General features: G+C 32.8%; 7 protein-coding genes across 13 annotated transcripts; 3 read left to right on the top strand and 4 right to left on the bottom strand.

The window, feature by feature from the left end:
• Positions 1 to 4,305: 4,305 nt before the first annotated feature.
• On the bottom strand, positions 4,306 to 51,532 carry LOC143073630 (uncharacterized). Of its 3 annotated transcripts, none has more exons than XM_076249311.1 (4): positions 51,383 to 51,532; positions 46,519 to 46,892; positions 45,182 to 45,282; positions 4,306 to 4,404 (listed from the first exon to the last, which is right to left on the bottom strand). In XM_076249311.1, the coding sequence occupies exons 2-3, from the start codon at positions 46,889 to 46,891 to the stop codon at positions 45,224 to 45,226; spliced, it is 432 nt and encodes a 143-aa protein (XP_076105426.1). In that variant the 5' UTR covers position 46,892; positions 51,383 to 51,532; the 3' UTR covers positions 4,306 to 4,404; positions 45,182 to 45,223. The 3 variants fall into 3 exon arrangements, with proteins under 3 accessions (XP_076105426.1, XP_076105425.1, XP_076105427.1); XM_076249310.1 differs by lacking the exon at positions 4,306 to 4,404 and adding an exon at positions 43,674 to 43,769; XM_076249312.1 differs by lacking the exons at positions 4,306 to 4,404; positions 51,383 to 51,532 and adding exons at positions 43,674 to 43,769; positions 51,332 to 51,378.
• Positions 51,533 to 58,053: 6,521 nt separating this feature from the next.
• LOC143073631 (macrophage mannose receptor 1-like) lies at positions 58,054 to 110,521 on the top strand. The gene is made up of 14 exons (XM_076249313.1): positions 58,054 to 58,201; positions 76,826 to 76,995; positions 77,559 to 77,698; positions 93,921 to 94,048; positions 94,538 to 94,722; positions 95,240 to 95,361; positions 96,804 to 96,934; positions 98,358 to 98,515; positions 99,823 to 99,950; positions 102,321 to 102,457; positions 103,100 to 103,293; positions 104,213 to 104,346; positions 108,365 to 108,513; positions 109,824 to 110,521. Exons 1-14 carry the CDS (start codon positions 58,156 to 58,158, stop codon positions 109,904 to 109,906), a joined length of 1,905 nt encoding a protein of 634 aa, XP_076105428.1. The 5' UTR covers positions 58,054 to 58,155; the 3' UTR covers positions 109,907 to 110,521.
• On the bottom strand, positions 110,337 to 127,948 carry LOC143073632 (uncharacterized). Its single transcript, XM_076249314.1, has 8 exons — positions 127,654 to 127,948; positions 125,392 to 125,494; positions 124,021 to 124,151; positions 120,518 to 120,623; positions 118,482 to 118,630; positions 117,898 to 118,036; positions 113,047 to 113,183; positions 110,337 to 111,015 (listed from the first exon to the last, which is right to left on the bottom strand). The coding sequence occupies exons 1-8, from the start codon at positions 127,697 to 127,699 to the stop codon at positions 110,876 to 110,878; spliced, it is 951 nt and encodes a 316-aa protein (XP_076105429.1). The 5' UTR covers positions 127,700 to 127,948; the 3' UTR covers positions 110,337 to 110,875.
• A 4,255-nt stretch (positions 127,949 to 132,203) lies between these two features.
• LOC143073634 (rhotekin-like) lies at positions 132,204 to 168,452 on the top strand. 4 transcript variants are annotated; one of them, XM_076249316.1, is made up of 14 exons: positions 132,204 to 132,332; positions 135,587 to 135,844; positions 152,301 to 152,494; positions 153,727 to 153,776; positions 155,470 to 155,523; positions 156,718 to 156,838; positions 157,858 to 158,017; positions 158,400 to 158,431; positions 161,547 to 161,644; positions 161,832 to 161,941; positions 162,656 to 162,781; positions 163,186 to 163,351; positions 164,171 to 164,284; positions 164,543 to 168,452. In XM_076249316.1, exons 1-14 carry the CDS (start codon positions 132,216 to 132,218, stop codon positions 164,671 to 164,673), a joined length of 1,731 nt encoding a protein of 576 aa, XP_076105431.1. In that variant the 5' UTR covers positions 132,204 to 132,215; the 3' UTR covers positions 164,674 to 168,452. The 4 variants fall into 4 exon arrangements, with proteins under 4 accessions (XP_076105431.1, XP_076105433.1, XP_076105432.1 ...); XM_076249318.1 differs by lacking the exons at positions 132,204 to 132,332; positions 135,587 to 135,844 and adding an exon at positions 140,147 to 140,467; XM_076249317.1 differs by lacking the exons at positions 132,204 to 132,332; positions 135,587 to 135,844 and adding an exon at positions 143,634 to 144,824.
• Positions 168,453 to 169,029: 577 nt separating this feature from the next.
• Positions 169,030 to 185,901, bottom strand: LOC143073636 (endoplasmic reticulum-Golgi intermediate compartment protein 1-like). 2 transcript variants are annotated; one of them, XM_076249320.1, is made up of 9 exons: positions 185,777 to 185,901; positions 182,854 to 182,988; positions 181,839 to 181,930; positions 180,707 to 180,831; positions 179,893 to 180,006; positions 179,144 to 179,198; positions 176,704 to 176,804; positions 173,620 to 173,742; positions 169,030 to 173,133 (listed from the first exon to the last, which is right to left on the bottom strand). In XM_076249320.1, the coding sequence occupies exons 1-9, from the start codon at positions 185,794 to 185,796 to the stop codon at positions 173,026 to 173,028; spliced, it is 873 nt and encodes a 290-aa protein (XP_076105435.1). In that variant the 5' UTR covers positions 185,797 to 185,901; the 3' UTR covers positions 169,030 to 173,025. The 2 variants fall into 2 exon arrangements, with proteins under 2 accessions (XP_076105435.1, XP_076105437.1); XM_076249322.1 differs by lacking the exon at positions 176,704 to 176,804 and adding an exon at positions 177,481 to 177,581.
• On the top strand, positions 185,899 to 211,098 carry LOC143073633 (DNA polymerase nu-like). The gene is made up of 23 exons (XM_076249315.1): positions 185,899 to 186,005; positions 190,124 to 190,297; positions 191,351 to 192,236; positions 192,631 to 192,659; positions 193,378 to 193,496; positions 194,041 to 194,181; positions 194,874 to 194,912; positions 195,687 to 195,790; positions 196,341 to 196,444; positions 196,848 to 196,966; positions 197,816 to 198,028; positions 198,462 to 198,545; positions 199,790 to 199,945; positions 200,229 to 200,412; positions 201,042 to 201,122; positions 201,824 to 201,938; positions 202,589 to 202,671; positions 203,076 to 203,147; positions 206,132 to 206,191; positions 206,899 to 207,009; positions 208,439 to 208,517; positions 210,100 to 210,167; positions 210,736 to 211,098. The coding sequence occupies exons 1-23, from the start codon at positions 185,966 to 185,968 to the stop codon at positions 210,858 to 210,860; spliced, it is 3,186 nt and encodes a 1,061-aa protein (XP_076105430.1). The 5' UTR covers positions 185,899 to 185,965; the 3' UTR covers positions 210,861 to 211,098.
• Positions 203,526 to 205,107, bottom strand: LOC143073637 (uncharacterized). The gene is made up of 2 exons (XM_076249323.1): positions 204,904 to 205,107; positions 203,526 to 204,057 (listed from the first exon to the last, which is right to left on the bottom strand). Exons 1-2 carry the CDS (start codon positions 205,079 to 205,081, stop codon positions 203,636 to 203,638), a joined length of 600 nt encoding a protein of 199 aa, XP_076105438.1. The 5' UTR covers positions 205,082 to 205,107; the 3' UTR covers positions 203,526 to 203,635.
• Positions 211,099 to 219,781: the final 8,683 nt, after the last annotated feature.

Below are 219,781 nucleotides of genomic sequence, written 5' to 3' on the forward strand. Positions count from 1 at the left end.
GACTCTAGATGTCTGTTTGTTAGACTCTAGATGTCTGTACGTTAAACTCTAGATGTCTGTATGTTAGACTCTCGATGTCTGTATGTTAAACTCTAGATGTCTGTATGTTAGACTCTAGATGTCTGTATGTTAGACACTAGATGTCTGTATGTTAAAATATAGATGTCTGTATGTTAGACTCTAGATGTCTGTATGTTCAACTCGAGATGTCTGTATGCTAGACTCTAGATGTCTGTATGTTAGACTCTAGATGTCTGTATGTTAAACTCTAGATGTCTGTATGTTAGACTCTAGATGTCTGTATGCTAGACTCTAGTTGTCTGTATGTTAAACTCTAGATGTCTGTATGTTAGACTCTCGATGTCTGTATGTTAAACTCTAGATGTCTGTATGTTAGACTCTAGATGTCTGTATGCTAAACTCTAGATGTCTATATGTTGAGCTCTGGGTGTGTGTATGTTGAATTCTGGATGTCTATATGTTGAACTCTAGATCTCTGTATGTTAAAACCAAGATATCTGTACTCTAGATGTCTGTGTTAAACTCTAGATGTCTGATAAATCTTTTAGAGTGGGACAACTTTTAAAGGTAAAATAACCATTATTGACTTATATTTCATCTGTAGGGATAGTTTTTACCTAATATATTGTCCCTTTGATAAACTTATTTTCTAAGGATAATATTTAAGTTTACATAGATGTCTGTATGTTAGACTCTAGATGTCTGTATGTTAAACTCAAGATGTCTGTATGTTAAACTCTAGATGTCTGTATGTTAAACTCTAGATGTCTGTTTGTTAAACTCTAGATGTCTGTATGTTAAACTCTGGATGTCTGTATGTTAGACTCTAGATGTCTGTATGTGAGACTCTAGATGTCTGTATGTTAGACTCTAGATGTCTGTATGTAAAGCTCTAAATGTCTGTATGTTGAACTATGGATGTCTGTATGTTAGACTATAGATGTCTGTATGCTAGACTCTCGATGTCTGTATGTTGAACTCTGGATGTCTGTTTGTTAGACTCTAGATGTCTGTACGTTAAACTCTAGATGTCTGTATGTTAGACTCTCGATGTCTGTATGTTAAACTCTAGATGTCTGTATGTTAGACTCTAGATGTCTGTATGTTAGACTCTAGATGTCTGTATGCTAAACTCTAGATGTCTGTATGTTAAAATCTAGATGTCTGTATGTTAGACTCTAGATGTCTGTATGTTAAACTCGAGATGTCTGTATGCTAGACTCTAGATGTCTGTATGTTAGACTCTAAATGTCTGTATGTTAAACTCTAGATGTCTGTATGTTAGACTCTAGATGTCTGTATGCTAGACTCTAGTTGTCTGTATGTTAAACTCTAGATGTCTGTATGTTAGACTCTCGATGTCTGTATGTTAAACTCTAGATGTCTGTATGTTAGACTCTAGATGTCTGTATGTTAAACTCTAGATGTCTATATGTTGAGCTCTGGGTGTGTGTATGTTGAATTCTGGATGTCTATATGTTGATCTCTAGATCTCTGTATGTTAAAACCAAGATATCTGTACTCTAGATGTCTGTATGTTAAACTCTAGATGTCTGATAAATCTTTTAGAGTGGGACAACTTTTAAAGGTAAAATAACCATTATTGACTTATATTTCATCTGTAGGGATAGTTTTTACCTAATATATTGTCCCTTTGATAAACTTATTTTCTAAGGATAATATTTAAGTTTACATAGATGTCTGTATGTTAGACTCTAGATGTCTGTATGTTAAACTCTAGATGTCTGTATGTTAAACTCTAGATGTCTGTTTGTTAAACTCTAGATGTCTGTATGTTAAACTCTGGATGTCTGTATGTTAAACTCTAGATGTCTGTATGTTAGACTCTGGATGTCTGTATGTTAGACTCTAGATGTCTGTATGTTAGACTCTAGATGTCTGTATGTTAAGCTCTAAATGTCTGTATGTTGAACTATGGATGTCTGTATGTTAGACTATAGATGTCTGTATGCTAGACTCTAGATGTCTGTATGTTAAACTATAGATGTTTGTATGTTGAACTCTGGATGTATGTATGTTAGACTCTAGATGTCTGTATGCTAGACTCTAGATGTCTGTATGTTAGACTCTAGATGTCTGTACGTTAGACTCTAGATGTCTGTATGCTAGACTCTAGATGTCTGTATGTTTGACTCTAGATATCTGTATGTTAGACTCTAGATGTATGTACGTTAGACTCTAGATGTCTGTATGCTAGACTTTTGATGTCTGTATGTTAAACTGTAGATGTTCGTTTGTTAGACTCTAGATGTCTGTATGCTAGACTCTAGATGTTTGTATGTAAGACTCTAGATGTCTGTACGTTAAACTCTAGATGTCTGTATGCTAGACTCTTGATGTCTGTATGTTAAAATCTAGATGTCTGTATGCTAGACTCTTGATGTCTGTATGTTAAACTGTAGATGTTCGTTTGTTAGACTCTAGATGTCTGTATGCTCGACTCTAGATGTTTGTATGTAAGACTCTAGATGTCTGTACGTTAAACTCTAGATGTCTGTATGCTAGACTCTTGATGTCTGTATGTTAAAATCTAGATGACTGTATGCTAGACTCTAGATGTCTGTATGTTAAACTCTAGATGTCTGCATGTTAAACTCTAGATTTCTGTTTGTTAGACTCTAGATGTCTGTATGTTGAACTATGGATGTCTGTATGTTAGACTATATATGTCTGTATGCTAGACTCTAGATGTCTGTATGTTGAACTATGGATGTCTGTATGTTAGACTATATATGTCTGTATGCTAGACTCTAGATGTCTGTATGTTTAACTCTGGATGTCTGTATGTTAGACTATATATGTCTGTATGCTAGACTCTAGATGTCTGTTTGTTAGACTCTAGATGTCTGTATGCTAGACTCTATATGTCTGTATGTTAGACTCTAGATGTCTGTATGTTAGACTCTAGATGTCTGTATGTTAGGCTCTAGATGTCTGTATGTTGAACTATGGATGTCTGTATGTTAGACTCGAGATGTCTGTATGCTAGACTCTAGATGTCTGTATGTTAGACTCTGGATGTCTGTACGTTAGACTCTATATGTCTGTACGTTAGACTCTATATGTCTGTAGGCTAGACTCTAGATGTCTGTATGTTAGACTCTATATGTCTGTATGCTAGACTCTAGATGTCTGTACGTTAGACTCTAGATGTCTGTATGCTAGACTCTTGATGTCTGTTTGTTAAACTCTAGATGTCTGTTTGTTAGACTCTAGATGTCTGTATGCTAGACTCTAGATGTCTGTATGTTAGACTCTAGACGTCTGTATGTTAGGCACTAGATGTCTGTACGTTAAACTCTAGATGTCTGTATGCTAGACTCTTGATGTCTGTATGTTAGACTCTAGATGTCTGTATGTTAGGCACTAGATGTCTGTATGTTAAACTCTAGATGTCTGTATGCTAGACTCTAGTTGTCTGTATGTTAAACTGTAGATGTCTGTATGTTAAACTCTAGATGTCTGTATGTTAAACTCTAGATGTCTGTATGTTAAACTCTAGATGTATGTATGTTGAACTCTGGATGTATGTATGTTAGTCTCTAGATGTCTGTATGCTAGACTCTAGATGTATGTATGTTTGACTCTAGATGTCTGTATGTTAGACTAGATGTCTGTATGTTAGACACTAGATGTCTGTATGTTAAACTCTAGATGTCAGGGCTTTCAGTTGATTGTTATTGGATTGCTGTCTCATTGGCGTATATCCCACTTCAGGTTGTATTCATATGTAAGAACATATATAAAAAAGAATATTTGGTATGATTGGCAACGAGACAACTCTCCACACGAGACCAAAATGACACAGAAATTAACAACTACAAAATGTATATGTGACCGTACGGCCTTCAACAATGAGTAAAGCCCATATCACATAGTCAGATATAGTCTTTATAATCATTGTAAAAAGATACACGCAAAATATAAAGAAATAAGGAAAGCTTTAGAATCAAAACCGAAAAGGTCAAACGAGAGAAACTATTAACACAGATAAATTATGTGATCGCCAGACTCGGTACTATCAATAATGAATTCCGTAACTATTCTCGGTGCATATTGAAAAAGGAAAGCTCTAATTAAGCGACATTAATTATTTCTGCACTCAAAAATCTAACTACTGTGATAATGATTATGTGAATAGTAAGAGAAATTCGTCTAAAGGAATTAAATAATCGTCAACACAATAAGCACTGGAAACAAAACATGGATTGGAAAGTAAAAACTAGTATCTGTACTATTTGTACAAGAACAAAACAAGAGATATATCTACATATGCATCCATTTATTATAATATGAAATAAAAAAAACCATCAAGAGATTTGGTATTGACGACCAGTAACATCACAGCGTATTGACAGATATCTGCAATAAAAAGAAAACAAATTATATGCATTGACAAAAAAAAATTAACAACCAAATGATACACATACTACCAGGTAGTAATATTAGATCTTCTATTGTTAATAAATAATTTGTTGATATAAAAAAAAAAGAAGATGTGGTATGATTGTCAATGAGACAACTCTCCACAAGAGACCAACATGACACTAAAAATAACAAATGTAGGTCACCATACGACCTTCAACAATAAGCAAAACCCATACCCCATAGTCAGCTATAAAAGGCCCCGAAATGACAATGTAAAACAATTCAAACGAGAAAACTAACGGCTTTATTTATGTATTTGAATATGATAACACAGTTTTATGTAATTGTTCCAACATATGTGTTAAAGAAAGGCAACGAGTCATTGGAATAGCGTGCACATGAGTGTTTGCTATCTCCTGCAATTCTACTATTACTCCTTCGCAATTTTTAGAGGAATTAAATATTTTGTTAATATTCACTTTTTGATCAAAGAAACGTGTAACATTTCAAATAAACAGTTCTACATTCCTTGAAGCAAGTTGATAATATCAAATATGGAAGCCCTGACAGTTGTAATTCTAGATAAGAGCAATTGACTCTTTGTACTGGTGATATCTTTTCATACTAACAGTGAAATCTGTATTATTTAAAGCTGTTACTAGTATACAAAACGACATATGTGTAGTCCATCACATTATTTCTAAAAGAGCTATAAAGAAATCTTTAAAAGTATACTACTGAAATATTCTTTACTTATTTCACTTATTAATTCAAAAGAAATGTAGCTTGAATTCTTTATTTCTACAATGCAGTTAAAATTTTAGCACTTGGTACTTTGCTTTTTCTAGCTACAACAATGAGCACACCCCATATGGAATTTACTGACCCCATATATACCGTATTAGGTCACTAGCACACTAGCACACTATGTAACTAATAATACTAGTTCAGTGATGATGAACGCCATACTAAACTCCAAATTATACACAAAAAACTAAAGTTAAAAATAATACAAGACTAACAAAGGCCAGAGGCTCCTGACTTGGGACAGGCGCAAAAATGCGGCGGGGTTAAACATGTTTATGAGATCTCAACCCTCCCCCTATACCTCTAGCCAATGTAGAAAAGTAAACGCATAACAATACGCACATTAAAATTCAGTTCAAGAGAAGAAACTATATGTCAGTACTTTTGACTTACCTATATACATACTAGCAAGTTCAATAGCCTAGGTATTTATAGCTATTGGTCGTCATCAACATTAGGATCAATCGTTATTGATACTGCAGGCGAAAACAATAGTGTAAAAAGTAATGAAGCGCCAATTACTGAAAAGAAGAAAAGAAGAAAATCTTAAATATTTTTAATAAAAATCTACACCTGTCAATTTTTAATTTTAATTACTTTTTCAAAATTTTTCATCTTTGTTTTCTGAAGAAAAAAAAACACTTTTAAAAATTGTAGACAGAGATCACACGGTCTTGTTTGTATGTTTGTGGTTATTCTGTTTTTGTGTTTTTGGGAGTAGGAGGGGTTTCTGTTAATTTTGTTTAAAGGGGTGGGTTGGGGTAATACATCAGAATTCTATAAACAGTCGATGTTCGTGTCAACTTGTTCGTGTTCTTATGTGAAGCAGATTCTAGGTTAAAATAAACATGTAAAATATGCTTAATTTGGTGTTCAAATTTAGACGAATTATGTTCAAAACATTTTGACCTCCTTTTGACTTAACTATGACCATTAACTTATTCCTGAAGTTTCTAGGATTTGCTACTTTGAATTAAGTATTTCTAGAAGTTGTGGAGCTGGTTATTAGTAGAATAATCTCAATTCTATTTAGGTTTCAAATGGCGGACTTTAACTTCTTGTCATTGGAAGCACGTGTCAATGTGTTTCTTAATAGGGTTTATGGGTGGGGTTTTTTCTTGCATTTTTGAAACTCAAATTGATAAAAACTCAAAAGTAATATTGAGAGTCTCCCTAAGAGACATAGGCATGCACATTTTTATAGGGTAGTGCAATTGCAAGGCTGTAATAAATGCAAATAACATAAATATTTTGATCTTGATTTTATTTTTATTTAGTTAAATTTCCTTTGATGAGATCGATAAGACTGGGATTCGTACAAGGGTTCGCAGGTCCATTTTTTTTGGTTTAAATGGAGACCCTTCAAATTACAAAAGAAGCAAGCTCGGCCGAAGTGAATATCAGTTTTTCAAAAGTCAATTAAACCACATATTTACCGAAACAAAAGACAGTAATTGCTTTATTCCATATTCCAGGAGAAATGTATGTGATAGAAATTATTTGCCAAAACTAAATGTACATCAAACGTTGCTTACCAAAATTGTACTCGTAAACGCACGCGACGTTTTGTGCGGTGAATATACCTTTTCCGCAGGTGAATATGCTTATTTATTCAAAACCCCATTCATATAGAAAAACCTACTAAAGTTTTATCAATATGGAATGAACTAGTTTAGGTAATCGTTCTTTAGACAGCAACCAGTCAATATAAACTTTTTAAAACAATATCTTTATTTATGATCCACTTACGCCACCAATCAAGGTTGTTGCCATTTCCACCAAAGCCACCTCCTCCTCCTCCTCCTCCTCCACCGAGGCCACCTCCTCCCCCTCCACCTCCTCCTCCTCCACCGAGGCCACCTCCTCCCCCTCCTCCACCAAAGCCAAAGATTCCACCTCCTCCACCGAAGCCACCGAGGCCACCTCCCCCACCTCCAATCGAACCAGATACAGGAACTGGAAACTCTGGGAGTGGATAAGGATATGCCTGATAAACTGCAGAACCCCCATAGCCTTGTCCATACCCCTTGCCATAACCGCTGTATCCGCCATACCCCTTGCCATAACTGCTGTATCCGCCATACCCTCCGTACCTGCTATTACCTCCATAGCCATATCCGGCGGCACTGGTCAGTGCTACCACACACGAACATAGAATAATGGTGATGGCAATCTTCATCCTGTTCATTAAATACAATGTGAAGACAAACATGTCAATTCATTTGAAGGATCATAATATTTTTATTCTAAATTTAAGGATATTCGCTTGTCATGTTTTGGAATTTTTGTCAGATTTTCGGAATCCTCTGGTTTTATCCATTTGAATGCCTAAAACATTTTTGCCCATTGACCCCCATTTTTCGTTTTATAAATATTTTGCATGCCTTTTGTAAAAATCTTATTTGTTTTTTAATACTTTTTAAGAACTTTAAAAGAGGGACGAAAGATACCAAAGGGACAGTCAAACTCATAAATCGAAAATAAACTGACAACGCCATGGTTCAAAATGAAAAAGACAAACAGACAAACAATAGTACACATGACACAACATAGAAAACTAAAGAATAAACAACACGAACCCCACCAAAAACTAGGGGTGATCTCAGGTGCTCCGGAAGGGTAAGCAGATCCTGCTCCACATGTGGCACCAGTCGTGTTACTAATGTGATAACAAATCCGGTAAATAGTCTAATTCAGTAGGTCACATTCATGAAAGGGAAGGGGTTTGTAGTTACGACGTAAGGAACATATCCGATATCATTTGTGAAACGGTTATTCCATAACGGTCAACCAACTCGTGATGGCGTCCGTAAAATTTACGAAGGGATGATTTCAACTTCACCATTTGGAACTCTTGGTTTAATAGCTTCCTTGTGAGCAGCAACCCTCTATCAAGAAAATCATGATAGGAAATGCAAGCACGGGATTATCGTATCAATTGGGAGATATATACCCAGTACGCAGGTTCTGCTGGAATTTTGCTACATTAACTTGTCAATGATAAAGTTATGAAAAATCAAGAGAAAACATTTTCCCGCCAAAATTTCAATGGTTAATATCTTGAAAACAAGCACATTGAGCTCTTTATTTTTTTCGATTTTTTGCTTCCTTATCTTATCCCGGTCCTACTAAAAAGCGCCCGGGAGCGCCCGGGAAAAGAAAAAGCGCCCGGGGAAAAGAAAAAGCGCCCGGAGAAAGAAAATTAGCGCCCGGAGAAGAAAATTAGCGCCCGGGAGAAGAAAATGATAATCATATATTATTTAACAATATTTTTTTCCCTTTAAAAATAACTAATTATTGCTTGTTTTGTCCTCAATATAAATGGGGATATGTACGATGCTACATCAAAAGTGTTGTTGCACTTTTACATTTTAGATTTCAAAATTGTATATAAGTAAGTAAATAAATATAAATAAGAGTATATATAGAAGAATCATGAAAGACATTGTCCTCGATCAAAATGTATATTTTGTTATTTAAAAATAATCGTGGCCTGATGTCTAATATTTTCGCAACTGCATGGTGAACACTTTTTTATACAGATGCTGAGATAGATTTATTAAATCATTTTATAAAACTAAAACTGCTTCAACATGTTCAATGGCTATGCTTATCAGGGTTTTAATGCTTAGACTTAAATTTAAACCAAACACCTGTTTTTTACCCCCTTGTTTTAACTACGGTACATGTATAGTACTGCTTTTTTTATTTATCTGTGAAATTTGGGTTGTCTTATACATTTCTTATTTTGATATCGTTTTTGAAAAACATGTCTTTTGATGTCTTACATTTTATAAATCTTCCACATAAACTGTGATCCATTATTATCAATCTTTTGAAAAGTATTCATATATTATTGTTAAAATTGAAATATTCATACTTGTTTTTGTGCTTTATTACAAATGTCTATTATCTGAATTTGCAAATTACTTGTCTAAAATAAAAAAAAATAAATGTTCATAACTTAACAAATTTGTCTCATGCCAATAAAATATCTATATATTTTCCCCGGGCGCTTTTTCTGTTCCCCGGGCGCTATATTTTCTTCTCCGGGCGCTTTTTCTTTTCCCCGGGCGCTTTTTCTTCACCCGGGCGCTCCCGGGCGCATTTTAGTAGGACCTTCTTATCCCCTGTCAATGTATACTAGTTTTATGAAAAGCTATTTATTTTGAAACTGAGCAGCGAACTTCCTTGATACGTACTTTATATTACAAAGGTTTTCTTTTTTATCTTTCAAAGCTGAACAGACGGTAGGCTTGTCAAATAACGAGAAAGAGATTGCTGGGGTAGACTTTTCATTTCCCGAGGAACAGGTTGATGTGGATAGGATTTCAAATTAACATAAGATATATCAATTTGAGCTTGCTTAAAAAATCATGAAAATTCTGCAATCTTTGGTTGAAAATTTATACTAGTAATTTAAAATAGCGTAATCCACATTGTAAGTCTTAAAAAGCACTTTATTTTCGAATTGAAGTAAGGGATTAATGGTATTAAATGAATGACAAATATACAATAGCGGCGCATATCTTGAAATTGAAATATATTTTTATTTTTTTATTTTTTTTAAAAGCATCTTGACCTTATAAATTGAATTCCAACATAAGTTGGCAGAATTTTCATAACTTTTTTAAAAATGTTACATCAAAATGGTATTCCTTCTGTTTCTGAGACCAAAAAATCAATTCGAAAATATAGTGTTTTTTTTTTTTTTAAATATACAATGTGAATAATACGTCTTTTTCAATTTAATGAAAAAATTAATAATTTCAGAATTGTGTATCGTTTCTTTAGTTCACTATCATATAGCTGATCTCCTTACCTGTCCGAGTGAAGCTCCTGATTGTCATGAATATTATAAAGATCAATTCCAGGTTATATACTGTCTGGAAATTTGACATAATTTATGTAATAAAACGGATTGGGTACTCGTCAAAGGCGTGAACTTATCATCCCTTTATTCTCTGTTCTCTCACTTCCTAATAAGTAAACATTCTAACCCTGACCAATAAAACGTGTAACATGACTGCTTAAGGTTATAAATCGACATGACTGCTTAAGATTTTAAATCGAAGGCATAGAGAATTTCCGAAAGCAAATATTCAGGTAGTCTTTATTACCCAGACAGATAATTATATGAATACTTTGAAAAATAAAGCTGCTGGATGATCGATATTAATATTCAGGTGAATTTCACATAAGGTTGTTCCACAGGTTTTTATTTTTAACATACCTTCATTTCTTATCTAGTCTACCCTAACTTCTTGTCTATCCGTCACTTGTTTTCTGACCCCACTACATTGAGTTACTGATACTCGATCAGAGCCCTGGTACCCGAGGTAATCATCGCCTCAGTAGTCAGTACTGCGTTACTGATACTCGAGCAGAGCCCGGGTACCCGAGGTTATCATCGCCTCAGTCGTCAGTACTTCGTTACCGATACTCGATCAGAGCCCTGGTACCCGAGGTTATCATCGCCTCAGTAGTCAGTATTTCGTTACTGATACTCGATCAGAGCCCGGATACCCGATCAGAACCCGGATACCCGAGGTTATCATCGCCTCAGTAGTCAGTACTTCGTTACTGATACTCGAGCAGAACCCTGTTACCCGAGGTTATCATCGCCTCGTTATTCAGTACTTAGTTACTGATACTTGATCAGAGCCCTGGTACCCGAGGTTATCATCGCCTTAGTAGTCAATACTTCGTTACTGATACTCGATCAGAGCCCGGATACCCGAGGTTATCATCGCCTCAGTAGTCAGTACTTCGTTACTGATACTCGAGCAGAGCCCTGATACCCGAGGTTATCATCGCCTCCAGGGGCGTAGCTAGGCAATTTTGATGTGTACGCAATGCCGGAGAAGGTAGTCATACAGCCGGGGGTCTGGGGGCCGCTAAAGCTCTGGGGTAAACGGTTCAAAATCCTGCATTCTCGCAATTTCCGAGGACTTAAAACGACCTCACAGAAATCTTACTTTCAGGAGAAACAAGTCAACTTTGGAAATAAATAATCAGAGAAAAACAAAGAAACCCGTACTGTTGGGCTTAACAATTTGTTTTATCTTTTCTTTTTGTATAGTGGGTTAAAATGGCTTGATTAGGTATATTTTATTTGTTACCTAATCATGGTGAACCCACTTTACATTAGAAACAAACTAATTTCTAAGCCAACACTGTGCAACTTAAATGGCATTTTTCTTATTGAGATAATACATAGATAAAAATTCGAATCAGACACATATTTTTATGTTTTATTTCATGAGTGAACAAGCAGTGTTTTTCAGCTTTTTTTTTCTCTCAAAGTTAATTCTGAAAAATCAATGCCCATTTCCTTTCTTTTTTCTACTAAAGATGTCCAAAATCGTGTCTGTTTTAAATTTTTTTCTTAGTATATTTTCAAAAGACCGAGTCCAGATAAACGATTCGTTTTCATTGTATTTCTCAACTAGGTCTTCACTCTTCTCATGGTACTAAAGAACCGTTCTGCCCGCGTTGCCGTCGAGACCGGCATACATGCAAATACATTAAGTATATGAAAGATTCCCGGGTGTCCTTGGTTTATAACATTTAATGTTTCCTGCAGCTTGTTAGGAATGTTATCAAAATATCCAGTCCATTTTGTTAACCATCTCCGAATTTCGATCTTGAAATTCGTCTTTTGTAACATGGGCATCATCTGCATTCCATTAAAGATAATGTCCCCAACAGCTAAAGTAAGTTGATCAATGTTTTTTGGGATTAACTTTTGTGCGACATAACGTGGCTCTGCTGTCAGAAGTCTTGTATTCAACTCTGTTATCAAATGATCGACGAAAGGTAGATACATGTTCAGTTTCATAAGAATGAAGTGATGTCCATGGTCTCTTAAGAATGTCATATTCATTTCATCAGTTATTTTGAAATCTTCTGAAAAGATGTCAGGGTAAGGAGGCATAGAAGACGTGACAACTGTGTTTTGACACCCGGAGGACTCAGCCATTTTTAAATTGTTTGTATCAGCAACAGAATCACGATGCTGATTTCGTAAATGAAAAGGGAAGACTAGTTTTCGGAACGGAATATAGCTACAAAGTGATCATTAACATATGTTTATTTTTTTTTTATTAACTTCGTTACTTTAGTTAAATTCTTCCTTGATTTACCATATTTTTTTGTGAGATTTTCGATGTGTACGCAACTGCGTTTTTGCGTACGGGTTGCTACGCGCCTGGCCTCAGTAGTCAATACTTCGTTACTGATACTCGAGCAAAACCCTGTTACCCGAGTTTATCATCAACTCGTTATTCAGTACTTCGTTACTGATACTCGATCAGAGCCCGGATACCCGAGGTTATCATCGCCTCAGTAGTCAGTTCTTCGTTACTGATACTCGAGCAGAGCCCTGATACCCGAGGTTATCATCGCCTCAGTAGTCAGTACTTCGTTACTGATACTCGAGCGGAACCCTGTTACCTGAGATTATCATCGCCTCGTTATTCAGTACTTATTTCTGATACTCGAGCAGAACCCTGGTACCCGAGGTTATCATCGCCTCAGTAGTCAGTATTTCGTTACTGATTCTCGAGCAGAGCCCTGGTACCCGAGGTAATCATCGCCTCAGTAGTCAGTAATTCGTTACTGATACTAGATCAGAGCCCGGATACCCGAGGTTATCATCGCATCAGTAGTCAGTACTTCGTTACTGATACTCGAGCAGAGCCGTGGTACCCGAGGTTATCATCGCCTCAGTAGTCAGTACTTCGTTACTGATAATGATACTCGAGCAGAGCCCTGGTACCCGAGGTTATCATCGCCTCAGTAGTCAGTACCCGAGTTTATCATCGCCTCAGTATTACTGACAAGAGATACAAGTGTGACCAGGTGGAATAAGGCTGAGATAAATTGAATGCAGAACGTTCATATATTTTAATAAATATAATATAGAAGGCAACGACAGATCTGAAATATACAGATAATGACAAATAAATACAACTTTACATATAAATGCATATGAATATATCATTTTGTAGCAACTAATGTATATTATGTTTAATTACACAATTGCAAATAAATAATAATGCAAAATACAGCTAAATGACAACTCTGAATGTAAACAATTTGTTAATTAGTGCTAATGAAAACTGTTCACTAAAGTAAGTTGACCATACTCACGGCCGACACTCGGCTAACCGAGAGTTTGGTCGGTTAATCTATATTGAGTATGCGGCTATATCGGCGGTTGGTCTGTTAATCGGGTTGGTTATACGTCTGTTAAGAGTAAAACTCACAATTTAATGTTAAACTCTGTTAAATATACAGATTTTTGCCATATTATGAGAACCACATCAAAAAAAAGAAAAGTGTCTGACAAAATGATATCTATCATAGAACATTTTCCACCAGTTAAAAAAATGCATAGCCTGCGCAGTTTTAAGTAATACGAAAAGGCGTCTCGCAAGTATGTGGTTTTTATGCTTGTACGCATAGCAATATTTTGGATAAAAGGCTAAAAAACATTTTTATATATGATTTAAAGGACACAAAATAGTACTTTGGTTCTAAAAAAATAATTGTCATTGATAAATATTTCATAATGTTTATATAAGTTGAGTAATACCACATTTAAATGAATATTAGGGGAATACAGTCTGTTAATGGGTTGGACAATTTAAATCGTGTCAGTTAAGAGTTATTTAGCCACGACAATAGTCTTACTACCTTTAGTTTATATTTTCACATTGAAAAAAATGAGATGTACTCTTGACGAAAAAATTACAATACGGTGCAACAGTATCCTTATAGAAAGAGAACTTTTATTTTAATTTTATTTCTTTGCATTTCATTGAAGGGTGTGTCACTTCAATATAGCGTTATATGGACTGATTGGCCGCTCGAATTCGCACGAATTTATTATTTACGCCAAGTTATCAATCAGCCTTATATTTTTTTGTCTGTTCAAAGTCTGTAACATCTATGAATCTGTCATGTGTTGCAATGCAGCTGGTTAAATTCCATGCGTTTTCTTTGAAATACCAATTTTCTACATCAGGAATAGATCACCTTATGCCGGCGTCACACATTGGCGTATAGACCGGCGTGCACCAAACGTACAGAGAAAATTGACAAAGTCGGTATACGTTAGTTGCATGCCATATGAACGCTTAGCAATCGTTCAAAGCGCGTTGCATAAGTTTGTAGTACGTCGAAATACAAAGGTAAAATTGAGAAAGGAAATGGGGAATGTGTCAAAGCGACAACAACCCGACCATAGAGCAGGCCAAGGCCACCAATGGGTCTTCAATGTAGAGAGAAACTCCCGCACCCGTAGGCGTCCTTCAGCTGGCCCCTTAAACAATAGAATGAAATTCAAAACAGTGTGGCTGTGGCCATTGATTGACACATTAAATTCATCCATTAACTGTGACAATTTACGTGAACGTTTGTCTGTAACGACCACTGTTCACGACGTACCTACGATAGACTTTTAAACTGTGGGATCACCAAAGGTTTCTTAACGCCTTTAATTATAAAATAATTCGAAAAATTAATCAGGAATAACCTTTATGTTTTGATTTATATAATTGATATAAATCAAAACATCGTGTTATTTCTGATTATTTTTTCGAATTACTTTATTAAATGGTTGAGAACCTTTGGTGACCCCATAGTTTAAGTGTCTTTAAAAAGTACATAGTGAGCAGTGGTCGTTACATACAAACGTTCACCTAAATTGTCCCAGTCAATGGATGAATTTAATGTGTCAATCAATGGCCACAGCCACACTGTTTTGAATTTCATTCTATGTATACTAGATCACACAAGACTAACAAAGGCTAGAGGCTCCTGACTTGGGACAGGCGCAAAATTGCGGTGGGGATAAACATGTTTATGAGATATCAACTCTCCCCTATTCCTCTAGCCAATGAAGAAAAGTAAATACGCTTGATGAACGCTACAATCCCAGGAAATTTGTATGCAGCATAAAAAACATACAACATACGCCAACATACGTTTCTAGTACGCCCAACACACGCTTAAAGCTCGTTTTGCACACGTTACAAATATGATTGACAGGTTAAATGCATCCAAAATTACTAGCGTATTGGCAGCGTAAATGATTTTGAACACGCCAGTGCTATACGCTGATGTGTGACGCCGGTATTAGTTGTGTTTCCTCAATGCTTTTCAACTTCGTATTTTATTTGGCCTTTTAAACATTTTTTTCGTCACTGATGAGTTTTTCGTAGACAAAACGCGTGTCTGGCGTAAATATAAAATTTCAATCCTGGTATCTATGAGGAGTTTATTTCCGGTATGTATTGTCTTTTGAAATTAATATTACTTTGATATTACACTTTTTGAAACCATTTCTATCAATTTCAGATTCCATTGTCTAAACTTATGTTTCATTGTTCATGTGTTGTTTCCATATATTCTAGCCACTAATCTTGAGTCTATCCCTTTATTCAGATAACACCCCATATAGCAATTAAATTATGCTTGTAATGTCATTCATAACTCTTAACAGACCAATTAACAGACCGAGTTTTATACATCCGACCCATTAACAGACCACATTTTTATCAAAAATTGATTTATGTCACCAAAATACAGTTTTTCGTGTAGATTTTTCACATATTGATGTTAATATGGTAAACAAACATAATGCCTGTCTTCTTTCGATGTTCAAAATATTGTATGCAAGTAAACTCAACTAACTTGTCATTTTTGTGTACATTTTGTGTGTGTAAAATGTGTATAAATTTACTGATGAGTAACTCGCCTTTTCATTTTATAGATCATTTATTGAAGCTAGAAAAAAAAATAATTACACCACTGGATTCAGTACTCCAAATCGTTTTGTCAGACATGAATAGTTTTTATGATATAAATATAATTAAAAAGTTATACAATGAAACATACTGACCTTGCAATGATTTTCTCGATAACACCTGATTAACAGACTTTAGCCAACCCGATTAACAGACCAACCGCCGATATAGCCGCATACTCAATATAGATTAACCGACCAAACTCTCGGTTAGCCGAGTGTCGGCCGTGATACTACTATATAAAATACTATACGACATTGAAAGTTAATTACAGGTAAATAAGAAAATATAAAGTTTGAAATACAACTAGCAAAGTAAATGAAACTAAATAAAATAATTAAGTCAAAAACATTTAACCATAAACTAATTTGAAAAACCCTTAAATGTAAATACCTTATAATGCTGGCTACGGCTCTTGATGTTGTTTCTGGTGTTTCTTATTCTGCATTGACAATATAGTAAAAAAGTACATTATACAATTATGGCCCGTTGAAGAGGTGAATATCCAAAATTGTCAACACGAGAAGGTTATTTCATTGAGGGCGCAGCCCGAAGTGAAATAACTTTTAAGGGTTGACAATTTTGGATATTCATCGATTCTAAGGGGCCACAATTGTTTTATTATACCGAACTAACAGTGGAAGTGCATTTCGAACACTTACTATACTATAGTCTATAGTTTTAACATAACACACAGACTGACGTTTGAAAATACATTTGTGTTCGATTTTCTCGAATATACAACAAAAGTAGAATCTTTTTGTAAAATATTAATGGCCCTGAAAAGGACCGTTTATAAGAGACATCATCGGCTACTGCCACTCTCAGCTCTATTTGTGTCCAATGCCGTATTTCCTCGTCTCTCGATGGGCTTCCAGTGTAACGTGAACGCTGCCATTTTGTTTATTTACGTTTGTGACGTCATTTTTATGGGAGGTAACTCAAGTACAAATAAACAAACTCAAAAGGTTATTCACCGCTGAATAATAGGGTTATTCACCGCTGGTGTAAATTCTTCAGGGTTATTCGTCCTTCCTTCAATTGAATGAAAATTAACTGAATTATTCCATGTCACGTGATTACGTTTCACCCAATAGAATTGTTTGAAATATATGTAAGGTAATATGAGGCAGGCATAACCTGTGAATGGGGACGAAGTCTGTATGTATTTTTTTTTTACCTCAAACATGTTAATAAAGGAAACGGAAATACCGTAACGTTCCCGATTTCGGTTCTGTGGTTAGGGATTTAGCTGTGACGTTTGTTTAAGTTATGACGTCATATTCAATGTAAACAAAAGAAACGCTTCCATCAGGTAACGTTTTTTTTCAAATCAAACAATTATTAAAAATGAAATTGTATTGAGTTCCAATCTTATATTTTACTAGACTGATACATATAATTTTCTTTTCAAAGTCTCATGCAAACAAGACAGATTTCTGCGCAAATGCGGGGAAACCCGGAACAGGAACTAGATCTGAAAAAAAAGTTAACGATTTTGAGTTCATTAGTAGAATGAAAAATTCGGGAAATTTTCCCGATTTTTTTTTTTTTTTTTTTTTTTTATTGATTTTTCTACCGTAATTGGGGACTTCGTCCCCATATAATAATATATATAGTCATCAGGTGAACTGTTAAACTAGATAGAACCAGATAAAACAACTATTAAGTAAGGTAGTTTGTCCAATAGCCAGTGGTGAGTAAATATCAAAGAGCCCAAACAGAGTATTTTGGATTCATTGAACCATATAATACAAAATATGTTCAATATAGTAAGATCATTATAGTATAGGATAAAATAGATATAAACTTAGTACAAAGTTGGGAATAATATCAAATATACACATGGAAAAAAGTATTGCAACACCTTGATTTTTTTGGATGAAATATAATAAAATATTTGTGTAATATTATTGAAACATAGTTTATGATAACATTGGCATTGAAACGAACAAAAAATGTTTGAAAATAAAAGATTTATATAACCACAACTTTAATAACAAAATGAAGTGTTTTTTGTACAACTTTTACTGTAGTCGAACTTTACAATGTCAGACATTTCAAAATTAATCTTCAGATGACTGTTCATATCATGGTTGATCGTTATACGCCAAAGAATTAGTACATTGTGCGCAGTCTCCATTCAAACGGATAACCGCATCTAAACGTCTTCTGATTCCTGCCAACAATCGACTAATTTGTTGCTAAGGTAGCAGCAACCATTTCTGATGAGGGCATTGTTTATTGCATGGTGTGTTTGAACTTGGGTGGCCTTTCGCGCACGTTTCGCCCAATAGTGTCCCATATATGCTCGATATGGTTCAAATCCGGGCTACGATCCGTCCAAGGAAGATGAACCGAATTCCATTGGAACAATGGATCTTCATCCACGATGCTAATTTTCAACTTTAGCAAGCTCTGCACTACATTGGATACGGAAAACTGTGTGTCTGCTCGTAGGCAATGGTCTCCGAAATGGTCTTATCGCACAATAACCAGTAGCGATGAGTCGATCTCAAACAGTTCTTGTTAAAAGGCTCCTGTATGCCCACCACTCTCTTTTTAGGATTGTATTGTATGCAATGGGTTTCCTTCTGACCAACCTTCATTATGCTTGATTTTCCTTAGAAAATGGCATAGGGGTCTTCTTTATCTCGGAAGGTCTTTAACATCGTTTAGTGCCTTATTTTTATTCTCAAAACGACTTATAGTGGAATGGTGATGACCAACAATACGTTGTTACAGCGACATCACTACTTCATCATACTGATAATCTGCCATCTTGCTACAGTTCAGAGTTGTCGAGGACCCATTTCAAGGTGTCAATCACATAACTTTAAAAACTTGGTTATTTAAAGTGTTGAGAACAATGAGGATGAAAACATCTGTTTTGCTGTTTACGGGTACAGTAGCTGCATGTGCAGATAAAAACTTATCGAGTCGATATTTATTGATTAAACTCAAGTGATACTTAAATAATGTTTAAGTAGTTCTATTTTACCAAATTATATCACAAAAAAATAAAAAGTGTTTTTTTTAATTTCAATTTCAATTTGGTGTTGCAATACTTTTTTCCATGTGTATAGATAATATGTATATAAATGAACTTGTCCACATACTCCCCAGCTAAGTATTAATCGTCTCGATAATGCAAATATCTATATCCACATACTCCCTTTACTATCATAATAAATAACACAAAAAATATCATAATAAATAACACAAAAAATAAGTCACAAAAATAGGACACAAAATTAGAGACAAAAATAAGACACACAAAAATATAAAGACATAACTATGTACAACAAATGTCCTGAATGAATTTACTTAGAAAAAATAGAATTTGGAAGTCTATTTGGATTTGTATGTTTCCCGGCAGTTGTTCTAGTTGTTCGTCTTGGTATAAACATATCATCTGAACTGTCTGATTCACTGCTGTTATCATCCACATATTGTTGTATATTACATTTAATGACATCACGACGATTCAAAGTTCTTGAAACACCAGCGCCATCATTAGGTTCTACAGTGACGGTGTTTTCTGACAAACGCACTACACGATAAACAGTTGAGCTCCAAGTGTCTTGTATCTTATTTCTTCCATGTACACCACGGTTTCTAATATACACCTTGTCATCGACACAAATTTCAGGATTGAAACGTTTCTCATCATGTTTAGTCTTGCGGTATTCAGCACGATCTTTTGTCTGCTCCCCAGCTTTTTCGTAAGCATATCGTAAACGATTCTGATGCGCAATAATCCATTCATCTAACGATTGATCAGTTTCATCAGTCTGATTTGTTCCAAGTAAAAAGTCAATTGGCAATTTAGGACTACGACCAAACAATAAATAATAAAGACTATAACCTGTTGCTGAGTTCTGTGACACATTGTGTGAAAAGACAAGTTCCGGTAAATACTTCGGCCAATGTTTCTTCGTATGAGTGATTTCAGAAGATTGTGTAGTGTTCTATAAAAGCGTTCACATTGTGCGTTTCCTTCGGGATGATAAGGTGTAGTTCGAGATCTACTAATTTGGTACAGTTTACAAAGCTGACAGATAACATCAGATTCAAAGTTCCGACCTTGATCGGAGTGTAGACGCTCTGGTACTCCATATACACAAAACCATTCAGTCAATAATATAAGCAACAGTGTCTGCTTTCTGATCTTTTGTAGGTACTGCACGAGTAAACTTTGTAAAAATATCCGTCATAACTAATACATTTTCTTTTCCGTGTGCTGGTTCAAGAACAGTAAAGTCAATTGCAAGTATTTGTAACGGTTTGTTAGCTATCAAATGGCCTATTGCTGGTCTTATGGCAGGTTGTGGCATCTTTGAAACAATGCAACGTTCACATGATTTACAATAATCCTTGATATGCCTAAACATTCCCGGCCAATAACACCTGATTCTAATACTGCAGAAAGTGCGCTCAATTCCTTGATGCCCTAATTTATCATGACAGTTCTTCAATACTTTGTCCCGTAACACGGCTGGTAAAATTAATTGTTTCAATTGTCCCTGATTTGGATCAATGATTACCCTATAAACTAAACTATCTACAACTTCAATACGGTCCCACTGACGTAACAATGTTACTAACGGCCTATTAAATTTCCGTTGCTCCGATCTCAATGGTTTACGTTTAGTGTTCCATATTTCAATAAATTTACCGACCACTGTATCCCGTTCTTGTAAATCTTTAATTTCCTGTCTATCTAAAGTAGGTAATGTAACGAATGCTTCCTCTGTATAAACAGATTTTCTTGACACAGACTGTATATTTGATGCTAAGTCATTTGGTACAACTGTTCCTGCAGCAAAAGTTTGAAGTAGATTTTTAACATCCTCAGATTTCGAAAGTTCAATTTTATCGTGCATACGGGATAATGCGTCGGCATTGTTATTATGTTTAGCTTGTCTATATTTTACCTCAAAATTGAAAACGGCTAATTTCGACAACCATCTTTGTTCATGTGCACTTAGTTTTGATGTCTGTAAATAACACAATGGATTATTGTCTGTAAACAATGTAAATTTTGATCCAAGTAAATAATCTCTAAATTTTTCAGTTATTGCCCAAATTAAAGCTAGGAGTTCTAATTTTCTGGAACTATAATTACCCATATTGCGCTCGTTTGGCCTTAAAGCACGACTAGCATACGCAACAGTACGCAATTTTCCATCGACAAATTGTGATAAAACAGCACCTAATCCTTGCATATTTGTTGCATCAGTTTCTAAAATAAACGGTTCATCAAACTTTGCATAACTCAAAATTGGAGCAGTTACTAAGTGTTCTTTCAGAGTATCGAAAGCAGTCTGACAATTAGTAGTCCATTCCTTACCAAATAATTTTCGTGGATGAGGTGTAAATTTTTGAGCCAATTTGTGTAAAGGTCCTGCAATTTTACTAAATCCCTGTGTAAATCGACGGTAATATCTTGCTAAACCCAAGAAAGACTTTAACTTCTTAACGGTTGTAGGTATTTCAAAATCTTGAACTGCACTGATTTTATCTGGATCTGTATGAATTCCTTCATCTGAAACGACGTGACCCAAATAGCGAACTTCTCGTTTAAAAAAATGACATTTGGAAGGCTTCAGTTTTAAACCATGTTCTCGTAATCTCTTGAAAACAACTTCTAAACGCTTCAAATGTTCTTCAATATTTGCAAAATACGCAATAATATCATCTAGAAAGACTAACAAAATGTTAAAAATCTCATCTCGAAAACATTGTTGCATCAAACGTTGAAATGTTGCAAGTGCATTGCATAATCCGAACGGCATTCGTAGATATTCGTAAAGTCCAAACGGTGTTGTAAAAGCAGTTTTCTCTATATCATCTTCATGCATCGCCACGACATTGTAACCACTAGTTAAACCCATTGTTGAAAACAATTTAGCTCCACTCAAAGCATCAAACGATTCCTCAACACGAGGTAATGGGTAAGCGTCTTTGTAAGACTTCTGATTCATTTCACGCACATGCGCAGAGAATTGTCTTTCTTTCTCACTAGAACAATAGGTGAAGCGTCAGGACTTGTGCTTTCACGAATAATATTGTTTTCAACCAGCTTCAGTATATGCTGCTTGACCTCTTCATACTGGTAAGGCGGAATTCGTCTATACGGTTGAACAATCGGTACATCATCTACTGTGCGAATTTTATGTTTTACTGTCTTTGTATATCCAACATCAGTATCACTTTTCGAAAAAAATATCACTATAGTTATAAAATAATGCTTTTATTTCGTCTCTCTGCTTGCTTGTTGTTGACAAATGGCTAATATCTACAGGCATTTCAAAATCTTCCAACTTTGACAAATTCACATCAGTTTCTGCACAATAAGCAATATCATGAATATAAATTTCCTCTGTATGACCAGTTCGTATAAATTCAACATTTCCTTTATCATGGTTTTCTACATCACCTTTCAATAAAATACCAACTCTAGTTCTTGGAGCAAGCCATATATCATCATCTCCAATATTAGCAACTCTAAAAGTTAATCGTCCATTTCGAACAGTAACACACGTATGTACAACAATAAAAATAGAAGGGAAGTGTCCACTAGTGTTTAAAGGTTCAACAACAGCATCATACAATCTCGGTAAATTCGGCCCAGTTCCATTTAAAATAATCACAGAATTTGCAAGAATACGAACTGGTGAATTAGAACAAAGTTTAACAAATCCAATAATATTGCAATGTTCATTTTTGTCACATGCTTTAAAAAGTTCTCCAAGTTTAAAATTTTCGGCTATTTCGGTAACTTCTTCTGAATACTGGTTCCCATAATCTTCTTGCAAAAGTTTCTTACATAAGCTAATAACGTTCATTCCCAAAAGTCCAGGGACATTTTCTTTTCTTATACGGGTATAACTGTCAATAGGATCCCTCACAATCAAAACACCTCTGTTTGAAAAACGTTGGCCCATAATGTCAATACCAACTTCAACATATCCTATATACGGTATACAAGTTCCATTTGCACCTTTCAGATTAAACGTAATATCAGTTTGTAGATCAGTATTTTTCCTTAGAAAACGGTTATAAAACGACTCTGTAACTGTTGTAACAGTTGACCCAGTATCTACTAGACAGTTAACTTTAAATCCTGCAATGTAAGCACTAACGGTTGGACATTTACCCACTAAACGATCAGCTTGAATTGAGTCCATATGGTTATCATCTACAATGGGACTCTTCACAGTAGACACTACCCGTTTCCGGACTTCTTGGAATTTACAACTGGACAGTCTGCAATCTTGTGACCTGGGGTGGTGTTCTCGAAAGTATCCTAAGATTCGTCCTAAGACACATCTTAGACCAATTTTATGATGGACTTAAGATCAACTTAGGACACTCTTAAGTTGTGTCTCGAAGCTATCTCAGACGAATCTTATGTTAGGACGTCCTAAACATATCCTAAGTCGAAATTTTAAATCGTTAAAGATATTTTTTGATAAAACATTTATTAATGACGAAATTATTTAATACAATTGTTTACAAATTTAATAATAACATATAAAGAATTAAATGCATAATTACCAATGTAATTATATAAAAAAAAAGATTGTTATTTAAACTTGAAAACAATTTGTTTTGAAATGAGAATTAAATTTGTAGTGTAATCGTATCGTGAAACACGAAGTTCAAAGTTTAAAATCGTGCACAATTTCTTTATGTACGAGTTGATAACCGATGGTGCGTTTCATTTCATGTTAATTTTCACGTAAAATAATGAGCAAAAAGCGAAATTCATACTTTATTACACTAGGATGAAGATAGGATTATCTTAAGACACCTTATTGGTTGTCCTAAAGTTAGGACGAAAAATGAGATATATCATAAGTTAAGAGAGCTTCGAGAACACGACTTAGGACAAAGACTTGTCATAAGACAGACTTAGGACACGTCCTAATCCTAAGATAGCTTCGAGAACACCACCCCTGGTTCATTACATCTAAAACATAACAAAGTACGTCGTTGTGGCAGAAACCTATTGTATCTACTGTTATAACTTGTTGATCGTTGCTTTGTATTAACGATCTTTGTTAATGTGTCAATCTGTTCACTTTGTTTTTGGACAATACCCAATAACTGATTGAATTTATCGGATTGTTCACTACTACTGTCAGTTTTATCCTTACTAGTGCAAACATCAGTTGTAGGTTCTTCTGGTACAGTATCGGTTGTTTCACTTTTCGTCTTTGTGTTGTATCTTTTATCTTTATATTCTTCCTCCTCGGACCACATAATAGCTTCTTCACGTAAATCCAAAAATGGTATATGAGATTGTGCACGAACTATTTGTTTCAGATGTTTTCTTAAATAACTGTCTTGTACATTTTGTGAAAATTGGTCGCACAATGTTTTCTCTTTATTAGGCATCCAAGAAGAATCTTTATTTGTAATTTTACTCATTAAATCCATTAACACATACGAATATTCCCCGAGTGATTTATTTGGCTTTTGCACACGGTCCGAAAAATTCTTCTGTAGTTTAGTAATGTTATCCTTTACACCAAAGTCATCTTGTAAAATTTCGAAAATTTGATCTGGACTTTGTCGAACTAGATGAGAACGGTATTTCACTTCATCTTTAGCAGAACCTTCAAGTTGTAAATCTATAAAATCCGCTCGTTCTTGACGGGACATCTCACGGGCATGTAACACAGTATTAACACCTTCAATCCAATCTTCAACTTGAAAATTATACCCAGTAAACTTTGGAACTTTTCTATCTTTCTGCACATATACAACATTCTTTTCGTTCGATGGTGGTCTTTTCACTTCATTTTCAACACTAGGTTTCCAAGATAGTTCTTTAATTCTATTCTGTAAATCGGTCACTTGCTTTTGTAAAGACTTACAAGTAGGATTTATTGCCATTATGAACTTTCAAAACTATTGAAAATTACCAAAAAAATATATATACAAAAATTGCAAAAATACACAATATATAACTCCGCTCAATGCATAACTATAATCCAGTATGAATAATACACATAATCCAAAATGAATAAATCACATAATCCAGATTGAAAAAATACTAAACATATTTCATCATATGTCACGATGTCTCACAATATCACATATATTCCAAATACACATATATTCCAAATACAGAAAACAGTTACTTCATTGGTAAACGGGTTCGGCACTGTTATACATCTCCGCCAATGTTCGTCTTCAATCGTAAACTCAGACAATGTTCGGATAGGTCCGTATATATTCCGATAACACAAATAATCTCCGTCACTGGTCGGCTCTTCCCGTGGATTTCCGGTCTGGTAGAAACTCCGTCAAAGTTCGTTCATCTCCGTGGATAGTCCGATGACACACACATTAACTTTGTAAATGTTCGGCTTCCTCCGTGGATACCCCTGAGAGGGCCTCTCAGCCGTCTGATGGAATGTCAGCAGTCATTGCCTTCTGGTTTGTCGACGACGCCATTTGTGACCAGGTGGAATAAGGCTCAGATAAATTGAATGCAGAACGTTCATATATTTTAATAAATATAATATAGAAGGCAACGACAGATCTGAAATATACAGATAATGACAAATAAATACAACTTTACATATAAATGCATATGAATATATCATTTTGTAGCAACTAATGTATATTATGTTTAATTACACAATTGCAAATAAATAATAATGCAAAATACAGTTAAATGACAACTCTGAATGTAAACAATGTGTTAATCAATGCTAATGAAAACTGTTCACTAAAGTAAGTTGACCATACTACTATATGAAATACTATATGACATTGAAAGTTAATCACAGGTAAATAAGAAAATATAAAGTTTGAAATACAATTAGCAAAGTAAATGAAACTAAATAAAATATTTAAGTCAAAAACATTTAACCATAAACTAATTTGAAAAACCCTTAAATGTAAATACCTTATAATGCTGGCTACGGCTCTTGATGTTGTTTCTGGTGTTTCTTATTCTGCATTGACAATATAGTTAAAAAGTACAATATATATAGTCAACAACTAGATAGAACCAGACAAAACAACTATTAAGTAAGGTAGTTTGTCCAATAGCCAGTGGTGAGTAAATATCAAAGAGCCCAAATAGAGTATTTTGGATTCATTGAACCATATAATACAAAATATGTTCAATATAGTAAGATCATTATAGTATAGGGTAAAATAGATATAAACTAAGTACAAAGTTGGGAATAATATCAATTGTACGACTTTGCCCCCCGCAGAGCTATAGAAAAACAGTACATTAACGGGTGTTACACGGACTCTTTTTAGACGATACACGGACTCTTTTTAGTTGTTACACGGACACTTTTTATGAAAAGAATCACTCGTGCATGAACAATGAGTTCATGGGCACTTTAACTTTCAATTAGATTTGAACTTTTTGGTTCACCGACATATTTCCTGTCTTTTTTTTAATAAATATTTCCGTTATCATCAATATAATTTTTAAAACATTTCCAGTAAAATACTATTCATATCAGTACACTAATAGATTCGTAAAAGGGGGGGGGGTATGTTTTTCTTCGAATAAAAAAGATATTTTGATCCCAAATTTTATGAGAAAAAAATTACTATGGTCAAGCAGATAACAAATTAATGATCTGCATGATTCCTGATTTTTCGAATACCGTATATATATATATTATAGTGCTAATTTAAAAAAAATATATATATATATATATATGTTGGGTGATGGTGTTGTAAAGGTAAATAGTTAATATAATTAGAAAAGTACATACCTCTCCCCCCTTTTTATGGAGCATGGATATGAATAGTAATTTTAGATAATATGCTGAAAGTGAAGAAATGATGATACCGACGTTTATATTTCAATTAAAAAAGACAGAAAATATGTAAATAAGAAACAAATCTCATCAAAAGATAAAATCCCTATCAACTCACCAATGCACGATTGATCCTATAAATAAAAAGTGTTCGTGTAATACATGTCCAAATAAGCAGCAACTCTTGAAGAAAATCATCCAACTTATGTCAGGCCTCACTTTTGGACGGTTGGCTGCGATTGGTCATATAGTAACACGTGTTTAATTAATCGCGATCAACACTTGCAGAGACTGAGCATGATTTTATTTTTTTTAAGTATTTGTCTTAATATATACAATAACAGAACAAAATCCTTTTTTATATAACATTTCACTCAATAATGAAGTAGAAAATTCATTCTTTTGATACATTTATATTGTTATTAAATTTAATTATAAGTTGAATTCAAATCTATCAGGGGCGGATCCAGTCATTTTAAGAAAGGGGTTCCCAACCCAAGAAAAAGGGGGTTTCCACTATTTGTCCACATTCACATGCATTGATCGTCCAAAAAAAGGGATTCCAACCCCCGGCACCCCTCCCCCCACTGAATATTAAATTCATGTATTTGACAGCAAACGTGCGATTTTCACGAAATGTTTAAAGGGGGAATGGGGAAATGAAATGGCACATCCTGCATTTTTTCATCAAAGTAAAGATCACAGCCTGTTTATTTCAAATCCATTAAGGCCCCCTCCCGCTTTCCGTTTCACCCATAAAATTAAACGTTAGCTTACTTACCACTAAAATATTTCTTAAATATATTACATTTCAACGAAGTTGCATTTTAAAAAAGTCTCAAACTTGATAACATAAATCTTATACTTGAAATGGTTTCTTTTGTTTTTATCAAATTATTAGATTCCTGATTTTTTTTTCTGGAAAAAAAACTCCGTTGAAGGAAAATGAAAAAAATGTGTTTATTCTATAACTTACATTTACTGATTTGAGGCCATTTAAGTTTCTCAAATATTAAGCTTGCAAAATGTAATACTTCTTCCTTGAAACGTCGTACAAGTCAGATACAAAACAAAAGTAACAAAAAAAACAGGCCGGAAACAAACTGCCGTATAGTTTTTCTGCACTTGTAGTCAGGTCAAGGTCCTCGGCTAGCGCCTCGGACCTGACCTGACTACTCGTGCAGAAAAACTATCCGGCAACGGTTGTTACCGGACTGTTTCTTTGTTACCTTTGTATTGTATCTAATACATAGATAATATGTATATAAATGAACTTGTCCACACAAGCTTAGTACACACTTTATCAATTAATCGTTAATACATTGAGACGTAATTTTTTTTTAAACTACAGTTCCAACTCATTCTGAAAAAGTTGACTTTAGCTACATTTGGTTGTTATCTCTCGTATTCATATATATTAATATGACATACGGCATTTGGTTTCTATTTTAGTTGGGGCCTTTCTGTGAAGGTATTAATTCCAGAAAAATACTTCAGACACATTATAAACTATTATTTTCGTTTCCTATCTATACGTTGTTTTCTTTTCTTTTTTCTTTCACACTTTAATTTCTGGATAGAACGATTGCAGTTACAGCGACATCTTCCGAAACATCATTACACCCAAAAGAAGGGTTTGGCGGAAGAAGGGAAAAAATAATAATCATCAGAACAAATACAATAGGTCTTGCCACAAAAAAAAAAGTGGAAAGACCTGATAACTGGCAGACTCGAATAAGGAAAAGACTACTTTCAATATGACGTGCTTCTTTCGTTTTGTAAACAATACCATTATAAAATTCTCGATAAACTTTACATGTTACCTAATCAGTATCTTCCTTCTTTAGTAGGAGCTTCACTTCTAAAGCGTACTCATTGCACCCTAACACGCAGGGAACTCTAACAAGTGGCTTACAGTTCATGTTCATCAACTTAAATCACTTACTTATTTACAGCATGCGAACTAATCAGTCACCATATAAACAAAATAAGATATTTAATATTTGAGGAACAGTCAAACTCATAAATCTGAAAATTAAACAACATAGGAACTAAAGACTGAGCAACACAATCCCCACCAAACACTGGGGTGATCTCAAGTATGATTCGAATAAATAACAGTCCACCAATGTGCGGAAACAAATTTTTTGTTCTTCCCTGGCCGGAATTAGAACTCATGCTACTGAGATATCGTGGCATCAAATCTTGCACTGTGCCCTACGCGCTAGGCCACTTGACTACCTAGGCTCTACAAAAATAAAGCTTTCGGTGGTCGGTTGTTACCTTTCCTCGTCAGTTTTAATCTAGCGTCGTAACACAGCACGTGATATATAAGGCATGAAGATGGAATTTTTACAGATCAGCTTAATTTTCTATCGTAGAGGATCCTTACAAGTACATATATAAACGCCTAAAAAGTATACAAAACAACACCATGCAATTACAAAAATGTGTAAGGGATCCGCGGAATCCAGTGTCTCGCCTACTTTTGCTGTTAATCGCAGGCTCAACAAAAACTAGAGGCTCCAAAGAGCCTGTGTCGCTCACCTGATATCTTTATTTACAATTGATGCATAAATCGTTATACTTTTGCAGTTTCGGAGATATAAGCCAAAAACTGCATGTAAACCCTATGTCATTGTATAATCTAGTTTAAGCCATGTCTACCATGTTGGTTGTAGACACATTTTTTGAACTAGATACCTCAATGTCCTCAATTATTGATGATTGTGACCAAGTTTGGTTTAATTTGTTTCAGTAGTTTCAGAGGAGAAGATTTTTGTAAGATTACAAAAATTTACAAAATTAATTAAACATTAAATATAAAGGACAATAACTCCTTTAGGGGTCAATTGACCATTTTGGTCGTGTTGACTTAATTATAGATCTTACTTTGCTGAACGTTATTGCTGTTTACAGTTTTTCTCTATCTATAATAATATTCAAGATAACAACCAAAAAATGCAAAATTTCCTCACAATTACCAATTCAGGGGCACCAACCCAACAAAGGGTTGTCTGATTTGCCTTTGGACCAGGAGCTAATGAAGAAAACAATCGATACTATCTTTTGATTGTAAGAAGCTTCTGTCCAAGTTTGGTAAAAACCCAGGATAGTTTATGAGTCTAATAAATGTTTTAAAACTTTAACTGCAGATTGTATGCAATGTTAACTGAAGTCCATTTATAAGTAAAATACTGACAAGTATTACATTTAACAAAAGTTCCTTCTAGATACTATAGTTCAAGTTTGGTACAGATCCAGGATAGATTAAGAAAGTTATTAAAATTTTAAAAACTTTAACCACAGAGTGAATTTAATGTTTCCTGACAGAAAAAACTAAGCTAACTTTATAAAAAAAATACGAAAAAATAGATTTGTGGACACCGCCGACGCGGACGCCGACGACGGAATGTAGGATTGCTATGCCTCGGTTTTTCGACAAAAGTCAAAGGCTGACAAAAAGGAAACATAATATTTAATTATTTATAGATATTCCTGGTAACAGATATCCTTCATCAGTATTATTATGATGTTTAGTGAATCATATCAATCTATTCTGATTAAACTATAACAATCTTGATATCTATACAATAAAACAGTAAAAACCGAACACAACGAGACTTGTACAATTCTAAAATTTCAAAAATGACTTAGATATTTACAACAGAGACGGCAAAGATATGCTTCAAATAAAAATAGTAATGTGTGAAATGAATTCTAAAATATCACAGGTGACAACATCGATAGCTTGGAAATACATTTCTTATAAACAGTACTGATCGATCTATGCTGGTATACTATTTCAAATAAGACAACAGTAGAGTAATTACAACATAGGCTGCGTATTTAAACATCCAAAACAAATAGCAGTTTGATAATGATTAAAACAATAATAATAAATGTTGGCAAAGGTTAAATAATTCAACGTGATAGCGTACTTGATCATCCCTCCCAAATAAATAAAACCCTGGAATTTAAAACTGGTAAAATTACAAAAATAATGGAGTTGACAAAGGTAAAGAAATAGAAACAGACTGCGTAGTAATAAGTAATGTAACTTAAATGAAAAGCAATGTGCGAATTCGAACTACATCGGTCAGTGCTGTTTATTGGGAATGTATTTTCACTCAATCATTGTTGTAACATCTTAACTGTCTTCTTATTTGAAAGTTTAGAGTCGTACCAGACCATTTCATATCGCACATTACTATTTTTATTTGAAACTATGATTTGCAGTCTCTGTTCTAAGGGAGCAACCATTCAATTTCTAAAAGGGGGCTGGCAGGGTATGGTGTTTTTCTTAGTCAGAACCTTTTTCGCGCAAAGCGCCAACACATTTATTAATTGTTCAAGTTGAAGCGATCAATCAAACTATTTTTTTTTCTAAATTTCCCATATATATATATATATAGGGGGAGTTTGCAATCGTATTTTTGATGTTGTCATCTACTTGAACAAATTGGGGATCAGAATATTTGTTTTAGAATCATCGGATACATTTTTCAATCAAAATACCATATTGAAAATTATGACCAACTTTAATTCTATTTGACCCAGTAGATTAAGGAGAGAAGATTTTTTTTAAAAAGATTACAAAAAATATGAAAAATTACGTTCAAGGCCAATAACTCCTTAATGGGTCAAATAATAATTTTGGTCATCTGGACTTATTTGTAGATCGTAATTTCCTGAGCATTATTGCTGTTTACAGTTTATCTCTATCTATAATAATTTTAGGATAATAAAAAAATAACTGCATGTCAGATTTGTTCTAAATGCTTTATTTCAGAGATACAAGTCTAAAACTGCTTTTTGTCCCTATGTTCTATTTTTTAAAACTATATACCCTGATAATGATTATTTCTAAGTTTGGTTAAATTTGACTCAGTAGTTTCAAGGGAGAAGTATATTGTAAAAGATTACAAAAATTGACTTTAAAGGGCAATAACTTTAAGGGTACAATTGACAATCCTTGGTCATGTTGACTTATTTGTAGATCTTACTTTGATGAACATTATTGCTGTTTACAGTTTTTTCTATCTATAATATCAAAGTGACCAATGCAAGGGTAGCAACCAAACAACAGGTTATCTGTATTGTCTGAAAATGTCAAGGCGGACAGATCTCAACCTGATAAACATTTTACCTCGTGTCAGATTTGCACTATATGCTTTTGTTTCAGAGATATAAATCAAAATCTGCATTTACTTCTATGTTTTATGTTTATCCACATTTTTTACACTAGATACCCTAATGATTGTTGTGGCAAAGTGATGAGAAAAAGTCACTTGGTCTTTTATGCAAAGTGAGCTTAAACGGAAAGCTCTCAGCGACATGAATCATTTGAATTTTCTGCACTTATATCTAACTTCTATGGAAAGCTCTCAGCGACATGAATCATTTGAATTTTCTGCACTTCTATCTAACTTCTACGACAACGGTTATAGGGATTGTAAGTTTAGCTAAAGGAATTAAAATATCGCCAACATTGGAAACAAAACATGGATTGTAAGAGAAGTTTAACTGACGGAATTAAAATATCGCCAATTCTGGAAACAAAACATGGATTGTAAGAGGAGTTTAGCTGAAGGAATTAAAATATCACCAACACTGGAAACAAAACATGGATTGTAAGAGGTGTTTAGCTGAAGGAATTAAAATATCGCCAACATTGGAAACAAAACATGGATTGTAAGAGAAGTTTAGCTGAAGGAATTAAAATATCGCCAACATTGGAAACAAAACATGGATTGTAAGAGAAGTTTAGCTGAAGGAATTAAAATATCACCAACCCTGGAAACAAAACATGGATTGTAAGAGAAGTTTAGCTGAAGGAATTAAAATATCACCAACCCTGGAAACAAAACATGGATTGTAAGAGGTGTTTAGCTGAAGGAATTAAAATATCGCCAACACTGGAAACAAAACATGGATTGTAAGAGGAGTTTAGCTGAAGGAATTAAAATATCACCAACCCTGGAAACAAAACATGGATTGTAAGAGGTGTTTTGCTGAAGGAATTAAAATATCGCCAACACTGGAAACGAAACATGGATTGTAAGAGGAGTTTAGCTGAAGGAATTAAAATATCACCAACCCTGGAAACAAAACATGGATTGTAAGAGGTGTTTTGCTGAAGGAATTAAAATATCACCAACCCTGGAAACAAAACATGGATTGTAAGAGGAGTTTAGCTGAAGGAATTAGAATATCGCCAACACTGGAAACAAAACATGGATTGTAAGAGAAGTTTAGCTGAAGGAATTAAAATATCACCAACCCTGGAAACAAAACATGGATTGTAAGAGAAGTTTAGCTGAAGGAATTAAAATATGGCCAACAATGGAAACAAAACATGGATTGTAAGAGAAGTTTAGCTGACGGAATTAAAATATCGCCAACAATGGAAACAAAACATGGATTGTAAGAGAAGTTTAGCTGACGGAATTAAAATATCGCCAACATTGGAAACAAAACATGGATGGAAACAGGAGTTTAGCTGTAGGAATTAAAATATCGCCAACATTGGAAACAAAACATGGATTGTAAGAGGTGTTTAGCTGAAGGAATTAAAATATCACCAACCCTGGAAAGAAAACATGGATTGTAAGAGAAGTTTAGCTGACGGAATTAAAATACCGCCAACATTGGAAACAAAACATGGATTGAAACAGGAGTTTAGCTGTAGGAATTAAAATATCGCCAACATTGGAAACAAAACATGGATTGTAAGAGGTGTTTAGCTGAAGGAATTAAAATATCACCAACCCTGGAAACAAAACATGGATTGTAAGAGAAGTTTAGCTGAAGGAATTAACATATCGCCAACATTGGAAACAAAACATGGATTGTAAGAGGTGTTTAGCTGAAGGAATTAAAATATCGCCAACATTGGAAACAAATAAAGGCAACAGTAGTATACCGCTGTTCAAAACTCATCAATCCATGGACAAAAAACAAAATCGGGGTAACAAACTAAAACCGAGGGAAACGCATTAAATATAAGAGGAGAACAACGACATAACACCGAAACTTAACACACACAGAAACGGACCAAGCATCAGACAAAACACCACGAGAATAACAAATATAACATGAAAACCAAATACATGAATTTGGGATAGACATGTACCGTGCCACGTCTTATCTCAATTTCTCAAAAATAAGAGAAAACACAAACGACTCAACGTTAAAATGCAACACACACAGAAACGAACAATATAATAACAATGGCCTTGGATTGTAAGAGAAGTTTAGCTGAAGGAATTAAAATATCACCAACACTGGTAAAACAAAACATGGATTGTAAGAGAAGTTTAGCTGAAGGAATTAAAATATCGCCAACAATGGAAACAAAACATGGATTGTAAGAGAAGTTTAGCTGAAGGAATTAAAATATCACCAACAATCGAAACAAAACATGGATTGTAAGAGAAGTTTAGCTGAAGGAATTAAAATATCGCCAACAATGGAAACAAAACATGGATTGTAAGAGGTGTTTAGCTGAAGGAATTAAAATATCACCAACCCTGGAAACAAAACATGGATTGTAAGAGGAGTTTAGCTGACGGAATTAAAATATCACCAACCCTGGAAACAAAACATGGATTGTAAGAGAAGTTTAGCTGAAGGAATTAAAATATTGCCAACACTGGAAACAAAACATTGATTGTAAGAGAAGTTAAGCTGAAGGAATTAAAATGTCGCCAAAAATGGAAACCAAACATGGATTGTAAGAGAAGTTTATCTGAAGGAATTAAAATATCGCCAACAATGGAAACAAAACATGGATTGTAAGAGAAGTTTAAATGAAGGAATTGAAATATCGCCTACATTGGAAACAAAACATGGATTGTAAGAGGTGTTTAGCTGAAGGAATTAAAATATCACCAACCTTGGAAACAAAACATGGATTGTAAGAGAAGTTTATCTGAAGGAATTAAAATATCGCCAACAATGGAAACAAAACATGGATTGAAACAGGAGTTTAGCTGAAGGAATTAAAATATCGCCAACATTGGAAACAAAACATGGATTGTAAGAGGTGTTTAGCTGAAGGAATTAAAATATCGCCAACACTGGAAACAAAACATGGATTGTAAGAGAAGTTTAGCTGAAGGAATTAAAATGTCACCAACCCTGGAAACAAAACATGGATTGTAAGAGAAGTTTAGATGAAGGAATTAAAATATCGCCAACCCTGGAAACAAAACATGGTTTGTAAGAGAAGTTTAGCTGAAGGAATTAAAATATCACCAACCCTGGAAACAAAACATGGATTGTAAGAGAAGTTTAGCTGAAGGAATTAAAATATCGCCAACACTGGAAACAAAACATGGATTGTAAGAGAAGTTTAGCTGAAGGAATTAAAATGTCACCAACCCTGGAAACAAAACATGGATTGTAAGAGAAGTTTAGATGAAGGAATTAAAATACCGCCAACCCTGGAAACAAAACATGGTTTGTAAGAGAAGTTTAGCTGAAGGAATTAAAATATCGCCAACACTGGAAACAAAACATGGATTGTAAGAGAAGTTTCGCTGAAGGAATTAAAATATCACCAACCCTAGAAACAAAACATGGATTGTAAGAGAAGTTTAGCTGAAGGAATTAAAATATCGCCAACCCTGGAAACAAAACATGGATTGTAAGAGAAGTTTAGCTGAAGGAATTAAAATATCGCCAACACTGGAAACAAAACATGGATTGTAAGAGAAGTTTAGCTGAAGGAATTAAAATGTCACCAACCCTGGAAACAAAACATGGATTGTAAGAGAAGTTTAGATGAAGGAATTAAAATATCGCCAACCCTGGAAACAAAACATGGTTTGTAAGAGAAGTTTAGCTGAAGGAATTAAAATATCACCAACCCTGGAAACAAAACATGGATTGTAAGAGAAGTTTAGCTGAAGGAATTAAAATATCGCCAACACTGGAAACAAAACATGGATTGTAAGAGAAGTTTAGCTGAAGGAATTAAAATATCGCCAACAATGGAAACAAAACATGGATTGTAAGAGAAGTTTAGCTGAAGGAATTAAAATATCACCAACCCTGGAAACAAAACATGGATTGTAAGAGAAGTTTAGCTGAAGGAATTAAATATCACCAACCCTGGAAACAAAACATGGATTGGAAGAGAAGTTTAGCTGAAGGAATTAAAATATCGCCAACACTGGAAACAAAACATGGATTGTAAGAGAAGTTTAGCTGAAGGAATTAAAATATCACCAACCCTGGAAACCAAACATGGATTGTAAGAGAAGTTTAGCTGAAGGAATTAAAATATCGCCAACACTGGAAAGAAAACATGGATTGTAAGAGAAGTTTAGCTGAAGGAATTAAAATGTCACCAACCCTGGAAACAAAACATGGATTGTAAGAGAAGTTTAGATGAAGGAATTAAAATATTGCCAACCCAATCAACACTGGAAACAAAACATGGATTGTAAGAGGTGTTTAACTGAAGGAATTAAAATATGGCCAACAATGGAAACAAAACATGGATTGTAAGAGAAGTTTAGCTGAAGGAATTAAAATATCGCCAACAATGGAAACAAAACATGGATTGTAAGAGAAGTTTAGATGAAGGAATTAAAATATTGCCAACACAATCAACACTGGAAACAAAACATGGATTGTAAGAGGTGTTTAACTGAAGGAATTAAAATATGGCCAACCCTGGAAACAAAACATGGATTGTAAGAGAAGTTTAGCTGAAGGAATTAAAATATCACCAACCCTGGAAACAAAACATGGATTGTAAGAGAAGTTTAGCTGAAGGGATTAAAATATCCCCAACACTGGAAACAAAACATGGATTGTAAGAGAAGTTTAGCTGAAGGAATTAAAATATCGCCAACAATGGAAACAAAACATGGATTGTAAGAGAAGTTTAGCTGAAGGAATTTAAATATCGCCAACAATGGAAACAAAACATGGATTGTAAGAGAAGTTTCGCTGAAGGAATTAAAATATCGCCAACAATGGAAACAAAACATGGATTGTAAGAGGAGTTTAGCTGAAGGAATTAAAATATCACCAACCCTGGAAACAAAACATGGATTGTAAGAGAAGTTTAGCTGAAGGAATTAAAATATCGCCAACAATGGAAACAAAACATGGCTTGTAAGAGAAGTTTAGCTGAAGGAATTAAAATATCGCCAACACTGGAAACAAAACATGGATTGTAAGAGAAGTTTAGCTGAAGGAATTAAAATATCGCCAACAATGGAAACAAAACATGGATTGTAAGAGAAGTTTAGCTGAAGGAATTAAAATATCGCCAACAATGAAAACAAAACATGCATTGTAAGAGGAGTTTAGCTGAAGGAATTAAAATATCGCCAACATTGAAAACAAAGCATGGATTGTAAGAAAAGTTTAGCTGAAGGAATTAAAATATCACCAACAATGGAAACAAAACATGGATTGTAAGAGAAGTTTAGCTAAAGGAATTAAAATATCGCCAACAATGGAAACAAAACATGGATTGTAAGAGAAGTTTAGCTGAAGGAATTAAAATATCGCCAACAATGGAAACAAAACATGGATTGTAAGAGAAGTTTAGCTGAAGGAATTAAAATATCGCCAACAATGGAAACAAAACATGGATTGTATGAGAAGTTTAGCTGAAGGAATTAAAATATCGCCAACAATGGAAACAAAACATGGATTGTAAGAGAAGTTTAGCTGAAGGAATTTAAATATCGCCAACAATGGAAACAAAACATGGATTGTAAGAGGAGTTTAGCTGAAGAAATTAAAATATCGCCAACACTGGAAACAAAACATGGATTGTAAGAAAAGTTTAGCTAAAGGAATTAAAATATCGCCAACAATGGAAACAAAACATGGATTGTAAGAGAAGTTTAGCTGAAGGAATTAAAATATCACCAACACTGGAAACAAAACATGGATTGTAAGAGAAGTTTAGCTGAAGGAATTAAAATATCACCAACACTGGAAACAAAACATGGATTGTAAGAGAAGTTTAGCTGAAGGAATTAAAATATCGCCAACATTGGAAACAAAACATGGATTGTAAGAGAAGTTTAGATGAAGAAATTAAAATATATCGCCAACAATGGAAACAAAACATGGATTGTAAGAGAAGTTTAGCTGAAGGAATTAAAATATCGCCAACATTGGAAACAAAACATGGATTGTAAGAGAAGTTTAGCTGAAGGAATTAAAATATCACCAACACTGGAAACAAAACATGGATTGTAAGAGAAGTTTAGCTGAAGGAATTAAAATATCACCAACACAATCAACATCGGAAACAAAACATGGATTGTAAGAGGAGTTTAGCTGAAGGAATTAAAATTTCGCCAACATTGGAAACAAAACATGGATTGTAAGAGGAGTTTAGCTGAAGGAATTAAAATTTCGCCAACATTGGAAACAAAACATGGATTGTAAGAGGAGTTTAGCTGAAGGAATTAAAATATCACCAACACTGGAAACAAAACATGGATTGTAAGAGGAGTTTAGCTGAAGGAATTAAAATATCGCCAACAATGGAAACAAAACATGGATTGTAAGAGAAGTTTAGCTGAAGGAATTAAAATATCACCAACAATGGAAACAAAACATGGATTGTAAGAGGAGTTTAGCTGAAGGAATTAAAATATCACCAACATTGGAAACAAAACATGGATTGTATGAGAAGTTTAGCTGAAGGAATTAAAATATCACCAACACTGGAAACAAAACATGGATTGTAAGAGAAGTTTAGCTGAAGGGATTAAAATATCGCCAACACTGGAAACACAACATGGATTGTAAGAGAAGTTTAGCTGAAGGAATTAAAATATCACCAACACTGGAAACAAAACATGCATTGTAAGAGGAGTTTAGCTGAAGGAATTAAAATATCACCAACAATGGAAACAAAACATGGATTGTAAGAGGAGTTTAGCTGAAGGAATTAAAATATCACCAACACTGGAAACAAAACATGGATTGTAAGAGAAGTTTAGCTGAAGGAATTAAAATATCACCAACACTGGAAACAAAACATGGATTGTAAGAGAAGTTTAGCTGAAGGAATTAAAATATCGCCAACATTGGAAACAAAACATGGATTGTAAGAGAAGTTTAGCTGAAGGAATTAAAATATCACCAACACTGGAAACAAAACATGGATTGTAAGAGAAGTTTAGCTGAAGGAATTAAAATATCACCAACACAATCAACATCGGAAACAAAACATGGATTGTAAGAGGAGTTTAGCTGAAGGAATTAAAATATCACCAACATTGGAAACAAAACATGGATTGTAAGAGGAGTTTAGCTGAAGGAATTAAAATATCACCAATATTGGAAACAAAACATGGATTGTATTGGAAACAAAACATGGATTGTAAGAGGAGTTTAGCTGAAGGAATTAAAATATCACCAACACTGGAAACAAAACATGGATTGTAAGAGAAGTTTAGCTGAAGGAATTAAAATATCACCAACATTGGAAACAAAACATGGATTGTAAGAGGAGTTTAGCTGAAGGAATTAAAATATCACCAATATTGGAAACAAAACATGGATTGTAAGAGAAGTTTAGCTGAAGGAATTAAAATATCACCAACGTTGGAAACAAAACATGGATTGTAAGAGAAGTTTAGCTAAAGGAATTAAAATATCACCAACACAATCAACATTGGAAACAAAACATGGATTGTAAGAGAAGTTTAGCTGAAGGAATTAAAATATCACCAACACAATCAACATTGGAAACAAAACATGGATTGTAAGAGGAGTTTAGCTGAAGGAATTAAAATTTCGCCAACATTGGAAACAAAACATGGATTGTAAGAGGAGTTTAGCTGAAGGAATTAAAATATCACCAACACTGGAAACAAAACATGGATTGTAAGAGGAGTTTAGCTGAAGGAATTAAAATATCGCCAACAATGGAAACAAAACATGGATTGTAAGAGACGTTTAGCTGAAGGAATTAAAATATCACCAACAATGGAAACAAAACATGGATTGTAAGAGGAGTTTAGCTGAAGGGATTAAAATATCGCCAACACTGGAAACACAACATGGATTGTAAGAGAAGTTTAGCTGAAGGAATTAAAATATCACCAACACTGGAAACAAAACATGGATTGTAAGAGAAGTTTAGCTGAAGGAATTAAAATATCGCCAACATTGGAAACAAAACATGGATTGTAAGAGAAGTTTAGATGAAGAAATTAAAATATATCGCCAACAATGGAAACAAAACATGGATTGTAAGAGAAGTTTAGCTGAAGGAATTAAAATATCGCCAACATTGGAAACAAAACATGGATTGTAAGAGAAGTTTAGCTGAAGGAATTAAAATATCACCAACACTGGAAACAAAACATGGATTGTAAGAGAAGTTTAGCTGAAGGAATTAAAATATCACCAACACAATCAACATCGGAAACAAAACATGGATTGTAAGAGGAGTTTAGCTGAAGGAATTAAAATTTCGCCAACATTGGAAACAAAACATGGATTGTAAGAGGAGTTTAGCTGAAGGAATTAAAATTTCGCCAACATTGGAAACAAAACATGGATTGTAAGAGGAGTTTAGCTGAAGGAATTAAAATATCACCAACACTGGAAACAAAACATGGATTGTAAGAGGAGTTTAGCTGAAGGAATTAAAATATCGCCAACAATGGAAACAAAACATGGATTGTAAGAGAAGTTTAGCTGAAGGAATTAAAATATCACCAACAATGGAAACAAAACATGGATTGTAAGAGGAGTTTAGCTGAAGGAATTAAAATATCACCAACATTGGAAACAAAACATGGATTGTATGAGAAGTTTAGCTGAAGGAATTAAAATATCACCAACACTGGAAACAAAACATGGATTGTAAGAGAAGTTTAGCTGAAGGGATTAAAATATCGCCAACACTGGAAACACAACATGGATTGTAAGAGAAGTTTAGCTGAAGGAATTAAAATATCACCAACACTGGAAACAAAACATGCATTGTAAGAGGAGTTTAGCTGAAGGAATTAAAATATCACCAACAATGGAAACAAAACATGGATTGTAAGAGGAGTTTAGCTGAAGGAATTAAAATATCACCAACACTGGAAACAAAACATGGATTGTAAGAGAAGTTTAGCTGAAGGAATTAAAATATCACCAACACTGGAAACAAAACATGGATTGTAAGAGAAGTTTAGCTGAAGGAATTAAAATATCGCCAACATTGGAAACAAAACATGGATTGTAAGAGAAGTTTAGCTGAAGGAATTAAAATATCACCAACACTGGAAACAAAACATGGATTGTAGAGAAGTTTAGCTGAAGGAATTAAAATATCACCAACACAATCAACATCGGAAACAAAACATGGATTGTAAGAGGAGTTTAGCTGAAGGAATTAAAATATCACCAACATTGGAAACAAAACATGGATTGTAAGAGGAGTTTAGCTGAAGGAATTAAAATATCACCAATATTGGAAACAAAACATGGATTGTATTGGAAACAAAACATGGATTGTAAGAGGAGTTTAGCTGAAGGAATTAAAATATCACCAACACTGGAAACAAAACATGGATTGTAAGAGAAGTTTAGCTGAAGGAATTAAAATATCACCAACATTGGAAACAAAACATGGATTGTAAGAGGAGTTTAGCTGAAGGAATTAAAATATCACCAATATTGGAAACAAAACATGGATTGTAAGAGAAGTTTAGCTGAAGGAATTAAAATATCACCAACGTTGGAAACAAAACATGGATTGTAAGAGAAGTTTAGCTAAAGGAATTAAAATATCACCAACACAATCAACATTGGAAACAAAACATGGATTGTAAGAGAAGTTTAGCTGAAAGAATTAAAATATCACCAACACAATCAACATTGGAAACAAAACATGGATTGTAAGAGGAGTTTAGCTGAAGGAATTAAAATTTCGCCAACATTGGAAACAAAACATGGATTGTAAGAGGAGTTTAGCTGAAGGAATTAAAATATCACCAACACTGGAAACAAAACATGGATTGTAAGAGGAGTTTAGCTGAAGGAATTAAAATATCGCCAACAATGGAAACAAAACATGGATTGTAAGAGAAGTTTAGCTGAAGGAATTAAAATATCACCAACAATGGAAACAAAACATGGATTGTAAGAGGAGTTTAGCTGAAGGGATTAAAATATCGCCAACACTGGAAACACAACATGGATTGTAAGAGAAGTTTAGCTGAAGGAATTAAAATATCACCAACACTGGAAACAAAACATGGATTGTAAGAGGAGTTTAGCTGAAGGAATTAAAATATCACCAACATTGGAAACAAAACATGGATTGTATGAGAAGTTTAGCTGAAGGGATTAAAATATCGCCAACACTGGAAACACAACATGGATTGTAAGAGAAGTTTAGCTGAAGGAATTAAAATATCACCAACACTGGAAACAAAACATGGATTGTAAGAGGAGTTTAGCTGAAGGAATTAAAATATCACCAACATTGGAAACAAAACATGGATTGTAAGAGGAGTTTAGCTGAAGGAATTAAAATATCACCAACAATGGAAACAAAACATGGATTGTATGAGAAGTTTAGCTGAAGGGATTAAAATATCGCCAACACTGGAAACAAAACATGGATTGTAAGAGAAGTTTAGCTGAAGGAATTAAAATATCGCCAACAATGGAAACAAAACATGGATTGTAAGAGAAAATATCACCAACATTGGAAACAAAACATGGATTGTAAGAAAAGTTTAGCTGAAGGAATTAAAATATCACCAACATTGGAAACAAAACATGGATTGTAAGAGGAGTTTAGCTGAAGGAATTAAAATATCACCAACATTGGAAACAAACATGGATTGTAAGAGGAGTTTGGCTGAAGGAATTAAAATATCACCAACAATGGAAACAAAACATGGATTGTAAGAGAGGTTTAGCTGAAGGAATTAAAATATCGCCAACACTGGAAACAAAACATGGATTGTAAGAGGAGTTTAGCTGAAGGAATTAAAATATCACCAACATTGGAAACAAACATGGATTGTAAGAGGAGTTTGGCTGAAGGAATTAAAATATCACCAACAATGGAAACAAAACATGGATTGTAAGAGAGGTTTAGCTGAAGGAATTAAAATATCGCCAACACTGGAAACAAAACATGGATTGTAAGATAAGTTTAGCTGAAGGAATTAAAATATCACCAATATTGGAAACAAAACATGGATTGTAAGAGAAGTTTAGCTGAAGGAATTAAAATATCATCAACCCTGGAAACAAAACATGGATTGTAAGAGAAGTTTAGCTGAAGGAATTAAAATATCGCCAACACTGGAAACAAAACATGGATTGTAAGAGAAGTTTAGCTGAAGGAATTAAACTATCACCAACACAATCAACATTGGAAACAAAACATGGATTGTAAGAGAAGTTTAGCTGAAGGAATTAAAATATCACCAACACAATCAACATTGGAAACAAAACATGGATTGTAAGAGGAGTTTAGCTGAAGGAATTAAAATATCACCAACATTGGAAACAAAACATGGATTGTAAGAGAAGTTTAGCTAAAGGAATTAAAATATATCGCCAACATTGGAAACAAAACATGGATTGTAAGAGGAGTTTAGCTGAAGGAATTAAAATATCGCCAACATTGGAAACAAAACATGGATTGTAAGAGAAGTTTAGCCGAAGGAATTAAAATATCGCCAACATTGGAAACAAAACATGGATTGTAAGAGAAGTTTAGCCGAAGGAATTTAAATATCGCCAACAATGGAAACAAAACATGGATTGGAAAGTATAAACTAGTATCTGTACTATTTACACAAGAATAAAACAAGAAATAGTATTTACATATAATTGCATCTGTTTATTATAATTTAAAAAAAAATATCAAGAGATTTGGTATTGACGTCCAGTAGCATCACAGCGTATTGACAGATATCTGCAATAAAAAGAAAACAAATTATATGCACAGATAAAAAAATATATAAACCAAAAGATACACATACTACCAGGTAGTAATACTAATATTATTTCTTTTATTGATACCAAACAATTTTTTGAATCGGATATGATAACACCCGATGATAACATGTTTTTATGTAATTGTTACAACATATATGTTAAAGAAAAGCACCGAGTCATTGGAATAGCGTGATTAGGCGTGTTTGCTATTTCCTGCAATTCTACTATCACGCAGGCCTTCGCAATTTTTAGGGCAATTATAAATATTTTGATAAAAAAAGTGTAACATTTAAAATCAAGAGTTCTACATTCCTTGAAACAAGTTGATAATATCAAATAAGGAAGCCCTGACAGTTGTATTTCTAGTTTTCATACTAACAGTGAAATCTTTGTTATTTAAAGCTGTAATACAAAACGACGTTTTTGTAGTCCCTCACATTATTTCTAAAAGATCGTCCTGAATATGCATGAAATATTTGCCACTGGACGCTAAGCAACCAACAATCAATCAATCAATATTTCTAAAAGAGCTTTAAAAAAATCTTTAAAAGTATACTACTGAAAGCTACTTTATTTATTTCACTTATTAATTCAAAAGCAATGTAGCTTGACTTCCCTATTTCTAATTAAAAAATGAGCACTTGGTATTTTGCACCATAAATGAGAACATTGAACTTTGCTTTTCTATTTCTAGCTCCATAAATGAGCACTTGAAGCTTTGCTTTTCTATTTCTAGCTACATAAATGAGCTCATGGAACTCTGATGTTTTATTATTAGCTACAAAAATAAGCACATGGAACTATGCTTTTCTATTTCTAGTTACATAACTGAGCACATTGACCTTTGCTTTTCTATTTCTAGCTTCATGAATGAAAACATTGAACTCTGGTGTTCTATTTTTAGTTACATAACTGAGCACATTGAACTCTGGTGTTCTATTTCTAGTTACATAAATGAGCACATTGAACTCAGATGTTCTATTTCTAGCTACAAAAATGAGCACATAGAACTTAGCTTTCTATTTCTAGCTACAAAAATAAGCACATGTAACTTTGCTATTGCTAGCTACATAAATGAGCACATTGAACTCCGGTGTTCTAATGTTAGCTACATAAATAAGCACGTGGACCCCCATTTCATAAAATCAAGTGTATACGAATGTTATATCGAAATTGCAAGAACAAAATCAACGGTCAATTTTTCTCTTAACATATTGACAAGAAAAATGTCTACGGTCTATTTTGTTTCCAATAATTGTATAATTTCACAATTGTATTTATTGCATTCGTTTTCCATCTAAGGAACTTTCTGTCTTTTTTAATATGTTCATGTAAGCAGGTTATTTGTAGATAAATCATATAACCTATATGTCAGTACTATTGACTTACCTATATACATACTAGCAAGTTCCATAGCCTAGGTATTTATAACTATTTGTCATCATCATTGTTATTGGCAAGTAGTGCCCAAAGGGCTGCAGCGCCAATTACTGAAAATAAAAAAAAAAAGAAAATCTTAAATATTTAAAATGAAAATCTACACCTGGCAATTTTTTATTTTAATTACTTTTTTCCAAATTTTTCATCTTTGTTTTCTGAATAAACTATTAAAAATTGTCGACAGAGATCACACGATCTTGTTTGTATGTTTGTGGTAATTCTGTTTTTATGTTTTGGGGGATAGGAGGGGGTCTGTTAATTTTGTTTTATGGTGGTGAGTTGGGGTAATACATCAGTATTCTATAAACAGTCGATGTTCAAGTCAACTTGTTCGTGTTCTTATCTGAAGCAGATTTTAGGTTAAAATTAAGATGTAAAAGACTCTTGATATTTTTTTAATGTGGTGTGTTCAAATTTAGACCAGTTATGTTCAAAACATTTTGACATCCTTACAACTTAATTTCGACCATTAAACTTATACCTGAAGTTTCTAGAATTTGCTACTTTGAATTAAGTATTTCTAGAAGTTGTGGAGCTGGTTATCAGTAGAATAATCTCAATTCTATTTAGGTTTCAAATGGCGGACCTTAACTACTTGTCATTGGAAGCCCATGTCAATGTGTTTCTTATTAGGGTTTATGGGTGGGTTTTTTTCTTGCATTTTTGAAACTCAAATTGATAAAAACTCAAAAGTAATATTGCGAGTCTCCCTAAGAGACATAGGCATGCACATTGTTATAGGGTAGTGCAATTGCAAGGCTGTAATAAATGCAAATAACATAAATATTTTGATCTTGATTTTATTTTTATTTAGTTAAATTTCCTGTGATGAGATCGATAAGACTGGGACTCGTACAAGGGTTCGCAGGTCCATTTTTGGGGGGTTTAAATGGAGACCCCTTCAAATTACAAAAGAAGCAAGTTCGGCCGAAGTGAATATCAGTTTTTCAAAAGTCAATTAAACCACATATTAACCGAAACAAAAGACAGTAACTGTTTTATTCCATATTCCAGGAGAAATGTATGTGATAGAAATTATTTGCCAAAACCAAATGTACATCAAACGTTGCTTACCAAAATTGTACTCGTAAAAGCACGCGACTTTTGTGCGGTGAATATACTTTTTCCGCAGGTGAATATGCTTATTTATTCAAAAACCCATTCATATAGGAAAACCTACTAATGTTTTATCAATATGGAATAAACTAGTTTAGGTAATCGTTCATTAGACAGCAACCAGTCAATATAAACTTTTTAAAACAAATCTTTATTTATGATCCACTTACTCCACCAAATAAAGTTGTTGCCATAGCCACCTCCTCCCCCTCCTCCACCAAAGCCAAAGATTCCACCTCCTCCTCCTCCACCTCCAATCGAACCAGATACAGGAACTGGAAACTCTGGGAGTGGATAAGGATATGCCTGATAAACTGCAGAACCCCCATAGCCTTGTCCATACCCCTTGCCATAACCGCTGTATCCGCCATACCCCTTGCCATAACCGCTGTAGCCGCCATACCCCTTGCCATAACTGCTGTATCCGCCATACCCTCCGTACCCGCTATTAACGCCATAGTTGCCGCCTCCATAGCCATATCCGGCGGCACTGGTCAGTGCTACCACACACGAACATAGAATAATGGTGATGGCAATCTTCATCCTGTTTATCAAATACAATGTGAAGAAATAAATGTATATTCATTAGAAAAGATCATAATATACTTATTCTAAATTTTTTAAATACTTCATATTACAAAGCTTTTCCTTTTTTTTTTCTTTCAATGCCAGAAAACAAAGCATGCACCATTATATCTAATACGCATACATTTAAAAATAAAAAACCTGAGCAGTTGATTTTCGGAATTTTCTGATTTTAATGTACGTTAAACTCGCGTCCAGCGTACCAAATTGTAGCCTGATATCTTTATTGATTTTTATTTCAAATAAAATTCACTTATACGATAGGTTAAGAAGTTAGTCACCCACCTTAACACAATAATGTCGACTCCATATTTGGTTCATTGGGACAACTATCCGTTAGTATAAAAACACAATTATAAGAAGATTTCAGGGGCGTAGCTGCCGTTAGGCACTTTAGGCACGTGCCTACACATAATTTTTTCACAAATATTTTTTTTATCAAAAAAAATAATAAACAACGTTATATGTAGATGAACTCCAGTGAAGTTGTCACAACTCGAATGTCATGTGTACACTAGTCTCTCGTCCTTAGTGAATGGAATATTGGATAGAATTGAATGTTTTTATGTGTGTACCTTATATAGAAACTATAAACTAGAACTTTGGTTCAGATCATTTCAACTCTATCAACAAAAACTTGAATGAACCTCAACTTAGACACATGAATTTTTAATTAGTTGTTGTTAGTTTTCAACTACACTAGCTTTCCACTTTGTCTTCACCCGACTTGCCAATGTTGGTCGTCCGTTTGGCTGTGCAGGATGCATAAATACGTAGTCACGTCTGGTCAGAATGGGGACATTAAATCTTATGCCTAGTTGTAGAGAGAATGCCACTCTTTGGGGAGTTCGTAATTGGTCTACTGAAAGGCAAAGTTTCTGCTCCTATCCAATAATCCCTCATTTTCCAATGCATGGCATTTTCAAATTTCCAGACCTTCGTCCTGTACAACTCCTATTACAGGACTTAAGTTCCCTGTTGTGTTTATTGTAAATAATCAATTTTTTTGTTGTTCTAAACTTGCATAAATATTTTACACTGGATGTTTAGAAATCAATCTATCAACTAGCTTCCAGTAGTTTTGAGTACTCTCAGATCTAAGAGTAATGACCACAATTATTCAATTTCCTAAGCAGGTAGGGATTTTACAGTAGCACGGTATATAAAGAAATACGAATTTCTTGAATTTTGTTACGTTAGTATGAACAAAACAGAACTTTTGCACTAGGCATCGACTATGTGTGTATGTGTTTGTGTGGCTAGGGTGAAGGTTTAAGAATCAAAATATTGATGGTTGATGTCTTTCTAGCCAAAAGGATAGTGTTATTATATAGTATAATATCAGTGTTTACGTGCACGTGCGTATTTTTTTTAATGAAGGATCGTCAATATGTACTATCCATTAAGTTAAACGTATATATCGATCATAACGGAATAGATTTGAAAATACCAAACAGGGTGTACTGCTTAATTAAAGGGATACGCGGATCTATGATGGGCAGTATATATTGTAAATATTTTTTTTAATATTTGATTTTCCAATTGTACTGAGTTATTTAATTCCCCATTCAATTCTTCGAACTTTTCATCATGTATATTATAATTATCATGATTAAATGACCACAAAATTTAATATTTTTGTGCATAAAATTTTGCAGCCAAAACGCTGAAATCCGTTTTCCGTCGGGGAAATCCGTTTTCCGTCCGTCCGTCTGCCCTGGACCTGTTGGGGGCCTTAAGCGGCCCCCAAACCCCCTGCCGATTTGTGCCTACAGTTGGATGAATGCCTAGCTACGCCCCTGGATTTTGTATGATTGACATTAAGACAACTACCAACCAGAGACCAAATGACACATAATTGAGCAACTTAAGATAACCGTACAGCTTGCAATAAGAACAAAACCCATACCGTATACAGTGAAACCTGTTTAAACCGAGCCTCTTCGGGACTTAAGATTTTTTCGGTTTTGGCCGATGTTCGGTTTTATCAGGTTCACAACGCATGTTTGGGTTAAACAGGTTTTCGGTTTATGCAGGATTCGGTTTAGCCGAATAAATTGATATTAAGTTCTTGAAAAAATATAAGTTCATTCTTGCGTGGTACGATTTTTTTTCGAGAATGGATAAAAAGCATACCCCCTCAAAGTTAAATGGTCGTTCCGTGAATAAACGTGTATATCCATAGACGTTACGCACGATATTCGGTCTATTTTTCATTTGACCATTTCTTGATGCATAAGTAGGACAAAAGAAAAACAATTCTGCGTATTAATAAATAATTACTGGTCTTGATTCATCATTCGGATCGAAATTAATTAAAACCTGATTTTAATAAATGTATTGTTATGCATTATACATAATTAAGCAATGATTCCGTGTTCATAATGCCATTTTTTGCCGTGTAAGACGTAACAACAATAACTAACCATCCAAATATAAACGAAGAAAACATACAAACTACGTAATGAATTTCGATGAAATTTGTACAGATGGGATATAATATAATCATATTCATGGTGTGAAACGGTCACGATAAATATCCTGTCAGTTCGCAATCTAGCGGCTATTTACAAAATTCAATAGAGCTTTAAGATTTGAAAATTGAAGTATACAAAAAAAGAAAGCAAGCACTTTAATATATCAATATTTTCACATAAATTATAGAAAAGGTTCGCCATCTCTACATAAAAATGTGATTTTATTGAATATTACGTACACATTTTTATTTCTAACACAGCTTCTCTCATTCTTTTTTTTAGTATTTTCCGTGTCTCCCTTAAATGTTACCATAGAGTAATTGTTCAAGATTTTTCAGTACCATGATAATTAAGGGTATTTCAAATTTGTGACAGACAAATAAACTATGAAAACATATGTTTCTACTGAAATGTGATTTTTTTAAAGATTTGTTTAAGCCTTCAATATTAAGGAAATGCTATTGTTTTCATCAATTTCCACCAAGTTGTCCGTGTCTCCCCAAAATGTTACCACGTCCAAATTGAACGTTTTTTGCACGGAAAGTCAATGTAACATAATATATATCATTTAATTTTCCATTGACTGAAAGTTTATAATTTTTGTGTCTTTAGCATTTGACACGTTCTGTGTAATGATATATTTGTTAGAGAACATTTTTAATAATTTCTTTTAAAAGGTAAAAAATAAACAAGGAAATTTGACTTCCATCAAAGTTTTGTAAACCATTTGATGATCTTAAAGGCGTAGAAGTTTTTGGTAAAAAATAAGTTTTCTATAATACCGAACCTTTCGACTTTGGAACAGTTGAAGGCTACTAAAGTTGAAAGCATTTATACTCTTAAAGCACTTTTTTTAAACAGCTTTGGTACTGGCTGTATCCACGCGATATATGCCTAGATTTAAATACTTGTGATGACGGAATACTGAGCATCATAGAGTATATGCATTTTGCAACAATTTACATGCTTGGGCAGTGACAAATATTTGAAAAATATACTTGCAATAAGTAAAGATTATGAGGAAATACAGTTTATTTGTCAAAAATACATAATCAGTCATGTTAACAGTCTATTTTTTTAAGTAGTTAAACATCAAAATACCAGCTGTATTAAATATAGTGCAAAGCTTTGACGTTTTGTACAGAAGTCGGTTGAAATAATTGAAAAAACTACGTCGAGTAACGTTACCATTACTAACCCGAACACTGTGCGTAACGTCATAACAGTTATTACAAATCAAGGAATCGAGATAATTTCGAGTTTTATAGATTATCGTTGATCATCTCAACGAGATTGATTTTCTCGCTTGAGCCGGGAGGGGAAAGCGAGAAAGGCAATCGATTTGAGATGAACAATGATAATCTTTTTATCGCTATTTTACCTATGACGACGTTGGCAATTTCATGTCAATTTCGTTAGCAACGCCACGTGCATGCCTAGTTTCTAGCGATAATTTTCCATCTCAAGCGAGTAGCATGATATGAAAATTATCACAAAAAAAAGATCAAAGGAAAAATGCACAAAATAGCGATAAAATTTCCTACTGCCTGTAGATTAAGACTTTGGTTGGCTTGCTTGCTTTGGTTGTACAAATGTTTGCTCAAGCATTGTAATTCAGATTAGAAGTTTTGTATAATAATGGGTATTCGATAAAAAGAATGACAAATGTACAATAGTAATGCATATCTGGAAATTGAAATATATTTTAAATCTTCTTTTTTTAAGCATATTGACCTTACAAAATTGAACTAAAGATTGCAGAATTTTCATGAGTTTTAAGATTGCGTTACCTCAAAATGGTATTCATTCTGTTTCTGAGAAAAAAATCATTTCGAAAGGAAAAGGTTTTTTTTTTATGACATACAATGTGAATTATACGATATTATTTTCAATTTAATTTTTAAAAAATTAAAAAAAATACCAGAATCGGCATCGTTACTTTAGTTCACTATCATATAGTTTATCTCCTTACCTGTCCGAGTGAAGCTCCTGATTGTCATGAATATTGTAAAGATCAATTCCAGGTTATATACTGGTTCGACATTCTTTATGTAATAAAATGGATTGGGTATTCCAAAAACGTGAATCGGTCATCCTGTTTCCCCACATTTCTCTTACTTCCTAGAAAAGGTCAAAGTAAACAATTGTAACCAATAGAACTGGAAAGAAATATAAACACACTTTTGTAATTAATTACCTGTAAATGGATTAAGATTATTAAAAAACTAAAGTTCAAACTCCCTCAGGCAAAGTTGACATTAGTTATATTTGCCTTGGTTGTTCTCTCGTATTCATATAATTTATATGATGTACGGTCTTTGGTTTCTATTTTAGTTGGAGCGTTCATGTGAAGGTTAATCCAGAAAAGTATACTTTGGACATACTAATTTATAAACTATTGTTTTCATTTCCTATCATTTTATTATTTTTAATAAACTAGGGTTTTCTTTTTTGATTTCTAACTTTAATTTCTAGATATAATGATTGCACAGTTACAGACAATTTACAAATGTGCAATAACAATTTAGTTGTTTTGCTTTATAGCATAACAGACCCAAAAAATGGACGAAATACAGGTTTATGACATTACCTCATTTTTCAATTATAGGAAGTTTGTAAAACAGAAGTATAAAATAAGCAGATATACAATAAGGTACAATCATTTTTGAAATTCTAAAATTGCGTCTTTATGTCATTCATTGTGTCTTTATGTCATTCATTGTGTCCTTATATCACTCATTGTGTCCTTATGTCATTCATTGTGTCTTTATGTCATTCATTGTGCCTTTATGTCATTCATTGTGTCTTTATGTCATTCATTGTGTCCTTATATCACTCATTGTGTCCTTATGTCATTCATTGTGTCTTTATGTAATTCATTGTGCCTTTATGTCATTCAAGGTGTCTTTATATCATTCCTTTTTTATGTCCTTTATTGCACCTTTACTCTTCATGTCATTCATCGTGTCTTTATGTCATCGATTCATAGTCTTTTCATACCATAACCATTTCGTATCATGACCATTTCGTACATTTTGGAAGATTATAATGTTTACCATTTCGTTCCATATGGAAGATTATAATGTTTACCGTTTCGTACCATTGTATGTTCTAGTTTTATATGTATTCATTATTCAGTACTGAAAGTAAGATTTTTATGTTTAATTGTCTATCATTTGATAGAATGTGCGCCTATTACTGAATATATAAATGATATAGATTCAGATTTAATATTTTATTAAAGTCTCACCTCATGTTTAACATAAAAATATAAAACTGACAACAAAACAACATAAGCTAACGAAATAGACATATACTAGTACCATTCTAAAAAGAATTATGAGAGATTATTAAAATTATTATATGCAGTATGCTTTACGTAATTTTAAATATTTTTTAATATTTTTAAATATTTTATACTAGACAATATATAAAAACAGTAGATATATAGAAAATGGTCGACTGTAGGATACAAGTCCTTTTTTCAAAAAATAAACATTGTGATTCAGCCGACAAAGAACGGTCAAATTCAATCAACTACTCGTAAGTCATGGACATATGGTGTAAAAATTGTTAATGAAATATTCCTAATATATTTTCCGGTATGTTCATTTTTAGTTTGTATAAACAACTGTTAACGTCATTGTCGAACTACTTTTTTACGTCTATATTTTCCCGAACCATCGCACTTTAGCGTATGGAACCACGTACTTTAGCGTAGACCATCGCACTTTAGCGTGACCATCGTACTTTAGCGTCCCCATCGCACTTTAGAGTCTTAAAGAGCGATGGTACTCTAAAGTGTCGCATGCTAAAGTGCGTTGGTTGTTTGTTCGCTAAAGTACGATGGTGTATCACGCTAAAGTGTGATGTGTACAAGGGTAAGCTTAGAAGTATTAAAACATCGAGGTTTAAAAAGTTTTTTTGCAAAAGCTATTATGCTCGGTATAACATATGTGATAGGCTTTACAGAATGAAATAAACAATTAATTTCCCCATAGGTGACAATGGTAGCCTTTTTCGAGATACAGACTTTAGAAAGTTGATTTTCTTAACAAAACCTTGCTAGAATCAAAGAAAAGTTATTAGGACAGTATTTTTTGGTCCAAAAAATATAGGTTCGCGTTGCTTTTCTTAGCGTATTTTGTACTTATCTCCCATGCCTATCAATTTTGCCCTTAAAAATACGTGTCTTGTCCTAGCGTTGAAAAGTCATCTCAGTGCCTTTAGGGCTACGGAATAATTTTTATTTTGCCTTTTGCATAAAGCAGAGTGCACGAAGTCTCTATTAATAAAAAAATAACGGGCGCACATATCGACCAATCAGGATTAGCCATACTCTTAATTCTGAATACCATGTTATGCTCATAAAATGGCTGCGCCCATAAAATCTAATGGTGTATTGTAACCTACAATTTACCGGTAGGCGGAAGTAATTGTTGTATTTGTTTCTAAATTAACAAGTCCGACCAAGTAATAATGCTATAAAGATAATTTATGTTTTGCTAATATTTTAAAAATTTGATGTAAAATGATTTTTTAACAATTCGGAGCGTATTGAATGTTTAGATAATTGTGTAGATTGCCGTTCACACTAATGTTACAACCTCCCTTACATTTGTCATTGAAAATTAAAAATCCCTAATTCGTTCATTGTCGGAATATGAAACATTTATTTGCATAAGCTTAAATCTCAATGCGAGAGAAATGCAATGTTCGCCGAGCTTTCTCCTTTTCGTATTTTCCTACAATATACAGTACAATCTTATGTTTTAGCAGACAGTTTATAGTTAACGCATGAAAATATGTATCTCTATTTTACCGACGTTACTTTTCATTAAAATCAAAGTAAACTGCCGCATAAACAATGATTCGAATGTATCCGTTCGCTTCAAATAGAAGCAGGATAAGTATGTCTATACTGTTTTGTATTTATATAGAAAATGGTCGACTGTAGGATACAAGTCCTTTTTTCAGCACTCAAAAAAAATAAACATTGTGATTCAGTCGACAAAGAACGGTTAAATTCAATCAATTACTCGTAAGTCATGGACATATGGTGTAAAAATTGTTAATGAAATAATCCTAATATATTTTCCGGTATGTTCATTTTTGTCGAGCCTGCAACTTTTATTGCAGAAAGCTCGACATAGGGATAGTGATCCGGCGGCGGCTACGGCGGCGGCGGTGTTAGCTCACTTCTTAAAAGCTTTATATTTTAGAAGGTGGAAGACCTGGATGCTTCATACTTTGTATATAGATGCCTCATGTTACGAAGTTTCCGCCAGTCACATGTCCAATGTCCTTGACCTCATTTTCATGGTTCAGTGACCTCTTGAAAAAAAAGTTCAGATTTTTTGTAATGTTGAATTCTCTCTTATTATAAGTAGTAGGATAACTATATTTGATATGTGCGTACCTTGAAAGGTCCTCATGTCTGTCAGACAGTTTTCACTTGACCTCGACCTCATTTCATGGATCAGTGAACAAGGTTAAGTTTTGGTGGTCAAGTCCATATCTCAGATACTACAAGCAATAGGGCTAGTATATTCGGTGTATGGAAGGACTGTAAGGTGTACATGTCCAACTTGCAGGTGTCATCTGACCTTGACCTCATTTTCATGGTTCAGTGGTTATAGTTAAATTTTTGTGTTTTGGTCTGTTTTTCTCATACTATATGCAATAGGTCTACTATATTTGTTGTATGGAATGATTGTAAGGTGTACCTATCTAGCGGGCAGATGTCATGTGACCTTGACCTCATTTTCATGGTTCAGTGGTCAAAGTTAAGTTTTTGAGTTTTGGTCTTTTTATCTAATACTATATGCCATAGGTCATCTATATTTGGTGTATGGAAATATTTTATGATCTTTATGTCAGTTGCGCAGGTTTTATTTGACCGTGACCTCATTTTCACGGTTCATTGCACAGTGTTACGTTTTTGTGTTTTGGTCTATTTTTCTTAAACTATAAGTAATAGGTCAACTATATATGTTGTATAAAAGCATTGTTAGCTGTACATGTCTGCCTGGCATGGTTCATCTGACCTGGACCTCATTTTCAAGGTTCATTGGTCTTTGTTTAGTTATCTTGGTTAATGTTAAGTTTATGTGACAGTTGTATTAAAGCTTAGCTTTATACTTAGGACTATCAACATAATATCAATGATTAGTATAGAAGGCGAGACATTTCAGCGCGTGCACTCTTGTTAGTTTGTATAAACAACTGTTAACGTCATTGTCGAACTACGTTTTTACGTCTATATTTTCCCGAACCATCGCACTTTAGCGTATGGAACCACGTACTTTAGCGTAGACTATCGCACTGTAGCGTGACCATCGTACTTTAGCGTCCCCATCGCACTTTAGAGTCCTACATATATAAAACATAAATCTTTTATTAAAAAGAACAGTCATTATAAAGGTTCATACTAATATTCCAATTTAAAACTGAATATTTGTTCATGTACCAAGTATGATATGGTTAAGTTCAATTTTCATATGTTACAATATGATACATCATTACGAAATTGTAAAGCATTTTCTCCCTATATTGTACGAATTGGTATTTTTTTTTAAATATGGTAGGATATGGTTCATATTCATGGGACGAAATGGTAATTTTGGATATGAAATGGCAGTCGTACGAAATTATTAGGGTACGAAATGACTAGATACCATGTCATTCATTCTGTCTTTATGTCATCCATTGTGTCACAGTCTTTATGTCATTAATTGTGTCTTATGTCATGCATTGTATCTTCTTTATAAAAAAATATCATACAGTCGTCAATCCTCAATCCCCTTCCCTTTCCACGATTGTGACCTACCAAATCAGACTATTTACCGGTTTTTTAATTTCATGAGCAACACGACGGGTGCCACATGTGGAGCTGGATCTGCTTACCCTTATGGAGCACCTGAGATCACCCCTTGTTTTCAGTGGTGTTCGTGTTGCTTAGTTTTTAGTTTTCTATTTTTAGTCTTGTGTACTATTATTTGTCTGTTTGTCTTTTTCTTTTTTAGCCATGGCGTTGTTAGTTTATTTTCGATCTATGAGTTTGACTGTCCCTCTGGTATATTTCGCCCTACTGTACACCTCATTAGTTCCAACATTCTTACAGTTAGATGCAGCGGAATCTGCGGGCTCCTCTCATCGGAAAAGTTTTGAACAAAACAAAATCCTAATTCATACTTTAAGTGTTAGAGTTCTTTCCGATTGCCTAACTCTTAGACGATCTTTGACAAAATAGAAAATAAGAAGATGTGGTATGGTGCCAATGAGAAAGCTATCCACCAATTGACGTAGAAATTATTTAACAATGTACAATACCTATACCGCACATCAAACTATAAAAGGTACCAAAATGACAAATGTAATACACTTCAAACGAGATAACCAACGGCCGGATTTCTGTACAAAACAATATATGAAAAGCAAATATGATATACAACAACACTAACGACAACGGACTGAATTACAGGCTCCTGACTTGGACAGGCACATACAGAATGCGGCGGGGTTAAACACGTATAAGCTAGTGTTCAACCCTTCCTTAAACCTGTGACAGTGGTAAAACAGAACAACACAAGACCAAACTGTGCGAAACATCAAAACAACATGAATATATATATAATTTTAAACTAGCTGTCAGTTATTTCGAGTACTCTCATATATGTACTTAATATCTTTGTGCTGTGTGGATGTATAAGTACCCATCCACGTCCAATCTGGGTTTTTGATAGATGTATTTCTATTTGTATCCATCTAATGAATTTAATAGTTAGTTCTTATGTTGTACTGTTACACCACTGTCCCTTGGTAGGGGAGATTGGCGCCTTCAAACGAGTTAAACCCCACCACATTCTGTATTTGCCAGTTCCAAGTCAGGAGCCGGTATTTCAGTGTTTGTCGTTTGTTGATGTGTAAAATATTTGTTTGTCGTTCATTATTTTGTACAGAAGTTAGGCTCTTATTTTTCTAGTTTGAATTATTTTACATTTGTCATTTCACGGACCTTTATAGCTGACGACTATGCATAATTGGCTTTGATGTATTTAGTAATAGATTAAAAAAGTTACTTTTGAGCAGCCATTTTTATTTTCACCCTCATTCGAAAAAAAGTCATACTTGTGTTGTATCCACGCGTATCATCTAAGGTAAAAGATTTTCTATAAAGTCATGTCGGCCATCTTGAAATTTGACGCCATACTGGAGATTTTTTTTTCTTGACTTTATATCAAATTTTGTCTATACCCCTTAATTTACTATAACACTTTTCATGCTTTCACCAAAAGAAAAGTATATTCTGATATCCACTGGACTATTATTTAAAGAACAAAACCTATAGATCTCGGAAATTCATATATACGCCAGATTTATTACAGCTTGATACCAGAGAACATACAGGAACATATGATATATAATTATAGATATACTGTTCCCAGATGTAACTGAATAAAATTATAATATACATCAAGAAAAAAATATTTTGTTAATAAATCCGAGAAAATTGATTCATTGCTTTTTGTCTGTTATCAAAATTGACTGTGTATAGGTGTTATCACATTTTATCTAATAATCAAACAAAAACTTCAACTTAACCCGACTTGTACAATTATGATAACCAAGCCATATAACATATCTACATATATGTTAATCACCAGTCAGGGGTCCAAAGTAACATCTTGTCTGTCAGGGGTGGATAATTGATGTAAAGTGGACAATTAAATCTTTCTTTTCACAATGAATTGTATAACAAGTGCTGTGGTTATTCTTGTGGCTGTTTACGGTATGGTCTGATTTCAAATTTATCTAGCACTATAATACTAACATTTCACAAAAAATGTTAAAAGCATTTCACTGTTTTATTTCATTGAAGAGAAAATAATAATACTTGAATTGCTCCGTTTTCACCGAATGATCGAAGAAAAAACTTGTTAACTTAATACAATTATGAAATAACACTTTATTTGCCTGTTCATTGTGTAAATTTCAGTATTGATTGTCTATTTAGAGTGTTGAACTACAGTGTATAATCTTTACGCGTTATAGATTGTCATTTGGGATATTTTCTTCATCGGTTATACGACACATTTTTCCATTTATAAAATAACTTGAGAATGGTAAAAGTGATGCCATCTTAATTCGAACTTTATATTCTTTCACTAAATAATTCAAAATTTGGTGACTATGTGGAACGCATCTATCCCATCGAGCTAGAGATAAAGGATACTACAGATACAGTTAAGTTGGCCTCATATCTTGACTTACATCTAGAAATTGACAATGAGGGTCGGTTGAAAACAAAACTTTACGACAAAAGAGATGATTTCAGCTTTCCAATTGTGAACTTTCCATTTCTAAGTAGCAATATTCCAGCAGCACCTGCATACAGGGTATATATCTCCCAATTGATACGATATTCCCGTGCTTGCATTTTCTATCATGATTTTCTTGATAGAGGGTTGTTGCTCACAAGGAAGCTATTAAACCAAGAGTTCCAAATGGTGAAGTTGAAATCATCCCTTCGTAAATTTTACGGATGCCATCACGAGTTGGTTGACCGTTATGGAATAACCGTTTCACAAATGATATCGGATATGTTCCTTACGTCATAACTACAATCCCCTTCCCTTTCATGAATGTGACCTACCGAATTAGACTATTTACCGGATTTGTTATCACATAAGCATGTGGAGCAGGATCTGCTTACCCTTCCGGAGCACCTGAGATCACCCCTAGTTTTTTGGTGGGGTTCGTGTTGTTTATTCTTTAGTTTTCTATGTTGTGTTATGTGTGCTGTTGTTTGTTTGTCTTTTTCATTTTTAGCCACGGCGTTGTCAGTTTGTTTTAGATTTATGAGTTTGACTGTCCCTTTGGTATATTTCGTCCCTCTTTTATCTGTGTTTTGTGATATCATTGTATATGCTTGATAAAATTAGGTTGAGGCAAATAAAAATTAGAGTGCAGAAACGGATCAGATTCCCCCCCCCCCCCAAAGTTTAACACTATAAGGTATAAGGGGAATTTGCATTCAGAATATATTTTTTTCATCAAATTGGAGATCCGAATATTTTTTGACTCAGAAATAAATAAATACAGGTCAACATACGGCCTTAAACAATGAGCAAAGCCCATACGGCATTGTCTGCCATAACAGGCCCCGAAATGACAAATGTAAAACAATTCAAACGCGAAGAGTATGCAATCCTGGATATTATGTTAGTTTTTTATTTTTCTCCGTAAATATAGCAATCCATTGGAAAATCTGAAAAGGTAAGCAGAAAAAGGCATATCCTCTAGAATGAAATTCAAAACAGTGTAGCTGTGGCCATTGATTGACACATTAAAATCATCCATTGACTGGGACAATTTAGGTGAACGTTTGTATGTAACGACCAATGCTCACTATGTACTTTTTAAAGACACTTAAACTATGGGGTCATCAAACGTTCTCAACACCTAAATAAAGTAATTCGAAAAATTAATCAGAAATAACACGATCTTTTGATTTATATCAATTATACAAATCAAAACACAAAGGTTATTCCTGATTAATTTTTCGAATTATTTTATAATTAAAGGCGTTAAGAAACCTTTGGTGACCCCACAGTTTAAATGTCTATCGTAGGTACGTCGTGAACAGTGGTCGTTACAGACAAACGTTCAAGTAAATTGTCCCAGTCAATGGATGATTTTAATGTGTCAATCAATGGCCACAGCTACACTGTTTTGAATTTCATTCTATATACTGGTGTTATTTTATCGCAAAAATTTACACTTTTCCTATGAAAATCACAAAGAAAACAAAAATGATGACCCCCATGTTTTTATTACATATTCCGATGTAACACGATTCATAGAACAAGTTTGCCTAAAAGTTTGGAAATCGGGAGATATGCTATTCGGTATCGTGTAACCTTAATTAATCTCAAAGGAACGTAGCTCGGCGGAGTCGAGAGTCATAACGTCAACAGAGCTAATCTCAAAGGAACGTAGCTCGGCGGAGTAGAGAGTCATAATAACGTCATGTCTAATACTAAATGCATAAAAACTGGGGTACCACAAGGTTCTATCCTGGGCCCTCTGTTATTTATTTTATATATCAATGATTTACCACTTAATATTGAATATTCATTAATAGAATTATATGCAGATGATTCTACATTACATTGTAAAGGTAATAATTTACTTCAGTTTACTTCTAACCTTCAACATGACATTCATGTAATTCTAAATCAACAATTATTGTTTCGAAACAAAGGCTTTGTTCAACTGGAAACAGTTTAGATATCAATATTTCAAATGAACAAATAGAAAATGTAGATCGTGAAAAACTTCTTGGTTTATATATTGACAAAAACCTAAATTGGAATCAGCAGATAGATAAAATGTCATGTACTATATCAAACAGAATCAATTTATTACAAAAGATAAGAAAATATTTACCTATGCATATACGTATTATCTAGTTTAATGCTTATATTCTGCCATTATTTGATTATTGTTGCAATATATGGGGAAGCTGTTGTGAAAGTTGAATAAATAAACTTAATAAGTTATTAAAGAAATCTGCTAGGGTTATAGTAGAAGCTGACATAATGACATCATCCAGTTTATTGTTTAATAGTTTACACTGGTTAACTGTGGAAAAACGCATTCAATACCAAAAGGCAATATTGTATTTAAATCATTAACTATTTACAAGAAAATTTTCATTTTACTGATAATCAAAATTATAACTTACGTTCAGCTGATGAAAAACTATTAAATTTTCCAAAACCAAAAACAATTTTTTTTAAAGAAAACATTTACATATTCAGGTTCTCAAATATGGAACAGTTTACCAAATGAAATAAAAATGAGTAATACACTTCTATCTTTTAAAACAAAATGTTACAAATTTTTCATCAACTGTCACGCGGCAAATTAATATGCTTTTTCATTATTATTTAAATACAATTGTATATTGTGTATAATATAACTTCAGAGGCGGATTTAGGGGGGGGCAGGGGGCCCGGGCCCCCCCCCTTTTTGGGAAAAAATTTGGTTGCTTAAATAGGGAATCACTGAAGCGTGACTGGAGCGGGCCCCCTCTTAGGTCAGTCAATGGGCCCCCACTTATGAAAATTTCTGGATCCACCACTGAACTTTATAATACTCTATGTACTTATAAATATGTTAATATTATTTTGAGGACTCTCAGGAAGATTAGTTTTAACTAATGGGATCATCCTCTTGAAATAAAGATTATTTTTTTTTTTTTTTTAAAGATTGATCGTTTATATAAATATACATAGTCCGGCGGGTTTGTAAAAAATTGTGCACATCCTGTTACAAGCATGAAATTTGGCATAGACCTTCCTCAACTATTACTCTTTTATTTCAGATAGGGAGGCATTTGAAAAAAATGTCTCACTTCCGGTAAAATCCAAAATGGCGGACGTTATACTTAAATCAGCCCAATATCGAAGACTAGCGTGTAAAAATGTCCTATTATCATGCTACTATCATAATATTTGGTACAGACCTTTGTGTTTTACTACTTTTGGATAAATTAAATAGATTAGATGTCTTCAGAAACCCCACTTCCGGTTAAAATCCAATATGGCGGACATTGTACTTAAATAAGCTTATTTTTTAGGGAGGGTAATTGAAATGTGTTTTAACGTATTGCTACTATAATTACATTGTGTATGAACCTTTCTTTGGTGTTTCTGATGGAGACAATGTATAAGACATATGTCTTAAAAACCCTTTCTTCCGGGTATATCCAAAATGGCGGACAGAGAAATATCAATTTTTTATTCAAATTTTCAACTTTCTTCAAAATGTAAAGAAAATGATTTTATTTTGTGCTGGTCATTAAAGTTTTGGCTTTAAGTTATCCCCAAAACCACTTATTCTAGCATGTTGTAAATACTAAGATATAAAGTTGACACTTCCGGTAAAAATATGACGTAAATTTTAAAGATGAGTCCTCAATCTATTTCTTCGATGTAGAGTTTTGGATAGATTGATTTAAACAAAATAAAATCACTATAGTACTAAAAAATATTTAAAACTACTTCTATTTGGCCAAGAATACATGCTTATTCACAATCACCACCACATGCACACAAGGCAGTGCACGGGAGACCCGATTTTACACATTAAAAATAACCGCGGCATCCTTTCTTACATCCATAATGTACAAGCTTCTGACAAAATGATGAGGTCTCAGAAAGAGCTTTTTTTAAAGGGACCCTCTTTGTCCCTTCGCAATCCATTAGTGACAAGACTAGGTAGCATAAGAGTCAATCCAAAGCTCGTCTCACTAAACACCTGCATTAGTATATTACACGTTTTACATGCTTGAAAAGACTAGAACAAGTCGAGGGAATAGCCTCACTTAAAATGAGATTTCCCTTTTGTGCAAAAATTGACTTTCTTGGTTCGTTAATCATGTTAGATCTGATAAGTTTGTACAGTACAACCCCGGTGATTTAGGCTGATCAATCATCATTCTTTATGTTAAAGTCACATCTTCAAATACCATTAATGTCTCCCACGCAGTCTTTTTTTTTTCCTTTTCAAGCAAAGAGAGAACAGTATCACAACCCGTCATAAGGTATTGGTCAGAAATAAAAGTGTGTGATCACTCATTGCCTAGTGCATTTGAAAGGCCATTGATAGATATTAATCCAAAGATTTTTGCCTCCCCAAATACAATCAATAGTTCGTCTGCCCCTTTGTTACGGAATAGCGAAATACTGGTAGTTTTAAAGCTGCTAAAAGAAGCAAGGGCAACATTTAGGGGAAAGGGAATACACAGACGAACCCAGGATTAAAAACATCCTCAAAGATGGGAAAGTTTTCTCTGAGAGATGACGACAGTAAGAAAGAACTTTTAAGTTTTCATTCACAGGAGCTTGCTCAATACAATTTTGAGTACAAGGTAGTTGAAGCAACAAATGCTCAGGATGTTTAGTGTTATCCACCACTTGATGATGTTTCAAGTTTAGCACCATGTTTACACGAAGAGACTGACACTAGAATCAAGATAGATGTGTCTGATGCAGTGAAACATAGACTTAACTGAGTCATGACTCAAACAGTCGATACTGATGTCATTGCTGTTTCGCTATTCCGTGACATAGGGCAGACAAACTTTGGTTTGCATTTAGAAGGGGAAAAGTATAAGATATATATCAATCAATGACCTTTCAAATGCACTAGGCATTAAAAGATAACACGTTCGCTGGAAAAGGAACTGCGTTGGTGACATTAATGGAGTTTGAAGATGTGACTATAGCATTTAGAATGATGATTGACCAGCCAACATCACCATATGGATTTGATGTTTAATGTCATTGAAAACGATACGTGGTTTTGTTGGAAGATAAAAAAAAAAAGGAAACAGAAACAATACCACAGTCTTTGTAAATGTTGGAAATCAGCTCTCCGATTGTGAATTGCGGCCTACTGAGTATGCTGATTGGGTATTATGTCCTTACCTAAATAAAATACCTTGAAACTGAAATACGAGTGGATGAAGTCTTGGATGCGTATGGTGGTTATAGCAACAATTGGTCAGGATATTCTATCTTATCCACCACGTAATGTATTTCAAGTTCAGCACCAAGTTCACATTTAGAGGCAGACACTAAAATCATGGTGCATGTGTCTGATGCAGTGAAACACGCACTTAAACGAGTCATGATTCGAACAGTCGTTAATGATGATGTTGTCAATACTGTTTCGCTATTCCGTGACATAGGGGTAGACGTTGTGTTTGGGAGGGCAAAATACTTTGGATTAATATCTATCAATGGCCTTTCAAATGCACTAGGCAATGAGTGATCTGGGTGATCTGAAACACTTATTGTTATCCATGTCTTTACCTGTTGTGATATGGTTCTCTCTTTGCTTGAAAGGGGGGAAAAGACTATGTGGGAGACATTGATTGCATTTGAAGATGTGACTTTAACAAAAAGAATGATGATTAATCAGACTAAATCACCGGGGTTTTACTGTAAGATCGCACAAACTTAGCAGATGGGTATAACATGGTTAACGAAGCAAGAAAATAACTATTTGCGCAACAGGGACGGCTTTTCGAGGCTATTCCCTCAACTTGGTCTAGTCTTTTCCAGCATGTAAATAATGCAATAAACTTAGGCAGGTGTTTAGGGAGACGAGCTTGGGATTGGCTCTTATGCTACCCATTCCAGGCGGGGACAAAGAGGATAACTTTTGAAAAACTCTTTTTGAGGCCTCATCATTTTGTCAAAAGCTTATACATTGTGGATGTAAGGGAGCTACTATTTGATTTTTATGGGGGGGCTAGGATGAAAAATGTTGTCCTGCATTTTTTTTTTAGCTGTAATCTCTGTTCTGCCTATTTATTTTTCACTCTGTTCGGTCCTGCCTTTTTTTTTTCAGTTTATCCTGACTTTTTTTTTACCTAAATTGTCGTCCTGACTTTTTTTTTTGCAAGCGTCTCATCCTGCCTTTTTTTTTACTCAAAACTCCTGTCCTGCCTATTTTTTCAAATTTCATCCTAGCCCCCCCATAAAAATCAAATGGTAGCTCCCTAAGAAAGGATTCCGCGGTCATTTTTAATGTGGAAAATCGGGTATCCCGTGCACTGCGATGTGTGCATGTCATGGTGACTGTGAATAAACATGTATTCTTGGCCAAATAGTAATAATTTAAATTTTTTTTTAGTACTATAGTGATTTTATTTTGTTTTAATCAATCTATCCAAAACTCTAAATCGAAGAAATAGATTGAGGACTCATCTTTGAAATTTACGTCATATTTTTAACCGGAAGTGTCAACTTTATATCTAAATATTTACAACATGCTAGAATAAGTGGTTTTGAGGATAACTTTAAGCCAAAAGTTTAATGACCAGCACAAAATAAAATCATTTCTTTACATATTGAAAAAAATGAAAATTTGAATAAAAAATTGATATTTCTCTGTCCGCCATTTTGGATATACCCGGAAGAAAGGGTTTTTAAGACATATGTCTTATGCATTGTATCCATCAGAAACACCAAAGAAAGGTTCATACACAATGTAATGATAGTAGCAATACGTTAAAACACATTTCAGTTACCCTCCCTAAAAAATAAGCTTATTTAAGTACAATGTCAGCCATATTGGATTTTAACCGAAAGTGGGGTTTCTGAAGACATCTAATCTATTTAATTTATCCAAAAGTAGTAAAAAACAAAGGTCTGTACCAAATATTATGATAGTAGCATGATAATAACACATTTTTACACGCTAGCCTTCGATATTGGGCTGATTTAAGTATGACGTCCGCCATTTTGGATTTTACCGGAAGTGAGACATTTTTTTCAAATGCCTCCCTATCTGAAATAAAAGAGTAATAGTTGAGGAAGGTCTATGCCAAATTTCATGCTTGTAACAGGATGTGCACAATTCGTCTGAAATATGCTTGTAGCCGCCGGACTAACAGTGTTAATTTCCATTGTTTAACGCAAGTGTACATTTTAAATAAATAAATTGAATGAAAACTACGGTTCCTTATTTGTGCATTGTGATTAAAAATTCGTATGTATTATTACTTTCATTTCTTTACAACTCTGTCTTGTATTGTTCTGGTCGCATTATTGCAAATAGCAATTTCATGACTGTATCATGCGTTTCCATCAGTTTAACATAGTACTATAACATGGTAAGGTTAGAAATTAATGGTAAACCCTAGTTTTTACTGTTTTAATATCTAATCTTACAGTTTCAATTTATTGACATAACTGCACGACTCGATTCTCAATAAACAGTGTTAAGATAATCGTTGCAAAGAATCCTGCTCAAACTTTTGAGAAAGACGGTTTTAACTTTTCAGTGTTGCGAGAGTTTATGTTCTATTTTGAAGGCAATTGTAGTGACCTGCAATACAAGTACCGTTCCATTGAGTTTAGTTATATGTCTTGTGTTTTTGTCTCTGACCTATGTTTTCTGTATTTGGCATGTGTAGTGCATCATGACATAAGACATTGTTACGTGTACCATGATGAACTTTCGTTCAGGACTGCTGTGTGCATTTTTGACATGGAACTCGTGACCAGACTATGACTTTTTGACTCTAGTCCTATGCACGTTGGGTTTGTCATCATGATACAGTGTGTATAATACCTTGACCTCAAAATATAATTTTCAATTGACCTTGCTTCTGAATATGTGGCATGTAGATCTATTGTCATAAGATGGTGAGTCTAGTGGCACGAATAACTTTATGTGAGCTTGACCTTTGCCCTCAATGTACAACTTGTATATTTTGTTTGAATTAAACGGAGAATTGTCTGATTGGCAATCATACCATATCTTCTTAATATATCTATTTTAGATATAAAGATTTATTTGTTAGTTTTGTGTACCACGATGACCCTTTCCTCAAAATCTGCTTTATGTTTTTTTGACAAAGAACCTTTGACCAGACTATGACTTTTTGACTCTTGACCTATGCATATTGGGTGTGTCTCTTGGTATGATTTACCTTGACGACAAGTCAAGAGTCTCTGGTTTTTGTTAGTCTTGTATGTTTTTAATTGTAAGTTCAGTTTTATGTTTTGGAGTTCGACATTTTGTTTAAGGGCCATTTGAAACCCGCCTCCGGGCGAGGGATTTTCTCGCTTTGTTGAAGACCCATTGGTGGCTTTCGACTGCTTTCTGCTCTTTTTTCATGTTACTGTCTCTTTTACACATTCCACAATTCCATTTTCAATTTGTAAGAATGTTGGTTCAAAGGAAAACTAAATCCTTTAATTTCCGTGAAAAAATAGAGAGAGCATTTACTGCTTCAGTAGCACCATGTGCTGCTAGTTGTGACAGATAATGCAAAATGTTTCAACCATTTTATCTTAGATTTCATTTCATGGACATGTAGATATGGATAGTCTGTTTTTACATCTTAAAAATCCACACAGATGGTATACGCATATCAATAAACTGAACTCAGTGCAAAGAACCTTTAAAGTACACTTATACAGAGAGCTCAATCTAGTGAAACACTTTGGTATGCTGGTCACGTGTAACTTGAAATGTCACTGTCTGTTGCCAAACTGCACAGAGATCCTGAAAAAAATATGCAAGAAAATTCTATTAGAAGTAGAAATCAAAGAAAGTAAATAAGCTGTTTACTGAAATAAATGCAGAATATGTCTATGGGCCACAGATGCCCCTGCTTGAGAAAAAACATGAGTAAACTTCCACGTATAGATGCAGGATTCTCGTAATTTGACCGTTTTGTGACCAAAAACATTGTGTATAAGTTTCAAAATATTTGGCAAACTAAAGTTAAAGAACGGAAACAACAGATTTAGCATTTTTCCTATCTTCAGGCTCCGTGTTGACATTTGTATCATTGGTACTTGTACCACATCTTCTCACATCTAATAACTCATGAACAGTGACGTCACCCAATATCGAACTTGATAGATCTGTATTACGGGGTAATAAGCATTACGTATCTGGTTCATAACATTTGATTGAGTCAAACTTATGTAAGAGAACGGAAACGAAAAAGTCAGCATTTTCTATGTTTTTAAAGGGACATGATAACTCATGAACGGTAAAAGTTACGCTACCAAATTTCAAATTAGATTTTGTGTTGTGTGGTGATAAGCATTGTCCCAGGTTAGGGGGATGGTGGTGATCCCGCTAACATGTTCAACCCCGCCTTATACGGTATGTGTGTGACTATCGCAAGTCAAGAGCCTGTAATTCAGTAGTTTTCGTTTGTTTATGTGTTACACATTTGTGTTTTTCGTTCATTTTTTGTACACAAATTTGTCTTGTTTCTTTTCTCGTTTGAATATTGTTTGACATTGTCATTTCGGTGCCTTTTATAGCTGACTATGCGGTATGGACTTTGCTCATTGTTGAAGGCCGTATATGACCTATAGTTGTTAATTTCTGTCACCTGGTCTCTTGTGGAGAGTTCTCATTGGCACTCATGCCATAATGGTGGAGGGTGGGGATCCTGCTAACATGTTTAACTCCGCCTTATTCTGTATGTATGTGCCTGTCCCAAGTCAGGAGCCTGTAATTCAGTGACAGTCGTGTGTTTATGTGTTACATATTTGTTTTTCGTTCATTTTTTGTACATAAGGCATTTGGTCTCTTGTGTAGAGTTCACATTGGCACTCATGCCACATCTTCTTTTTTTATATTGTGTTCAAGTTTTTTATTATTTGGTTGAGGCAAACTAAAGTTTGGAGAACGGAATCCATTTGGGACGTTTGAACTAGGGTAACACTTTATGCCCCTCCACTATGGCACCACCACAGAAGTTCTCGGACTATTGTGCTGGTGATACTCATTCCACTAGCACTGTCATTAACACACACACACACACACACACACACACACAATTTTATTATAAAAATATTCAATCTTTAATTTTATTTAGGGCCAAATGATTATATGCATGCATGCCCTTCATAAAGAGTACCAAATTTGACAAATTTATTGTACATATACTTTTTTGTAATACTTTTATAACTTAGTTTTCAACTAATTAAAGCTTACCAACTTAAATTAATCATCACTTTCTTTTTATATATCTTTTAACATTCTGTTTTGAACAAAACGATTTGTTACATATACTTCACATGTATTTCTATCAAATCTGACATTATTACAAAGCCAATTAAATAAAATTCAGTCGAACTTGAAAATAAATGTGCAATCAAATATATATGCAAGTCGTTAACTGGTCAAGTGGCTAGATGCACATATCGTTGGCCAATTGAACAACACGTCCTAATTGGGTGGTGTTAAAACTTTTAGAAATATTAACGAAAATAAGGGATGCATGAGTAAAGGAAAATAAATGAAAACAGAACGCCTGAATTAAATAAAAGGATGTTCGATATACTACATATTTCGGTTTATTTTTCAAATCTATACGATGTTTTATTTTTATCTAGTTTCCTAATAAAAATAATTAAAATGAGAAGATAAATACCTTACAGCTTTCTTTACCGTCGATGCTGGAATGTTTAATGTTAAAAAACAATTTCAGCGTCTTTGACCTACTTTATCTTTTTATTCGGATACTTGCGGTTATCTTCTCCAAGTTCAGCGGGGACATTAGAACGATCTAGAATAGAACCCAGATGGAACCAAGAAGTTGGGTTGCTATAACCAAACAACCCGGATGTCGAACCAGTTACCATGGTTTCGAACCAAAGAACCCGGATAGAACCAAGGTTCAGAACCAAAAACCCCAGATGGAACCAAGGTTTAGAACCAGAGTGCCCGGATATAACCTAATTGCATTCGGAATTCTCATGACTTTTTATACCTTCAACGTATTTTCCAAATCATTTATTTATTTAGTATATTTATAAATAATAATATATAATTTACAAGATTGATCGTTTATATAAATATACAGTGCTAATTTCCATTGTTTAACGCAAGCGTACATTTTAGATAAATAAATTGAATGGAAACTACGGTTCCTTATTTGTGCATTGTGATTAAAAATTCGCATGTATCATTACTTTTATTTGTCTACAACTCTGTCTTGTATTGTTCTGGTCGTACTTTTGCAAATATTAAATTTCATGACTGTATCATGTGTTGCCATCAGTTTACCATAGAACTATCACATGGTTAGTTTTGAAATTAATGGTAAACCCTAGTTTTTAGTGCTCACTGTTTTAATTTATTGACATAACTGCACGACTCGATTCTCAATTGATAGTGGTAAGATAATCGATGCAAAGAATCCTGTTAAACTTTTGTGAAAGACGGTTTTAATTTTGCAGTGCTGCGAGAGTTTATGTTCTATTTTGAAGGCAATTGTAATGACCTGCAATACAAGTACCGTTCCATTTGAGTTTAGTTATATGTCTTGTGTTTCTGTCTCTGACCTAGGTTTTCTGTATTTGGCATGTGTAGTGCATCATGACATAAGACATTGTTACGTGTACCATGATGCTGTGTACATTTTTGACATGGAACTATATATATATATTGACCAGAATATGACTTTTTGACACTTGACCTATGCACGTTAGGTGTGTCATCGGGATACAGTGTGTATATTACCTTGACCTCAAAATATAATTTTCAATTGACCTTGCTTCTGAATATATGGCATGTAGATATATTGTCATAAGATGGTGCACGAGTCTAGTGGCAATAGAAACTTCATGTGAACTTGACATTTGGCCTCAATGTACAACTTGTATATTTTGTTTGAATTAAATGAGGAATTGTCTGATTGGCACTCATACCACATCTTATTATAGATCTATTTTAGATATAAAGATATATTTGTTAGTTTTGTGTAGCACTTTTACCCTTTCCTCAAAATCTGCTTTGTGGTTTTTTATAAGGAACTCTTGACCAGACTGTGACTTTTTGACTCTTGACCTCTGCATATTGGGTGTGTCTCTTGGTATGATTACCTTGACGACAAGTCAGGAGTCTCTGTTTTTTGTTGATCTTGTATGTTTTTAATTGTAAGTTCAGTTTTATGTTTTGGAGTTTGAACTAGTACACACTTTGATTAGTGGCCATCTGAAGCCCACCTCCGGTCGAGGGATTTTCACGCTTTGTTGAAGACCCATTGGTGGCCTTCGACTGCTTTCTGTTCTTTTGTCATGTTACTGTCTCTTTTACACATTCCACATTTTCATTCTCAATTTTTAAGAATGTTACGTTCAAATGAAAACTTAATCCTTTAATTTCCGTGAAAAATTTGAGTGGGTCTCATTGGGGCCTAAGCGTGACGCGGGATTGCTGACTTTTTGTAAGCGTTACACGTGAAAGTCAAATTAATGCGCCGTGAAAACGGGAATTGAAGTCTAGCGGGACACGGGAATTTACAAAAAAATGAGAATTGCTTACGTACATAGTGTAAGCGGGATACGGGAATCTGACAAAACAGTAAGCGGGATCCGTGATCAGGACCCCCAACGAGACCCCCATTAGAGAGGACATTTACTGCTTTAGTAGCACCATGTGCTGCCAGTTGTGATAGATAATGCAAAATGTTTTAATCATTTTACCTTAGATTTCATTTCATTTCATGGACATGCAGATATGGATAGTCTGTTTTTACATCTTAAAAATTCACACAGAAGGTATACGCATATCAATAAACTGAACTCAATACAAAGAACCTTTAAAGTGCACTTAGACAGAGAGCTCAATCTAGTGAAGCACTTTGTTATGCTGGTCACATGTTACTTGAAATATCGTTGTCTGTTACCAAACTGCACCGAGATCCTGAAAAAGTATGCAAGTTAATTCTAGAAGTAGAATTCAATGGAAGTAAATAAGCTGTTTACTTAAATAAATGTAAAATATGTCAATGGGCCACAGATGCCCCTGCTTGTGAAAAAAAAACATTAGTAAACATCCACATATACATGCAAGATTCACGTTATTTTGACTGTTTTGTGACCATAAGCATCATGTATAAGTTTCAAAATATTTGGTTAAGGCAAACTGAAGTTGAAGAACGGTAACAACTGATTTAACATTTTTCCTATCTTAAGGCTCCGTGTTGACATTTGTATCATTGGTACTCGTACCACATCTTCTTACATCTAATGACTCATGAACAGTAAAAGTGACGCCACCCAATATCGAACTTCATAGATCTGTTTTATTGGGTAATAAGCATTGCGTATAAGGTTTATAACGTTTGATTGAGTAAAACTTATTTAAGAGAACGGAAACGAAAAATTCAGCATTTTCTATGCTTTTATAGGAACACGGATTCTCGTAAACGGTAAAAGTGACGCTACCAAATTTCAAAATTTTATTTTGTGTTGTGTGGTAATAAGCACGGTCCCAGGTTATGATCCCGCCTTATTCGGTATGTATGTGCCTATCGTATGTCAGGAACCTGTAACTCGGTGCTTGTCGTTTGTTTATGTGTTACATATTTGTTTTTCGTTCATTTTTTGTTCATAAATTTTTCCGTTTCTATTCTCGTTTGAATTGTTTTAAATTGTCATTTCAGTGCCTTTTATTGGTGACTATGAGGTATGACCTTTGATCATTGTTGAAGACCGTATTGTGACCTATAGTTGTTAATTCCTGTGTCATCTGATCTCTTGTGAAGAGTTCTCATTGGCACTCAAGCCATATTAGGTAAAGGGTGGGGATCCTGTTAACAAATTTAACCCCGCCTTATTCTGTATGTATGTGCCTGTCCCAAGTCAGGAGCCTGTAATTCAGTGGTTGTCGTTTCTTTATGGATTACATATTTGTTTTTGTACATAAAAATGGGCCGTTAGTTCTCTCGTTTGAATTGTTTTACATTGTCATTTCGTAGCCCTTTATAGCTGACTATTGTGTATGGACTTTGACATTATTGAAGGCCGTATGGTGACCTATATTTGGTAATTTCTGAGTCATTTGGTCTCTTGTGGAGAGTTCTCATTGACACTCATGCCACATTTTCTTTTTTATATTGTGTATAAGTTTTGTAGTATTTCCCAATATTTCCCAATATATTTCCCAATATTGGTTGAGGCAAACTTAAGTTGGGAGAACGGGACTCATTTTTTGGAATGTTCGGGAAGGACGGACTAGGGTAACACCTTATGCCTCTCCATTATGGCACCAACACAGAAGTTCTGACTATTGTGCTGGTAATACTCATCCCACTGCCACTGTCATTAACACACACACACACAATTTTATTATAAAAATATTTAATCTTAATTTTGATTTCTTTTTTTGGGGGGCCGAATGATTATATGCATCCCCTTCACAAGGAGTCTCAAATTTGACAAATTTATTGTACATATACATTTTTGTAATAATTTATAGCTTATTTTTCAACTAATTAAATCTTACAAACTTAAATTGATCATCTCTCTCTTTTTATATGTCTTTTAACATTTTGTTTTGAACAAAACGATTTGTAACATATACTTCACATGTATTTCTATTAAATATGACATTATTACAAAGCCAATTAAATGAAATTCAGTCGAACTTGAAAACAAATATGCAATCATTCAAATATATATGCAAGTCGTTACCTGATCAAGTTGCTAGATGCACATATCGTCATCAAATTGAACGACATGTCGTTTTAAAACTTCTAGAAATATTAACGGAAATAAGGGATGAGTAAAGAAAAATAAATGAAAACAGAAGGACTGAATTAAATAAAAGGATGTTTGATATACTGTATATTTCGGTTTATTTTTAAAATACATACGATGCTTTATTTTTATCTAGTTTCCTAATGAGAATAATTAAAAGAGAAGATAAATACCTTACAGCTTCCTCTACCGCCGATGATGAAATGTTTAATGTTATAAAACAATTTTAGCGTCTTTGACCTACTTTATCTTTTTATATCTTCTCCAAGTTCAACGGGAACATTAGAATGATCTAGAACAGAACCCAGATGGAACCAAGGAGTTGGGTTGCTATAACCAAACAACCCGGATGTTGAACCAGTTACCATGGTTTAGAACCAAAGAACCAAGGTTCAGAACCAAAAAACCCAGATGGAACCAAGGTTTAGAACCAGCGTGCCCGGATAGAACCTAATTGCATTCAGAATTCTCATGACTTTTTATACCTTCAACGTATTTTCCAAATCATTTATTTATTTAGTATATTTATAGATAATATATAATTTATAACGTAAACAGAGCTAATATCAAAGGAACCGCGTAGCTTGGCGGACTCGAGAGTCATAACGTCAACAGAGCTAATCTCAAAGGAACGTAGCTCATTGACTCGATCCTTTTCTTTGTTTGAAAGGTTAAACTTTGATCAATCTAGTTTCATGACGGTGTTTATTTAGTTGATAATTTAAACATGCCACGTCCACTTGTATTTTTGTCCATCTGATGAGTTAAGCCTTTTTCAACTGATTTTTATAGTTCGTTCTTATGCTGTACTGTTATACTACTGCCCCAGGTTAGGGGGAGGGTTGGGATCCCGCTAACATGTTTAACCCCGCCACATTATTTATGTATGTGCCTGTCCCAAGTCAGAAGCCTGTAATTCAGTGGTTGTCGTTTGTTTATGTGTAACATATTTGTTTTTCGTTCATTTTCTTTTTTACATAAGTAAGGCCGTTAGTTTTCTCGTTTGAATTGTTTTACATTGTCTTATCGGGGCCTTTTATAGCTGACTATGCGGTATGGGCTTTGCTCATTGTTGAAGGCCGTACGGTGACCTATAGTTAACTGATGTCTGTGTCATTTTGGTCTTTTGTGGATAGTTGTCTCATTGGCAATCATACCACATCTTCTTTTTTATATGTCATCTTATTATATCATCGGAAGCGGTACAGATGTAATCTTGTACGTTTGTACAAAGCACTTTTGATTCCTCTTTCGTACTTGACACCACATCCCTGTTTATCTCAGTTATAAGACAAATGGGACTTTCTCTTTCGTATTTGACACTGCATCCATGTTTATCTCAGTTATAAGACAAATGGGACTTTCTCTTTCGTACTTGACACCACATCCCTGTTTATCTCAGTTATAAGACAAATGGGACTTTCTCTTTCGTACTTGACACCACATCCCTGTTTATCTCAGTTATAAGACAAATGGGACTTTCTCTTTCGTACTTGACACCACATCCATGTTTATCTCAGTTATAAGACAAATGGGACTTTCTCTTTCGTACTTGACACCACATCCCTGTTTATCTCAGTTATAAGACAAATGGGACTTTCTCTTTCGTACTTGACACCACATCCCTGTTTATCTCAGTTATAAGACAAATGGGACTTTCTCTTTCGGACTTGACACCACATCCTTGTTTGTCTCAGTTATAAGACAAATGGGACTTGTAAATTTTTCTGGCATGCATTTTGGAAAAGCAAGGAAAGAAACTCATCATATATTGAAATTCTGTGTATTTGCACCAGACGCACGTTTTGTCTACAAAAGACTCACGTGTATAGAGCATTCTCTCTCTTTACACGAGTCACTGAACTTAAACGTCCCCATTCTAACTTGACGTGGCTGCGTACTTGTACATCTTGCACAGCCAAACGGGCTCTTGAATTAGTAAGGGTTTTGTTGCAGGTCGGAATAAGATCAAAGTGAACATATTTCTATTCCACAGTCACCATTGGGACCTATCAGTGTTGACGATATGACTTCCTAAACTGATGAGCCAACATGAGTTTAATGTATATGCTTTTAATGGATGTCATTAGAGTTGGTGTTTTTTCTTTCACTAAATTGGTATTTCCAACATACATTGATATCAGTAGAGCTGATGCCATTTTAAATATTAAGCTATTTTATGTCTGTTCCGTTTTACAAAAAAATGTAGCATTATCGTATGTAGAATTAGCATGAGGGATATAATATAGCGGCAGTAAATGGATGATAATGTCCATATTTCTTTTTAAATCAAATTATTAAAATCATTTAAAAAGTCACCATATAAACAGTTAAGTTTAAAACTACCACAGGAGAGTACCAAGTTTATGTCGGAATGATATATACTACTAGTATTTGTCAATATCATCCGTCGTTAAATTCTTAATAGTTGGTGTACTTATTTTCCTACCTGAAAAGCAAAAAAGAGGTTTTGACTCGAAAAATAAATGAGTTTTGTGATAGGATTAAGAAGTAACCATGCCATCATTGTTTCACCATAAATACCTTAATACCTTAATATAACACGTTATATTAAGGTAATTAAGGTATAAGGAAAATAATGCAGAGACAGTGCCGGTGCTTGATACAACAGTTTACAATAAATAAATAAAAAAAAAAAAAAAACACGCCATGAAACATGAAACATTGAAATAAAATGTTTAGAAATTTGTTGTATGAATGATTAATGTGGGATACAAACAATGAAAATATATCTATAGAGGTCAAAATATAGCCCAACGATAAATGTTTGTGCATCGTCCATTGTCTAAAATAATTACCAGAGACGACCACCTACTATCAAAACCAACGTCCATAAAGAAAGAACAGAACATCGAGACATAGACAACCACTTTCTCTTGATTTGTGACTGTGGTATGCTCATTAGCCTTGATTTAGCAGTTATATGCTAACGAAGAATTTTTTCGGTGATGGAAAAAAGCAGTTGCATCATCCGATTCATGTCCAAAATTTTACATTTTCGCTCAATACATAGTTTCGAGCGTCGTTGTAGTGTAAAGTGGAAAAATCTAACATTATCTCGGATATAGATATAAAATTAAAATCGACACGAAATAGGAGATATTATTCTTTTTGTGTATTCCGGGCTGGTATGCCCATGGAAGTAAAATATAATCTTCTATGGTATGCTTAGACGATGAATGTATTATTTTTATATATATATCTACGTAGTAGTACCTGTGACCAGACAGATGTTGGTTGTGATTCGAGTTGTGTATGACAGAAATTGACTATTTTTGTTGATTTAATTTTAGGTCTATGTAGCTGCGACCAGACAAATGTTGGATGTGATCCGGGTTGGTATGCCACAGACACACAATGCTATTTTGTTGAACAAACGAAATCAGTAACAAGATCCCAGGCTGCTGTAGATTGCGGGAACAAACAGGCAGACTTATTTAAATTTCAGGATCCTGGTGAACTGGTATGTCTCTTACATAGTTGAGTAAAGTTATTAGTTTTCCCTCAAAAGTGCTCTCCATTGAAAAAAAGATTATGACGATGAAATATAGAAATATGCCAAAATAAATAAATCCATTCAGTTTTATTTCTGTCTTAAACAACGTCCAATTATTTAAATAATTTATGAATACTTTATGTGTTTTGAAAACAATTTCTCTCATCCTTTTACTCTTAACAAATATTATCAATTATATTCCTCAAAACGCCTTTAAGACATTAATCAATTTAAAAAGAAAGGGTCTGCCAAATTTGAGCGAGCCCGGTTCTATATTGGCACCAGTAAGTTAATTCCTTATCTTGTTGTCAACAATATACTTAACATTATGATCTACGTACTATGCTTGTAATGTTGGAGTTGAAAATTACACAGTTCAGTTTTTTTTTTCAAAATCAATATCGCATGAAAAGCACACTGAAACCCTTTTTTGAATTTCTAGTGAAGAATCAACTGTTAGATAAACCCTTCTCATTTTAACTGAATCTCCACTAAGGATCTTGAGGAATAATGTTTTCTTTACATTTCAGACTTTTATGCAAAATACAATTCAAGGATTTAGTGGTGACGGTTTTTGGACGGATTTATCCGATCTTAGATTTGATGGATCATTGACTGGTACTGGTATATGGCAATGGGGGCAGTATTTTCAGGTTGATAACTCTACAATGTACGTATTATATTACTGGCACTGGTATATGGCAATGGGGACAGTATTTTCAGGTTGATAACTCTACAATGTACGTATTATATTACTGGCACTGGTATATGGCAATGGGGACAGTATTTTCAGGTTGATAACTCTACAATGTACGTATTATATTACTGGCACTGGTATATGGCAATGGGGACAGTATTTTCAGGTTGATAACTCTACAATGTACGTATTATATTACTGGCACTGGTATATGGCAATGGGGGCAGTATTTTCAGGTTGATAACTCTACAATGTACGTATTATATTACTGGCACTGGTATATGGCAATGGGGAAAGTATTTTCAGGTTGATAACTCTACAATGTACGTATTATATTACTGGCACTGGTATATGGCAATGGGGACAGTATTTTCAGGTTGATAACTCTACAATGTACGTATTATATTACTGGCACTGGTATATGGCAATGGGGACAGTATTTTCAGGTTGATAACTCTACAATGTACGTATTATATTACTGGCACTGGTATATGGCAATGGGGACAGTATTTTCAGGTTGATAACTCTACAATGTACGTATTATATTATATTATTTGTAAGCAACGCACTTGTTTGTTTAGAAAAGTCATGTTTGCATATACATTTTAAAGGCTGACGGTCCTTGGATTTCACAAAGAACACTTATTTGCAACAGCTTCACATCTCTTTTGATCAATTCTTATACCTTCTCTAAACAACATGTGTACTAATTGTTATTCTTCAAAACTTTATTAGAATGCACACTTCTTCTATTAAAGTTTCATCCAAACAGATGGTGATCAAATGATTTCCCATAAACGATGATATATATCACTGCTCTATTCCAATGAAAATCGCCAAATGCAGCTATCATTTTTCTCTTGACAGTTATTTTTCTCTTGACAGTTAATGTCGCATTACATAGTTCGTCAATCGAATAGCAAGATATATATATACTGATAAAGCCCACTAGTTTTGGACTGAGAACGCAGTCTTTTCCTTGTCACTAGGTTTTATTGGTATAGGAAATAATTCATGGAAACAGTAGGTTTGTTTTCATGGATTAGGCATTTATATTCGCATATTTTATCCCAAGCGATAGTCAAAAGAAAACAAATTTAGGGCTGCAGTGAATTATTTCGATTCTAATTGGACAAATACGGTTAATTTGTCAACCTATACACAACATACTGCTTTTGGCTGCTCTATTTACCCCCATATACTAGTATTACTGATATTATATTATTCAGTAATTAACTAAAAACAAATGTCTTTTTTTTTTATTGTATTCTATTGCATTCTGAGGCATACAAGAAGCCTGAAACGCCCGGTGTTAACATTTGACGCCAAAGGCATACCTATGGCATCACATTGTTAAGTTTGCAAAAGACGATAACATCATTTTCTCTAAGTATTAAAATTTACACCGAAATAATAACCGAAATGGACTGATTTGCATTAGTATAGAAATAACCATACTGTATTTGAAGCTTGGCCTTCGTAAACCTTTGGTTTTTGCCATCGCAAATTGAGTTTACCTGGTCGTATAAATAAGGTAAGCGTAACGCGGAATAGCCATTTTTGTGTATCAAGCGTTTGCTTTGAAAGTAGATATACTGTGATTATAAAGGTTGACGAAATATATATCGTCATTTTATAATTCTGATAAGCCATATTCAAATCCAGTGTTGAGAACCTCTGAGATCCACACAAAGTACCAATGTTGTTTTCAATCCTTGGGATCGAATACGCATCTTTTATATTTTAATTTCAATTTTTGTAACTAAGACAATTGGAGCGGACCATGGACTTCATCATTTTCTATGATTTTTTTTTCTTCGAATGTTATATTTCTTAAAACTTGCATATCGAACAATCTTTCTCTTCTCCAGGAGCTTCAATTGGTGTTTCATCTTGTTATTTTATAACCAATAAGGTTTATCCAGTTTTAGCATTAGGATTTGTAAATGTATTGACTACTTCCAAACTTGATCGGCATCTTTTTTGTAAAAAAATTCTTTCCATCAAGAAACATCTTGTGCCTCAATTGTGGTAACTATGCCTTCGTCTTGTTTCTTTTCTGGTGAATGTGAAAAACGTCAACATTATCAATCTGTTACTTAAAATTGTCACCAATATTCATAACTGGAACAGATTCTGTCATATGCGTTCCCTTATACAGTGTGATGTCTGCATTGGTTGCATTAAATACTCTGACAAAAGTATCCCATTTGTTGCGTGAACAAGATCTATTGCTAGTGCTAGTCCATCTTTTTTGTTATAAAACTTCTCTCAGGAGACAAAACAGCATACGATATTCATTTATTTCTATTCCGTTATATTTTGGGGTTTTCCCTTATTTATTTCTATCTTTAGTAACTGTGGTTTGTAGAACAAGTTTGTAAAACTAGTTTGAAGAACTGGTTGGATAGTATCTATATATAAGTCTTTAGTGAGTACTGCACGAGCATTTCATAGGCGGGAATACGGGTGGGTTATATAAGTCCGATACTTGGATAAGTTGTATCGAGGTTCTCACAGTAACTTCAAAGTTTTTGGTCAAGGTAGTTTTTGATGAAGCTGAAGTCCAATCAACTTGAAACTTAGTACACTTGTTGCTTATGATATGATCTTTCTAATTTTAAAGCCAAATTAGACTTTTGACCCCAATTTCACGGTCCACTGAACATAGAAAATGAAAGTGGGAGTTTCAGGTTAAAGTTTTTGGTCGAGGTAGTTTTTGATGAAGCTGAAGTCCAATCAACTTGAAACTTAGTACACTTGTTGCTTATGATATGATCTTTTTAATTTTAAAGCCAAATTAGTCTTTTGACCCCAATTTCACGGTCCACTGAACATAATAAATGAAAGTGGGAGTTTCAGGTTAAAGTTTTTGGTCAAGGTAGTTTTTGATGAAGTTGAAGTCCAATGGCAACTTGAAACTTAGTACACATGTTCCATATGATATGATCTTTATAATTTTAATGCCAAATTAGATTTTTTACCCAATTTCACGGTCCATTGAACATGAAAAATGATAGTGCGAGTGGGGCATCCGTGTACTTTGGACACATTCTTGTTATTTATTTATAATGATTTAGTTTAGAATAGCTAGATGTGTATTTGCTGGGGTATATTTGTAATGTCTTATTATCATAATTAAATGTTGTATCGCACAGAAAATAAGAAAGTTACTGCGAGCAAACCAAACCTACATTTTGACTTACCTCTTATTTCGCCATGTAGATAGATTAGAAATGTTTTAAATTTGGACGAATTTATGAGGGAGAATTTAAAATAAAATATCTTCTACTTTTCCTGTCTGCGTCGATTCACCGTTAAAGCCCCAGTCCCACAAGACCACAATCGCACCATGTTCACCGCGATCTAAAATAAATTCAGATCATAGTGAGGTCGCGGTATTAACAGTATGAAAATGTATATTTTCGTTGCCTCCATGGTGCTACTACGTCCTCATTACGCGTCTACAACGACCCCGCTACGATTATAGCACGTTCTCAACGCGCTTATTCTGCGACCTCACTACGCTTATCAAAATCTTTCGACACTCATCACGTTCTCTCTACGACCATACCAAGAGTTATCCGATTCAGTGGCGGATCCAGAAATTTTCATAAGTGGGGGCCCACTAGCTGCCTAAGAGGGGACCACTGGCTACCTAAGAGGTGGCCCGATCTCGTCACGCTTCAGTGATTTCCTATATAAACAACCAAAAAAAATCTCAAAAGGGGGGGGGGCGGGCCCCCTGGGCCCCCTAAATCCGCCTCTGCGATTGAAACACGATCTTACCACGCTTCTACTGCGATAATAGCATGTTCTTTCCACGTTTCACGATTATACTACGTTCCTACCGCAATCTTACAATGTTCACAGCAATAAAGTTAACATCATGTTATATATCAATACGATTCCATTTTTTCTATTTCTGATTAATACGTAGATTTCGCGGAAACAACATGTCATGCCACCAAAATGTACATGAACACTTGGAAGTGGTTGTGGGGTGATAGAGGCCGAGGGAGCTTTGATAGTAACGAATCCTGATTCAGCAGAGATGTCGGACCGGCCAATCCAGTCTGAATCACAACCTATTGCTTGTCCATCAAGCTCAAATGACGATGTGTTAGTGAACGATAGCAGGGATGACACAGATGTATCAAGCATGGTCGAGCCGTTAGAGAAAAGGATAAGAGGTCCAAATTACATACAGACAAACAAAACCTGGAGAGCTTTTGTACATTTTATGTGACAATGATAAAGAGCATGATGGTCGTATTATGAACGCAGTCAGGTCGTAGGAAGAGCGTGATGAGGACGGCATGGGCGTGCTAGAATCGTACTATGATCTTCAACAGCGTGGTGTGAACGTGGCATATTCGTAGTGGAAGCGTAGTTGGTTCGCAGTGAGAACGTCATGGTCGTAGTGAGGTCGTAATATCATCGCTGTGAGATCGCAGCACAGTTTCTCCGAATCAAATTACGCTTTCATTACGCTCTCGCTACGATGGTACAGCGACCTTTGCGATCTTAGCACGATCACACTACGCTATCACTACGCTTCTACTACGACCTGATTTCGCCACGACCGCACCACGATTGTTTTGAGCATGTTACCACGACCGTTATACGACCTTACTGCGATCTACACGATCGCACTACGATCATCAAAATTTGCATTTTTTTTACAGATCGTAGTGCGATCGTGGCCTAGTGGGACTGCGGTATAAGATTTTAGCCCCAGTCACACTAGACCACGATCGCACCACGCTCACCGCGATCTAAAATAAATTCAGATCGTGGTGAGGTCGCGGTATGAGCGGCATGAAAAGGTATATTTTCGTTGATTTCACGATGATACTACGTCCTCATTACGCTTCTACAACGATCCCGCTACGATTATACCACGTTCTTATCACGCTTTTTCTGCGATTAGCATGATCTTACTACGCTCGTGACGTTCTCACTACGACCATCCACGAGTTATCCGATTGCAACACGATCTTACCACGCTTCTACTGCGATTACTAGTATAGCACGTTCTCACCACGATTACAAGTTACGTTCATATCGCGACCGTACTACGTTCTCAGCAATAACGTCAACATCGTGTTCCATATAGATACTGTTCCGTTCCTTACATGTATATTTCTGATTAATATGTAGAAACGTTGGAAACAACACATTCATGCCACCAAAATCTACCAGAACACGTGGGCATGGTGGTAGACGTAGATGTAGAGGCATAGGGAGCTCTGATAGTAACGAATCCTGATCTAGTAGAGATGTCGGATCGAACAATCCAACCTGAATCACAACCTTTTGCTGGTCCATTAAATTCAAATGACGATGTTTTAGTGAGCGATAGCAGGGATGACACAGATGTGTCAAGCATGGTTGAGCCGTTGGAGAAAATGGACAAGAGGTCCAAATTACATACAGACAAACGAAAAACTGGAGAGTTTTTTTTATATTTCATGTGAAAATGACAACGAGCATGATGGTCGTAGTATGAACGTAGTCCGGTCGTAAGAAGAGCGTGATGAGGACGGCATAGGCGTGCTAGAATCGTACTATGGTCTTGAACAGCGTCGTGTAAACGTGGCAAAGTCGTAGTGGCAGCGTAGATGGGTCGCGGTGAGAACGTGATGGTCGTAGTGAGGTCATTGTAACGTCGCTGTGAGATCGTAGCGCAGTCTCTCCGAAGTGAATCGCGTTTTCGCTACGCTCTCGCTACGATGGTACAGCGACCTTTGCGATCTTACCACGACCTTACTGCGCTCTCACTACGCTTCTATTACGACCTGATTTCGCCACGACCGCACCACGATTGTTTTGAAAATGTTCAAAGTTGGCCACGCTCATCACGATCTTGAAGACCTCACCACGATCGTATTACGACCTTACTGCGATCTACACGATCGAACTACGATCTTCAAAATTTGCATTTTTTTCACAGATCGTAGTGCGATCGTGGGACTGCAGTATTAGGGCATACGATACAGTTTTGATCCCGTATTTACATTTTGATAAAAATTTCCATATAGACTATTTATTATGAGATTAAATCAAATATGTAATAAAAAATATACCTTCATGTGCTACTTTTTGAGTAAAATGAGGTCGAAATTTCAGATATTTGCTCATATTCGGATTTGTGGACGTATTTTCCTTCCGAAAGAAATGCATAACTTTTTTGTTTTAAAAGATAAACACAATCTGTTTTTTTTATTTTGTTAAATTATTTGTAATTTCTCTTTTATATAAGTATCTTATAAAGTTATGATTTTTTTTGTTAAGAAACAAGTATGGACACAGACGCAAATTGTCAGTGGGGTTAAAGGTCGTTACAAATGTATTGAAAGCTAGACTGGAAATGTGTATTAACAAATTGAGTTGATGTGTACATGTCTTCATTCAAATGCATTGACTGATAAAAAAAAGGGGGGGCTTCAACTTCCACCCCTCTCTGTGAATTAGTTGTTTGAGTGTTTGAATATGGAGTTTGTTAATAAATAGCTGCACTGTAAGCGCATGATATGTCTTGATTCCTTTTAAGCTTGCTTAAAGGTTGAACTATTTTGTTTTGTACAATTATTAGTCTATTTGTTTTCTCATTTCAGTTGTTTTATATTTGTCATTTTAAGGTCTTTTATAGCTGACTGTGTTGTATGAGCTTTTGTCATTGTTGAAGGCTATTTGGGGACCTGTAGTTGTTAATCTTGTTTTAAATTTTGGAATGTAGCTGAAGTCAACAGACATAGACAATTCACCCAAGTTTTATAAAATGATGTGGAAGTGTTTATGTGAATAATTGAGATGGGAAATGAGGAAAGTGTCAAGGTGACAACAACCCAACCATAGAGTAGACAACAGCTGAAGGCCTCCAATGGGTTTTCAATGTAGCCAGAAACTCCTGCACTTAAAGGTGTCCAAAAACTATAAAATCCCTTCTTTTTTTTAGCATATATAAAAATTCATAACACAGAAATGTATAATCTGAAATTTATTACAATCAAAAGGGACCTTAGGTCAATGGTGTAAACAATTCACCAAAGTTTAATTAAAGGTGATGGATGCATTTTTGTGTTATTGTTCAAAATTGGAAAATTCTCTCTTTTTTAAGGATAAAATCTCTCTTCATAACATGATAATGAAAATTCTAAAATTTATAAAATCGATGTGGAGCTTATGTCAATAGATATAAACATTTCAACAAATTTTCTTGAAAGTAGGGGGAAGTGTTTTCTAGTTATTGTCTGAAGTGTGGATGATGGACTAATAGACAACAGTATACTATAATATGTTGTGTGTGAGACATTGGTATAATAAAATGGTTTCGAATGAATAATGATTAGAAACTGTTTAATGCAGTTATTGAGGGAACGACAGTGAAGAAATTCCTGAGATCAATGCGTTTGAATCCTAAGAATTCAATTTTTGTTGAAATGAAACAAAGTTCAATTTTTGACCCTTTGGATCTTAATGTAAACCAATTTGAAAAAGGGACAATCCTGTGCAATTGAATATTTCTTGCTATTGTGCAATACTGTGCAATTAAAAATTTCTTGCTATTGCACAATACTGTGCAATTGGAGATTTCTTGCTATTGTGCAATACTGTGCAATTGAAAATTTCTTGGTATTGAACAATACTGTGCAATTGAAGATTTCATGCTATTGCAGAATACTGCGCAATTGAAAATTTCTTGCTATTGCACAATACTCAGTTAGTATAATAATTTTTGACCCCGATTTGGACCAACATGAAAACTGGGCCCATAATCAAAAATCTAAGTACATGTTAAGACTCACCATATCAAAGAACCCCAAGAATTCAATTTTTATTAAAATCAAGCTTATTTTAATTTTGGACCCTTTGGACTTTAATGTAGACCAATTAGAAAACAGGACCTAAAATTAAGAATTTGGACATGGTTAGATTTGGCATATCAAAGAAGCACAATACCGTATTTCATTTTTTTGATGAAATCAAACAAAGTTTAATTTTGGCCCCTTATTCCTTGGGACCAAAATTAATCCAAACCTACCTTTTGTGGTCATAAACCTTTATAGATTTCAATTAACTTATACTAAAGTTATTGTTCAAAAACCAAGAAAAATGCTTATTTGGGGCCTGTTTTTTTGGCCCCTAAATCCTACACTGTTGGAACTAAAATTACCAAAATCTATCCCAACCCTCCTTATGTGGCCATAGACCTTATGTTAAAATATCATAGATTTCTGTTAACCAACTTAAGTTATAGAGCAAAAACCAAGAACAATGCTAATTTGGCCCCTTATTCCTAAACTGTTGAGACCAAAATACCCCAAATCAATCCCACCCTTCCTTTCATGGTCATAAATCTTGTGTCTAAATTTCATATATTTCCATTTTACTTTTACTGAAGTTAGAGTGCGAAAACCGAATGTCTTTGGATGAAGACGATGATGCCAACGTGATACCAATGTACAACCAAAAAGTTTTCAATTTTTGCGGTTGTATAAAAATGATTTAAAATTTTTAATGGAGTTTGCAACAGTAATTATTCAACTACTCATTTTAATACATCATAAAGTATTAAAGTGTAAATGTCATACAGTCATGGTGATGATGCCTCCGCTAGCATATAACGTTATAAAGGTACATAAATCAAGAACTGTAAAAGTGAAGCTGCTAAAAATTGAACTTAAACCAAGTTTAGAGGTACCGGTAATAAGCATTTGTATACACATTTCACTAAATTTAGTTGAGACAAACTTGAGAAATTTTTCCATTTGTGAAAGGGGATAACCCTAGAATGATAATCAAAGTGCTTGTAATCACTGAATGGCTATTAAAGACTGCTTAAATTTATCAGTTGGTAGTAAAGTGAATTTTGCATTGTATATTGTATACATATATAGCATTATTTTAAGTCGATTCAACTACTTTTCTGGACAGAGACAGATAACTCCAATTTTCAAAGAAGATTTCATAAAGCAATGGTTTTAGGTAATATTAATTCAACAACCATTCTGGACAAAGAAAGATAACTCCAATTTATTGCCTTGAATCTACAAAAATGTTTGTTTTTGGCCCTCAATTCCTCGACTGTTTGCCCCATAACCCACAAAATAGACCCCAAACTTCTACTTATGGTATTAAATATTATGGTACATTTTTGTACAGTTTCAAAACGATTGAAATACTTATACACAACTTTTTGTACTGACACAAGATTAATGCTTGTTTTGGACACCTTTGGAACCCTTATTCATAAACCTTAGGGACTATATATATATAACCGCCCCAAAACAATCCCAAGCTTCCTTTTATGATTATAAATATTATGTTATAATTTAATGGCTTCCTTTTTACTTATACTGAAGTTATTATCTGGAAACCATCCGTCTTGGGAAGACGACGACAGGATACCTACATGTATTTCAACTGCAAAAATTTCTGTGGTTGTATAAAAATTTCAAATATGTACAATGAAATATAGTTTCAAAATTGATAAGCCTAGATAGGCCTTATAATTTTTCCCCACATAGTTGAAGGACCATTTACACTCAGGACTGAGTCATAAGTAGGCAGTAAAGTCTACAGATGTATTAAAACAACCTAGCATCATATTGCTAGTAGTGGGAGTAGCATTCTTGGGTAAATTTGTTCTTTTTTTATATAATATGTTTGGTTCAAATCAAAATAGAATGCTTTTATCTCCCTAATACTTACATTGTAAATAGAGGTGGTACTACAATGTACTTTGACAAATCCTTGTACATGAGAGTCTTCTGTCAAATCTTTATTTCACAAAGAATGAATTGCATAACAATGAACTGAGCTCAAAGCAAAGTACTTTAATAATACACTTAGACAAAGAGCTAAATCCAGTGATATACTTTGTACTACTGGTCCTTCATTAACATCCATTGACCAAAACCACATCTCAACGACATTCCATACTACATGGTTGGATTCGGAAGTCCTGAAAAAGACATGATTTTTTTTAACATATTTTAAGTATATATATACACAGGTTAAAACTTTCTTGTTGTATAATCATTCCGTATCTAGCAACTATCAATTTGCTTAATGCACATATTGATATATGTTGAGTGTACCTCTGTTGGAAATAAGAACACACAAACCTCCACCTAGTTTTAGTCAATGGACAAAACATTCAAAACTATAAAATATTATAGATCTAAGACTTGTCAGTGTCTATTTACCATTGCCACTGAATCAGTGATATATGTATTGTACACATAATTATATACATGCAAGACTAAAATTATAAAGTACATACATGTTTGTATATAAGACTAAAACTGACATTCAGTCTTTACAACATCTTCATTCCCAAAGTCATTTTCAAATCTGACTTCATGGTAAAATAAGATTCCATATCTACAACCAATTAAAAGGAAAAATCCCTCTGATAGACTAGCATTTAAATCCGATTTCTAAAATGGAAGCTAGGTCACCTTGGAACTTAGAACTAAAAAAAATCAAACAATATATCTGATATATTTCAAATGCATGTACATGAAATAATATAAATCTCTAAAATTCACCGTATTGTTCCCTTTTTCATCTTCTGTTAGATACTGTATATCCAGTGGCGGATCCAGAAATTTTTTTAAGTGGGGGCCCACTGACTGACCTAAGAGGGGGCTCGCTCAAGTCATGATTCAGTGATTCCCTATATAAGCAACCAAATTTTGTCTCAAAAAGCAGCACCCCCCCCCCTAAATCTGCCTCTGATATCAACCTCTAGATGTCTTTCAATTACATTCAGTTTAGTGTGGGTTGATCTTTGATTGTTGTACATGTTACAACCAGATTCCCGGCAGGGGGCAACTTTGTAAGAACGCAGAGGTTCAAGCTTAGATTTTGAAATAAGGGGGAAAATGTAACCTTTTCAATTTATAAAACAGGTTCAACATCATTTTTGTACATATATAAACATATTCTAAATTGTGGACACACCTTCATTAAATATTCTACTTCAATTAGTGGAGGAGATCAAATTAAAAAGTTGCAATGGTTAAATACTCCAATCACAGTCTTTCCTGCTAAAATCTCATGTGTAGAATGTGATAAACGGTTTTTGGGTCTATATATTGTCCTTGATATTGAGGTTATCTTGACACAGCAAAATATAAAGAAAATGTAAACTATGATCTGGAAATTGACTTCGTTTTCCCAAAATAAGCCCACTTAAACTGAACTTTAAATGCAAAAGACCTCTAAATGGCTAACAGATATTGCTATATAAAAGAATAGTCCATGATTATATATGTATAATGATATTAAAGAATTCATGAAATTTACACTGATTCTGTCAGTTGAATGGACTAGAATGAGATAAGTTATATACATGATAGACATAAAGGTTTTTTCCAACAGTTGTGGTGTAAATTAATTCAGTTTTATTTTATGGTTGATATATTTATGTATATACATGTATGTAAATCATTGGCTCTTCAACCAATGATATTTTACAATATCAATTATTTGTTTATTTTTCTAATGTTGGTATTTTTCAGCATACTAAAAATGTTTTAGCACAACACGAGCACAAGCTTTATAGGGTGTCCTCACACAGGGTTTCCGCTGGCCGTCGCCATTTTTCCCAATTTGCGAAAAAATAATACTTGTGGCGATGAAAATTCGTCATTTGCTTAAGAATTTGGCGAAAGAAATATATAGAAAGATTTATTTTCCTCCTTCTTGTTTATTTACTTTTTTCGAGTTTCTCAGACTTTAACTTATCAGACAATACTCGGAATTCACCTTGACCTCATTAAGATTTTGACAGAAAATCAATTATCAGCTGATTGCAATTTACAGCTATCGACAACAAAGGACTAATTAATAAAGGTGTTGATTGAATTGTTTGTCAAAATGATATGGTTGAATGACTTCCACTAAATGTCACATACAGGAGTTATTTAAAATTTCAAATGACAGAGGATAACATATGATCTGTCCATATACATGTATGGGGGTATCTTATTGAAGTATTCTTGCCAAATGAAGATTAAAGAGTAATTCTTAGACATGACAATAAAAGAGGGGGGATAGGACCTTTATCCGGACTCCAGGATCGGGTGTTTTTAAGCTCGGGATTATCCCCCCTCATAAAATGTACACTTTTTTCAAGACGATTAAAAAATCAGCTGAATTTGACAAATCACACTATTTGTTTTCCAAAAATAACTGTAATTGGATGGGGGTTCTGTGTATTCACATTATTTTAACAACTCTCCTTGGGCCGAGAAAAAAAAATCTGTGTTTCAGGTAACCTGACCGACCCTGTTTTTTAGCCCCGACCCTAACTTTTTTATTGGATCTTTCAAATAAAAAAAAACAATAATAATTATCAACCGACCCTGTTTTTGACACAGGCTTCTGATAAATGACATAATATTTTTTCTCCCTTGCTTCCTCTTGCATAGAAAGCCAGTAAAACATTTTATTAATGTCAAAAGGTATTCCAAATAGATTAAAATCCAAGAAATTTGCACAGCAGGTGCTTCAAAAACATTGCAAATGGCCCAAGACCACAATTAATGACCCCGCTTACGAATGTAGTTCCTTTTAATTAGAGTGTATTTTTCCTTATTTTTTTTCTTTCCCTTCCCCACTCATTTCTTAGATTTTATTGGGTGGAAATGAAAGATGAGAGGTAAAATAATTTTTTGGATGTTGTATTTAAACTCATTTTGATATGGAATGAGTGATTAGGCCAAGTGCAAAAAGGTCATATTTACAGTTTTCGGAACATCTCTTGACTTGTCCATAGGGGTATGGATGTATATTGGCTAAATTTGTAAAAGTGATTGCTTCAATCTTTCTGAATTTTGGATATATTTTTGGACTAGTGCTATACATAAGACACACACAAAATTTGACAAAAGTGCATGGTGCAATTTTTTTAATGATACAAAATGTTCTAAAGAAATGATAGAGAAATTAATTGTGGTCTGTGGCCAAATGGCACACTTCCGGTTTTTGAAACTAATTATGGATCCGGACTTGGAAAAAACATGATAAATACTTAATAACTCAAATATGAAATTTTGAATCATCACCAAAAAGTATACAGATATTTAGATTAATGTAACTAAGAAGTGTTTAAAGTTTTAAGCCATAATCAAGAATTGTTTTTGAGATACGGTGTGACATGTGAAAAAAACACCCCCCTGTTTAAGTTACAATGTGCCGTAACTCAAAAAGTTTTAATCTTATTTTCACCAAAAAGTATACAGATCATGTGACCATCATAAGAAACAACTATATTAAGTTTCATGAAATTTGGATAAGTCGTTCTCAAGTTACGGTGCCACATGTTTACGCTGGACAGACAGACGGACACCTGACATTTGTATACCATAATAGGTCCCGTCTTTGACGGACGTATAAAAAGCAGTACTAAGCGTGCATGTTACGCTAGAAACATATTCAAAGAATACAGTTTTATAACTTCTTAATGTCATATCCAATATTTATCAAAACCTAAAGGGGAGTTACATGTATCTTACTTCCTATATTTTTTCGTGGATGTCAATACACCTAATCGCTATTTATTCCATACTGGATGAATTCTAAAATTACACAACTTTTTCATCCAGTTGAAGCTATCTGGGGGCCGTTGAAACAATTCACCATGCACAATACTTTTTAATGAGACCCGTTTTAACTTATTGTAAATACTTAAAACAAAATAATTTTTTACTTCAATTTTCAATTTCGAAAAATAGTGGATTATTAACTATTAAAGTTTCTTGATGATCGCTTTCTAAATTTTTTCCTCCCTCAGCTCTCTAGTAAAAAACCTTTATTTTCAGTCGCATGACCCAAACAGAAAGTTGTACATACAGTGTATTACTGTTTTTCCCAGATTGGACTAAATAGCGATAATTAAATAAAGTGTAATTTTTTTGTTAAGAAATAACTCAAATTTATCAATTGTTCATGAATGTAGAAAAAAACGTCATTTTTTGCTGTATATTTATCAACTTTAAAAAAAAATTGCACTATTTACGTTTTCATGAAAATAGGTACAAATAATCTTCTTACGTAATCAAACAAAATGTCATTTTAAAAAAGAGGGGTACATGAACTCGTTTTCAAGTTAAATCAGTTTGAATGATTAAAATCAGTCGTAAACTGCATCTTTTCCCATAAGTCACTCTTTGACGTCGCGAAAATAACATTTTACGTTAGCAACGTCATTACCTCCTCTGTAACTGTATCATATGCCCTTAATTAATGTTTCGCCGTTATGATGGTCTCTTAAGTCATGAATACAGTTCAAAACACATTTACTTTTTTTTTTTTGCGATTTCAAATCTATTTCATTGGGCGTAGAAAAAGTCTGCTATCGGCCTTAATGTTTCTGAAACTTTCTTCTGTTATAACGGTTGACAGTTAACAACCATACCAGCTTTCCATTATTCCTTGTTCACATCTTCTCAACCTCTTTTGCCTTTTCACACTATCTATCGACTGTATGACAGTCAGTCTTCTTTCTACAGTAACTGCAGTGTGAAAAACGTGCACGTCGCTGCATTCTATGAAGATTTGTGTTCTTGCTTTTTTCCTGTGCTTGTCATTAACTTCGTAAACAGTTTTACAAAACATTTTACTAGCATTTCATTCACTGATACGGCAAAACTTCTATTGCTTGCTTCAAATCTCTGAACAATACTTATATGTTCTTCGCAATCTTGCTTCCAAGCGATAACTTTCGTTCATGTTATAAAGTCCAAATCGTAACTCCATAGTATCATTTAAATGATCTCAATTTGTTTGTAGGATAGACCATGCATACAAAAAAAATACTTCGGTTTTTATGAACTTATTTTTACCTTGGGGTAATTTTGTTATACCTTTTTTATCCGTTCAACATAGCAACCATGTACTTTTGCAATGTTATAAAACTAATCTATCCCTGTGTCACTTAATGATAGCAATTTTTGAGGAACTCGATTTGGTTCTTGAATTTTTTTTTCAGTTTATGTTTTCTCTGCTGACGTCTCGTTCATTATGATTTTGATTATCAGTGAAATTAATAGTATAATCATCAGTGTCATAGTTATGGTGTAAGCTTTCAACAAGATATTGATATGGACATATGAAGGCAACCCACACAATGCTAGAGAAAGTTTCAACTCTTACCAATTTCATACAAGCATAAACATTTTCCAACAATGTACTAAATGAATCGTATTAGTTTTTGAATTATACTTCATCGACTTTGAATTCATATAAGCAACTAAGTGTTAATTTTTCCATCCATTGGAGGAAATTGTGAACAACCACCGGTAGGTAACTAGCGTTTTTAATCGGCTTGTTGAGGGATTCATAGCTACATACAACCGAGACGTATAGTAATACTATAGATAGGTATTTACAGTACTTGAGAAGCATATGAACTCTATTTATTGTTATCAACAGTCCATAGGAAGCAAAGGTATTCTACACCTTATCATTTACAGTCCATGTGAAGTAAAAAAACTCAATATCTTGTTATCTGTAGACGATAGGAGCATAATAACTACTAGTGTATCTTGTTACCTGTAGACAATGGGAGCATAATAACTACTAGTGTATCTTGTTATCTGTAGACAATGGAGCATAATAACTACTAGTGTATCTTGTTATCTGTAGACAATGGGAGCATAATAACTACTAGTGTATCTTGTTATCTGTAGACAATGGGAGCATACTAACTACTAGTGTATCTTGGTATCTGTAGACAATGGGAGCATAATAACTACTAGTGTATCTTGTTATCTGCGGTCCATGGGAATCAAAGTAACTCTATATCATGTAATTTACCGTCCATCGAAATAATAGTTGCACTATATCTTGCTATTTGCAGTCCATGAGAATCCTAGTATTTCTAGATCTTGTTAATTACAGTCAATAAGAATCCTAGTATTTCTAGATGTTGTTAATTACAGTCCATAAGAATCCTAGTAATTCTATATCTTGTTATTTTCGGTCCATAGAAATCCTAGTAATTCTATATCTTGCTACTAACAGTCCTTGTGAATCATAGTAATTATATATCTTGCTATTTACAGTCCATGATAATCCTAGTATTTCTCTATCTTGTTATTTACAGTCCATGAGAATCAAAGATACACTATATCTTGCTATTTACAGTCCTAGTATTTCTATATCTTGTTATTTACAGTCCATGGGAAGCGTATCCAACAGCTGAGACATCTGAATCATGCGGAGCTATGAATGTTCAGGGAAAGTTTGTTAATCTTGGATGCAGTAGACGACTGGGCTACATCTGTGAAATAGACAACACTGCAGGCAAGTACAATATAATGGCACTAAAAAGCTAAAGATATTTACTCTGTGCTATTTGAAAATGTAAAATCGGATTCTTCATTTTTGGGGATATGGTAGATGTGTATACTTTTGTCGGACAAGTATAAAATGTTACGCATATGCAGAGAGGACAAAGTGATTTCTAAATTTATCAGGTTCCACATACTAATTAACGTGCTTCTATTTATATGAAAAAAATAAGAATGGAAATGGGGAATGTGTCAAAGAGATAACTACACAACCAAAGAGACCTATAATGTGCTTAAGGTTTATTTGATGATAACGTTTGGGGGCAACAAATCATTTGTAACGAAGAGAAACTCATATACTAGTAAACTAGTCGATGTTAATGAACAACACACATTACATGATACATCAATTCAGGGTCAGCATTCATAGTATCGGTCTTGAAAGACACACACGAAAACAGAATGACATCCAAGGTCAATTAAATATCAATTAATATTTTAGATACTGGGTGTCCAGAAAATTGGATGCTTACAGACGACAACGGTTGCTTCTTCTTCAGTGACACAACAAATGGAACACAACTTTTGTCTTTTGCGGATGCTCAGCGGGCATGCGCAGCTATGCCTGTTCCAGCCGGAATAACAACAGCTGCTCATTTGATGACAGTAGATTCACCTGATGACGTAGTATGTAATTAAACTTGTTATACAATCAAACCTATTATGACTTTCAAATTCGTTTTGTTACTGCATGTGTTTTGATAACTGCACAATAAACAGGTTATATAAATTTTGTCATCCATTGTTTTAAATAAAATTAAGCATCACACGAAAACACGGGTTTCTATTACGTTATTCCACATAAAATAAAAAATCATGTTTGTTTGCGGCATCTGTTGTAATATTGAAAGAGAACGTAATTGTAATACAAAACTTCAATTATGATAATAGATTTACGTTTAAAATAACCTGTCCTAAATCCCATTAGATTATTTAGCTACTACAGAAGTAAGTAAAATACATATAGTCTGTTTAAAAAACATTCTTACATTGATTTGATAATCCTAACAAAAGAGCTCATTCTCAGAGATAGAAAATGCTCTAAGATCTTACGACTACGCATGAAAATATGAGAATTTAAGGTAATGAAGATCGGTGCTGACTTTTAAGAATATAAATGCATTATGATATTGTCTGGTTGTAGAAATATTTACAAGGGCAGATTCCTTTCCTGACTCCCACAACAGTGATGTACTGGACCGGTTTACAACGCAAAGGATCATCATGGGGATGGGCTAACAATGATCAATTTATTTCGCAAAATGTGTAAGTAGTAATATGTTAATTCAATACTTTTCAATGAGTCCATTCAATCACATGACTGTTCAATGAGTCCATTCAATCACATGACTTTTCAATGAGTCCATTCAATCAGATGACTTTTCAATGAGTCCATTCAATCACATGACTTTTGAATTAGTCCATCCCTTCACATGACGTTTTAATGATTCCATCCCTTCACATGACTTGTTAACGAGTCCATCCCTTCACATGACTTGTTAACGAGTCCATCCCTTCACATGACTTGTTAACGAGTCCATCCCTTCACATGACTTGTTAACGAGTCCACCCCTTCACACGACTTTTGAATTAGTTCATCCCTTCACATGCCTTGTTAACGAGTCCATCCCTTCACATGACTTTTGAATTAGTCCATCACTTCACATGACCTGTTAACTAGTCCATCCCTTGACATGACTTTTAAATGAGTCCATCCCTCACATGACTTTTGAATTAGTCCATCCCTTCACATGACTTGTTAACGAGTCCATCCCTTCACATGACTTTTTAATGAGGCCATCCATCACATGACTTTTTAATGAGTCCATCCATTCACATAATTTTAATGAGTCCATCCCTCACATGACTTTTTATGAGTCCATCCTACATATGACATTTTAATGAGCACATTCCTCACATAACTTTTTAATGGGTCCATCTCTTCGCATGATTTTTTAATGAATCGCTCCCTTCACATGACTTTTTTATGAGCACAACTTTTCAAAACGTTTGTTTATTCATTAATTAATAGCTAAAAATCAAGGAATGTATAAATCGTTCAATCAAGCAAAAAATGAACACACTGACAAAATTCAATTTGCAATCCAAACGAGAAAACTAAAACGACATGACTTGTTTGAAGACAACAACAATTTAATTACAGGATGTTGGGTTGGGACAGGCACATACAGCATGTGGCGGGGTTAAACATGTGTGCAACTTCACCTTAAACTCGAACTCCCCTGACTCACTGCAACAACTTATGATCTATTAACTTATCAGAAAATTATATACTATCATGCATGTTATTCAATCCATCTTGTATGGGAAAGGATTTGTGTATGCACTGCCTTTTGTCCAATCCCTTTGTTTAAATGTACACTTGATATTTGAACAATAAAATATTTTGAATTGAAAAAACTCGAACAGTAAGTGGTTTAACAGCAAAACATAAGAAAAGCATATGAAATCAGTCAAAAAGAGTCTGACTTTTCAGATCGATACAAGACACGGCAACTACTAATGAAATCACTAAAGACACAAAGTACCTATCTGAAAGAATTCGGAGTTACTGGAAGCTGCATGCCAAAAAATAACAAATGAAACACATATTTCAGAGACAAAATATTAACCAGTACACATCCAATTTTAATCTACTTTTAATCTCGCATCATAGAATACACAAACCATACTTATAATATTTTTAGAGTGTGGGCAGTTGAGCCAGATCATTTAGCAGGCAATGAACATTGTGGTATAATTAGAACTGATGGAAAGTTTGCAGACACAGATTGTACGAAGAATTATAACTATATTTGTGTAAAAGGAACAACAATGGGTAAAATATTTTTATAATTTTATTTTACTTCATCCATGTAATACAACTATATAATCCTACCAAAATATAAATTATATATCTGCATGTTTTCAGTTAGTCTTTTCTAAATTAAGGAATTGTGTGTCTAATATATTTTTATTTATTTACATTTGTTAAGGTAAATCCAGTGATTTTAGTTGTATGAATACTAAATGTAATTGGTTTAGAAATCAATTTTTTATAAAAAGAATTTAGAAACTTGCTTTTTTCTTCTTTTTTTCTGGTAACTTAGGTCTGACATAAAATTAATTAACTTAAACAATTATACTTTATATAGTTTTTTATGTGAACTGTAGTTTACTTAAAAGTTTTTAAACTCTTACAAAATGTTGATACAAAATATAAATATTCTGACCTAATAATGAATTTATTTTAAAGATTGAATAGGCTATTTAGATTGGTTAAAATTTTCAGCTGTAGAGAAATGTTGTTTGAATTTCTTTGTTAAATGGTAACTGTATCGGTGACATATATACCGCATAATTTCATATTCCAATATCCAACATGAAATTGTAGAATTAAGAGCTCGTGTTTTTGATTTATTAAAATGTAAAGATAAGAGAACATTATTTGATATTCTGAGAGGGGACCAGAAATATGTTAAAATGCAGATTGTTTACTCATTTTCATTTCTTGCTACGTATGCTTGCCTTTTTCCTCTGCTTCGTTTCCTAAGTTTCATAAAAGCAATCTAGTGTCAATAGATACGTAACGAGCTCTAAGCATTCGTATGTTATATACAGATATAATTTTCAGCTTATTAGTTACATAATTGCAACTCAGCTCATCATACAAAGCTGACCACATTTGGTTTGTGCTGTTCTGTTTACGCTCGTTTTACACTACTTTTGCTGATTTTAAAACCATCATTCCTTTTGGGTATCATCCACATTGTTGTCAACTTCAGCTTTGGATCAATTTACTTTCAACTTATAAATTAGGTTATTTTGATAAATCCAAATCCACCACATGCAAAGTTGACCTTAGATGATTCTACTTATTTTTGTAATACATATTTGGTATTGAGGCTCGCAAATGTTATTTATGTTTGCCCAATAAATGTTTGATATCAAGCTTACCATAGTTTGAGAACCCTTAGGTCATACATATCCCTAATTTCCAGTCATGAAAAGATATATTGAACAGAATATAACGCCGTTGATAAGGTCATCCTCATCCTGTTAAATCTATAATTCAAAATACTGTAGGAATTTCTATTTTCTATTTGCAAGTAATATCTTCCTCACCACAGTGCACGTGAACGGGTTTTACCGCTTATTGACGAAACTTTCCTTTTGTCATGCAGATATATAGACGAAAAAGTTCATCATACTCATCATGAAATTATGGTAATTAAAGTAACTTGTGCTTTCTTCTTGTATAGTTGATCCGACCTATTATTTTGGTTGTGGTGGATGGAACCGAGCTGGTCATAAATGTTATATATTTTACGACTCTCCAAAAACAACATGGTCTGATGCTAGAACACGATGCCAAAGTATTGGTTCAGACCTTCTAAAAGTAGAAAATATGGATGAAAAGGTAAAAATTATAACAGTTAATCGGAATAACTAGATATAAAAAGATGTGGTATGAGTTCCAATGAGACATCTCTCCATCCAAGTCTAAATTTGTAAAAAAAAAAAGAAACCATTTTAGGTCAAAGTACGGTCTTCAACACAGAGCCTTGGTTCACATCGAACAGTGAGCTATAAAGGGCCCCAGAAATAATAAGGGTAAAACCATTCAGACGGGGAAAACAACGGTATAATCTATATAAAAAACGAGAAACGAGCAACACTTATGAACCACATCAACAAACGACAACTACTGAACATCAGATTCCTATCTATGAAAGAATGACAAAAGGTGTCCGGGGATAGATAACTATTCAAAACAAAATGTGTATACCTACCACATGTTAAGACGCACATTTAAAGTCAGGATATTGTCGATTTATAGATAAAAACTAAGGAAAAGTAGAAAAATCAGGGCGAATCAACTGCTCTATGAGTTAATGCAGTTTCTCCTCAGCTTGTGGCACTAGTTGTGCTACTCATGAAAAGTTAACCCCTGTGATAAGTCTCATCGGTGAGATGTTATTCAAAAATGAAAAACGAGACAGTGCCGTTAAAAGAGAGGCGAAATATAACACAAGGACATTCAAACTCATAAGTAGGTCACAAACTGACAATGTCATGGCAACAACAAAAAACGAAAAGCGACGAAAAACAAATAGTACACAAAAAACAATAAAAAAAACTAAGGAGTGATTAATTCGGTTGTTCTGGAATGGTAAACAGATCCTACTCCACATGTGGCACCTGTTTTGTTGCATATGTAAGTACACACACTGTTGTTTAAGTCGGTAGGTCACATTCGTTGAAAAGAGGACGGTATTTTGGTAACATATCCGTCGTCATCGGTGAAACAGATATTCCATAATGATCAACCAACTTGTGATGGCGTCCGTAAAATTTGCGAACGGATGATTTAATCAATTTGTTGTCCATTCGTTCGATGTGTTTTATCATTTGATTTTGCCATTTGATTAGGGTGTTTCCGTTTTGAATTTTCCTCGGAGTTCAGTATTTTTGTGATTTTACTTTTTGAAATCCCGATTTAATATTTTTTTTGTAAACAGCAACCCTTATAAGGAAATTATGATATGAAATATCATATGAACTGTGAGATAACAATTGTAACTCACTCATGGCCGTCTATGGCACACACGTATGGTTATGCTAAAATTCGTATTTCATTAAAATCTTCGATTGTAATATACATGGTTGAATAATATTTCCATATTGTTTACTATTGATCTTAATGGTTTTTAATCAATTTTATAGAGATGGTTGGAGTGGGAAATGTCAATGACAGATACCCATCCTAATCTATACTGGACAGGACTGAATGACCAATCACAAGAGGGTGTTTATAAATGGGCTGATTCAACCACAGCTGATTCGTCACTCATGTAAGTTTGATAGTTCGTGTATACAAGGGATAATTTAATAAGATATTTGTAGAGATGATAGGCTATAACGAATAACCAAAAGCTCGGTCTTTATGTCTGTTAGGCTTTCTGTACCATGTGCTAAACTTTTTTTATTGTTTTAAAGTCCGGTACAAATTTGATATATAAAGTATGCAATGCTTGATATGTGTGATTCTCGTTTTTCGTTTTATATAGATTAGACCGCTTGCTTTCCCGTTTGAATGGTTTTCCACTAGTAAATTTTGGTGCTCTTAAAAGCTTGCTGTTCGGTGTGAGCTAAGGCTTCGTGTTGTACCTTGACTTATAATGGTTTACTTTTGTAAATTGTTACTTGGATGGAGTTGTCTCATTGGCACTCATACCAGATCTACTAAATCTATTTCTTTTTTTATATGATTTTTCTGACAATAAACTAATTTTTATGGTTCATTTGTCAACGATATGATTTCAACGATATGATTTCATGTTTATGTCCGTTTTTTCATGATTGTTCTCTAATCAATTATATGTTATATCAAATCCTTCAAACACTATTGATGCATGGAAGAGCTGTACGATATAAATGTCCATCTTACAGGGTATTTTTACCTTAACTTTTATCTATTGTTTATTAGTTAACTTGATGTATTCGTGGTTAGGTCCGTTTTTCAGATATTTTTAGGACTTTCAGACAATATTACCAGGGGTATGTCAAAGAACGTCTCATCCTTTTTCTAAAAAAAAGTTCATCGCAAGGTACCTAGACCTTGTTGATAAATATTCCGTATCAACTTCACAAAATATACAGGATGGTCTTGGTGTATAGATTCTTTGTACTGACGTTGTTTATCTTCTTAAGGATGTCTGCTTGTCATGTTTTGGAATTTTTGTCAGATTTTCGGAATCCTCTGGTTTTAACCATTTGAATGCCTTAAAAAAATTTTGCCCATGAACCCCCATTTTTCTTTTTATAAATCTTTTACGTGTATAATTATAAGTCATTTGTAAAAGTCTTATAAAATTTTATTTATTTTTAAATAGTATTTGAGAACTTAACTGGTCAATGATAAAGCTATGAAAAATCAAGAGAGAACATTTTCCCGCCAAAATTACAATGGCTAATATCTCGAAAACAAGCACATTGACCCCTAAATTTTTTTTGCTTTTTGGATTCCTCAATTTATTCCCTATCAATACATACTAGTTTTATGAAAAGTTATTTATTTTGAAATTGAGCGGCGAACATCCTTAACAACGTGTTATATATTGTTTTTTCGTTTGTCTTTGTTCCATTATTAATATTACATTTACGGTGGGATTGTTTTCTGTGATATCCATTAACGTGACTCGGTACTTATACATCCGGTCAATGTGTTTGTATTATCTTTCATTTTTGCTAGTGTGTTTTGTATATGCGACTTTTTGTGTTTCGTTGGTTTTTATAACGTGACTCTGTATTGTAAAAGATTCTGTCAGTATTTTATTGTTCTATTATATGACATTATATTATATTTCTATTACAAATTAGAAAATACATGGAACCGCAAACGTCAAATTATTCAATTACGTAGTGGAATGAATCATTTGTGATTTCTTATAAATTCTATAGAACTTTTGGGCTATTTTAAATCTCGGTCTATTTCAGAAATTGATTCTTACATACATTTGATTTTTAACCCTGTATGCTAACATTGCCCATGTGAAATTTTAGAGTTGTTTGTATAAACATTGAACGACAAAAATATGTGATGTATAAATTTTCTGACGTCAGACACGCGAAAGTGTTTCTTTTAAATTATAACACGATGATGACTGCTGTACCCATATTTTGACTATTTTATTTATTATGTCTGTTTAGTTCACGCATCATTGAAAATATAACGGAATTTTGGTTAGACTGTCGTACAAAGTGAGAGATTTAGCGTTATAAAACCAGGTATAATCCACCATTTTCTACATTTGAAAATGCCTGTACCAAGTTAGGAATATGACAGCTGTTGTCCATTCGTTTTGATGCGTTTTGATTTTGCCATATGATTATGGATTTTCCTATTTGATTTTCCTCTGAGTTCAGTATTTTTGTGATTTTACTTTTAACGTGTATGGAATGATTGTAAAGTGTAAAATTGAAACATGATGAGTAAGCAGGCCAAGTGTGTGTAACTCATGTTTATATTCTTTAAAAACAATGTCAAAACATACATTTATAATCTTTCAGTAGTATCGATATTTGATAGTATCTGATGAGTCTTATGTAGACGAAACGCGCGTCTGGTGTACTAAATCATAATCCTTGTACTTGTGATAACTATTTAATTTAACAAACAGACAATGCAACTGCTATCAAATTGTATTGTTTAATGATTATAGTCGATGGAATCAAGAACCAAACGACTGGCTTGGAAATGAAGATTGTGCTTCATTGACGGGATCTGGCAACTATAACGATATGGATTGTACATCACAAACAGGATTTATATGTGAATATGTCAACTTGTTTTATAATAGTAAGTCTATAGGTTTAACGTGTAGGTAAGAATTTGTTAAAAGTAGTAATTATTACCACGTTTAACTTTCACAGAGTCAATGCAACTGCTAAAAAATTGTCAGTAATTTTTTTCTATCTTATCTAACATCTGACAAAACGAATACGTTGGCAAAGGTGTAAATGTTGCTGCAATGTTGCTTAATCATTTCGGATGTTTACAATGGTGAAATTGAACTCACCACTTTTGTACTTATCGTTTGAATTAATAGGTTTAAGACATCATGACTACCAATTCATGGGATAATCAAAGTTCTTTAGAAACGTTGATTGCGTTTAAATATATGTAATATATAAGACCCAGTAAAGCAAAGGTTAACACAACTATTATTGAAAAGGAATGTATATAAAGGGTTTGCACTGAGGTAGTTTTACACATCAGCTTTAATCTTCGTTTACTTTTAAAATTAGTGGAAATTGAAGATTTAGTTAAAAGCATTTACGCATTTGGTTCATGTATGCGAACTTTTTACCACTCATGATAATTTTTTTTTAACCCAGATTCCGCTGTTCACTGAACATGTAGATTTGAGCGCGTACAGGACAGTGTATCTTACTGACACATATTCTTGCTTCTTATCAATAACGCAATGATTTTTTTCAGCTGCCACTGCAGGTCCCATTTGTCCAACAGGTAAAGGTTGGATAAATATGCCAAATACCAAAGAGTGTTATTACTTTAGTCCACTCAACCAAACTCTCTCTTGGTCAGAAGCCAACGACTATTGTCACAAGCAGAAGATTGTTTCTACGACCATACCTACCACACTTCTGGCAGTAAACAGTGCCCCTGAAAGGGTAAGGCTCATGCATTTAAGAATCCTTATATGTTTTAAAACTAGTGTTAGGCCTTACGGTGACCTATAGTTGGTAATGTCTGTGTTATTTTGGTCTTTTGTGGATAGTTGTCTCATTGGCAATCATACCACATCTTCTTTTTTATATTGTATGAATTAATAGGTCTATGTTTAGACTGAAGCGTGTACAAATAATATCTGCCAAGTGCAATTCATTGCCGAACAGATGATAAAATACATCAAGGTTGCACAATAAGAAACAAGAAATCATACTGAATAAATAATAGAAAAAAGGGGACACGATACACGCCGTTTCCCGCTTCCTGAAAAGTCGTGTTCGTTCATTCTGTTGATAAATTATTCAGATAATATAAACTGACATTAAAGTTCAGAAATATCATTTGTGATGTTACTGTCCCACCTAAAATAAACATTTTACAACTTCTTTTTACCAATTTACATATGCAATAAAATAATATTTTAGCTATTTATTTTTGTTTAATGAATCTTGTAGACAAATATCATGTTAGTTTATGTTGCGGTTAATGATTTCTTCTTTGTGACGTTAATTATATACTAAGCCTCTATATATTACCAGCCACGTAGATGTGTAAACTTTCGAAATTGGTGCTTACACAACTTTAGGTCAACTTTTAAGATGTGAATGTTTGTAATTCTACATTATGTAGTTCTTGTACAAAGCAAATTATTTTCTTATCTCGTTGAGGTTTTTTTCCTGTAAATACATTACTATTTAAGGATGCATATTTAATATCACTGAAGCATCCCGAATACGTAAAGTTCTTTTTACGCTGATGGACTTAACAGTGGTCAGCATTTAAAAAGTAATGTTGATGTTAACGTTAACCACGGAAAACAAGTGATGAGTATAAAAAAAATAAAGTAAATATATTTTGTAGGATTTCATAGTATCACAGATGGCAAAAATGAAGAATCCACCTCAAGGATATTGGACATCCTTGACCGACATGAACCAAGAAGGCCAGTGGATGTTTTATGATAACTTCAATAACCCACCAAATATGAAAGTTATGTAAGCATGATTTCCTCTCATTTTGTTTGATTGCTTATTTTCCACAAAAGTATCACATGTAGATCAAATAAAAAAATCTCGCACAAAGAACATAGGAAAATAAATCATACTTGAGTCAATATATATCTTTTTATCGCCCTTTTTAACATAAAAGTATATATTTAATAGTGGTTCTACATCCACTAGTTTAACAGGGGATCTACTTTCTTTTTTTTTATTTTTAAAATTCCTTTATTTCCATCAGTTGCTTGTTACATTGTCTTCAACAAATCCAAGCTCCTTGTGAAGAATACATATAAATTTCAATTCTATTATATTAATAAATAAAACATCAATCTAATAAATGTTTCTTAACATTAACTAAAAAATTATCTTCTTTTAACTTCTTTGAATAATACATTCGTTTTGTAAATTCTCTAATGAATAGACAAAAAACATCAAGTCTTTTCATTTTCTGATCAGATACATAGTAGGATTTATAAATTGAAAACCCAATAATAGTTATAAGAAAGTTAAAGCCAAAGTAATATTTATCAGATATTTTATAGCCAAAAACAATATCTCTCAATGTGAAATCTTTTTCTATATTTACTTTTTGCAATAAATTATGAATTTTTCTCCAATAATCGTGTAAAAAAGAACATGTCATAAAGTAATGTTGATAATCTTCTTCAGTAAAGCATTTGTTACATAAATCATTGTCTGTTACCTTCCATCTAAATAATAACTTTTTAGTAGGTAAAATGCTTTGTAAAAGTTTCCATCGATACATCTTCAATTTATTTTCTTCTAAATAGTAAAAAATAAAGTTGTACAATGGTTTCAAATGAAATTCTGTCTGTAATGGTAATACATTTAACCATACATTTATACCAATAGGTTTCACAATTATTTTCTTTACTAATTTGTTATATAATAACTTATTTGACAAAAAAGAAATGTCAATATATTTACCATTTATTGACAAACATTGTCTTTTTACATTGACTATACTTTTTGTTGAATTCTCTGATCTAAGATATTGTAACCAATCTTTTGGAATTGCTTTTTTTTAGGGATGTCAACTCCGCTATCCAGTTGGATTTATTTTCAATTTTTTGCAAAATTACGTCTTGTGAAATTTCACCATTTTCATTTAAAATATTATTTACATAAATTAAGTTACCTTTTATCCAATTTTTGAAAAAAAGACATTTGTTATTAAATTTAATGTATTTATTCCCCCAAATAATTAGTTTTTTGATTTCGTAAAAGGTTTTTGGTATATCTGTCTGTCCTCCTCCTAATTTCATCCAGCTTTTTAATACATTTTTATAAAATATTGGAATATTAGGTAGATATTGATCAACTTTATTATAATCCATATTCATATAAACTGCTAGGCAATTTTTCCCTGAGCATTGTAAATAATTTAAAGGTATAAGTTGCCATCTGGCCCTATCTGTATTTAAGATTCTACCTATCCATGATTCAAAGTGACTTTCAATGTCAATCATATTCAAACCCCCGTTTTCATAACTACCAATCATCGTATTTCTTTTAACTTTATCTGGTTTGTCATTCCAGATAAATTTGAAACATTTTCTTTCTATTTCTTTTTTATATTTTTCTGGACATACGCATGAGCTAGCTAAAAAGGTAAAGAGTGGTATAATCAAAGATTTGATGATCAAGATTTTACCTAAAATAGTAAGATTTCGCTTTTTCCAAAGTGTAAATAATTTATCCATTTTATCTATTTTATTTTCAAAATTTAATTTCTCACATTCTTCATTATTATGTCCAAAATAAATCCCTAAAGCTTTTACAGGTTTATCTGTCCAGTTAATATTTGCTATTTTGTCTTTACTATTTTTGAGTTTTCCTATCCATATCCCTTCTGTTTTATTTTTATTTATAATTAATCCGGAATAAGATCCGAAGATTTCAATTTCATTCAATGCTAGTTCGATATCATTTTTATCATTAAAAAATAAAGTTGTGTCATCAGCTAATTGGCTTATTTTAATACAATGTGTTTTTCTATCAAATTTTATCTGAAATCCTTTTATATCTTCGTTATTTCGGGGATCTACTTTCTTGCATGTTTTATAATTTGATTGTCGCCGGTGAATCATCATGTATGGTCGACATCAAAAGATTTTAAAAAAAATATAATAAAACATGTTGGAAGGCACACAAAAAAACAGGTTCTAAAGATTACACCGTCTGAAGTAAACATTGCCTGAAGCAGTTGCAACCTTCAAATTGCAAACTTAGTATGACGAATAATTCTGATATATTAAAACTAACAGACATTGTTTAGATGTTTCATTTGAGTCACGTCCCCTTACCGAAAAAAAAGCCCTGCGGCAAACATTTGCCGCAGGTTTGCAGCAAACATTGCCGCAACCATTTTACCATGCAAATGAAGTTTGCGGCAAGCTTGCTGCAAACATAATTATGCAAATTAGATTTGCCGCAAGTTTGCGGCAATTGTTTGCTGCAAGCTTGCGGCAATTGTTTGTTGCAAACTTGCGGCAAACTTGCAGGAACTACACATATACTAATGTCATATGTGATGACACATTCAATTTATCTCTTTCAAAAATTACACAGCAACATTTTTAAAAAGTCAATTCCTGTCTTTATACAAACTGTCATTGGAAGAATTCTTGCAAACTCATGAGATTTAAGGAAATACATACATGCATTTGAGTTTTGAAAAAGGGGCAGGAGTCATTCTCAAATGACATATTACACCTGTATTAAAAAATGAACAAGGTAAAATCTCAAATGTGTATTGAGACTATAAAGCTAGATAATAATTGCATTACAAAATTTAACTTAATCTTAATAAACATGAGCATGATGGTGCAGTACATCAGTTACAAATTCAAACTTATAATGGCTTAAGTTTTTCAATAACACATACATGTATATATAATTGCTTACTTAATTATGTATGATGATAACATTAATTATTTCATTAAAACATGAAGTTCTATGAATCATTTGTACTTACAAAATTACATACTGATTATCCCATATTATTGAACCAAAATGCCTCCTTGATCTCTTATACATTGTATGTGAAATGCATTTCCAAACACAACCAACATGACCTAGCCAACTTCAAATTGTTAGCATCCAAGGCATGCCCAGTCAATATTGTGTAATTCCTGCAATGTTCTGGCAAACATATAGAATGGTCAAAGTTTTCTCTAATCTTGCGGCAAACATATAGAATGGTCAAAGTTTTCTGCAATCTTGCGGCAAGCATTCTTTATTATTTTAAACTTTCTAGCAATCTTATGGCAAACATTGATGTTTCTGCAAACTTGCCGCAAGCTTGCAGCAATGTTTGCCGGAAGTTTGCAGCTAGGGGCAAACATCTGCAAACACTATTTTCTGTGTTCCTGCAAACTTTTTGTTTGCCGCAAGCTTGCAGCAAGTCACAAGTCTGCTGCAAGTTTGCGGCAAACAATTCAGTTTCATAAGGGTCCATACCGAAACATTGGCTACTTGAAGGCTGCTTCCCTTGAGGACTGATAGTCCAACAGCAGCGATGAATATTCGTTGATAGTAAAAAAACACATGCTAGGATGTCCGACCGTAAAAATCGTGTTTCTGCACGTATCAAAGTCATTAAAGTTTAAATTTTTCATAAAATGTATTTTCTGGTCATTTCTGTTTTTTGTTTTGTTTTTTTGTGTTTTTTTTATGTTACTCAGTTCAATGATTGTCAGTTCTTTTTTCTACATGTCATCCATTTGGAATATAGTCAAAACCATTAGGCAGATAGGATAGATTCTCAAATTTTATCTGAAAACGACAAAAGCACAATAATATCTCACACATTTAGATAACATAACCTTATGTTCCTAGCATCTGCAAGAAATGTTAGGTCGAATATAGAAATAATATTACAATATTAAATCAATTGCAACGGGTTTTTTTTTTTTTTTTTGAAGAAATAGAATTTGTATTTTGTTTTTTGAAGGAATAGAAATTTTAAATATTATTTTTTTTCTTAAAGTAATTGGGGTGGTGAACCAAGTGATGATGGAACAAAGAATCAGGATTGTACATTTGTGTTATATGGTGGAAGATATTTTGACGTAAATTGTAAAGCTAAATTTGGTTTTATATGCCAGAAATACGCTACAGGGTTAGCTGCAATTTATGGTGAGTAAAACTATTGAAATAGTTAAACTATATATAATTACTATCCTGAACGAAATTGAGACACGTTAGCTTATTTGTGATGTATAAATTCGCGGCTGCCACTTCCGAACTGATTAAAAACGTTTCACTTGTATGTTTTGCCCCTCTTTTACACAAAGAATGTACGAGAGTAATTCAGACTCTATAGAATCACAAAATCAAGGCTTGTACTTTTATTAAGTTGCGTGTGTCAACTGCATGTGAGGTTTTAACACAAAGCTACTTCCTTTTGCGAATACACAACAACTCTTCCATAAAAATTGACTAAAAATACATTAGTTCATTGGAACTGACATAACAATTGTACACGTGAGAGGTATGCCGTACCAATTGGTTTATTCTTCCAGCTTTTGATAATATAAGGACAAGAAATGTCAGGCTAATTCACACTGTTTTGAAGTTTTACTGTATTTGTACTGCATTCCTGTCATGTAACGGTGTCATTTTAGTGTTATATTTAACATTACCATAAAAGTGCGAGGTTTGGCTAGCCACCTTTTTTTTAACATTACAACATCTTTATTGCATATTTTCATAAAATGTCCTGATCCCAGTCAGGGAAATGGCAGTTGTTATCGTATAGCTCTTTTCCATGTGTGTTGCATTTTCCTTTTGTTTTTTGTTCACTTCAGTTATTATGTTGTTTCCATGTTTTCTCTTATAGTTGGAAGTGTTTCCCTCGGTTTAAGTTTTTAACCCGGATTTGTTTTTGTCTCAACAGCGGTTTACTACTTTTGCCTTTATTTACATTACGTAGAGTGTTTGTACATATACAACTGGTGTGTCAAGATATTATTGGTGAAATTAGACATGCAGGGTAAAGGGTTTACACATTTTAAGCAAGAACGTTATTTATAGTAGTGTTTCTACACAAATAATTGGTATAAAATAAAATCACAAAAATACTAAACTCCGAGGAAAATACAAAACGGAAAGTCCCTAATCAAATGGCAAAATCAAATGCTCCAACATATCAAACGAATGGAAAATAATTGTCATATTCCGGATTTTGTACGGACATTTTCTTGTGTCAAAAATGGTGAATTAACACCTGTTTTTATAGCTAGCTAATCCTCTCAATTGTAACCAATTATTGAAAAGACCCAACCATATCAAATCGTCCTTCAACATCACGATAAAGCCAGAGAGGGCATCAATCTTTGTTTAGTTTCGTCTAATCTTTCAAGTTAAGAACATTTGTTACTCCCCATTCATTAGTTTAATTAAAACGAAGTTGAAAGCACAATAAACACTTTTATTTGCATTTTCAGGTGGTGGATCATCCGTTAAAACAGACGTCATCACCATGGTAACAGTGTTGCTCGTGACATTGTTTGTAAAACGTTGTTTTTGACATCTCCGTCTTATATAGATGGTGACAATGTGACTATTTTTTCGTATTGTGAAAATGTGTAAAATGCAAGAGACCTGTCCAATCTGGTAGGATCTTGTAGGTTTTAGAAAATATTGACTTTATGTCACAATCAATTTGGCAATGCAAGATTAATGCCAAGAAATACCGAACTCATCTTATATATGCTAAAAAATCATTTTAAGGTATAACATTGTAGTCAATAACAAGTTATTATCAAAATCATCCCATCAGTTTATGTTGTATAGACTGTACTCTCGTAATATGTTTAGTATGAAAACTATATATAATTTTAACATTTTTATCAAATTGTAGGCAGTTGGGGAATTTCTTTTTCTTTTTAATAAGCTAATATTGTAAGCGACAATTCAAAAGTTTTTTTTCTATACTTTAAAATAAATAAAGACAAATGTTCTTTCAAAAATTTTTACTATAAATTTATATCTTTTTACAATACATTATTTAATTATCATATGACTAGGTACATGTAAAATTATGTGTGGAATAGTTACATGTGTATGAGCAGACTTGGTTTATGTGCGGTCTTAAGATGTCTCTACATCATATCATCATTTTGTTATTAAAATATTGACATCATTTCTTTTTCATTTCTTCACATGTCGAGAGAGTCAAACATTCATATTTAAGCATACCTCTGACTCAAAGCCTTGAGATGTGAAATTTTAAAATACTGTTTCTCGTGAAATTGCCGTCATAGGGCTACAAGAAATTTAATAAATGACAGTGCTATAGCAAGCCAATTGAACTAAAAAAAATCGATTTCTTATGTTTAAATATATCTCTCGAATTTTTTTTAAAATAACTGTATTGTTATATTTCAAGACCAAGACAAAACCTTTACTTTACTCCATTGAGAAAGTGGTAACGTTAAGCTTAATCCACAATGGCTGACTTGGAACCGTTTTTCATCTAACTGAAAGTATTAAAGTTTCAAATTACAAAACATAACAGAAGCAAACAACCTGTCCACATATATGTGATAACTGAATGAGTGGATCCTTTATTTAACTGTGAAGACTTTATATTAGCCGATCTTCCATCAGACTGTACAGCTGGTGTCTGTGTAGTTCCTGTAATTATCAGGAAACATATATTTTAAACCTTACTCAGTCATTTAAAAGATCTACCACAGGAAGGTCACATCAGAATCAAAATATTATGTCACTGTGTGACTTTAAGATCTATCACAGGAAGGCAACATCAGAATCAAAATATGATGTCACTGTGTGTGTGACTTTAAGATCTATCACAGGAAGGCACCATCAGAATAAAAATATGATGTCACTGTGTGACTTAAAGATCTATCACAGGAAGTCAACATCAGAATAAAAATATGATGTCACTGTGTGACTTTGCAACTATCCATGAAGGACCGTATGACGTACATGTCATCGTATAACATTTTAGAATAAGTTAATCTCAAATAAGTTTACATGGATCGTATCTAATTTTACCCTTTCTACAAACAATATCCTCGTATACATTAAATTAGGATGAAATATTCTGTTTGTAATCATTTTCCTATAGAAACTGTCAAGTTTACATATCTATTAATGTGAACTAACTAATTAGACTATTTACCGGATTTGTTATAACATGAGCAACACGACGGAAGACAGATGTGAAGCAGGATCTGCTTACCCCTCCGGAGCACCTGATATCACCCCTTGTTTGTGTGGGGTTCGTGTTGCTTATTCTTTAGTTTTCTATGTGGTGACATGTGTAATATTGTTTGTTTTGTCTTTTTTCATTTTTAGCCATGGCGTTGTCAGTTTATTTTTGATTTATGAGTTTGACTGTCCCTCTGTTACCTTTCGTCCTTTTTTTAAAGAATTTAGTGAAGGTTTTCAGTAATGCGCAATTAACAATAAGGAAAGAAAACTCATCCCGTTTGTCTTATATTATCGAATATTAGAAAGAACAGTTATTTCTGATCAACTATTTAGAGGTTCAGTCAATATGAAATTTGTGACTTATGTCTCTAAATTTTGAAACTGTATGTAAAAAGTGTAGTGCGTGTATCAACATAAGAGAAGGTATAGATAACATCTCAAAGCAGCGTATTATTAAGACCAACAAGTTAACAAAAAATTCTCTGAAACTGATATTATCAAGATGCTTGATTTCTTGATTGACGACATATTTGTTACGTTCAGAGGACGTGTTTTTCAACAGACTATCGGCATTCCAATGGGAACAAACTGTGCCCCTCTACTTGCCGACTTGTTTCTTTATTATTATGAGGCTGACTTCATGCAGGAACTTCTTAGGAAGAAAGATAAGAAGTTAGCAATATCCTTTAACTCTACTTTTCGCTATATAGATGATGTTCTTTCACTAAATAATTCAAAATCTGGTGACTATGTGGAACGCATCTATCCAATCGAGCTAGAGATAAAGGACACTACAGTTAAGTCGGCCTCATATCTTGCCTTACATCTAAAAATTGACAATGAGGGTCGGTTGAAAACAAAACTTTACGACAAAAGAGATGATTTCAGCTTTCCAATTGTGAACTTTCCATTTCTAAGTAGCAACATTCCAGCAGCACCTGCATACGGGGTATATATCTCCCAATTGATACGATATTCCCGTGCTTGCATTTCCTATCATGATTTTCTTGATACAGGGTTGCTGCTCACAAGGAAGCTATTAAACCAAGAGTTCCAAATGGTGAAGTTGAAATCATCCCTTCGTAAATTTTACGGACGCCATCACGAGTTGGTTGACCGTTATGGAATAACCGTTTCACAAATGATATCGGATATGTTCCTTACGTCGTAACTACAATCCCCTTACCTTTCATGGATGTGACCTACCGAATTAGACTATTTACCGGATTTGTTATCACATAAGCAACACGACAGGTGCCGCATGTGGAGCAGGATCTGCTTACCCTTCCGGAGCACCTGAGATCACCCCTAGTTTTTTGGTGGGGTTCGTGTTGTTTATTCTTTGTTTTTCTATGTTGTGTCGTGTGTGCTGTTGTTTGTTTGTCTTTTTCATTTTTAGCCATGGCGTTGTCAGTTTGTTTTAGATTTATGAGTTTGACTGTCCTGTCCCTTTGGTATCTTTCGTCCCTCTTTTATCGTGCCACATACCTGAGAGTGGGCAGTTGACTGTTCTGGAAATTATATCGATATACTTGATGTTTGTCCAATCAAAAAACTCGAATGCATCCTGGGAGCACAAACGTCGAATAACATTACCAACACAATCGAACATACCATGGATCCTTCTACAAAATATAAAAGTACAGAAAATTACCAACACAATCGAACATACCATGGATCCTTCTACAAAATATAAAAGTACAGAAAATTACCAACACAATCGAACATACCATGGATCCTTCTACAAAATATAAAAGTACAGACATTTACCAACAAAATCGAACATACCATGGATCCTTCTACAAAATATGAAAAGTACAGAAATCTTCATAAACTACGATTATAAATCACTAGTTTTCGTTTTTGAACCTTTAAAAGGCAAGATGATTTGGATTTGAACATTCTGACCTGGTGATAACTGGAAAAAAATACGTTTCCTAATACACGAATACGAATACTTCATCAAATCCAATTTTGTTTCATATCGCAGTGTATTCCATTAAAAATACAGGATGACAATAGATAGAATATTCATTAAAATGCAGGATGATGTAGAAACAAGTTATGTATCTAATTTAAATAGATTTTCGCACTTTTGCATTCAAAATTGATATAACCCGTACTGGGCACAGGTGAAATATATCATCCGCAACACAACTTCCCACTCCTAGGATATAAAATGGGTCGTCCTTCAGCATGAAATATATTCGATGTATGTTTATGTACAAGACAGGTTTTAACTGGCTGATAATCAATACATGCTATAAACGGAATTTAAGGCTGAAATGGTCATTTAGATCTTAAGTTTTGATAATAAAGTAATCAGTCATGTTCGGTTTACGGTTAGCTTTCTGACTTGTCTACTGCAGTAAAATCAATTCAGTACTGTTCAGACAATTAGCTTGCAGTTAATTCAGTATTGTTCAGATAATTCGCTGTATTTTTACTTTGAAATTACGTTTTAAAGCTTTACCCTTACTGAAAAATAAGCCCTGCAGAAACATTTGCCGCAAGTTTGCAGCAAACATTGCCGCAAGCTTGCAGCAAACGTTTGCTGCAAACTTGCCGCAACCATTTTACCATGCAAATGAAGTTTGCGGCAAGCTTGCTGCAAACATATTTATGAAAATTAGATTTTCCGCAAGCTTGCGGCAATTGTTTGTTGCAAACTTGCGGCAAACTTGCAGGAACTACACATATACCAATGTCATGTGTGTAGACACATTCAAATTATCTCTTTCAAATTACACAGCAAAATTTTAAGAAAGTCAATTCCTGTCTTTATACAAACAATCATTGAAAGAATTCTTGCAAACTCATTAGATTTAAGGAAATACATACATGAATTTGAGTTTTGAAAAAGGGGCAGGAGTCATTCTCGAATGACATAATATACCTGTATTAAAAAATGAAAAAGTTAAAATCTCAAATGTGTATTGGGTATAAAGCTAAGGTAATGATTGCATTACAGAATTTAACCTAATCTTAATAAACATGATCATGATGGTGCAGTACATCACTTACAAATTCAAACTTATAATAGCTTAAGTTTTTCAATCACACGTACATGTATACATAGTTGCTTACTTAATTATATATGATGATAACATTAATTATTTTATTAAAACATGCAGTTCTAGGAACCATTTGTACCTACAAAACTACATACTGAATATCCCATATTATTGAATCAAAATGCCTCCTTGATCTCTTATATGTGAAATACATTTCCAAACACAACTTACATGACCTAGCCACAATTTCAAATTATTAGCATCCAGAAGGTGCCAACTAGGCATCCCCAGTCATTATTGTGTAGTTCCTGCAATGTTCTGGCAAACATATAGAATGGTCAAATTTTTCTGCAATCTTGCGGCAAAAATATAGAATGATCAAAGTTTTCTGCAATCTTGCGGCAAATATTCTTTATTATTTTAAACTTTCTGGCAATCTTACGGCAAACATTGATGTTTCTGCAAACTTGCCGCAAGCTTGCAGCAAAAAGCTGCAATGTTTGCCGGAAGTTTGCAGCTAGCGGCAAACATCTGCAAACACAATTTTCTGTGTTCCTGCAAACTTTTTGTTTGCCGCAAGCTTGCGGCAAGTTTGCGGCAAACAATTCAGTTTCATAAGGGTAGGTATGTATTTATACGCCAACAATATTGACAGAGAGGGTCAGGTTTATGACTAAAGGTACTACTTTTTAATAATCATATTGTAAACTGTCAATCATATGTAGCGATATTCCAGCAGAAATTGAATATGGGTTATACATCTTCTAATTGGTACCATATCCAAGGACTTGAGTTTCCCATTAAAAAGTATTTCCTCATATGCTACTCATCCGTTTATTTTCTATTTATAAGTTTGACTCTTGTATCTTTCGCGCCTCTTTTATACAAAGACATTACAACACAAATCATGAGTTTTTAGTTGTAAACTTGAACACATTCCTTCGAATGTTATCACGGATGCCGTCATAATTTGATTGATTAATATCAAAAAGACCACTGTTATGGTGAACTTGTCTTTGTCACAGTTGAACGTTGTCCGAATGGTGTAAGTGGTTGATCTACTGTATCACTAGACTGTCAACTCTTCCATATACAAGAAATAACCAAGATTCGTGCTGACTAATATTTTTTTTTTTGTGGTGCTTTGTAGATTGCTGTGTGTGTGTTTGTGCTGCGGTCTATTTTTAACAACATTTTCTTGGCTCTTAAGTGTCTTTTCCTTATTTTTTGTATATTTCGTGTACAAGTTGCGAATTTGTACATGTTATAACATGTATAAAAATGTTGTTCATATTATTACTTATATAATGCAAAAATACAAGTTATAACATGTACAAAAGTACCTCGTACATGTTATAATATGTACAAAATATTGCTTAAAAATGGTTTTAAAGTGTACAAAATTTGAAAATAAAGATATGTTTCTATAATTATAACACATGACTTTAACCTCAATAATATTTTCTTGTACAAATTCAAATATAAATTGAAATAAAGCAGACTACAATTACTGAAGTTTATTGAATAAAAAAAAAACAGTTGTCAAAAACTCAGATTGTTTTTTTTCTTTAAAGCACAGTGATCACAAAGTTTCAGAAATATTTTTATTGCTTCACGGCGTATGTTGGCATAATTGTGTTTTCCAGTCTTTGTACTTTTCTTTTGCAGTAAATCATGGCTTACATCAGTTTGACTCTGTTTAATGATAGTGTAGCATAACATTTCTGCAGTAGCAACAAAGCAGTTAACTGGTTCATCTCAATTTTTTAAGAACAATGTCGTAAGCCCTCCTCCCTCTTTTTTTAACTGTGACTTGCAAAAGATAAAGCAAAGTTTCCTATGCCAGAGAGAGAAAATGATTTTCATTGGACAACGCTTTATCATAAATAACTTTGGAATTATTGAAACTGATCTTCAACATTTTTGGCCTTCAGCAGAACTGATGCAACTCTTATACATCAAATTTTTTTTTTTTTTATAATTAATAAGATTATTGATTTCTAAGTGGAAATTCACTATAACAATTCATGAGGTGAGATACTGAATAGTGTTTGTTTACTTCATGTGTGTTTTAACAGGTATCAAGTAAAACCAAAACTATTAATTTGGTCATTGACTGTATCAAAAAGGACAAAACACACTAACATGGGTAAATTATAAAAATAATTATGAAAATATTATTAAGTTAATGACATGCTCTATTAAAATAGAAGCATTTTTTTTCAAATTTTGTACATATCATAACTTGACATGTACGCGGTACTTTTGTACATGTTTAACATGTACGAGGTACTTTTGTACATGTTATCTCTTGTATTTTTTGCATTGTACAAATCATAACGTGTACAATATGTTAAACATGTACAAAATCGCAACTTGTACATGACATATATACACGAAATTTGTCAGAACGCTAATATTTCAAAATACTTACTAGCTTAGTCACGTGATATATCAAACTACTTACTAGGTTAGTCACGTGATATTTCAAACTACTTACTAGCTTAGTCACGTGGTATTATCAGATTATTACATGGCATTTTTCATATCGCATGTATTATCAGCCCTAGGTACAATATCAACCCAAGAGCCGCATGGCTCGAGGACTGATATTGACCGAGGGCTGATAGTACATGCGATATGAAAAATGACATGTTATGATCTTTTTATCATATGCTTCAACAATGGAGAAAATAAACATAAAAATTAAAATGACCCTTATACGTGGTTCCAAAATAGAAGTTCAAAGATAGAACAGTTCACTGACGTCTGACCCCAGATTTAGTACATTCAATATTAAATCTTTCTAACAGAGAAGAAAAATATTTTAATATGGACGAATCGACAAAATAAATAATTCAACAATATACATAATGAAAACTGTTTGGAAAAGTCACCTTTTTTTAAAGAAACTTTCTAAATTATGTTTGAAACTTTCCAAAAAATGCGTTTGTTTAATATATTTTTTTTTTTTGTATTTTTATTTATTTTCTGTACACAGTATACTTTCCAGTATCCAAATAATTGTTTTGTACACTACTTTGTAATGTTTTTTCACTGAAAACGTAGCATTGAGGTGTATTTTCCGGAATTTGCCGAGTATCACCGGAATGCCATGCGATAACGTTACGGAAATGCATGTGATAACAATCAAAGCATGTGATAAACTTTTCATATCAGCCCGCTAAGCACCAATTCGAAAAATATGGAATTTACGTTATTTAATGTTATTATCATACAGTAAAAATCATATGTTATTTAGTCTAAGTATATGATAATTCAAACTACTGACTAGCTTAGTTACGTGATATTTAAAACTACTTACTTGCACACTGTATTTACTGGAGGTTGTTGTGTTTCTGCTTCAATTATTGGTGCTTCTTCCACATACTGATTTCCGCAGTTTCTTGCAGCGTTGATGTATCTCTCTGATTCAAAACATTCCTTCCCAAATTTTATATATCCTATAATCAGTAACATTGTTTTATTCAGTCAGTGATAAGTTATAAATGTACATTGAAAATCGTTCAAGTGCATGATCAACTCTGTAATATTTTTTTCTACTTGTAGTTCTTGCATTAAATGTTGCTTTCAACTCTTTTAAACTGGTGTATCATCCCATATTGTCAATATAAAGAGAAGGAAATGGGTTATGATTGCAAATGAGACAAATATCCACCTGACACCAAATTAAGTTCATGGATATAAGCAATTATAGGTCAGTCAGATTATGGAACGTTTCGGCATAATTAAACTCCTTTATATAATTATATCATAGATTTTTAATAAGTGTAGTAAATATATTATGTAATCCGTAGCGACTGAAATTTCACTGATTAAGAATTATTGTAAAATGTCAAAGTATTCCACTGTCATATTTTGGTGTATGTTTACTAAAACTGATTTTACCTGTTCGGAAGTGATCACCACATACAAAGTTGGAGATGTCTCTTACAGTTTTCAAACCCTTTCTGTATTGGTCAAATTGAGGTATTTCTTTCGTAATATTGGCACATTCCATAACAGGCCCTGTACATTCATGAAACACGTCCATCACTCTATAAAATATTCATATTATAAAAGTCATTTTCCCCACAATCACTGATCAACAAAAACTACAACATAACAAGAATGTGTCCAAAGTACACGGATGCCCCACTCGCACTATCCTTTTCCATGTTCCATGGACCGTGAAATTGGGTAATTATCTAATTTGGCATTAAAATTAGAAAGATCATATCATAAGCAACAAGTGTACTAAGTTTCAAGTTGATTGGACTTCAGCTTCATCAAAAACTACCTTGACCAAAAACTTTAACCTGAAACTCCCACTTTCATTTTATATGTTCAGTGGACCGAAAAATTGGGGTCAAAAGTCTAATTTGGCTTAAAAATTAGAAAGATCATCTCATAAGCAACAAGTGTACTAAGTTTCAAGTTGATTGGACTTCAGTTTCATCAAAAACTACCTTGACCAAAAACTTTAACCTGGACGGACGAACGGAACCACAGACGGACGAGCGGAACCACAGACGGACGGACGGACGGACGAACGGAGCCACAGACCAGAAAACATAATGCCCCTCTACTATCGTAGGTGAGGCATAAAAATGCTTTTGTTTCTAGATAATACGAAGCTTAAAAAACTACTTTTGTTTATAGAGCCAAAGAAGCTCAGAAATGAAGACTTTTTTTATAGAGATTTTCAAGTTTGTAAGAAAAGACCTTTGTTTATTAATTTTTTGAAGCTAGAAAAGAATCGACTTTTGTTTACAGAGTCTAAGAAGCTTGAAGAAAGCAAATTTTGTTTGTAGAGCAAAAGAAGCTTGAAAAAAAAAAACTTTTTTATAGAGCGAATGAAATTGAAAAAAAAAGTTTTGTTTGAAGAGCCAATGAAGCTTAATTGAACAAACAAACGAGTGTTGTTGATTGATCATGTGAAGTCTGTAAATTGCTTTTGTTTATAGAACTAACGCAGTTAAAAAAATTTTTTTAAAGAACTGATGCAGTTTAAAAAACTACTTTTGTTTATAGAACCTAAGAAGATTAAATAAACGACGTTTGTTCATAGATTATACATATTTTTAGTTATAGAGGATAGGAAATTCAGAACAAGAGTTTCAAATACGCGTATGTTTAGGTGTCAGACCACCAATTATATCCTCCAGCTCATAACGTACAAGTAGCCCTACTCTGACACAAAATATTTCTTTTGATGTCATTGTTTATTTAAACTAACCGACACATTTGCAGAAATGAAACTCTTGGTGAAAGAGAAATCTATTTAGACCATTTTGAGCCAAAATTCACTTGTCTATGAGTTTGCATTAAAAATTCATGACTAATGCGCTACAACGTATACTAATTTAAGATTTCCAGAAATATTTGTGGAGTAGTTATTTTCCCAAAGGTAATTCTTTCTTAGAAGATTTTAAACATTGTTTGAAAATTGACATAAAGAAAGGTGATACATGTACAATTCAGGATAAACCTGGGGTTTTTTTTAAGTTAAACTTCAGGTAAAAATTTAGAAAGTGTGAAAAATGCAAAATTTGGTTGAACAGATAGGGATTTTTAATTGGTGGTCTGACACCTTTACCAATTGTTCAGATCCGATTTTTTTTTTTTTTATTATCATAGAAATACACTTTGTCAGCATTTACAGTTTTTTAGAGAATAAGACGTAGTTCAATTAAATATCTTAACCCAATAGATTTGAGAGTGTAAGTTTGTTTTTTTTAAATCATTTACTAAAATAAAATTTTTGAATATTTTAAAACTTTAAAAAAAAAAAAAAAAAAAAAGATATGAAAACTCTTTGAAATTGTGAATTGTTTTGTAAAGTGTTACACATACCGATATTGATTGTTTATTTTGTATTAGAATAAGAGAAAAAAATGTTATATAGATTAGTTAAACCTTATTTTCTTATCAAAATCACTTACGAGCATATTTTCTCTAGTTGATGTTCCGTTGGGTAATGCTCCAAAGAATTCAGGTTTTGTCCCACAAAGAGTTGGTTACATTCCATGATCTTTTCTAAGCTACAATCTGTGTAAAAGATAGAATGATCAGTTATTTTGTGATGCTTTTGGATACTAGAATATATCTTTAAAATTAAGGAAATATTTTTAGCATTAGGGTTGGAGGTACTAGGATTTATTCACTCTTTTTTCAAATACTCATAACATATGACCTAATTTCGGTTTGTTTCAACGATTATATCTGGTTTATAACATTTTGACCCTACTTTGCATGGATTGAAAAGCATCAAATGTGCTTTACTAATGTTACTTACTTACTTAATCCTCTTCGTGCTTTGATGCACATAAGGCTGACACTAGCTTTTTCCATAACACTATGTCTTTTGCGTTCTTCTCTACTTCTCGCCAAGACATCCCAACCTCCTTCATCTCGCCTTCCACTGATCTTCTCCATGTTTCTTTAGGTCTTCCCCTTTTCCTCTTGCCAGTTTGGAGTCCACCTCAGTGACACTTTAGCGATGTTTGCTGGTTCCTTCCTTAAGACATGGCCTATCCATTTACATCTTCTTGTTTTTATTTCATCTCTTATGTCTCTTTGTGCTGTCAGTTTGAATAGTTCCTGGTTGGATATTTTGTTTGGCCAAAAGATTTTACATATTCTTCTCAAGCAGGTATTGTGGAATGCAGCCAGTTTGTTGAAGTCATTTTGTATAATTCTCCAACATTCTGAGCCATTAAGCAGTACAGATTTGACATTGCCGTTGTAGATTTTAACTTTTGTGTTTCTTGCAGGGGATGACGATTTCCAGATTTTTCTGAGTAGACAGAAGGATGTTCTAGTCTTACTCAGTCTTGCTTTGATGTCTTTGGTGGTCTCATTGTCACTGCTTATTACGCTGCCTAGGTATGTAAAGTCTTCTATTTCCTCGATGTACAAGGATCCCATCTTAATTGGAATTTTATTTGATTGGTCGTTGATTCACATGACTCGTTTTCTCGATGTTAATTTTGAGCCAAGTTTGTTTGACATAGTATTCAGTTTTGATGTTTTCCTTTGCATTTGTGCTCTGTTGCTGGATAGTAAGAAAATGTCATCTGCAAAGTCTAAATCTTCAAGAAAGGAGTTGAGTGTGTATCTTATCCCAGTGTTTCCATTTCCTAAGGTTGATCTCATACACCAATCAACAACTATTAAGAAGAGAAGAGGAGAGATTAAGCATCATTGTCTGACGCCTGTATCCACTGAGAACCAACCAGAAAGCTGCCCATTGTGTTATACACTACATTCATACTTGTAATAGAATATCTTTATCAGCTTGATTATTTTCGATGGTACTCCATATGCTCTTAGTATGTCCCAGATATATTCTCTTATAACACTGTCAAATGCTCTTTGGAAGTTTAGTACTATTTTGTTCTGCCACTCTATGGATTGCTCTATGATGTTTCGGAGAGTAAATAGATGGTCAATGCAGCCTCTGTTATTTCTAAAACCTGCCTGTTCTTCACGCAGCTTACTGTTAATGGAATCAGTTATTCTATTCTTGATGACTCTAAGGAATACTTTACTAGAGATTGAAAGTAGCGATATTCCTCACCAGTTGTTGCAAAGTTTCAGAGCTCCCTTCTTGTGTGCAGTTTTATAATAATTCATTTGTCCCATTCAGTTGGTATTTCTTCATCTATCCATATGTTGGTAAATAGATAATGTAGTATCTCGCTTGTTGGTTGTATGTCTGATTTTAGTAATTCTGCACTGATGTTATCTATGCCTGGTGCTTTACCATTTTTCAGTTGTCTTATTGCCTTTTGGATCTCATCTTTGCATACAACTTCTGTGTCTATTTCGAGTGTATCTCCAAACGGTTGAATGTCTGGTATATCATTGTTGGTTTCAGCCCTATTCAGGATAGTTTTAAAGTGTTCTGCCCAACGATCTAACTTTTCCTTGTCTGTAGTTTGTAGGTTCCCCTCTTTGGATAGTACTGGTGCATCATTATTCCTGGACTTTCCACAGAGCTGCCAAGTGATTGTTTATACTACACTGAGCTCTCCACGCTTTGACGCTTCTTCAGCTCTTCACCATAGTTTCTCCTATCATTCATTGCCCCCTTTTTAACTTCTTTGTCTTTATCTCTATAGTCTGGTTGCAATTTGGTTTTCAATCTGTTAGATTTAGATGCATTAAGTTTTATTTTTATGGCTTTCCTTTCCTTGATGTTTTCCCAAATCTTATCTGACAGCCACTGTTTCTTTTTCTGTTCTTTAAACCAATACTTTCTCAGCTGTTTAAGTATAAATGTCCTTGATGTTATCCCAAATTTCAGTTATGTGTTCACCCATGTTTTCATTATTGTCATCAACTTCACGGATTACTTGGTATTTGTTTTTGAGTATATCGATGTTATAGTTCAACATTTCTTTTTTCAATTTGCACAGTTTTTCCTACTTCGTACATGGTACGGACATTCCATTCACCCACTCTAGGTAGGGATTTTGGCCTCAGAAGTCCATTTCTCGTGTTATTAGCTTCATTCATCTCTGCTTTCATTAATAACAGTCATTCCATCAACAGTTTGATGAATGTCTTCTTGAGTACCGGTGAAGTTATTTTGATTTACTAGTGTGGTTTCCGTAGCGTAGGTTTTTTTTTTACATGATGTAAAAAGTATTAAATCATTATATATAAATATATATATAAATATATATATATATATATATATATATATATATATATATATATATATATATATATATATATATATATATATATATATATATATATATATATATATTATTGTTTTATTATTTATATGAGAGGTAAAAGGAAGGGTGTTGATAATAACAGTAATTCAGTGTAAACCTGTCGTACATGCGCAATTGTTTTTCTTTGAAAAGGATAGTTTTGTTTGGGTCTTTTTTTGTGAAGGGCAATAAAGACTGTTGGTTAGAGCAACAGTAAAATCCATATAGTCTTAATTTATAAATGAGGGACGAAAGATACCAGAGGGACAGTCAAACTCACAGATGGAAAAGAAACTGACAACGCCATGGCTAAAAATAAAAAACAAACAGACAAATAATAGTACAGAAGACATGTAACATAAAAAAACTTAAGACTAAGCAACAAGAACCCTACCAACAACTGGGGTTGATCTCAGGTGCTCAAGACCGGTAAGCAGATTCTGCTTCACATGTGGCATCCGTAGTATTGCTTATGTTATAACAAATCCGGTTAATAGTCTAATTCGGTAGGTCACATTCGTGAAAAGGGAACTGTTAACCGTTATTGTGCATGCATGCATGAAAGGCGATTGATGGATAAGATGAACAAAACTATTGAAGCCCAAAGTCAACCAGCTATATTGTGGCGTGTCCTCTTACCAGTAGGATAAATATCTGGTTATAAATTCTGATACCCGTGACGTGAGATATTTACATAGATATTTACAAAGAAAAATTACCATCTTCTGCTTTGTTTTCCCCACAAAGTGAGAATACTGATGTCTCTATAGAATTTACACCAAACATGACGTCATCACCTTCACAGGCAGCTTTGTGTGGAGCTATGCAGGTTTTGAATGTTGAAACAAGTCTACAAATATACACATATTCAAATACAAGCCCCATGATAAATCGAGATATCATCATCTCTTTTAGCATTGAATGTCGAAATGAATTGAATTCTAATTTGCATAAAATGAAGATAGCATAATTTGATGAATATGCAAGATTTTTTATATTGTCAAATGACCTCAGCGGATACGCAATATATGTATCATTTCCTTTATGGAATCGCAATATATATATTTTTTGTTCATTCCGTCCGAAGCGCGTTTCTTTCATAAAAACGTGTCTAGCGTAAAAGTCATAGGCCTAGTATATCTTTGATGAGTATTTTTTTGTTACATACGTATTGATATATATTTTCATTGTCTTTATAGAATCATATTCAAAACAGTATGGCTGTGGTCATTGATTGACGACCTAAATTATCCCATTGACTGGGAGAGATTGGGTAAACGTTTGACTGTAACGACAACTGCTCACTACCTAAATAAAGTAATTCGAAAAACGGCTCAGGAATAATACGATGTTTTGATTTATATCAATAATTTCAATTTAAAAATATAAAGGTTATTCCTGATAAATTTTTCTAATTATTTTATCATTAAAGCCGTTAAGAATCTTTGGTGACCCCACAGTTTAAATTCTATAATAAGTAAGTAGTGAGCAGTGGTCGTTACAGTCAAACGTTCACCCAATCTGTCCCAGTCAATGGGATAATTTAGGTCGTTAATCAATAGCCACAGCCACACTGTTTTGAATATGATTCTATTTTCTTCATTGTGAGTGAGGCTGTTATTATACATAAAAAAATAACAGTATTCTTTATCATATTATGTGCATTTTATTATTATACGTCACAAAACAGATAAGTTGGCGTAACTCGTTGTGTCAATCTTGAACATGTTCATTCTATACGTTTTACCTTCAACGATTGGGCTATATCAACCGTTTGCACAAGCAGCAATTATGGCACATGGGACATGTAGTGTAACAATTAAAACAGTTAGCATTCAAAGATTTGTCTATAGATTTCAAGTTGTATCTATATATGTGTATTCCTTGTGACGACGATAAAAGAATAACTGGTATTTGTATTGTGTTCGTGTAGCTCTCTGCTATACCCCCTTTCAAACAAAAAACTACAAAAACAAAACAAAAAACAACAACATGTACAACAACAACAAAAAAAACTACACACATTACCCTCACAAAGTTCCTGGAATAGATAAACAGAGAAGAAAAGAAATGTTCAGTGATTTACTTACTCGCAAACTGAGTGTGCATCAGGTAAAGATCCCGTATTGGATAAAGGTTGGAGAGCCAATATACAGTTTGAAATAGCATTTCTATCACACACTCCGTAAACTACTGTAAAACATCAAAACATATACTCTACATATAAAGGTCATTTAAAAAAATGTCGAATTTTGAAATTGATTTTTTTCTAAAAGTTACTTATTCAAACAACCCTCTACATAAGCAATTCAAAACAAACAGTACTTTAAGAACAGCATATTAAAAGATGCAATATTAATGTCATACAAGAATATCTTGAAACATTTTTTGATCGGTGGTACAATATTTTGTCTATCCTGTTACCATTTTCAAAAGAAATTTTGGGTTATTAAGAAAAGGTTTAGATAAAATGTTAAGCTTGTTTTACGTGGCCAATTATATGGTTTTCAAGAGAATAAACGTCTATATATATTCATTCTGTGAAATAATAGATTGTTTGCCTATTTTCCAAGTTGTACTGAAAATGCATCTAAAAATTGGTTTTCAAAGGTTGTAAAATTTACCACCAGTAATGTAAGTCTAATCAAGATAGCAATTTATACTGTTCGGAATTTTTTCACCCTTTCAAATAAACCCAACATCAAGTAAATCCCTCATAAGTTAGTTTACTTTTTTCTTTATTTCATTGGTAACAGGAACGTACGTTTCTGATATATCTCTATATATAAGTCTATCATGTTACCTTTTTGTCTATCCTGTTACCGATATCAGTATTGCACCTGCAAATGCTTAATTGGGAAGATTAAGACGTTATAACCTTAAGATGAGTTCATACAATGAAATATTTCATTCGTTTTCCACCTACATGTTAAGATAAAATAATTAACGACGTTTTTGTCTACAATTGTCTACCCTGTTACTGTAACCATAGTAAACATAGTAACAGGGTAGACATAACAGGATAGACAATTTTTTTCGTTTTTTGGTTTCTGTTGTGAAATATTACTCCCTTTGGTGAAATGATTATGGTTTTGTATTGTGAATTTGGTTTCCAACACGTTATTGCACTTTTTACAAGCATACTGTTGGTGTAATTAATCAAAATTGTTGGTAACAGCATAGACATGAAAAGTACACTCTATTTTTTTTTTCACTAAATGTGTTGAAATTTCTTTTCTCTACACTGTCGTTCAAGAAACGAGGTGTTTCAAATGTAAAGATTACTTTGTACTTTTGAAATCAACACTGACTGATTCAATATTCAAAGGGAGAAAAATTTAACGGCTGATTTAAGTAGCGGTAACAGGGTGGATATGAACCCTCCCGTACGCTGATTGAATTTAGTTTGTAGATAATATGTTACATACAATGATAAAGAAGCTACGATTTTTCGTTAGAGTAATAATTAACGTTCTTAAAAAGTCCCTTTTGCAGATATCAAGGCGATCAGAAAATCGGAAAAAAATCATTTGAAATGTGTTTTTCTGACACTGTGCGCACACAAATACCCCCAAAATCGGCCTTAAATGCAGTTTAATCTTCTTGAAATAGATGTAAGGTGTGTTTATTATTAATGTTCTGAATCACAAATCCATGTGACAAGCTTTCATTTAAACCATTACAACTGAAGTTCTCAGAAATAAAAATTCAGCATGGGTGTACTGAAAATTCGACACTTTTTGAAAATGACCCATATATTGTTTTCTCTGTTAGTCTCTCTTAAAATAATGATATGTTTATTTAAAATTTCACGTAATTTGTTGTGAATAATTACCATCTTGATAAATATATTTAATATTTAGATGTGTAGATTTTACCATGAAAACGAACTGATAATAGCAGGCAGAAACACGAAACACGACCAAAAGACAAACAACAGTATAAAACCCAATATAGAAAAGTAAAGGCTTAACAACATAAATCCAACAAAAAACCTTAGGTGGTAACAAGTGCTTCGGAGGGGTAAGGAGATCCTGCTCCAAATGGGGCATCCAACTTAACGCTCATGTTAGTAAAAATCATCTCACATCTGAAACATATCCGTTTTCGTCTGTGAATAAAATATTCAATAGGCAAACCACCTCGTGATGGCGTCCCTAAAATATTCGAAGGATAGATTTCAACTTTAGTTCTTAATGAATAAGTTCATTTCAAAATGTAATGAAAACAAACTTTAAAGAAAAAGAAAAAAACTTGACAGTTTCTGAATTCTAACTTAAAATTGAACTGGCCGTCAACACCAAATATAATCATTTCCAGTATATCTATCTGTAAATAAAAAAAAAACTTACCAGTAAGAATATTCAGTATAATTAAAACTGAAATTGTCTCGTCCATTGTAGACTTCGTAAAAACAAAACCTTATGACTGCAATGAGAGTACCGTTCGGGGACTACAGCTACTCTCCCTTTATACCGTGTATTTATAGCTTCTACAAGCTTATTTATTACTAGAACAAATAATGATTTTGCTTGATAATTTTTGTGTCCAACTCCAATTCATTTGCCCATTTTCTCTATTATCATCGAACAATTGAAAACAACTCTAAATGCAGTGTACCCCTCGTTATAAAGACAACTACGTACTTGAAAATTTTAATAAAACTGTTCCTAATTGCCATCCACTAAGGATTGACAAGTACCTAAGACTTGTTGAAATGTTCAAAGGGAGAATCAGATTGCATCTTTCACTTAGCATCATAAGCCTATAAAGTAAAGTATGACAATTACCGGTATTTAAGCCGTAACAAATAATTGTGTTTACTTATCATGTTTATATCTATGATTACTTCACGTACTTTCAATGATTCACATCCCGTATGTTTGCGGCAGAAACAGTAGATATCGATGGTGGTGTAGGGATTTGGACAATGACAGAGATGCTCGTGTATGTTTCTTTTAAGTTTTAAATTTCTCCCTTGCTAAAATGCATGACTGCTTTTAAATTTCTAAGAATGAGGCAAATGCAAAGCAAAAACTGATAAACTCAAAAGAAATAAAAAATGAAAAGTGTTCATTAAAGATATTACCTTTACCTTCACACTCAATACAATCGGCTGTTACACAGTTGTGTCTATTAATAATGTAATAAAGATTTAACACCAGATTTAACCAAAAGGTTGTCACCACTGCTGTGATATATGACATATGTTTACATACTTAACCATTCTTGTTTTGAAGTGTTTGGACATTCTGTACTGGGTCATTGGAAATCATCTAAAATTTGACATTCAATCATTGTGCCGTTGGTTTTTTTTCAAGCTTTAGGAATTACAGAATGGAATACAGTAGTATAATATCAATCTAACGTCCGGACTTTTATCAAAACTCTTGGTTCAATAGCTCCCCACTTAGCAGTAACCCGTCTGTGTCAAGGAAACATATGTGAAATGCAAGCTCTAAATTCTCATATCACCTTAGAGTATATATGTAACACTCCCAAACGTGTCCTTCCCCCCAAACGTGTCCGATTCTCCCAAACGTATCTTTTCTCCCTAAAAGTGTCCGAAATGTACAATATTTCCAAACGTGTCCGATTTCATAACCCCCAAACGTGTCCAATAATTGATAATTCTTATATGATTTGCATATCTATAAATACTTGAATCGGATTGGTCATTTAGAATTTTTCTCTAAGTTTACACTTCGATAAACCATGTTTCCGAAACTACTTTTGTAATCTATTCATGCGCGATACACAAGGCTTAGCTTGCAGTGATCCCGGGATTTTAAGCAAATTGAGATTTAAAAACAATTGCATAACAGTTGTGACTATTCTAGTGCATATATAACAAAAAAAAGAAATACATTTATTGCACTAAAGCTTCGAAAATGTACAAAAATTAAATTAATAAAATTCCGCGAAATTTCATGAAGGATTTGGCGAATTTACGTCATGGCAAAACACGACGTCATACGAATGGAAATTTTCAAGGGAAAGATTATTTCGTTACGTGTACGCTTCAAATTCGGATAAAATTTAATTAAAATGAAGTTTTTGAGGTAGGTGTATATTTCATTTAAGATTCCGTTGTATTTATCGGACATTTATGGTTTTTAGAAAGTCAAGATGGCGGCGTACTCCTTAGTTACGACTTGCCATTGTGCTTTTGATGGTAGATCTAAATATATATAGTAGAGTGGGGCGCTCATATTCGCCGGGGACACAATTTCGCCGTTTTATGATTTTGAGGTGTAAAAACTTCAAAGCATGGCTGAAATGGAAGAAATATTCCGGTAAAATATATTTTTATAACAAAAATGATTATTTTTTAAACCGTGACAAAATTTCGGCACTTACTGCAAAAGACCGAAAACGGACTACGATTTTCGGCCAATCTCCTTAATGAAAAAACACGATTTCAAAGAAGTATTTCTTAGTAATTCTTTTGACTGATTGCCCTAACTTTCAGTTCTTTACACCTTTGAAATGTCTGCTATTCATCTATAATGAAATTGATTTGATGAATATTGTTTAAAGCTGCAGTTATTCGATTTTAAATAGATGTGTAAATACGGCGAATATGTGTCCCCCTTTGACAAAACAGCAGGAAATTTCAAACACCCTTTAACCTAACTTTTCAGATGATTTTTTTTCAAACGCATACGTTTTCAAGCTAAGAGTATTTTGCTTTTGAAGTTATCTTCATATATAGAAATATCAGTATACTTCAAAAATATACGACCTGAACATAAACTTCAGAAAACATGGAAAGATATGGCGAAAATGAGCACCCCACTCTAGCCATCAACCAAAAAAATGTTTGAATGAAGAATTATAAGGATTAAACACATTTTTTCTAGAGGTTATTGATGTGTAAACCGGGGCTCTTACTCACAAACTCAACATAAAAGTCCTTCGGACTTTTATTCAGTTTGTGAGTTAATCGCCCCGGTTTACACATCAATAACCTCTAGAAAAAATGTGTTTAATCCTATATTATTCGCCAAAACGTGTCTAATATTTAACGCCAAAACGTTACAAGTCTTTTAGCGCTTTTACATGTAGCGTTTTGAGACACGCGTGATGAAGATGTCATTTATCAGATTAAGTTAGTTCGATGTGGGTTTTTAATGATTATAATAATTGCAAAATTAATCTGTTATTATTAAGTAACTTTGACTGCAGTTGTTTATTGTCCAGTTGCAAGTATTTCATATTCGTTTAGAGCGAACATACACATAGTTCTGGAGTTGAATCAATCGTTAAATTTGTTAATTATTTTGTACTTGTAAACTCCGATGATGCCTTTTATATTTATCCGAATATTGCATGGCGAAGTTTTAACAGTATTTTTTTTACTTTTGTCAATAGTTTGTGTGTTTTTCAAAAGCCCATCAAATTACAAACTTGTTATCCGGGTTTTTAATAAATTTTAGGTTTCCACCATCACTAAAGACACACGATAAGAAACATAACGTCCAGTGCCAAATATTTCATGCATAATTTTTATAGATTCTTTTTTTTTGTGAATATTACTGTTATGTGATCAATGCCGGTTTTAAATGCAAATTTATTTTGTAGTGTATAAATAAACTTTAGAATGTTGATTACCTTTTGTCTAGTTGCAAATACTTTATGCATATTTAGAGCGCACAATAGTTTTGCAAGTTTTAATGTTTTTAGAATTGTACTGTACACATTAACTTTAAACTAAACTTTAAACTGATGATCGCGTATTGTCCAGTTGCAAGTATGTCATGCATATTTAGAGAGAACATACAAGTTTTAATGTTTTTGCAGTTCTATTTAGAGAGAACATAGGCTACCTGTTTTTGTTGGTTTTTTTACATTTTAACATACATATTTTAATGTTTTTACTGTTCTTTTGTTAAGATAAACTCTAGACTGCTGGTTGCATATTGTCCAGTTGCAAGTATTTCATGCAAATTAGAGAAAACATACAACTTTTAATGTTTCAGTATTTCATGCATAATTAGAGAGAACATTAAAGTTTTAACGCGCAGAGAAAGGGACACTTTGACACGTTAACTGTACTGTTTAACTCAACATGTTTGCTTACAATTTACAAACGAAATAGCCGAAATGACGCCCCCACTTTAAGCCAGTTTAATTCTTCCGTTTTGAAAAAGTACTAACGTGCTTATGTATATTTTTAATGAAATGGTAAAATTAGTATACGTTAATGAAATAGCAATAACCAAATAACGCTTGATATGGACACGTTTTGGGGATTGGACACGTTTGGGGGTTAGTTGAGAAATGGACACGTTTGGGCGTTTATACAAATGACACGCTTTGGCGCAGTTTTCAACTAGATATGTTTGGGGGAATCGGACACGTTTGGGGGGGGGGGGAGGACACGTTTCTGAGTGTTACATATATATTTACCATACAAGCGCTACTGGAATGTAACAACATAGAAATGGAAAATTCACAATTGGGAAGCTGAAACACATCATTTGCCAAGTTATGTTTTGCTATTGTTGTTCTCAACCGATCATCATTGTCAATTTCAAGATGGAAGTCAAACAATGCAGCAGATTTAATTGTATCTGTTGTATGAACTTGTATTCCTTATTACAAGTTCGAAGGGATAGATGCGTGGCACGGTTCAACATGATCATCAAACTTTGAACTAAGTTATGCCGGATTCAGTGAGAGGACACTTCTTCATTTTTCCCTTTTTATAAATCCTAAATTAGCATTTATTGATGAAATCTTTAAATCTAAATAAAAATGAAAGAAGAAAGCTATTATAACGCTTTACCTTATTTACTTGATTAATAATGTTAAATTAAACTGCTCGAATGATATTTTTAGACGCGGTGTAAATGTATAAAAATAAAAGAAGAGTTATTTCCCTTAATGCGGGAGCGAGGCTAGGTTCAAAATGTCGGCAAATCGGAAGAGGAAGCGGGATATTCAAGATTGTAGTTTTGATATAGGTTGCGGGATAGGGTTAAAACGACGTAAAAAGACACCACCCCACCCTCCAATTTCAAGAAAGGTACAAATCAATGTGTCTCATTCAAAGTGACTTGTATTTTATGTTGTGTCAAATCATTTGTGTTTGTTCAAATTTGTTGTCAACATTGCTAGTTCAAATAATTGACACTTCGGACATTTAAAGAGCGACTGCTTTTCTAATTTTTGCTGTGGTGCATTCCTATAAAGCTAACAAAGAGCTGTGCCATGAGTGCATAATTCGCCTATTTGCAAAATGCAATTGGACAACAAAATCAAAATTTATAAGAATCGAAAGGGAGCTTTATAAATTCAGTGTTCTCCCCAGAAATTTTGGATAGCATCACATTTTGCGTAAAAAAAAATAACTTTTTTTTTTTTTTAATGTCATTTGTCGCGTCGCGTTGATGCTCTATTTCCTTTATATGTTTTAGTTTATATTGTTCAATTTATAACTGAGAATACAATTAAACTATAACAACAAAAACAGTTGTTTCAGTTTATGTTTTCTTTATTCATTTATAGTTACAGAATTATTTTTTTCCTCTTGTGCCAAATAAAAATAAATATGTGCTTTCAGTTACCCAACAATAAGTCAAATGAATGAATGGTTCATTATAGTGCAACCTGTATATATACAAAACTAAATATCTAGTACACAAAATTAACTATTTTTTTATATTATATTAAGTAAAGATAAAGTAGCAAAAGTAGCAAAAAAAAATATCAATTTAAAAAACTTTTTTTTATCATGTTTATGAAATTCATTGTTTCATGGCACTGAATGAATTAGTCCCTGTTGTTTCTTATCTTTACATCAAAATGATACGTATTTTCAACAAAGTTATCTAACAAATAGTCTATTAATGCGTAGTTTTCTCTATTGGTATATTTTTTCTGTCCACCGTCCGTCTGTTGTCATTATCGTGAAAATGCGGATTTTTGTCATATCTGGTCCAGTTCCGATCCGTAGTTTACACAAAAATGTGCAATGGCAGCTGTAGAAAAATTTACGAAAATGAGTCAGAGAATAAACATTGTTTGACAAGAGATTGTGAATGAATAAGACGCTTTTAATGCATTAAATGAATTAAACATAAACTTAAGCCAATTATGAGTATAAAATTTATTTTAGCTCAAAACCAAAATTCACGCTCTCGCATTACCGGAAGAGAAAGAAAGTATTTTTTGGAGAGTTGTACAAAAAAACGACCTTTAAAAAAAAAAATCGTTTTAATCTTCGAAATTTCGTAATACAAAACATAGATTTCGAATTGTTTTTGTGATTGCATTTTTCCATGTCGAAATTGGTGATTGCAGACACGTGGTATTGGTCATGTCACAAGTGTCAGCTTGGGATATTCGCATCCAAACAGTTATCACCCTGAGGGCAATTAAAACCTAGCTATTTAATCTCTTAATTGCCTTTAGTGTCCGACTTAAAGGGATTACAATTAAAGTTGATATAATTTTTATGATCATAATCGATAATAGATGAAAGTTCAAAATTGAGGACAAGTAAAATAGCATCTTCAAAATAATTATAGCGTCGCTGGAATAATTATAGCGTCGCGGGAATTATAGCATCACAGTGAAAAAATATAGCGTCACGGTACCGCGACGCTAAAACGGCCTGGGGAGAACACTGAAATTATACCTCAATAATTACATTAGATGCATGTTTCTTTATAATCAGTTAGTCTGATTGGCTTACTGCAATTGTAAAGCAAAATATTGTCCTATGAAATATTGTACCACAAGACAATATTTCATAAAGTTTTATGAATCATGAAATATTGTCCTCGTGACCGTCAGTCGTCTATGGAAAACGTCCAGAGAAGGACAAATTTGCATAATGAAATTGTATCTGTATATATATATAGACAATATTTCACAAATGAATACTATGGAATTTTGTCTTGATAAAGGGAGGTTATATTTTGTGTGAAGTTAGACAATATTTCATAGATAAAGTGATAGATTTGACAATAAAATTTTATGAGTAGCACCATTTTTGCAGGGTCAGTCGGGATTGGGGAAACATACAATATTTTATTTTTGGTTATATTTCGTGAGTATTGACACAATATTTCATAGACAGATTGGGCCTAGAATAAAATATTGTAGGTTTCCCCAATCCCGACTGACCCTGCAAAAATGGTGCTACTCATAAAATTTTATTGTCAAATCTAAGTCAAATATTATTTTATTCATTTCTGATTTTCAGGCTTGCCGGATCGTTCCATTATGTTCCAGCTTTTTGGAAAAATACAATTATTTCCCTACCTACCTACTTATACCTGGCTTGGCAGGATCGGGATTGGAGAAACAAACAATATATTAATTTAGGCCTTGTCATGGAATTTTGTCTCATGAAGGGGAGGTTATCAACATATATTCATGTTTTTAGGAAGAAAAAATTCTGCGACATGTGCCTGTGTATATATTTACAAAATAAGCGATTGTCAGTACATTACTTATATTTGTTTGTACAGTATAATGTAATAAAATGAAAACTACGTTAGATATTTCTTTAATCTATAAAAAACCATTTTTAATGTTTCTGTGCAAATTTGAAACTCACTATTAGTAATAATATAAATTCTCTACTATACAAAACAATTTCAGTTATAAATCTAAAAATGTGCACGCTGCATGCTTGTGTACTATTTTCTAATTGTGAAATAATTTGATTAAAAAATATTTTCAAAGCAAGAATTTCATAGTGAAGTATTGTCATGAACCGAATTTCATAGTGAAATATTTTCCAGAAGGAGGTGACTAACGGCCTTATATATGTAAAAAAAATGAACGAAAAACAAAAATGTAACATAAACAAACGACAACCACTGAATTACAGGCTCCTGACTTGGGACAGGCATATACATAAATAATGTGGCGGGGTTAAACATGTTAGCGGGATCTCAACCCTCCCCTAATCTGGGACAGTGGTATAACAGTACAACATAAGAACGAACTATAAAAATCAGTTGAAAAAGGCTTAACTCATCAGATGGACAAAAATAACTACAATGTACTTGCATGTATAGTACAATATCCCTATATCACTGTTTACAGATTGCTGAGAAACCATCATAAAAGATACAATATTACTAATATTCATACCAATGCTCATGGTATTGGTACCAGGTGATGTAAAATTGTTCTTATTTATCTGACATATACAATTCATCCATTTCTTTTATTTAGTTATTTTTATTGCAGGATCCAATGAGCCACTTATTTATCTGACATATACTATTTATTTGTTCTATTATATAGTTATTTTTATTGCAGGAAAAAGAAAACCTAACTCCCTTTAAGAAACCATTATCCTCATGGAGACCTCCTCGACCAATAACACCAGTGTTTACTCCACCGGCACTGAAAAGAAGAAATTCTTTCAAATGTACTCTACAGAGAAGAGTTTCTATGAATGTAATGAAAAAGAAGATGAAGAAATTACAGGACTACTCCCTCCCATCAACAAGGTTGAAGACATGTGGGGTAGCTGGATACTGTAGTCCTGTTTGTGTTAGTTGTCGTGTTAAAAAGGTAAGATAATAATAATCTTTTCTGTCTCTAGTCATGAAAATTAGTACAGATAGCATCCTCATTTTTTTGCAAATTATTTAAATTATCAAAGCATGAAAATATTCACTTTTCTTAAACTCGCTGTCTTGAACATACCTTAACATCCAACAATTCAAATACAATGTATAACAAGAAAATCTAAATACTGATTTCCCCATAAATATCATTTTGTCATTTGTTATACATGTACTTTGCATGTACTATGGAAATGTGCAGTTATGTACACTTGTGATTTTGTGTATCATTATGCGCACTTTAAATTCTTTACATGTGAAGAATAATTTTTTATGGTTAATGATTTACATAAAACATTGTAAAATGACTTTAAATGAGTGATGAAATTGGCTTTATAGGTTGCACTTCTGTAAACTGAGCCACTGATATTTCCCATAGGAACTCTGTTAACAGCTTAAACGGTGCCACTTTTAATACTATGAAGTTTTCATTAAATATCATACCCTTGAATAGGAAGTTCAAAATGCAAATGGTACAGTAATATTTTTTTTTACAAAGGTCAAAATATAAGGTTGTGAGGCATATTTTTCAACAATTATACGCCTTGAACTTGTAAGAGTTTAAATTTATACAACAGTTCTTTACTTTGAGTTTTCCTGAGGATTCAATTTGTCCGCCATCCAACAGTATTTATACTGATTAATTCCCAAATTGTGTCTATGAGACAAAACATTGGAGATCTTCATGATAATATCAGGGAACCAGCTGGAGGTACAGAATATAAGCATAAAAAATATCTTTGAATATTATATATCTCTCTAAAAGAGGTGTAGTTTGTGAATCAACTGTATTTTAATACAAAGTGTAACCTCTAGACAGTAATATATACAAAAAAAGTAACATGATAAGTTTTCAGAATTTAAATGATGAAATAGAATTGCAGCATTGTATATAATTACTCAATAATGTTCAATACAAGATTCAATATTTGAACATTATTTATCAACACCGTGATTTGATTTTTCAATAATTGTCTTGGACATCACATTCCTGTTCGTTGACCTTTACTTATATTAACACCTGTCAACTGCTTCATACAAATGTCATTTTATAATAATAAGAATTTAACTGTTTCTGATTTCTCAGTTGGTGAAAACACCTCTGTTCACAATAATGATATCCTCCACCATCTTAAACAATTGGCAGGCATCATGTTTGTTGTACTTTGGATATGGATACATGTAATGTTAGCAATTTTAAAATAGAATTTTTCTATTATTTTTGAAAATTATCATTTCTGAATCGTAAGTATCCTAATTCCTTATAATAAACAGCAAACATTTGTTAGTTTTTTATTTCAAACATTTACTTTTTGTCTTTTGTTTGATTTGTTACTGAATTGTGGCACTTGAATAACTCCCAAAGACAAAGGTTATAAGGTTCTCATGAACAAAAAAGAAATTGTTATAACAATAGTGTCTGTCAAACTGTAATGAATGGTTGGTAATCAGTAATTACATGTAAAACTATGTTGTACATTGCAAGCTGTGACAAGATAAGGTGTTAACTCAAGAAATATCCTTACTTCAGCTAACAGTAAGGATATAATAAGGTATGCTTGACCATGAGACAACTCAGTGGCCAATCCAGAACTTTTCCTAAGGGGGGCACGCTGACTGACCTAAAAAGGGGGAGGGGGGCTCCAGTCATGCTTCAATGATTCCCTATATAATCAACCAAATTTTTCCCACAAAAAGGGGGGCCCCCCTTGATCCGCCTATGCAACTATATATTAAAGAACAGGTGATGTTAATGTATGCCACTAGATGTTATCATACAGCCTTCAACAATGAGAAAAAACCCTTACCATATAAGAATAAGAATTTTATTAATCTAATCAAGAATCCATAAAGGGCATCATTTTACAACAATATTATGACAATATGATTGGAAAAAGCAAAACAGAAAACTAATACCATACTATAACGTAATGGACAGGATCAGAGCCTAACAAAATATTATTTCATATATTTTGTTTACATCTGGATCTTATTTCTAAACCTTTAATGATATAATTTCCTAGGCACATTAGAGCATATATACATGTAGCATTTAAGTTGAACAAAGCCCTGACATGACAAAATGTTCAAAACATGTATGTATTTCAAACAGCAAACGACAAATATTAAATTTGGATTACTTCCCTTACACAGCTGGTAATTATGGTTGCAGGGAAAAAAAATTCCAGGGGGAGAGGGGATCAATTCTCAACAGCATAGTGTTTAGCATAAAAGCAAAAAAGGGGGATATAATTTTTTATATTTTTTTAGGGGGGTCAATTTGCAACAGCATGGTGTTTTGCACAATAGCAAAAAAATGAATATAAATTCAAATCTTATATATAATAACCAATTCCATGTTCTATGACTACAGTTATTCTGTGTCAGAAACCTATTATGTGTCAAATATTTTAATTACAATCCAAATTCAGCGTGATTATTGTGTCCATTTTTGCCCCAACTGTTCAGGGTTGGACCTCTGCGGTGGTATTCAGCTGTGCTAATTGAAGCAATTTATTAATATTGCAATCTAATTGAAATATTAAAAATCTGAAATAATCTCTAATATTCTAATATTACCATGATTTCATTCATTTTATAAGCAAATAAAGATATTATTTGGATTTTTTTTTTGAATAGAAACTCTACATTTTTGAAGAAATCTGAAAATTGATTTTTCAATAGATGTTTTAAAAATCAGAAACTGACATGTTTTTCTGGTAAGAAGTTTACATTGTTTTTGTATCCATGTGACCTGACAGTCATCTACAGTTGTAATAAGATACTTTAGGACAGGATATTGTCCATGTAGTTAAACATTTATCACTTTAATGATAAGAATCATGTCATTATGACTAACCTAAATTAGGAAACTTATACTAAGTGCTCTGTTTTAAAATAGGAAAAGCTAAGAATTACGATTATTGATAATTTTAAAATTTGGATTTGGAATGCTTTACATAGAAAAATTACCTAAGAACAAGTCAACATGGCCCAAACTTTTTGTCAAATCCTAAATGTTAATGCCTAAAACATGACCATTTTTTTTGTGTTTAGTCTGTAATAGATAGATACAAAATTGAAAAGGCAAACTAGGTATAAGCATAGATGAAGTGTTGAAAAGTCTTCTCTAGGAGTTATTGCCCTTTAATAAATATGTCAACTTAGGCAAGCGTAAATGAAGTGTTGAGGTGTCTTCTCTAGGAGTTATTGCCCTTGAATGAACATGTTTACGCTTTTCTGTGTTTTGAGAATAAGATATAGAATGGAAATGGGGAATGGGTCAAAGGGACAACAATCTGACTTAAGAGCAGACAACAGCCGAAGGCCACCAATGGGTCTTCAATGCAGTGAGAAATCCCATACCAGTAGGCGTGCTTCAACTGGCCCAAAACAAAAATGTATAATAGTCCAGTGATAATGGACGTCATATTTAACTCCAAAATATACTAAAATTAAAAATCATACAAGACTTAAAGAGGCCAGAGGCTCCTGACTTGGGACAGGTGCAAAAATGCAGCGGGGTTAAGCATGTTATTTTGGATCTCAACCCTCCCCTATACCTCTAGCATTTACATGTATAGATGATGCTCAATATTTTTATTTAAATAATACTTTTTGTTGATTTTTGAATTCAAAAAGCCATCAGTAGCTTTCTCATTCCTTCTCCTTTTCAAAATAACAAAATAATGAGTTTTGGAGATATTTGACCCTGATAAATTGTGTAATACACCAGCTTAGCAGTCCTGAGGGAGTTTTGATAGTTTCCTGATATTGAGTAGATCTAAATTTAATTAATATTGACAAGATAAATTTACATCATCCTTTACAAGAGGCCAAGCTATTTGAATTTTATGTCTTATCTTAAACTTGATGCAACCTCTCCAAACTATGATAAAAAAGGATAACTTTTTTTTTGCATTTTTATGTGTTCAATGACATGTGAAATTGCACAGTAAATGAAAAATACATTTTCCCAACATTTTTTTTTATTGAAAACTATAATATAATATATATACCAATGTTATAAATTTGAAAATTGTATGTAAAATTAATCTTTTGTGGCCTTATAAAATCTGCCTGTATTAGTCACATAGACTCACATGTTATAAGTACATTTGGGAATACAATGAAACATAAATGACCCATTGAACAGAAGTAGTAATTTGATTTAATGTCAGAATGTCACTTTTCTCCTGTCCTATCTTTGTCCATGTAGTGTAATTTTAAATGATTACACACATAAAAATGAAAAACTGATGTTAGAGAGGAAATTTGATCTGTGGAAGAAGCAATTGATCCAACCACACAGGAGTGCTGGCTGACATTGATTTTTATTCCTATACCATTTCCCTTATAGTGGCACACGTGGTATATGTCTGAAAGTCTTTGTGTATATTATTTCAAAAATGACTGAATTTGTATACTATGATTTGTGATCATAATGATCATGTGGATAGTGTAAATAGGTTGATGAATTGATGTCCAAATTTCTTGTTGTGACATGGTTAACATAATGTCGTAAATTATGTCAGGAATTGATAAACACAAAATACTTCTGCACAAATGGGTAAGTATCTTTTGTATTTCATAGTATTGCATGATGCAATCTCATAAGTTTTAATTGATGCTTTTTAATTGAAGAAGCTGTTTTCTTGATAAAGGTTAATTAGAGTTGCATTAACTAAAGAGGGAGGTGGGGAAAGAATTACTCTAGTGGAAACATTGATTATTTTTTATTTATGTCAGTGATTACACAGTAAATGTGAAGTTGATGTTTTAAATCTCTTAAATTGATGGTTTTTGTTAACCTCCATTAGACTAATTGTGTGTGATTTACAAGAAAAGAGTTTTCTCTTTTATAGTCGGAACTTTATTAGCAAGAAACTAAAAAAAAATGGAATACTGTCGATAAATATTTCAAATATCTACAGATATTTTTTTCTTGATATTTAATTAAACAAGCTACATGTAGTTTGTTTCGTACTTTTATGAGGCTTATTTGGATAATAATTTGGTTATTTTTTTTCACTAAGGGGAATGTACTGTCACCCTTATACATTTTAATTGATGAATTTGGTCCCATCATCTCCATATTTGTATATTTTCACATTTTATAAAGTTCATAAGAGTTTTTGTCTTCTGAGTAAGTTTGTTTTGCACATTTCACTCGCTTAAAAAATCGGCTTCCTGGTCAGTTATAAATCTTTTAAGGTCAAAAGAACTACATCTATAGAAATAGCCCATATGAAAGGTTCAAGTTTACAAGTCAGGAATTAGTTTTCTTTTGATTTGTTTCGACTTTGCCATGCAATGGCTTTTTAGCTAACTAAATGATATAGTTTTTGCTCATTGTTGAAGGCTATAAGACGACACATACTATATTTGTTTACATCCTTGTGTTTTGGTCTATTGTGGATATTGTTTTTCATATTTGCAATCATACCACTTCTTGTTATTATTTTATATAAGCTCATACAGTCTCATAGAATAGATAAGTATATAAGAAAGATAAGTATATAAGAAAGATGATGTAACCCAGATTTCATGGGAAAGTGATAAATATCATTCAAAGAAAGTATGTGAGTATAATTTAGGTGTACTACTACGCTGGTAAATGTCACAGCTATTTTTGTCTAGCCTTCGATGAATATGATGAATGTCAACTATCAGTGGTGTATGCTAATTATGTGGTAAGTGATTAAAGTTTGTGTTAAGCTTTATATTGTAAAAGGGGGGGGGTGTTGATGCTGGATAACCAAATATTCTGAACTTTCCTTCTGGCATATGTCTGCTGACTGCTAAATTAGGTTGACTTATATCATTGACTGAAATAGAAAGTCCTATCATGTGATCGTTCCAGTTACTATGCATATTGGTCTTTTAGCTCAGTCATTGTCCATCTTTTTTTTATCTGTACTCATATGATCATCATCTGACCTTGTCCTTAAGTTTAACAAAAAAATCTGTCCTCTGAAACTGCTTGGCCAATAAAATCCAAATTTGGCCTCGATGATCCTAAGGGAATTTAGTTTGAAAAATGTGTCCAATGATTCTATCTACCATCCAACATGGCCACCAATGCTAAAAATAGAACATATGGTGTTCAAGCAATCATTAATATCAATTGAAAACTGATAGATTCTGAAATATCAAAATCTACATCCTGTTTATTTGGACCATTATTCTCAGATGACTATTTATAAGAGTTATTGCCCTTAAGTGACACAAATTTTCACTTTTATTATTTTATTAGTGGCTATTATCTTGAAAACTTTTAATTTACATAAGAGAGACAAAGCAAATCTTAACAAATTCTTTGTCATATGTTGCCTATATCTATAGCTACCTACCCATATATATATCATGTATATTTTTATAAAAAAAAAAAAAGGTGCTATGATTGCCAATTAGACAATTCTTTACAAGAGACCAAATGACACAGAAATTAACAACTATAGGTTACAGAATTGTTTTACATTGTCATTTGTGGCCTTTTATAGCTGACTATGTGGTTTGGGCTTTGCTCATTGTTTAAGGCTGCTCAGTGACCTAAAGTTATTGATTTCTGTGTCATACCACATATTTAAGGTAGCACAATACAAAGATTTTTTCACTCCCAATCAGACAACTTTAAACTGATGTAATTCATTTCATCCTTCTTTATATTTTATAAATGAGGTACCAAAAGAAAGAAGAAAGATTAGTCTTTCAAATTGTGATAATTTCATTATGACATAATTATTACATAATTAATTATTATGTAATTAGTCGCTATATTGTGATGTCCACACTTGAATGAATTTAGCGTCTTTGTTTTTCATAGCATCCCAAAATATTTTATAGATTCTTGTACAACACAGCTTGACCTCCAAAACTGTGTCTCAGATTTCCAAAAACATCAATAGAACAAATTTTATACCCAATTGAACTTAGTGGTCTCTAATGAATTGATGTTGCAAACTTCATTGAAGATTAATGAGAGAATGAAATACAATAGGAAAAATCAGAGACACAGTTTTGGAGGTCAAACTGTGTTGTGCAAGAATCTATAATTTTTTTTAGGATGCTACGAAAAACAAAGAAGCTAAATTCATTCAAGTATGGACATCACAGAATGGCAAATAATTACATAACAATTAATTATGTAATAATTATGTCATAATTAAATTATCACAATTTGAAAGATTAATCCTTCTCCTTTCTTTTGGTACCTCATTTATAAAATTTGAAGAAAGATGAATGGAATTACATCAGTTTAAAGATGTCTGATTGGGGATGAAAAATCTTTGTATTGTGCTACCTTAATAAAAAAAATTCTTTTAAATATCATCTACACCTCGGATTTTCTATGATTTTCTATCTATCATGTATGTAGTTTTAATTTTTAGCCTACATGTAGTTAAAAGGTGTACACAATGCATATTATTAATTTATGCCTTAGAAAGGAGTGTAAATTTTAATAAACCCCTAGTAAGTATGTTTTAATCCTATTATTCATAATCTTTTCCTTGCTACCTTTCATTTGTATTCCTATATCATTATGCATATTAATGTGCAATTAAGTTTATAAAGGTTTAACCCAAATTTATTGCTAAAGGCAAAAAGGAAACATTTGAATATATTTAACATTACCTACATCAAAGTTGTAAGTCTCAACTCAGGTGATATAATATTAGCAAAGGTGTATTTACTGTTTCCCCCTAAGGTGCCCCAGTGACAAGCACATGTAAACATACACAAAGGATTAGTTATCATCTTTGTGTGGGTCAATAAACCCAATCAATGACAGTGGAGTACCTGTCCCAGGTAGCTGGACAATTAATCACTCATTAATACACTTAATTAACACCATAATCAGCTGGAGAGACAATGGGTGATATATACTGTGGATAAAGTATCATTGGGGTACTTTTAAATTTCTGTTTCAAATGTCAGAGATGGAATTATTGATTTTGTTTACAATGATGTACAGACAACTTTAAAAAGATTTGGATTTAATGGTTTATATGTAAACCTTGAGAAAAGTATTGTACATTGAATGAATGGAAATAACAGATGTATAAACTGACAGTGAACAAAATATGAAGACTGCCTCAGACAGTTAATGGAATTCTAATTATTCTTCAGCATCTGTGTCTTCAACTTTGACCTTTACATTGAGTATCTCATGCTTGTCAAACCAAGGATGTCTGTAATTCAGGATTACAAAAAAATTAGATAACAGTTTAAATTATTATTTAAATCGGTGACAGATAAGCAGTAGAATAAATATATTAGGCGTCACATACAAATTTATGATTTAGGTGAACATTGTTTTTGTTAAATATTTAATTAACTTATTGATAAAAAGTTTACCAGGTGTTTGTGACCAGAGACCTAAGTACAAGATTAAAAACTGACGATTTTGAATATTGATATTTGTAAAAGGTAAAAAGTCATTACATATTCATGGTTTGATGACAAACCAACTCTCATTCACTTTGGATTTAAATGGCTTTATCAATGGGAAGTTTTACTGTTGACCTGTCATTCATGTAAAGGATACAAACCGATTGAACACCGATTTCACTTTCTACAGTCGGCAAAAGTTTGGCTACTCTTGTCGTTACATATGTGGGGAAACTCGTTACATATGTGGGGAACATATAATACAATGTGTTATAAGTGTGCTATGAATGAGAATTTAAAAAATTAGTGGTTAATTGAAGGAAAAATTGGATTTTTATTGAATTTTAAAAAACTTTGTACACTATGGGGTAAAATAATTGTGATTCATCAGAATGGATAAGTGTTTACCGATATTAGAGTTGAGACGGAGTAATAGTAAGAATGGGGAGACAAAGCTTAGTGAGGACATTACATCCCCCCTTATCTTGGAGGACATGAGTCTGTTCTATTTTAGACAACTAGCTGCTAGTCTACAGGTGAGCTATTGATTTCAATAAGACCAGGTCTGAAGTATTATCATTATTCAAACAAAATGATTATTGAGGAAAAAATATTTATCTTTAGAAATTGAAAGTAATTGACCCTAGTCCATGTAGTCATTCAGAACTTGGTTAAAACAAATGTTTGAATGAAATGTTCCAAGAGAAAGAGAGATATTCAAACTTGTAAGTCGAAAACAAACTGACAAGGTGGTGTCAATAAACAGGGTGAGGGAGTTATTAGCTCCTGGATTGACTAAACATAGCTGTTTGTAATGCCATGTAATCTATATGTATATGTTGATATATATGTTCTCTTTATGTTAAATGAACGAGATTAGATAATGATTAACCCTGCTATCAGATATATATATATATATATATATACAGGTACATATATCACAGGATTAACACCTGTCTTACTGATCATGTCAAAGTTGTTAGGTTATTCCACCTTCTATTTTCCTATCAGTGAAACTGAAACTTAGACAACTTATCATTATCTCACTACTGTTTTTTACTGGACTGGTATATATATATATACATAAATACTTGAATGATAGTTGTTACTTAATGAATTATACAGTACATTAACATTGCTGAAGGTCATACTGTGATTTTTATGTGTAAATGTATTTTAGTATGAGGTATCCTTACATTGACATAACACATACATGTATAGATTTACTCCATTTTCATTCTGAATGTGTAAATATGGGTTTCTGTTGTATACAATCTTCTATCAGGAAGGACCCCATGTAATTTCATTTCACTGACCCTTACTCTTTTGAAACTACTTTAAAAAAGTAAAATACAGAAAATCTGAAGCAAATATCTGCCAGCTTCCCAATGCAGTAGCAATAGACTCACACATGGGTCTAGACAAGATTAGGTATTTCAAGAGCCTTTTTTACCAAGGCCTTTCTGACTGCAGGCCAACTTAGGCTATTTTGAAAGACTGCTTTATCCAACATTTGATAGAACTACTTTTAAAAATAACTATTTCCTTGCAAGATCTGTAGAAAGCCCCTTCATTACTTATAAAACTTTTGCTCTCCACACATAACTCATTTCATCAGGCTATTTATTCAGAGCAGAATGAATTATTGTATTTATTGGACTACTATATATCTGTTTCAACCAAACAGAATACTGATGTTGTCTTTACTTGTAACTTGGTAGAAAGTACATGGAGTTTAAATGTCTACCTGACAATATTAACACCTACACCCACTATTACTTTGTAATTTGACCATTAGATCTTTAGTTCATTCACATGTCAGCCTGTAACATATAATTATCTGTAACCATCAGTAAATTATTGTATAGTAGATCAGTCAGGTAGAAAACCATCATATCCGTTCCCTATGATAAATTCATGGTAGTACTATTTGTGGTTTTTTGCTCGATTTGTGGTTTCCTAAACACCAGGTAATAGGTATAACCAACTAATTTACAAACAGATGGGCACCTGTTTAATGTACTATACCTTTCCGTTTTGTAGGGAGCTTCTACATGTTCTAAAGGGTCTTCATTTTAATTGAAATCTGAAAAGGGAAAGTAGAATCTGTTGATAATGTCAGATATTTGTAGTAAACTTGTAGATTTCAGATTTTAACAGGCTGAAACAATGGGTAGAACTATAAATTATTAATATTTATTTAAACGATTTTCATAGACATAATGTACTTATATAAGTTATTTTGTACAGTTTTCCACCAGTTCTTCAGACTAAATACTAGTATCATTTTTTTGGACAAATCTAATGAGGTTTGCATAAATATTAAAAATCAAAGTATTTCAGCTCAATAAAGGAACTTTTTTAAAGAGCTCTGGTCCTAAAGATAAAGAGCCTTTATCAAAATGTATATATAGTAGCCTGGTACTATCATGTACATAAAGTTTATATGATGTGGTTTCCATATATAGTGGTTATTGTTTGTTGACAGAATAAGTTATAAACAGGAGACAGGTTAAAAATACAAAGCAATGACTCACTATAGCTATGTCAATACAATGATTCACTGCAGCCAACAACAACCTGTGAAGAAAACTTTATCACATCTTTAATACTTTATGTAATGAAATGATGTTAAAAATGTGTTGCATCTTCAACTGTAATTATACTGATGCTGTATTGCTGCACCAAGATTTTTATCTTACAATATATCTTACCTCACTTCTGTAACATCTGTAGTTAGCATAGATTCATAGATAAAGAATTCTAAGGCTATCAAGTTCTCTTGTATAGATCTTTTTCACAGGCATGAACAAATTTGTTTACAATTTCAAAAAAGATAATTCAAATGTATTAATGAAATCCTGCAGTATTTAAGGAATTATGCTGAAATTGTATTAAAAGCATTTTTATACTGCTGGAAAATCAAGACCCCATATCAAAAAGGTCACTTAGATAAGTTCATCAACTAAATAAGGGTCCCAGACTCCCTACATCTTCAATTACATAGATATAGGAAGATGTGGTATGAGTGTCAATGAGACAACTCTCCGTCCAAATAACAATTCATAAAAGTAAACCATTATAGGTCAATGTATGGCCTTCAACACGGAGCCTGTGTTAAACCATTCAAACCAGAAAACCAACAGTCTAATCTATATAAAAAAACGAGAAACACGTATAAATTACATTAACAAACGACAACTACTGTACATCAGATTCCTGACTTAGGAGAGGTGTAAACATTTGCAGCATGATTAAATGTTTAAATGGTACCAAACCTTCTCCCTTTTTCTGAAACAATAGTATAACATCACAACATAGAAACACACACGATAATGTATCAATTGGAATGCTTAATTTAGCTACTATTTTCACTAAAATATGACTTAAACTAAAAGTGCTGAATATTTTTAATATATTTTAAAAGAACAAATTCATTTTGAATTAATGAAAAAGTCTCGAGACAGAAGGAATGAGATGTATTTATAGATAATTGTCATAGGACCCCTTCTATTTCCTTATTTATAACATGGTAAATTGTACTGGTAAGCAGATTAAAGCTGGCAATTGAAGGCATTTTGGGGCTTATTTATTCACTAATTGAATAATTGGACACCATGTGTTTTAAAAAGTATTTATTGATTGTACATTGTATACTTTCATGTTCGTACATTGTATTTAGATTGTACATTACATACATTGTATTTAGGAGTGAATATGAAAGCTTAAACAGACCAGAAGTACATGTATCGCATGAGCTCTAAAAAATATTTTTTTATCAGAAAAAATTATTCTACGTACTACATTATACATTGTAGTATCATTAATATTCTTCAGATAGATGCACTTACGCAGCATGAAACTGTCTGCAATACTTTTCAAAAATAATTAACTGTCTGTATTCAGACCATTGTTTAAAAATTCATGTGAACATATTATACATAGATGACATCACCACACAAACATGACTAACATGACAAATGCTTAAAAATTTGGAAATTTTGTAAGTTTTTTTTTAATTCCTTATCATACAGTCACATGTTCAATATTTGCTTTTCCTCAAGATAACTTTTGAAATACATGTACATGTATTTGGACACCAAGTACTGAGTAACATATATGGCAACTGACAATGTCTTTGTGGCTGTCCTTGTTTTATTATAATTCAAACAGTACTTGTTGTTTGTGGGTGGTCAATTCTTGTCAGATACAAAGTAATTGAAGTCCATGTGACGTACCCCCATGTATGGAAGTAGTTGAATTCAGCTGTTGTCAATATTATGATTTAAATTATATTTATTGTCAATAAAAAGTTCCTGTTTACAAGCAAAGGATAATATTAATATTTGTATAACCTTAAGATCAAGCCCTTTAAATTTGTTTATATGCTTGAAACATTTTGTACTTGAGACATCAGAAAATTAAATGGGTAATAAATTATTGCAATTTTCATTTAAAAAGAACATATCTTCATTGTATACAAAATATAGACATTGATTTTGTTCATGCTTGAAGCTTATTTCATTATAATGTTCTTTATTTTGAGTGCTGTTAACCCCATAGAATTGTACTGTGAAATACAAATAACCAGTAGGAATAAGATAGTATCATTTTCTGTAGTATGGACTTTACTCTATAACTTGTATTACAGTTTTTAAACATCTTGTCAGTATATATATATTAAATCATTGGAGAATAGGTCCAATATTTCACATCTAGATCAGGTTTTAATGAAGTAGTGTTATTGAGTGAATATCATGCTTAATTAACACTAGAATATTTTATGGTTGTATTCCTTAAACATCTGCATCTGTCATGTCTAACATGCATATTGAAATCCAATAATTTGGGGTGAAAAAAGTATAAAAGTTAAAATTCAATATGCATCTCCATCTTCTCTAATTTTCATGCATACCAATAAATAATCAGTTTACACTCCTTCTTGCCATTCTGATGCAGTGGAAGATCCAGTGAGTTCGGGGGGGGGGGGGGGGGGGGGGGGGGGGGAACCCCCCCCCCCCTGCTTTTTTTCTGACAATAAAGGGTTTAAAATGGGGACTTATGGTCAAAACCCCAACTTTTTAGCTCACCTGGCCCAAAGGGCCAAGTGAGCTTTTCTCATCACTTTGCGTCCGTCGTCGTCGTCTGGCGTCGTCGTCTGGCGTCGTCGTCTGTTAACTTTTAGAAAAATCTTCTCCTCTAAAACTACTGGGCCAAATTAAACCAAACTTGGCCACAATCATTATTGGGGTATCTTTTTAAAAAATGTATCCGGTGACCCGGCCAACCAACCAAGATGGCCGCCATGGCTAAAAATAGAACATAGGGGAAAAATGCAGTTTTTGGCTTATAACTCAAAAACCAAAGCATTTAGAGCAAATCTGACATGGGGGGTAAAATTGTTATCAGGTCAAGATCTATCTGCCCTGAAATTTTCAGATGAATCGGACAACCTGTTGTTGGGTTGCTGCCCCTGAATTGGTAATTTTAAGGAAATTTTGCTGTTTTTGGTTATATCTTGAATATTATTGTAGATAGAGATAAACTGTAAACTGCAATAATGTTCAGCAAAGTAAGATTTACAAACAAGTCAACATGACCGAAATGGTCAGTTGACCCCTTTAGGAGTTATTGCCCTTTATAGTCAATTTTTAACCATTTTTCGTAAATCTTAGTTATCTTTTACAAAAATCTTCTCCTCTTAAACTACTGAGCTAAATTAATCCAAACTTAGCCACAATCATATTTTGGGTATCTAGTTTAAAAAATGTGTCCGATGACCCGACCAACCAACCAAGATGGCCACCATGGCTAAAAATAGAACATAGTGGTAAAATGCAGTTTTTTGCTTATAACTTAAAAACCAAAGCATTTAGAGCAAAACTGACATGGGGTAAAATTGTTAATGAGGTCAACATCTACTAGTATCTGCCCTGAAATTTACAGATGCATTGGACAACCCGTTGTTGGGTTGCTGCCCATGAATTTGTAATTTTAAGGAAATTTTGCTGTTTTTGTTTTTACCTTGAATATTTTTATAGATAGAGATAAACTGTTAACAGCAATAATGTACAGCAAAGTAAAAATTAAGTCAACATGACCAAAATGGTCGATTGACCCCCTGAGGAGTTATTGTCCTTTATAGTCAATTTTTAACAATTTTCATAAAATTTGTAAATTTTTACTAACATTTTCCACTGAAACTACTGAGCCAAGGTCATTATAGATAGAGATAATTGTAAGCAGCAAGAATTTTCAAAATTCTTGCTGCTTACAATTATCTCTAATTATTTTTCAGTAAAGTAAGATGTACAATCATATCACCATCACCAAAACACAATTTTGTCATGAATCCATCTGCTTCCTTTGTTTAATATTCACATAGACCAAGGTGAGCGACACAGGCTCTTTAGAGCATCTAGTTATCAAGGATTTTAACCCCCTTTTATAATAGCTGGATCCACCCCTATGACATGTATGAGGAATCAATTTGTCCATGCAGCAATTACAGTAAATACACAGTAACAGACAAAAGTCTTTTATTTATGAATGAGAACAGGATGAGTATCTGGACAAATTACATTCATCTCCTATCTTTTAACACTTGTTTTACTAGTACAATATTACAAATATCAGAATGTTTGAAAACTTGTAATCAGGTTACTACTAATACAAACTGAAAATTGTCAAACAAATTAATCTCTCCTTGATGTGGAGCCAAGTAGTTTAGTCTTCTAGTTTCTAAAGATATGCAAATTAGATAAAAAGATGGGTTTTAAAGAGATTATGATAATAAGAACTCTATAAGTGATGCACACCATGTTTGAGGCTATGTGAACCATATTTATCCTTGACATCATGTTTGGTAATAATTCATAAGCTTCCTTGATCTTTTATGTTGCCACTGGTAGCTACAATTAAAGGAAATGTTATCAGGATTTGTAAAGTGATATCAAAATTCAATTCAGGTATCATAACAGTGTTATCACTATGACCTATGGCACATGTATGGTGTAAAGTTTAAAGGTATATGGATAAGAATACAAATGATTTGTTGTACAAAATGGAAATAATCAAAAAATATAAATGAAGTGGAAGTTTTGATAAAATATATGAAAATGTTTTTTCTGTTACAAATCATGATGTATTGTTTTATGTATACATGTCATGCTGCCCATCAAGGGTCCTTGATTGGAATAATAAATATTCTTAGTCTTATTTTTATCCCATTCTTATATAGATAGATAGATAGATAGATACATTGTAGATAGTTTATTAGTCTCACCATATATACAAAAAAAAAGTTTGTAAGGGCTTTGCTCATTGTTGAAGGCAGTACAGTGACCTAAAGTTGTAAATTTCTGTGTCATTTGGTCCCTTGTGAAGAGTTGTCTCATTGGCGTACATACAACAACATCTTTTTTTAGATTGCTTTAGATATTAACATGCTTGATGTTTAGACACTACTTTCTTTATAGTGATTTTTTTTCAGAGGGAACTCTTGACACTAATAGATTCACTTTAAGTAAGGACACTCTTTGCTTGGAGGGCAACATTTTATAGCATTCTTTATATATAGATATAAAGGCTCTTTTCTAGTTAATTCTGTGGTTTTTGTCTTTTGATTGTAATGGTGTTGATATTTTGTCCTAAAAACCTTCAGTAATAACTTGACCTGTAAATAACTAATTATTTTCCATAAAAAGTTGTTTTATTATCGCCCTTACTAGGCAGTTGGTCAGAAAATAAAAATTGGACAGCTGTTCATGTGTTTTAATAAGCTATAAGCCTATTGTATCAACTCTAATTTTATTTAAATAACAACTGTAAGAAGATGTTATATATTCAAACCAAATATGAGCTATTATTTAACCTTACCTTTAATAAACAGAATCTGTTAAAATCAAGACAATTTAAAAAAAAAAACCTACCATAATGTGTCTTTATATTAGTTTCATCTTCTGACATTAGCTTTGTTGTTAATGTTTAATAATTTTATTTTTATTTTGTAGGACCATGATTTACAGCAGAAAATTGACCATGAGATTAAAATGCGAGAAGGAACAACTAAACTACTGGCAGCTTCTAAACATCCAGCACAACTACTGGAAGCTGCTCGTAACCTGCTTACCTCAAACCATCGCATTATGGCGTACATGTCAGAACTACAGAAAAGGAAAACAGCTCAGGTTTTAGGGAGACAAACGTAAGTCAAACCATCGCATTATGGCGTACATGTCAGAACTACAGAAAAGGAAAACAGCTCAGGTTTTAGGGAGACAAACGTAAGTCAAACCATCGCATTATGGCGTACATGTCAGAACTACAGAAAAGGAAAACAGCTCAGGTTTTAGGGAGACAAACGTAAGTCAAACCATCGCATTATGGCGTACATGTCAGAACTACAGAAAAGGAAAACAGCTCATGTTATTTAGGACATCTTTAAAGATGAGGAGATCCAATCCAATTTTTCAGATAGCTGGCAAGTCACCTTTCTTCGGTACCATTATGATTTGCCAGCTGTCTGAAAAAAAATATTGAATTGCATCTCCAAATTATTATGAAATAAAGCTTCTTTTATGGAAGCAAGCTAAATACATGAAAGAAGTCAGAGATTTTATCAAATTATACAATGAAAAAATGTTGAACATCCTATTTATCCAGTGACAGCAAATCAGAGAATCAGAATTTTTTCCTGAAATAAATCAAATATATCTTAAAAGATTTTAACAAAGGTTAGTGATTAGGAGAAACACGAAGTGGTTTATGCTAACATTATAAGACAGTCTCATTACATACATGACATGTAAACTCTGGTGTTAGCATTTAAGAATTTTTCTGTTCTGCCTTGTGAAATATAAGTACTGATAAGCCATAGGTTATGGAAGTTTTACAGACAATTTGAACCCCTGCAGTCAGTTTTGGTCTTGATACCAATTTCACTGCCATCAAGAGAAGTTATTACTTGTCTTTCATTGAATGAAAATACTGCTTTGAAAAGGACTAGTATAAAATTGAATAAATCATAGAGTAAAATAAAATTTTACATTGTAGGAATTTTTACTTGGTTTGTCTTTTATATAATCAAAATGTGGTTTTGCCGTGATTTGTTTACTTTCCTTCATAAAGAAATATGTTACAAGTTTACCCTGAGGATACTTCAACTTGTGATGATGTTTTTGGTAAAATTGTGCACTAATACCCCCTAGTAAAGTGCATCAGAAAAATGAAATAACTTGGCCATTCAGTAAAGGTACACACATTGTAAGGAGATCATATAATATTGATATGAAATGGAAAGTGTTTTATGATATCATATACAGAGTGTAGTCGACTTTTATTTAACCTACAATTACCCCAATCTAAAGATACCCAATATATGTACAAATAAGAGATGATTACATGTAATTTGTCAATGTCAGATTTTATATTTTGTAGGTCAGTGGAGGGTAACCAAGTGCCATGTACAGCCAGAGTGTGTGTAACAGGTATAAATAGTCATCCGTTTAATCAAATTACAATTAAGATTTGATCTCAATCAATCCATATAAAAAATGAACTTAAAATTCCATTCTCAAAATAATTTATAAAATTTAGAATTCAAATATTCCCCTTGGTAGCAGGAATGTAAATCAAACTTCTAGTTCTGTTAAACTCTCATTATTATATTGAAATTATGAATGTTTGATGAAGGAACCAACATGGAATTTTAACCTATAAGGCTTAACATTTTGAAAATCATATTAGCAGCAATATTGTGCTCAGGAACTTCTTAGAGCCTCCTAAAATTTGGTATCAACTTTCATGTTGAAATGCTCTACAGTGTGATGAGTATTTAAAACCAATGCTCAACTTCCTGTTTACTTAATACATGTACATTTGTACTAGTCATGATAAGCTTCAATAGTTTGTGGTGGGGTTTGTGTTGCTTAGTCTTTAGCTTTCTGTATTTTGTTTTGTGTGATATAGTTTGACTGTTTGACATTTTCTTTTTTAGCCATGACATTGTTAGTTTAGTTTATTTTCCATTTATGAAGTTTGACTGTCCCTCTGGTATCTTTTGCCACTCTTTCAAGTTACAACTTGTGTGTACTGCTATAAAATGTACAGAAGTTTATATGATAATACATACACCACTATTTATACATATAATGTTAAAATCTTCTACAAAAGGCCATTAGAATACAGAAGTAGTTGTTTATACTGGTAGCTTATCAGTATTGTCCTTAAATAAGGTCATTTTGTTGTCATTCTGGAATATCCAGTTTTCAAGTCACCCATTACAAATATTTGTTATCTCTTTTTAATGTATTTATCTGGAAGTGTCCATATTCAATCATTTGGTCAATATTTGCTTGTCTCGGTTTTATTTTCTTAGGTCTTTGTGTAATCTTAAGATATAAAAATCTTTACATGTAATTTATTTCCCTTTCAATGTAAAACTTAGATCGAGCACACCTGGGGTTCTACAGAAAATATGGAAAACAAAGTGATATTAAACTATTTTATGTGAAAAATAGAACAGAATACTTGTCTTTCCTTAAAAAATGTCTGAGAATGTCCATATTTACCCAAATTTTTACAAATAGAGCCTTTCACTAGTAGCTACCTGAGTACAAATGTAGTAACAAAACATATTTATACATGTCTTAATAAAAAAAAAAAAAAACCATGGCAGTCCTCACAGAAAATTGACTTACAGAAAAATGATATAACAGTCATTTAGAGTTTCTCAAGGCCTTACAGTCCTTATGCAAATCTTTGTATGACTTTCAGAAAAAGAAAGTCATTCCTGCTAATTATTAAGTGTCCAAAAATAATAATGTATTAGGTCATAAGGATTTAGAAAAAGTTAACAATTAAGTAGATATAGGAAGATGCGGTGTGAGTGCCAATGAGACAACTCTCCATCCAAATAACAATTTAAAAAAAGTTAACCATTATAGGTCAATGTACGGCCTTCAACACGGAGTTTTGGCTCACACCTAACAATAAGCTATAAAGGGCCCCAAAATTACTAGTGTAAAACCATTCAGAAAACCAACGGTGTAATCTATATAAAATAAAAAAAACGAGAAACTTTTTCAAGCATTTAAAGAAATAATTACTTGTTATAAATTGCTATTTTACAAATATTTCTTTTTACTTTTGATAGCACCTTTATCTTATTTTTTTTTCCAGATTTACGAATACCTTTGATGTGGAAAGATACAGATCATTTTAAAAACAAAGGAGGTTAGAACATTGATGATTTACATTAAGAATCCATTTGGAATTGTTTGTATGTAAAATAGATTGAATTCATAATATAAGTGGGGCAGAATAGATACAAAATTTTCAAGAAATACATGAATTGAAGAACATCATTTCTATTCATGTTCCATGTGTAAACAGTCGCTGGAAGGTCTTCATCAGATAAAGATAATGCCAAATGGACAGGACATTATATGTTACGTGTGGTTAAGATAAACTAAGCTTTTTATGTTTCCTTTTGATTAATATGGTATAATAACCTTAATGCATCACATAATAGTTTGACTGGCAATTACTGAGAAAAAATAAACTTTAAAAATTACAATTATAACAACAGATAGTATTTATCAATGCAAAATAAATGCTATCTTCATGCTTCAATGCTCACAAGCACTTTGATTAGCATAGTTCTAGAATATATCTTCTCCTTTTAATTTAGTTGTTAATCAAAACCAAATATTAAGTACCTTATAGAATACAGTGTTTTGCAATGATTTTCTATGTGGCTAGTTTGTAGACCTGACTTTACAGATGTCATTAACAAACAGATTTTCACAAACCTCATACAATCGTTAATTTCACCAAAAAACCTAGTTAACAGTGTTGTCAGAATCATTATGTTTTATGTATTAATTTTCATTTATCTTCATCATCATGCACTAAGACATATTTAAACAAGGCTTGATGCTATCCTTTAGCAATATAATGATAGAAAATTCAACATAAATTCAACATTTGCAGAAACAGTCATTCACATAATTGGCACAAAGTAATTACAAAATGTTTCAGAGATTAGATAGAAGTAATTAATTATGATTAAAATCTACAAATAACCAGATTAAATAGATCATCAATTATTGTTATTATCTGCAAAACATGGAGTTAATGAGGAATTCTGATAAAGCATTTATTTTTAAGGTTACAAGTTTTCTTGGAACAAAGATCAATTTTATTTTCATGGATATCTCATTTCTTGGTTTTGTTAAAGTCTTCATGCAAGCCTATGGAAATGTTTTTAAAAAGTTGAACATTTAGATTCCCAGTTCACCTTTATCCATGAAATCAACAACAAATGGCTTCTTTGTGAATACGAACCCACAGTAGTGTAAATTGAGTGATTGAACTGGAACTTATTTTCTGAAAATTAAATTTCTGTATAAATGTGACTTTTTTCAGACTACAGAAGATATGCTGTATTTTGTCTGGTGAAGATTGATAGTGATATATATGATACCTCCATGATAAACAATGTAGACAGGAGTATGACCGACTTGACATTTGATGACACCCTTGTCTTGTAAGTATATGTACAACAAAATACTTATATCATATCAAGTTACATTGTCAACTGCACTAAAAAAAAAAAAAGCTTTTCATAAATTGGACCTATTATTATTTTGTATGGCCCCACAACGAAGTTGTCGGTGCCATATAGTTTTATCCTTGTCCGAAATTCCGAAATTCCGTCATTTCACAACAAACCATTATACAGAGATTTTTTCTAAACGCCTTCAGATATTGGGCTGATTTTTGGTATGTGAGTTAACCATGATGTGTTACAGATCAAGTTTAAGTTTCGTTCCGCTCTGCTAATTTTTGTCGAAATTATGGGCTTTGGACTTTGATAAATTGTTGAAAATCACAGTTATACAGACTTTTTTTCTAAATGCCTTCAGATATTGGGCTGATTTTTTGTATGTGAGTTAACAATGATGAGTTACAGATCAAGTTTAAGTTTTGTTCTGCTCCACTAATTTTTGCCAAAATTATGGGCTTAGGACTTTGATAAATTGTTGAAAATCACAATTATACAGACTTTTTTTCTATACGCCTCCAGATTTTGAGCTGACTTTAGATATGTGAGACTACCATCATGTTTGTGTCCACATTTGTTATTCAAATTGCAGATTTTTCAACTTTTTGGGACGGGGCCATTCGTGTCGCTTTGACACATCTAGTTTTTATTTCTTTTCACAGATTTTTGGTTAATTGGTTGATTAAATAAAACTCAAGCTTTTGTTTTTAAAAATATTTCAAACACGAAGTAATATAAAATTGAGAATGGAAATGGGGAATGTGTCAAAGAGACAACAACCAAACCAAAGAGCTGAAAAAACAGCCAAAGGCAACCAATGGATCTTCAACACAGCGAAAAAATCCTGGTGGCGGGTTTTAGCAGCCCTTAACAAAAATATAAATTATACAATATACATTCATTGAAGAAATGGTGATTTTAAAAACAGACTTATGAACAAACTAGCAAACCATCTTAAAAGTACATAAAATTCGCATAATTAAATTAATTTTTCTTTTCAGTGAAAATGTTCCACATGATTTCGAATGTAAAGTAGAGATATTTTGCCATAAGCTGCATGAAGATTTGACAATTGCCAGCACTCCAAAGAAACTGAAGAAAAAGATAAATGATTTGTCTGGGTCTGTGGGAAGGAGTGTAGGGAAACGATTGTCAGGATTAGTATGTATAAATATACATTATTACATGATTGTGTCTTGTTCTTTTTTTCCTCAGTACTTGACCAAAGTAGGATTCAAATTATATTTTTGGTTGATATCTTTAATTTTCCTGAGCAAATCATGATAAAACTGTCAGATAGTACAAATTAAACTTGCCACTGGATTCCATAAATAATACATAATCTAATTTGAGAAATATTTTACTAATGATGATTCGTTAAGGGTGATATGTACTTTAGCAAGGACTGAATGATTTATTAGATATAATCGTAATAAATTAGCAAGTAACATCAAATACTTAGTGATGTGAAATACTTGAGATAGCTACTGTCAAAGAATATAGGAGAAAACAGTGATCTAAATTTGCTTTGTTTTTATTTCAGCATGATACAGACATTATAGGAAATATGGTTCTGTAAGTATTGAAGTTGTATAATGCATGTTCTAAGTCATCTGTTTCATCAGTAATCTGTCCTGGTGTCATAGTGTGTTAGGCTGCTGTTTTGAATTTAGCTGATTATTACACATAAGATCCTTGAGATAAAATGCGGATTTAATCTTGTTTATATTTATATAAATAGGTTGTATCCAGTGTGGATTTATAAATAGGTTATATCCAGTGTGGATTTGATCTTGTTTATATTTATATAAATACAGTCAAACCTGATTAAACCGGACCCTGAATAAACCGGTTTCCTGTCCATTCCGGCCGAAAATGAAAGTCCCAATTTTTCCCCTACAAAGTCTTTGTTAAAATACCCTTTGTAAACCGGACCCTGTGTATTCCGAATTCCGGTCTAATTATGAAGTTCCAATACTCTTAATTACATTAATTATTACCTGTCAAAACCGGTTTGTCTAATTAATTTCAATGATCGATATGCAATCAAAACATATTTGTTTATACAATATGGCTTTTCAGGTAATCAATTAGTCATGTGTTAAACTGTTAAACTTCCCATACAGAAAAAATGATCACTAGGCCAACTGCATTGCTCAACTGGCCGCCAGTTGAGCTAACAGTTGAGGGCTAGCTGACCATCAGTTGAGCAAATAGTTGAGGGCCAGTTGAGGGCTAGCTGGATTTTTGCCATGCAAATTAGGTAGCCCTCAACTATCAATGCTCAACTTTATGCAAATTAGTTGAGTAATGTTTAGAAAATATCATAGTTGAGGGCTAGGTGTCCAACAGTTGAGCAATTAGCGTTGAGGGCTAGGTCATTAAAAGTTGAGGGCTAGGTGGCCAATAGATGAGGGCCAGGTCATTAAAAGTTGAGGGCTAGGTCTTTAAAAGTTGAGCATTATGTGGTAATTGCAAACTGATGACTACACATACATTGTAGAAAAAATAAATTTAAATTGTGTATTTTTATAGCCAAAATACTGCTGAAAGATCTCAACTCACAACAGACTACATGAATGCTTTATCCTTGCTTTTTAGAAGTTATCTAGCAAATAAGAATAGATCTCTAGTGTTATACCAAATTCATTATATTAGAATATTCTTATTGTATTAGTAATACTTTCTTAAACAAATTGTCTTAATGACAGAATAAATATGTCTTCTGTCTTACACATTTTGACAATATATAAATTAATGCATAAATATATTGTCTCAATTTTTTCCTCACTCTTTAAAGTTTATAAAGAAAACACTTTAAATATCACTATTTTGAACTAAAAGAGCATAATTATACACTTATTCAAAATGGTGGAAATCAAATCTAATCCAATGTACTTACCAAAAGATGTTTCCAGAAATATGTGTTAAAACATTAATCTTCCTAAATCCAAGAGTCATGTCATCAGAAGAATACACTGCACTTTTCAATGTCAATACAGTTATTTGTAACTTTTTTATCTACATTCATTGTAAAATTCATATTTTATTCATTATAGCTAGAAGACACCTTTGCTTGCCATGTGCATGCTCAAACCCAGTTCAAATTTTTAAATGTTTGAGGTTCTTTTGGGTATTGTGACAGTGTGATCACTTTGAGATTTACCCCTAATAATAACTGTTAAGTACCTAAATCTTGAATAGTTGATATATCTTATAATAAAAGAAATACTGTTTGTTTTTTATCTTTATGTCAAAGATTTAGTTAAGTTAAAATACAGAAAAATTTATAAAAACATGACTTTTGTGCTTCCCTTAATTTTGCCTCAAACTTTGTGTACATTTATAATACTTCCTGTCCATTTGCACTAAAGACAGATAAAACAGATGGCACATAACATTTATATCATCAGGTCATAATTCTAATTGCTCAACTTTTGCTCAACTATAAAAAAAAAATCAAAGTCTGAACGCTCAACTTTTCCTCAACTACAAAAATTTCTAAGTCTGAATGCTCAACTTTTGCTCAACTACAAAAATTTCAAAGTCTGAATGCTCAACTTTTGCTCAACTATATGAAAACCAAAGATCAATTGCTCAACTTTTCCTCAACTTAATGGCCAGCTTCAGTTGAGGGCCAGTTGAGCGACATCTATCCAACATACAGTGTTTGGCCAGGTTTGAGTTGAGCTAAGATAAACACCTAGCCCTCAACTATTTGGCTAAAAACAGCTAGCCCTCAACTGTCCGCCACATGGCGATCAACTGGCCCTCAACTTTTTTTTCTGTAGGGGTTACAATCGTACAGTAGTGAGCTGTATTATTTATTAAAACATTAGAAACGTGTCAATTAAACGAAAATTTAACAATGAAAAACAAAGTGAAGTATTTTAATTGATCAGATATAAATTTACAATCAGAGAGAACTATTACGTGCAAAATATCGGACGTCACAAGTCATTAACTTCCGGTCAAAACGAAAACCTGAATAAACCGGCTCACCGTCCAAACCGGCCCTTTTTCATAGTCCCGTAGCCAGCCGGTTTATACAGGTTTTACTGTAGGTTGTATCCAGTGTGGATTTTATCTTGTTTATATTTATAAAAATAGGTTGTATCCAGTGTGAATTTGATATTGTTTATATTTCTATAAATAGGTTGTATCCAGTGTGGATTTGATCTTGTTTATATTTATATAAATAGGTTGTATCCAGTGTGGATTTTATCTTGTTTATATTTATATAAATAGGTTGTATCCAGTGTGGATTTGATATTGTTTATATTTATATAAATAGGTTGTATCCAGTGTGGATTTGATCTTGTTTGTATTTCTATAAATAGGTTGTATCCAGTGTGAATTTGGTATTGTTTATATTTATATAAATAGGTTGTATCCAGTGTGGATTTGTCATATACATTTGATATCAACAATCACAAAACATATTGCAATGTAATTTTAAAAATATGAAGAGGATATTATAAAACGACATCAAAATAGCATAAAAACAAACTAGGTATTTACAAATATTTGCACAACTGGGAGAAATGTACTGCGATTTTAATTTAAGATTGTACCATAAAAGAATCACCACATAAAACATGTAATAAACTTAAAAAGAACGAAGTTATATGTTTGGCAGATCCATGATTGACATGTTGGCCTTTTAAACAAATGATGTTTTATTTTTCAGGGGACCACGATTTGACATGGTGGCCCAAGGGACTATGACACTGCTAGGTGTGAATGATTCTGTTGGGACTTTTGATTTAGTTGTGGAACCAGTTTCAGGTACAGCTTTGATTTAGTATTTGTTTTGGAAACAATTTAAGACCCTAAAAAAAAATCTGTTTCTTTTTAATTCATTTTGTCTTGCATATTAATTTATGAAACACAAAGACATAAGTTGTCTCTTGTACATATTCATCTTATACATCTAGATATCACATGATGATTGTTACTTACTTTTTATTAACAGATAGTAATAGTAGCTGTGAGCTTCCATTGTTTGGTCATTACTGCTGTAGAATTGTAGCTCAACCTCTGTCATTAATCAATCCAGTTCATGTAGGCTATTTAAATCTTCAGGTAAGTTTCAATAGTTTTCAACTTATTATGCCCCGCTGCATTAAACTTTACCCTTGTCTGTCTGTATGTAAGTTCGTCCGGGCGTACGTCCAAAATTTGTTTTCCGATCTTTATTAACTTTAGTTTGCCTCAAACAAATGTAATGAAATGTTAACACAATGCTTATTTATAATACCACAGCATAGATCAAGTTTAAATTTTGGTGGTGTCACTGTAACTGTTCTAGTGTTATGCTCCTTTAAAAATGGAAAAAATTGTTAAATTGTTAGTTTCCGTTCTCTAACTGAAGTAAGCCTCAACCTAATGATATGAAACTTATACACAATACTTATTACTAAAAAACTTAGATCAAGAACAAATTTGGGTGGTTTCAATTTTACTGCTGTTCAGTTATGTCCCTTTATAACTTTATATGATATGCAAGCAGGAGCATCATCAGTGTTCCATGGACTCATTTCCCATTTATTTGTTTATAGGAAATCTAATTGGATGTGAAATTGTTTAATTTTTAACTGACAAAAAATATAATATAAATTAAATGAAGATTAAAAACTTTATCCATAAGCAATTGATGATATCTAACTTGTCCATGGAAATTGTGATAGGTGGTTTCAACATTCTAAGAACTTCTCTGCAATTACAGTACATGTCTCATTCATAATTTCAGATACTATATAGTACAGTGTCAATCTGTTATCTTTATTCTTTTTCCAGGAAGATGATGATTTAGCCAAGTGGAAAAGATATTGGTGTGTGTTAAAGAATCTAAAATTAGATTTTTGGTCATCATCAGATGATGTAGAAGTCACAGAACCTCTAGTCACAATTCCAATCACTAAAGTAAGAATTATCTTTATATAAACCTTATAGTAGTTTCTAATACTTGTAACAAATGAATATGAATGACTATAGTAGTGGGATGAACTACATATTAACAGCTTAAATAACAACAAAAAAGACATCTAGGGATAATCATAAATCTTTAACCAAGTTATTCAGGTTTATATAAAGAAAGGGGAGACTATCCAATAAATGTGGTCATGACATCTTCATTAGAGGTTCCCGACATTAGAGATACACTTACATGTGTGGCAGAATTAACATGGACCGATTAGCATTGAAAGTCATTTTATTTTGTTTGTTTGTTGGATATAACCAGAAAATCAGTATAATTTAAATTTGCAGTTTTCTACAAGAAGTAAAAAAAAAAAGGGGGGAAAACTGTAATTTTGTTTTTATTTCAGAATACTCAGATTAGTAGTGCTGATCCCAGTAGAATTAAAAGATCTCATATGTTCCATGTACGGACTTGTGAGAGGGATTCTTTTGGGTTGTTTACAATGGCCACTGATAATCAAGAAGAACTTACTAAATGGTGGGATGCTCTACAACAACATTTGTTAGATCAAGGTCAGTTATTATGTACAGCAAACCAGTTGTATATCATTCTGAAAACATCTTTAGGCAATTATAAATGGTAGAGATAAACATTTTATTTATGTGTTTGTTTTTGTCATTACAAAATCTTCATGAAAATTAAATGTAACTTGACAGATCTTTTATAAAAATGTAATCATTATCATATATCTTTTTTGGGGGGGTCAAACTGGAAATTGCAGTTTCCCGTAGCAAAACATGGAAATCACAATTTTTACATAGACCTAGTCAACTGAACACAACATTTTTATTTGTTAAGGTGGTACCCACAACTTTCACTAAAATTAATTTGGCTCGTTTGATTTTCTTTAAATTTTGACAAAGTATTTACTTTGACCCTTTAACAAAAATATAAAAAATTCAAAAATTTTGAACCAACCATTTTATCAGAAAAATAACACTGGTTATATAGCAGTTTGAAAAACACCAATTTTGATCATTGAGAAGCTTAATATTCCCTTGACAACACAACGTAATCAAAACGTTTAGCTGATTTTACAGAGTTATCTCCCTGTAGTGTTAGGTACCACCTTATTAAACCAGCACTATAATTATAACTTCTATTTAAGATAAATCTGCTGAAAAAGCCCCCACCTCATACATATTAACTAAATAGCTATGATATCAGTTTATATGAAAAAGAAGATCACTGAACTAAATCATTAATAAAATATTTGAGCCTGGCATTCTGAAAGTATTGACACTACAAAACTCTACAAGTTACCAGTTATTGTAGAGAAAATGACTAGTCTTGAACTTATATATATACTAAAATGAGATTTGTATTTGCAGTGTTGTGGAAACAAGCCTGTGATCATGTAATGGATATACCTTCTCCATCCCCATCCAAACGTAAACCATCTTTCCTCAGGAAGAGTTCTATTTATGATGATACACCTATATCAGGTAGGAATCTTAACAAATTCAGTGTTTATTTTATTGTGATCATTTTTATCTCCATACTTGGTTATGGCACCTCTAAGGATTCAGAATTTTTTCACCTAATTTCGGTCATTTTGTGATAACTTTAAAGTTGGTGCCCTTATTCCAAAAAAAATTAAAAATATCACATTACCAGTTGAATTAAAAAAAAAAAGGCCTATATTCTGGTTTTAAAGAAAAAGAAAGATGGAATTAATTTTAAATAACAATTTATTTTTGTAGACTCTTCATCCAGAAGCAGTATTTCTAGTGACATTAAATTAGAAGATGACCAATTAAACGAGATGTTATCAACGTTGATGGGTGAAGCCAAACAGATAAGGGGAGACAATCCGTCAACCAGTACCAGCTAGTATTTAATATCATTATTACAGCCAATGTGTTCATTTTCATTTTCGTTTATTATGCATTTTACTATTTATTTTGTCAAAAGAAGTCATTTAGTGTAACTTCTGTTTGCATTTTTGTAAAAATACACAGTTTTATTTATTGAAGTAATTTTTAGATATGTTTAAGATTGTTGTTTGGATATTTCTAGATTTTCATCCTTAAAACTTTTTTTAATTTTTTTTGTTCAGTTGCATTAACCTACAGGAAATTTACAAGAAAAACAGGAATCAGAGATTGTATATCAGGAATTGATAGTTCTAAGATATTTCAAAATTAGAACTACTGTTAGCAAATTGACTTTGTCATTGCCGCTTGCAACAAAATGTGTGAATGATTATAAATATTATACACGAATGACAAAATATTTTAATAATAAAATTTTCTGACAGGCATTGTTTATTTATCATTTATAGTCTTATAATTTTTATACTCATTTACACCATTGTTTTATGAGAATTTTATTTACATTAAGACTTGTGTAAATATTCTATTCTATAGTGCTACATGTAAACTATTCCATGTAAATAACACTCTCTAGTCCTTGTAAAAAACCTCTCTGCATTGTCTTTGTGCAATAACAGATCATGTCATTAATATATATGTTTTGATATTCTAAAAAGGTCATTTCACAGATAAGTGAAATGACATTAAGACACGTTTTGTTTCTCAATGTATATAGATTTTTTTTACAAAATAAACAATAAGGAGAAGGATGATAAGGCTAATTTTGTATGCCCAAATAAGAGCAAATTCAAAAGTTACCATACATGATCATTAGTTTGCTCTAACAGGATTAAAGTAAAAAAAAGGTGCAAAAACTATAAATAAATCTAGCATTTAATGAGCTACCTTTAATTCTTTATTCCCCTTGTTTTGTGTATAAAGAAGAATAGAAAAGTATGGGGCTACCATAATAACAACTTTATATTTGGTGAAAGTATGTAAACAACTGTAAGAATGTCTGTCTAGAATTATATTGTTTTTTGCTGCAGCCAATTTTTCATCTGTTGGAAAAAAGGTGGAAAGCTGCTTAAAACCTAGAAAAATTCCCAATTATTGTGACATTATAACTTGTTAATCTCATCTTTCATTTACATTTCCAATATTATGAGCAAATTTGAAGCCATTCTTAAAAACTTAATTGTCTTTTGCCAAAATAGACCTTAATCCTCCCTTTCTTTTTTCATCATTTTCTCAATCTATTTAAGAATTCATTCTTATGACTGCAAAACCTTTGTCTGAATATTTACTTCTTTAAACTTTTATGCTATCTTCAGCTATATGTATTTCAATTATAGGTTCATTGATATTCCTATGTTATCATCACACAAGACCCCTTTTCAATACTTTGTTAAGTTAGAAAAAAAGTTCTGTTTTATTCTGTTATGTTATAAATTTTACGTCAAATATTTTAACATAGCCCAGGTTTAAGTCTTAATGTCATGGTTCTTTTTTTATATGTAAATATAGCACTTTCATTTTAAGTCGTTATCATTTTATATTCAAGAATATATTAACATTATCAAAATGGCATCTTGATATAAACATTCCTTTAAAACTGGTTTCATAATAAAAAAAAAATCTTGTAGATTCAATGATATTAAGATTCTCAAAACAAAAGCTGAAAATGAAATACTTTTCAAGTTTTTGCTGCTTATTCAGATTTTTTTAGTTTGATTAAATACAAGCCATAAATTTTACTGCTTAATACCAAGTTAACAAAATGGTATAAATCTTTTGACATGTATATATATATGATACAGTATAATAGCTTGTTGATTGTTGACCCCTGTATAGTGTTGTTGTCACTAGATGCCTTAATGTTAGATGTTTTTTAAACAGTGATACTTTTAATACTGTCTCACCTGCAAGTGTATGTAAATATCAGTGATTTTACAGGGTCAAAATATTTATCTCAGTTGTGAGGTAAGGTAAATTATGTGTCACCTGACAAAGTATGAATTTTAGAAATTCATTTATTGTTTTGTAAAATAATACATTTAGGAAGTGTATTACTCTCCTGCTGATTCTGAAGTAGGATAATTTAAACATTTTAGCCAGTTTATACAATTTGTTTTGTATTCATAAATGTTTTCTAAAGAATTTATACATTACTGTGGATTCATTTATTTTCGTGGGTACCAATTTCGTGCATTAAGGAAAACTTACATGTTCGGGGATATCCTATTTTGTGGTTTTGCGGAAGTCTGCATAGAAACCTATAGAAAATTTGTTATTCTTTGAACATTTAATTTCGTGGTTTGCCTGTACCCACAAAAATTGGTATCCATCGAATATTAATGAATCCACAGTAGTTAATATAAATATTATACTTTCATTCATACTTTTTGATTTTGTAAAGAATGTAAAACTATCTTTAACCTCGCTACCTTTTTAAATAAGAAATCTGAATATATACATACAGGAATCTTTGTTTTAAGAGTAATTACTATATTGTAATACTATTGATGTCATATAATAATGAATTCCTAATTTTTTGCCTTTGCTTTGTCAGTTTGTTTCTGACTTATGAGTTTGAATGTCCATTTGGTATCCTTCTGCTCTTTTATAATCAACTAAAATTCATGATATTTATATAATATTACATTATATATATAAAATTCCTACCACAATATAATGACAAGATTGATTATCCATGACAATAAACCTGTGTATAACATATAATACTGTCTTGCCAAGATTGTGTGACCAAGTTTTATTCACGCTATTGAAATGATAAATACAAACAAAAACTTGCATGAGAATTTATTTAGAGTAAAGAGTGTCATTAAATGTTAGAAATCATTCAGTTTTATAAGAAATTTGTTGTAGTTCAGGTTGTAATGATTGAAATAGTTGAACACTTACAATTAATATCAGCCAAAATATATTCAAAATATGGGACCAATCCAGAAGTTATCCTTTGTCTGTCAACCATTTCATTTTGATTTCTATTAAATTTATAGACAATTTTTTGTCATATATATCAGTCTGTGCCAAAATGTTTTAGGGTTTGCCTGATTGAATGAGAAATTTGACATTTTTCTTCTATATATTCAACTAAAAATTCTGAAAATCTCTGTCTGACCGAATGACTTTTTGTCGGACATTTTGTCGGACAGGCAGAGTTTGGGATACACTGATATATAATTCCTTATTTCTTTTTGAAAAGTTATATGAAGTCAAGTGCAATCAAGTTTTATATGGGTGGAGAGGGAAACAGTTTTGTTTTGTTTTAACAAACATTTCTTTCTTTTAATCATGAAATAAACCAGACTAGAAACACATACATGTGCTACTTTTCTGGAACTAAATAAATTAATTTCAAACACAAGATAAATATGTACCAAATATTTTTACAGGCCTACTGTTGAAAGGAATGGGGCATCTTTGATGAATAAAGTTATTCATATAAAAAATCCAGTCCTAGTCTACAATTAGAGAATTTTTCATCAGTATATAACCATGATTGACCAGATTTTTTTGTGTTCAGAAAATTTGCATTTATAATATTACTGTTACATGGAAGATATAAGCAGTCACAAGATTTTGTTAAGGACACATTTATATACATTTATTCAATTATAATTAATTAAGATGTACCATGTTTGTGTGAGCAAGGTTTTCACTGTGAAGTAGTAAGATTGTTTTGGAGGTTATGATTGCATAATGATAACTATTCTGTGATGTCTGTTAAACTTGTACTTTAACCTCAGTGGAAATAAAATCAAATGAAAACTAACCTATTTTGAGTTGTTATATTTATATGATTGTCAGATTGTTAGTAATTGCTTTATAGCTAAAGAAGTTGTTTGTAAGTGTCAATCTGGTAAACTTTCAAGTTGGTTGTATAATGTGGTGGATTGAGATGGGACAGCATACTCTGGATTTACATGTAGGTCACAGAACTGGGATTTTATTGATGTTCTTCATCTAGAGCATTACCCAAAGGTCAACAAGCTTAATATAACTCATCTAAAGACTAAGATACAGCAAGATCAAATGCCCCATTGCATCAACTTTGGGTATTAATTGTGGAGGTATTAATAATTTGATATGATTTCCATTTGCACATTACTTGTATTTTGATTCTGGAATAACTTTCATCAGGTATGCTCCAGGTCAACATTGACTCTGGGAATGATTGTGTGAATAAGAGCTTCATATACTAGCTATATACACATGTCTACTGTTGACAACTCTGTGTTGACCCTCTAGATGTCTATTTAGTTTTATTAGTCTTTGGTTTCTGTCTCATTTATGTATAACTCATATCTTTAATACATGTTTTACATTTGTTAACAAATATTATATGCAGATAAGTTTTTTTTCTTTCTTTTATTGAAAATAAATATATTCCTGCACTCTCCCACACCACAAGCTGTTGAAAAAAATTGTTACTGGTCATAAAAAAATATACAAATCTATCCAAATACAGTTTGGTCCATACATACTAAAATAACCCTGAACTCTTACAATCTAATAATCCAGCTAGAAACTACTAATATGTGGTCCACTGAAGGGAGATTTTTGTATCCTTCATTAAATGCTATACATGTATTTCATGATGGCTATCGTGATCATGTTATTAGATTTAGTAGTATCTTCTTGTTCATCTTAAGAAAAGGCAACAAATATTAACTATAATTGTAAACTGCAATGTTTTTTTTCTGATTTAAACCAATTTCAAGAGCAGCATGGATTGACTTTTTGAACCTAAATCATTTTACATTTCATGCACTCTTGCAAAATGTGACTTGTAAATTCAGAAAATAATGCATGTGTTTATTAGTTTGAATCCTTGACCTCTAAAACAATATTTGAATTCTAATAATTGCAATTGCAAAAATTTTATAAGGGAAAAAGTTGCTGAAGTAATGAATGCAAGCTTTTTATTATTGCTAAACCTGGTACTGTCACATTTTCGCATTAATAAAGACATCAAAATATTTCTGAGTTTACACTGATAAATATAATATCACATTTACTCAACACCAGGCTACTACCAACAGTGAAATAAATTTACAATCTAAATACATTTTGTACATTGTATGATTACAGATTTTTCCTTAAAAAAGAAAAACTTTCAGCTAAATATAATATTGTTCTAAAATAAAGAAATTACAGGAATAATTTATTTCTAAAGACTACTCAAGAAACAAGTCCCCTTTAAATTAATGTAGAGGTATATTATAAACATTTCAATGTGTTTTACATGGTCAATCTAATAGATTGGGTTTTAAAAACTTGAGCAGTGAACCACAAGTATCATATAAGTTCATAACTATCTCAGAAATCAAATTCTAAGTTGAAATAATGGTATGTCCTAAATTTTCTTTAGATAAAATCTATTATGTCACTTTACTTATAAAAGAATTACAAAATAATTCAAAATTATGCATTCCTGGGACTATGTATTTTATCGTTAAGTACACTCTCTTTTTATAATAGTCACACTGTGAAAAAAAAATCCTGTTGGCCCATCATAACCTGTATTAGAAAATCTGTTGGGATAGATAAGGTATTTTTAGTAATGGTTTTTGGAAAACAATACATAAAATTTTATCAATCTCAATTTTTTTTGTGTTTATAATTTTATGTGTTTATAGGGTTGTGTCAATGTGTTCATGGTATTATTTTAAGACTAGTACAATGTACCGGCCGAAGCATGAGAAAATGCAACAATTCATTTTAAAATGTACACATTTACTAAATAATTATATTTCAATAAAATTAATCCTCAAATATTTAACACCCAAATAACATTTTCAGCTACAATATCAAAAAATATCTACAAATACCCTAACAATCTAACAAAAACTATAAAAAAAGTAAAACTCTGACAAAAAGTAAAATTACAAAAATACAGAACTCCAAGGAAAATTCTAAACAGAAAGTCCTTAAGAATTATAATTTATAGAATTTATATATGAAGTAACTTATCAACATCAAACAGCAGAGTCTCACTTTTTCAACAAAAGTCGAAGGTTAGACAAAAAAGAAGAAAATTTAGAAAGCTGCACAACAAATTATCCTCAAAATATATTAATATTCATTAAAGAAAATTCATATTGTTTATGTGATTAAATGCATTTTCTGTTAAGAGACATGATTTAAACTATTGCTTATGCAGAAATCACAATTTTCATTAAATATCCTAAACCGTATGATGATCCTAATGATAGGCAATATAAAAAAGATGGCTTTAACTAATTTTAGTTTACAAACTGTCTGATCTAGTAAATGGACATTAAATATGAAATCAATAACAAAATAACAAATACTATGGAATGTAAATTAGAGCACCTTGCTGTAGGCCACAATATATCATGGACATAAAATAATGTACCCGGTACCTAAACGTTTAGAGAAAAATGTGTGTCCTCTGGCAGTATGAGGATATATATATTTTTTTGCAATCAGAAGCAGAGCAAATACTATATATATATATATGACAATTCATTTTACAGTTTAACATTTTATATCTGTATTATATAAAATTATAACTTTATAGAAGCTGCTTGAGATCAAGGATAGATTGCAAGCAGTATTTCAATATATTGCTAATATACAAATGCTGACCAAAGGAAGAGAAAATGATAAAGACAGGCAGAAATTGATAACTTTTCTCATCCTTTTTTTAGTGTTCCATAATTTCGTTTTTTAATACATTATTACTTGCATGAAAACACAATCAGGACTAAAAATGAAACCCTTCTGAAGCCATTCATTCCTTGGTAATCGCCAATAATAACATCACTGTCATATAAGACCATGCCTTTCACACACTTGTCCTTCATCAGGGTATAAAACAACCGCATTTAAAATTCACATTCTACACCAATTAGAACACTGAGATTCAATGAGATACACATATGATTTTTTTTTAAATGAATGAAAGAAATGTAAAATATATGTCAAAGTTCAGTATGTTTACTGATCTGTAAAACAAATAAAAAAATAACAATAAGGCAACCAATGGCAACATAAAATTCAACAATCTCTCACCACACTCTTGAATACACACTAGGAGTTCAAATAGATAATTTGATTTATTGCACTGAGCTGACAAAAAGTGAAGGATAGGTGGGGTTCAGAAAAAACAAATTCTTACAAATAAGAAGATTGTTATAATTATTGAAACATATAACTCATGGAATTTTAATTAATAGCTGTTCAATATTTGTTATTAGAGCGAAATTTATTTTTAATATCTGAAACCAAACCAAAGTGACAGTTATTGCTATGTAAAAGCTGCCTAAATTGTGACTAGAGGGATTCAATGTATACACATCTGAAATCTGACAATTTGCCAAAAACAGCAGACAAATGTACCCCAATTGATGTGAATTGCAGACTTTTTCAACCCGAAGAAATTCTCTTACCAGTATATCATTAAATTTCTGAGATCATCAAAGACGTTTAAATTATTAATATAATTTCCACCAATGAGAGATTTAAAAAAAAATATAGAAAAAAAGAGAAAAGATGATTTAGAACACAATATTTTTAACACTATTAAAGAGAAATGTCTGTGAGAAGTAAAGATATAAAAGCAGTTCTTCATTCTACCTGTAATACACATGAAACTTACAACCACACAAATAAAAAATCTATTTAACAACTAACAAATTCTGCTGAAAAGCTTATAAACATTAATAAAGATAAACGCAAACTTGAAAAGTATTTTCTTGCAATCTCATCAACAATAATATTTTTTTTTTTTGACTAAAATATGACTTAAAATTACTTTTATATAACAATTAATATTCTTTTAAATTATATGACTAAATCTGAATAACCAGAAATAAAATTTGAAATATAAAAGATATTCACAAAATACTTTTTAAAACAAAATTTTCCTTATGTCTAATTTTGGTAATATTACTACTAAGTTGTTTGGTTTGGTTATCAATATATAGCTTCATATTTAGAAATGTTTGACATATTTTTCTATCTCATTCTTTTTTCCTTCTCAAAATATCTTTTAGTGACTGATAATAAAGATCGTATTCCACATACATTTTGTATTAATCTACATTTTACATTAAAAAATACAAATGTAGTTGAAATTGAGAAAAACCAAAATGATGAATCTCAATAATACCAAAATAACATTATAATTATCAAAGGAAAATTCCTAAAGTACACTAATTTATTCATATCATGGTTTCTACTTTTTAAATGAATTTAGTTATTCATTAGAAGTACTGTATTGGTCAACAGTAACATTTGAAGTTCTTTAAATACAAAAGACAGATCATTTATAGTGAAAAAATAGAGAAACAAATGTGAAAACTAAAACAAGTAATCCATTAACTCAATTTTCCTAATTCTGCCTTTTTAAAGATTTCTGCAGCAGTAAATATACAAGAGTCTAAAATGCCAGCTACTGTAAATGTTCCTCCAACTATGGCACACACCTAAAATGGAAATAAAATACAACTCAGTTAGTTATTTATATAAATTACATGGATATTGTATTTCCAAATGGTTTTACTAAACATTTCATATTCATTCAATCAATTAATTCTGTGCAAGTTAGAAAATATGTCATAAAATCAATGGCACAAAGATAGATAGTATGGACTGATTTTTTGAACAACAAATGTGTCCTTCTAAAATAATATATGAATATTTTAGAAGTTTTATAGGAACATTCATTTTATTGTTATATCTTCAAATCACCATGGAAATGATATAAATTGTGTTGAATTATCTCTGCATTCGAGAAGTTCAATAATGTGCTGGATTGATGATAAATTGTATTTTCGTGGATTATTAATTTCATGGTTTTGTCAAATATGTATTTTTCAACCATTGTTTCTGGGTTTCTAATCCATAAGTTTGGGAGTTTGTATTATCATAGCCCAGACACTTGAATCAGAACATAACCTAGCATCACTTACCGTTGTAAGGAAAGTATAAAATGGTTTGTTCTTTTCAATATATCTAACTGTGATGGGACTGAGTTCATATCTAAACCATATAGCAGGTACTACACGTCCACCGTGACCATACTGCATAACTTCCTACAAAATACATCTTGTTATTAAATCTAGATCTGTTGTATTTCTATTTAAAAAAACAAGCCATTGGTTAATAAATTAAGGTACTAGCTTAATAATTGTAATGTCTTTTTGAAAGTTGTTTATACACTTTTATGTGTACACTTGTCAATATCATGTTAACATTTTCCACAATTTCTATCATTTGCCTGCAACAAGTCTATTTGGACAGTAACAGGGGAGTAAAACATTGTTCTAAGAGTGCACAATACCTCAATCTTATCATTGTTTGAAAGTCCTGCTCCATGGAAACCTACTAATATTAATCTAAACAACATGTAAAATTTCACCTCAATGGATTAATGCAAACTTGAGATATTGAAAAATTGTCTTTTCCACAAATAAAGTTCCATAACTGTGTAAGAACTTTTAGGAATAAATTCTTAACGGTAAATTGATGATAGAAATTAGGGTATTTCCATTTGATACACACAAATAAACACACAATAAGAAATATTTTAAAATGTTGTTCTCTTAACCCTTTCCCTTTCATGCATTTTAGACCTTTATGTATCGAAAATGCATTATCAAAATTTAAATGAATACAGCATTCGCATCAATGGTCATACACATGCCATGTTGGGCTCAAATGAAAGATCATTGGTAAAATATTTCAAAAAATTAATTTTGAAGATAATTCGTCATTTTTTGGTCACGTGGTGTATTTCCAAAAGTCACGTGACTGTTGGAGAAAAAGTGAAAAAATATGAAATCCTTGGGCAAAAAGTCGTGCAGAGACATATTGGTGGGCTAATAGGGTCAGGTTTTGGTGGAAACACAATGCCTCGAGTCTGTTGAAGCCATATAAGTTATCATATTGGTATAAATAGACGCATAACGTGCTATAGGCCTTGAAATATCGATGTCCGTAACATTCAAAATAACTGATTTTAGATGCTCTTTTTGTCCGATTTCAAACTTGGACCCTAGTTATTTGTCTTATTCTTTTCAATCAATCAGCAACCTAAACTTTGTTTTTACAAGGGAAAATTCATTGAATTACCAATGCTAGCTTGATCTGGGACACCCTTGACCGAGCCCGATGGAGCAAAGGGGTAAAAAAGGGGGGGGGGCAATTTTGCACACACATTCTTTTAAAAAAATTTCGTAGGTTTCCTTTTTGAAATTGAAAGTAAAGTTAAGTTAAGTTATATTTAATATAGGAAATTATTTTTCCAACTCCGGCAGTGAGATTCGAACTCTCAATCTTAGCGCCTTGGGATAGATCAGCGTACCCCTGCACCACTGGCATTGTAGAGAATTTATTGAAATTTAAGTACTTAAGTCTACTACTACGGAAGAAATTAAAAAAAATAATAATATAAAGATTCTCACCCAGTTTGTTTTCTTTTTGGAATTATGTGTTCAGATGATAATTTTTTGTTGCCAAATGCATGATTTTTACGCAAATCAAGGAGGAATCCACTCTTTAAACTGTCATTTTTTCATTGAAAGATACATGTTCCTTTATTCAAACAAAAGTGTTTTCAACTTTAGTATACTGCAACACTTACGAAACCATGTTTTGTTACATCTATTTCAACTTTACAAAAAAAAAATCAGAATATTTTAGCGGTTTTTGTCTCTTTTCTCATAATATCTTCAAGAAATGACTTCAGATTTTTAGCGTATTTCAAGTTTGTGATTGCGTTGATACACTAAAAATTACATTTGCAACTAGTGTACAAGTTAGAACTATTAGTTTAATACTATTCTTCAAAAACTCACTGCACAGTTATTGAAAAAAGTCCTAAATCCTCTTAAAAGAACAGTTTTCTTTGCAATATTTCTCAAAATTCGAAGAAAAATAAATGGTTTTTACAGAAAAATTACACATCAGTAAGTGGCCACTTGTTTATTAACTAATACTGATAGAGGTTTGATGCACATTAAATCACATTGCTGGTTATCTGAGGATTATTTTGAGCCCTTAACCACATCTGTACGTCAGCAAATGGCGATTAAACAAGTCTAAATGTCCACAAAAAATCTTGAAATTGGTTTCACCGGTAAAAGTGAAAGGGAGAGGGTTAAGACACAAACTATGCAGATGAATAATCAGTAATAATTTCCTTCACCATTCTACAGATGCAAAAACAATTGCTTGGCTTATTGAAATTATGTGTAGTAATGTCACCACATCAACTTAAGGTTCCATCTACACACCTCAAGCTAAACAAGGGGTGCTCTTTGCTAACACAAAGCTTATTAGTGTGCCAGAATGACCTCAGACATATATATATATCTGTATAAAACTTTTCTCCTCATGTTAAGATTTATACTCATTATAAAAATGCTGGTCCATGAATTATTTTTGTAGAAATTATTTTCTAAGCTTATAAAATACAGTATATTTGTTTGTGTACGTTTTTCTGAATTCCCATGCTCACCTTATACAGTAGAAATTTTATAAAAATTCAAACAAATAAATCTTGGCTAACTCATGTTAGTAAAATATGTTAAGCAACAACAAGCTTTTGAGACACCAACATTAGTTTAACATTCAGAAACCATCATATAAAGATCACTGGCCTGTATTATTTCTGTACCTATGCATAACATCCAATTCAAGAAATCTGAAAATGAAGTGGTTGACAAATCTGATCCTTTCAAGGCCTAATAAAAATATGTGTTTTAAGTTGTCTTAGAATCCCAATTCTAAATTTACGGGGCAAATTTCAGATAGGTACTGTAAATGTTAAGATCCCAGGTAACATAAACATGTTTTTCAATGATTAGTTGGAAATATTGACTGTAACTTTGACTCTGTAAATCAAAAGGAAACATTAAAAAAATATTTTGACCTATAACAAGGAACAATTCTAAGACATGCTTTATATTAGTAATTAAAAAAAATAACCAAAAAAAACTGTGATTATCTCCCTTGTTCCAATTTCTTTTTTGCATGCATGTTGTAATACAAACCCTGTAAGAATAAGTGTATTGGTAAGGATAAATGATATTCCTGCTCGTATCTTCATACACACTTGGTACAACTTTAACAATGTAATCGTGTGTTGCTAGTGCTATAAATATACAAAACCCAAACATAAGTTGAATATCACAAATAAAATTAGGATCATCCATAACTGTATCAAGTCGCATCTATTCTAAGTATACTGAAATTTTGTTTTACATGACAAAGTCTTAACGTAAATGATGCAAAAAAAGAAAATTATAAATTTTCATTAGAATTAATTCAGCTCATAAATCTTCAATTTCAACAAAAATGAAAAACCAAGTGACAAAATAGATGTGGCTTGCAACAGTTGACACATTTAGAACAGTAACCATTTTCTCAAAAATAGATGCTTTGATTTGTTTTCGGAATAATTTGACACTATTCAAGAAGAAAGAAATATTTAAATATTAGGCTGCTTGTCTGTCATAGTGTTTTCCAATAAAGAATGGTGTGAAAAACCAAAGCATGCATAATGGTTCTAAAAACCAAAACATACAGGGTGAAATAATAATCAAAATTAATTCACATTTTAATCATAACTGATACAATATTCCAAACATGCTCTATGAAAAACACCTAAGATAGACATCATTAATTGAAAAAAGAATCAATTGACTTTTATTTAATGAAAAAGTAAAAACAGGTCTAGCATATCACTTCCTTGATGAGAAAATGGTTACCATCTGATAATTGGTTCATTCACAAATAAGGATTGTGACATGCACATCCCACATACTAACCCTATAGGAGTATGTATACTGGTAAGGGTATCCTACATTACCCCTCTTATCTTCATAAACAGATGGAACTATTTTTACAATGTAGTTATGAGTGGCTAAAGCTAAAAATAAGAAAATTCATTGAGCAAAAACTGAAAATAATCTTGAAAGTAAGAAAAGACTGGCCAAAGAAATTCATTATAAATCTGCATAGGGAAATGTGATATTAGGTGAATAGATACAAAAAAAAATGTGTCACAACATATACCAGGATATAACTTCCTACCCTTGTTGAAAAACTTTAAATGAAAGGAATTCTCAAAAGCACAAGCGCTGAACTTTATTTTTAGAAAAAGAACTTTAAGTCCTGTGTGTGCTGTATATCCTATAAATACAGGTATTGATAAATCAACAGGTTTTAGGGAGAAATCAGAAACTTTGTTGAGAGCTGACAGACTGATAAACAAAGAGACAGTTCAAACCTATAATTTGTTTGATTTAACTGAATAAATAATAATAATAACAAATACATAGATAATCACTGGTCACAATCAAGATAAGTGTAAGAAAACAGGAGTATAATACCTTTAACAAAAAGATTTAAGCAAGAAAAAGTTGTGTCACCTACACAGTTAAAAGGGATTTTTTTGTCATGTCAACTTTTGAAAGTGTGCACAGTTCTGAATCAGTGACAGTAAAGAGATCATCAAAACACTACAAAAGCCAGTAAAGAAATAGACAGTAGAGAAATAGTGTAAAAACAGTAGAACTGAACTACATCTGATCATATACATGTATATATCAAGTAAATAATATTTTTCTGTATCTTTGAAATGTATCTGTTTATTTTGAGTATGTTAAAAATGTTGATCCTGTTGTAATTTTTGTCTGCCTAGTTCATATGTAATGGAAAAAATGACAGCAAAAGTTAGTCTTTCAAACTGAAAATGCATTATAATGTGTAAAAGTCTATTTAAATATTTTAAATCACCTATATTTTTTTCAACATTTTTTTAGTGTTTGCAACTGTACCAAGTCAGAACCTCACAAATGTCTGTTATTTTCGCAAAATAAAGGTCTTTAAAGTTTGGTTAGATGGTTAAGTCTTGTTTTTTAATGATACAATTTCTTTTTTGGTATAGTTTTGTAACAATTAAGGGTTAAAGTCACAAAAAGAATTGTCTCCCTTCTTTCAATACTCTAGATTTCGGTTTTCATTGTTACATAGGTGTTCATTTAAAAAAAAATGTTAACTTTTAATATGAATCTGTAAAATGATTATGCTTATAAAGTAGAATGACTGTATTCTTAAACAATGCCTTCTGGACATGTGTTACATTTTCTAAGGTTTTATTCAAATTTCCAAGACATTTACAATTTTGACCTGTTTGGAGACAATTAAATACTTTTGTATCTTTGAAGTTAGAACACTTAATTTTGCCTATTTTCAAGACAGAACAGGAATGGTTCTTCATTCTAATTTTTATGGCCCAACACCCCGGATTTTGTCCACTTTTTATGGCCCAACACCCCAGATTTTGTCCACTTTTTAAGGCAAACATTAAAGTTTTTCCCTTTATAAAGATAGAGCACTAATTAATAGACCTTTTTCAGACAGAATACTAAGGATATTTTGAACTCTTAAATTTTTTTGTAATTTCAGTCATGGTAGCCATGTTCTTACCTTGACCTGCACTTCTATCTACATCTTCTAAGGGATTAAACGATCCTTTAACTTCCTGTAAAACAAATCATTTCTATAAGGATGTATTCAGGTTCGTAATGCATTTTGTTCTTTCAGGGATGCCAATTTTTTTGTGTTTTTATATAATATTTCTTTTCAAGTGCTTTTTTGAAGTCTCTAATTTCCCATGAAAATCACACAATTCCTTCTATGACTATTCATTGTGCTTAATTTGAAAGAGGTTTCAGTCTAAGCAAGAAAAATGTAATTTATTTGCAGGTTATGGTAGTTATATATTTTTCTGTGTGATTTTAAATCTTTTGCTTCAGACCTAGCATGTTAAAGCATGCAAAAAGTAAAATAGCAAAAAATATAGAACTCCGAGTAAAATTCAAAACAGAAAGTCTCTAATCAAACCGCAAAATCAAACACATCAAACGAATGGATAACCAGTCGGACTTAGGGGGGGGGGGGGGGAGGGGTAATTGGTTGATTATATAGGGAATCACTGAAGTGTGACGGGAGCGGGCCCCCTCTTAGGCAGCCAGTTGGCCGCCACTTATGAAAATTTCTAGATCCGCCACTGATAACAACTGTGACATTACTGTCTATGTACATGCATTTTAACTTTTGGTTTTTGTTTGTTCTATCACCTGATACTCTATCAATCATTATACATTCAACTCTAACTATACAGGTTTGCTTTCAGAATTTGCCTCATTCAAATACTTCATTGACTTGATATTTACCTTCCCTTCTTGTAAATCCATACCAAACCGGACTTTATGTATCAGATGTGTCATATCAGGATTATCTGGCTGAGTTCTAGAGGAATGAGTCGATACATGAAAGTTACCGGGAACCTGTGAAACAAATAACAACTTGTTAATTGTATCGTAGAAAGGTATTAATGGTAAATAAATAAATAAGAAATTACATAATGAACTTCAAAATAAAAAAAATGGCATCATGCGTTATTTTTCCAGGTGCCTGGCAGAGTAAACATAACATACTTGATTTGAACTGATCAGCTGTGGATAACAGAGTGAATATTTGAATGCACATGTCCGACTTTGTAAATAAAAGTTTTAAAGTTTTGGTATCATTGGGCTAATTTTAGTATAATTTTTCCTTTGTCTTATGTTGGAAAATAACATTTGCTGCCAATGTCTAGTTTAACAATACTATACTCATCACTTGGGAGTACAATATTTTTTGATTCACCAAAACCCAGTATTTTGATTGGTCGATTTTCAAATCTGAGTACAACAATAATACTTAAAGTTTTGTCATACACTGCATATAAGAATAACTCATTTCTTACATGAACTACAAAGTTGCATTAATAAATTAATCTTGGCATATTCCATTAAAATGTATGGGAGGGTAGGAAGGGACTTTCAAATAATCCCTACAAACAGAAACATTTGTTATTTTGCATAATGGTAATAGACACATACTGAAAAAAGACCCATGACTGACATTTATTAATTAAACTTCCCTTTCTACCCTCTCACATACATTTTAATGGAATAACCCTATGTTAATTCTGCAAAAACTTACTTTATTGATTACAAAATGAGATTCCATTCTACATCCCTTCCCTTCATTTACTTCGATCTTTTGTGTGTCATCTTGAAAACCAACTTCATGTCTGCCCATATCATCTTGAATATCTATACCCACATCTGAAAATATTGAAAGAAAAGTAAATATGGGACTCTTCTGTAACATTTTGTGTGTTATAATGTTAATATAATGATAACATTTTATGACATTAACACTTTGGTATAATTTTGTGGACATGATGTCATAATAAATCATTTAATTTTAACCTGTGGAAAATAATAAATATTACAGACTTCAAATACCTATCAAGTAATCCTACCAAGCTACACTATTAAACTATTTATCATACTCATTTGAAAATAAAAAAAAGTAATGAAATGAACAAAGGAAAGGGGATAAAGGTTTGTTGTAATTTAAGGTTCCACTAAAGTCAAAATATAGGACACTTTATAAACATCTAAACATTGCCTGTATTTTTCAACCTGTAATGAATAAAGTCATAAACTATGGGAACATATGTTCATTTAAACATGCTAAACATAAACACACGGTGTAAATTGTAAATAAACTTGAAATTGTTATGTTGTGGCCAAACCAGTTATTAGGGTGAATAATAAATTTTCAAAACAATCTGGAGGCCTGCTAGATGACTTAACTTGTTCAAAATAAATATGGACGAATACCATTACATGTAATGCAGTACAAATGTTGATTTTTCGAGTTTCAGTTAATTTCATGTGTCTCAGTAAATGAATAACTAAGGTACAATACAGAAATTGGACAAATATGCCATTGCGCTTACAATATTTCTGCTACAAAACAACATTAGCTTGTACTGCATTACATGTAACAGTATTCGTCAGCAAACTTAATTTGCGACCATCAAATTACCAATTGATGCAGTCGGAGCTTAAAATACAATACAGTTACCTCCTAATTAGTATTTACTGGTGAAAATTCAAATGAAACATTATCTTTTCTTAGTTTGTATGTTGGAGTAGTTTCTTAACAGCTAGCTTTTGATTTATCAGAAAACACTTTGCTTGTAAAATATAGCTTTTTTTCATGAAATAAACAAAACATCAAAACACTAAACAACACTTTTTTATAGAAATATTTTACTCACATTCACACTTTAATTGAGGTAGTGTAATATTAATAAATACTGGGATCTTTTCTGTGTGTCGAACTGGGTCCTCTACTGTCAGTTCACTTATTCTGTAAAACAAATTATATAAATGTACACCAAAGTAAACCAACAGTCGGATACCTCAGGGATGCCCTTTGTTAATGTATTGCTTGAACAACAATGTAATCTCCAAAGGAATGAAAATTGATATGAAGTAAAACATGAAGTAATCATGGAATGGTTATTTTGTGCTTAGCTTCCAGTGGTAAATATTTCATGAATATGAAGAGCGTTCAGGAGAAGTTCATATGCAAAATGATATACTGCTCAATATTGAACAAAACGTTGCAAGTTACAAATGACCCCAGATGGTAATTTTTTCACAGCGAGTTCTTGTGGTTTGTTTGGTCATTTGGTAAATGACTTTGAAAATCTGTCTGTAAAGTTTTTTAATTTCAATTGAATCAGTCAAAGGTTATATAAACATGATAAATGACATACAAACATATTTAGGGATAGACAAGGGTAACCTGGTAACATTTAAAGCCCTGACACCTTTGGCAGAGCACTGAAAGGGAACAGAGGGGCCATAATATATACCTTTTGATCTAAAATGTCATAGGAAAAAAGGAAAATTTCAAAGAAAAAGAATCTTACTGAGTTGCAAAATTAAAGAGAGGATTAAAAAAAATCTGAAAATAGCTGATGAATGATTTCTTTTTCCCCAACCACATGGAGAACAATACAAGTTGCTAATATGGGCATCAATCCTTCAATTCAGTATAATTTTCCTATAAAGATACCTTGTAAAATGTGACTGTAAAGTAATTTTAAGATATAACATGTATAATGTAGGTGAAGTGCAAATGTAAATGTGACATACAAAACAACAAAAAGACATTTACATTGTGTTTTATACTGTACATGCTGTATTACATGTTATAGGTTATAATATATATATCATCCTTCATCAGTATAAATTCTTAAGATAACTTATACATGTTATACTTACACTTCATGTGTGAGGAAAAGTGACAATTCTGATAGGAATAAATACAAGATAAATAATACACTGGATATAGAGATACAAGCTCCTGTTAATGTAGGCTGGGTCAGATCTTTTGGTACTTTTCTATAAATATCAAATCTGAAATAGAAAATAAATTGTCACTAAATATATATGTACATGTAGATGTATATAATAGCAATTTTATTCTTAAATTACACTTGAACTGTTGTACATGATATATAATACTTTACACAAAAATGAAAAATAATATTAATATCAATTGAATTTTGGTTCTACATTTACATGTATACAAACCATGCAAATGGGGAATGTGTCAAAGAGACTACAACCCGACCAAAGCACAAAAACAGCAGAAGGCTACCAATAGGTCCTCGAGACAGTGAGAAACTCAATCACCCAGGGGCATGCTTCAGCTGGCTCCTTAACAATAATGTGTACTACATGTCAGTGTTCTCCCCAGAAATTTTGGATAGCATCACATTTTGCGTAAAAAAAAAAATAACTGTATTTTTTTTTTTTGTCATTTGTCGCGTCGCATTGATGCTCTATTTCCTTTATATGTTTTAGTTTATATTGTTCAATTCATAACTGAGAATACAATTAAACTATAACCATAAAAACAGTTGTTTCAGTTTATGTTTTCTTTATTTATTTATAGTTACAGAATTATTTTTTTCCTCTTGTGCCAAATAAAAATAAATATGTGGTGTCAGTTACCCAACTTAAGTCAAATGAATGAATGGTTCATTATAGTGCAACCTGTATATATACAAAACTAAATATCTAGTACACAAAATTAACTATTTTTTATATTTTATTAAGTAAAGATAAAGTAGCAAAAGTAGCAAAAAAAAATCAATTAAAATTTTTTTTTTAATCATGTTTATGAAATTCATTGTTTCATGGCACTCAATGAATTAGTCCCAGTTGTTTCTTATCTTTACATGAAATATAACAAATAGTCTGTTAATGCGTTGTTTTCTCTATTGGTATATTTTTTCTGTCTACTGCCCATCTGTTGTCATTATCGTGAAAATGCGGATTTTTTTCATATCTAGTCCGGTTCCGATCCGTAGTTTACACAAAAATGTGCTATGGCGGCCGTACAAAAATTTACGCAAATGAGTCCGAGAATAAACATTGTTTGACAAGAGATTGTGAATGAATAAGACGCTTTAAATGGATTAAACATAAACTTAAGCCAATTATGATCACTTTTTAAAGAAGTATAAAACTTATTTTAGCTCAAAACCAAAATTCTCGCTCTCGTATAATTTACCGGAAGAGAAAAAGTAATTTTGGGAGAGTTGCACAAATAAACAACCTTTTTAAAAAAAATCGTTTCAATCTTTGAAATTTCGTAATCCAAAACGTAGATTTGGAATTGTTTTGTGATTGCATTTTTCCATGTCGAAATTGGTGATTGCAGACACGTGGTATTAGTCATGTCACAAGTGTCGGCTTGGGATATTCGCATCCAAACAGTTATCACCCTGAGGGCAATTAACACCTGGCTATTTAATCTCTTAATTGCCTTTAGTGTCCGACTTTAAGGGATTACAATTAAAGGTGATATAATTTTTATGATCATAATCGATAATAGATGAAAGTTCAAAATTGAGGACAAGTAAAATAGCATCTTCAAAATAATTTTAGCGTCGCGGGAATAATTATAGCGTCGCAGGAATTATTATAGCATCACGGTGAAAAAATATAGCGTCGCGGTACCGCGACGCTAAAACGGCCTGGGGAGAACACTGCATGTAGTTCAATGAAATTGGATGTCAAAACTCCAAAACATATCAATGAACTAAAATTAAAAAACATACAAGACTATAACAAAGGCCAGAGGCACTAAAATACAGCAGGGTTAAACTGTTTTGTTAGATTTCACCCTCCCCTAATGGCCTATACCTCTAGCCAATGTATATGTAGAATAAACAAACAATCAGCAATACACACAGTAAAACTCAAATGTAGACATGGTAGAATGAAAAATAAACTGTAGATTAGCAACAAATTAAATATATCATAAGGAATATTCCATTATATTTGATAAAAATTTGTACACCAGTGGTTGTCTTTTAGTGTCTCATGTACAATGTATGGTCCTGAGGTCCCAGATTGGAGTCAGACTGACAATTACTGGAATTCACTTTTGTAAATTTTCTGAATGTTTGCTACAAAAATTATTCACCATCCTCCTACATGTATTTGTTTTATACTGTTTTGTTTGCTGCAATTCTAATGCTTTATTGTGCATGTACATGATGAAAGACTGCTGACTACCATTGACGATTGCCAAATAACAGATCACAAGATGTAACAAATTGGACGTTTTGTTGGATCTTAATTATAAATCTAATTACAGGAGTTTGAAATCTTAAGTTATAAAAGCAATAACGGTATATATTATAAATATGACAAACTCGACTATAACAGTACAAGGATTTGTATAGTGAGATCCTTGAACAGTAGAGCTTCTCTCGAAGAACAGAAAACAATAAACTTGCGGAAAAGATGGTATACCGCAAACAAAAGCTGCAAAAAAATTTGTACACCATATACGGATTTCGATGATTAATGTCTCTTCAGTTGTTCAGTGTATACATGTTCAAATTATGTATGATGTTGGAAGTAATCGGCATGGAAAAGGATTGTTCATTCTACATTAGTTTTTACAATACAAGACCATTAAGACGTGGGGTTAATTGGGTATTTTAATATATTCTGGAACAACTGGTGAGTGAAGTAATTAGCAAATAAAACATTTTAATCTGATGTGAAATGGAGCTGACAAACGGATAACACAGCTGTTCTGTACATAAAAACCTACAGTAGCGATTTTTAATCATTTTGTTTATAGGTGGACACAAAGCTACAAATCAATAAAATATTACAGCACCTCCTGATGTCGAACTGCATCGTAATACACTGTTAACAGGTTAATATCTTTAAATACAGTGGAACTGGAGATCCAAAACTTTTGCAACGTGCAACCGGAAATCGCTGGCGTAAAATAATTTCGGTTGCATTCCGGAATATTCTTGTCCGGAACATATGCAGACGGCAACGACGTGACGTCGGTTTATGAATGACAGTCGATAGTAAGAAGGAATTATTAAGAATTCCTTGTAAGTGTAACTAATTTAATTTTAATGTATTCATTTCCTGTAAGAGGAGTTTGAAAATATATGTTTTGGCCGAAATAGACCTTAAAATAGATCATTTGCACAAGTCAGTTTGATTCTTTAAAAAACAAAAAATGAATATTTTGCAACACAAAATGCAACACTATTCCACAGCTACACATTTTACAGCGATTCTGATAAACAGGATTAACTTGCATGAAAATAATTTCCAATGGAGTTTAGCAACCAATAATCAATCAATCAAACCAGATTAGAATAAGGAGTCTCTGTATTTAGTGAAAAGACAGAACACTTGATCTTATTTTCACCAACATACCAAGCATAGTCAACAAAGTGGAGACTATGCCTCCTATCGGAAATGCAGACCATGATATCGCCTATGCAGAATGTGCACTATCTCTCAAACGCAACAAGAAAATGCCACGAAAAACTTACCAGTACAGAAAAGCTAACTGGGAAAACATCAAACAAGATGTGAACAAACTCACACAAGAAATCAAAGGTCATTACCATAGTTCATCTACTGATGAACTATGGAATACATTTACAGAAAGACTACTTCAATCAGTCAAGAAAAACATCCCCCAGAAAACAATCACAAACAAGAAAAAACTACCCTGGGTTGATAAAACATTAAAAATCATGATAAACAAAGTTAAAAGACTACACAAAAAGAGCAAAAACAGTCCAGAGCAAATGAAAAAATACAAATACTTAAAAAGAACATTACAAAAAGAAATGCGTAATGCCTACTGGAATTACATTGAAAAAATGATATTTGACCTACCAGTAGATGAACCAGATGACAACATCAGAAAAAAACAACCTAAGAACTTGTTTACATACATAAAAAGTATGAAAAATGACAATACAGGCATTGCTGCACTTAGAAAAGATGGTAAACTTACTGACAATACACCTGACAAAACTAACATTCTAAATAGTCAGTTTCAAAAAGCATTTTCCGAAGAAACAACAAGTGAACCCATTCCGGATAAAGGAAAATCGAACTATCCAAAAATGAACAAGATCACCATCTCCAAGAAAGGTGTCATAAAATTACTGGACAAGATCAATCCTAACAAAGCAACTGGTCCAGATCAAATTTGCGGAACAGTACTCAAAGAACTTAGTAGTGACATTTCAACCGCAATCACCTACATCTTCCAAAAATCACTCGACACAGGAAAAATCCCAAAAGATTGGAAACATGCAAATGTCTGTCCTGTTTTTAAAAAAGGTGATAAACACAACGCAATAAATTATAGACCCATATCTCTCACATGCATACTTTGTAAGATCATGGAACACATAATAGCCAGTAGTATGATGGACCACCTAGAAAATAACAATATTTTGTACGACCTTCAACACGGATTTCGAGCAAATAGATCATGCGAAACCCAACTAGTATCCTTCATCCAAGAACTAGCAAAAAATAACAACAGTAACATCCAAACGGACATAATTGTGATGGACTTTGCCAAAGCCTTTGACAAAGTTCCTCACAAAAGACTCCTCTACAAACTAAAACATTATGGCATTGATGACAACACCTTAAAATGGATAGAAGATTTTCTCACATCTCGGACACAAACAGTGATCATTGATGGTGTTCAGTCAGACAAAATAAACGTAACATCTGGTGTTCCCCAAGGAACAGTTTTGGGTCCGATCCTTTTCCTTGTATACATAAACGACTTTAACGAATACATCAAACACAGTACCCTCAGATTATTTGCAGATGATAGCATAATTTATAAAACAATACGAAACAAAGAAGACACACAAAAACTGCAAGAAGATCTCACATCAGCTGCAAAATGGGAGAAGGACTGGCTCATGTCATTCCATCCAGACAAGTGCTCAGTCCTTCAGATAACAACTAAGAAAAACCCATTAAATTTTGACTATACTCTCCACCAACATGTACTTCAAAAAGAAACATCCACAAAATATCTGGGAATAACTATACAAACTGATCTCAAATGGAACAAACATGTAAACAATATCACAGCTGCAGCCACACAAAAGCTGAACTTTATTAAAAGGAATCTAAAAGTCAACTCAAAAACAGTCAAAGAAAAAGCATACATTGCACTAGTAAGACCAAAGCTAGAATACAGCAGCTGCGTCTGGGACCCGCACACCAAATCTCAAACACACCAACTTGAGATGGTCCAGCGCAGAGCAGCAAGGTACACCTGCAACAGATACCATAACACCAGCTCAGTCACTGAAATGCTACAAACTCTAAATTGGGCAACACTTGAGAAAAGGCGAATTAGAACCCGCATCATTTTCCTCTACAAAATTGTACATCATCTTGTTGCCATATATCCGACAGACCTACTTACACAATCTGATACAAGAACACGACAACATTCACATATTTACTCTTTCAGACCCATACAAACCACTAAAGACTCATACAAGTATTCATTCTACCCTAGAACCATCTTGCAATGGAACCTTCTCCCAGTAGCTGCAGTTCAATGTACTACTCTTGAAAGCTTCCGAGAACAGATTCCAATATCTGTTCTCAATAAACATCTTAACATTTAAATAAATTCCACAATGTATATAGTTTTAACCAAAATGTATAGTACAAAAACAGAAGAAAAAGAAGTTATAAATGTTGAAATTTTTATTTTTATTTTTGTATTTTTCACTGTAAATAAAATGTATATCCCACGCACGCGCGGCATAGTAAAATCAGTGCCCGGCACGTTATCATCAGTATGTTGATGGAGTGCTGAATTATAAAGAAGAAGAAAGAAGAAGAAGAAGAAAAGAAAACAAGTATTGTACTATTTTAAAATTAGTCATGATCATGTCTAGCTGATAGATTAAATTTTTAAGTATTTCAAGATTGATCGACACAAACACTCCAAGTCCAAGAACAGGGTACTATTTATGTTGCTTGTGACAAGTTTAAAGTTGCTGCAATGACAAGCTCATCCTGTAAACTGTATCTGTTATTTCTGGTATATAATGCACTGAGCATTGAATATTTATTGGTGTCAACAAAAGTATTGACTTGAATAATTCTCCAATTGCTCAAAATTTTGTGTAGAAACTCTGCTTAAAAAAGTTAAAGATGATTTTTTTTTTTGGTCAATATCTCAGTTGCTCAGTATTTGCATGTAACATTTGGTGTAGGTCCCACGTCCCAAGCTTGTCTGGCAAAACATTCGTTGGACATAAAAGTTATCTCGGACTACATTTGGCATGGTCACATAGATCTTACAAAGTCTATCCAAATCTTTTTGCAAAGTATTCCTCACAAATTTGTGCTAGGTGTCATCTTAAACTTGCATTGAGGTGAGGATTTGTTTGCTCTGTGTTGAAGATTGAGATGAAGAACAGCAATAAAATTAAAAGCACTTTTTTTATGTTTTTTTTTATGTGCATGTACTGATTTGAGTCATGAACACGACTCACAGGTACCTAATATCTTTTGTTTTTCTAATTATAATAATGTAGCGTTGAGGTTTTTTTGTCTTTTTGTTATTTTGAGGTAGCGTAAATTACGTAAAATCCATGTTCAAATGGCGCTAAGAAAACAAACTACAACACAAAGTCTCAAATAAAATCACAATGTAATCTGTTAAATATTGAATATCAGTTTAACATATCGAAACAGCTGAACAATAATCCTGATCTCACTAACACAATATCACTTTCCTGTCGTTCCCTAACTATCCTCTCAACAACAACTCTTCTAGCTAACTATTTCAATTTACTCTCTGATCTCTCTCGCTTCCCCTTATATACATATTTACAGGCAGTACCCCGACAGTTCTAAAGATACCGGGCGGTGAATTTAAATGAATTAGACACCGTTCAAATAAATAAAATAAAGGGCAGTACCCTATTAAAATGTAATTTAACCCCAATGTATTAAAAATAAAGACATCTATAATGATAACTTAAACTGTCAAAACTTAAATCTCTACAATAACTTCTTTCTCTCATAGAACTTTCTATATTTTGCTGATAAAATAGTAGTATGCATGGTTGTAGTTTGGATTAAGCAAAAGTCAAAGGCAAGTTATATATTTGACAAAAGTAGTCAGCTTCTAACACATGTTTTTTAGATTGGAGAGACAAGATGTCTATCTTGAAGCCAGCACAACCTCCCCCTGTGTTAGACAAGTTCTCACATTTATCATTGGATGCACAGAAGGTCATGGCCGGTATCTACAAACAATATCAGCAACAGAAAGACAAAATCCTAATGTCTCAGTTAGATAGAAAGTCATCATCACAAGGTATACAGAAGATTAATAAAAAGATAGAATAAAGGGGAGATAATCAAGAGATAATAGAAATAAATTTATCTGAAAAGGCTTGTAAACAAAAAATAGCAGATATCACATGTATAATTTATTCAAGAAGATATGTAAAATATTCAAATAGTCATTTGATTTTATACTGAAGCTATCTATATATTTTTTTCTCTCACTTAGTTGATAGGACAAACATGCATTTGAAAGAAGCAGATATTTGATGGTTTCTGTGACTGTGTAAATTATTTACATTATTAATAGCCCTCGAACACTTAAGAGCTTGACATACACATATTACTAGATTTATTTCACTTGACTGGGCGGAGTTTAAGAAGTTAGCTCATTTAAGACCAGTTCATCTATATACAGGAGTTTTGGGATAAGCTCATCAATGAAGTGTCCAGTTATTCGCAGGTCTCATTGGGGTCTAAGCGTGACGCGGGATTGCCGTTTTTTTTGTAAGCGTGACATGAGAAATACAAATTATTGTGCTGTGAAAACGGGAAATGAAGTCTAGCGGGACACGGGAAATTACCAAAAAATGAGAATTGCTTACGTACATAGTGTAAGCGGGATACGGGAATCTGACAAAACAGTAAGCGGGATCCGGGATCAGAACCCCCCAATGAGACCCCCTTATTCGTCCCATATCATACACTCAGTTCTTTTGTATATATGCGTTTGGTGACACTGATTAGTGATTAGAATTCAATAATAATTATAACGGCAATCATCCTTATCACACACATCTTCAAATAGACTGTCCTTATGCAAATAAAACATAAGCTCCGCCCGATCAGTTGAAATAACATTGGTAATACATGTATTTAATTACCTCTAGATGTCTTGTGGTTGTTTTGGGGTTTCCATCTCATAGATAGACATATAGTAACATCTCATTTTGATACAGAAAAGATTTACAATTATACATGTATATAAGACAAATTTTGTTTTACCTTCCAGTAATATTGATATCGCCTCTTTCTGGTTGATTTTTTTCCATCATTGACTTGTACATGTATAAGTATTTTTCAGGACCAAGCAAATATTACCAGAACCTGTACAGAACTAAATTTGGACATGGACCTTTACAGAATACACAAAACAGTCAAAGTAGTAAAGGTACTAACAATGAAGGTCATGTAAATCTACTTACTAACAGTACAAATACTCAAAATATTGATGATCCTTTACGAAACACACAAAATCATCATCAAATTACACATGCCTGGATTCAGAAAACATCCACAACAAACAATTGTGATGAAAGTGGTGATAGGTCTGAAAGAGGTCAAAGGTCATTTGATAAATACTTTGCCAAAAATATCAAAGAAACTGCTGTTATTTCCTCAAGAGAGAAAGGAGTTTTGATATCAGAAATTGAGAATTCATCCTATATATCCTGTGATGAGGAAGGTACTGCCCTCTCAGTTCAAAGGTCATCCCAAGAATCAGCTCCTTTGTCACTTTCTCCTGTGTTATTTCCTAGTTTGGAAACTGTAGGGAAGGAAAGCAATGATGTCACACCATTAATCTGTGGTAGTATTGCTGATCACAGTTTTAGTCATTCAATATTTATTTCTGATGATAAAAGAGACGATTTTGCCAAACCAAAGGAGATAAAAGTGAATGATAATAAAGTAGTTAGAAACAACCAACAGTTATCAGGTGTGATGGAAATGCATGGTGAAATTATCATTCCACCTATTATTGACAATTGTCCTGAGAATAAACATTTACATGAAAGAAAAATGTCGGCCATGATACATGTTGAAGATATAAGTTCAAAAGTACAAGAAAAAACTGTGTCTGCCATTGTACATTTACACATTGAGGACAAAGAAAAAGAGAGAAAGACAGCTGAACAGAGTAACACAATGTGTTCCATTTCCAAAAGATTACTGCAACATCAACAGATCAGGTAAGAGCATAGTTGAATTTTTGGTAAACCTATGAATAGATATATATATATATACATTTTTCATATCATATCTATGTGCATCTAAAAATTTTCCAATAAAAGTAAACATTTTGGACCAATTTTGCCAGTCCATCTAATTTAATAAAGGATCAACTTACAGTGAGCCATTGAGAAAGTGTATAGATCTTGATGTATGGACTAGTCAATTGTCTATTATTGAGGACCATATGTCCACCACTAAATGCCTCTATTATTAAATGATACAACTCTTATTGTCTGTGTCATTTTGTTTTCAGGCCCATATATATATAATGATTTAAGAAAATAAAATTGATTAGGATTATTACTTAACTGTATGTTATTTAATATGATTGCTGCACTTTTTTCATTTTAGGAATGAGCTGAAGGAAACTAAAAGTCAATGTAAGATTTAATACAAATATCATGTCACAAAAATAAGTTTAGTATATTTTAAACATATTTATTTATAGAAGTTTGGGAAACAAGTTGTTACAACTTATATTAATCCCTTTCTACTTTGGGTGTGTGAGTGTTGCCTTGTAGCGGCATTAGCCTGCTCTTTTTCGAAATCTACAAGTGTGTCTTTTACATGCAAGAGATATGGCTCTCTCTTAACACAGGTCAGCCATTTTTTGTTCCCTTCCGAAGGACTATCATCGTTTCCTCAAGACCATACTTGCAAATGGTGTCAAGGGAGAGCCGAAAATTTAGTCCATGAAAATATACAAAAAACATTTCAAAATTATTTCTATTTCTCACTGCTTAACTTAAAAAGAGTTAAGTTAAGTATTAATGCTACTGCTATAAAGAAATAGTAAAAAACACAGTCTTCACGATGAACTTTTAAATCTACAGGCCCAGAGCTCAATTTTTGAAAATTTTTAGTTAGACTCTGTTGGCCTGTAGATATGATTTTTACAGGCCCGAGAGCAATTTTACAAGCCTGGGCTGCCTGGGCTGCCACTCAGCGTGAAGACTGAAAACAAGTAATAAAACATGAATATATATTGAAAGGTCATAATAAGTATTAATCAAAGAAAGCTAGTAAACAAGACAAGAATATTAACTAACATCAATATCTCATGTTGGTAAACAAAAACATTATTGTTTGTACTTTTAGCAACCGACATAAAAGTATCGGACCAGACAAATAAAAGGAAAATTCCATCATTCTTTGCTCCATACAAAAAACAAAAAGTTTCAGATAAAATCACTGATAATGAAGTCTCACAAGTTGAGGTGAATTTTGTTTGTTGAGACAATTTACTTTTGTTCTTAACCCTGAATTCTTTATTGAAAATCTAATTTTGAATCATTTATTTCAAGTTATTGTGTTCATGTTTTAATTTAATGAAAGATCTTCAATTGTTTGTTTTGATTGTTTTTGTTACAATTAAACTACATTTTAAGCATGTATCTACTATTTCCATCGTTTTCATATCAATTAGTACATGCAGTTGCAAAAATGTGTTTGAAATTTAAGATGCATTGTTTTTTCTTTAACTTAATTAGGTATACAGTGATCTAAACTAATATAAAGCATGTAAGTTGCTGTAGTGTTCTACATGATTGAAAGTTTTTCTTTGGTTTTATATCATTTTGCAAACATATTCCTTAGTGAATCCTGTTTATCATACTTTAATTTTGATATCAATCTTTATGCTTTTTGTAAAAAATTCAGATTGGAACAAAGAAGTATGAGTGTTTTATTCTCTATTCTCTGTTAATTTTTTGTGCCTTTCAAATTTCTTTTAATTTTTTTATATTTCATTTTAATTTGTAGAACAGTACTGTTGTTGATATCACATGTTTAGATACAAGTCAAAGGTCAGAGTTACTTCAGGATGTCAAGAAAAGTAAAGAAATACTAATAGCTGTGGTGTATGATGACTCAACTAATCAGCTGAGGGATAATTCCGCCAAAGTAACATTATAGTTATTAATGTTTTATATAAATACAGATTTAAAAAAAATTAAAGTGGATTTTAAGATGGGAGATAACTCAGATGCATTTTAATTTTTTAATGGGAGATAACTCAGATGCATTTTGATTTTTTTAATAGGAGATAACTCCGATGCTTTAAATTAATTATAGATTGTACTATTTCTTTTAATGGAAGCCTTTGAATTTTTAATAGGAATTTTAAAAACTGAAATTATTAAAAACATAATACATTAAATGAACATCAGAAATTACCAAAAATATCAATCAATACAACAGACCACCACTAAATACCAAAATTTGACTTCTTTGAAAATTGTATGTACAAAAGAAAAGCAACAACCAAAAACACATGGTCCAGAGTTCAACATATGCACAAATTTCCACCATTTGTCTATCTAGAACATATATGTCATAAAAGTAAAAATATTCAATGCACAGTCCACTAATCAACAAGATATGACCCCTTACTTGCAAAAGGAAATGAGATACACATATATATATATATAAAACTATAAAAGCAAGTTCAAAGTGTGCTACTGGAAGCTAGCTAAGACTTATAAACAGCATGCAAGGTAGTCATAACAAATCTTCTTAGATTGTTTCTTTCCATAATATTTCCTGTTGCATTGGCCTAGCTATACCTTTATTTTCTTTGGTTTAATGTCTTGCAGAAGAAGTCACAGAGCATGAAATCACAGTCATTTGAACAGGTATTTATTTATAAGACAAACATTATGTATACCCCTACTATAGAAGTCAGGGGTATACCAAATTTTATATTGTCTATTTTTTTTGTCCATCCATTTCTACAATAAATATTTTCATAACACTTTTATCAGGAACAACATAACAGAATGCCTTCATATTTGACCATACATTGAGAGTTATAAATTATAAAGTGTAAGAATCTGTCAGATACCTACTTCCTGATTTCTGATTCATTGAATTATGAGGGGGAGTACTTGTTTTTCGTTCATTATTTTGTATATAAATTAGGCCATTAGTTTTCTCGTATGAATTGTTTTCCATTTGTCATTTTTAGGCCTTTTATAACTGACTATGCTGTATGGGATTTGCTCATTGTTCAACCCTGTACAGTGACCTACATGAGGTTATTTGATTATGTGTTATTTCACTGGTCTCGTGTGGAGAGTTGTCTCATTAGCAATCAATACCACATCTTTTTTTATATTGACAGGACAGCACATTTAATGTTGTTTTTATTACCTATTTTCACAAGTCTTTTTCAACTTAAACTATTTACATTTATACATGTCGACCAGAATGAACTCTCACCATGCGGTAATTAATGGGTGTTGTTGTCTTTATTATCATTTTATTAACGTTAATGTAAAATTCACCAACATTTTCATTAAACTTAGCATTGAATGCTACTTGAAATATCTGCTTTTATTTAAGAATTGTTTACTTTAAGAACTATATTTTTTATTGTTTTAACTTAGATTTTTTTTATTTCTGTTCAGATTGCATCAGTAGTGATTGGATTGACATGCAGTAGTACTGAAAAACTTCAACTGTATAGTATGCCTTCCAAGATCAAAAATACTCATTCAGTGGAATGGATTAGGTATATTACAGTAATATATGAATTAATATCCTAGGTTTGACACATGAATAGTAGCTATATCAATCTGTTTGTTTTACATTTGTTATTTCAGGGCCTTCTGTAGTTAACTATGCAGTATGAATTTTGCTCATTTTTGAAGGCTGAACATTCTCATGGGCAGGAATACTACATCTTCTTATTTGTATATATAAGCACTAGCATGTTATTATACAGTTCATTTGATATTTTGTGTATAATAAAGAAATGAAGATTTTTCAGTTTTATTTTATTTTAAAGGACTTTATACAATATAAAGAAACCCAAAACAGTTGTAGCAATCTGAAAATAAGAAAAATATTTCACTTGTATTTAAAAAAAAAAACACATGCTCATTGCACAAATCTTTTCTTTTTCAACATTTGTGATATATATACATATATATATAATAGTTTCATTGAACACTTTACTTTTTCACCTTTATCTTTTTTGAATCCTTCTGTTCCGACATACATAGATATGATTATTTGTAGAAGTTTAACTGATTCAATCACAAACTTAAAAAATATTTCAGGTCCTTCTGGGATTCAGTATTTACATGTTCTTCAAGAAAAATATGTTATGGAGCAAAAGAACTGTTTTTGATCCTACTAAAGAATATTTTCAATGAATCAAAAGGTTTGTTCAAATAGAGTTAGGATATTGATTTACAAGAAAAAGGTCATCTCTGAAACCATGATATAAAAGAAAAGATTCCTCATTACAATACAGAAATGTAATAAACTACTTTACTTTTAAAGATTAAGCCAATTCCGATGTTTCTAACAGAAAGGTAAAAAATATTACACTAAATATCCTGTTTCTATAGGAATAGGAATTATATACAGAGATTTTATGTTGATGAAAAATAGGAATTTAAAGGTTAACATAGTCTTGAGCTCTTTAAATTTCTTTTTGTTGGAGAGTAATTTATAATTTAACAAAGTATTTGAAAGCTATTTTAAAATTATACTGTAAAAGAAATTTCAACAAATGAGAAAAGTTGACTTTACCAAATATGTGTTTATGTTTTTAATTTTAGTAAAGTTTGGAGATTGGACAGTTATAGATCCACGGGTGGCAGGCTGGTTGCTGGATCCAGACTATCCTCCATCTTGTTTTGAAGACAGTTTAAATTCAGTTAATCTTGAGCAAAAGAAGGTATACTTAAACAGTGTTAATTTTATAAAAATAAGAAGATGTTGTATGTATGCCAATTAGACAACTCTCCACCAGGGATCAAACGATGTGTAAGTTAACAGCTATAGGTCACAGTACATCCTTTTTTATGAGCAAAACTCTTCAGCATAGCAAGCTATAAAAGGCCCAAAATGAAAAATATCAAACAATTCAGATTTTGCTCAAAAACTCAAATATGCTTTGATCAATTTATTTCAAACTTAACTCTGTTGTTGGAAAAAGTAAGCTCCCTTTTAGATAAAAAAAAGAATCAGACTTACTTTTCTAGGGTTATGAAAAGAACATTTTTTTTGCAGGATAAATTTATAAAGATTTCTAATTGAAATTCAATTTTATTCTTGCAACAATTTTAATGTTAAAATTATGGGTGTGTCGCACTATTCTTACATAGCCTTTTTAATACATTTATACAGGTATATAATGTATTTTTACTATCGGTTCTCACTTGGTTGTGACCATACAAGGGCCTTTGTGTTTTCCCACCTCTTTAAATTTGAATGAAGGTTTCCATTCATCCACAACATATATGAGTTCTATAGTCAGAAGTTTTTTTTTTTTGTTTTTTTTGGTTTTTTTTTTTTTTTTTGGGGGGGGGATGGTGTTGAGACTTTTAGAAATATCTCTTATTAGTTTTGTTGGGGTATGAGGTATGTTAGCTTCCCCATGTTAGGTTCTTCTTTTAGAATAAAACTTATTGTTCTTGATTGTTAATAGATTGAGAGTTTTATTTTATTGTTGAATATATTGTGATTATCAACAAATAAAAAAATATATTAGAATAACTAAATAAAATGGATTTTTTTCTTCTAGAAAGAAGTCATAGACTGTAGTGAGCTATTGGAAGAGGACATCTCATTACTTGGTAAATTAATGAATCGTCTGTACCAGAAACTACAGTCTAGAGAGTTATGGGACCTGTTTTGTTGTGTGGAGACTAAATTGGTTCCGTTACTAGCCTTGATGGAATGCCAGCAGGTTAAGATTGATACAGACAAATTAATGATGTTCTCCAATGTCTTAAAGGTAACAAACGTGATTGTTTTAGTATATTTGTAATGAAAGGATTTGTTGGAATCAAAGAGTTTTTGGGTTTAAAAAAATTAAAATATCCACTTATTTATTTTACCATGTCCAGGTAAGAATCAATGTTTATACCCCACTGCAAAAGAGGGCATATAAGTTTAAGTATTCCTGTTGTTCTATACTGTAGAAACATTAATTTTCGTGGGGTTAAAATTTCATGGTTTTGTCTCTCTGTAAGATTTCATGGGGATTTAATTTCGTGGTTTCCTTAAACTGGAAGTGGTTTTATATGGAAGTTAAATTTTCGTGGGGGTTTTAATTTCGTGGATATATACTTTCCACGAAATAAACGAAATTAAATCCTCCACGAAAATTTCTGCTTTTACAGTATTTTTCTGAGAGGAAAAGACTGATTTTCTTTATATTTTTTCAGAAAAAGCTGCAGAAATTAGAACAGAAAGCCTATGACTCTGTTGGTCACTCATTCTTGATAAATAGTCCTGCTCAACTTAGACAAGTGAGTTAACCATAGTGAAAAAGTGTAGAAAATGTGTCAATTGAAATGATGAAGAATACTATGTAAAAAAGAACTTTTGAGTAGTGTCTGTTGAGTATTGTCTGTTGAACAATAATCCTGAAAAATAATCATATACACCAAATATAAAAAAGAAGATGTGGTATGATTGCCAATGAGACAACTATCCACAAAAGACCAAAATGACACAGACATTAACAACTATAGGTCACCGTACGGCCTTCAACAATGAGCAAAGCCCATACCGCATAGTCAGCTATAAAAGACCCTGATAAGACAATGTAAAACAATTCAAACGAGAAAACTAACAGCCTTATTTATTTAAAAAAAATGAACGAAAAACAAATATGTAACATATATAACAAACGACAACCACTGAATTACAGGCTCCTGACTTGGAACAAGCATATACATAAATAATGTGGCGGGGTTAAACATGTTAGCAGGATCCCAACCCTCCCCTAACCTGGGACAGTGGTATAACAGTACAACATAAGAACGAACTATAAAAATCAGTTGAAAAAGGCTTAACTCATCAGATGGACAAAAATACAAGTGGATGTGGCCTGGTACTTATACATCCCGACACAAAAAGACACAATGAACAGATCTGAGAGTTCTCGCAGTTATCTGACAGCTAGTTCAAAGCCACTAACAACTAATAAAAAAATCATGCATCTTAGACTAAACTATCAATCCGTACACATCCAACATCCAATGGATTTAGTGTAAAGACGTCATAAAAAGCCAGAGAAAAACATGACCTTGTGCAATGCCAAGTTACAAGTATCGACAGATTGTAGATCCATGAATATGTATATGCATATAACATACTAGTAATATTTAGTTAGCTTTTAATTAAAACCATTTTGTTTTATGATCAGCAGAAGCATTTAAAAAAAAACACCAACTGAAATAATTTGTAATTAGAAATGTCAGATATGGTTCCATTGCACACAATTAACACATGTTTCTGGAATAACCTTTGAGTGTGATGGGGGTTGCAAATGTTTTTATTGTTACCACTGAACAAAAATAATAATCCCACGACTAATGGATATTTAAATGTTATTTCTAAAGAAAAATTAAACAGCTATATTTGTGATAATTATGAGTGAAAATAAGATAACAGCATTTGCATCTGTGGGACAACTACCTAACAATTTTTAGATAACATGATGTTACACGATTTTGAAATGTAAAGCTTTAAACAATGTTTTTTGTAGGTACTATTTGAAGAGTTAAAACTAGACACAAAACTGCCCAAGAAGAATAAATTAGCTAAGACATCTATTGGTCATCAGATTTCCACATCAGAATCAGTGTTACAACAACTTGTAGACTTCCACCCACTACCTGGATTAGTTTTGGAATACAGACAAGTAAGTTATATGTTACTCCATGATGCATTGTTGGAGTTTTTACATTTTAAGAAATGATGCCTCAATGGCCAGTGGTCTAAGTAGTTCCACTACAGTATCATTAGCTTGTAAACTTACTTGTTGTGAGTTTGAACCCTGCATGTGGCAAGTATACAAAAAAAAAACTTAGGTTTAGATGATTTAAAATGAGTTTGATTTCAATGGGTTCATTATTCCAGCAAAGGTAATGACACAATTACGCTACTGCAACCGATACTAGAAATTCAACCACTATTTTTCATAGTTTCAGAAGTTAAAGTCCACGTATATGGATGGTATAATGAGTTGTGTACAGAAGGACTATTTGTTGACACATTGGGACCAGATATCTGCTGCTACAGGCCGACTCTCCTCATATCAACCTAATGTTCAGGCCATACCTAAAACTTCAATCACTGTCACCAACTATAAAGACAATTTTATTGTTGGTATGTTATAATAGTTTTATTTTATAACTAAGTAAAGTTTATTCCTGGGTGTAACTAAAACAAATGGATTACAATTCTTTTGTAGATTTATTACCATACCAAAGACTTTAAGTCTTCTTTCTTTCTCAGGCTATATTCTTCATAATTTTTACCCAAAACATGTGAAATGTTTTGAAAATCAAAAATTGGTGTTCTTTGTGTGTTTGATAATTGTATGTATATGTACATGTATTGCATTATTAATATGAAGTTTTCAAAGATAAACTGATTTTGAATAAAACCATTATACAGACAGGTATTAAAAGGTTTCAAAATATGCACACATCTTTGACGCAGATAAAATCAGGAATGCACGATAGATAAATGCCATCCACTATTGACAGGTGATCTCTGTGGGGATAAAAAATCAATTATTTCAAGACTTTTCTTATCTTAATTCAAACAAATGTGAATTCAATTAACCGTCACTTTCTGTCTTGTGATCTTTTGTTTGTAACTTTTTGTCCTGTGACCTTTTATTTGTGACTTTTTTTCTGGTTACCTATGTCATATGGGTAATGATCAGAACCTTAGAATAATCAGTAATTTTACATCCCTGTATTACATCATATCTATTTATTTCTTTTAAGATAAAGAAGAAGATGATACATTAGAAATATTTGCTAGAGACATCTTTATAAGCCAGGAAGGATGGTCATTTCTGGCAGCAGGTAATTTCCTAGTTCTATTTTTATAATAAGCAGGACAGGAAAATATGAATTGCTCTATTGATAAAAGTATTACCAATAAATGTTCACCTATCCTTATCATCTCAACAGATACATCTTTTGGTGTAGATTACTGCTCACTTGTTGTTTGGTTGTCGTTGTTTCTAGGGAGAAGGTTATGGTTTTTTTATCTTTAGGTTTATTTGTAGGGTTTGAAGACTGAATATATGGCATAAAGAAAAGGCGGTGATTAGTTAAGAAATGTTATTCAAATATTGTTGTCACCTCCCAAGACTGCTCCAAAAAGGGGGGGGGAGATACCAGAGGGACATTCAAACTCATAGATGGAAAACAAACTTGACAACACCATGGCTAAAAAAGATAAAGACAAATACACATATAAAAGTACACAAGACACAACATAGAAAACTAAAGACTAAGCAACACGAACCCTACCAAAACTAGGGGTGATCTCAGGTGCTCTGGAAGGGTAACAGATTCTGCTCCACATATGGCACTAATCCTGTTGCTCATGTTATTACAAACCCAGTAAATAGTCTAATTCGGTAGGTCATATTTGTGAAAAGGGAACAGGATTGTAGTATCAACATAAGGAACATATTCGATATCATCTGTTAAATGGATTACCCCTTTTCTTTATGTCATACCTTCAATACAATGACTGCTGTATTTATAATTGGTAGACTTCCAGCAGATTGAACTAAGGTTACTGGCACATCTAGCAGATGATGAGGTACTGTTACAGATATTTCAGAAAGAGAATGACTCAGATATATTTGTAGAACTTACATCACAGTGGTAGGTATCGTACTACATACAATAAAACACTTTACTATATATATATATATATATATAAACCAAAGGTCTAACCTATATAAAAACGAGTAATGAGAAATGCTTATGAACCACTCTGACAGCCACTAAACAACAGGCTCGTTACTTAGGACAGATGCATAACAATGCAGTGTGTTTACACACTTTTACAGGTGCCAACCTTCACTCAAACCTAAATCAGTAATGTTACATTACAACATAAAAAGATGCACTATAAAATATCAATTGAAATGACTTAACTGGATAGAAAAGACATTTAAACAAAATCAAGTAAACATACACTGAACAAATAAGATTGATCCATGACACAATATAAATACAAAATTAGAATGTAGTTGCCTACATAATAGACTTTACAGGTAGTTAGAAAAAAGATGTAGGAGCAGTGTCAAAAAGACAGCTATAACCTGGAACAAAATGATGTTGAGTACAGAAGTAAAAAATTATTGTCATACTAAATACAATATGGTACATATTAAAAATAGTGAGACGAGAATCTTTGTAACACAAAATAAGTTGACTTGATTATTTTTACCAGTTTCTAACAATGCATGGGTTTCACTTAGCAAGACATTACAATCAGCTTCTGATATTGACATAATTTTTTGTTTTAGGCTTGGTAAATCCATTTCCAGTATTACCTCATCAGAGAGAGAACAGACAAAGAGGATTGTATACTCTGTTATGTATGGAGCAGGTATGTAAATGTACTGTAAGTTCACAAATTATTGGATTGTTTTTATTCAAGGTGAAAGTGGGACAGTACGGGTTCACAACAATAATGGTTCTTAGTTACTGTAGAAGATCAACTATAGATAGTCTTAAAAAATCATTGTAATGCATACTTGTCAGACTAACAGATTTCATCAGACCTCTGTTTATGGATCATTGATAATATTCATTTTTATGACACCCATAATGAAATCTTGATTCACAGACATACACAATAATAATTTGTCATAATGAGTAAAACAGGCAACACATTTCAGAATGTCCAAATATCATATAAAGGAAGAAATTTGTCATGGCTATGCTGGAAAATAATTATCTTTTCAAGCACAAACCTCATGACCAATTTTCATATCATTTATTTAATTTCAGGAAAAGAAAAGCTTGCTGAGTATTTGAAGATAAGTCCTGACAATGCAAAAGCTATAATGAACAGTTTCTTAGGTAATTTTTTTCTTGGAATAATATGATGATAATGAAGTGTTAAAGCCCAGTGGCAACTATCACATGCATATCAGGACAAGAACATGCAAATAAGAAATAAATACAGTCCATGCTTTGTACTAGACTGGCATGCTGAGCCAGATTCTTAACATTCTTATTCACAAGGTAACAGTCCCCAAGAAAGTTTTAAAATATAATAAGTATGTCTGCATCTATTAATTATTGAATGAAATAAAGATTCCAATACTTTTACAAACTGTGACTTGGATGGAGAGTTGTCTCATTGGCAACAAAATTAAACAATTAGTTTGTAGTCTCATTGTTATTATTCTCTTTACTAAATGTGATGTAGTAATATAAGTACAAACATATACAAGATATATATATAATGTTTTATTAAAAAAACAATGAGAAGTGCCCTTTTCAAATTACAATATAGCCACTATGTTAATTTGTAATCTTGCATAGGTGTTGCTATTTTTTTTTAATTAAGACCTGTGAATCAAAATTCCCATAAATGAACTTTTAGTACCATATAAAGCATGAAAGGTATTTGTGCTGGTATAATCAGGTGCTGTTTGAATCCAAACATGATCACCTTTTTTTACTTGGCAAATAACAAATTGAGTAGTTTGAATGTTCCCGGCTGCTGATCCTAAGTTTAGAATTTGCTCAGCCTTTACAACATTATCAACCTTTAGTTCTGTATCGATAACTTTCCCACTGTGTGTACGTATTGTCCAAGCAAACATAAAGACACCAGAAACAGGTGATACAAACACACCATCGCCAGTGTTGAAGTTCACTCCTTCTTCATACTGAATCTCATTAAATATCACTATTGATTTTTGGTTGAGTACAGTAGAAGATGACATTGTCACATAAAACATTACATGTTCCTCATTCTTTCCTGAAAATAGCAAAAAAACCATTATTTATAATTACATAATGAATTCATGAAGTTCAAAAATACTATCAATATTTCATGTGCTTAAACTGATTAAGAATATAAAAGTACACTTAGAAAACAATTAGGTAGTAGTTTTGAAAACATTGAATGAAAAAGATAACAAACTTAGACTTTCAAGCATTCCATTATCCCTGAACTAGTATGCATATTTGTTTAGGGGGCAGCTGAAGCACGCCTCCAGGTGCGGGAGTTTCTCTCTACACTGAAGACCCATTTGTGACCTTTCGGCTGTTGTCTGCTCTATGATCGGGTTGTTGTCGCTTTGACATATTTCCCATTTCAATTCTCAATTTTAATGACACCTCTGAAAACTTTAAAATCTTATGAAGAGCAATCAATTCCAGCAATTGTGCTTTCATTCTCAAGTTTCACCATGTTTTTTGTTGAAACTTTTCTCAACTAGCTAGAACCTGCCATGCTAAACAATGAACACAGGCTAAATTTTCTTTGCTACATGTGGAAAAACCTATGAAAATGTATCATAAATTTGACTTACAGAACACATTTTAGCCTTGTGTTTATTTCCATTATCACTGAACTAGTATACATTTTTGTTTAGGGGCCAGCTGAAGCACGCCTGTATGTGCGGGTATATCTTGCTGCATTGAAGACCCATTGAAGGCTTTCAGCTGTTATATGCTCTTTGGTCAGGTTGTTGTCTCTTTGACAAATTCCCCATTTCCATTCTCAATTTATTGTATTCCTAACCATTTGTAAAAAAAATATTAAGATCTGAAACAATATATAGGTACAGGAACTGTAAACATACAAAAATACTGAACTTACTCTTAGATAAAATCATAACCTCATTGGTCAGATTTAAAATCCTCTGCTCTATTTTTTCCAAGGAACTTTCCATAAAGTCTATTCTGCTATCAACATCTGTGTCATTTCTTATAGACTTTGATGAAAAAACTGGAAACATAGAAATTATAAGGCATAGCTTAAAAAGATGATCCATCATAGTTAGGGCTTAAATCATAGAATTATGAGAAAATTACTCAATTAAGAAAACTTATAGTAATATTTGAAACCTTTTACAATAGTGTGTGATCTTGAAGTATCTCGTTGGAAACTCCCAATACTTAACTTTCATCTCTCTGAAAGGAGTGGATACTAAGGAAACATTGCATAAGATACCACTACATTGATGGAAGTGAAGTATTTTGTTATTCAAAAACAGGAAAAAATCTCAAGGGGTTTTACTTTAGGTTTTCCTAAATGTAAGGTTCTTTTCAAAATTTCATCAGAAAAACTTCCTGGATCTGTCTGTTTATGTAACACATACCCTTTTTATAAGATCGCCTGGCCTATCTAAAAAATATATAAAAAGTAAAATCACAAAAATACTGAACTTGTAGGAAAATTCAAAAAGCAAAGTCCCTACCCACATGGCAAAATAAAAAGCTCAAACACATCAAATGAATGGATTACAACTGTCATATTCCTTGCTTGGTACAGGTATTTTCTTATGTAGAAAATGCTGGATTGATTCTGGTTTTGTAGCTAGCTAAACCTCTCACTTGTATGACAGTCACATCAAATTCCATTATATTGACAATGATGCATGAACAATAGATAAATTGAAACTTGAATAAGCAAAAATGATCAGCAAGACATGACCTACAAGCAAGTCAAGTAACCAAAAATTTGAGGTTACTTCATGTTACAGTACCTGTTCCTTAATATTTTACAATTTTTCCTACTATCTTGAAAACTATAAAAGATAGACACTAAAAAATAGCAAAAAAGATCAATAAGACAAATCAGTAAAAGTACCGAGATTGTTGGTTTACTCTTTATAGGAGTGATTGACTTATTAATTTCTTTTACCGTTTTTTTTGGTGTCTTTTACAAAAACTAAATAAAATACAGAGAAACTGTCATAAATACTATTCTCATCCACAATGATTGAAAGTGTCCATCTTTAGAGCTTTATATGTTTAATTGCTATGTAATAACCTTAAATTTTATTATTTAATGCATGATAATGTAAATAAAATCTTGATTTCAGAAAAGTTTCCTGCTGTCAATCAGTTTTCAAAAAAGTGTATTGAATTCTGTCAGAAACACGGTGAGTAGTTATTTAAACATATAGATTAATGCTATCAGGCAATGCTATGGTGAATCAGTTTGTCAATTTTGATTCCATTAAAGAGTTGTGTATGTACATTTAGCACACAATTCTAGATCTTATAATTCAGTTTGTACATTTACAGCTTATACAAAACCTTATGTTTAAACATTGACTGTCATGTCCTATATGAAGGTATCCTTGTACCCTAAGTCAATATAGTGCAAAAAACAATTATTGATAAAACTAGACAACACTGTAAATATTCAAAATAAAGTGATACAAGATATATGGTAGTAAATGAGACAGCAACCAATTAAGACTTTAACAAGAGACAATCTTAATTCCCAGGAGTCTCAAAAAGCTTGACTTTTTTTGGAGGAAATTGAAAAAAACCAAACATGCATGATGCCAAAATTAGTACAGTCACTTCATTATTCAAATATTTTCTGAATTGTGAAATTCAATGCATTAACTGAGAAATGAAATACACTATGAAATGTACTTAAGTAGGCAAAAGTCTAATTTTTGTTCTTTTATTGTACTTAGGTAATTTCTATTTTAGTATAAAGAAAATCTTACAAGAAATTCCTCCAAGTTTAAGATCAAATTGTAAGATCTGTAGGATTTGTTATATTTTAGTAAAAATTTTGTCTGTATAATGTGTCAATACTTCGCATGTTTATACATAGAATAATAATTCACAGGTTTTACAAGCACAATTTTCAGAAGAAAGAGAATGATTCCAAATATTAAACATCCATCACCTCCTCTCAGAGCTCAAGCAGAAAGACAGGCTGTCAACTTTTGTGTTCAAGGTATACTTTATTTGTCAGCAAACAAAATTTAACCAAACTTAAGGATGTACACCACTGAGAAGCCAAAAATTTCTAGGATTAAACTTTTTTTCTTAACCCAATTTTTGGGGTTATATGACTGTGAAAAAAATATTGGTGAAGAAAAAATCATATGGTGGTGCACTTCTTTTTTTGCTACAGACCTTTGAAAATATCCAATGATTTTCCAATTTTTCATCAATTTTTACCTATTTTTTGGCTTTTATCGTGAAAAAAAATCATAGTTCCACAATTAAACTTTTTTTCATACTTTCAATAAAAATGAAGTGGACCTGTCCGACCAATCTGAATAAATTTAACTTAAAAAGACTGTAGGTTGGTGTTAATATAAGAAAGATTTTTTCATATTTTGATGCTTTTTTGTGTCAAATTTACCATGCTGTCAAATTTGTAAATGTGTGATTTTTCTAAGTTTTTTACTAAGTGCATATTATCTCAACTTTCATGTTATAAATGATTGAAAAAATACATATCTAAGAAATCTGAAAAGACAAAAATGATATGGGATGTACATGATTCCTGTAAAATCATTTTTTGTACCCCTCACCCATTTTCTCAAAATTTTGGCTAAAAAGACTGACTTATTTGGTCGTAAAATTTGAAAACTGGATTACTCAAAAACCATTCATTGTAATTAATCAATTTTTTCACAGAGTTATGTTTGATTATTATATTTTCCACTTGTTTCACATGTTAGGGAAATAATTCCAGACCGAGATTTCGGCGAGATTGAAAAATCAGAAGAATACATCCTTAAGTTACTTTTGTTTCTATAGAAAAAAAACAAATGTTAATGATTTATATATCAAGGTCAAAGGTCAGAGTCAAATTTGTTTTGTGTATACTTAATCTCAAGGAGTGTTTTCATGTATATCTGACAGGTGGAGTATATATAATATCTCTATGTTATAGGCAGATTAGATGGTTTTAGTGGACCTTTTATATTGTTTTTTAATGTGAGGTTGAAAACAGCCTCAGCTAGATGCATTGTATTTTGAAGAAAATAAATTTGAAATGGTACATCAGATGTCTGCTTTTGATAAAAAAAATAATAATTTACATAAAAGCGTTTGCACAACTGTACAAGTTTACAGTGTGTCTTTTTCATTTTTAGCCATAATTTACATAAAAGCGCTTGCACAACTGTACAAGTTTACAGTTTGTCTTTTTCATTTTCAGCCATGGCGTTGTCATTTTATTTTAGATTTATGAGTTTGACTGTCCCTTTGGTATCTTTCGTCCCTCTTTTACCTCTTTTTTTCCAAATTTCACTTGTACTTAATTATTTGGTTATAATCATATAAGCATGTACTAATGGGAAAGACTTATATTACCATGAAAAAGAAATTAACAGAGCAAGTATAAATTGATATGGAATTTAATATTTCAGGGTCAGCAGCAGATTTATGTAAAGCAGCAATGCTTCAAATTGAACAGTCACTTAGGAACCATCAGCACCTCAGGGCTAGGTTTGTAGTCAGCTATAGCTTTATAAGAATCTTTGTAATAATATACTTAAAGAATATCATGCTGAGGTGGAAAGACTAGAATTTTGTTTATATCAAAGTAAGTGATGGATTACTATAATACATAGTTATATATACCTTCTCCAAATTATGCTAATTATTATACCCCCGCTTTAAAAAAGGGGGGGTATAATGTTTTACCTCTGTCTGTCAGTCCGTCCGTCCGTCCATCAGTCCGTCCGTCAGTCAGTCAGTCAGTCCGTCCCATGAAACTTTCGTCACATTTTTCTCAGGAACTACACATCCACCCTTTCTGTAATTTGGTATCAACATTTATATATGTCAGCCACACCGTGTGATGCGTTTTCAGATTCATCACTTGACAACTTCCTGTTTACCGAACACTTGTCTGATTTTACACATGATAGCCAAGTTGAAAATTTTCGTCACATTTTTCTCAGGAACTACAATACAAGGATTTCTGAAATTTGGTTTCAGGATTTATATTAGTCAGCTATACCGTGTGATGCGTTTTAAGATTCATCACTCGACAACTTCCTGTTTACCGAACACTTGTATGATTTTACACATGATAGCCAAGTTGAAAATTTTCGTCACATTTTTCTCAGGAACTACAATACAAGGATTTCTGAAATTTGGTTTCAGGATTTATATAAGTCAGCTATACCGTGTGATGCATTTTCAGATTCATCACTCGACTACTTCCTGTTTACCGAACACTTGTATGATTTTACACATGATAACCAAGTTAAAAATTTTCGTCACATTTTTCTCAGGAACTACAATACAAGGATTTCTGAAATTTGGTTTCAGGATTTTTATAAGTCAGCTACACCGTGTGATGCGTTTTCAGATTCATCACTCGACAACTTCCTGTTTACCGAACACTTGCATATTTTTACACTATTAATATTATCCACTTGCGGCGGGGGTATCATCAGTGAGCAGTAGCTCGCAGTTTCACTTGTTTGACCTACATTTCATTCCTATTGGACTATAGTTAAATTTATCTCTAAAACAGATTCCAATCCTTTTAACTTGCAATAACATTTAGATGGTTTTCAATCTTTTACTGTAACTTGACTGAAAGTATTGCTCTCCACCTATTGCAGTTCATTCACAGTTCTAACCTAATTTCAATTTGTTCTATCAAACCGGACTGTTCAACTGGTAAGAAATTTTAATCAACTGCCTAAATTTACCATATATTGATTTTGTACAGCAATGACACATTGTGATAAATTTCTCATGTGTACAGACGTGGGAGATTTCCGTACAACCGAGCAATATTGTTACTTTGGTGTCAAACACCAGTTAGAGAAAAAGTGCAGTACTGATGCCTAGTTAAACAATTGATATGAGAAATAGTTTTGTTTCTCAGCAAGATCCCTGACAAGTAGTGGTTCTTCAAAGAGCTCAGAAAAACCTGTTTTACTAGGTTTCAAGTGATACCAGTTATTTATGATTATTTACCAACTTAAAGTATTGCCTAGATTACCAGTATCTATGTTCTGAATGTTTTTAGATTGGAATATTTCTGTACTTACCTTTTAAACTTTTTTAGACAATTGTATCAGATACATGATGAGTTACTGCTGGAGGTCCATGATGACGACATCAAGGCAGTTCAAAGTAAGTATCCTCAGTTTATATGATTAGTTAAACTCTTTTAAGACTAAATATCTCATTGCAGGAGTTAATTTTTTTATTTGTTCTACATGTTTGATTCAATGTCTACATATATAACTGTTTTTGAAACAGAGAGATTCTTTTGAGTCTGTCACATTTCACACCCTTCCTATGTCACTTTAGGTACTCTTTATTTTATTTAATTGATTGAAACAAACCACACATTATTATAAACTGGAAAATGTGTAGGGTAGACCAAAACTCTCTTCATTGTGACCCACAGAATAACAAAAAGTTTTGACTGCACCATCAATACATACTGTAACAGCCCAAATACTAATTAGGAATTGCTATAAAAATCATTGATACAGATTGCGTAGGAAGCACATTGCTGGATAAACATTTACTATCCTTCAAAAATCTTAAAAAGCAAGAATTTTTTTATGTTTTTCGTTTTCCTCCTCTACAAAATATGAGCCACCTAAAATGACACATAATTTGAGGGTGATGACGAACATACATTTTTGAAATATGTAATTTGAAATTGATTCTTAGATTTTTATTCTTTCAGGCATATTAAAAACAGTGATGGAAGATTCTAGTGCATTGTGTGGTTCTGTTGTTAAATTAAAGGTTCCAGTAAAAGTTTCCATCAGTGTTGGAAAAACGTGGGGACATATGACTGCTGTAAAATAACTATAACATCATTTAGATAAAAATATTGTGATCAATTTTGGTCCCACCTTAGAGTTTATATGTATATTTTGAGTCTGTTTCTGCAGACTTAACAAAGTGTGACATTGATATTAATATTGTCAAGTGTTTTGAGATTTAAACAAAATAGATTGGACTTTGTTGTATACAAACAATTCAAAATCTTACAATAATCTTGATTCACTAATATTTTTGAAATACTGTTTTTTCAAAATAAAAGTCAGTTTGTTATGCCTCGTGCATAGATTTTGCGTAACAGATAACCAAAGTAGATTATTCAAACTTTAATACATCTACAGGATGATGGTAAAAAACTGAAAATACAAAGATAATCACTTTTACAATTTTGAAAATTACGTACGCTAAACATTTTATGACACAAATGGCTTTCCATACTTTAAATTTTTCATGAGCGAGGTTATTTATAGAAATTACAATAAACCTTTAAAATGACTAATTAATGTTCAATAATGAATGAATTGAATGTCTTAGTGTATGTTATAATGAAAAACAACTGTTTGTATAGTTTGTAAGCGTTCTAATAAAGGTTCTTTGTGTTGTGGGTCAACGCACATATTCTTGAAGATACGCATCGAAAAACATAAACACAGGTAAACAAACAAAGTCACATCTTTTGTGCTGATTCATAACAATAAGGTAGATGTTCATATACATTTAAAGAGTTCAACTTACGCCGTGGTTGGCTCAGAATTTTGATTTCAGTGAATGTCCGACATGGAACGGATTCCAATAACAAAGGGAGATAAATCCAAAAAAGTACATATGGAGCGCCGGTGACATTACACAGTTCACATATTAAACCCTTTTTTTTTTTTTAAATTGGACAGGTGTGAAATTCTTTTCTCTAAATCATAGCTTATTTTGAATTATATTGTTGATGTGTTTTGTTTTAATCTTTTTATGTTTTCCTGTTCACAGTTTTTCTATGGTTAACATAAAAAATGAATTTCTAATTTTCTTGTTTTCTTCTGATTTCATTGTTGAAAAGTGTACACAAGTCTGATTTAAGATCACAACTGTTTTCAAAGGACTGAAAAACTTATTATAATTTGCCTACATATTATTAAAAAAATCATTAGTAACTGATTCATGGTCTGTATTTTGTGCAATTAAATAAATCTATTATCCACAGTTTTGTGCCGTTCTTATTATTATTAAATTAAATGCACCTTGCTGATCTAGTAATCAAAATTGAAAAATGGGTGGTTGAAATCTAAATATTTGTTTAAATTGACCACATTTTTAAGGGCCCATTAGGAGCAGTATTGGATGTTGTCATATGTTAGATTTTAATGTTTTTCAATATTTGAAGATATGGGTGTTTGAAATTTAAGAAAAATCTATCATATGAATAACATTGAGTATATTTGTTATATGATAACCTTTATGAAAGAAGTTGCAATAAAAGGAAAATAGAATTATTTTGATTACAAGTGGCAAACATACACTCCAATAAAACTAGAGATAAAAATTGGTTCTCCACAAGGATAGGTCATTTCTGCTACTATCTGACCTACACAACTGCATTAAAATTAACGTCTGAAAGTAAAAAATCTATTAAGAAATCAACGACAGGTTCAGACAGAAAATTTTAATACTGCAAGCAGCGAACACATCACATGATTCACTGAGTGATCTCATCATCAGATAACATTACAAATACTAAAAATCCCAGCCAGAAATAGACATCAGTTGTGGTAGTGTTATAGTAAGAAACCTATCATACAGGATAGACAGTAATGTTATTGGTGGTTATATTATACTAAGTTCTGTTACTTACTACAGAATAGACAATACATACTGATATCATTCAAGAATGGTCAATGTACTGTAGGCCATTCCAAAATGGCCAATGTACTGTAGGCCATTCCAAAATGGCCAATGTACTTTAGGCCATTCCAAAATGGCCAATGTACTGTAGGCCATTCCAAAATGGTCAATGTACTGTAGGCCATTCTAAAATGGCCAATGTTCTTTAGGCCATTCCAAAATGGCCAATGTACTGTAGGCCATTCCAAAATGGTAAATGTACTGTAGGCCATTCCAAAATGGTCAATGTATTATTATAAACATTTCAGAATTGAATGCTCCTTTTTTTAACTTTATTAGGGTGTGAAAGCATGCACAGAAGCACATTTTTTTATAAATATAAATAAGAAGATCTGGTATGATTGCCAATGAGACATCTCTCCACAAGAGACCATATGACACAGACATTAAAGGTCGCTGTACGGCCTTCAACAATGACCAAATCACAATCTGCATAGTTAGCTATAAAAGGCCATGAAATCACAAATGTATAACAGTTCAAACAAGAAAACTAACAGCCTAATTAATGTACAAAAAAAGAGCAAAAAACGTCACAACCACTGAATGACAGGCTCCGGGCTTGGGACAGGCATAAATTGAGTTTTACTGACTGCATATTGCTATATATTTCTTTATTCTGCATTGGCTAGAGGTATTGGAGGAGGTTTAGATCACACAAAACATGTTTATCCCCGCCATATTTGTGTGCCTGTCTCAAGTCAGGATTTTGTCTTAGTCATAAAAATCATGTAAGACTGCTATTTTTCAGGTTTTCAGATATTGGTCCCAAAAATTTTTGAAATATAAAATGTGTTGTTTCTTTATGATTATGGTAATAGCCATTTATAACAGTATTATATGTCTCTGGTAAAATCCATTTTAAATATAAACGACTTCCACAATACAAAATTCTCTTTTTATGATTATTTTATAACATCAAAACAATGTAACAATGTGTTTATATTTGTAAACTTTCATTCATATTCGCCAATAAAAGGATCATCTAGTGCATCCTACTTCTAGTTTCAACACCAACTCTAGTGATACTCATTACAACCGAACAATTATATTTTTTCACACTCTGTTATGCTCTTCTCATGTGTGACAGTAATCTATACACCTCACAAAGTCATATCTTTGAAAACCACTATTCAATATCCACCGCCTATTTGAACGTCACTGATGAGTCTTATGTAGACGAAACGTGTGTCTGACGTACTAAAGTATAATCCTGGTACCTTTGATAACTATTTACACTACTGGGTCGATGCCACTGCTGGGGGACGTTTTGTCCCCGAGGGTATCACTAGCCCAGTAGTCAACATTTCGGTGTTGCCATGAATATCAATAATGTGGTCATTCGAAAAATTAAGGATTTTCTTATCCCAGGCATAGTTTACTTTACTTACTTACTGCCCTTGTACGCCATTGGCGTGTAGGGCAGTAACGAAGATTTTCCACTTTTGTCTGTCGTTGGCAGTTTTCTGTAGTGTGCCCCATGTCTGTTGGTATTTACTAGCCTCTGCCTCTACAGTTCTTCTCCATGTCATTTTGGGTCTTCCTCTCTTTCTTTTACCTTCTGGGGTCCAGTGGAGTGCTGTCTTTGTGATATCCTCCTGGTCTTTCCGCAGGACATGCCCAATCCACCTCCAGCGTCTTCTCATTATTGTTGTGGCTATATCTTGTTGTTGGCATCTGATGAAGAGGTCCTCGTTTGAAATTTTCTGTGGCCAAAAGATTCGCAGAATCCTTCTTAGACTTTTAGTATGGAATACGGACAGCTTGTTTTGATCTTGTTCTGTCATCCTCCAACATTCTGAACCATACAAAAGTACAGGCAAGACACAGCTGCTGTAAAGTTTGAGTTTGGTCCGGATGGTATATTGACCAGATCTCCATACAGCCTGCAGATTGTAAAGAGCTGACCTTGCCTTTGATAGTCTTCTTTTGATGTCACATTCTGCGCCACCATTGGTAGTAACAGTGCTGCCAAGGTATGTGAAGGTATCAACAAGTGGTAATGTTTTTCCATCCAGCAATACTGACCCTGGGTTGTTTACATTCAGTGTCATGACTTCAGTTTTCTTTACGTTGATTTTCAGCCCTATCTGTCCTGAATATTTTTCTAACTCTGAGGTCTTATCTTGAATATGTTGGTGTGTGTGAGACATTAATGCTAAGTCATCAGCAAAATCTAGGTCTTCCAAAGTGGTGAAAGTGCCCCATCTTATGCCTCTTGGTGTATTAGCTGTTGTTTGTCTCATTATCCAGTCAATGACTATAATGAAGAGTGTCGATGACATGACACACCCTTGTCTTACTCCTGATTTTACTTGGAAGTATATATCACTGTATCCAACCCTGCACTGAAATCTCTTGTAGAATGCTTTTATGAGGTTAATAAGATGTTGTGGAATGCCATATGATCGCAATATTTTCCAAAGACTTTCCCTGTGGATGCTGTCAAATGCGTTCTCGAAGTCAACAAAGTTTATATATAGCTGCCGCTGCCATTCTGTGCATTGTTCTATAATATTTCTTAATGTAAATATTTGGTCGATACAACCTCTCCCCTGACGAAAACCTGCTTGTTCTTTTCGCAGTAGATCATCAATGGAGTTTGCAATTCGTCTAATTATGATTTTTGCCATGATCTTACTTGGGATGGAAAGTAGTGTAATGCCACGCCAGTTGTTACAATCATTAAGTGCTCCCTTTTTTGGTATTTTGATTATAGTGCCATTATTCCAGATGTATGGTATCTGTGCTTTATTCCAGATGTCTTTAAAGATGTTATAAAGCAGGATGGCAGATAAACCTGGGTCTAATTTAAACAGTTCAGCATTCAGATTGTCGTTTCCACGTGATTTTCCATTTTTTAGACTTTTGATTGCAGATATTATCTCATTCATTTCAGGTGGTTCTATGCTGATTTCTAGTTCGTTGTTATTTTCTGCAATGATAGGGAGTTCTGTTGGAGTTGGTCTATTAAGTAGCTCACTGAAATGTTCTGTCCATCTTTGTTCTTGTTCATTTTCGGATGTTAACAAATTCCCTAGCTTGTCTTTTACAGGAATATTAGATGATGCTGTATTTTTGCCACAAATAATTTTGGTTATTTTATATAAGTTGCCTTGCTCGCCTTTGTTAGCTGCTTCTTCTGCCTTTTCAGTTAGGCTATCCATATGGGCTCTCTTGTCGTTTCGCACCATTCTATTCACGTTTCTGTGTATTTGGCTATATTCGAGTTGGTATCTTTCTTTAAGACGTTGTGATTTTGCCTCGTTCAACTTTTTCTTTGTATCTCTTCTGATAGTAATATTGTCCCATGTTCTAGGTGTAATCCAATCTTTATGCTTCTGTTTTTGTTTAAATCCAATAGATTCTTTTGCACTTTTAGTAAATATCTCAGAAATTTTCTCCCATTTATCATCAATTGTTTCTGTGTCATCTTCATCATTTAAGTTTTCTAAAATTTTGAATCTATTTCTTATCAAGGTTGTATATTCTTTTCTTACGTTGCTTTCTTTCAACTTTTCAATGTCAAACTGCTTCCAAGATCTTGTGTTCTTTCCATTAGCCCTGAGTTTGAGTTTAATGTCAGCTGTTACCAAATGGTGATCACTTCCAACATCAGCTCCTCTCTTGACTTTAACATCCAACAGGGATCGTTTCCACATTCCATTTATCATGATGTGATCTATTTGGTTCTTGTCTCGTTGGTTTGGAGAGCACCATGTCAATTTATGAATGTTTCGATGGGGAAAAATTGTCCCTCCTATTACATAGTTGTTAGAGGTACATAGTTCTGCTAGTCTTTCACCATTCTCATTCATATTACCACATCCATGATTTCCCATAGCTCTTTCATAGTGGGTGTTACTAGATCCAACTTTGGCATTCATATCTCCCATGATGATTTTGATGTCGTGTTTTGGGGTTTTGTCTATTTCCTGTTGGAGTTGTTCATAAAATGCATCCTTTTTCTCCTCGCTGGAATCATTTGTTGGAGCATAACATTGCAGTATAGTCATGTTGACCTGTTTCCCTTTTAACCTTGCCATAATCAGCCTACTATTTATTGGTTTCCATTCCATCAGATATTACGCCATTCCTTTCTTCAGAATAATTGCTACCCCTTCGTGATGATGCCCATCAACTCTTCCAGAGTAGAGTGTAGTTTCTCCAGTTCTTGTTGTTATTCTCCCAGAGTCTGTCCATCTGCTTTCACTTACTCCTAAAATATGTAGTTTGTAACGTCGCATTTCAGATGTAATTTCTGCAAGTTTCCCAGCAGAGTACATTGTACGGACATTCCAGAACCCAATTCTAGTTTTAGTTTTGGCTGTGTTGAGGGCCTCCAGATTCTTGTTGGTAGTTTCCTCTCGGCTTTCACTGCCAACAGTCATACTTGCTCCACTGTTGCTTTGGAGGCTCTTTTCCACAATCGTAGATAAATTCTTCGTTACTGTTTCTGTAACATAACTTTTTTACAAGTTTGGGTTGTTAGCCCTAAGCTAAACCTCTTACGTTAAGGGTCGGGTTTTTCTGTCAGGATGTTCCTTCCCTTAGACGATTGCTGTTACTGAGCTTACGAGCTCCATCTACCCGGATTTTCTGTCTGGATTTACTTCCATAGCCTTTGACTTTTACTAGGTCATCCACAAGGCAGTGAAGCTATTTACCCATAGCTGGGGGCTAGGTTTGCAGGCATCAGGGCGTGTCCACACACCGGTGGGCCTGCATGCCGTGCATCTAGGGGCCTAGTCTCCTCCGAGACCCTGTGGTTCTGCCTGGGATCGTGTGATACCCAGTTTACATCTGCTACCTCGAGAAGGATCCCATATCTGGGCCACATTGGTCTTACTGCATGAGAGGCTATAACTGGCAGGGAAGACTTACGCACTCGGCTTCCTTTTCACAGCAAGCTGCTATCCAGTGGTGAGGCTGAAAGCGAAAGTGACAAGCACAAACACAACAACAACACACTGTGCGCATCATACAATCATTCCAGCAGACAGGCATAGTTTACCTTAGCCGTATTTGGCACAACTTTTTGGAATTTTGGATCATCAATGCTCTTCAACTTTGTACTTGTTTGGCTTTATAAATATTTTGATTTGAACGTCACTGATGAGTCTTATGTAGACGAAACGTGTGTCCGACGTACTAAAGTATAATCCTGGTACCTTTGATAACTATTTACACCACTGGGTCAATGCCACTGCTGGTGGACGTTTCGTCCCTGAGGGTATCACCAGCCCAGTAGTCAACATTTCGGTGTTGACATGAATATCAATAATGAGGTCCTTTTTAAAAATTTCCTGTTTACAAAACTTTGAATTTTTCGAATAATTAAGGATTTTCTTATCCCAGGCATAGATTACCTTAGCCGTATTTCGCACAACTTTTTGGAATTTTGGATCATCAATGCTCTTCAACTTTGTACTTGTTTGGCTTTATAAATATTTTGATTTGAGCGTTACTGGTAAGTCTTATGTAGTCGAAACGCGCCTCTGGCCTACTAAATTATAATCCTGGTACCTTTGATAACTTTTTACCCTAGCATTGAATTCCTATTTCAAAATGTTACTATATTTAAATACGAGAATCTTTCACATTTTGCAATGGTGTCATCTCCGAAACAGCTTGAACTTTCAAAGATATTCATCAAATCATTTCCGATATACATTTTTATCATCATGATATTATATCCCTTGTACAATGTTATATATGCATTGTTTGCATTGGAATCTAACCGACCTTGCATAAGTTTCAGATCAAATCAAACACTCCCATTGTTGTCGCACAAAATTTTCTCTAAAAGAGGGACGAAAGATACCAAAGGGACAGTCAAACTCATAAATCTAAAACAAACTGACAACGCCATGGCTAAAAATGAAAAAGACAAACAGAAAAACAATAGTACACATGACACAACATAGAAAACTAAAGAATAAACAACACGAACCCCACCAAAAACTAGGGGTGATCTCAGGTGCTCCGGAAGGGTAAGCAGATCCTGCTCCACATGTGGCACCCGTCGTGTTGCTTATGTGATTACAAATCCGGTAAATAGTCTAATTCGGTAGGTCACATTCATGAAAGGGAAGGGGATTGTAGTTACGACGTAAGGAACATATCCGATATCATTTGTGAAACGGTTATTCCATAACGGTCAACCAACTTGTGATGGCGTCCGTAAAATTTACGAAGGGATGATTTCAACTTCACCATTTGGAACTCTTGGTTTAATAGCTTCCTTGTGAGCAGTAACCCTCTATCAAGAAAATCATGATAGGAAATGCAAGCACGGGAATATCGTATCAATTGGGAGATATATACCCCGTATGCAGGTGCTGCTGGAATGTTGCTACTTAGAAATGGAAAGTTCACAATTGGAAAGCTGAAATCATCTCTTTTGTCGTAAAGTTTTGTTTTTCGCTATCAATCACTGTTTTCAAGAAATTAGTATATTTCTGACATTCATTTTTAAGAAGTACTGCTCAAATCCAATTTGCCACGAAAACTCTCTATACATATTTTAATTTATTAAATGTCTCCCTTACAACATTAAAAGGAAAATCGACACATTATTCATCAAAAGACATTTAATCATGTTAATGTCAAAATTGATCATCCTAAAACATTTAACATGTTAAACCAATGTCTATTTGCGATTTAGAATTTTAGTTTCCAATGGGCCTAGCAAAGGTGTGCTATCAAATAAAACTTTTCGATAGCTTTCTTCGATAATAAAGTTTCTTCTGAACCCAGTATCTATTTTCCATGAGAATGGCGACCTCGTGTGATCATCAACAACCATACCCGATTTTGAATGGTATGGTTGAATGTCCCTTTGGTATCGTTCGCCTCTCCCGCATTACTCTCTGTTAATAATGTTACAATATGCAGCAGGATGTCCGATTAATCTTCCTCATTGTCCTACAGCAAGCCAAATTATGCAGACAATGCTTCCTTCTTATTAACCTTTAAATAAGATATATTATAAGTTTGTTCTTCTTGTGAATGAAGACATTTATAAGTTTCGTTCTGGACTAACAGATAAACCA

Source organism: Mytilus galloprovincialis, chromosome 4 (genome assembly GCF_965363235.1).
Source record: "Mytilus galloprovincialis chromosome 4, xbMytGall1.hap1.1, whole genome shotgun sequence".
NCBI lineage: Eukaryota > Metazoa > Mollusca > Bivalvia > Mytilida > Mytilidae > Mytilus > Mytilus galloprovincialis.

Bases quoted from the DNA above. Each gene is read 5' to 3' on its own strand.
- LOC143073631 (XM_076249313.1), top strand. From the start codon at position 58,156: ATGAATTGTATAACAAGTGCTGTGGTTATTCTTGTGGCTGTTTACG. The intron at 102,458-103,099 runs GTAAGTCTATAG...GATTTTTTTCAG, and splicing joins TGTCAACTTGTTTTATAATA to CTGCCACTGCAGGTCCCATT. The intron at 108,514-109,823 runs GTGAGTAAAACT...TTGCATTTTCAG, and splicing joins AGGGTTAGCTGCAATTTATG to GTGGTGGATCATCCGTTAAA.
- LOC143073633 (XM_076249315.1), top strand. From the start codon at position 185,966: ATGACAGTCGATAGTAAGAAGGAATTATTAAGAATTCCTT. The intron at 201,123-201,823 runs GTAATTTCCTAG...TATAATTGGTAG, and splicing joins ATGGTCATTTCTGGCAGCAG to ACTTCCAGCAGATTGAACTA. The intron at 208,518-210,099 runs GTTTGTAGTCAG...AAACTTTTTTAG, and splicing joins CATCAGCACCTCAGGGCTAG to ACAATTGTATCAGATACATG.
- LOC143073637 (XM_076249323.1), bottom strand. From the start codon at position 205,081: ATGATGGATCATCTTTTTAAGCTATGCCTTATAATTTCTATGTTTCCA. The intron at 204,058-204,903 runs GTAAGTTCAGTA...TGCTATTTTCAG, and splicing joins GGTTATGATTTTATCTAAGA to GAAAGAATGAGGAACATGTA.
- LOC143073630 (XM_076249311.1), bottom strand. From the start codon at position 46,891: ATGAAGATTGCCATCACCATTATTCTATGTTCGTGTGTGGTAGCACTG. The intron at 45,283-46,518 runs GTAAGTGGATCA...TTTTATTTTCAG, and splicing joins CAACAACTTTATTTGGTGGA to TAATTGGCGCTGCAGCCCTT.
- LOC143073636 (XM_076249320.1), bottom strand. From the start codon at position 185,796: ATGCAGTTCGACATCAGGAG. The intron at 182,989-185,776 runs GTGCTGTAATAT...TTTCTATTTCAG, and splicing joins ATGCAGTTCGACATCAGGAG to ATTTGATATTTATAGAAAAG. The intron at 173,743-176,703 runs GTTTGTATTACA...TGTATTTTGTAG, and splicing joins AATACACTTATTCTTACAGG to GAAGTTATGCAGTATGGTCA.
- LOC143073634 (XM_076249316.1), top strand. From the start codon at position 132,216: ATGTCGGCAAATCGGAAGAGGAAGCGGGATATTCAAGATTGTAGTTTT. The intron at 155,524-156,717 runs GTTAGAACATTG...GACTTTTTTCAG, and splicing joins TCATTTTAAAAACAAAGGAG to ACTACAGAAGATATGCTGTA. The intron at 164,285-164,542 runs GTAGGAATCTTA...TTATTTTTGTAG, and splicing joins TGATGATACACCTATATCAG to ACTCTTCATCCAGAAGCAGT.
- LOC143073632 (XM_076249314.1), bottom strand. From the start codon at position 127,699: ATGGACGAGACAATTTCAGTTTTAATTATACTGAATATTCTTACTG. The intron at 125,495-127,653 runs GTAAGTTTTTTT...GATGTTTTACAG, and splicing joins TATACTGAATATTCTTACTG to TAGTTTACGGAGTGTGTGAT. The intron at 118,631-120,517 runs GTAAGTGATTTT...AATATTTTATAG, and splicing joins CAACTAGAGAAAATATGCTC to AGTGATGGACGTGTTTCATG.